The 284,395-nt window shown below is 53.7% G+C and overlaps 8 protein-coding genes and 2 long non-coding RNA genes across 29 annotated transcripts in view; 6 read left to right on the top strand and 4 right to left on the bottom strand.

Annotated features, from left to right (window-relative positions):
- Nucleotides 1-30,263: 30,263 nt before the first annotated feature.
- Nucleotides 30,264-49,195, bottom strand: CRLF2 (cytokine receptor like factor 2). Its single transcript, XM_061136441.1, has 8 exons — nucleotides 49,042-49,195; nucleotides 43,914-44,016; nucleotides 41,769-41,932; nucleotides 40,510-40,643; nucleotides 39,527-39,689; nucleotides 37,916-38,021; nucleotides 35,343-35,427; nucleotides 30,264-31,280 (listed from the first exon to the last, which is right to left on the bottom strand). The coding sequence occupies exons 1-8, from the start codon at nucleotides 49,121-49,123 to the stop codon at nucleotides 31,005-31,007; spliced, it is 1,113 nt and encodes a 370-aa protein (XP_060992424.1). The 5' UTR covers nucleotides 49,124-49,195; the 3' UTR covers nucleotides 30,264-31,004.
- A 17,840-nt stretch (nucleotides 49,196-67,035) lies between these two features.
- LOC133052446 (granulocyte-macrophage colony-stimulating factor receptor subunit alpha-like) lies at nucleotides 67,036-110,579 on the top strand. Of its 9 annotated transcripts, none has more exons than XR_009692048.1 (12): nucleotides 74,881-74,983; nucleotides 81,469-81,570; nucleotides 82,779-82,921; nucleotides 84,220-84,343; nucleotides 85,498-85,624; nucleotides 85,723-85,895; nucleotides 86,307-86,440; nucleotides 101,884-101,913; nucleotides 102,447-102,582; nucleotides 104,873-104,969; nucleotides 109,039-109,116; nucleotides 109,303-109,378. XR_009692048.1 is itself a non-coding variant. In XM_061137338.1 (12 exons), the coding sequence occupies exons 1-12, from the start codon at nucleotides 74,971-74,973 to the stop codon at nucleotides 110,449-110,451; spliced, it is 1,257 nt and encodes a 418-aa protein (XP_060993321.1). In that variant the 5' UTR covers nucleotides 74,881-74,970; the 3' UTR covers nucleotides 110,452-110,579. The 9 variants fall into 9 exon arrangements, 8 of the variants coding, with proteins under 8 accessions (XP_060993328.1, XP_060993324.1, XP_060993321.1 ...); XM_061137338.1 differs by lacking the exon at nucleotides 109,039-109,116 and adding an exon at nucleotides 110,356-110,579 and having other exon boundaries at nucleotides 109,303-109,384; XM_061137345.1 differs by lacking the exons at nucleotides 74,881-74,983; nucleotides 82,779-82,921; nucleotides 109,039-109,116 and adding exons at nucleotides 67,036-67,135; nucleotides 110,356-110,579 and having other exon boundaries at nucleotides 109,303-109,384.
- A 6,803-nt stretch (nucleotides 110,580-117,382) lies between these two features.
- LOC133052444 (granulocyte-macrophage colony-stimulating factor receptor subunit alpha-like) lies at nucleotides 117,383-145,127 on the top strand. Of its 4 annotated transcripts, XM_061137336.1 has the most exons (13): nucleotides 117,383-117,696; nucleotides 119,059-119,234; nucleotides 121,190-121,277; nucleotides 125,361-125,506; nucleotides 127,372-127,498; nucleotides 127,615-127,744; nucleotides 130,983-131,167; nucleotides 133,425-133,558; nucleotides 135,402-135,425; nucleotides 137,351-137,486; nucleotides 138,359-138,452; nucleotides 140,371-140,452; nucleotides 143,433-145,127. In XM_061137336.1, the coding sequence occupies exons 3-13, from the start codon at nucleotides 121,211-121,213 to the stop codon at nucleotides 143,604-143,606; spliced, it is 1,299 nt and encodes a 432-aa protein (XP_060993319.1). In that variant the 5' UTR covers nucleotides 117,383-117,696; nucleotides 119,059-119,234; nucleotides 121,190-121,210; the 3' UTR covers nucleotides 143,607-145,127. The 4 variants fall into 4 exon arrangements, with proteins under 4 accessions (XP_060993319.1, XP_060993317.1, XP_060993318.1 ...); XM_061137334.1 differs by lacking the exon at nucleotides 119,059-119,234; XM_061137335.1 differs by lacking the exon at nucleotides 119,059-119,234 and having other exon boundaries at nucleotides 121,184-121,277.
- Nucleotides 145,128-150,433: 5,306 nt separating this feature from the next.
- On the top strand, nucleotides 150,434-170,180 carry IL3RA (interleukin 3 receptor subunit alpha). Of its 3 annotated transcripts, XM_061137406.1 has the most exons (12): nucleotides 150,438-150,630; nucleotides 154,834-154,932; nucleotides 160,814-160,938; nucleotides 161,469-161,580; nucleotides 162,294-162,411; nucleotides 162,934-163,118; nucleotides 163,912-164,030; nucleotides 165,768-165,794; nucleotides 166,324-166,444; nucleotides 167,861-167,960; nucleotides 169,161-169,242; nucleotides 169,538-170,175. In XM_061137406.1, the coding sequence occupies exons 2-12, from the start codon at nucleotides 154,869-154,871 to the stop codon at nucleotides 169,610-169,612; spliced, it is 1,128 nt and encodes a 375-aa protein (XP_060993389.1). In that variant the 5' UTR covers nucleotides 150,438-150,630; nucleotides 154,834-154,868; the 3' UTR covers nucleotides 169,613-170,175. The 3 variants fall into 3 exon arrangements, with proteins under 3 accessions (XP_060993390.1, XP_060993391.1, XP_060993389.1); XM_061137407.1 differs by lacking the exon at nucleotides 165,768-165,794 and having other exon boundaries at nucleotides 150,434-150,630; nucleotides 169,538-170,180; XM_061137408.1 differs by lacking the exons at nucleotides 160,814-160,938; nucleotides 161,469-161,580 and having other exon boundaries at nucleotides 150,436-150,630; nucleotides 169,538-170,179.
- Nucleotides 170,181-171,885: 1,705 nt separating this feature from the next.
- Nucleotides 171,886-176,615, bottom strand: SLC25A6 (solute carrier family 25 member 6). The gene is made up of 4 exons (XM_061137409.1): nucleotides 176,395-176,615; nucleotides 174,184-174,670; nucleotides 173,081-173,221; nucleotides 171,886-172,433 (listed from the first exon to the last, which is right to left on the bottom strand). Exons 1-4 carry the CDS (start codon nucleotides 176,503-176,505, stop codon nucleotides 172,276-172,278), a joined length of 897 nt encoding a protein of 298 aa, XP_060993392.1. The 5' UTR covers nucleotides 176,506-176,615; the 3' UTR covers nucleotides 171,886-172,275.
- Nucleotides 176,616-179,086: 2,471 nt separating this feature from the next.
- Nucleotides 179,087-180,382, top strand: LOC133053167 (uncharacterized). The gene is made up of 3 exons (XR_009692098.1): nucleotides 179,087-179,179; nucleotides 179,481-179,546; nucleotides 179,997-180,382. It is a non-coding gene; the product is annotated as an uncharacterized LOC133053167 (long non-coding RNA).
- A 472-nt stretch (nucleotides 180,383-180,854) lies between these two features.
- Nucleotides 180,855-203,697, bottom strand: ASMTL (acetylserotonin O-methyltransferase like). Of its 3 annotated transcripts, XM_061138050.1 has the most exons (14): nucleotides 203,553-203,697; nucleotides 201,799-201,930; nucleotides 199,276-199,323; nucleotides 195,044-195,108; nucleotides 194,189-194,250; nucleotides 192,342-192,450; nucleotides 190,891-191,275; nucleotides 189,788-189,950; nucleotides 186,341-186,504; nucleotides 184,723-184,855; nucleotides 183,580-183,723; nucleotides 182,424-182,546; nucleotides 181,746-181,815; nucleotides 180,855-181,583 (listed from the first exon to the last, which is right to left on the bottom strand). In XM_061138050.1, the coding sequence occupies exons 1-14, from the start codon at nucleotides 203,643-203,645 to the stop codon at nucleotides 181,511-181,513; spliced, it is 1,764 nt and encodes a 587-aa protein (XP_060994033.1). In that variant the 5' UTR covers nucleotides 203,646-203,697; the 3' UTR covers nucleotides 180,855-181,510. The 3 variants fall into 3 exon arrangements, with proteins under 3 accessions (XP_060994033.1, XP_060994032.1, XP_060994034.1); XM_061138049.1 differs by having other exon boundaries at nucleotides 180,855-181,815; XM_061138051.1 differs by having other exon boundaries at nucleotides 180,855-181,815; nucleotides 191,017-191,275.
- Nucleotides 181,976-183,600, top strand: LOC133053166 (uncharacterized). The gene is made up of 3 exons (XR_009692097.1): nucleotides 181,976-182,268; nucleotides 182,376-182,511; nucleotides 183,472-183,600. It is a non-coding gene; the product is annotated as an uncharacterized LOC133053166 (long non-coding RNA).
- A 2,766-nt stretch (nucleotides 203,698-206,463) lies between the features above and the next one.
- Nucleotides 206,464-261,215, bottom strand: P2RY8 (P2Y receptor family member 8). Of its 5 annotated transcripts, none has more exons than XR_009691898.1 (3): nucleotides 230,955-231,287; nucleotides 209,223-210,946; nucleotides 206,464-209,188 (listed from the first exon to the last, which is right to left on the bottom strand). XR_009691898.1 is itself a non-coding variant. In XM_061136166.1 (3 exons), the coding sequence occupies exon 3, from the start codon at nucleotides 210,890-210,892 to the stop codon at nucleotides 209,828-209,830; it is 1,065 nt and encodes a 354-aa protein (XP_060992149.1). In that variant the 5' UTR covers nucleotides 210,893-210,946; nucleotides 230,955-231,086; nucleotides 260,858-261,215; the 3' UTR covers nucleotides 206,464-209,827. The 5 variants fall into 5 exon arrangements, 4 of the variants coding, with proteins under 4 accessions (XP_060992149.1, XP_060992150.1, XP_060992148.1 ...); XM_061136166.1 differs by adding an exon at nucleotides 260,858-261,215 and having other exon boundaries at nucleotides 206,464-210,946; nucleotides 230,955-231,086; XM_061136167.1 differs by adding an exon at nucleotides 236,949-238,189 and having other exon boundaries at nucleotides 206,464-210,946; nucleotides 230,955-231,086.
- Nucleotides 261,216-280,433: 19,218 nt separating this feature from the next.
- The window catches only part of AKAP17A (A-kinase anchoring protein 17A), a 10,596-nt gene continuing 6,634 nt past the window's right edge, over nucleotides 280,434-284,395 (top strand). The window contains exons 1-3 of the mRNA XM_061136128.1: nucleotides 280,434-280,499; nucleotides 282,986-283,763; nucleotides 284,380-284,395. The exon at nucleotides 284,380-284,395 is cut by the window's right edge and continues 133 nt beyond it. Coding sequence (XP_060992111.1) covers nucleotides 283,002-283,763; nucleotides 284,380-284,395 — 778 coding nt within the window. The 5' untranslated portion in view covers nucleotides 280,434-280,499; nucleotides 282,986-283,001. The remainder of the gene's footprint in view (nucleotides 280,500-282,985; nucleotides 283,764-284,379) is intronic.

Here is a 284,395-nt window from a genome sequence, read left to right as displayed (position 1 = left end):
TTACCTGGAAGTACTCAATGCTTCCACCAGCCCTTGGAATCTTGGACTGCCTTTGAAGGTAATGGCAACAATTATCTGGGCTTCATAAATAAGGAATTACCCTGTAATACTCCTGGTTATTAACCGGGGTATGGCTTTTAAGAAGAGACGTGTGCGTCATGAAGAGCCTTCACCGGAGGAATGAAATCAGTTCCTAGGAGGTGGGAACGTGGCTTTGATGTCTTGGGTGTAGAGAACCACATGGGGAGGAGCCGGCCCCGCTTGTTCGTGGCTGGAAAAGGGGCCAGGAGAGGCTGAGGCCCCGGGGTTCCTTGCCTGTCCTCTGCGATACTCCGTCTCTGATGGTCGGCGGGGAAGTAAAATCTTTCCTGGTGAGCCGGGAGGGGAACACAGGAATAGGGACGGGCGTAGAGTTTCTTTTCCTTCGGAGGATGGGAAAAACCTGGGGATCTCGTGACTCAGAGACAGGATAACATCCCCAAGGACGTCCACGCCCTGGTCCCCGAGGGGTGGACAGAACAGTGTCCCCAAGGCTGTCTGTCCCCCCCCCACCACCATTTCTGGAGGCTAGAATCTGAGCTCGAGGGGTCAGCAAGGCTGGTTCCTCCCGAAACCTCTGTCTTCGGCGTGTGGACGGCCGTCTCCTCCCTGAGTCCTCAGCTGGTCATCCCTGTGTGTGTCTGTGGCCCGACTTCCTCTTCTCATGAGGACCCCGGTCCTGTGGGATCAGGACCCACCCTAATGATGTCATTCCACCTGCATCCCCTCTTTAGAGACACCCATCTCCAAATAGAGCCTGGGGTCCTGGGGGTTAGAAGTTCAATACAGCAGTTCGAGGAGGACGCGATTCACCCACTAACCGTCAGCATGCATTGCATCTTTGTAGTTTTAACCCCGTGGATTCCTGGTTTCATCAGCACCTCTGAGCTTCCCAGGGCGCCCGCAAGAAGTCACGGCCATCAAGCCCTCGGGCGCCCAGCGGCCCAGGCTGAGGGGACTCAGGATGGAGAGAAACAGGACACAGGTCGCAGAGAGCTGGGGCGCATATTAAAGGAGTGACTTCCATGAGCCCAGACTCTTGCAGGTGTCCCCAGTGGCTCAGCTGGTAAAGAATCCACCTGCAAGGCAGGAGACCCCAGTTTGATCCCTGGGTCGGGAAGACCCGCTGGAGAAGGAAACAGCTATGCACTTCAATATTCTTGGGCATCCCTGGCGGCTCAGCGGGTAAAGAATCTGCCTGCAATGCAGGAGAACTGGGTTTGATCCCTGGGTTGGGAAGATCGCCTGAAGAAGGGAATAGCCAACCCACTCCAGTATTCTTGCCTGCAGAATTCCATGGACAGAGGAGCCTGGTGGGGTACAGTCCATGGGGTCGCAGAGAGTTGGGCACAACTTAGCCACTAACACTTTTAGCTGCTTTGCAAGGCTGTGTTCGTATCTGCTGCCCAGGAAAGTGAGGCAGCTGGGAAGTGAAACCGTTAGTCGCTCAATCCTGGGGTTCCCCAGGCAAGAATGCTGGAGTGGGTTGCCATTTCCTCCTCCACGAGATCTTCTCAACTCGGGGATCAAACCCGTGCATCCTGCCTTGGGAGACGGGTTCTTCACCACTGAGCCACTGGGGAAGCCTTTAACACACCGTATAGAAAGTGGCTCCTTTATTATAATTGCTGTAGTTCATTCACTAGGTCGTGTCCCACTCTTTGCGACCCCACGGACTGCAGCACGCCAGGCCTCCCTGTAAATCGCCAACTCCCAGAGCTTGCTCAAACTCATGTCCATCGAGTCGGTGATGCCATCCAACCATCTCATCCTCTGTCGTCCCCTTCTCCCCCTGCCTTCAATCTTTCCCAGCCTCAGGGTCTTTTCCAATGAGGCAGTTCTTCACATCAGGTGGCCAAAGTATTGCAGTTTCAGCTTCAGCATCAGTCCTTCCAATGAACACCCAGGACTGATTTCCTCTAGGATGGACTGGTTGGATCTCTTTGCAGTCCAAGGGACTCTCAAGAGTCTTCTCCAACACCTTGAGGCTGCTAACCGCCCCTAAGGATGGAATCACTTTCATGGCCAGAGGGTCCCGACGGACGACAGCCCACAGGGTGACAAAGAGTCGGACACGACTGAGCGACTAACGCTTTCACGAGGTGTATCTTTGTCCTGTGGAGTCTAACCCGCCCGGTCTGTGATGAGGCTCCAACATGCATGCGGAGAACGGACTGAATGCGGCCTTCAACGCCCCGGGGCGCCCCTTCTGGAGCCGCCCGCCTCCTCCGCGGCCGCTGGGGGCGAGGCCGGCCTGCCTCGCAAACGCGCTCTCCCCGCCCGCCTTTGTGAGCCACGGAGGTGATCTATTAGCCGGGTCCCAAGCTTCCCTCTTTCAACCTCTCAAATTGGCGTTTGCTCCTAATGGGAGACAGAGGGGTCCGGCGGGTCCCCGGCGCGCGCTCGTTAGCATCTGCGGGCAGGACCGGGCGTGATGAGGTGCTAATCGGATACAGCAGAGGCAGAAGAGGCCCCGACGTCTCTGCCTCACGTCTGGGTAAAATACGGCCCTGATCTGTGCCGGCTTTCATGTGGCCGTCTGCAGGAATGCGTGGCCCCCACCCCCGGCCTCACCCAGGCCCTGCCGGAGCCTTTGAAAGTCTGGGCCGGGATTCCTGAGCGCGGAGCTCCTCCAGGTTCCCTCGCTCCCTCGCCAGGGAAGGGATAGGGCCGCCCGGGCTGTGTGTGTGTGTGTTTGTGTGTGTTTGAAGTTGTGTGTCGTGGGCTGGGTTTCTGACAGGCTTCCATCTAAAGGGAACCTGCGGAGCTCTCTTCCCCTCGTGGCTTCGGGGGGTCAAGCATCTGCCTGCCAATGCAGGAGACACGGGTTGGATCCCTGGGTCTGGAAGATGCCCTGGAGGAGGGCATGGCGACCCAGTCCAGGATTCTTGCCTGGAGAATCCCGTACACAGAGGAACCTGGAGGGCTACAGTCCGTGGGGAAGGAAATGACAACCCACTCCAGTGTTCCTGACTGGAGAATCCCAGGGACAGAGGAGCCTGGTGGGCTACAGTCTGTGGGGTCGCAGAGAGTTAGTTTGACACGACTCACCGCAACACACAGGATATAGATGGCTGGACAGATAGCTCGTTAGATAGAGAGACAAATGGATGGATGGGTGGGTGGTTAAATGGATAGAGAGATGATTGCTAGACAGATACATGCATATGTAGATCGCAGATAGATAATAGAGGAAAGACATGATAGATACAGATAGATGGATGGACAGACAGATAAATGATAGGGAGGAGATGGATGGATGGATAGATAGATAGTAAAGACAGATGGATGGGTGGATGGGTAGATTGATAGATGGATGGATAGGTGGTTAAACACATAGATAGATGATTTCTAGATAGATACATACATATATAGATCATATATAGATAATAGGTGAGAGATATGGTAAGTAGAGACAGGTGGACAGACAAATTGATGATAAGGAATAGAGTTGCATACATGGATGAATAGATGGATGAATGGATAGATAGGTAGATACATAGATGACAGAAGATAGGGATGGATGGACAAATAGATAAACAAATGGGTGGATGGGTGGGTGGTTAAATGGGTAGAGAGATGGTTGCTAGATAGATACGTGCATTTGTAGATCATAGATAGATAATAGATGACAGAGATGGATGGACAAATAGATAAACAAATGGGTGGATGGGTGGGTGGTTAAATGGGTAGAGAGATGGTTGCTAGATAGATACGTGCATTTGTAGATCATAGATAGATAATAGATGACAGAGATGATAGATACAGATAGATGGATGGACAGATAGATGATAGAAAATAAAGATGGATGGATGATGGATAGATAGGTAGACAGATACACAGATAGGTAGGGAAGAGAGGTGGATGGATGGATGGATAGATACACAGACAAATGGGTGGGTGAGTGCTTAAATGGATAGAGAGATGATTGCTAGACAGATACATACATATGTAGATCACAGATAGATGATAGATGAGAGAGATGGTAGATACAGACACGGATGATAGGATAGACACGGATGGATAGACAGATAGATGATGGCTAGATGATAGAGGATACAAGTGGATGGATGGATAGACAGATAGAAAAGTGAATGGAAATGGACAAATAGATGATTGCTAGACAGATACATACCTATATAGATCACAGACAGATAATAGATGAGAGAGATGATATAAATAGACAGATGGACAGACAGATAGCTGATAGAGAATAGAGATGGATGGATGGATAGGTAGATACATACATACATAGATGACAGAAGATAGGGATGCATGGACAGATAGATAAACAGATGGATGGGTGGATGGGTGGTTAAATGGATAGATGGTTGCTAGACAGATACATACATATGTAGATCACAGAGATGATAGATGAGAGAGATGGTACATACAGACAGACAGATAGACAAATGATAGGGAACAGAGATGGATGGATGAAGGACAGATAGGTAGATAGATACACAGGTAGATAGAGAATAAAGGTGGATGGACGGATGCATAGATACACAGACAAATGGATGGGTGGGTGGGTGGTCAAATGGACAGATAGATGATTGCTAGACAGATACATACCTATATAGATCACAGAGAGATAATAGATGCGAGAGATGATAGATACAGACAGACAGAGAATATTAGACAGACAGACAGTCCCCTGTGGTTTGCCCAGAGATTCTCCAGGCCAGCATGTCAATCCCCGGGTCAGGACGACCCTCTGGTCTCAGGACCATCAGCCCTGGTCTCCCCCCAGCATGGGCCCGGAGCCCGCCTCCCTCACCACCCATGACAACGGAGAAACATCACCGAGGGCCCCAGGGAGGGGAGTGTCGCCCTGTTTGAAAATCCGTGTTGTGGAGGCTTTTCTGCTGTGGATCTGGAAGGCCCTCCCAACCCACCCTGGGTGCCTTCCCTGGGGCTGCAAAAATGCTTTCCCCGGCAGAGTCACGCTTTGCCGCCCGGAATACCCTGCAGAATTTACAGCCCAGGAAAGGGAAAGGCTCGAGTCTCTCCCTTTTGCTTCTGGGTCCAGAGTGGAGTTTCTGCACTGAGAAAGCCTGATACGGTGGTTTGGAGTCTTGACCCCAGGGAGGCTCAGGGCACATCTGTCTCCAGAGGTCCATCTGGGAAATAACTCTGCTCGCCCCAAGGTGACCCAGCACGCCCAGGGCCCATTTCCCACTTAACAGATCACCTTCTACCAGGCCTTGCAGAAAACTCTAGTCTGACCAAAACCTCGTGAAAGAAAGCTTCCCTTTCAGTAATAGCCTCCAACTTTGTCTTTTTTTTTTTTTTAAGGGGAAAAAAAAATTACGAACCGTAGAACACTTCCTTTATTTATTTTCTCCACCACCCCAGCCCCCAAACAATAAACTATTTAGGCAATGCCGTCCTTGGCTTCTCACCTCGGTGGTCAAGTCATTAATTACGAGGCCTGGCCGGCTGCTAAAGGGCTCTGCTGGCCGGCTCCCGCATGGGGTGCAGAGAGCGCTAACAGTGGGGAGCTTGTCCGGCCCTGGGGGAGGGCGGGGGGGCCCCCCCTAAAAGGGCTACTGTGGCCGCCAGGGGGATGGAGGGAGGTGGGACCGGCCGCCCGCCCGGCAGGACTGAGTTCTCTTTCTGCGCCTCTGGAGGAGGCAGCCTGCGGGGCTGGTGGACAATCGGGATTTTATGCAGACTCACGTCGAACCCGATGCTGGGAAAGCTTGAGGGCGGGAGGAGAAGGGGGCGACGGAGGACAAGATGGTTGGATGGCATCATTGACTCGACGGACATGAATTTGAGTAAGCTCTGGGAGTTGGTGATGGACAAGGAGGCCTGGCGTGCTGCGGTTCCACGGGGTCACAGAGAGTCGGACACGACTGAACGGCTGAACTGAACTGAACGTGGAACTGGGGCTTCCCAGGTTGTGCTAGTGGTGAAGAACCCGCCTCCCGACACACGAATATATAAGAGACCTGGGTTCAATCCCTGGGTCGGGAAGACCCCCTGGAGGAGGGCATGGCGACCCACTCCAGAATTCCTGCCTGGAGGTTCCCACGGACAGAGGAGCCTGGCGGGCTACACTCCACGGGGTTGCAAAGAGTCAGACGCGCCTGAGCGGCTGAGCCGGCAGGCCTAAGTGACTCTCACTTGCATCCTGGATGCCGACACCGGCCGAGATCAGGGCTCCAGGTCTCATCTTTCTCCCTCTCTTGCATCCCTGCTTCCCACCCGGGACCTCTACCTCCTGCAAAACAGGACCGATGGCTGCAGACACCCCACCCCTGGGAGCGGACCACGGCGAGCACACCACACACCTCTCCAGGTCCACAGCGTCTCTTGCCACGATGCTCCCTCGAGAAAGAGGGGGTCACTGTATTTCTTAGGGGGGTGCTCAGGTCACACTCAGGCTCAGCGATGCCTTCCATCCTAAGGAAGGAAGTGAAATCGTTATTCACTGAGTTGTGTCTGACTCTTTGTGACCCTGTGGACTGCAGCCCGCCAGGCTCCTCTGTCCATGGGATTCTGAAGGCAAGGATACTGGAGTGGGCTGCCATTCCCCTTCTCCAGGGGATCGTCCCCACCCAGGGACGGAACCCACGTCTCCTGCGCTGCAGACAGATTCTTTACCATCTGTGCCCACCAGGGAAGCCCAATAAAAATAAACCAAATGATAATCAATTTACAAATTATAAATTGATTATAATTATCAACCAAAATAATCAAACTGTAATATCAGAGGGAATAAAAGGGGAATTTTTCTTTTAAGACACTCAGCGGATTCTATTGACAGGCGTTTCTTCAGCATAGTGAGGTTTTTAAGGCATTGAAAGCTCTGATCTCAGCCTGTATGCTTCTTACTTACCCATGAAGGCTGCATTCCTCCAAAGAGCTTTCATGGACGTCGCTGGGGGTCCAGAGGATAGGCATCCATCTGCCAAGGCAGGGGACACAGGTTTGATCCCCGGTCCAGGAAGATCCCACATGTCATGGAGCAGCTGAGCCCGGGCACTGCAGATAGAGAAGCTATTGCCATGAGAAACCCACGCACAGTTGGAGAGTCGCCCCGCTCGTCGAAAGGAGAGCGAGCCGGTGAGCGGCCGTGAAGACCCAGCGCAAGCAAAGATAAATAAGCAAATATATCTTCTAAAAAAGAATCATTCACGACTAGACATTGTTGTTGCTGCTGAGTCGCTCAGCCGTGTCCGACTCTTGGCGACCCCGTGGACCGCAGCACGCCAGGCCTCCCTGTCCATCACCGACTCCCGGAGTCCACCCAAACCCATGTCCATCGAGTGGGTGATGCCATCCAGCCATCTCATCCTCTGCCGTCCCCTTCTCCTCCCACCCTCAATCTTTCCCAGCATCAGGGTCTTTTCCAGTGTATATGTTGCATGTATTTTCAACCTCACCACAGACTGAGATGTCATGGAAATTTTTCCTTCCTAGTTCTTCCTGATTTAAAAAAAAAAAAAAAAAGAATTTTTAAAAAATTTAATGGGGAGACACTCTTGGTTTCAGGTGACGGAAATGTTCTGCAGATAAATGCTGGGGATGGATGCACAGTGAAGTAAGAGTCTTCCGTGGGCCACAGAACTGTGCACTTAAGAGTGATTCAGATGGCAAATTTTATGTCGCCTATCTTGTACCACAACAAACGGAGACCGCTACATGCAGAAATTCATGCTCTTCTTTTATTTCTCATTGACTATTCCTTGTTCCTCGCCGGCTGTGATGTGAATGAAAGCTTCAATATGTGTTGCCCTCAGGATGTCATAAAAATCCTGCCCAAGGGTAATATAAACCATCCTTTTTCCTGTGAGTATTCGGCCTCCTGAGGAACTGAGGCCGCCGTCTTCAACTCCAGCATCGTTTAGATGGAACACCTTGACGTCTGTAAGCGAACAGTCAGGAATTCGGCGTGTTCTGGTTTGAGTTTTTGCAAAGCATCATTATAGAGAGGGGCGGAGGTTAAAAGAAAAAAAAAAAGCGGTCCCGACTTCTGCCATGGGTCACCCCAACCCCGAGCACCCACGGGTGGGTCGCATACCTGGTCCACACAGCCCTTTCTTCCTCCGCTAAGAAAAGAGGAGATTTGCAGAAACAAAAAAGCGCTTGAAGGGAAACGGGCAGAGATTAAAAATTCACTCACATCATTTTCGCCAGGCCCATCCACCCCAAAAACACCAGGGGGAAATCTGTAGCATTTTAACTGGAAATAGTTTGGGCGTTAAGAAATCATATAATCATAAATCCCACCTATAGAGCTAGCCCATTAATGAGTTTCACCTGTTTTGGGGGGAAGGGTGTAAGTCAAGCCAGACCCCGAATTTCAGAACTTAGAGCAATGAAACCTAACACTTCACCCTGGACTGTTGGGTTAAGCGACACAAGTCACCCTGACTCCGTGTTTTTTTCAAACGGAAAGGAAGAAAATCGAGGAGACTTTGAATTAGTTAAGCATGCAGAGAAGGTGACATTTCATTTTACGTGCTTCTTAATAATATTTTTTTTTATGAGGCTTAATCCAATTGCAAATTCTTCCCAAGGACCACTCGCTTGGATTTTTCGAAAGCACGAAGCCTGAAAGTGCAGAGTCAGTGGAGAGGCACAGGCCCTGCTTGGGTGGCTTACGTGTGTGAGCCTGCTGCAGGCTCACGTGTGGCCTCCTGCAGGCACCGGTTCCGCGTGTCTCTCGTCCAGTCGCTCCGTCGTGTCCGACTCTTTGCGACCCCATGGACCGCAGCACGCCAGGCCTCCCTGTCCATCACCACCTCCTGGAGTTTACTCAAACCCATGTCCATTGAGTCGCTGATGCCGTCCAACCATCTCATCCTCTGTCGTCCCTTTCTCCTCCCGCCTTCAATCTTTCCCAGCATCAGGGTCTTTTCAAAATGAGTCAGCTCTTCGCATCAGGTGGCCAAAGGACAGGAGCTTCGGCTTCAGCATCAGTCCTTGAAATGAACACCCAGGGCTGATTTCCTTTAGGATGGACTGGTTGGATCTCCTTGCAGTCCAGGGGACTCTCAAGAATCTTCTCCAACACCACCATTAGAAAGCATCCTTCTTTCTGGCCAACCTTCTTTATGGTCCAACTCTCACATCCATACATGACTACTGGAAAAACCATAGCTTCGACTAGATTCACCTTTGTCGGCAAAGTGATGTCTCTGGTTTAAAATAAATATTAAATGTCAGGAAAAAAGCAAAAGCAGCTTCGTCGACCTCGAAAGCAAGCTGACTCCAAGGCTGGACCATTGGTGCCTACCACCCAACCAGACCCGGGTGGGTAAACTGGGAAGAGTCTGGAGCTGCTCGGAGCTGAGAAGTGTCCCCAGCCTCATCGCTGTTCCTTCTCCGGGTGCGGCCCCTCCCGGTCCCTACCACCACTTCCCAGACACTCATTTATTCAGAAACAGGAAGCTCCCTGGCTCTCTGCTTCTCTTCACGTTCACCCTCAACGTGACCCTGCCCCCTCGCAGTAGCCCAAGACACCTTCTGAGCAAATCGCCAAATTCCAGCCCCGCCTGGGATCCACGGACCAACAGGCCGTGTTCCCCGCGGGTGACGTGGAGCTGAACCAGAAACGCCCGATGTGCACATCTTGGCTTCCCAGCTGGCTCGGATGGTAAAGAATCCAGCTGCCAATGCGGGAAACTCAGGCTCGGTCCCTGCGTGGGGAAGATTCCCCTGGAGAGGGGCAAGGCAACCCACTCCAGTGTTCTTGCCTGGAGAATCCCTTGGACAGAGGAGCCTGGCGGGCTGCAGTCCATGGGGTTGCAGAGTCGGGATGCGACTGAAGAGAATGAGCGTGCAGGCATGCACGCCCCGGTTCCGTGACCCTGGGCGAAAGCTCGGCTGGTGCCTCAGTCTCCACGCAGCAAGACCGACCTTGGGGGAAAGAGTGGGCTTCTGGGGCATGACTTGATTCCCCCTGGGGTGGGGAGGTCTGTCTTTCGCACCCGCTGTGGAGTTTGGGGGAATGCAGGGTGCATAGTGGGTTCTTAACAGTCCTTACATTTAGTTTTTATTTTTGCTTTTTTTGTTTGTTTGTTTTGTTTTTTAAAACCAAAGGTCTTCTAGAGAAGAGGCGGGTATCTGCTGCCCCCTAGTGGCCGCTGGGGAGTATGGCTCATCCTCCCTGCCCGTCTCCTAGGAGTGCTTCCCAGGTGGCTGAGGGTAGAGAATCCGCCTGCAGTGCAGGTTCGATCCCCAGGTTGGGAAGATCCCCTGGCAGACGGAATGGCAACCCACTCCAGTATTCTTGCCTGAAGAACCCCATGGGCAGAGGAGCCTGGCGGGGCTACAGCCCATGCGGGATCAAAGAGTCAGACACGACTTAGGGACTAAACAACAACAGCAAAATAGCAGAATAAAAACATCTAATTTTATGGGTTGAGGCAGAAGTAGATGGCAAAATAAACTGTATCTAATCTTATGTATTTGGCTAGAAATAAGTAGAATAAACTATATGGAACCTTATGCATTTAGGCAGAAATAAGTAGCAGGATGAAAATATCTAATTTTATACATGTAGGCAGAAATAGAGTAAAAACATCTAATCTTATGCATTTATGCAGAAATTTTAGAATAAACTATATCCGATCTTATGCATTTAGGCAGAAATAAATAGTAGAATAACCTATATCAAAACTTATGCTTTTAGCCAGAAGTAAATAGTGGAATAAACTATGTATAACCTCATGCATTCATGCAGAAATAGATAGCAGAATAAACTGTATCTAAGGTTATGCATTTAGGCAAGAATAAATAGAATAAATGACATTGAAACTTATGCATTTAGGCAGAAATAAATCATAAAATAAACCACATGTAAACTTATGCATTTAGGCAGAAATAAATAGTAAAATAAATTATATGCAGCCAGGGTTTCCCTGGTGGCTCAGCTGGTAAAGAATCCACCTGCAATGCGAGAGACCTGGGTTTGACCCGTGGGTTGGGAAGATCCCCTGGAGAAGGGAAGGGCTACCCACTCCAGTATTCTGGCCGGGAGAATTCCAAGGACTATACAGTCCATAGGGTCGCAAAGAGTCAGACACAACTGAGCAACTTTCACTTTCACTTTTGCACATGTAAGCAGAAATAAAGCATAGAAAAAGCCATATGCATTTAGGCAGAAATAACTAGAATAAAGTGCATCCAATCCTATGCATTTAGGTAGAAATGTAGAGTGGACGAAATATACCTAGTCTTATGCACTTTTTTTGCCTAAAGAGGAAGCTTTTTGTATACAGGAATGATAAGCAATCAGAAAAAAAAAAAAAAAGAAGCAAAGCTTTTACATCACATCCGACAGCTTCATTCTCATTCCAGAATCAGGCTTCCTAAAGAAATGAAACTTTGGGCTCCTTATAAATAAACAGGCATCTCAAACCTCAGCTGCCAGCTGTGGGTGACCTGTCCATGATTCCCTCCTGGGGAATGCTGGGAATCTCAGCATTTGCAATGGTGCGCTGGGTACCAGGATCTGAGTGGGAGTCTTGTGTGTGTTGGGCTCACAGGACATCGCTCTTGAAAATTCCCTTGGGTCATTTTTTTCTTCACTTTTTTTTTCTATTAGAGAATAATTGCTTTATAATATTGTGTTGGCCTCTGTCTTTGTATCATTTTTTTTTTTTAATGGACAGAAGGATGAAGGAGGGGGTGATGCCTGCTGCCCTCAACAGCATATTTTTCATCACGAAGATGTGTGATTCTCTTCCAGCAGCTCAGAGGAGGCGACTGGTCAGTGGGGTGGACTTGGGGGAGTGCTCTTGCTATGTGAAGGCAGGTGCATGCCCGGGCGTGAAAATAAAGGTGTATTCGACCTGAATCTTCCTTCCTTTCAGAAAAGGAAGTAACTTTTCTCTACCTTCAGGAAAGGAATGTATGCACACTATTAATGGCGCCCAAAGAACACAAATCAGGAGGCTGAATTCAGGGAAATTCACCTTCTCTCCCGGAAGGAAATCTGGAAGCTGACTGGCAAGGAGGGACTGAATTAGCAGCAATCTCCAAACACCAGCTTGGCGGTGAAGAAACCGGCAGAAAGGCAATGACTGGGGGCAGGAAAGAAATGCTCTGGGGTAGGACGCTGGGTGGGGGTGTGTGGGGGGAGATGCAAGAAAGAGAGGACATATGTGTGTGTGTAGAGCCGATTCACGTCGTTGTACAGTGGAAATCAATACAACACCGTAAACCGACTATGCGTGCTCGGGCGCTTCCGTCGGTCCGACTATGAGACGCTACGGACTGCAGCCGTGCCCTCCTGCAGAAAGCAATTAGACTCCAATTAAAAATAAATTTAAGAAAACAGCAAATAAAGTAGATGAATTGCTAAGGCGGATAAATTTGATAAAATCGACTGCAAGTTGATTAATTGCTAAGGCTGAGCACACAGTGAAAAAAAAAAAACTGACTCTTTGCAAGCACATGGACTGTAGCCGGCCAGGCTCCTCTGTCCATGGGATTCTCCAGGCAAGAATACTGGAGTGGGTTGCCATTGCCTTCTCCAGGGGATCTTCCCGAACCTGGGATCCAACCCCGGTCTCCTGTATTGCAGGCAGATTTCTTTACCGTCTGAGCCACCAAAGAAGACCCAAGGGAAGAACAGAGTAGATTAGCAAAATATCTACTGTATTTATAGCCACTGCTAATGAAAATTTAGAAAGTAAAATTTTAAATTAATGTATAAAGAAGTATTTTAAAAATGTATACATACACCAGAAACTCCAAATATAAATAATTAAATCTAGCAAAATAAATTCAGCACTTCTTTCAGAAAGCATTCGTAAAACTTAAATAGATATGATCATCAATTTTGTTTGGCAGTTAAAAACTCAACATGGTAAACATTTCAATTTCCCTGTATTGCTTATGGATTTAAGGGAATTCTAATAGAAAAAAATCTGCTGATTTTTTTTTAAAGTAGCACTGACACATATGCATTACCATATGTAAATTAGAGAGCCAGTGGGAATTTGTGGTAAGAGCTCAAACCAGGGCATCTGTGAAAACCTGGAAGTGTGGGAAGGGGAGGGAGGTTCCAGAAGGAGGGGACACGTGTCTACCTGTGGCTGCTTCATGCCGATGTTGGGCGCAAACCAACACAATATTGGAAAGCAATTATCCTCCAATTAAAGACAAAGCAATTTAAAAAAAAAAAAAGAAAGAAAGAATTGCTTTGCACATATGGCGACCCGCCCGGGGGTCAGAGGGCTGAGGAAACGAGGACTGTGGGTCCCAGGCGCCCGCAGGGTCAGGGGTCACCAAGGAGAACTGGTACCCAGAGCCACATGTGGAAGGCGGACGGGGCAACGGTCCCTCCCCTCTGAGAGGCGAGGGCTGCAGGTGGGCGGGGGGGGGGGGGGGCGGGCACCCCGTCTGGAAGCAGGGGAAGCGTGCCCCGCCTCCCGGGAGAATAAATCAGAAGAGGTTAGGGGGCTCGGGGCACATTTCAGGAACAGGCAGTCAGGATTCCACCTGCTAGACCATCACACGTCCAGCTGGGTCCCCAGACCTTGGAATCTCAACACAGGGGTGACCCCACGGGCAAATTGTGCATGGCATTGGCGAGTGTTTGCCATAAGACCAAACGCTACCTTTTCCCCATTCAGCCCCGGGAAGAGAAGGCATCCCAGATGTGACCACACACGCTAGTTCAGTTTTGTCCGCAGCCGTCGCTTCCTGGGAACGTGTTTCTGTGTTGAGGGGGAAAGGGGTGTGGAACTTACCCCTGCGGCATAAAAGTTTTTTGAGACAAAGTCCCTTGAGCTCCTTCTTCTGAGCCTGGAGCCTCTTCATCTGCCTGAAGGTAGAGTCTCCCCCACAACACGACCTGTCCTACACCCACAACCTGGATGCAACGCTAATCTTGCTTTCTGGGCAGTGAGGATGGGGCCACGCCCCACACAGACGTTAATACGCAAATATCGTATCTCCCATCTATTCTACGAAGGGCACCTTTACCCTCTGTTCTCCGAAGGGCACCTTTATCTTTCCAGTCATTTGCCTTTCTTTCAGTGCCCTGTGTCTCGCCATTTCCAGGAAGCCATTTCTTCTCCCAGAAATGTCCTCTTCCTCTCCTTGTTCCCTGTGAACATGATATAGAAAGCCCCTAATGATTCGGATTGCTCCGTGAATTCCTATGCATATATATATATGCATCGTTCGATGTTTTATTCCCTCATTAACTCAGCTTTTCTCAGTTTAATTTGCACACCCCTCTGAAGTGACCTAAGAGGGTAGAGGAAAATCTGTTACTCCTTGAGAATATTGATAGAGGGAAAAACAATACAGAGTGGCTGGATCCAATGTACCCCCCACTTCCTCTGCTTCCCCAGAGTAACCTTTCCTCTCTTTTCTTCCTTTTCCCCTCTTCAAGTCTCTGCCTCCCCAGATACCAATGCAGGAGACCCAGGTTCAATCCCAGGGTTGGGAAGATCCCCTGGGGGAGGAAATGGCAGCCCACTCCAGTATTCTTGCCTGGAGAATCTCATGCACAGAGGAGCCTGGTGGGCTACAGTTCAAGGGGTTGCAAAGGGTCAGGCACAGCTGAGGGACTAACACGTTGACTTTTCGGATATTAACGAAATGCAAGCTTTGCGCTTCCTTGAAATCATTTCTCTTGTGGCATTGAGGCTGGACCAGAGAGACAGGTTTCCCCCTGCAAGTATGTAGGAAATGGTCCCTGGGACGTTGTGACGGGCAAGACTGCAGGAAAGGATTCTCAAGGGGCCCTGACAGGAAACTTGGGAAGCCAGAGCCAGACCCTTGACCAAGGTTCTCTGAGACCCTTCAGTCTTGGTGCCAGACTTCCCAGGCAACTCGGGTTATTGTATGGGCTTCTCTGCTGCCCACTGTCTGCAGGGAGAAAGCTTTTCCATGCTGGGCGGGGGAGGGAGGGGGGGAGGCGCTGAGCTACTGTCTCTGTACACCAGTAGATGACCACAAGGGCATATACATCAAGCCTGTGTTAGTTGAGTTACTGTGAGTTGGGCCTTAAGAAAAAAAAGATTGGCTTTGGGAATTCTGGTGAAATTAGATTTCTGAGCTTGTAAATTTGAAGGGGCAGTATCAATACTGGGGGAAGTCAAGCTAAGGAAGCCTATTTTATATATCCTGGGCTACCATCCAGGTAGCCCAGGATACTTTAGTAGCCCAGTTACTTTATAACTAAAGTCAGCAGACTTTAGTTATAAGCACTATTCTCTCAGTCATGTCTGACTCTTTGCAACCCCATAGACTGTAGTCCCCCAAGCTCCTCTGTCCATGGAATTCTCCAGGCAAGAATACCGGAGTGGGTTGCCATTCCCTTCTCCAGGGGGTTTTCCCATCCAGGGACCGAACCTGGTTCTCCTGCACTACAGGCAGATTCTTTACCGTCTGAACCACCAGAGAAGCCCATTTAGTTATAAAGAGCTAAGAAAGAAAAGCTGTAAAAGATCGCTGACAGGCAAAAAAAAAAAAAAATCCAAAATATTACTGAAAATGGAATCAAGAGATGATACACCATATTTCCACATAAGACACTGTATTTCAAAGAGACTGAGGGTCTGTAAATTCGCCTGGTGATCCCACCCAATTCCAATCAGAATTTCTGTGGGGTTTTATTTCCCCCATTGTTATTGACAAGCTATTTATAAAGGGTATGTGGAAATTCAAAGGGGCTTAGAATCGCCCAACAGAAGGGGTGGAGGAGGGAGGGAGGCGGACAGAGAAAAGAAGAAACACATTCTCGCAGACAGGCGGACCTCACGTTTATTTGTTAGTGCTGTTGACTTGCTCAGTCGTGTTCAGCTCTTTGTGACCCCATGCAGCACTCCAGCCTTCCCTGTCTTCACTGTCTCCTGGAATCTGCTCAAACTCCTGTCCATCGAGTCAGTGATGCCATCCAACCATCTGATCCTCTGTCGTCCCCTTCTCCTCCCGCCTTCAATCTTTCCCAGCATCAGGGTCTTTTCCAATGAGTTGGCTCTTCGCATCAGGTGGCCAAAGGATTGGAGTTTCAGCTTCAGCATCAGTCCTTCCAATGAGCATTCAGGACCGATTTCCTTTAGCAAGGGCTGGCTGGATCTCCTTGCAGTCCAAGGGACTCTCAAGAGTCTCCTCCAACACCACAGTTCAAAAGCATCAATTCTTCAGCACTCAGCCTTCTTTATGGTGCAACTCTCACATCCATACGTGACTGCTGGGAAAACCGTAGCTTTGTTTTTTTACACAGACCTTTGTCAGCAAAGTAATGTCTCTGCTTTTTCATATTAAACATTGAAGCACTCAGAGAAATTCAGACAGGAGGAGTGAGGTACCACCTGGGGAAGGGGGACTTGTTTATATGAAAATGCAAAAGAACAAGATAATCAGGAAAAGACTGATCCAGCCAGGCGTCTCTGGACAGTAGGGTGAAACCTCACTTCCCGCTAGAGACGTTTTCCCCAAGTCCCTTCCAAACACTTCCACTGCCATTCTAACACATTTCTTGCTCACACTGAGAACTGCACCCTCTTAGAACTCTCTGATCCCCTGGAGGAGGGCATGGCAACCCACTCCAATATTCTTGCCTGGAGAATCCCATGGATAGAGGAGCCTGATGGGCTACATTCCTTGGGGTCACAAAGAGTCAGACACAGCTGAGTGATTAACACTAGACTAGAAATCTCTAGAAGAGTGTGTGTGTGTTTCTTCCTTTTTCTTAGGAGCACTGGTGTGTGTTTGTTTGTTTGTTTTAATGCTGCCTGCCACCGTGTTATTGGCAGACTTATGTTTATCTGGGGAGGGCATAGCTTTAGCACACGCACCCCCGTGAGCTCGTTGTCACAGAGAAGTGCTGCTTCAGACCAGAGTCCTGGCTTCCGTCGGCTTCCACCCGGCTCCACACTGATCCCCGGAGGCAGGAAGCCGCCACCCCTGGCCCCTCCCCAGGTGCCAACCGTCAATCTTTCTGCAGAGAAGAAAACAGAGTTGCACAGAAAGCCTGGTTTCTCGCCCAAAGAAACCCCAAATCTGGGGCTATGCTGGTTTAGCGGCTCAGTCGTGTCCACCTCTCTGCGACCCCATGGACTGTAGCCCACCAGGCTCCTCTGTCCATGGAGCGCTCCAGACAAGGATACTGGAGTGGCCAGGACTCGAACCCAGGAAGCCACCAGGAAAGCTTGGGGAGTAAGGCTACACAAATGCCTCCTCAAGGTGGAGTTACTTCCCGAACTCAGAACATCAGAAAATCGCCTCCCTTTAAAAAACGATTAAAAAAAAAAAAAAAAGAACCTCCCCCCACCCAATCCCTTCTCCAGCAGAGCTGATATCATCGAAGGAGTCAGAAAAATTATCACACCCCTACAGACTCACATCATCACAAACTTTCTTATCTCAGTTTGTGCTCGGAAAACCCCCTCGTTTCTCCAGAAAGTCACTTGTTTTCGTCGTGGTGCCTTTTGATCCAGCCAGCCTTCCACCCTCTCACCTCGTAAGATGTCACAGAAGCCCCCGAAATCCTAGCCAACCTGATGGGTGACTCACACACAACACATCACCCCCCGGCAATGCTGCTTCGGCCTGTGGGGGGTTTGCACCTAAAAGTATCAGAACCAGTAGACTCCAAGTAAGCCCTCGGTGTTCTGTTAAAGCACATTTCCATGTATGATGGAAATGCTCCTTTGTAAAGTTCAATCTCTGCTTTTTAATATGCCGTCTAGGTTTGCCATGGCTTTTCTTCCAAGGAGAGTCTTTTAAAAGCACACACATCACTTTGCCGACAAAGGTGCATCCAGTCAAAGCTACGGTTTTTCCAGTAGTTATGTAAGGATGTGACGTTGGACCATAAAGAAGGCTGAGTGTTGAAGAACTGATGCTTTTAAGCTGTGGTGTTGGAGAAGACTCTTGAGAGTCCCTTGGACTGCAAGGAGATCCAACCAGTCCATCCTAAGGGAGATCAGTCCTAGGTGTTCATCAGAAGGACTGATGTTGAAACTGAAACTCCAATGCTTTGGCCACCTGATGTGTAGAGCTGACTCCTTTGTAAAGACCCTGATGCTGGGAAAGATTGAGGGCAGGAGGAGAAGCGGACGACAGAGGATGAGATGGTTGGATGGCATCACCGACACAACGGACACGAGTTTCAGCCAGCTCCGGGAGTTGGTGAAGGACAGGGAAGCCTGGTGTGCGGCAGTCGGTGGGGGTCACAATAAGTCGGACACGGCTGAGCGACTGAACAACAAATGATGACTCTGTCTCCCATACTGGGAAAAAAGGAGGTTACTTAAGAACTTCTGTCAATAGACAGAGGCCAGTTAGGATAAACCTAGAGTCTGTCACACACGGTGAAGTAAGTCAGAAAGAGAAAAACAAATACCGTATATTAATGCATACATATAGAATCCTGAGAAATGGTGCAGATGAACATATGTACAGAGGTGGTGGACATGCAGACGTAGAGACTGGACAGGTGGACACAGCAGGGAGGGAGAGGCTGGAACGAGCGGAGAGAGGAGCACTGACACACACACATATATTTTTTAAACGATAGAGAATGCAGCCACTTAAATCTGCATAACAAATGCTAATACCCTATTTCACCAGACTTTCCTAGTCAGCTCCCCATAATTTGCCTTCTCCCCAAATCTCTTTTCCTCTGATTCGCTTAGAAAGGCATATAAGGACCCGTTTGAGTTATTGGCCTCTGGGGACTGCCAAGTGTGACTGAGATGCTGTGTTAATAAACTTGAGTTTGTCTTTCTCTTGTTAATCTGTCTGTGGCCAACCTCAGCCATAGGGTTCCACACAGAGAACTTAAGATGAAGAGAGGAAAAACCTGTCTTTTCTTACACATGCTCATCACTGAGTTCTGCTGGAATTAGGCACATTGCATGCATAAATCAGCTCTGCCATGGTTCCCGCCCCCCTGCTTATTAATCTTTTGTTGGCTTAATTCACAGGCCCCAGTCACAGAGCCTAAGAGGGTAGAGGAAAAGTGTTTTTCCCCTACAGTTCAAATCTCACTATGGAACTGTCCTCGCAGACCAATTCCTCTTGCGCACCACTTGCAAGCAGAAAATTCTGTAGCCACCTAGGTCTTGGGCCAAATTCTTGGGTCTTCTCCCAAATGCTTCATCTCCACCATGCACCCAGTTGACTTGGGGTGTGATGGACATGGCAAGAATGTCCCCAACTCAGCAGGAGGGTCCATAATGGGGACCTTATGGGAAAAAACGTAAGTTATCAGAGTCTATAAATATTCAGAGAAGGAAGCCTGGATTCCAGAAGGTCATGACATGGCCATACCTTTGTGACTTGATCCTTCACCAGGAACCAGTGGCTGACATGGCTGGGTGGGCCTTGTCCGATCAGCTGAAAGTCTGAATAGAACAAAAGCCTGACACCTTGTCGACTGCTTGATTTCAGTCACAGAAACAGATCCTAAGTAGAAAACCCAGCTCAGAAATGTGTATGACATACACATTATATGTTGTCAATATGGCCAAATGTGTTTGTCATAATGTGCTATGCATCATAGCTAAATAAAGCAATCCCTAACTCAGAATTTATACACAAATCTACCTAGATGGAATACACACAGACTTACAATTAGGGAGCTATTTTAACTTCTAGGAGGGAATAGGAAGCTTTATTTATGGCATCAGGATAGGAAACGATGTGTTTAACAAGACAGCAGACACCCACCCTAGACACCAAAAGTATTCTGCACATCCAAGAGCATGAGTCCATAAAAATTTCCTGTTCCATGTGAACAAGCGAAGGGTCCTCAACACAGGTCATCAGTCATCACCCTTCAGATTTTATGTTTGAGGGAATCCAGAGGAGTCTGTCACTGGCCAGAATCCCTAGATGTGGATAAGCCCAAGATATGTAATGACTGTCATCGTGTGAGAAACACCGTCTTCCTAGGAGACATTTACAACTCCGTTTCCTCCAAGGGGATTCAGATGCAGGCGGCAAATGATGCAGACCTTAAACACATCCTTGTTTCTGCTGAAATGAACTTCCGGAACCCCGTATTTCCAGCAGAATAGGTGGGGACCACCCAGATGTGAGATGTGGGAGGTGGGAGAGTGGAGGAAAATTGAAATATTCACTCTTTACCAAGTTCTGTGTCTCACAGCCCAGGGAAGGTAAATAGAGAAACTGAGAAAGTAGGGTCAGCAGGTAACACACGTGGAAATCACTCACTCCCTTGTTATAAAATTCAACTGCTTGCAAAATTCCCTCCACAAAAATCTGGGGGTATTAGAGTGTGAATATGTGAGTGTGTCTGTCCTAGCTTGATTTTGCATCCATGAACCTGGTTTAAAAAAATGTGATTTTTGACTTAAGACTGGGAGCCTCTGAATTTATACAGCTCAGCAGCTCTTAAATTCATGAGGTTTTTTGGCAGGCACACAGAAGCACGATGTGGAGGCTTCAAATATGCCTCTTAGGGGATTTTTTTTTAATTGAAGAAAATGTGAAAATAAAGTCAGCAGTGATGTTAACAAAACATGGACATTTTTACTACTTTTTTTTTTTTCCAAGAAAAAAAAAAAAAAAAACACAGGCCCCTCACAAGGCCTGGAAAAGGTCTGGAATTTTTTTCTATTAAAATCCTGTTTGCCCTGTGTGACAGAAACAACCCCAGAGGGCATTCAGCACTTCTCACCTGGTGGGTGATAAGGTACAAAAGATTCTTCTGACAAACACAGGCAGAACATATTATTAAATGGAGGACCCATTTATTTTGTGGAATTTTTGAGCATACATTTTTCCTAGAACATATTGTTAGGTCAGATTTCCATCAGAAAGCTCCTTCTTTCTACCAGGATTCCCTCAGAAATTTTATCATTTCTCTCAGAAATCACATTATTTCACCAAGGTTTCCAAGAGATGTATCCAGTTATCTGTTAGGATTCTCTCAGAAATCTACTTTCTGTCAGGTATACAAAAGTCTCCTACTTACTCTCAGGTTTCTCCCTCAGAAATCTTTCTTCCTCTCAGGTTTTCAGAGAAAACATCTTTCTCTCAGATTTTCGATTGAAACCTATCTCTTTTAGCAGTTTCACACACACAAAAAATCCTTCCTCAAGACTCTACCTCAAACCTCGTTCTTTTCATCAGATTATGCTTCAAACCAACATATCATCAGATGTTATTTCAAAAGTGCCTTACTTATGTTAGCTATTACCTCAAAATGACTTAGTTTCAGTCACATTTGCCTCAGAACACCTAGTTCAGGTCAGATTTTAGCTCAGAACCTCCTAGATGCAATCAGATTTGAACTAAGATCCCCCTAGTTTCTATCAGATTTTACCTCAGAACCTCCCAGTTTCTGTCAGATTTTGCCTCAGAAGACCTTACTTTCTCAGAAACACCCTACTTTCTCAGAAGACCCTAGTTTCTGTGAGATATTAAATTAAAAACATCAAGTTTCTATAAGATTTGATCTCAGAATTCCCTAGTTTCTGTCAGATTTTACCTCAGAATCCCCCAGTTTCTGTCAGATTTTGCCTCAGAAGACCCTACTTTCTCTCAGATTTTGCTGCAGAAGATGCCTTCTTTTTGTTATGTTTGCAAAAGAAGCCCCCAAGTTCTATCACATTTTGGCTCAGAACACCCTAAATTCTGTCAGACATGCCTCTCAAGGTGCTCCTTTTGGACAGATTTTGCCTCAGAGGTACTTCTTTCTGCCAGATTTTATCCCAGAAGGTCCTTCTTTCTGTCTGATTTTGCCTCAGAAGGTCCATTCTGTCAGATTTTACCTCAGAAGGTCCATTCTGTCAGATTTTACCTCAGAAGGTCTATTCTTTTTCTTAGATTTTACCTCAGAAGGTCCTTCTCTCTGTCAGATTTTACCACAGAAGTTCCTCTGTCTAATTTCACCTCAGAAGGTCCTTCTGTCAGATTTTATCTAATAGATTCTTTCTGTCAGATTTTACCTCAGAAGGTCCTACTTTTTGTCAGTTCTTACCTCAGAACCTCCTAATTTCTGTCAGATTTTACTGCAGAACTCCCTAGTTTCTGTCAGTTTTCCTCAGAAGCCCCTAATTCAGGTCAGATTACACCTCAGAACTCCCTTCAGTCAATTCAGTCTCTAAGTCATGTCCAACTCTTTGTGACCCCATGGACTGCAGCACACGAGGCCTCATTGTCCATCACCAACTCCTGGAGTTTACTCAAATTCATGTCCATTGATTTGGTGATGCCATCCAACCATCTCATCCCTTGTCATCCCCTTCTCCTCCTGCCCTCAATCTTTCCCAGCATCAGGGTCTTTTCCAATGAGTCAGCTCTTCTCATCAGGTGGCCAAAGGATTGGAGTTTCAGCTTCAGCATCAGTCCTTCCGATGAATATTCAGGACTGATTTTTCCTTTAGGATGGACCGGTTGGATCTCCTTGCAGTCCAAGGGACTCTCAAGAGTCTTCTCCCCAACCAGGGGTCAAGCCCAGGCCCCCTGCATTGGTAGTATGGCATCCTAGCCCCTGGAACACCAGGGAAGTCCCTCAGCTACTCGCGACTAGCAGAAAACCTTTTGTAAAAGAATTGCTTGATCGCGTGAACTTCCCCTTCACCAAATCACGTATACACGGACCCTCCCCCTGACCTCTTTGGAGCAATCTCTCAGAGCTCTCTGACATGCTATCTTCTGGGCTGCAGCCTCATTCTGCCCCAAATACATCTTGACTTCCGTCTCTCTCATGCTGTGCGTTTGTTTTTAAGGCAACAGTGGACACTGTTCCTTCATTTTTCTGGACTGCGCAGACCGCAGCCGAGGGACTCTCGTACACCCAGGGCCTGATGCGGGGTGGGGGTTGGCGGCACCCCCCTGGCCGCAGACAGGACCACCACGTGTCCACAGCCGAGAGTGTCCCACGGAAGGGCAATCGCAGCCAGAACCAGCTGCAGCCTTGGACACGCGCACGGATGACAGTGTAGACAGACACAGAGGAGCCAGGCTCCTCTCTGCTGGACAAGGGAACCCCGAAATCCAGGGCAGGGGGCTTTCCTCACCTGACCTGTGCAAAAATAAAACAAGAAAGGAAGCCCCTTTGGATCTTCCCACATAAAGCCCGGAATCCCCACCCCACTCAGAAATGAAGACTACGCACTAATTTTTCTTTCTTGAAGCAGAGTTGATTTGGAGGCTGTGTTAGTTTTCAGCGTGCAGCAGAGCGATTCAGTAACATTTTTCAGATTCTTCTCCGTTATAGTTTATGGTAACATGTTGAGTAGAATCCTCTGTGCTATGCAGCAGGTCCTTCTGCTGAAGCTGAAGCGCCAATCCTCTGGCCACCTGATGCGAAAAACTGATTCACTGGAGAAGACCCTGATGCTGGGAAAGATGGAAGGCGGGAGGAGAAGGGGGCAACAGAGGATGAGATGGTAGGATGGCATCGCCGATTCCATGGACATGAATTTGAGCAAGGTTTGGGAGTTGGTGATGGACATGGAGGCCTGGGGTGATGCGGTCCATGGGGTTGCAAACAGTCGGACACGACTGAGCAACCGAACTGAACTCAGTGTGGAATATCTATTTTATACATAGCAGTGTGTATCTGTTAATGCCAAACTCCTAATATATCCCTCCACTGCTTTTCCCCTTTGGTAACCCTAAATTTGTTTTGTATGTCTGTGTGATGTGAAGTGAAAGTGATGGTCACTCAGTCGTGTCCAACTCTCTGCAACCCCATGAACTGTAGCCCACCAGCCTTCTCTGTCCATGGAATTCTCCAGGCAAGAATACTAGAGTGGGTTGCCATTTCCAGGTGATTTTCCCCACCCAGGAATTGAACCCGGGTCTCCTGCCCTGCAGGCACATTCTCTATCATCTGAACCAAGAGGGAAGCCCAAGAATACTGGAGTGGGTAGCCTATCCCTGCTCCAGGGAATCTTCCCAACCCAGGGATCGAACCCAGGTCTCCTACATTGCAGGCGTATTCTTTACCGTCTGAGCCCCCAGGGAAGCCCCGAGGGTCTGAGGCTCCTCCAGAGAAACCGCTCACGATGCTTCTGACACAGGCAGGGTGTACGCGTGTGTGGTTTCCACGTGGAGAGAGTCTCCCTTCTCCATGAACAGCAGGAAAGTGCGTCACCGTCCGTGGTGACCTTGAGCTCCCGAGGTTACCGCAGACCCCGCAGGGTAAAGAGTCAGCCGCCCAGGACCGCCCGGCTCCAGCCGGCGGCAGAGACACGGAGGGCGCGGGGTGGGGTGAGGGCGCCCCCTGCTGGTCACCCTGCGGCACCTGCAGGAGGTCACCGCCCGGAGCTCTCCAAACCCCCGAGGTTCAGGGCTTCACGGCGGTTCTGCCGATTCTGCCGTGGGTTAAGTCTCTGGGCAGGGCTGAGGATCTCAGTCTCCAGGCCCTCCTCTCCCCTCCCTGGAGGGCAGGAGGATGGGCCTGAAAATTTCAACCCGCCAAACACTGGGTTGGTTTCCCTGGCAACCAGCCTCCATCCCAAAAGCTTCCAGGGGCCTCTGGAGGGTTGAAAGGGGCCTACTATGAATAACAAAAGATGTCTTTCTCCCCACAATCCTCAGGGCATCCTGGGGGTTTTTAGGACTTGTGTGGCTGGAACCTGGACAGAGAATCTATGTTAATAATGGTTAAGTCATTACGAAAAGATCTGTCTAGTCAAAGCTGCGGTTTTCCCAGGAGTCACGTATGGATGTAAGAGTTGGACTATAAGGAAAGCTGAGCACCATAGAATGGATGCTTTTGAACTGTGGTGTTGGAGAAGACTCTTAAGAGTCCCTTAGACAGCAAGGAGATCCAAGCAGTCCATCCTAAAGGAAATCAGTCCTGGGTGTTCATTGGAAGGACTGATGCTGAAGCTGAAACTCCAATCCTTTGGCCACCCGATGCGAAGAGCTGACTCATTGGAAAAGACCCTGATGCTGGGAGAGATTGAAGGCGGGAGGAGAAGGGGATGACAGAGGATCAGATGGTTGGATGGCATCACCGACCGACTTGATGGACATGAGTTTCAGTAAACTCTGGGAGTTGGTGATGGACAGGGAGGCCTGGTGTGCTGCCGTCCATGGGGTCTCGAAGAGTCAGACAGGACTGAGTGAGTGAACAACAACAACAAAAGTAGGAGACTTCTGCTTGTAGTAAAAGTCGGCAAAAATAGGTCTTGTTTGGCATGACTTTCAGTACCTGCAAACTCTCAGCTGCAGGAGAATGCTTCCTCTTCTAAATAAAATTTTTTTAACTGGTGTATAGTTACTTTACAATGTGGTGTTACTTTCTGCTGTATAGCAAAATGAATCAATTATATATATATATACACGTGAAAGTGAAGCAAAAGTGTCAGTCATCCAGTTATGTCTGACTCTCTGTGACCCCATGGACTGTAGCCAGCCAGGCTCCTCTGCCCATGAAATTCTCCAGGCAAGAATACTGGAGTGGGGGAGGGAGGCGGGAGGGGGGATCGGGATAGGGAACACATGCAGATCCATGGCCGATTCATGTCAGTGTATGGCAAAAACCACTACAATATTGTAAAGCAATTAGCCTCCAACTAATAATAATAATTGAAAGAAAAAAAAGAATACTGGAGTGGGTTGCCATTCCCTTCTCCAGGGGATCTTCCCAAGCCAGGGATCAAACCCAGGTCTCCCGCATTGCAGGTGGGTTCATGACCATCTAAGCCACCAGGGAAGTCCATATGTATACATATATCCCTTCTATTTTGGATTTCCTTCCCATTTAGGTCACTAGACAGCATTTTCTAAAAGACACTTACACCCCAGTATTCATAACAGCCCTGCTTATTTACAATAGCCAAGACACGCAAGCAACCTAAGTGTCCATCAACAAAGAAATGGGCAAATGAGAAGTGGTACATATGCACATCCTAAAGGAAATCAGTCCTGAATGTTCATTGGAAGGACTGATGCTAAAGCTGAGACTCCAGTCCTTTGGCCTCCTGATGCAAAGAGCTGACTTACTGGAAAAGACCCTGATGCTGGGAAAGATTGAGGGTGGGAGGAGAAGGGGACGACAGAGGATGAGATGGTTGGATGGCATCACCGACTCAGTGGAGATGAATTTGAGTAAGTTCTGGGGTTGGTGAAGGACAGGGAGGCCTGGCGTGCTGCAGTCCATGGGTTTGCAAAGAATCAGACACGAATGAGCAACTGAACTGAACTGAACATATATACAACAAAATATTACACAGCCGTAATAAGGAATGAAACTGAGTCATTTGCAGGTTTTTATTTGCATTACTAACAAATTCTAGAGGACCCAGGATATCGTGCATCAGATACATAATAGCCAGTATGGGTAACAATTTGGATAATTGTATGACATGTATTGTGTTGAGTAGGTCCCATGCAATGGATTCCTCTTTCATAATGTCCACCACCCAAGTTTGTTATTAACGCTCAACCTTCTTGGCTTCCCCAGCGGCTCAGCAGTAAAGAACCCACCTACCATTGCAAGAGATGAGAGTTCGATCCCTGGGTCAGGAAGATTCCCTGGAGAAGGAAATGGCAACCCACTCCAGCATTCTTGCCTGAAGAATCCCATGGACAGAGGAAGCTGGTGGGCTACAGTCCACGGGGTTGTAAAGAGGCAGACACACGCCCTACAAACTTCTTGGGAAGTAGAGAAATACTCTCTTTTGTAAATAAGCCTGAAATCTGTTCATCTGAAAACAGATTTCTCTCTGGTAAATCGTACAGATAAATGTTCCCCAGGGAGAGTCTCCCACCCACAGGCATGGAAGTGGAAGATGTGGAAATCCAAGTGGAATAGGAGTCTAACTCCACCTCCCTAGTTTAAAGGGCTTTGCAAACCCCTGCTTCCATCCGGTCCGTGTTCCACACCCCTCTGCCTGGGGACCTGGCTTCTTGGTTCATTCCTCCAGCTGCCCTGGGCGGGACTGCAGGCTTTCACAACAGACAGGCTCAGAGAGGTCGCTACCTTGCCTGAGGCCACACATCACAGCCCCATCTGACTCCAAGCCCCTGAGTCCCTTCTCCGAAGCTCCAGCCCCACGCAGGGTTGCGGTCCCGAGCCGTTCGGAGAGTATATGTGTGCCCTTTGTGCAAAAACATTCCATCTGCCTTTTCCCACCGCCCAGACCTCCGGGCACACGGGTGCTCGGCTGGGGTGTGCGGGGGCGTGCCGCTAAAGCCCGTGAGAGTCATTTCCGAGGTTGATCACAGTGATAACCGTGCCCCCCGGGGGCGCAGGGGAAAGACGGTGGGGGGCATGGAGGACAAGGTGGAGCCGGAGAGAGAGGGCAGATAGCATCTCTGACTCACGGCCGTCCTCTACAACGGCTGATATCTTGGGGTGTGTTAGGGGCTTAGCGTCACGGACATCCACCCTCTCAAAGAAGCAAAAACGTGAGGAGAATCGCTCCGGTGCTGGGGCGGAGTGCGGGGGGGTTGGGGGTAGAGTCCCTTGACCTGACTTACCTCTTTGGAATTGATGGTCACGGAGCTCCGACGTGGGGCGCAGCGGAGGTTTAGCAGAGTTGTGTTCTCATGGCGGGCGTGTACATGCTGAATGAGGAAGGGAGACCATGCACCCACCCCCCACCCCGGGAGAGACCAGACTTTGTTCCAGCAGAGCCTTTGGCCTGCAGCTTGGTGACAAACGGGCAGAGTCACCTGCTGGACTCCTTCCTGAGACCCCCAAGCCTCAGAGCTCAAACCCCCCACCCACCCAGCCAGGGAGGGTGCTGGTGTCTTTAAGGAGCAGGAATTCTAAACCTCAGGGAGGTCCCCAACACCCCACGGCTGACCCTCTGCATGAAGATGGACACTGTAGCTCCCTGGAAAGGGGCCCGGGCCCCCTCACTCCACAGTCCACCAAGGACAGGACCCCTGGTCCCCTCTCCAGGGTTTCAGCCACACGCTTGGTTGCTTGGTCATATCCGACTCTTTGTGACCCCGTGGACCACACGCAGCAAGGCTCCTCTGTCCATGGGATGCTCCTGGCAAGAACACTGGAGTGGGTTGCCATGCCCTCCTCCAGGGGCTCTTCCCCACCCAGGGGTCGAACCTGGATCTCCCCCATTGCAGGCGGATTCTTTACCCACTGAGCCATCGGCGCCTAAACCTTAGTCCTGGAACTTAAAGTGCAGCTTTATCTTACACCTTAAATGTTAAGGTTTCTGACACAGCAGACCTCAGCCCTGAGCGTAAATCAGGTCTGGTATCACAGGGTCCCTTATGGTTCCCAGGGGGGAAGGATGGGGGAAGGGATAGTTATGGAGTCTGGGATGCGAGTTCAGTCCCTGGGTAGGGAAGATCCCCCGGAGGAGGGCATGGCAACCCACTCCAGCATTCTCGTCTGGAGAATCCCATGGACAGAGGAGCCTGGCGGGCTACAGTTCTAGGGGGGTCGCAAAGTCGGACACGACCGGAGCAACTTAGCTCAGTGAAGCACATGGCTGATCTATGTTGATGCCGGCCAGAGACCAACACGATGTGGTCATTATCCTTCAATGAAACATAAATCAATTAGAAAAAAAAAAAAAAGTGGTGGAGTGTTGAAAGCCATCGCACAGAGGGATGGAGAATAATGTCCTGCCTCCCTCATTTCATCGATGCCTGTCTGGAGACCAAGCAGGCAAAACAGGGTCAAACCCAGGGCGCCCGTGGGAGCTCTGAGCAGGACGGCTCAAATCCTCCTTTCTCTGAACTATTCAGGGGGCCGTGGGATGCGGTGGTTTCAGAACAAAGCAGTTTTTCTCAAACAGGATGTTCTAAACTTTCTCTCGGCTCACAAAAGTCCCTGGCCCGACGCTGCCACCCACCTTGGGATCTGCCTCGCGGAGCGGTGACTTTTGGGGTCCCCGCACTCCGATTGGAGACCCCGCACACCACCTCTGACCCAGAAATGACCCTTCCATACACCCTTCCATACGAGGAGCGCCCAGCCTCCGGGGCAGGCGGTTTGGGGGGACTGACTGCAGCTGGAACCCTTGGCCCCAAGCTGCAAAACACACGTCCCACAAATACAGGACACGTGGTGGTGTTTTCTGGAAAAGGCCCGGGGAATGGGTGGCTGAGCTGAAAAAAAAAAAAAAATGGGGTGAGAGTCTTTCTCTGTTTGCAATACCCTGTCAAGCGGGCTTCCCGCGATGGGTGCTGCATTCTGGTGTCAACTGAAAATCAGTGAGCACCGGAAGGAAGAGAGTTATTTTATTCCGTGGGAGTGTGTGTGGGAGTCTGCACCCCGGGGGACAGCATCTCCTGAGCTCTGAGAATACAGCTCCGAGTAGGCGGGAGGGGGAGTCAGGCTGTGTGCAAGTTTGCAACAAAGGGAGCAGGCAGGTCTGAACATCAAAGATCAGGTATCAAGTGAAGGAATTTAGCATTCTGTGTAAGGGAGGATGCAAGCTTCTGGGCTCACTGAATTCATTCCTTTCAAACGCACCTCTGCTGTCTGGAGCCAAGCCTGTTTCCTGTTCACCTTAAATCGTGAAAGAGGTCACAGATGGCTGATTCTTGCATTTTCCCCAGCTCCTCAGCCCCTTAGCGACCACCGTGGGGTGGGGGGTGGGGGGTGGCATCTTCTGGATCACAGTTTGGGGAGCTCACATTCATATTTGTCCCTTGGACTGCAAGGAGATCCAACTAGTCCAACCTAAAGGAAATCACTCCTGAATATTCACTGGAAAGACTGATGCTGAAACTCCAATCCTTTGGCCACCTGACGGAAAGAGCTGACTTACTGGAAAAGACCCTGATGCTGGGAAAGACTGAAGGTGGGAGAAGGGGACGACAGAGGATGAGACGGTTGGATGGCATCACCGAGTCGATGGACATGGGTTTGGGTGGACTCTGGGAGTTGGTGATGGACAGGGAGGCCTGGCGGGGTGCGGTCTGTGAGGCTGCAGAGTCAGACGCCAATTGGTGACTGACCAACATTTGCATGTGGAGGGGAGAAATCTCCGATGGCTGTGACACGTCTGGTTTACTTGACACGGCGGGAGGTATTTACACTTCACACTGGCTTGCCGTTTGTTCACTGATAAAGGTGACCTCTTTCCATTTGTACCTTTGTGGAGGAGTTTTCTAGGGTGGGGAGACATTCTGCTAAATTAGACACCCTCGAGACCACACACACACACACACACACACACACACACTCACACAGACTCCAGGTATATCTGATCAAGCTTGTTTACTGCATGCTGCAGACACAGACAAGATAAAGTCAGTACCAGCCTGAAAAAAAAAACAAAACAAAAACGAGAAATCAATACTCTAGACGTCTAGAAAGCTCCTGAACCTGAAGTCTAAGGGGATCAAACTGCTCCTGTCTCCACAAACAGCAGCAACCCGCTTACATTCTACCATAGTTCTCATGCACACACTTATAAAAAAATTTTCAGTATCAAAAAAGAAACAATCATGTACATTCAACCTGGGACGCTTTGTTCCGCAGAGCACCTTTACATTCAAGTATCTCTCAGGAGCAAGTTCCTGAGTCACTAGTTAAATGGAACCCTGGTTTGTAAAATGCCTCAGTGACTGTAGAATTTTTTTTTTTCTCTCTCCAGGGCGGGAGGCGGGTGGCTGTTCGGTGTCAGTAAAGCACCTCGCCTGCTGGGTACGTGTGATGAGTGACAAATGATCCAGGAACCACTGCGAGTGGAAATATGGAAAGGACAGGAGCGGGCGGGTGGGCCCACGCAAAGTAGGGTGGTCTTGGTCGTCTTCCCTTATGATTTATGAGAGCCAGGTGACAGCAAGAACCAGCCCGACCAAGCGTCTGCCACCTACAGGCAGTCCACCTTCAAGCCCTTGGATGTCGGCATGAATGGGATGCATTGGTTGAGGGTGTAGGGGCTCTGGGTGACCTCAGACACGGGTTGGGGCATTGGGGCACTGGGTGACCTTAGACGTCAGCATCCTTGGTTCCGGGGAGTCCCCTTCATGGTGGTTTTTTTTTTTTTTGGCCCCCAAGATGTTCTCCTAGGTCGTCAAGCATCAGCGTAGAGTGGGATGTTGGCTTGTGAGTTTGCATCCCCTCATAACATCATGTAAGAGTTGTCGCTCATCACAAACGTGAAATCCCCAAGAGAGATCACCCCACGGCCCTGGGGCTGTTGGCGAGGGAGCTGGCCGGAGTCCCCGGTGGCCTCTTCCTCCCCCATCTGCGGGTACAGCGGGCTTGCCATCACCACGGTCTTGGGCGTCTCGGCCTCGGCCGGCTGGACCACCACGGCGTCTTCGGGGACGCACTCCAGCTCCCCGTCTTCCATTTTGTTCAAGGGGGCCACGTTCTGCGTGTCCTTGATCCACTCCTGCAAGGAGGAAAGGTTGCGGCTCACTTTACAAAGCGTCAAATAAAGCCGTTTGCACCAACACGGGTGGACGTAAAGGGCGTCATACGGAATGAAGTAAGTCAGAGAAGGAGAGCTATCACGTGATCTCCCTTTCCTGTGGGATCTAAAGAGAAATGATGCACAGAAACTTACTGGCGAAACAGAAAGAGACTCAAAGGCATGGAAAACGAACGTACGGTTGCTGGGGGGGGAGGGGATTTGGGAAGATCATGGACACACGGCTGGATTTAACATGGAGAGCCAGCAAGGACCTGCTGGCCAGCACAGGGAACTCTGCTCAATACTCTGTAATAACCTGATGGTCACCAGGGGGAAGGATGGGGGAAGGGATAGTCAGGGAGTCTGGGATGGACATGGACACACTGCTGTATTTAACATGGAGAACCAGCAAGGACCGGCTGGACAGCACAGGGAACTCTGCTCAATACTCTGTAATAACCTCATGGTCACCAGGGGGAAGGACGGGGGAAGGGACAGTTAGGGAGTCTGGGATGGACATGGACACATGGCTGTATTTCACATGGAGAACCAGCAAGGACCTGCTGTCCAGCACGGGGAACTCTGCTCAATACTCTGTAATAACCTGATGATCACCAGGGGGAAGGGTGGGGGAAGGGATAGTCAGGGAGTCTGGGATGGACATGGACACACGGCTGTGTTTAACAGGGAGAACCAGCAAGGACCTGCTGGACAGTGCAGGGAACTCTGCTCAATGTCACGTGGCAGCCGGGATGGGAGGGGAGTTTGGGGGAGAAGGGATATGTGTACATGTATGGCTGAGTCCACTTGTCGTTCACACTGTTAATCATCTATACCCCAATACAAAATGTTTTTGGTGTTAAAAAAAATTAAAATTAAATAAAAGTTACTGTGGCTTCAGACTCTGTCGTAAAGCCCTGCCTTCGGAGCTGGTGCATCTTCACACACGTCCCCCGGCGGGGACGCTTTCCCCGGTCGGGACCTAAAAAGCTCTGGTGTCTAGCGCCTCGGTCCGGAATCCTGTGGTTTTCACACCTGCCTTTTGTCACCAGCCTCACAGCGCCGGCCTGTGGTCACTCCAGACACACGAGGGCGCCTGAACGTCTTTTCAGAAACCCAGATCCGTTCTCCACCCCCAGGGATGTTGTCTGAGATGCGAGTGACGACGGACGTGTCAGAAGGAGCACCCTCCGCCAGCAGGTCCGAGGGGGCGGACGCTGCATTTCTAACCGGTGACCCAAGATTTCCTGAGGTTGGGAGCTCCGTGGGACTGCCCTCCTCAAGGGGACTCCTCACTCCCTTCTAACATCCCTCCCCGGCTCCTTCTTCTAGCCTCAATTTTGGGGGAAGAAAAATGAGATTCCCTGTCCTAAATTCTGTTGTATACCCCTTTCCTCTCCCTTGAAGGGGACTGGGACACCAGTCCCAAACATGCCCCTTTGACGTCCAGAGGATGTTGACCTGAAGGCAGCTAAGTATGAAGAGTCTCAGTGCATGTTTTCTGCTCTCCACTTACCCTCCCTAAAACTGATATTAATTGATGCCGCTTTGGGAAAGTAAATGTGCATTTGGAAGTCACCGGGTCCCTTCCAACTCCAGAGACAACGCTTATCATCTGAGAGAGCTTGAGTCTGCATAAAATCTTAGGAAAGAACCCTCATTTCTGATGCATTTCCTAGTCACCTCCTCACGTCTCACCTGCCCCTCACAGGTCCCCAACCCCTTTTTCCTTTAGCTAGTCTCTTCCAAACACTCTATCATCCTTTGTGAAAATGACAAATTGGCCCCAAGGTCTCACTGCTTCTTGGGAGTGTTCACATCTCTCTCTTTAATCTTTCTGGTCTGTTTAATTTGCAGGACCCCAGGGACAGAACGTAAGAGGGTAGAAGAAGAAGAAAAAAAAAAAATTTTTTTTTTTCGTTTCATCTCCTACACCTAATTAGTTTTACAATTCACTTTGCCCCTCTAGGAAACTGAATGGACTTCCCAGGTGGCGCTAGTGGTAAAAAAAAAAAAAAAAAAAAAAAAAAACGCCTGCCAATGCAAAGGACCTAAGAGATAGGAGTTCAATCCCTGAATCGGGAAGATCCCCTGGAGAAGGAAATGGCAACCCACTCCAGTATTCTTGCCTGGAGAACCCCATGGACCGAGGAATCTCAGGGGCTGCAGTCGATGTGGTCGCAAAGAGTTGGATACAACTGAAGCAAGTGACCAAGAAAAAAAAAATAAAAAAGAAAGAAGCTGAACACTGCACTCTCTTTCCAAAATAATGATAGACCCACGGGCTACCCCCTAGAACCTGGGAACAGGACTTAATTTGGAAACAAGGTCTCTGCCGAGGTGATGGAGTGAAGGGTCTGAGATGAGGCCCCCCTGGATGGGGGTGACTCTAAACCCAGGGACGGGGTCCTTATAAGACACAGAAGAGGAGAGACACGTGGAGACGCAGGCAGAGACGGGAGGGAGGCGGCCACCAGCCCAGGGACGGATGCCCGGAGCCCCCAGAAGCTGGAAGAGGCGGAGAGGACCCTCCCCTGGAGCCTCTGTAGGGAGCCTAGCCCTGGGGCACCCTGACCTCAGGCGTGTGGCCCCCGGGACCGGGGCAAGGATGACTGTGTGATGGTTTGCACCCCAGGTTTGTGGCAGCCCCAGGGAATGCACGGCGCTCTGATCCCGGCGTCCTATAAAACCCACGCCTGGTGACGCGGGGAGCCGGACCCCACCTCGCTCCGTCCTCCCCAGTTCCTCTTCGCCCACCCACCCCACCCCCACCTGTAAGCGTTTATCACAGGAACGAAGTTAACGGACCACAAACGTTGAAAAGCGGAAATGCAGGTTTCGCTGTTGGCCCCCTGCAGTGGGAACAGACTAAGAACGGGACCTCCTGATAAGGTCGGAGGCTGGAAAATCCCATGGTCCTGGGGCAGAGGGGACACCCATCTGAGACTAATTTCAAGAGAAGCCGCCCTCGGAGACTCTGGGATCTACTTTCTCTGACCGAGAAAGAGAAAAACAGTAAAACCGCTGCTTTCAGATTTGAAGAGGCTTGCAGGTGTTTAAAGAGGAATAAAAGCCATTTGTTGGGGTGTTTTTTTTTTTTTTCATTAATAGTGAATCAGCCCCAATGTTTATTGCAATTCTGTTTACAATGGCCCAGACACAGATGCGACCTAAGTGTCCGACACAGTAATGAGCACACATTTTCTCCTCCAGGGGGATCTTCTCGATCCAGGCGTCCAACCCAGGCCGCCTGCTTTGCAGGTGAATTCTTTATCATCTGAGCCACCGGGAAAGCCCCTGATAAAGGACATGTGGTATATATATACACACACCCTGGAATGTTGCTTACTCATAGAAAGGATGAAATGCCATTTGTAGCAACAGACATGGACCTAGAGATTCTCATGCTCAGTGAAGTCAGTCACACAGAGGAGAACTGTCATATGACATCTCTTATACACAGAATCTAAAGAGAAATGATACAAGTGGGCTTACGGACAAAATAGAAACAGGCTCACAGGCTCAGAGAATGAATTTATGGTTGCTAGAAAGGAAGGACGGGGGAAGGGATAGTCAGGGAGTCTGGGATGGACATGGACACACTGCTGGATTTAACATGGAGAACCAGCAAGGCCCTGCTGGACAGCCCAGGGAACTCTGCTCAATACTCTGTAATAACCTTATGGTCACCAGGGGGAAGGACGGGGGAAGGGATAGTCAGGGAGTCTGGGATGGACATGGACACACGGCTGTATTTAACATGAAGAACCAGCAAGGACCTGCTGGACAGCACAGGGAACTCTGCTCAATGTCACGTGGCAGCCGGGATGGGAGGGGAGTTTGCAGGAGAATGGATACATGTGTATGTATGGCTGAGTCTCTTTGCTGTCCAGCTGAAACTGTTATTGATAGGTTATACCCCAATGCAAAATAAAAAGTCGATAAAAAAAAAAAATACCTCTGAGCAGAAAAAATAAAATATTGCAGAGGGGTGATATTAGGGCCGCCCAGAGCGAGCTTGCACAAGGAGATGCTGCTTACCTGGAAGTTACCTTGGTGGGATTCAAAGAGCCCCAAGAAAGAGAACTTGGGATCAGGAACGCTGGGCATGAGAACCTTCTTAATCCTGAAACGGACATGGACAGTCTGGTCAGATGGGCTGGCACCCCCTGAGCAGGGCATCCATGTGGAAAGACCCCCCCATCAGGGGCCAAGGGCAGCTGCATATGGATCTCGGAGACTCAGCACCTTGGCGGAATTGCGTCCGCTTGAGAAAAAGCAGAGCCAGGAGACTCTCTGCTCTCTCCCATCTGCCTGAAAACAGAACATCAATTTCCCTCCTGATTTAAAAAAAAAAAAAATAGCAATAATTCCATTAATAAAAGTGCACCCTCTCCTATAGCAGGAAATGGAGAATGAGTCATATCACACCAAGATGGTGTCAGGATGATTCCATTCAGACAACCTTCATCTCCCTGCAGTTGGTCTCACACATCTCTTAATCACGTCCCCACAATTTACGCCCATCCAGACTCCCTTTCCCCTTGTCTAGTGACTTCTCCACAGATTATTGCCCTTTGTTAAAATGCTGTAAAAATCCCCAGATGAACTGCCTGGTTAGGCGTTCACTTGCTTCCTGTGAATGACTTATGCACTTAAAAAAATTACATCAAAAAAGAATATATAGACATATTCTTCTGTTACTGTCTTTGGTTGGTCAGTTTAATTTGCAGGCCCCCTAGGAACAGAAGCTAAGAGAGGTTCTCATCTGGTAGGATGCTAATCCGATGGGAGTGGGATCCTTATAATAAGAGGAGGTCAGGACAGACACACACACAGAGGGCGGAGCAGGTGAGCACTCGGAGGAGATGGCCGTCTACACGCCCAGGAGAGAGGCCTCAGGAGCAACCAGCCCTGCCCACACCAGGACCTCAGGCTCCAGCCTCCAGGACTGGGAGAAATAAATGTCTGTTGTTTAAGCCCCCAGAGTTTGGTCCCTTGTTATGGCAGCTCCAGGAAAATAATACAGTTGTTTAGACCACTCATTGTAACAGAAGCTTTCTTAAAGACAGGAGGAGTGGTTTTTTTTTTCCCCCCAAGAAGTGTATTCCTCAGATTCCCTTTGGGGTGATTTCAGTTTTGAATTAAAAACACCAGACCGAAACAAAACAACAATAAAAGCAAAAAAAAAAAAAATCAGACCTGCCACTTGTCAACACCCCTATCTGATTGCTTCATCTCCTCCCGACTTCCTCTGTTCCCAAACAGAGAATGATAAAGGTGGCATCCGTCTGAGCTGGTGAAAGCGGGAAATCTAGACTGAAGAATTAATGGGCAATTTGCAAGAATTAAGAGAATTATCCCCATGCTGTGTCCAACCATGATGGAATGTCCTTGAAACTGTCTAGCTCAGCCTGGCTCAGACCCAGCGTGAGTGGTCCAGAAAGGCACTCCATCTTTTTCTATGCATCACTCCTGTTGTTGCTATGGAAACGTCCATCTAAAGAAATAAAGATGGTGCCCCCAGTCCTGGGCATCAGCCCCTTCAAACATCATCAACAGTCAAATGCCTGGGCACAGCTATGCTTGAAGAAAGCTGGAAATGGCAGCAGTTAAGTTACTGCCTGGAAGGATAACAGAGTGAACTATTTAATATCATATTTTTGAAAGGCTTTCGATGGTTTCAAAGAATCATGTTTTGCTGTATCTGTAACTGGATTTACAAACCAGACAGGTTTTGCTTGTCCAGTTCTCCTCACATCACTCACCAAGTTGCCCAGTTTAATAAATATCCGTAAAAATTAAAAGATGTCCTACATGCTTGTCATTCTAACATGATAGGAGGACAGAGCTCAGTGGGGTGTGCATTTGAAGCAAGGTAACGACAATAAACTTGGACCAACTATTAAAAAGCAGAGACGTCACTTTGCTGGCAAAGGTCCGTATAGTCAGAGCTACGTTTTTTCCCAGTAAGTCATGTATAGATGTGAGAACTGGAAAGTAAAGAAGGCTGAGTGCTGAAGAACAGTGGTGCTGGAAAAGACTCTTGAGAATCCTTGGACAGAAAGGAGATCAAGTCAATCCTAAAGGAAATCAGTCCTGAATATTCACTGGAAGGACTGATGCTGAAGCTGAAACTCCAATACTTTGGTCACCTGATGTGAAGAGCTGACTCATTGGAAAAGACCCCGATGCTGGGAGGGATTGAAGGTGGGAGAAGGGGACGACAGAGGATGAGATGGCTCAATGGCATCACCGACTGGATGGACATGAGTTTGAGTAAACTCTGGGAGTTGGTGATGGGCAGGGAGGCCTGGCGTGCTGCGGTCCATGGGGTCAGACACAACTTAGTGATTGAACAGCAGTAACACTCATAGAAATGAACATTCCTGCATCTTATGGTCCTCACGAGAATATTTCTCAACAAGTTCTGCGGGTATCTCCGCACCTTTGGCACTATTCACCTCTCCGTTTTCTTGTCATATACCATATGCATCAGAGAGAAAGTGATATCCAGCTAAATAACCACACCACACAATTATTTTTTTCTCCAACTCACTACATATGGGAACCAAAGCCCATGTGTCTGAGGATTCCGGCGGGGACATCCTTACCTGTGTAGTTTCCATAGAGACAGAAGCAGAAGGAAGACTGTCAGGAAGGCGACCATGCCAGCAATTAAAATAAATTTGGGGAAAAAGCTGTTTTCCCAGCACGAATCTAAAGGTAAACAGGATGAGGGCTGTTAGGCTTTCAACATGATACTGGATTGCGCGCCAGTTCCCCTCCACTGCTGTTTTTCTTTCCGTTGAGAATTGTCAGGGTCGGCAGATCTTGATTTTTGTGTGAAACATCCTGGGAGAAGAGGTGGGTATGCTGGAGAGGCAAACGTCAGACAGAAGGGAGCACAGACTCACCTTACTGCCAGCGGTGTCTGAGGGTATCAGGGCTTGATTTGGTCTGTCTATCCGCCCATCTGTCTATCTGTCCAGCTGTCTATCTATCCGTGTCTCTATCCATCTGTCTGTCTATTCACCTGTCTGTCCATCTGTCTGTCTGTCTCTCTACCTATCATCTACCTGTCTATCTATCCATCCATCTATCATCTATCTATCTGTCTCCCTGGGACTTCCCCATGGGCCCAGTGGTAAAGAATCCATCTGCCAATGCAGGAGACACAAGAGACCTGAGTTTGATCCCTTGGTCAGAAAGATCCCCCTGGAGGAGAACGTGGCAACCCACTCCAGCCAGCATTCTTGCCTGGAAAATCCTGTGAATGGAGGAGCCTGGCGGACTACAGTCCATGGGGTCACAGAGTCGGACACCACTGAAACGAATAAGCAGACATCCACCCATCCATCATCTCTCTATTACCTATCTATTATCCATCTACTTGTCTATCACCTGTGATGCATCTTTGTCGATCTATATACCTCATCCATCTGTCTCTGCCATCTATCTAGAATCAACTTATCTACACCTGCTTCCTAAGTCACTTCAGTGATGCCTGACTCCTTGTGATCCCATGGACTGCAGCCCTCCAGGCTCCTCTGTCCATGGGATTCTCCAGGCAAGAATACTGGAGTGGGTTGCCGTGCCCTCCTCCAGGGGATCTTCCCGACCCAGGAATCGAACCCAGGTCTCCTGTTCTTCTGCACTGCATATTCTTTACCACTAAGCCATGGAGGAAGCCCCGAATTATCTATGTCTGTAATCTATCATCATCTACCATCTATCCATTAAGCATCTATCATCTAATAGCCATTTATCATCTATTTATCTATAGCTCTATCTACGTCTCTATACCCATATCCACAGAACAACATTCAGTCATGTCCAACTCTTTGCAACCCCAGGGACTATACAGTCCATGGAATTCTGTGAGCCAGGACACTGGAGTGGGTAGCCTTTTCCTTCTCCAGGGGAATCTTCCCGACCCAGGGATCTAACCCAGATCTCCCGCATTGCAGGTGGATTCTTTACCAGTTGAGACACCAGGGAAGCCCGACAACATTGATAAATAACACTTATCACTCTTGCTGGGTCCATAGAAATAAAAGTGAAGCTGAGTCCGATGACAACGGCCACAGGAGGAGGCATTGCTCCCACAGTCACCTCCGCAGAAGGCCTGGGGGCCATCCGCGTTTTCAGGCGCCCCGCTCCGCCCTCCCCGCACATAGCCCGCTAGCCTGTATCGGGCAGCGACACTGCGTGACAAGCGTTACCTCGCAGCACACCCCTCTGTTGGTGCGTCACCTCTGACCAGTCACTGGGGTACGTTTCTGAGCCGTAGGCAAACTCCAGAGCTTTCACCCTGGCCCGGAAGGAGTAACACTTCTCAGCATCCAGACCGTTGATGGTGACGTTGCAGGTTTCTGCCTCTGCGGACTGGAGCGGACAAAATGTACACGGTGACCCCTGGCTGACGCTTTACCCTGACGCATTCATCTTGTGCCAGAGATTTTGCACCAGATTCCTGCTTCCAGGGCTTCCTTCTCCTGTTTCACTTCTCTCTGGGCAGGTGTTTATCCTCAAAACAACAGCAAAAATAAAAAAATGCAGAGACAGCTCTGCCCTTCCCTCCACAAAGGAAATAAATCCACTATAACAAATATGATGAGAGATGTTTTGAAGACTTTCTAAGGTCTTCCTTTTTACAAAAGCAATTAAAAAAAAAAAAACAATGTATTTATTTATTTGGCTACATTAGAATTCAGTTGCAACACGTGGGATCTTCATTGCAGAACATGGGCTCGGTCATTGCCTCCCAGGCTGAGTTTCCCTGACGCACGTGGAATCCTGGGTTCCCGGATCAGGGATGGAACGCACCCACGTGGCCTGCTTTGCAAGGCAGATTCCTAGCCACGGGACCGCCAGGGAAAGTGAAAAAGAAAGTGTTAGCCGCTCAGTCGTGCCCGACTCTCTGCGACCCCGTGGACTGCAGCCCGCCAGGCTCCTCTGTCTACGGGATTCTCCAGGCAAGAAAACTGGAGTGGGTTTGCCGTGCCCTCCTCCAGGGGGTCTTCCCGACACAGGGATCGAACCCGGGTGTCCTGCATTGCAGGCGGATCGTGTAGCGTCTGAGCCAGTGGGGAAGCCCACAGTCACATGAGCAAGTGCATAGTACAAGTCTGGATATCTGTGTCTCTCGGTCTCTCCATCCCGGGGGATGCCTACTCACCCCCGACCCGAGACGATGTCCCCTCACCTCCCACTCAGAGTCAAAGATGGTCTTGTGCTGGATTTCATACTGGAGATCATTGTATCCCAGGTTGGAGCAGGTCACCATCACGGCTTCCTCCCGCCACTGGAAGCTCAGGTCGTCGGGGGATCTGGGTTTCACTTAGAACAAGAAAGAGCACGGTGAATAACACCTCTGCGAAGACAAACATGGCCCATCTCTGAACCCGCAGCGGTCCCTGGGCTTCGATTCACTCTCCTCTCCGCCTGCTCCCCATCGTTTCCCGAATACTTCACGAGACTTGAGGTTTCCTCGTCTTTAGCGCATGGACAGTCAGAAGGGTTAGCCAGCTCTCCAAGGACCCGTGGCGGTGGAGGTGGGGGGGGGGTCTCGTGGAAAGGAGCTCCCCCTGAAATGGGTCGAGAAAGTTTTTGGGATGTGTCATGAGACGAATTGTGTTCCCACCAGAAAAAGACCGCCTTGAACTCCTGGCGCCTAGCCCTTCACGATCTCTGGAAAGAGGATCATTACAGAGGTAACCGTTTAAGACAAGATGAGGTTGTGGAGACTGTGAAATTGAACCACGTCAGTTAGACAGAGAGGCGAAAACATCCTATGACATCCGTTATGTGCAGAATCTAAAAAGACATGATACAAATGAATGTAGTTACAAAACAGAAAGAGACGGTCTTAGAGAATGAACTTATGGTCACCAAGGTGGAAGGATGGGGGAAGGGATAGTCAGGGAGTTTGGGATGGACATGGACACACAGCTGTATTTATCATGGAGAACCAGCAAGGACCTGCTGGACAGCACGGGGAACTCTGCTCAATGTCACGAGGCAGCCTGGATGGGAGGGGAGTCTGGGGGAGAGTGGATACAAGTGTATGCATGCCTGGGTTCCTTTGCTGTCCACCTAAAACCATCACAACATTGTTAATCGGCTAAGTTGTTGTTGTTTAGTCGGAAAGTCATGTGTGACTCTTTGCGACCCTATGGACTGCAGCCTCCTCTGTCCATGGGATTCTCCAGGCAAGAATACTGGAGTGGGTTGCCATTTCCTCCTCCAGGGGAATCTTCCCGACCCAAGGGTCGAACCTCTCATCGGATTCTAACATGGACCTCTGACATTCCAACCGTCAACAAAAAAGAAAGAAAGAAAGGATCATTACGTCACAGAAATGTAGATCAAAACAGGAATCTTTGGAGAGACTGATTCACTCCATTTGTACGATGGCACCTAACCCAAGATGCACAGTCAGCCTTCAAGGTACTTAATACGTACAGTAAGCGCTAATCTCTAGGCCCTTGGTGAGGAGAGGCTCTGTTCCATTCCGGATGGAAAAATACAGAGGTCCATCTCCTTGCACATCCAGGAGGCACCCGGCCCTGTAACCTTGTTGAAGGACGTAGCGGGAGCAGGGTCTGTATTCCTCCTTTGTCTTGAATCTGTAATTTTAAAAAAAGAATCACTCAGTCACGTAGCGCCCTTGGGAACACCATCCTAGCGCTTTCCTGGTGGTGCAGTGGTAAAGAATCCGCCTGCCGATGCAAGAGACTCGGCTTCGATCCCTCGGCCGGGAGGACCCAACAAGCCGCGGAGTAGCTAAGCCCGTGAACCGTTAACGACGGACCCTACGCTTTAGAGCCTGCAAGTTGCGACCGGTGAGGCCCGTGAACCCTAGAGTGTGTGATCTACGATAGGAGAAGGTCGCCCACGACCTAGGCGGTCACCCAGCTAGAGACAAGATCACACAGCCCCAAAGGCCCAGCGCGGCCAAAGGTCATACACGCCAATAAAGTGAAAACTACACGGCATCTCGAGGGCCGTTCCTCTGTCCCGCGTCTCTGCCATGGACTCAGATCGGGTGCCGGGCCGTCTGCCTGGATGACCTCCCTCCCCTTGCGACTACAGCAGGACCTATCAAAACAGAAAAGGGCCCCCCCCCTCTCAAATGTTGATACCCCTTCGAGAGATCCCATAGGGGGTTGAACGGCGGCTCTGTAAATGGCATGCCTACCCGCTAACCCAGAACCTGGGAACAAGACCTTATTAAGAAGCGGGGTCTCTGCGGCTGCGATGGAGTGAAGGGTCTGAGATGAGGGTCCTTCTGGATGGGGGTGGCCCTCAACCCAGGGACAGAGTTCTTATAAGACACAGAAGGAGAGAGAGACGGACACAGAGGAGAAGCCACGTGAAGACGGAGGTGGAGACGGGAGGGAGGCGGCCACCAGCCCAGGGACGGACGCCTGGAGCCCCCAGAAGCTGGAAGAGGCGGGAAGGACCCTCCCCTGGAGCCTCTGCAGGGAGCCCAGCCCTGGGACCCCTTGACCTCAGACGTCTGGTTCTCAGGACTGGGGGAAGATACATTTTGTTTTTTCTGTTGTTCCAAGTTACCCAGCTTGTTGTAGTTTGTTGAGACCATCTAGGATACTATTTACAGTATCAATAATAATCATTGTTGTCACATATCAATATCATGAGCAATCAATAAATAGGTATCAATAAATAATTGACCTCCAGAGCAACCAAGCCCTTGATTCAAGGATGCACTTTTAATGCGGATGTGCCGAAATGGGATAAACCTTTGAGAGTCTCCTGGAGTGTTAACGGGAAGCCTAGAGATGGGTTTACGCTCCATCCTTAAGCCCTCAACCCCAATCTGTGATGAGATCAAGAATTATATCCTGTATGACAGAACAAACAGCTGCTCAGGAAGAAAAAAAGAAAAAATGAAATGAAGCTATCTGGGAGACCACTTATACCATCCAGCACTTTTTTCTTTGCCCTGTGAGTCTTATTTTCCTAACAAGTTCATCTTAAAAATTTCCCTCTTCTGTTCGCCTTCCCGCCTATCTCGTGTTTTATCAGGTGGCCACGACTCAAGCCCTCTCAGAACACCCCGCTCTTTACAGAACTGAGACCAAATTCGTTGGAGAAAAACACCCTGCCTCCCACGTGGCCGCTCAGGTCATTGAGTCAGGCAAAGCAGAGCACCCTGAGAAAGGGGGAAACGGGTTTTTTTTTTGGAAGGCGGCCCCTGGTAAGCAGGGAATGTAGCTGAAGGCGACAGAGACACAGGCAGAGGCAGCTGCTGGGACGTTGCAGAGGGCGCCGCGGGGTCAGACCGCTTTGCATCTCCTGCGAGAATCCAGGTGGATTCGAGCGAGACTCAGTCATCCCTCGGTTACAAGGTCTGGGAGCTGTGGTTGTGCTTGTGGTGATACTTGGGCGGGGGGGGGGGGGGGGGGTTGAGGGCACACGCGCATAGTCACACTTGCACTTACGGTTCTTCACACCTTCACTTCCTGGCCGCCCCCCATCAGTGATGTCTTCCGAGGGGAGATGTTTTAGCCAAAGGTCTGGTTTTCCAGGGAGGGGCCCTTCCTTGCAGACGGACCTGACATCAATCCCAGTGCCGGCACTTACTTGTAAATGAACGTGAAGTTGATCCCAGAGTATGCATTTGCGTTCCACGTAACCTGCACGGTTTCGAAATTAAAGTTGATCACCTGAAGTTCCAATGCGCTTCCTGTGCAGAAAAAAAAAAAAAAAAAAAAGATAAGCAGAGAGGACTCTGAGGCGATGCTGGAAAGACTGAGATCTGTAAAATGATGTCAGCACTCGTAAGAATGATACAGTGCTTTTTAAAAAAAATTGATGATGCAGTTTATTTAGCCCGGTATACCCAGAATATTGGCGTTCCATGATGGTTCGGTGGGTTAAGAAGCCACCCGCAATGCAGAAGTCACAGGAAATGTGTGTTCGATCCCTGGGCTGGGAAGATCACCTGGAGGAGGAAGTGGCAACCAACTCCAGTGTTCTTGCCTGGAGAATCCCATGGATGGAGGAGCCTGGTGGGGCCACAGTCCATGGGGTCACAAAGAGTCGGACACAGCTAAGTCACTGAGCACGCATGCAACCAGAATATCATCATTTCAACATGTTACCAATCATCATCATCATTCTATCATCAAGTTATTATCTGTTGACTCTCTGTATTGATGTATCTATCAATCAACTGTCATCTGTGTCATCTATCTAGGTAACTTATCTATGTAACTATGTATAGCTATCTATCTAGCTGTCTATAATTATCAAGACATGTTACATTTTTACTATGTGCCCAGAGTCTGTGTGTGTTTCGCAATTATAACACAAGAATGATACAGTTCTTCAAAGGGAGTAAGGAAAACATTTTATAATAACTGTAAAGGGGGCATCGCTTTCCAAACATGAGAATCGCTACGCTGTACATCTGTAACTTATATGAAAATACGATGCATCGGCTGTGCATGCGGGCACGAGTGCTCAGCCATGTCTGACTCTTTGCGACGCTATGTAGTACAGCCCGCCAGGCTCCTCTTTCCGGGGGATTCTCCAGGATCCAGGTGGGATTCTCATGGGATTCTCCTGGCGATAATCCTGGAGACGGTCGCCGTGCCCTCCTCCAGGGGATCTTCCCCACCCAGAAACCGAACCCGAATTTTCTGTGGCTGCCGCTTTGCAGGCGGCATCTTGACCGCTCAGCCACCGGGGAAGCTCATGCATCAGCTTTATGTCAACTAAAAATTCTGTAAAGCAATTATCCTTCTATTAAAAAGGAAACAATCTTTTGTTTAAAAAAAAAAAAAAAAAAAAGGTTGAGTTGTGTGCTGAAAAGAGCTGAATCATCTGGCGTGTGAATTAACATCACAACCAAGCTGTTGACCAGAACATCACCCCCTGCCCCCGCCCGCCACCACCCCCATCCACCTTTTTAGCCTAGTTTCATTTCCCCCAGATCCTCCTCACGTCTGACTGACAGTGGTATTAGCAGGGAACCCCACGGAGAGGTTCTTGAAAACGGAGCCTCCTATCTCATAGACCCAGGTGGTTCTGAAAGGTCTGGGGGCTTTTGTAAACATGACTTTGGTTCTGGAACATCTGTTTTTTTTTTTTTTTTTTTTTAACTTTTCTCAGAAAACCACCAAGGTCACGAGCAATCTGGAGGTGAACAAATGTACCCGCTGCGGGTCTCCGATAGGGAAACACGTCGTGTAAATACCAAGAATTCCCTGCCCTCCCTAGAGGTAGAACCTGCTTCCCAGTTTGGAGAGCGTCTAGAAAAACATGCAGATGAACCAAAGGCATTTGTTCCAAGCGAGCTGGGGAGCTCAGACGGACTTTGAGCCCAGCCCCGGCGGGTATTTCCGAGGAGGGGTGAGTAAGGTCATCCCGGGCAGCAGGTCGTGGGGAGGGGGGGGAATCGGTACACATTACATCGTTTCATGTAGAGTCCTGGGGTCTTTTTCCATCCCCGCAGGTTGGGGTGGTTCAAGCAGCCTTGGCTATTACAGATACCACACAGGTTTTTCATCTACACACACTGCTGATGCTAAGTCGCTTTGGTCGGGTCCGACTCTGTGTGACCCCATAGACGGCAGCCCGCCAAGGCTCCTCTGTCCCTGGGATTATCCAGGCAAGAATGCTGGAGTGTGTTGCCATTTCCTTCTCCATATCTATACATACATATATATATATAAAATCTCATCTCACTAGCTTCCCAGGTGGCGCTAGTGGTAAAGAATCCACCTGCCAATGCAGGAGACGTTTACAGATGTAGGTTTGATCTCTGGGTTGAGAACAAGATCCCCTGGAGGAAGGCATGGCACCCCATCCCAGTATTCTTGCCCGGAGAATCCCATGGACAGAGGAACCTGGCGGGCTACAGTCCATGGGGTCGCAAAGACTCAGACACGACCGAACGACTGAGTTCACACACACGTGCGCCTGCTCACGCGCACTCCGGCTCCTGCCCACACCAACCTTCTTATTTCCAGAGCAGCTCATGAGCTCAAGGCCACAGCAGCAAAGACCCAGCAACGGCCAGAAGTAAATACAGAGATAAAATAAAAAATAGCATCTTGAGGGTCGTTCCTGTGTCCCACGTCTCTGCCACAGGCTCTGATTGGGTGCCAGGTCATCTGCCTCGATGACCTCCCTCCCCTTACGACTACAGCAAGACCTGTCAAAACAGGAAAGGACCCCCCCCTCAAATGCTGGCACCCCTTGAATAGATCCTGTAGCGCTTGAACAGTGGCGCTCCAAATGGCATGCCTACCCGCTAACCCAGAACCTGGGAACAGGACCTTACTAAGAAATGGGGTCTCTGCAGATGTGATGGAGTGAAGCAGCTGAGATGAAGGGTCCCTCCTGGATGGGGGTGGCCCTAAACCCAAGGACAGGGTCCTTATAAGACACGGAAGAGGAGAGACACGGACACAGAGGAGAAGCCACGTGGAGACGGAGGCAGAGACGGGAGGGAGGCGGCCACCAGCCCAGGGACGGAAGCCTGGAGCCCCCAGAAGCTGGAAGAGGCAGGAAGGACCCTCCCCTGGAGACTCTGGATGGAGCTCAGCCCTGGGACACCCTGACTTCAGACATCTGGTCTCCAGGGCTTGAGATGCATACATTTTCCTTGCAAATTCAAGGGCATTTTTGGGAGGCAAAGGTCCCTCATCAAGAGCCCAGTAGCCCTGCCATCAACACATGATGGCCTCGGATGGAAATACTGATAGTCCACTGCAGCCATTAGGTCTGACTCTTGTTTAAAAATGGATCGATTAAGTGGAAATGGCCCCTGAGGCGTCTCTTGACACAACTCTGGGGCCTTGGGCGGGAAGAGGGGTTTCTTTATTAAGACCACACCCGGGGAGTTCTTAGGGTCTCCCACCTGTAATGACCTCAGGCAAACAAAGGCCATTCATAAAGTGAGTCTGCATTTCCCAGGAAGTTCCTAGCAAGGTTCTGAGTGAGCCCAGCTTCACAGGGGGATGAGCCCTCCGCCCTTCCAAGGTCTCTCCACATCCCCATGTCCTCGAGAGGCAAACCTAGACAGCGTATTAAAAAGCAGAGACATCACTTTGCTGACAAAGGTGAATCTAGTCAAAGCTAAGGTTTTTCCAGTAGTCATGTATGGATGTGAGTGTTGGACCATAAAGAAGGTTGAGCCCGGAAGAATGGATGCTTTTGAACTGTGGTGTTGGAGAAGACTCTTGAGAGTCCCTTGGACTGCAAGGAGACCCAACCAATCCATCCTAAAGGAAATCAGTCTTGAATATTCATTGGAAGGACTGATGCTGAAGCTGAAACTCCAAACCTTTGGCCACCTGATGTGAAGAGCTGACTCATTGGAAAAAACCCTGATGCTGGGAAAGACTCAAGGTGGGAGGAGAAGGGGACGACGGAGGATGAGATGGTTGGATGGCATCACCAACGCGATGGACATGAGTCTGAGCAAGCTCCGGGAGTTGGTGATGGACAGGGAGGCCTGGCGTGCTGCAGTCCCCGGGATCACAAAGAGTTGGACACAGCTGAGCGACTGAACCACAGCAAAACCTTACTATTGTATTTGTGCTTCAAGTGGTTCAGATTCCAGAGCTGGTCTAAACTGCACTTTTCCAGCCAAACTCCAGGTGCAGGAGTGGCAGTCAGGACGAAGCTACAGTTCTCAAGGACTCTGTGGCCACGGGCGCGCCCAGCTTAGCCAGGTCCTCCCCCACTTACATCCGTCGCTGGAAGACGGGAGGCCGGACCTGCACTTGTGAAGACAGACCGTGGGCACCGCACGCAGCTTGGGAAATTACGTGAGTGTAATTTCCAAGGGACAGGCCGGGGGACACCCCACATCCAGGCTCCCCCCCCCCCGCCCGCCGCATCTGCTGGAAGCAGAGTTTCCCACCCCAGGGCTGTAGCCCAGAAGGACCCCAGGACCCGTCCAAACCAGCCGGGCAAGAGGCCGCCTCGGACAGGAGTGGTCCAGCGTGGGGTGATGCCCGCGGACAGTTCAGAAGAAGAACGTCAGGAACGTGCCATCGCCAGCTCCCACCTGGGCATGAAAGTGGCAGTCACTCAGTCGTACCGACTCTCTGTGACCCCACGGACTGTAGCCCGCCAGGCTCCTCTGCCCATGGGGATTCTCCAAGCAAGCATGCTGGAGTAGATTGCCATTCCCTTTTCCAGGGGATCTTCCCGACCCAGAGACCAAACCTGGGTCTCCTGCATTGGCAGGTGGGTTCTTTACTGCCTGAATGATCAGGGAAGCCCCACCACAGAAAGGTAATTAATTTAAGCAAAAGGCTTGCACCTCTTGGCAGGCAGGCAGCACAGTGAAACCACCCAGATTCTCAGTTTTGTAGACACAGGCTCTCGTATTTCATTTTTTTTCCAGCTGAAACTAATCCTGAACGCAAGAAAGAGGGGGTCCTTTACAACAGGCAGACTCAGGTTTGTAGAGACTTCAGTTGTAACCGATTCTTTGAGACCCCATGGACTGCACCCCTTCAGGCTCCTCTGTCCATGGGGATTCTCCAGGCAAGAAGACTGGAGTGGGTTGCCATGTCCTCCTCCGGGGGCATCTTCCCAACTCAGGGAGGGGAACCTGTGAAAGCTGTTGTCAGTTTCACAAAGAAAACCGTGAGTTTGCAAGACAAAAAGAAAAAAGAAAAAAAGCAGAGATGTTGAAAGCAAGGGCATTTCACGCAGACCGGCGGCTACAGCTGCAAGCAGCACTTACCCGGCTTGGTTTTCCCTGAAGCGTACGCGTGTCCCAGCAAGAAGACAGTGGCGGCCGCCCAGGGCAGAAAGACACGCCTCATGGTGAAAGCCGGAGGTGGAGGCAGCGAGCAGAAGGTCGACTCCTCCAAGGGGACTTCGGCTCATGACTAACGTACGACGGTCACCCTTTTTTTTAAAAGGCGGAAAAGAAACTGGGGAAATGACTACAGGAAACAGTCATGCTTTTATTTTAAAAGATGACTCTGGTCAGAAAGGAAAAAAAAAATAATGCAGAATCATTTCTTCAGCCTCACCGATCATTTGTGCAGCCCCGCCGGATACAGCTGTCTAGAGAGGCTGATCAGACAATGGATCTTGTCCAGCCAGGGTTCTCAGGCTCTGGTGGGTTGTGAGAGTCCTGTGTTTGGAGACGGAGGCCCAGACAGGTCTCATCTAGCTGATGCTTTCTGGCTGCTCACCCAGGATCAGGGAGATTTGGTCCAGTTCCTGATGGCATCAAGGAAAGCACGGGACAGGATGATGTCTGTGTAAGGGACAAAGTTGGCTGGTATTTCTGCAGGGTCTCAATGGAGAATCACTTCCCAGAGGTTATCAGTGAGATTTGTCAGTGGGATTTGTCTTCTCAGTAGGCTTTGTCCTGCAGGACAAAGCCTGGGTTGACCATCAGGAGCCAATTTACCCTTCCCCCGTCCAGTCATAAAACCAGTCCATCCTAAAGGCAATCAAACCTGAACTTTCATCAGAAGGACTGATGCTGAAGCTCCAATACTCTGGCCACCTGATGCAAAGAGCCGACTCATTGGAAAAGACCCTGATGCTGGGAAAGACTGAGGGCGGGAGGAGAAGGGGACAGCAGAGGATGAGACGGTTGGATGGCATCACTCACTCGATGGACATGAGTCTGAGCAAGCTCTGGGAGCTGGTGAAGGACAGGGAAGCCTGGCGTGCTGCGTTCCCTGGGGTCGCAAAGAGTCAGACACAACTGAGCCGCTGAACAAGAGTTCACACCTGCCTCCCAAAGCACCCCTGGGAGTCGGTGTTGCTGTTCGGTCCACAAGTCGTGTCCGACTCTCTTCGACTCTTACTAAAAATAACACCCAGCATGATAACCATCCTTGTAAAATCATGTTTGAAAAACTACAAAGCTCTAGGACCTCCCTGGCGGTCCAGGGGTTAAGAATCCACCTTCCTTCCAAGGCAGGGGACACGGGTTCAATCCCTGTGTTGGGGAACAAAGCTCCCATGTGCCTTGGGGCAACTAAACCAGTGTACCACAGATAAAGACGGTGTGGGCCACAGTGAAAGACCCAGCATGTTGAAACAGACCCGATGCAGCCAAAGAAACAAATTTAAGACAACTTTTTTAAAAAAGCACACACACAAGAACTACCAACCCCTTTCACAGATATCCACTGGCGGAATCTGTGAGCCATGAGCAAAGAGAGCATAAATTGCTCCATTTTAGAGTTAGGACCTGAGTTTTCCAGAAGCTGACAGGGACTGTATGTGTGCTAAGTCATCCCAATCATGTCCTACTCTTTTTCGACCCCATGGACTGCAGCCCGCCAGGCTCCTCTGTCCGTGGGAGTCTCCAGGCAAGAATACTGGAGTGGGTTGCCATGCCCTCCTCCAGGGGGATCTTCCCGACCCAGGGATCGATCCCTGGCTGATGGACCTCAAATAGTTCATTGCAGTGCAGGCTGAGATTCAGGTCTTCCTGGCGCCAGACTAGGGGTGCTTCAGTTACGACCATCCTTCTGGAGGTCAGAGGCTCAACGCTGTGGTCTCTGGGCTAAAATCCAGGGGTAGAGTAAGTAGATAGATAGACAAATAGAATAAGTAGATAGATAAATAGAATAAGTAAATACAAAGAACAAGTAGGTAGAATAAGTAGATAGAGAAATAGAATAAGTAGCTAGATAGAATAAGTATATAGACAGAATAAATAGAATAAGTAGACAGAATAAGTAGATATGTAGAATAAATAGATGAATAGACTAAGTAGATAGAATAACTAGACAGATAAATAGAATAAGAAGACAGGTATAATAAGGAGATAGCTAGAATAAGTAGATAGAGAGACAGCATAACTAGATGGATAGTCACAGCATCCTCACGTAGGTCAGGATTCCCCAGGCTCACTCTCACGGATGCCTGGATGGATGGATGGATGGATGGATGGATGGATGGATGGATGGGTGAGTAGAGAGGATAAATATGTGATTACACAGTGACGCCGGTCCAGGGTTTCTCAGCCTCAGCAGTGCTAACGCCTGGGGCTGGACATCTCTCTAAGGCATGGAGTCCCGGGTCCCGGGCCCTGCGGGGTGTGGAGCAGCGTCCCTGGGGTCCCACCCACCGCATGCCGGGAGCACCCCCTCCACCACCAGCCGTGACCCTGAAACGTACCCGGACGTCTCTGCCCACCGCCCCACCTCCCTCCTCCCTGCCTCGTGCCTCCTGCAGAGAAGCCGGAGCTTCGAGCCCTTCTCTGGGGCTCCACCTCGCCCTACGGGAAGTTTGCATTTCAGACATTTTAACCTGAAAAGGGAAAAAAACTGCCCAGGCAGAGGTGGCCGGGGCGGTGACGGGGCGGTCTGAGGTCACAGGTGCTGCTTTCCTGGGCAGGACTGGGAATCTGGGGAGGTGAGTATTTCATGGGACCGGAGATGCATGGTTCCCAAAGGCAGGGTCTCCCAGCCTCCCTGGGGTCTGTTTGTCGTTTGAGGGAACCCAAGGGACATCAGAATTCACTATGTCCTCCAGCGTCTCCTGGGAAACGGTGAGAGAGAGACCGCATCCTGGACATGTTAACAGCTCCTAGAGGCGGTACCCACTGGGCTTCTGCAGTCGTGGCGGGCTACCCAGGAACCTCTTAGGTTCTCCAGTCTTGCCCTTCAAGGGGACATAAATGTGGCGGAGACGGGGGCGGAAAATAATGAAGCAAACCTCCCCACCCTCCACCCCCCGAGCGTCCCCGGCTCCCTTCCAGATTCCAGGATGGGAAACACTCCCTCCACGTGAATCCCGAAGACCACTGGTGTCACCTCTCACATGGATAACACGCCGCCCCTCTCGGGAACCTCCTCCCCAAGCCCCCTGCGTTCCACGCAAAACCACAAACCGATAGGGTACATACCGTGCGTTTCTTCAACCGGTCAGGCTCTGGGACTGAGTCAGCAAGCCAAGAAAGGCAACAGGGTGGAGGTGGGAAGGCGTGGCTGTCCCAGCGGAGCTAGAAACGTCCGCCGTTCTGTCTCTCGGGTCTGGCTGCCCTCCTGCACACGTGGGAATGACTTGGGTGGGCTACGGATGCATCTTGTGAGGCCACAACGCTTGGTGGCATAGCAGCCGGTCATGTGTTCTGATTGACAGGGTGGGTGCACCTGGGAAGTTCTGCTCGGGATCGGGGGACCAGTCTCAACGGGAGGCTTGACTGCAGGGCACTTGAATGTTCGAGCACCTTCACACACACACACACACACACACACACACACACACACACACGACACACACGGCCGCTGGGCTTGAAAAGTAATCCGACAGTTTGAATGGTCTCTCTTTCCCGGCTGGGAGAGACTTGATTTGACGGTCAGCCTGCCCGAGGGTCTGGTCACTTCGGCTATCGCCCGCTGGCCAGAGCCAGTCACGGGCCAGCCCAGACTGCAGACACACGGAGCATCCTTGTGAGGAGCTGTGAAGAATTCACAGCCAGGATTCCCTGGTGGTCCAGTGGTTAAGACTCTGCCTTCCTGGAGGAGGCAATGGCAGCCTGCTCCACTCTTCTTGTCTGAAGAATCCCTTGGACAGAGGACCCTGGTGGGGCTACCATCCACTGGGGTCCCAAAGAGTCAGATGCGACTGAGCAACTAACAGCTTTCACACTTTCTTTTTGCTTAAATAAAATACTGTTTCCTCTCCCTTAAAAAAAAAAAAAAAGATAAGAAAAATTTGCCTTTCAATGCAGGGGACATTCCATCCATCTCTGGTCTCAGTCTCCGGCGTGATACCACACACAGCAGAGCAACTAAGCGTCAAAGCTGCAACTCCTCAGCCCTTGTGCTACAATTACCTAGCCCATGTTCCACCACGACTGAAGCCCACACACCCTAGAGCCTGTGTTTGGAAACAAGAGAAGCTTCCGCCATTAGAAGCCCTCTCACCACAACTAGAGAGTAGCCCCCCACCCCACCCCATTCACTGCAAGTAGAGAAACCTTGCAAGCAGCAAGGAAGATCCAGTGCAGTCAAAAAAAAAAAAAGAAATACATAAAAAAAAGAAAAAATGAATCCACACCCATACGGATGTCTGTTTGACAAGACTCAGCATGCCTTCCAAAAAAAGACACTCAGGTCTTGCATGAATTCAAGATAAGATGGGCTCACGCTGACTGCAAGGGTGGTTCCACCGCCTTGCACGTCACAGCCTCCAGCCCGCACGTCGATCTGTCGGAACGCGCCGCGTGACACGACCTCTTATCTCTCCTCCGGCCCACCAGGTTGTCACGGCCAACTATCACAGAACAGCCCCACGCCATGAGCCCTGCGTGGTTTGCTATCAGATCCATCTGTCGGCTTTGACACTCCGGTGAGAACTGTTACATAACAGAAGGGTTTCCCCGCCCCAGAAGCAGAGAGCAGAGGCCAGTCTGTACGGCACAGAGACGGTGGGAAGCTGTCTGCTGTTTCATCTGTTTGGAGAGAGATTTGAAGACGCACAGAGGTGATGATCAAGAAACTTGGAAAAGGAGGGATTGGCTTCAGGCGGTGCGAGAGTGGAACTCGGGGGTCATAGGGGGTCTGCGCCACGTAGACCAAGGTTGTTGTTGCTTTTGAGTCGCCAAGCTGTGTCTGACTCTGTGTGATCCCATGAACCACAGCACTCCAGGCTTCCCCTGTCCATCACCAACTCCCAGAGTGTACTCAAACTCACGTCCGTTGAGTCAGTGATGACATCCAACCATCTCATCCTCTGTCTTCCCCTTCTCCTCCCACCTTCAGTCTTTCCCAGCATCAGGGTCTTTTCCAATGAGTCAGCTTTTCACATCACGTGGCCAAAGTATTGGAGTTTCCGCTTCAGCATCAGTCGTTCCAATGAGTATCCAGGGTTGATTTCTTTTAAGACTGACGGGGAGACCATGGTGTGTGTTAGTCCGTCATTCATGTTAAACTCTTCTGTGACCCCATGGACTGCAGCCTGCCAGGCTCCTCTGTCCACGCCATCTTCCAGGGAAGAGTACTGGAGTGGGTTGCCATTTCCTTCTCCAGGGCATCTTCCCGACCCAGGGATCGAACCCGGACCAGTGCACAATGCCTACGTCTCAAGGCAGAGAAAAGACAACCTCTTGACTGTCTTGGCCACAGAGTTGCAACGTTGAGCACTGGGGCCTCCCTCCGCCGAGCACACAACCTCTTAAGTGCGTGGAACCCACCCTGCTAACGCTTTGCTTTTGGACTCCCGGCTCCCAGAACTGCCAGATGGTACATTTCTGCTGTTTTCAGCCACCGTGCCTGTGGTGCTGTTACAACCAACCCCAGAAACTCACCCTAAGTCTAGTAGGGGCAGTAAGCTTGGACCTTCCGTCTGGTGTCCAAACGGCTGCAGTGGACAGAAAGTCCACCTGCTCCCCACCACCTGGCCTGTCCTCTGACCCCACGGAAAAACCCACCTCCGTGGGAGCCCCGTTCAGATAGCTGAGGATGGCAAATGCTGCCTTGACTTCCAGGTCAAACGAGCCTCCTTCTTTGATGAGCTCCAAGATTCCTCAATTGCCTGGTATCGTGTCAGATTCAAGATGCTGGGCGACCCTTCATAGACTTCCTTCACATCCCCAAACAGTAGTGATGGAAAGGGAACAAGTGCGTCGGAGAAACGACACTACATGGGCAGGCACTAGTGGAACACGGTTCTATAAGATTCTGGGCTAAGAAAAAAGATTGACTCTTTCAGAGATGGAAGCATCCAAGAGGGGGAAGGAGGGGAAAAAATGAAAAAAAAAAACAAACTTTTACCCTCTATCCTCTTAGGTTCTGTCCCGGTGCCCCTGCAAATTAAATTGATAGATGATCGGTTTGTAGGAAAGAAGAAAGCAGAGTTTACATGTTCAGCATGGATACATGGGGGAGAAACTTGGTGATGAGTGATTCCAAGGAATGGTTAGAGTTTGGGGTTTATGTACCTAACTTGGGCTTCCCAGGAGGCTCAGTGGTGACGAATCCGCCTGCCAATGAGGACACGCAGGTTTGATCTGTGTGTTGGGAAGATCCCCTGGAGAAGGCAATGGCAACCCACTCCAGGATTCTCGGCTGAGAAATCCCACGGACAGAGGAGCCTGGTGGGCTGCAGTCCATGGGGTCGCAAAAGAGTCAGACACGAATGAGCGACTGAACAACAGCAAAAACGTGCCTAACTCAGCAGGTGATGGGGAGGTGGATAAAGCTCAGTTAGGGGAAAACAAATGGCTTTGAGATACGTAAGTGGGTTTTCAGGAGAACAAACAAGAGATGAGAGAGTGGGACAGTGTTTACACAGATAAGAGTGAATTTTCCACCTCCTTCAAAGCTGCAAAACTGCCCTGGAGATGGAATTTGCGGGGTGGGGGTGGGGGCTTTTACTGTCTTCTCCCACTAGGGAGTAGATCCACCCCGGAAGAGAGGTATTCATGGAGCCCTGTTTCTCAGAAATTGCTGCTTTTGATCAGATAGGGAAGCTCCAAGAAGACTTTTTTTCCCCCTGCATCTGTTGCAATTCAAAGGTCTTCAGCTTAAAATCATCTTGACACACACGAAAAAAATGTCATCTTTTGGGTGTGGTGTATTCAAATCTCACAGCTGAGGAGTAGTCCGTGGAGCCCCTTTTGCCTGGAGGAACCCGAGGAATTCGTGAGGCTTTGAAGAAGCAGGGGGGAGGTGAGAGATGAATGGATACCCAGCAATACAGAAAGAGTCACGCCAGCTCCTGGGTGCATCAACCCAGTGAGCGGGCTTGACCAGCCAGCACTATTCCATGAGAATACCTTGAAAGGGAATCTGGTATTTTCCGCACCGCCCCCCCCGCCACCCCAAGAAATCTGTATGCTGGAATGTCCCTGATGGTCCAGTGGTTAAGAACCCGCCTTGCCACGCAGGGGACGCACCTCACTCTCCCTGACCTCTGCTTCCCCTTTGTGGCAGGCGTCTCTCTGGCCCGGCCGTGGGGAGCCAGGGCGGGTGTGTGGGTGCGTCACCCGCTCTGCAGTCACAGCACACGTCTCTCTCTCCCGGCTAACTCCATCCCTGGGCGGGGGACCGGGATCCCACGTGTTGGAGCAATGTAGCCTGCACAAACGCAACGACCGAACTCCACACCCGCCAGAGTGAACGCCGTCCGTGCTGAGCTCCAAGTCAACGGAGCTGCAACGCAGATGACTAAGTATAACCCAGTCGTTTTCTTTAAGATTGAATTTTTTAGTTGAAGATTAACTGCTTTTAGCTTCCCCGGAGGCTCAGCTGGTAAAGAAGCTGCCTGCAATGCGGGAGACCTGGGTTCCATCCCTGGGTTGGGAAGATCCCCTGGAGAAGGGATAGGCTACCCACTCCAGTATTCTTGGGCTTCCCTGGAGGCTCAGCTGGTAAAGAATCTGCCTGCAATGCGAGAGACCTGGGTTCCATCCCTGGGTTGGGAAGATCCCCTGGAGAAGGGATAGGCTACCCACTCCAGTATTCTTGGGCTTCCCTGGAGGCTCAGCTGGTAAAGAATCTGCCTGCAATGCGGGAGACCTGGGTTCCATCCCTGGGTTGGGAAGATCCCCTGGAGAAGGGATAGGCTACCCACTCCACTATTCTTGGGCTTCCCTGGAGGCTCAGCTGGTAAAGAATCTGCCTGCAATGCGGGAGACCTGGGTTCCATCCCTGGGTTGGGAAGATCCCCTGGAGAAGGGATAGGCTACCCACTCCACTATTCTTGGGCTTCCCTGAAAGCTCAGCTGGTAAAGAATTTGCCTGCAATGCGGGAGACCTGGGTTCCATCCCTGGGTTGGGAAGATCCCCTGGAGAAGGGATAGGCTACCCACTCCAGTATTCTTGGGCTTCCCTGGAGGCTCAGCTGGTAAAGAAGCTGCCTGCAATGCGGGAGACCTGGGTTCCATCCCTGGGTTGGGAAGATCCCCTGGAGAAGGGATAGGCTACCCACTCCAGTATTCTTGGGCTTCCCTGGAGGCTCAGCTGGTAAAGAATCTGCCTGCAATGCGGGAGACCTGGGTTCCATCCCTGGGTTGGGAAGATCCCCTGGAGAAGGGATAGGCTACCCACTCCACTATTCTTGGGCTTCCCTGAAAGCTCAGCTGGTAAAGAATTTGCCTGCAATGCGGGAGACCTGGGTTCCATCCCTGGGTTGGGAAGATTCCCCTGGAGAAGGGAACGGCTGTCCACTCCAGGATTCTGGCCTGGAGAATTCCAGGGAGTGTATAGTCCACGGGGTCACAAAGAGTCGGACACAACTAAGCGACCTTCACTTCACTTTTTAACTGCTTTACAGAATTTTCTTGCTTTCTGTCAAACATCAGCAATAAACAAGTACCAAAAAAAAAAAAAAAAAAAAGAACAAGCTGTATTAAGCATGATCTTTAGAGTCTGGGCTTCCCTGGTAGCTCACATGGTAAGGCATCTGCCTGCAATGCGGGAGACCCAGATTTGATCCCCGGGATGGAAAGATCCCTTGGATAACAAAATGGCAACCCACTCCAGTATTCTTGCCTGGAGAATCCCACGGAAGGAGGAGCCTGGTGGGCTATAGTCCACGGGGTGGCAAAGAGTCGGACACGAGCGAGCGACTTCACTCACTTTAGAGTTCTGGGTTAGCCAAGAGCAGAACTGATGCTGATGTTTGACAGCATCCAACCCAGGGATGGAACCTGCGTCTCCTGCATTGGCAGGCAGGTATCTTTACCAATGAGCCGACTGGTAATCCCTGCTTTAAAGGATCCAAAAGTGGAAGGAAAAGATCAACAGTAGGAAAAGCCAGCAAAGAGAAAGAGGGGTTCCAGGTGTGGAGGGGTGACTGACAAGATGCAGCGTCTCTTTTTTTTCTGCGATGCTATCTAGATGTGGCGTCCTAAGTCACCTCACGCCACCTCAAAGTTGGGTTCCTTCATCCGAGTTGTAAGGAGATCCAGCCAGTCCATCCGAAAGGAAATCAGCCCTGGATATTCATTGGAAGGACTGATGCTGAAACTCCAATCCTTTGGCCACCTGATGCGGAGAACTAATTCATTGGAGAAGACCCTGATGCTGTGAAAGACGGAAGGTGGGAGGAGAAGGGGACGACAGAGGATGAGATGGTTGGAGGCCACCACCGACTCGATGGACATGAGTTTGAGCAAGCTCCGGGCGTTGGTGATGGACAGGGAGGCCTGGCGTGCTGCGGTCCACAGGGTCACAGCGAGTGACTTGGGATGTGGTGACTCAACAGCAGAAACAACACATGTTCTTCCTCTGGAAGGAACCAGGCTCGCATATCTGCCGTCTCTCTCTGCCCCCCGGCCCCCCGCCCCGCCCCGTGCGGTAACACGGAGGAGGAACGCGTACGTGTTCTCTGGACACGCTGCAGACGGACCACAGAGGATTCACGGTCACGAGGGGAAAGGGGTGGAGGGAGCCCCCAGAGGTGGCGTCTTTCTCTTCAGCAGAGACTTTATTTTTAGAGCCTTTTTACGTTGGCAGCCAGCTTGAGAGGGAAGTACAGGGCTTTCCCAGAGGCGCCCGTTCCCCCACACGGAGAGTTCCCCTGGTATCAGCAGCCACCCGCGGTCGGATGGACTAGGTATGTTAGATCGATATCGAGACATGGTCACTGACACGTTGATGGCTATCAGTGTGTGATGAACGTGACGCTGTGAATCCACAGGAGCCTTTGAGCCTGACGTGATCAATCTTGTCATTCAGTCTCCAAGCCGTGTCCGACTCTGGGCGACCCCATCGACTGTAGCCCGCCAGGCTTCTCTGTCCATGGGATTCTCCAGGCCAGAACACTGGAGTGGGTTGCCATGCCCTCCTCCAGGGGATCTTCCCGACCCAGGGATGGAACCTGCGTCTCCTGCATTGGCAGGCAGGTATCTTTACCAATGAGCCGACTGGTAATCCCTGCTTTAAAGGATCCAAAAGTGGAAGGAAAAGATCAACAGTAGGAAAAGCCAGCAACTCGAACGTCTCCATAGTTTAAAAAACAGCAGAAAGTGAAAGAAAGTGAAGTCGCTCAGCTGTGTCCGACTCCTTGTGACCCCCTGGACTGTAGCCTGCCAGGCTCCTCTGTCCATGGGATTTTACAGGCAAGAGCACTGGAGTGGGTTGCCATTTCCTTCTCCAGGGGATCTTCCCAAACCAGGGATGTGAACCCAGGTCTCCCACATTGTAGGCAGGCGCTTTACCGTCTGAGCCACCAGGGAAGTCCTATAAAACAGCAGAAGGGTGACGTTACATGGCATGCTGTGGCTACAGCTGGTTCTTTTTTTTGGCATCAAGCTTACGTGGGCTTCCCAGGAGGCGCTCGTGGTAAAGAACCCACCTGCCGATGCAGGAGACACAAGAGACGCGGGTTCGATCCCTGGGTCGGGAAGATTCCCCTGGAGGAGGGCGTGGCAACCCACTCCAGTATCCTTGCCTGGAGCATCCCTCGGACAGAGGAGCCTGGCGGGCTGCAGTCCACGGGGTCGCAGAGAGTCGGACACGCCTGAAGTGACTCAGCACGCACATGTCCTGCGTCAGCCACGGGGTCTTTGCCGCTCACTGTCCGTGTCCCCTGCTTCCCCTTTGCGGCAGACACGCCCCTGAGGACCGGCCGTGGGGCGCCGGGCGGGGATGCCGCCGGGCACCGCGGTGGGCGTGTCACCGGCTCTGGAGTCACGGCCACGCGTAACTCCGTGGTCACTGACTATCCCCAGCGGTGTGTTTTGTACAAACATCCCCTGCCACCCACGGTCCTGACTCACGGGCACAGGGCCGGGGGCCGGGGTGGGCCCTGCACCAGGCGCCCGCGTGAGGTGGCAGAGACAGGAGCCCAAAGCTGGTCGGTCGGTGGGAAGATACAGCAGGGTCAAAGCCGTCAGCAGCCCGTCCATCAGAGCTTCGGACCGCGTTGCCGGGGCGGTGGGCTATCTGCGAACCCGTGGGCTTTTCAAAACATGCCCCTGCTTGCTGCTCCGCTTCAGCCTCATGCTTACTTTTCCTGCACACTGTCCACTACTTTCCTGAAAGATATCACCTCCCCAGGAGACGGGAGAGGGACGTATTGGGAATTTGGGGTTAGCAGCCGCAAACCGGGGCTTCCCTGGCAGCTCAGGCGGTGAAGAATCCACCTGCAATGCGGGAGGCCTGGGTTCGATCCCTGGGGCGGGAAGATGCCCTGGTGAAGGGAACGGGTCAGAACATTATATAAAAAATATATATATATGATGGATAAACAACCAGGTCTTACTGTAGAGCGCAGGGACCTATATTTAATATCCTACGATAAAACACAAAGGAAAAGAATATGAAAAGTATATATATATATATGTATATATGAATCAGTTTGTTAAACAGCAGACATTAACACAACATTGTAAACCTACTACGTAGCTGTCATTCAGTCGCTTCTGACTCTTTGCGACCCCATGGGCTGCAGCCCGCCAGGCCTCCCTGTCCATCACCAACTCCTGCAGTTTGCTCAGACTCATGTCCATTGAGTCGGTGATGCCATCCAGCCATCTCCTTCTCTGTCATCCCCTTCTCCTCCTGCCCTCAATCTCTCCCAGCATCAGGGTCTTTTCAAATGAGTCAGTTTTTCCCATCAGATGGCTGGAGTACTGGAGTTTCAGCTTCAGCATCAGTCCTTCCAGTGAAAATTCAGGGTTGATTTCCTTTAGGATGGACTGGTTGGATCTCCTTGCAGTCCAAAGGGACTCTCAGCTATAATTTAAAGAAAGAAAAAAAAAAAAGACACCCATCACCGAATTGTTGACACAAACTCAGGCCTGCCCCCACAAGTGAAAAGTCTGATGTTCTAAACTGCCTGAAAATTCCACGCTCCTTTTCTCAGAAAGTCACACTTTTTTTCTTTGCTGTTGCTGTGATCTTTTCTTCTCCCCGAGTGGGCGGCTGGGACACCCACAGTATTCCTCCAGCAGCATGAAGCACATTCCTAGCAGCTCCAAGAGCCCAGTTAGGCCTCTGCCTTCCTGCCTGCTTCATTAGCATTATAAGCGTGGACAAATAAAAAAAAAAAAAAACAACATAAGCCCTTCTTCACGAGACATATACTGCAGAATACATCTCCATTTTCTCATGTATCAGTGATTGAAATTCCAGCCCGAGATGAGGGAACTATAAAATAAGCGCCCGCCTCATGACCCCGAATTTTTTTTTTTACCCTGAAAGTGGATATTTTACCCCAGGAAATAGCCCTCCAGGGAATCGCTCCTGACTGAGGCTGACTTTTAGGGAAACTGGCTTTTGTAATCTTTAAAGGCATTCAGAGAGCGCTTCATCTGTGGACTGAAAGAGGGTTTTCAGGAATTCCCCGGGCGACCATTGGAACTTTTGCACTCCAGGCTTGAAAAAAAAAATTGGGTGACTGTGTCCTTCCCTTCCCCCCAAGACTCCATCACCTGCTCCCCGCTCCCAACCGAAACACAGCCCCGTCTGGCTTGGTCCTGGGACTCTGCAGGGCTAGTGAGCTGACAGCCCCTCTCAAGCTCCCTGCAGAGGATGGTTAAGCAGAAATGAAGCGCTAAATGCCTTGGTTATTCACCAGAGTGAAGCACCTGAAACAGGTGACTCAGACGGTGAAGAATCTGCTGCAACGCAAGAAGCTCGGGCTCGATTCCTGGGTCGGGAAGATCCCCTGGAGGATGAAATGGCAACCCACTCCAGTGTTCTTGCCTGGAGAATCCCATGGACAGAAGAGCCTGGTGGTCTACAGTCCACGGGGTCGCACAAGAGTCAGACACGACTTAGCTATGAAATAGCAACAAAGCCCTTGGAAAGGCGGCCGAATTCACCTACGGATAAAGAGATTCCATCACGCAGGCCCTCTCTGACCTGTGTGTGTGTGTGTGTGGTTACTCGCTCAGTCCTATCCGACTCCTTGCGTCCCCTGGACGGCAGCCCGCCAGGCTCCTCTGCAAACCCCGGGGGTGTTTAAGAAAGCCCTGAGACAGGCAGGTTGCTCAAGCAGACGCTGAGTTGCTGACACAGACCCCCTCCCCGGGAGGGACCCTGTCCTGGGACTCCTCAGCGAGTCTCGGGGACTGTGTCTGAGGGGTGCAAAAATCGAGGGGCGATTCTGGGCCCTCTGGGGTGGTTGGAGGAAATCGGGGATGGTCTTGCGGAAGTCTTTGGGCAGAGTGGGGAAAAATCTGGAATGATTGTAAGGGTCCTGAGGGATGAGGGATGGAAATTTGGGGTGACTGAGGGGAGTCTCTGGGGTGATGGATGGAAATTTAGGGAGAACAGGGAGGGGCTGGGTCTCTGCAATGAATGATGGACATTTGGAGTCAGTGCAGGGTGTCTGGGTGAAAGAATGGAGAAGGGCATGGCTACCCACTCCAGGATTCTTGCCTGGAGAAGCCCGGGGACAGAGGAGCCTGGCGGGCTACAGTCCGTGGGGTCACACGGAGTCGGACACGACTTAGCAACTAAACCACCAAAAGGAATCTGGAGTGAGTGGGGTTACTCCCAGGGTGATGGATACCAATGTGGGGTGAATGGGGCTCTTTAGGGTGAGTGGTGGAAAGCTGGGGTGAGTGAGGATCTCTAGGGTGAGATGGAAATCTGGGGTGAACGGGGATGTCTGAGGTGATTGGTGGAAGTGTGGGGGTGAGCCCGAGGGTCTCTGGGATCAGAGATAGAAATGTGAAGAGAGTGTGGGTCTCTGGGGGTGAGTGTAGACAGTCCGGGGTGAATAGAGGCTCTCTGGGGTGAGAGGTGGGAAGCTGGGGTGAGTGGGAGGGGGGTGTCTCTGGAGTGAGCCTGGGCATCGTCAGAAGTCCCCTAACCCTAAACCTGCCAGCGCATAGCGGAGCTGAGCACGAAAGTGCAAGAACAATGAGCACTTATCTCTTCTCCCCAGCCTTGAGAGAGAGAGACACAGTCCCGTCCTCAGCCGTGTCTGACTCTCTGCGACCCCGAGGGCTGCAGCACGCCAGGCCTCCCTGTCCACCGCCAGCTCCCAGAGCTTGCTCAGACCCATGTCCTAATCCTTGGACAAGATGAACGAACAAGGAACACACACGGGGGGGAAAAACAACAACAAACACACATCAAAGCCCAGAGAGATAAAGCCAGGGCCGTGGGGGTCACGCAGACCCCAGGCGCAGCCGGGCGCTTTCAGATGCCCTCTCACCTCCCACTGCAGACAGCAATGCCCCCCGCCCCACACCCCAATCTCTCCTGCATCTAACCTCTCCCCACCAATTACCTTTTATTTTAAAAATTTTTCCAGGAACAGAAGCTCCTGGGGGCTGGGAGGGGGTTTCCGAAACTGCTGCAACAATAGAGATAAGCCCGGCAGATAAGCACACTAATCTCCTGTTTAAAAAAAAAAAGAAAGAAAAGAAAATATGAGTGAGCTGGTTCTGCAACCACTTGGGGAAAAAAAAATATCTGCAGTTATTTCTGCCTTCAGCGTGGACAGGCGGGGATGAGTTGCCTGGTGTGGAAGAAAAATAAATCTGAATAGGAGCAGGAGTGGACATCGGTACACCTATGGCTGATTTGTGTTGATGTTTGACGGAAAACAGCAAAAATCTGTAAAGCTATTATCCTTCAATTAAAAAATAATTTTTTTTTTTTAAAGAAGGCGGCCTCGGAGAAGGCAATGGCAACCCACTCCAGGACTCTTGCCTGGAAAATCCCATGTACGGAGAAGCCTGCTGGGCTGCAGTCCATGGGGTCGCTAAGAGTCGGACACGACTGAGCGGCTTCACTTTCATGCATTGTAGAAGGAAATGGCAACCCACTCCAGTGTTCTTGCCTGGAGACTCCCAGGGACAGGGGAGCCTGGTGGGCTGCCGTCTGTGGGGTCGCACAGAGTCAGACACAACTGAAGCGACTTAGCAGCAGCAGCAGCAGCAGGGGGGCCCTCTTTCTGCCCCCTTCCGATGTCTGTGTCAGAAGCTGTCTCTCTCTCTTTCATACTTTAATAAATCTTTATCACACACACACACACAAAAAAGAAGGCGGCCTCCTTGGGGGAAGGGGGTGGTACAGTGGGTGTCCCCGGCTCCATTTGGGCGGGAGGTTTTTGTGACTGATTCTGGGCTTCCCTGGTGGCTCAGGGGGAAATCTGCCTGCAATGCCGGAGACCCAGGTTCGATCCCTGGATGGGGAAGATCCCCTGGAGGAGTGGCAACCCCACCCCAGTATTCTTGCCTGGAGAATCCCATGGACAGAGGAGCCCGGTGGGCCACAGTCCATGGGGTCGCAAAGAGTCAGACATGACTGAGCAACTAACAATTTCACTTTCACAGTCTGTGACCTCAGGTGGTCTCACACGGGTCCCTGGGGGGGGGGGGGGGGGCTGGGGGGTGGTCTCTGTTGGAAACCCTAGGACCCAACAGCCAATGGTTTGTCCCCTGTGTTTGCATCACGGTGCATCCCAGGGAAGAATCAGTCCAGTCGCTCAGCCGTGTCCGACTCTTTACGACCCCGTGGACTCCAGCATGCCAGACCTCCCTGTCCATCACCAACTCCCAGAGCTTGCTCAAAGCAGGAAATAATACCTTTTGCATTTAAAGGAGAATCTGGGGTGGGGGCGTTTTGAGAACCAACCCCCCCCCCATTCCAGCAGGACCCCTGTGCCCAGGGACACCTCTCCCACAAGCGGGGGTGGGTGGGGTGGGTGGGGTGGGTGGGGGGGTGTATTGTTTATTCATGTCCAACTCCTTGCAACCCCGTGGACTGTAGCCCCACCAGGCTCCTCTGTCCGTGGGATTCTCCAGGGAAGAATAGCGGAGTGGGTAGCCATGCCCTCCTCCAGGGGATCTTCCCAACCCAGGAATTGAACCCCAGTCCCCTGCATTGTCAGGTGGGTTCTTTACCGTCCGAGCAGGGTGAGTGGGCTCATAGAAATCCCAAACTCCTTCAGCTCAGTTCAGTCGCTCAGCCGTGTCCAACTTTTTGCGACCCCATGAATCGCAGCACGCCAGGCCTCCCTGTCCATCACCAACTCCCCGAGTTCACTCAAACTCAAGCCCATCAAGTCGGTGATGCCATCCAACCATCTCATCCTCTGTCATCCCCTTCTCCTCCTGCCCCCAATCCCTCCCAGCATCAGGGTCTTTTCCAATGAGTGAACTCTTTGCATCAGGTGGCCAAAGTACTGGAGTTTCAGGTTCAGCATCAGTCCTTCCAATAAACACCCAGGACTTATTTCCTTTGGGATGGACTGGTTGGATCTCCTTGCAGTCCAAGGGACTCTTAAGAGTCTTCTCCAACACCACAGTCCAAAAGCATCAATTCTTTGGTGCTCAGCTTTCTTCACAATCCAACTCTCACATCCATACATGACCACTGGAAAAACCATAGCCTTGACCAGACGGACCTTTGTTGGCAAAGGAATGTCTCTGTTTTTTAATATGCTGTCTAGGTTGGTCATAACTTTCCTTCCAAGGAGCTAGCGTCTTTTAATTTCATGGCTGCAGTCACCATCTGCAGTGATTTTGGAGCACCCAAAAATAAAATCTGACACTGTTTCCAGTGTCTCCCCATCTATTTCCCATGAGGTGATGGGACCAGATGCCATGATCGTAGTTTCCAAACTCCTCACGCCCAGCCATGAGAACACTCTTGCTTGGCCAAAGATGAGTTCCTGATATCCGTGCCAACTGGAGGCCCCTTTCAAGGGCAGCAAAACTCCTTGGACGCCAGCTGACTTGGATCGGGCTTGCAGAGAGCGCTACTGACCCCTAGTGACGAAAACTTCCAAACCGCGCCAAGACCACCCACCCCCAGCTCCACCCCCACCCCCGACCACCCAGCAGCTTAAAGAGCCTGGGGTGGGGACGGACCCTGCCCCGCTCCACCCGGCAGGACCTGAGTGCACAGGCTTTCGGGACAGCTCAGGGCTTGCTAAGTCCGAAGTTGGAGGGTGGTTTAGTCAGCGTGGGTAAAACTGTTCCCGTTCAGTCGCTCAGTCGTGTCTGACTCTTTGCGACCCCATGGGCTGCAGCACGCCAGGCGTCCCTGTCCATCTCCAACTCCCAGAGTTTGCTCAAACTCACGTCCATCGAGTCGGTGATGCCATGCAACCATCTCATCCTCTGTCGTCCCCTTCTCCTCCCCCCGCCCTCAATCTTTCCCAGCATCAGGGGCTTTTCCAATGCGCCAGTTCTTTGCATCAGGTGGCCAGAGTACTGGAGTTGCAGCTTCAGCATCAGTCCTCCCAGTGAAGGCTGCGGGCAGGACGGATTCTGGAAGTTTCGGTCACTAGGGGCCAGTAACGCTCCTTGCAGGCGCAGCGCGGGCGCGCATGCGTGCTCCGTCGCGTCCGGGTCTTTGTGACCCCCTCACTGAGCAGCATGGGTGCGGGGCGCTGGGGAGACAGAGGAGGCAGAGATGTGAGCCCGGGGGCGGGGGGCGGGCACCGCGGTCTAACACCCGGGAGACCCCGGGGCGATGAGATGATGGGCCAGGAATGTCTCCCGGGGCGGGGGGCAGCTCAGAGGTGCTTAGGCCGTGCCCACGAGGCTCCCGTGGAGTGATCCTCCAGCACCAGACTTAAGTCCTGGCTTCTGCGTCTCCAGGAGCTGCAAGGTAAGGAGGGCGGGGCGCACTGTGCATTTAATCCTTTTATTTCTGTGTGTATGTTTGGCCCAGGCTGGGTCTTCCTTGCTGCACGCTGGGCTTTTTCTCTAGTTGAGGCGAGCAGGGTGGGGTGGTTGGGGGGCGGGGAGGTGCAACCTCTTTGTTGGGGTGCGCGGGCTTCGTTGGGGTTCACTGAATAAGGGTTGTTGGTTTCTTTTTTTTTTTGCTGGACCAAGGATTGAATTGGTGTCTCTTGCATCTGCCGGCGGATTCCTTACCACTGAGCCACCAGCGAAGCCCCAAGGAGGTCACGTTTTCCATCGGCTATCACTGAAGGTTCAGGTCCCGGGGGGGTTTGTTTCGGGATTGCTTTTTGTCTTTTTTTTTTTTTTTTTTGGCCACTTTGCAGCCTGTGGGATCTTAGTTTCCCCGACCAGGGATCGAACCTGTGCCCCACCCTGCAGTGGAAGCTCAGAGTCGTAACCCCTGGACCACCAGGGACCAGCCATGGTTTGGGGATTTCTGACCATGTGTGCAGAGGGTTGTCATCACAAGCTAGGCAGTGGACAGTGTTCTGTGCGTCCTCCCGGGTCTATCTTCTGCCCAGCGGTTACTCCAAGTGATGTTTGACTCTGTCATCCCCCGTGGGCCTCTCGCTGTGTTTTCTGTGTCTTCATGTCATCTTTAATGTCTGTGGAGGCTTTTTCAGTTCTTTCTGCAAAATAGGGCAGAAGGTGAGGAAGCAAGAGTCTTACTTATTATTATTTTTTTTTTTGCAGTATTTGTTTATTTGGCCTGAGTTGTGGCAGGCAGGCTGTTTGATCTTTAGTTGCTACGTCTCGGGTCTAGTTCCCTGAACCAGGGATCGAACCCAGGCCCCCTGCACTGGGAACTCTGCGTTTTAGCCACTGGACCACGGGGGAAGTCCCAACTCTTCCCTTTCTAAGAATGGTTTCTTACTGATGTCTGCTGACCTTCAACTTTATATCGATAATGTATTTTTCTCAAATTGCTTTCCCTTAGAGGTTATAACAAGGTGTGAACATATTTCCCTGTGTTACAGGGTAAATCCTTGCCTTCGCGTATTTTATATAACATAATTGTGCTTCCCTTGTAGTTCAGTCCGTAAGGAATCTGCCTGCAATGCAGGAGACCCAGTTCGATCCCTGGGTGGGGAAGATCCCCCGGAGAAGGGATAGGTTACCGACTCCAGTATTCCCGCCTGGAGAATCCCAGGGACAGAGGAGCCTGGTGGGCTACAGTCCGTGGGGTCGCAAAGAGTCGGGCATGACTGAGAGACTAAACCACCATCACCATACGAGACATTGAATAGAAGTCCGTGTGGGCTACAGCAGGTCCTCATTGGCTATCTATGTTACGTACAGTGCTGTGTATACGTTCATCATTATTTCATTCTTTTTCATGGCTGAGTAATATTCCACGGTGTGCGTGGGCCGTGTCTTCTTTATCCATTTCTCTGTTGATGAATGCTGAGGTTGCTTCCGAAGGTGGGTTTTTTTTTTTGTTAATTAATTAATTTCTTTGACTGTGCTGGGTCTGTGTCGCTGTGTCCAATTTCTCCCTAGGTACAGCTCCCAGCCTCTAGAGAGCAGGCTGGGAACTTGGGGCATGTATACTTAGTTGCTCTGTGGCATGTGGGATCTTCCCGGGCCAGGGATTCAATCTGTGTCCCCTGAGTGAGCAGGCGGTTTCTTTAACAAAGAGCCACCCAGAAGGCCTGACTCTTTCATTTTTAACACTAGGTCTTACTTAAGTCTTCTGACCTAAAACTTTATATATATATATGCATATATATATATATGTATTTCAGATTATTTTCCATTATAAGCTTCCCGGGTGGCTCAGACGGTCTAGAGTCTGCCTGCAATGTGGGAGATCCAAGTTCGATCCCTGGGTCGGGAAGATCCCCTGGAAAAGGAAGTGGCAACCCACTCCAGTACCCTTGCCTAGAGAATCCCATGGATGGAGGAGCCTGGCAGGCTGTATAGTCCATGGGGTTGCAAAGAGCCAGACACGACTGAGCGACTTCTCTGAAACCTCGTTACAAGGTTCTAATATTGTTCCCTGGGCTATACAGTAAATCGCTGCTTCTATATATTTTATATAAGGTATTGTGTATGCTTCCCTGTGCCGAACAGTAGGTCCATGTGTTTTATCTATTTTGCATGTAGCAGTGTGTATCTGTTCATGCCAAACTCCCGGCTTATCCACCCTTGGCAACCACAAGTGTGTTCTGTATGTCTATGAGTCTGTTCCTGCTTTGTAGGTAAGTTCATTGGTGTCTCTCTCTCTCTCTCTCTTTTTTTTTTTTGATTCCACAAATAAGCTATATCATACGATATTTGTCTTTTTCTGTCCGACATATTCCACTAGCGTGATCCTCTGGTTACGTTCATATTGCTGCCAATGGCATTCTTTCGTTCTTTTTCATGACTGAGTAATACTCCATTGTATACATGGACCACATCTTCTGTATGTACCCATCAGTCGATGGACTCCAGTGTTGCTTCCGAGTCGTTGTTGTTCTTGTTTAGTAGCTTGGTCGTGTCTGACTCTGTGACCCCGTGGACGGTAGCCCTCCAGACTCCTCTGTCCATGGGATTCTCCAGGCAAGAATACTGGGATGGGTAGCCTATCCCTTCTCCAGGGGATCTTCCCAACCCAGGGATCGAACTTGGGTCTCCCTCATTGGCAGGCAGATGCTTTACCCCTGAGCCACCTGGGAATACTCTTCAGCCATAAAAAAGAATGGAATAGTGCCATTTGCAACAACAGGGATGTAACTAGAGGTTATCATACTGAGTGAAGTAAGTCAGACAAAGACAGATATCATATGCTATCGCTTATATGTGGAATCTAAAAAGAAATTGATGCAAATAAATTTATTTATAAAATAGAAACAGACTCACAGACTTAAAAAAAAAAAAAAAAAAAACCTTATGGTTGCCAACTTAGGGCTTCCCTGCTGGCTCAGACAGTGAAGAATTTGCCTGCAGTGTGGGACACCTAGGTTTGATCCCTGGGTCGGGAAGATCCCCTGGAGAAGGAAATGGCAACCCACTCCAGTGTTCTTGCCTGGAGAATCCCCTGCACAGAAGAGCCTGGTGGGCTACAGTCTCTGGGGTCGCAGAGAGTCAGACACAACTGAGCGACTAATATTCTCACTGCACTTCCATACTCCAATGAAAAAATTCTAAAATGGGGACTTCCCTGGGGGTCCACTGGTTAAGCCTGCGAGCTTGCACTTTAGGGGGTGTTCCGGGTTCCATTCTTGATCAGGGGACTAAGATCCCGCAGCCCTCTTCTTTGGCCAGTAATACTAATTTGAATAAAATGAAACTTAAGAAAAGAAAAGAAACCACACAGCACCGCCTTCCTGCTGCCTGGAGATCTTTGTCCTGGAGTCTGGGAGGAAGTGAAGCCAGCTCCCACCTCCCCCCACCCTCGAGTGTGAAGCCCGGCTCAGCCCACCAGGAAGTTGAGAAACTGTGTGAGGTCGTTTGGAAATGCGCCTCCTGGCATCTGGTTTCTTTTCTGGGAAAATCGATGTTATAACTTCGGGGGCTGCACCCTCCCCCCGAACGCCGGCTCACTGAGGTCATGCTGCCCACACCTCCGTTTTTCTGTGGAAGAGGCGCTGACCCCCACCTCCCCAAGACTCCTTTTCTTCTCTGACCCCAAGGAGAGTCTGGGAAGAGCGGAAATGTGGGATTCTGGCGGATGAGGGGGTGGGGAGGAGCCGTGTGGGCAGAAAGGGCAAGGAGAGGCTGTCACCAAGTGTCTGTGCTGAGCTGGTCAACCTCAGCCGCCGGACGAGTCTCTGATGGGGGCGTCCTGGGCCCTGTGTGGGGTGTGGAGGAGAGTCCCTGGGCTCCCCCCACCGCACGCCAGGGCAGCCCCTGCCCGCATCGCTATCACGGCCAGAAAGTCTCCTGACGTTGTTCTATGTCCCCTGGGAGGGTAAAGTCCTCCCAGTCTGTGAAGCACAGCCATAGGTGCATACGTGGGTGGATGGGTGGATAGTTGAGATAGATGGATGATGGCTGGCTGGATGGATGGTTGGGCGGGTGGATGGGTGGATGGATGGGTGGATAGTTGAGATAGATGGATGATGGCTGGCTGGCTGGATGAATGGACGGGTGGATGGATGGATGGATGGATGGAAGGATAGTTGAGATAGATGGATGATGGATGGATGGATGGATGGATGGATGGACAGGTAGATATATGGATCAATGGATGGATGGATGGATACGTAGAGGGTTGGATGGATGGATAGATGTATGGATAGATAGATGGATGAATGGATTGATAGATGGATGGATAGAGAGATGTATGGATAGATAGATACATGGATGGATGGATACATGTATGTATGTATGTATGTATGTGTAGATGGATGGATGGGTGGATGGATGGATGGATGGATAAATGTTTGGGTGGATGGATAGATGGATGGATGGATGGATAGATAGATGGGTGGATGGATGAATGGATGGGTGGATGGATGGATCGGTAGATAGATGGATGAATGGATGGATCAGTAAATGGATGGATGGATGGATGGATAGATACGTACACATACATGATAGATGATAGGTAAATGATTGCATAATTATACCAATCATAGAGAATGGAGACGGATAGAAAAGCAGACTGAGAAATCGCTAGGCGACAGACTCTCTCACGCCTGCTCAGGGTTCCTCAGCCTCAGCGCTGCTGACACCCGGGGCCGGACGTGTCTCCGACGTGGGGCGTCCTCTGCACTCCGGGGTGTGGAGCAGAAGCCAAGGCCAGTCAGACAAAAGCTGTGTTAAAATGTAAGCAAATTTTAAAAACATACGATGGATTAAAATTTTTATTATTTTAAAAAATATGCAATAACCATCAAGGGTCTACTGTATAATACAGGGTACTGTACTTTCGTTCGGAGTCACATAAATATATTCTCTTTTGGGTTCTTTTCCACTATAGGTTATTACAAAGTATTGAGTATAGTACTCTGTGCTTCCCAGATACTTTACTGGTAAAGAAACCACCTGCTAATACAGGAGACATAAGAGACTCGGGCTTCCATCCCTGGGTGGGGAAGATCCCCTGGAGGAGGGCATGGCAAGCCACTCCAGCATTCTTGCCTGGAGAATCCCATGGACAGAGGAGCCTGGCAGGCTATAGTCCATGGGGTCGCAAAGATTCAGATACGACTGAGCAATTTAGCATGCTTGCACGCATATACACACATACGTGTAAGTGAATCACTGTGCTGTATGCCTTAAACTAACAGAACCGTGTATATGAACTCTACTTCAATGAAAAAAATTCTTTTTTAACATGCAGATCAGAAAAGAGAAGTAAAACTGTATCCATCTGCAGATGACTGTTATATATAGAAAATCTTGACGAGGCTCCGCTAAAAAAGAATCTTCGAACTAATACCCAGATTTGGCCTGGCGGCAAGGCATAAGATTCAGAGACAAACGCAAGCGCTGTGGACCATCCAAAAAATGAAATTCAGAAAACAAGTCTATTTGCAGTAGCATCCAAAAGATTGAAATATGTCCATTTTTTGTTGTTGTTCAATTGCCAAGTCTTTTTTTTTTTTTTTCATTTGGAGGCTAATGACTTTACAATATTGTATTGGTTTTGCCACACATTGACATGAATCAGCCACGGGTGTACATGTGTTCCCCATCCTGATCCCCCCTCCCACCTGCCTCCCCATCCCATCCCTCTGGGTCATCCCAGGGCACCAGCCCTGAGCGCTTGTCTCATGCATTGAACCTGGACTGGCGGTCCATTTCACATATGATAATATACATGTTTCAATGCTCTTCCTTCAAATCATCCCACCCTCGCCTTCTCCCACAGAGTCCAAAAGTCTGTTCTGTACATCTGTGTCTCTTTTGCTGTGTTGCATACAGGGTCATCGTTACCATCTCTCTAAATTCCATGTATATGCGTTAGTATACTGTATTGGTCTTTATCTTTCTGGCTTACTTCACTCTGTATGATAGACTCCAGTTTCATCCACCTCATTAGAACAGATTCAAATGCATCTTCTTTAATAACTGAGTAATATTCCATGGTGTATATGTACCACAGCTTCCTTATCCATTCGTCTGCTGATAGGCATCTAGGTTGCTTCCATGTCCTGGCTATTATAAACAGTGCTGCGATGAACACTGGGGTGCACGTGTCTCTTTCAGATCTGGTTTCCTCGGTGTGTATGCCCAGGAGTGGGATTGCTGGGTCATATGGCACTTCTATTTCCAGTTTTTTAAGGAATCTCACAGTTAACCTTTAATAAAGGGTAAAAGGTATTGTGTGTTGTGGCGGGGGAAACCCAAGCCTCAAATAGAGACAGTGAAAATGGAAACACGCATGTGCTGGGTTAAAGGGACCGTCCCCCAGCCAGCAGCCCTTGTAAGTCGGCGGTCGCTCTGGAGGACTCTGTCCCCCAGGCCTTCTGCCCTGTCTTCCAACCTCTCTGCATACTGTCCCGAAGGACTCTTAGCTGCCACCCGGGACCAGGCGTCATCTCCTTTACTGTCGTTTCCCTTGTCCACAGACCCTGCTGGGAGCTGTGAGCTGGTCTCAGAACACACCAGGGCGATGAAGATGAAAAAAAGGGCTGAAGGTGAAAACGCAGAGACTGTCGCACAGACTGAAGGGGGTCAGAAAGAGAAAGCCAAGTGTCGCATCGTGACAGGTTTATGAGGAGTCTAGAAAAATGGCAGAGATGCTCCCGCTTGCAAAGCAGAAATAGAGACACAGACGTAGGGACTCAGGGGGGAAGGTGGGGGTGCGATGGCTTGGGAAATGGAGATGGACGTGCCTCCACGGTTGAGGTGTGCGTGCTAAGTCGCTGCAGTCATTTCTGACTCTCTGCGACCCCGAGGACTGTAGCCCCGCCAGGCTCCTCTGTCCGTGGGAGTCTCCAGGCAAGAACAGTGGAGTGGGTTGCCGTGTCCTCCTCCAGGGGAATCTCCCTGACCCAGAGATCAGACTCGGGCCTCTGAACGTCTCCTGCGTTGGCATGCAGATTCTTTCCCACTAGCGCCACCTGGGAAGCCCATATTGATATGGATACGATGAAGGTGATACGTCATTATACACATTGACAGATACAATATATCAATAAGTTTGCATATTGATACTATGTATGTAGTACATAACGAGAACCTACTGTACGTCACAGGGAGCTCTACTTAGGGCGCTGTGGAGACCAAATGGGAGGGAAATCCAATAAAGAGGGGATACACCTGCTGAAGCTCCAGTCCTTTGGCCACCTGCTGCGAAGCGCCAACTCATTGGAAAAGACCCTGATGCTGGGAACGACTGAAGGCGGGAAGAGAAGGGGACGACAGAGGATGAGATGGCTGGATGGCATCACCGACTCGATGGACATGAGTTTGAGTAAACTCCGGGAGTTGGTGATGGACAGGGAAGCCTGGCATGCTGCAGTCCACGGGGTTGCAAAGAGTCGGACGCGACTGAGCAACTGAACTGAACTGAGATGAGGTGACTAACTTGGTAACTGATCTGAGTCGACTTGGGGAACCTCCCTGTCCCGTCTTTGGGAAGACTACCCTCTCCATGTCTGTGATGAAAATGGTCGCTGAGGGGCTTCCCTGGTGGGCCCAGTGGTAAGGAACCCTCTTGCCAGTGCAGCAGAGAGGAGTTCGATCGGGGGGAAAAAAATCCCACGTTCCCTGGAGCAAGCAAGCCCATGCCTCACAACTGCCGAAACCCGGGGGGCCCTGGAGCCCATGCTGAATAAAAGAAGCCGCTGCAATGACAAGCCTGTGTGCCCCAGCTGGAGAAAACCGCAGCACAGTCCAAAACATCTAATAAATTAAAATGATCAGCGAGACCAGACCCACCTGGTCCCTGCTCTGAGAAGACTTGGTGAAGCGTCTGGCCCGACTCTAAGAAAGACGACCTTCTCCACGCGAGTGGATGGGAGCGGGTATGGAGGAGACCAGGGGACCCACCTGTCCCAGTTCCTCCTAGCGGCAGGCGTGGCAAGGGGAGGGGAGGGAATCGAGGGGAAGAAAACAGGAACACAGCTGAAGGCGTCCGGCCCATCACTGTCGGATGAGGAAGAGAGGCGTCAGGGCGCTCAGACGGGCAAGCCTCGCGGGAGAGCGATGGGGATCGCAGGTCGGCAGACGCGAGCGTCGGGTGGGGGGGTGTCGGAGGGGTGGGGTGTGACCCGGTCCCCCTTGACCCCCGGGGTCCCCAAAAGTGTCACTTTCCTGCTTCTGCTGCTGCCCCGGGCGGCTGGCGCTCCAGGTGGGTCAGAACAAAAGTTGCTCTGCCGCGCCGGGGGCTAACTCACTTCAGCCGTGTCCGACTCCCTGCGACCCCGTGGACTGTAGCCCCGCCGGGCTCCTCTGTCTGTGGGGATTCTCCAGGCAGGAATCCTGGAGTGGGTGGCCGTGCCCTACCTCCAGGGGATCTTCCCGACCCAGGGGTCAAAGCTGGGTCTCCTGCATGGGCAGGCGAACTCTGTTCCGTGCGCACGAGCTGGGAGGCCCCGGTAACCTGAGGGTGTGCAGTGAAAACACCTTTCTGATGCAGGGCGCCCAGGCAGACGGCGTGACCGCTGAGGGGTAGCGTGTGGGCGCCGCGTTCTTGGGTCCGGATGAGCCCTGGGGGGGAGTTGGCCAGGTCGGGGTGGGAGATTTCGGAGTTCCCCGGGGCCAGCCCGTGCCTGTCGGGACTGGAAAGCAAACTTGGGTTTGCGAGCTGTGTGTGTGCTGCGGTGATGGGGGCCCGGTCGGGGTTACAGGCGTTGCCTGGGACGCTGGCATTGCGTTTTGTGTGGCTCAGTTGGTCAAGAATCCGCCTGCAGTGCAGGAGACCCCAGATTCCTGGGTCGGGAAGATCCGCTGGAGAAGGGGCAGGCTACCCACTCCAGCATTCTTGGGCTTTCCTGGTGGCTCAGCTGCTAAACAATCTGCCTGCAATGGGGGAGACCTGGCTTCGATCCCTAGGTTGGGAAGCTTCCCCTGGAGATGGGAAAGGCTACCCACTCCAGTATTCTGGCCTGGAGAATCCCATGCAGCCCATGGGGTCGCACAGAGTCGGACATGACTGAGCGACTTCCACTCACACACTCCCTGGCACGCCTAAAACCACGGTGAGCTCCACGGGCAAGCTCGTGCCAGGATCCCCCTTGGACCGGCCTCCCGGTTACCCAGCCCCCTCCGCAGGGCGTGTCCTGAATCCGAGAGACGGCGGCGGTCCCCTCCGCCCAGCCTACATGGTCTCAAAACTGAAATCTTTAAATGGGGAAAGAAAGCGCGGCCTGGTGACTTCCAAAACAAGAAGGGAAAGCGGGCATGAAGAAGCAAAGGACAACTCGATTCCATTTATAGGCAGCAAAGCAGCAGAGGGGAGTTCGTGGAGGCAGAAAGTGGGTGCGTGGTCCGAGGGGGTGGATGCTGCCGGCTCACGGGGACAGGTCTCCCTTGAGGAGACGGGAAGGTTCTGCAACCAGGCTTGGCGGATGTGTGGAGTGTCACTGCCTTGCACGAGGGGGCTCCCCGGGTGGCTCAGCTGGTAAAGAATCGGTCTGCCGATGCAGGAGACGCGGGTTCCATCCCTGGTTCGGGAAGATCCCCTGGAGCATGAAATGGCAACCCACTCCAGTGTTCTTGCCTGGAGAATCCCCATGGACAGAGGAGCCTGGTGGGCTACGGTCCACGGGGTCGCAGAGAGTTGGACACAACTTGGCGACTGAGCGTACAGGCTTGCATCCTGTGTGAATTTAGCCTGAATTCCAAAGCAAAGGGGCAAAATTAAGTGAAACAGCGATAAGATTTCTGTGGGTTTTGGTCTCCTGACCACTTCTGTGAGGCTCCTGGAAGTGCTTCGTAGGATGGGAGTGACAATTAAACCAGGGATTGGCTGAATGAGATATGTCGTTATTCAGTCGCTCAGTCATGTCTGACTCTTTGCGACCCCGTGGACTGCAGCACGCCAGGCCTTCCTGTCCATCACCATCTCCCGGACTTTGCTCAAACCCATGTCCATCGAGTCGGTGATGCCATCCAGCCGTCTCATCCTCTGTCGTCCCCTTCTCCTCCTGCCTTCAATCTTTCCCAGCATCAGGGTCTTTCCCAATGAATCAGCTCTTTGCATCGGGTGGTCAGAGTATTAAAGCTTCAGCTTCAGCATCAGTGAACACTCAGGACTGACTTCGTTTAGGATGGACTGGTTGGATCTCCTTGCTGTCCAAGGGACTCTCAACAGCCTTCTCCAGTGCTAGGATACATCATGCTCATTGCAGAGTCTCCTTCGGAGATTTCCTCACAATCCTTGACCAAGAGCCGGGGTCTGCGGTGAACTGATTATTTGAAGCGAGCAGCTTCTGGGGCTGGATTTCTGAGTCCCCTTGTGGTACATGAGAACTCTTTTTTTTCGGTCAAGGTTACAGCAGTTTCTGGTTTTTGCTCCATCACGATGAGCAGGAAGCCGAGGGGAGTTCAATGCACAGGAAGTTAGTGGGGAAGTTGTGGTGAAGGATGTTGATGAGTCCGGTGGGGGGGGAGTGACTCGTGGGTAATCCCCTCCGCGTGTCCACCCCCTCTGCCGACCCAGAGGCCAGTACAACGCCATGCCCCGCGGAGGAGAAAGCGGGACTCAGGGGGCTTGGTACGACAGGTGCTGCCATCACTGAGGAGATGGGGAGATGGGTCAGGCTGTGGTCCCCTCCCCCCCAACCCCCGTCTCCCGTTAAGCAAAGCTCAGACCACAGACATTTCGCAAATTGCAGATGTGAAAAGCCAGGCGTGCAGCAAGAGCCGTGGGTGTGTGTTGATTGAGGAAGGTCCTCTCTGAGAGGTTCCAGGGGGCAGTGGGCAGACAACCACACCCCCTCCCCACTGCAGGAAAACAGCCTCCCCCGGAGGGGCTCAGACAGCAGACCCCCGAGAAAGACGAAGTCTGCGTGGGGCGGCGTCATGGGGTGGGTCCCTGAGGCGGGGGAACAGGAGATGACGGTCAGGCGGGAAAGTTGGAACGGTTCTGGTGGGTGGTTTGGTTTGGTTTTGTTTTTTCCCCCTCTGTGATGGCAAGTGAGGTTCCCTGGGGGGAACGGGGTAGAAGGTGTTGGGGCGGGGGGGGGCAGGAATCTGAGGCTGGGTGCTTGTCCCCAGGAGTGCTGGCGGACAGGTGTCCCTGTCCTTAAGGGGGGAGGGTGCTTGCGGTCCTCCGTCCTCGGCATCCGGCCCGGAGGACCTGGTGAAAGTGCAGACAGTCTGAATGAGTCTGAGAAGAGAAGGCGGGGAAGTGGGCAGAAGAGGGTGGGTATATCTGTAAACAGCAGAGAGTTAAACATAGGAGGCCCAGGGGACTTGTTAGCAGAGATGGTGAGGGTGTCGGGGGTGGGGGGAGGGTGGGAGCTTATAGCGTGGCTCAGTGGTTACAAAAAAAAAAAAAAATCTGCCTGCAAGACAGAAGATGCAGGGAACGCCGTAGGTTCGATCCCTGGGTTGGGAGGATGCCTTCGAGGAGGGCATGGTTCGATCCCTGGGTTGGGAGGATGCCTTCGAGGAGGGCATGGCAACCCACTCCAGCATTCTTGCCTGCAGAATCCCACGGACAGAGGAGCCTGGCGGGGCTGCAGTCCATGGGGTCGCAAAGTCAGACTCGCGACTGACCAGGAGGAGGGCCTGGTCTGGAGTCTGTGCAGGGTCAGCAGACTGCGACCGTCATGAACGTGTCTCCGAAACATGACCCAGGGGGACTGGGCGAGCGAGGGCAGCTGGGATGCAGGGATGTGGGGGGCGTCTTTCCCAGTGGAGATGCCCACAGGAGCCAGGAGGTTCCCCCCGTGGAGACGCCCGTGTCACCAGAGGGGAGACGCGGGCCAAGAATGAGATGCCGTGCGGAATGTGCGCCGGCCGTCTGCGGGTGGTGGGTCCCTCAAGGGGGTCTGAGCGCCTGGGTGGAGGGTGGACGAAGCCCCCTGGCTGGGGACTGGACCCTGAAGGCTCTGAACTGGACGTGCGTCTGAGATGCAAGGTCTTCGGAGTGGAGCGGAGCGGAGCTACGGCTGAGTGGAGAAGTGGAAGATGGTCTGTGAGGACCAGAGGGAGGAAGAGGAAGATGGAAGGAGACAGGAATGATGCAGGGATGCAGGGAGGGGGAGAAAAGGAAGGGAGAGATACAGGGAAACAGGCAAGGAGGAACAAAGATCAGAGAAAAAAAAAAGCATGTCATTTCTCACGGCAACCCCCAGGAAAGGAACTCCCCAAGAGACAGAAAGCCACCTTGAGACCGGTAGACTCCAAAAACCCAAGCACATGATCGAAAATTCGACCGTGCCTGGTAAAATAGAGACAGGTAGCGGGGAGCCCTCTGGGAAAAGATACAGGGTCCAGAGGATGGGATTCCCGGGAGCAGGAGATGAGGAGGGGGTCTGCTAGATCGGAGCTCGAGACAAATGGAGATTTGCACCGTACGCAAATGTAAAGGCACATTGCAAGTGACAGCAATACTGGAAAGGAATCACCCCGACCAGAACCAGCCGGGTCTGATTTTTGGTGGCCCCGTGGACCATAGCCCCGCCAGGCTCCTCTGTCCATTGGAGGGATTCTCCAGACGAGAACGCTGGAGCGGGTTGCCACGCCCTCCTCCAGGGGATCTTCCCGGCCTGGGAATCGAAACCGAGTCTCCTGCGTTGGCAGGCGGGCCCTTCACCATATGAGCCACCGGGGAAGCTCAACTGAAAAATACCGCTGGGGAAACGGTGGGCACGTCCACAGATGCCACCCCAAACCCAGCTGAACGATCAGCTGTTTTCTGTGGAGTGTGGCTTTGTGGGGGATAGAGCACGGTACCTTTGTAGATTTGTTTTTTTTTTTAAGTTTGATCTTTTAATTTTATATTTTTCACCTGATATGTGCAGCATGTGAGATCTTAGTTCCCCAGCCAGCGATGGAACCCGAGCCTCCCGCATGGGAAGCTCTCCGTCTTAACACCTGGACCACCAGGGAAGCCCCTACATTTTTTGTTTAATGTTATTCGAGTTTATTTGTCTGGGGCGAGTGTAGGTTTGCAGAAACATGAGGTTTGGAAAGTGTTGGGAATTCCTGTGTACCCACTTCCCCCTAGAGTTAGTTCCGCAACGGCGGACACCAAGCGTCGGTGTGGAACGTCTCTTGCAATTGATGGAGCAAGTTTGACGCTATGTTCTTGACTCAAAGTCATAATTTGCATTAGGGGGTCACTCCAATACTTTGGCTGCCGGATGTGAAGGGCTGAGTCATTGGAAAACACCCTGATGCTGGGAAAGATTGAGGGCGGGAGGAGAAGGGGATGATAGAGGATGAGAGGGTTGGATGGCATCACCGACTCGATGGACATGAGTTTGAGTAAACTCCGGGAGTTGGCGATGGACAGGGAAGCCCGGCGTGCTGCAGTCCATGGGGTCACAGAGAGTCGGACACGACTGAGCGACTGAACGGAACTGAACTTGCTGTTGGACGTTCTGGGGGTTTGGACAAATGTGTGACGGCATGTATCCGTCATTAGAGCAGAATATTTCCACTGCCCTAAAAGTTTCCTGTCCTGCACCTGATCATCCCTCCTGTTCTCATAACCCCTGACAACCACTGATGCTTTTTCTGTGTCCAGTGTTGCTGTTCACTCACTTACTCGTGTCTGACTCTTTGAGACTCCGTGGGCTGAAGCCCGCCAGGCCTCCCTGTCCTTCGCCATCTCCTGGAGTTTGTTCAGACTCATCTCCACCGTCTTCTGGAGTTTGTTCAGATTCATGTCCATTGAGTCAGTGATGCCATCCAACCATCTCTTCCTCTGTCGTCCCCTTCTGCTCCCGCCTTCAGTCTTTCCCAGCATCAGGGTCTTTTCCAGTGAGTCAGCTCTTTGCATCAGGTGGCCAGAGTATTGGAGCTTCAGCTTCAGCTTCAGTCCTTCCAATGAATATTCAGGACTGATTTCCTTTAGGATGGACTGGTTGGATCTCCTTGCGGTCCGACGGACTCTCAATAGGGTTCTCCACCACCACAGTTTGAAAGCATCGATTCTTTTGCGCTCAGCTATAGTTTTACCTTTTCCGGAAAGTCATAGAACTGGAATCACGCACTGTGTGTGTGCTAAATCGCTCAGTCGTGCCCGACTCTTTGGGACCCCATGGGCTATAGCCCGCCAGACTCCTCCGTCCATGGGATTCTCCGGGCAAGAATAATGGAGTGCGTTGCCATTCCCTTCTCCAGGGGACCTTCCCAACCCAGGGATCAAACCAGGATCTCTTAAGTCTCCTGTGTTGGCAGGCAGATTCTCTGCCACCTGGGAAGCCCATGCACTTTGAACCCTCTTTCAAATTGTCTATTTAGTTAATTTATTTATTTTTTGGCTGCACCATGTACCATGGGGAATCTTAGTACAGTGACCAAGGATCGAAACCACGGCCTCCGGCGTTGGGAGGGTGGAGTCTTAACCACTGTAAGCCAGTGACCCAGGATGCTGGCCAGGCACATTGTCCATGCCGACCACCACCCTGGAGAGAGTCCTGTGGTTTCCTTTCCCCCCCCCGCCCCCCGCCCCATCTCCCTGGGGAAACATCACTGGTGTCCGCATCAAGACTCCCATGAAGGCTGGTTTTTCTCTCCCTGCAGAGCTTCTGCGTCGTCCGGGAAGCCCCGCGAGTCTCCTGGCCGTGGTTGTCCTCCTGTCCGTGGTGCTCGACTCTGCCTGGCTCCTCACCCAGGAGCAGCAGGGTGAGTATGTGAACGTGCCTGACCTCTTTCTGCCTCCCCCATTCCCCGGACTCCAGCTTCTGAGACACGTGCCTATCAGTTCAGCTCAGTCGCTCAGTCGTGGCTGATTCTTTGCGACCCCATGGACCGCAGCACGCCAGGCCTCCTTGTCCATCACCAACTCCCGGAGCTTGCTCAAATTCGTGTCCAGGGAGTCGGTGATGCCATCCAACCATCTCATCCTCTGTCATCCCCTTCTCCTCCTGCCCTCAATCTTTCCCAGCATCAGGGTCTTTCCTAATGAGTCGATTCTCTGCATCAGGTGGCCAAAGGATTGGAGTTTCAGCTTCAGCATCGGTCCTTCCAATGAATATTCAGGACTGATTTCCTTCAGGATGGACTTGTCTGATCTCCTTGCAGTCCAAGGCACCCTTAAGAGTCTTTTGCAACACCTCAGTTCAAAAGCATCCATTCTTCGGAGCTCAGCTTTCTGTATGGTCCAACTCTCACATCCATACATGACCACTGGGAAAGCCATAGCTTTGACTAGACGGACCTTTGTTGGCATGGCCGTGGGCATGGCCATGCCTACGACTGTGTCTAATTTCATGATTTTCCTTCTATTCCAAAGTCTGCCAGCATTATAACTCCTGTTGTGTTCACCCCTTGTGGTTATGTGAATAGTCCCGCACCCATCCTGCAGACACAGGTGCCCGTGACGAGATGGGAGTAGATAGCCTCCGCTCCTTCTCACTTGGTTGGTCTTCATTTATTGTCATGGTAGACGTCTCCCCTTGGCCTACCCTGGTGGCTCAGAGGTGAAGAATCTGCCTGCAATGCAGGAGACGCGGGTTCCATCCTTGGGTTGGGAAGACCCTCTCCCCCGCCCCCAGAGGCGGACATGGCAACCCACTGCCGTATTCTTGCCTGGAGCATCCCACGGACAGAGGAGCCTGGCGGGCTACAGTCCAGGGGGTCACAAAGAGTCAGACATGGCTTAGAGACTGAACAACAACAACAGAAACATCCTTCCACTTGGAGAAAGGGGCAGGAAGCAGAGACGGGACAGACAGTAGGGGACAAAGAGGATTTGACAAGAGGTGGTTGGTTGACAGTTGACCCCCAACAACGCCGATCCTTGCTTGCAAGACCTGAGACGAATTGCTTAAGTGGGCATGGAGTTGGGAAAGGGGGAGTTTTTTTTTGATTCCTGAGGTCACGTCTTTCAGATCTTCCAACTGTGAAGCCAAACTCCAGCCTAAATGTGAAGTTCGACCCAAAGACGACGAGGCTGACTTGGGACTGCAAGGAGAACACTACGTACGGGGAATGCGTGTTGATTCACAAGGAGAAGGGGCTGATTAAGAAAAAGGTGAGGTGGTGCGGGCAACGAGCTTGAGGAAATTCGGGGAGATGGTGAAGGACAACGGGAGCCTGGCGTGCTGCAATCCATGGGGTCGCAAAGAGTCAGACGGAGGGGCTGAGCAGCAACAAGGAGGTAGATTGGACGGGCCCCGTTGGTATCCTTTGTAGAGCTCTCGTCAAGCGTGGGAGACAAAAGCACAAGCGTGGCTGGGGATGCATGGAGGAAGTCATGGTTCGAGGTGCACCGGGGAAGTGACCCTCATGTCCAAGATGTATTCAGTAGGCTGACTTTCCCTGCGGGGAGAGCCACGTTCTTTGGCTTCGTCGGTCCACATGCTAGACCTGATCCTGAGAAAGAAACCGCATTTGCTTCGCCTGTTACTTGGAAACAGACTGACTTGGATATAGTGTCAGGATGCCGTCCGTGAGGGAATGATGACTATGAGATGAGACAAGAAAAATCAATCCCGTGGAAGAGGGTGTGGGGACTTGCCTGCTGGTTTAAGACTTTGAGCTTCCAGTGCAGGGGTTGCGGGTTCAGTCCCTGGTCGGGGAACAAAGATTCCCACAGCCTGCATGCTGTGGCCAAAAGCACACGCGGGGAGCGTGAGGTTCCAGAGAAAGGTTTAAGCGGTGAGGGCGCAAAGAGCAGTCCAGCCTGCGTCCCTTGGGAGTTTTGTGACAAATAGAGGCTCCCAGACCTCACCTGGGACTTGTGTAACCAGACTGTGCATTTTTACAAGATCCCTGGTGAGTTCCAGGTGGGTTCGGAGGAGGGGACGTATGTATACTTCTAGCTGATTCACGTTGTTGTAGCAAAACCTAACAGAATCTTGTAAAGCCATTACCTGCATGTCCCTTCAGTCGTTTCTGACTGTTTGCGATGCTATGGACTCTAGCCCCGCCAGGCTCCTCTGACCATGGGATTCTCTAGGCAAGAATACTGGAGTGGGTTGCCATGCCCTCCTCCAGAGGATCTTTCCCATCCGAGGGATGGAACCCATGTCTCTTGCGTCACCTGCATTGCAGGTAAATTCTTTACCCACTGAGCCACCTTGGAAGCCCAAAACAATTATAACTCCAATTAAAAATAATTTTTTTTTTCTTAAAAAGGTAAGCTCTGAACACGGACTTTCTGAGCCTTGCTAGTTAGTGGGCGTCTTCTCAAAGAAGGTACCTGGGGCGAGATTTCACACACGGAGGTGAACGTCCTGACGGGGGTCAGTGCAGGAGCACATGGCGTTTGAGGATGCAAGGAAAGAAGACAGGTTCTTCTTAACCCACTGGCTGGTTGCATCTCTTCAGGTCAAAGACAACGAATGTCACTGCACATTTCCGGACTGTTCTCTCCACGGGGGAGTCACGCTCACCGTCCAAGTAAATGTCAACCAGAGACAGCTTTCAGAAAGGCTGGTCTACAGTAACCCAGGTAGGGAAAACACGGCGGGTGACCCTTCTGCTCCCCACGAGCATTCAGAGTCCACCGTCCCGCCTTTTTCAGCTTCACGGAGATGTGTCTGACGCACAGCAGTTGTGTATCTCTGAGGATTTTTTGGGCTTTGTCATTTCGGTGTTTTTGGTTCTGGCGGCCCTCTGCGGCTTGTGGAACCTGACGTCCCTGACCGGGGATTGAACCCAGGCCCACAGCAGTGAAGCTGCAGAGCCCTAACCACTGGGCAGCCAGGGAATTCCCACAAGTGCCGTTTTCAATGTCTACGCGCTCCGTGAAACGATGACCGCAAATGAGCTGTTAATGTATCTATTCGGTCGCGTCTGTTCTTGTTGGTTGCTTGGTTGGTTTTTTTGTGTGTGTGTGGTGAGAACCCTGAAGGGATCTTCCCTCTTCAGTTCAGTATGGTCTGACTCTGTCACCCCATGGACTGCAGCACGCCAGGCCTCCCTGTCCATCACCAACTCCCAGAGTTTGCTCAAACTCATGTCCATCGAGTCGGTGATGCCATCCAACCATCTCATCCTCTGTTGCCCCCTTCTCCTCCTGCCCTCAATCTTTCCCAGCATCAGGGTCTTTTCCAGTGAGTCAGCTCTTCGCATCAGGTGGCCAAAGGATTGAAGTTTTAGTTTCAGCGTCAGTTTTTCCAATGAATATTCAGGACTGATTTCCTTCAGGATGGACTGGTTTGATCTCCTTGCAGTCCAAGGGACTCTCAAGAGTCTTCTCCAACACCACAGTTCAAAAGCATCCATTCTTCTGCGCTCAGCTTTCTTGATAGTCCAACTCTCACATCCATACCTGACCACTGGAAAAACCGTAGCCTTGACTAGACGGCTCTTTGTCGCCAAAGTAATGTCTCTGCCTTTTAATATGCTGTCTACGTTGGTCATAGCTTTTCTTCCTTTGAGCAAGCGTCTTTTAATTTCATTTCTTTTCTCTTAGGGAATTTCAAGTGGACAATGCAGTATTGTCAACTGTATCCATCACCTTGTGTGTTAGATCCCTGGAACTTATTCTTCTGTTTTTCGGGAAGAGCCTGAGAAGGACCGGTATTGATTCTTCTTTGAACCGTGAAGCCATCAGGTCCATCCCCGTTTAAACGTCATTGTTTTGTTTCTGTCCCTTCCCAGGTAGGGAGGGCACGGCTGCCCGAAACTTCTCCTGTGTCATCTACGATGCGGATTTCATGAACTGCAGCTGGGCCAAGGGCCGAGCGGCCCCCGACGACGTCCAGTATTTTTTGTACACGCGATCAAAGTAAGTGTCGACCTCATGTAGAGCACCCTGAGAGATAGGTGCTATGCAGAAGCGAAAACTGCCCTGATGGTTCTCTGAACGTTTTGGGGATCTCACAGGAAGAGAATCGAAAGGGAATGTCCTCATTACCTGAAAGACTCGGGGACTCACGTGGGATGTCACCTCCGAGACCTCTCGGGGTTAACGTCGTATAGTTACTTCCTGGTTAACGGCACCAGCCAAGAAACAGGAATCCAGTTCTTCGACTCGCTTTTGCTGTTAAAGGAAATAGGTGAGAACAACCACCCGGAATTTAAAAGCACTGGTTAGTTTGACGTGACAGAATTTGTGTAGGCATCTGCGTTGAGGTTCCCGGAGATGCTATAACAAATGACCACAGACTGGGAGGCTTCAAAGAACGGAAATGTTTTGTCCCAGGGTTCTGGAGGTCAGAAATCGTGGTCCCTTTTTGGAGCATCTGAAAGAACACCCGCTCCCACGTCTGAATGCTCGCTCCTGGTGAGAGCCAGCAGCAGCCCTTGCTTCCAGACGAATTATTGCAGGCTCGGAACCTGCTCCCTCCTCCTGGTTAAATTGGGAGCTCCTGTTCGTGTCGGGATGGCAGAAACGGGTCTCCCCTCCGTGGTCCAGGGGAGGCATTCCGCATCACAGGTGTCTCTGGGGGTGGTGGGGTCTCTTACAGAGCAGTACAACGCTCCCGACAACATCACCGTCCACTGCAATGAGTCCCACTGCCTCATCCGCTGGGAACAGCCCAGGACCCGGCAGCCTCGGTCCAACAGGGAGTTCCAGTACCAGCTGGACATCCAGAGATGGGTGAGCGGACTCGGCTCCGAGCAGGGCAGTGAGCCTCAGGGAGCCTGGCAGGCTGCCCCGCCGCCCGACACCAAAGAGGGTGCAGAAGGGGTGGGCGTCGGGGGAGATCCAGGGTCCGCTCCAAGGCCAGCTGGACCCAGTGCAGACGCGGGTGAGCCCTCGGAAACCTGGCTGCCCAGACCCAGCGTAGAGAAGAAAGCAGGATCCCACTACTATATGTCCCCGGGGACCCATTGGACTAGAGGCCTCTAGTTCAAGTCCAACGGGACCCAGCGTGGACACAGGTGAGGCCACGGAAGCCTGTCTGCCCAGCCCCAGTGTAGATAAGAAGCAGGATCCATCTACTGCAGGTCCACAGGCACCCACGTTAAGACAAGAGCCCGCTACTCAAATTCATCTGGAACCAGTGTAGACAGGAAGGAACCCTTTTCCTATGACCTCCGGAACCCACGCGGGCGAGGAAGATGCTCTCCTTCTGTACCTGAATCCAGTATAGACAAGCAAGAACCATCATTCTCTTCCACCTGGACGCAGTGTAGACATGACTCACCCTCACGCCCCCCTGACCCAGTGTAGACATGACACCCTCCTCACGCCCCCCTGACCCAGTGTAGACATGACTCACCCTCCTCACGTCCCCCTGACCCAGGGTAGACTTGACTCACCCTCCTCACGTCCCCCTGACCCACTGTAGACATGACACCCTCCTCACATCCCCCTGACCCAGTGTAGACATGACACCCTCCTCACGTCCTCCTGACCCAGTGTAGACATGACACCCTCCTCACGTCCTCCTGACCCAGTGTAGACATGACTCACCCTCCTCACGTCCTCCTGACCCAGTGTAGACATGACACCCTCCTCACGTCCTCCTGACCCAGTGTAGACATGACACCCTCCTCACGTCCTCCTGACCCAGGGTAGACGTGACTCACCCTCCTCACGTCCCCCTGACCCAGTGTAGACATGACACCCTCCTCACGTCCTCCTGACCCAGTGTAGACATGACTCACCCTCCTCACGTCCTCCTGACCCAGTGTAGACATGACACCCTCCTCACGTCCTCCTGACCCAGTGTAGACATGACACCCTCCTCACGTCCCCCTGACCCAGTGTAGACATGACACCCTCCTCACGTCCTCCTGACCCAGTGTAGACATGACACCCTCCTCACGTCCTCCTGACCCAGGGTAGACGTGACTCACCCTCCTCACGTCCCCCTGAGCCAGTGTAGACATGACACCCTCCTCACGTCCTCCTGACCCAGTGTAGACATGACACCCTCCTCACGTCCTCCTGACCCAGTGTAGACATGACACCCTCCTCACGTCATCCTGACCCAGTGTAGACATGACACCCTCCTCACGTCCCCCAGACCCAGGGTAGACTTGACTCACCCTCCTCACGTCCCCCTGACCCAGGGTAGACGTGACTCACCCTCCACGTCCCCCTGACCCAGTGTAGACATGACACCCTCCTCACGTCCTCCTGACCCAGTGTAGACATGACACCCTCCTCACGTCCTCCTGACCCAGTGTAGACATGACTCACCCTCCTCACGTCCTCCTGACCCAGTGTAGACATGACACCCTCCTCACGTCCTCCTGACCCAGTGTACACATGACACCCTCCTCACGTCCTCCTGACCCAGGGTAGACGTGACTCACCCTCCTCACGTCCCCCTGAGCCAGTGTAGACATGACACCCTCCTCACGTCCTCCTGACCCAGTGTAGACATGACACCCTCCTCACGTCCTCCTGACCCAGTGTAGACATGACACCCTCCTCACGTCCTCCTGACCCAGTGTAGACATGACTCACCCTCCTCACGTCCTCCTGACCCAGTGTAGACATGACACCCTCCTCACGTCCTCCTGACCCAGTGTAGACATGACACCCTCCTCACGTCCTCCTGACCCAGGGTAGACGTGACTCACCCTCCTCACGTCCCCCTGACCCAGTGTAGACATGACACCCTCCTCACGTCCTCGTGACCCAGTGTAGACATGACACCCTCCTCACGTCCTCCTGGCCCAGTGTAGACATGACACCCTCGTCACGTCCCCCAGACCCAGGGTAGACTTGACTCACCCTCCTCACGTCCCCCTGACCCAGTGTAGACTTAACTCACCCTCCTCACGTCCTCCTGACCCAGTGTAGACATGACTCACCCTCACGTCCTCGTGACCCAGTGTAGACATGACACCCTCCTCACGTCCCCCAGACCCAGGGTAGACTTGACTCACCCTCCTCACGTCCCCCTGACCCAGTGTAGACATGACACCCTCCTCACGTCCCCCTGACCCAGTGTAGACATGATACCTCCTCACGTCCCCCTGACCCAGTGTAGACATGACACCCTCCTCACGTCCTCCTGACCCAGTGTAGACATGACACCCTCCTCACGTCCCCCTGATCCAGTGTAGACATGATACCTCCTCACGTCCCCCTGACCCAGTGTAGACTTGACTCACCCTCCTCACGTCCTCCTGACCCAGTGTAGACATGACACCCTCCTCACGTCCCCCTGACCCAGTGTAGACATGACTCACCCTCACGTCCCCCTGACCCAGGGTAGACTTGACTCACCCTCCTCACGTCCTCCTGACCCAGGGTAGACATGACACCCTCCTCACGTCCTCCTGACCCAGTGTAGACATGACACCCTCCTCACGTCCCCCTGACCCAGGGTAGACTTGACTCACCCTCCTCACGTCCCCCTGACCCAGTGTAGACATGACACCCTCCTCACATCCCCCTGACCCAGGGTAGACTTGACTCACCCTCCTCACGTGCCCCTGACCCAGTGTAGACATGACACCCTCCTCACGTCCCCCTGACCCAGTGTAGACATGACTCACCCTCACGTCCCCCTGACCCAGTGTAGACTTGACTCACCCTCCTCACGTCCCCCTGACCCAGTGTAGACATGGCACCCTGCTCACGTCCCCCTGACCCAGTGTAGACATGACTCACCCTCACGTCCCCCTGACCCAGTGTAGACTTGACTCACCCTCCTCACGTCCCCCTGACCCAGTGTAGACATGACACCCTACTCACGTCCTCCTGACCCAGTGTAGGCACGATACCTCCACACGTCCTCCTGACCCAGTGTAGACATGACACCCTCCTCACGTCCCCCTGACCCAGTGTAGACATGACACCCTCCTCACGTCCCCCTGACCCAGTGTAGACATGACTGACCTCCTCACGTCCCCCTGACCCAGTGTAGACACGATACCTCCTCACATCCCCCTGACCCAGTGTAGACATGATACCCCCTCACGTCCCCCTGACCCAGTGTAGAATGACACCACCTTCACGTCCCCTGACCCAGTGTAGACATGACACCCTCCTCACGTCCTCCTGACCCAGTGTAGACACGATACCTCCTCACGTCCCCCTGACCCAGTGTAGACATGACACCCTCCTCACGTCCCCCAGACCCAGTGTAGACATGACTCACCCTCACGTCCCCCTGACCCAGTGTAGACATGACTCACCCTCACGTCCCCCTGACACAGTGTAGACTTGACTCACCCTCCTCACGTCCTCCTGACCCAGTGTAGACATGACACCCTCCTCATGTCCCCCTGACCCAGGGTAGACATGACTCACCCTCACGTCCCCCTGACCCAGGGTAGACTTGAGTCACCCTCCTCACGTCCTCCTGTCCCAGTGTAGACATGACACCCTCCTCACGTCCTCCTGACCCAGTGTAGACATGACACCCTCCTCACGTCCCCCTGACCCAGTGTAGACATGACACCCTCCTCACGTCCTCCTGACCCAGTGTAGACATGACACCCTCCTCACGTCCTCCTGACCCAGTGTAGACATGACACCCTCCTCACATCCCCCTGACCCAGTGTAGACATGACACCCTCCTCACGTCCTCCTGACCCAGTGTAGACATGACACCCTCCTCACGTCCTCCTGACCCAGGGTAGACGTGACTCACCCTCCTCACGTCCCCCTGACCCAGTGTAGACATGACACCCTCCTCACGTCCTCCTGACCCAGTGTAGACATGACTCACCCTCCTCACGTCCTCCTGACCCAGTGTAGACATGACACCCTCCTCACGTCCTCCTGACCCAGTGTAGACATGACTCACCCTCCTCACGTCCCCCTGACCCAGGGTAGACTTGACTCACCCTCCTCACGTCCCCCTGACCCACTGTAGACATGACACCCTCCTCACATCCCCCTGACCCAGTGTAGACATGACACCCTCCTCACGTCCTCCTGACCCAGTGTAGACATGACACCCTCCTCACGTCCTCCTGACCCAGTGTAGACATGACTCACCCTCCTCACGTCCTCCTGACCCAGTGTAGACATGACACCCTCCTCACGTCCTCCTGACCCAGTGTAGACATGACACCCTCCTCACGTCCTCCTGACCCAGGGTAGACGTGACTCACCCTCCTCACGTCCCCCTGACCCAGTGTAGACATGACACCCTCCTCACGTCCTCCTGACCCAGTGTAGACATGACTCACCCTCCTCACGTCCTCCTGACCCAGTGTAGACATGACACCCTCCTCACGTCCTCCTGACCCAGTGTAGACATGACACCCTCCTCACGTCCCCCTGACCCAGTGTAGACATGACACCCTCCTCACGTCCTCCTGACCCAGTGTAGACATGACACCCTCCTCACGTCCTCCTGACCCAGGGTAGACGTGACTCACCCTCCTCACGTCCCCCTGAGCCAGTGTAGACATGACACCCTCCTCACGTCCTCCTGACCCAGTGTAGACATGACACCCTCCTCACGTCCTCCTGACCCAGTGTAGACATGACACCCTCCTCACGTCATCCTGACCCAGTGTAGACATGACACCCTCCTCACGTCCCCCAGACCCAGGGTAGACTTGACTCACCCTCCTCACGTCCCCCTGACCCAGGGTAGACGTGACTCACCCTCCACGTCCCCCTGACCCAGTGTAGACATGACACCCTCCTCACGTCCTCCTGACCCAGTGTAGACATGACACCCTCCTCACGTCCTCCTGACCCAGTGTAGACATGACTCACCCTCCTCACGTCCTCCTGACCCAGTGTAGACATGACACCCTCCTCACGTCCTCCTGACCCAGTGTACACATGACACCCTCCTCACGTCCTCCTGACCCAGGGTAGACGTGACTCACCCTCCTCACGTCCCCCTGAGCCAGTGTAGACATGACACCCTCCTCACGTCCTCCTGACCCAGTGTAGACATGACACCCTCCTCACGTCCTCCTGACCCAGTGTAGACATGACACCCTCCTCACGTCCTCCTGACCCAGTGTAGACATGACTCACCCTCCTCACGTCCTCCTGACCCAGTGTAGACATGACACCCTCCTCACGTCCTCCTGACCCAGTGTAGACATGACACCCTCCTCACGTCCTCCTGACCCAGGGTAGACGTGACTCACCCTCCTCACGTCCCCCTGACCCAGTGTAGACATGACACCCTCCTCACGTCCTCGTGACCCAGTGTAGACATGACACCCTCCTCACGTCCTCCTGGCCCAGTGTAGACATGACACCCTCGTCACGTCCCCCAGACCCAGGGTAGACTTGACTCACCCTCCTCACGTCCCCCTGACCCAGTGTAGACTTAACTCACCCTCCTCACGTCCTCCTGACCCAGTGTAGACATGACTCACCCTCACGTCCTCGTGACCCAGTGTAGACATGACACCCTCCTCACGTCCCCCAGACCCAGGGTAGACTTGACTCACCCTCCTCACGTCCCCCTGACCCAGTGTAGACATGACACCCTCCTCACGTCCCCCTGACCCAGTGTAGACATGATACCTCCTCACGTCCCCCTGACCCAGTGTAGACATGACACCCTCCTCACGTCCTCCTGACCCAGTGTAGACATGACACCCTCCTCACGTCCCCCTGATCCAGTGTAGACATGATACCTCCTCACGTCCCCCTGACCCAGTGTAGACTTGACTCACCCTCCTCACGTCCTCCTGACCCAGTGTAGACATGACACCCTCCTCACGTCCCCCTGACCCAGTGTAGACATGACTCACCCTCACGTCCCCCTGACCCAGGGTAGACTTGACTCACCCTCCTCACGTCCTCCTGACCCAGGGTAGACATGACACCCTCCTCACGTCCTCCTGACCCAGTGTAGACATGACACCCTCCTCACGTCCCCCTGACCCAGGGTAGACTTGACTCACCCTCCTCACGTCCCCCTGACCCAGTGTAGACATGACACCCTCCTCACATCCCCCTGACCCAGGGTAGACTTGACTCACCCTCCTCACGTGCCCCTGACCCAGTGTAGACATGACACCCTCCTCACGTCCCCCTGACCCAGTGTAGACATGACTCACCCTCACGTCCCCCTGACCCAGTGTAGACTTGACTCACCCTCCTCACGTCCCCCTGACCCAGTGTAGACATGGCACCCTGCTCACGTCCCCCTGACCCAGTGTAGACATGACTCACCCTCACGTCCCCCTGACCCAGTGTAGACTTGACTCACCCTCCTCACGTCCCCCTGACCCAGTGTAGACATGACACCCTACTCACGTCCTCCTGACCCAGTGTAGGCACGATACCTCCACACGTCCTCCTGACCCAGTGTAGACATGACACCCTCCTCACGTCCCCCTGACCCAGTGTAGACATGACACCCTCCTCACGTCCCCCTGACCCAGTGTAGACATGACTGACCTCCTCACGTCCCCCTGACCCAGTGTAGACACGATACCTCCTCACATCCCCCTGACCCAGTGTAGACATGATACCCCCTCACGTCCCCCTGACCCAGTGTAGAATGACACCACCTTCACGTCCCCTGACCCAGTGTAGACATGACACCCTCCTCACGTCCTCCTGACCCAGTGTAGACACGATACCTCCTCACGTCCCCCTGACCCAGTGTAGACATGACACCCTCCTCACGTCCCCCAGACCCAGTGTAGACATGACTCACCCTCACGTCCCCCTGACCCAGTGTAGACATGACTCACCCTCACGTCCCCCTGACACAGTGTAGACTTGACTCACCCTCCTCACGTCCTCCTGACCCAGTGTAGACATGACACCCTCCTCATGTCCCCCTGACCCAGGGTAGACATGACTCACCCTCACGTCCCCCTGACCCAGGGTAGACTTGAGTCACCCTCCTCACGTCCTCCTGTCCCAGTGTAGACATGACACCCTCCTCACGTCCTCCTGACCCAGTGTAGACATGACACCCTCCTCACGTCCCCCTGACCCAGTGTAGACATGACACCCTCCTCACGTCCTCCTGACCCAGTGTAGACATGACTCACCCTCCTCACGTCCTCCTGACCCAGTGTAGACATGACACCCTCCTCACGTCCTCCTGACCCAGTGTAGACATGACACCCTCCTCACGTCCTCCTGACCCAGGGTAGACGTGACTCACCCTCCTCACGTCCCCCTGACCCAGTGTAGACATGACACCCTCCTCAAGTCCTCCTGACCCAGTGTAGACATGACAAGCTCCTCACGTCCTCCTGACCCAGTGTAGACATGACACCCTCCTCACGTCCCCCAGACCCAGGGTAGACTTGACTCACCCTCCTCACGTCGCCCTGACCCAGGGTAGACTTGACTCACCCTCCACGTCCCCCTGACCCAGTGTAGACATGACACCCTCCTCACGTCCTCCTGACCCAGTGTAGACATGACACCCTCCTCACGTCCTCCTGACCCAGTGTAGACATGACTCACCCTCCTCACGTCCTCCTGACCCAGTGTAGACATGACACCCTCCTCACGTCCTCCTGACCCAGTGTAGACATGACTGACCTCCTCACGTCCTCCTGACCCAGGGTAGACGTGACTCACCCTCCTCACGTCCTCCTGACCCAGTGTAGACACGATACCTCCTCACATTCCCCTGACCCAGTGTAGACATGATACCTCCTCACATTCCCCTGACCCAGTGTAGACATGATACCTCCTCACGTCCCCCTGACCCAGTGTAGAATGACACCACCTTCACGTCCCCTGACCCAGTGTAGACATGACACCCTCCTCACGTCCTCCTGACCCAGTGTAGACACGATACCTCCTCACGTCCCCCTGACCCAGTGTAGACATGACACCCTCCTCACGTCCCCCTGACCCAGTGTAAACATGACTCACCCTCACGTCCCCCTGACCCAGTGTAGACTTGACTCACCCTCCTCACGTCCCCCTGACCCAGTGTAGACATGACACCCTACTCACGTCCTCCTGACCCAGTGTAGACACGATACCTCCACACGTCCTCCTGTCCCAGTGTAGACATGACACCCTCCTCACGTCCCCCTGACCCAGTGTAGACATGACACCCTCCTCACGTCCCCCTGACCCAGTGTAGACATGACTGACCTCCTCACGTCCCCCTGACCCAGTGTAGACACGATACCTCCTCACATTCCCCTGACCCAGTGTAGACATGATACCTCCTCACGTCCCCCTGACCCAGTGTAGAATGACACCACCTTCACGTCCCCTGACCCAGTGTAGACATGACACCCTCCTCACGTCCTCCTGACCCAGTGTAGACACGATACCTCCTCACGTCCCCCTGACCCAGTGTAGACATGACACCCTCCTCACGTCCCCCTGACCCAGTGTAAACATGACTCACCCTCACGTCCCCCTGACCCAGTGTAGACATGACTCACCCTCACGTCCCCCTGACACAGTGTAGACTTGACTCACCCTCCTCACGTCCTCCTGACCCAGTGTAGACATGACACCCTCCTCACGTCCCCCTGACCCAGGGTAGACATGACTCACCCTCACGTCCCCCTGACCCAGGGTAGACTTGAGTCACCCTCCTCACGTCCTCCTGTCCCAGTGTAGACATGACACCCTCCTCACGTACTCCTGACCCAGTGTAGACATGACACCCTCCTCACGTCCTCCTGACCCAGTGTAGACATGACACCCTCCTCACGTCCTCCTGACCCAGTGTAGACATGACACCCTCCTCACGTCCCCCTGACCCAGGGTAGACTTGACTCACCCTCCTCACGTCCCCCTGACCCAGTGTAGACATGACACCCTCCTCACATCCCCCTGACCCAGGGTAGACTTGACTCACCCTCCTCACGTGCCTCTGACCCAGTGTAGACATGACACCCTCCTCACGTCCTCCTGACCCAGTATAGACATGACACCCTCCTCACGTCCCCCTAACCCAGGGTAGACTTGACTCACCCTCCTCACGTCCCCGTGACCCAGTGTAGACATGACACCCTCCTCACGTCCCCCTGACCCAGGGTAGACTTGACTCACCCTCCTCACGTGCCCCTGACCCAGTGTAGACATGACACCCTCCTCACGTCCCCCTGACCCAGTGTAGACATGACTCACCCTCACGTCCCCCTGACCCAGGGTAGACTTGACTCACCCTCCTCACGTCCCCCTGACCCAGTGTAGACATGACACCCTCTTCACGTCCCCCTGACCCAGTGTTGACATGACACCCTCCTCACGTCCTCCTGACCCAGTGTAGACATGACACCCTCCTCACGTCCTCCTGACCCAGTGTAGACATGACACCCTCCTCACGTCCTCCTGACCCAGTGTAGACATGACACCCTCCTCACGTCCTCCTGACCCAGTGTAGACATGACACCCTCCTCACGTCCCCCTGACCCAGGGTAGACTTGACTCACCCTCCTCACGTGCCCCTAACCCAGTGTAGACATGACACCCTCCTCACGTCCCCCTGACCCAGTGTAGACATGACTCACACTCACGTCCCCCTGACCCAGTGTAGACTTGACTCACCCTCCTCACGTCCCCCTGACCCAGTGTAGACATGACACCCTCCTCACGTCCCCCTGACCCAGTGTAGACATGACTCACCCTCACGTCCCCCTGACCCAGTGTAGACTTGACTCACCCTCCTCACGTCCCCCTGACCCAGTGTAGACATGACACCCTCCTCACGTCCCCCTGACCCAGTGTAGACATGATACCTCCTCACGTCCCCCTGACCCAGTGTAGACATGACACCACCTTCACGTCCCCTGACCCAGTGTAGACATGACACCCTCCTCACGTCCTCCTGACCCAGTGTAGACATGCCACCCTCCTCACGTCCCCCTGACCCAGGGTAGACATGACTCACCCTCACGTCCCCCTGACCCAGGGTAGACTTGAGTCACCCTCCTCATGTCCTCCTGACCCAGTGTAGACATAACACCCTCCTCACGTCCTCCTGACCCAGTGTAGACATGACACCCTCCTCACGTCCTCCTGACCCAGTGTAGACATGACACCCTCCTCACGTCCCCCTGACCAGGGTAGACTTGACTCACCCTCTTCACGTCCCCCTGACCCAGTGTAGACATGACACCCTCCTCACGTCCCCCTGACCCAGGGTAGACTTGACTCACCCTCCTCACGTGCCTCTGACCCAGTGTAGACATGACAACCTCGTCACGTCCCCCTGACCCAGTGTAGACATGACTCACCCTCACGTCCCCCTGACCCAGTGTAGACTTGACTCACCCTCCTCACGTCCCCCTGACCCAGTGTAGACAAGACACCCTCCTCACGTCCCCCTGACCCAGTGTAGACATGACTCACCCTCACGTCCCCATGACCCAGTGTAGACTTGACGCACCCTCCTCACGTCCTCCTGACCCAGTGTAGACATGACACCCTCCTCACGTCCTCCTGACCCAGTGTAGACATGACACCCTCCTCACGTCCTCCTGACCCAGTGTAGACACGATACCTCCTCACGTCCCCATGACCCAGTGTAGACATAACTCACCCTCCTCACGTCCCCCTGACCCAGTGTAGACATGACACCCTCCTCACGTCCTCCTGACCCAGTGTAGACATGACACCCTCCTCACGTCCTCCTGACCCAGTGTAGACATGACACCCTCCTCACGTCCCCCTGACCCAGGGTAGACTTGACTCACCCTCCTCACGTCCTCCTGACCCAGTGTAGACATGACACCCTCCTCACGTCCTCCTGACCCAGTGTAGACACGATACCTCCTCACGTCCCCCTGACCCAGTGTAGACATGACTCACCTCCTCACGTCCCCCTGACCCAGTGTAGACATGACACCCTCCTCACGTCCTCCTGACCCAGTGTAGACACGATACCTCCTCACATCCCCCTGACCCAGTGTAGACACGATACCTCCTCACGTCCCCCTGACCCAGTGTAGACACGATACCGCCTCACGTCGCCCTGGCCCAGTGTAGACACGATACCTCCTCACGTCCCCCTGACCCAGTGTAGACATGACTCACCTCCTCACGTCCCCATGACCCAGTGTAGACACGATACCTCCTCACGTCCTCCTGACCCAGTGTAGACAAGACTCACCCTCACGTCGCCCTGACCCAGTATAGACACGATACCTCCTCACGTCCCCCTGACCCAGTGTAGACATGACTCACCTCCTCACGTCCCCATGACCCAGTTTAGACACGATACCTCCTCACGTCCCCCTGACCCACTGTAGACATGATACCTCCTCACGTCCCCCTGACCCAGTGTAGACATGACTCACCTCCTCACATCCCCATGACCCAGTGTAGACACGATACCTCCTCACGTCCCCCTGACCCAGTGTAGACATGACACCCTCCTCACGTCCCCCTGACCCAGTGTAGACGTGACTCACCCTCCTCACGTCCCCCTGACCCAGTGTAGACATGACACCCTCCTCACATCCTCCTGACACAGGTTAGGCATAACTCACCCTCCTCACGTCCCCCTGACCCAGTGTAGACATGACAAGCTCCTCACGTCCTTCTGACCCAGTGTAGACATAAGTCACCTCCTCACATCCCCCTGACCCAATGTAGACACGATACCTCCTCAAACGATACCTCCTCACGTTCCCCTGACACAGTGTAGACACGATACCTCCTCACGTCGCCCTGACCCAGTGTAGACATGACACCCTCCTTACGTCCTCCTGACTCAGTGTAGACATGACACCCTCCTCACGTCCCCCTGACCCAGTGTAGACATGACAAGCTCCTCACGTCCTTCTGACCCAGTGTAGACATGAGTCACCTCCTCACATCCCCCTGACCCAATGTAGACACGATACCTCCTCAAACGATACCTCCTCACGTTCCCCTGACACAGTGTAGACACGATACCTCCTCACGTCGCCCTGACCCAGTGTAGACATGACACCCTCCTTACGTCCTCCTGACTCAGTGTAGACACGATACCTCCTCACGTCCCCCTGACCCACTGTAGACATGATACCTCCTCACGTCCCCCTGACCCAGTGTAGACATGACTCACCTCCTCACATCCCCATGACCCAGTGTAGACACGATACCTCCTCACGTCCCCCTGACCCAGTGTAGACATGACACCTTCCTCACTTCCCCCTGACCCAGTGTAGACGTGACTCACCCTCCTCACGTCCCCCTGACCCAGTGTAGACATGACACCCTCCTCACGTCCTCCTGACACAGGTTAGGCATAACTCACCCTCCTCACGTCCCCCTGACCCAGTGTAGACATGACAAGCTCCTCACGTCCTTCTGACCCAGTGTAGACATGAGTCACCTCCTCACATCCCCCTGACCCAATGTAGACACGATACCTCCTCAAACGATACCTCCTCACGTTCCCCTGACACAGTGTAGACACGATACCTCCTCACGTCGCCCTGACCCAGTGTAGACATGACACCCTCCTTACGTCCTCCTGACTCAGTGTAGACACGATACTTCCTCACGTCCCCATGACCCAGTGTAGACACTATACCTCCTCACGTCGCCCTGACCCAGTGTAGACATGACACCCTCCATACGTCCTCCTGACTCAGTGTAGACACGATACTTCCTCACGTCCCCATGACCCAGTGTAGACACGATACCACCTCACGTCGCACTGACCCAGTGTAGACACGATACCTCCTCACATCGCCCTGACCCAGTGTAGACAGGACACCCTCCTTACGTCCTCCTGACTCAGTGTAGACACGATACTTCCTCACGTCCCCATGACCCAGTGTAGACACGATACCTCCTCACGTCGCCCTGACCCAGTGTAGACATGACACCCTCCTTACGTCCTCCTGACTCAGTGTAGACACGATACTTCCTCACGTCCCCATGACCCAGTGTAGACACGATACCACCTCACGTCGCACTGACCCAGTGTAGACACGATACCTCCTCACATCGCCCTGACCCAGTGTAGACATGACACCCTCCTGACGTCCCCCTGACCCAGTGTAGACATGACACCCTCCTCACGTCCCCCTGACACAGGGTAGACATAACTCACCCTCCTCACTCACCCTGACCCACTGTAGACATGACACACTCCTCACGTGCCCCTGACCCAGTGTAGACATGACACCCTCCTCACGTACTCCTGACCCAGTGTAGACATGACACCCTCCTCACGTCCTCCTGACCCAGTGTAGACATGATACCTCCTCACGTCCCCCTGACCCAGTGTAGACACGATACCTCCTCACGTCCTCCAGACCCAGTGTAGACATGACACCATCCTCACGTCGCCCTGACCCAGTGTAGACATGATACCTCCTCACGTCCTCCAGACCCAGTGTAGACATGACACCATCCTCACGTCCTCCAGACCCAGTGTAGACATGACACCCTCCTCACGTCCTCCTGACCCAGTGTAGACATGACACCCTCCTCACGTCCTCCTGACCCAGTGTAGACATGATACCTCCTCACATCCCCCTGACCCAGTGTAGACATGACACCCTCCTCACGTCCTCCAGACCCAGTGTAGACATGACACCCTCCTCACGTCCTCCTGACCCAGTGTAGACATGACACCCTCCTCACGTCCTCCTGACCCAGTGTAGACATGACTCACCCTCCTCACATCCTCCTGACCCAGTGTAGACATGACACCCTCCTCACGTCCTCCTGACCCAGTGTAGACATGACTGACCTCCTCACGTCCCCCTGACCCAGTGTAGACACGATACCTCCTCACGTCCCCCTGACCCAGTGTAGACATGACACCACCTTCACGTCCCCTGACCCAGTGTAGACATGACAAGCTCCTCACGTCCTCCTGACCCAGTGTAGACATGACTCACCTCCTCACGTCCCCCTGACCCAGTGTAGACACGATACCTCCTCAAGGAATACCTCCTCACGTTCCCCTGACCCAGTGTAGACACGATACCTCCTCAAACGATACCTCCTCACGTTCCCCTGACCCAGTGTAGACACGATACCTCCTCACGTCGCCCTGACCCAGTGTAGACATGACACCCTCCTTACGTCCTCTTGACTCAGTGTAGACACGATACTTCCTCACGTCCCCATGACCCAGTGTAGACACGATACTTCCTCACGTCCCCATGACCCAGTGTAGACACGATACCACCTCACGTCGCACTGACCCAGTGTAGACACGATACCTCCTCACATCGCCCTGACCCAGTGTAGACATGACACCCTCCTGACGTCCCCCTGACCCAGTGTAGACATGACACCCTCCTCACGTCCCCCTGACACAGGGTAGACATAACTCACCCTCGTCACTCACCCTGACCCACTGTAGACATGACACACTCCTCACGTGCCCCTGACCCAGTGTAGACATGACACCCTCCTCACGTACTCCTGACCCAGTGTAGACATGACACCCTCCTCACGTCCTCCTGACCCAGTGTAGACATGATACCTCCTCACGTCCCCCTGACCCAGTGTAGACACGATACTTCCTCACGTTCCCCTGACCCAGTGTAGACATGACACCCTCCTCACGTCGCCCTGACCCAGTGTAGACATGATACCTCCTCACGTCCCCCTGACCCAGTGTAGACATGACACCCTCCTCACGTCCTCCAGACCCAGTGTAGACATGACACCCTCCTCACGTCCTCCTGACCCAGTGTAGACACGATACCTCCTCACGTCCCCCTGACCCAGTGTAGACATGACTGACCTCCTCACGTCCCCCTGACCCAGTGTACACACGATACCTCCTCACATCCCCCTGACCCAGTGTAGACACGATACCTCCTCACGTCCCCCTGACCCAGTGTAGACATGAAACCACCTTCACGTCCCCTGACCCAGTGTAGACATGACTCACCCTCACGTCCCCCTGACCCAGTGTAGACATGAGTCACCCTCCTCACGTCCTCCCATTCCTGGTGTAGACAGGTGGACCCTGCCCTCGTAGCCCATGTGGTTTCTTCATATATTCCAGCAGCAGCCATGTCTCCATAGGAGCCGTGAACCAAGTCCACCCTCTGTCCTGTGGTCAGGTTCTTCCTTCTATTTGTGTCCACCTCCGGCGTAGGGGAGGAATATAAGGAGCTGAACTGTCTTGGGCCCTGACTCTTTTTTTTCTCTTGACTCCATGGAAGGGGGAGATGGGAAGAGATCTGTGAAAAACTTTCAAGATGGAGAGATGTAAATATTCTGTTTTGGTTTGTGTTTTTTTCTAGCATGATACCAGCAGCAGTAGAAATCAACCGGTGAGTCCGACCCTGACCCTAAATATCCCCTTGCAGTTCAGTCCCGTGTGTCCGTAGACATGCCTAGTGGCTTCAGTTCTGTCCGACTCTCTGTGACTACGTGAACTGTAGCCCACCAGCCTCCCCTGTCCATGGGATTCTCCAGGCCAGAACACTGGAGTGGGTTGCCATGCAACCTCCTCTATCTGATGAGGAAGTTGAACTTGGTCCTCTGAACATCCTTTGCGGGGCCATGACCCGTCTGTGGGTCTGTCCACATCCTCCGCAGTTCCTCAACTATCGCTTCATCTGTACTGAATGATCCCAGGATCCCCAGGAGTAGTCACTCAGAAAATTCAGGACACTCACCCATTCTCTTTATTTGTCTACCCATCTCTTTGCAGTATGCAGGACGCAAATTACAGCATTCACACCCAAGTTGGCAGGGTCTGGGCTTGAATATTTCTCTCCAGTTGGACAACTGAAAAGACACCCTCCCCCCCAATCTTTTTCTCAACACAGGTCACAAGTCTAACTTTCTGCTTTCTCCAAAGATTGTGGTTTTTGGTGACTCGGGGAATAGGTACAACTTTCCGAAACCGGGATCCAAAGCAAAACATACTGTGAAGATAAGGACAGCGGACGCCCGGAAGGCCCGCTGGGGTGCCTGGAGCCAGCCCGTTGAGTTCGGTAGGTGTCCCGAGACCATCCCCGGGCAGGTCCCGGCATGCTGAGTCCTTCTCTGAGCCATTCAGCGAAGCGTTCCCGTCCACGAGCCCGTGGTGACATTTCCCCTGGCATCAGCAACACCCAGTCAGGGAAAGTGAAAATTACTTGGTCGTGCCTGACTCTTTGCGACCCCATGGACTGTAGCCTGCCAGACGCCTCTGTCCATGGGATTCTCCAGGCAAGAATACTGGGGTGGGTTGCCATGCCCTCCTCCAGGGATCTTCCCCACCCAGAGATCGAACCCAGGTCTCCTGCATTGCAGGCAGATTCTTTCCTGTCTGAGCCACCAGAGAAGCATTAATTTAAACTATGGGCCAAAAAGTAAAAGTAAAAATTGACTTTTCCCAGAATACAGTTCTAAAACAGACTTGACTCACCTCCACATGATTTTGTTGTTGTTGTTTGTTTCGCCTGCTATCTGTAACATGCAGTTTTGACAATTGATGTGTCGCTTAAAAGAAAAGATACTGCTTTGCCTAACAGCTCACATTTTATCTGTGTATACTGAGAAATATTGCATCAGTGAACACGTCAATCGGGTTATAATCACTCTGATAGAGTGAGAGTTTCTCACTGTATTTGTGACTATTCACAGATGAAAAATGTGCCCTATTTAGGAAAATCATTTTAGAGAAGAAAATGGCAAACCACTCCAGTATTCTTGCCTGGGAAATCCCATGGACAGAGGAATTCTTAGTTGTGAATTGTAGCTCAGTTGGTAAAGAATCTGCCTGCAATGCAGGAGACCTGGGTTCGGTTCCTGGCCTGGGAAGATCCCCTGGAGAAGGGAACGGTGGTCTGCAGTCCATGGGGTCACAAAGAGTCAGACACGACTGACTGACTAATAGAGACAGAGGAAAATAGTTTATTGTAAAGAGCACTTATTCTAAATGACACGTGAAATTAAAGCTTAAGGATAGATGGGAGAGGACTTCTCTAGTGTTCCAGCGGGTAAGATCTGCCTTCCAATGCAGGGGATGTGTGTTGGATCCCTGATTGGGGAGCTAAGACCTCACATGCCTTGAGGCAAAAAGCCCTAAAAATAAAACAGAGGCCATAGGGAATTCCCTGCCGGTGCAGTGGCTGAGAGGCTGTGCTCCCAATGTTTAATCCCTGGTCACGGAACTAGGTCCCACGTGCCACAGCTAAGCCCCAACACAGTCAAATAAAGACATAAATATTAAAAGAAGAATTAATATTGCAGTAAATTCACCAAATGGGAGGGAATTTGGTTTACAACTGTTTGCCTAGATCTGTTCATCCTATTCAACGATTCATCCTTTCTTCTGTCCATTTTTAGATTAAATGGTCTTTAGGTTGCTGTGTTCCAAGCGTGCTTTAGGTGCTTTGAATGTGGTGTTGGGCTCGTCTCTCATCTGTCATCCAGTCCCTTACTTTTGTCCGACTCTTAGCAACACCATGGACCGCAGCACGCCAGGCCTCCCTGTCCATCACTGTCTGCTGGAGTTTGGTTTAACTCACGTCCATCGAGTCGGTGATGCCATCCACCCGTCTCATCCTCTGTCGTCCCCTTCTCTTCCCGCCTTCAGTCTTCCCCAGCATCAGGGTCTTTTCAAATGAGTCAGTTCTTCACATCAGGTGGCCAAAGGATTGGAGTTTCAGCTTCAGCATCAGTCCTTCCAATGAACACCCAGGACTGATTTCCATTAGGATGGACTGGTTGGATCTCCTTGCAGCTCGAGGGACTCTCAAGAGTCTTCTCTCAAAGAGTCTTGCACCACAGTGCAAAAGCATCTATTCTTTGGCGCTCAGCCTTCTTTATGGTCCAGCTCTCATATCCATACATGAATACTGGGGAAACCCTAGCTTTGACTAGACGGACCTTTGTGGGCAACGTTCAGTCTGTTGTCTCACAGACATTTTCTGTGAAAGCTCCCGGTTAGGGTACTCGCGTAGATTCCCCTTCTCCTTATGGGGCTTTTCTGCTGGCTCAGACGGTAAAGAATCCGCCTGCCATGCGGGAGACCTGGATCTGGTCCCTGCTTCGGGAAGATCCCCTGAAAAGAGGGCATACTCCAGTATCCTTGCCTGGAGGATGCCCTGGTCAGAGGAGCCTGGTGGGCTACAGTCCGAGGGGTCTCAAAGGGTAACACGTGGCAGAGGGACTGACACTTTGGGTTTCGCCGGGCGTGCTTCCTCGCCGGTGAGCCCGTGAGCTGGCTGAGTGATGCCGGCTTCTCCCGCTCCCCGGCGGGGTCCCCGGCATGTCCCCCGCCTCTGTCTTCCCCAGGCTCCGAAGAACCCGAGTCCAGTCTGGTGCACGTCTACATTCTGGTGGTCCTGGGGACTCTCGTCTGTGGCCTGACCCTCAGCTGCCTTTTCAAAAGGTAACCCCGGGGAGTCCCGGGCCGGCTAAGCCCCATGGTCAGTGGAGGGGCCAGTGCCTGTTCTAGAGTCACCCCCCGCCGACCCCCCATCGGCTCACAAAGAGGAGAAGGCAGCCTGCAAACCCCCCAGGCGGTCCCAGCCGCCGTGTGGGTTTTCCGGAAGAAAATGTGTCTGGGGAGAACAGTGTTGACTTTAAAAATAATTGCACAGTGTGAAAGTTGCGAGTTGAATGTTTTTCTCTGGGGCAAAATTAGGACCGCAGGCTTCCCCGCTGGCTCAGATGGTAAAGAATCCACCTGCAATGCGGGAGACCTGGGTTCAATCCCTGGGTCGGGAAGATCCCCTGGAGGAGGGCATGGCAGTATTGTTACTGAAGGCCACTCCAGTGTTCTTGCCTGGAGAATCCCACGGACAGAGGAGCCTGGAGGGCGACAGCCCACGGGGTCGCAGAGAGTCGGGCACGACTGAGCGGCTGAATGGACAAAGGAACGAATCAAGGATTGCGGCCCCAGACACAGAGCCTCAGATCGCTCTGAGCAGCTGCTGCAAAGAGACAGGGAAGGCAGGTTGGCATATAAGTGGTTTTGCTGAAGGGGGCGGAGAAGGCAATGGCAGCCCACTCCAGTCCTCTTGCCTGGAGAATCCCATGGACGGAGGAGCCTGGTGGGCTGCAGTCCATGAGGTCGCGAAGAGTCAGACACGAGTGAGCGACTTCCCTTTCACTTTTCACTTTCCTGCATTGGAGAAGGAAATGGCAACCCACTCCAGTGTTCTTGCCTGGAGAATCCCAGGGACGGGGGAGCCTGGTGGGCTGACGTCTATGGGGTCACACAGAGTCGGACACGACTGAAGTGACTTAGCCGCAGCAGTAGCAGCTGAAGGGGGAGTTCATGCAATCAAGCATATATATTTTTTGCAGAAGGTCTCTGCTAGTCGCGGGGAGCAGACATCACCATGAAGCATTTCAGTGTTTGTCTAGCTATGAGAAGATGCAAGCGTTGGGCTCATAAAACGGGCTCCTGAGAATATCTAACTATCTGCAGACCTGTCCTGCCAGTTTTTTGGGTTTTTTTTTTTTCCTCCAGAGCACAGAGTGTCTCATCTCTGCTCTCCACCCGGAACTCCTTGGAGGGGAGGATTGAAGGTCGGCAGCTGCAGAAGCAGCTGGTTTAATGCTTGTAGAGGTAGATGAAGTTTCGAAAGCATGAGTCGCTCAGTCGTGCCCGACTCTCTGCGACCCCGTGGACTGGAGCCCGCCAGGCTCCTCTGTCCGTGGGATTCTCCAGGCAGGAATACTGGAGTGGCCTCCTCTAAAAATACTGCCGCGCCCTCCTCCAGGGGATCTTCCCGACCCAAGGGTCGGACCCAGTTCTGCACTGCAGGCGGATTCTTCAGCATCTGAGTCAGCAGGAAAGCCCCCTTACAGTTCAGCTGTGCTCCAAGGCCCGCCTTCTGCGTCTTTTGGAGCCTCTGTAATTCTCAGAATGTCCCTACTCGACAGACTTCTGTTTTCCCGCAGCGTGTTCTCAGCCCCGGCCGCTGCAGCCAGCCTCCCCCACCACGGGACCCCTGCCAGCGTCTTTCCTGTGAGCTCAGCAATCAGGCAGGCTCTCTCAGATGCCCCGGAAGGAAGCCTGGCACGTGCAGAATAAAGCTTGTGTGCTCTGCAAAGCCACGGGGAGACTTGGCTCACGGGGAGACCCTCCTGCAGGGCGTGTGGGGGTCCACTCGCGACGTCTCTGTCACCAGGCGACCGCCCGCCCGCGTCCCACTTGGGCGTCCTGGGCTCAGACTCCCCCCCCCCCCCGCCGGCCCCGGAGACAAGGGGAGACCCTGAGCGCCTGCTGCAAGGCGCTGCAAGGCATCGCGGCTCTCGGGACACGACCACGGGCTGTGGGGACGGGAACACATGTCATGTTTTAACACCGAGGACTGATCTTAAACAAAAGCCTTGTCACTTCCTGTGGCTGCCAGAACCAGTGACCACAAGCTGGGGGGCTTAAAGCCACAGACATCCGTCCTCCCGGAGCCCCGGGGACCAGATGTCTGCGGTTAAGGTGTCCCAGGCTCAATTCCCTCTGGAGGCTCCAGGGGAGGGTCCTTCCCACCTCTTCCAGCTTCTGGGAACTCCAGGCGTCCATCCCTAAGCCAGTGGCCGCCTCCCTCCCATCTCCGCCTCTGTCTCCACGTGGCTTCTCCTCTGTGTCCCTGTCTCTCCTCTTCTGTGTCTTATAAGGACCCTGTCCCTGGGTTTAGGGCCACCCCACATCCGGGAGGGCCTCATCTCAGACCCTTCACTCCATCACTTCTGCAGAGACCCCGTTTCAAAGCAAGCTCCCTTTCCCGGGCTTCAGGACTCTCGTGGATCCCTGGGGCCACCGTTCGGCTCAGCATAGCATCTTATGATGTCACAGGGTTGCCTCCTTCTCGTGAGAATAAAAATAACTGCCCAGGCGGTCGTTCAGCACCACTGAGACACTTGGGGACCGTGGAATAGCCCTGAAAATATGTGCCATCCACAGAAAACTGGTCCGTCTGGAATTGTGGCCTTCAAGGCTGCATAAATCTCCCTGCCTTTTAACAGCAGAGAGTATGGATTCCTCCAGGCTGCTCAAGACTGGGCACACAGCATCACTGCCGTCTCTGCACCCGAGACAACGAATGTTCAGTTCAGTTCAGTTCCGTCGCTCACTCGTGTCTGACTCTTTGCGACCCCATGGACCGCAGCACGCCAGGCCTCCCTGTCCATCACCAACTCCCGGAGTTTACTCAACCTCATCTCCATTGACTCGGTGATGCATCCAACCATCTCATCCTCTGTCGTCCCCTTCTCCTTCCTCCGTCAATGGTTTCTGTTCAAAGACAGTGAATGAAGGTTCTGGAAAGACTTTCCTGGGCATTTCCTAAGTACATCCGCACAGTCTATTTATATTGTCCACAGTCTAAGATTGCAAGCCATCCTGTGATTTTTTTTTTAAGATTTTTTTTTTTGGTGGATCATTATATTTTTTTTAATGTCTCTCCGTTTTTTTTTTTTTTGTTTTTTTTTTTGGACTTTGAAATTTTTATTTTGTATTGGAGTATAGCTGATGAACAATGCGGTGATGGTTTCAGGTGGACAACAAAGGGACTCAGCCACACATACACACGCATCCATTCTCCCCCAGACTCCCCTCCCATCCCGGCTGCCACGTGACATGGAGCAGACTTCCCTGTGCTGTCCAGCAGGGCCTTGCTGGTTCTCCATGGTAAAGACAGCAGTGTGTCCACGTCCATCCCAGACTCCCTGACTATCCCTTCCCCCATCCTTCCCCCTGGTGACCATCAGGTTATTACAGAGTATTGAGCAGAGTTCCCTGGGCTGTCCAGCAGGTCCTTGCTGGTTCTCCATGGTAAAGACAGCAGTGTGTCCACGTCCATCCCAGAGTCCCTGACTGTCCCTTCCCCCATCCTTCCCCCTGGTGACCATAAGGTTATTACAGAGTATTGAGCAGACTTCCCTGCGCTGTCCAGCAGGTCCTTGCTGGTTCTCCATGGTAAAGACAGCAGTGTGTCCACGTCCATCCCAGAGTCCCTGACTGTCCCTTCCCCCATCCTTCCCCCTGGGAACCATCAGGTTATTACAGAGTGTTGAGCAGAGTTCCCCGTGCTGTCCAGCAGGTCCTTGCTGGTTCTCCATGTTAAACACAGCCGTGTGTCCACGTCCATCCCAGACTCCCTGACTGTCCCTTCTCCCCATCTTCCCACCCCCTCATAACAATGAGTTGGTTTTGTAAGTCTGTGAATCTCTTCTTTCTGTTTTGTAAGTCACTTTGCGTCATTTCTTTCCAGGTTTCTCATGTAAGGGAAGTCACACGATATTTCTCCTTCTCTGTCTGAGTTACTTCACTCAGTACGACACTCTCTCGGTCCCCCTGGGTTGCTGCAGATGGCATTATTTCATTCTTTTTAACGGTTGCATACTATTCCATTGTGTTAATGTACCATCATGTAGATCATTTTTAAAGTCTTTACTGAATTGGTTACAGTAGTGCTTCCATTTTATTTATCTATTTTTTTGTCTGCGAGGATTGTGGGATCATAGCTTCCTGACCAGGGATCGCATCGGCACCACAGGGACTGAACCCACACCCCCTGCCTTGGAAGGTGAAGTCTTAACTCCTGGACTTCCAGGGGAAGTCTCCCTTTCTGAGAATCCGAAAGGAAAGTGTTGTGGAGACGTGAGTCCAGAGGGCGTGTTTGCATGTAATACGACAGTGCGTCTCCTCTGGGAGCCAGGACGAAAACGTGGGCCTGTCGGTCTTTTCTTCATCTCGTGTCTCATCTCCGCAGGTTCGTCAGGACCCACAGGTTATTCCCTCCGGTTCCACAGATCAAAGATAAATTGAACGATAACCTTCCAGTCGACAACGAGGTATGTCCGGGGTGAGTGAGGCGGGGAGCCAGGACGGACAGGTGGGGAACGGTGAGCCCAGAATTTCATCTGTGCTCGGCCAGCGGGGTCTACAGGAGGAGGCTGGAAACCCGTGTCCTGCTCGCTGACTTTCTTCCAACGGGGTGGTTTTGTCTGTAAGCTGTGTCCGTGGGAATTAGCCGGGTTGTGGAGAAGGGGGAGGAGAGAAGTGGAAGATGGGGATGGCAGAGAGAGACAGGGACAGACTGAAAGGGGTCCAGCCAGATCTTCAGGGGGACAGCACATAGGATGAAAAACGACAGCAGACAAGAGACAACCCCCAACCCTGTATGTAGGGCTTCCCTGGTGGCTCAGATAGTAAAAAAAAAAAAAAAAAATCCAAATGCAATGAGGGAGCCCTGGGTTCGATTCCCTGGGTGGGGAAGATCCCCTGGAGGAGAGAATGGCAACCCACTCCAATATCCTTGCCTGGAGAATCCCGTGGACAGAGGAGCCTGGCAGGTTATATACTCCATGGGGTCACAAAGAGTTGGACACAGCCGAGTGACTGACACTTTCACTTTCCAATGTGGGAAACCCTCCCCTCCACTTGGGTGCGCCTGTCAAGCCTGTCTTCTGGAGGCGTGGACTCTGTCCGCCTCCTCCACGGCCTGCCGTGGTATCAACCAGGTGTCGGCTTGCTCACCTGGGTCTCTGAGCCAGCCATCATCCCTCTCACGGACACCGACTCAACGCCCTGGTGGGTTCCCGGGGAGGTCTAGGGCCCCGCAACACTCTCTTTCCAAGCTCTGAGCTCCGTGCGGTCCCAGCGAGTGTGGTACCCGAGTCTCAGGTGTCCCTCCCCCAGCTCATCGGCTGACGACGAGCTCCCGCTCGGAAACCCGGCTCCCGTTTCTGTCTAAACCCTCCACATCCATGGCTCCCCCGGGGTCTCCTGGGGAGTTGACATCCCTGCCTTTCTCCCCCATCAGATGCTATGGGAGAAGTTTACACAGGAAACGGGAAAAGATGACAAGGAAGAGGTCTTAACCGTGGAGAAAGTCTCAGAAGCCCCAGCGAAACTGTGAATTCCAGGCGTCTCCAAACCCGGGACTTTCTAGAAGCTGTCGACTTTTTTTTTTTAATATATATTTTTTTAACATTTCTTAAATGTTTTATTTACTGTTTCGAATGAAGCTTTTTTAAATTGTTGTGAGCATTTGTATACCATTCTTTTTGTTCTTTTAACGAGGCTTCCCAGGGAGTCAGTGGTAAAGCATTTGCCTGCCAATCTAAGAGACTCGGGTTCGATCCCTGGGTCGGGAAGATCCCCTGGAGGAGGGCATGGCAGCCCACTCCAGTATTCTTGCCTGGAGAATCCCATGGACAGAGGAGCCTGGCCATCTAGAGTCTATGGGGTCATGAAGAGCCGAACATGAATGAGTGACTAAACAACATTTTTTTTTTTTACTCTAGAAGATAATGTCATGTTTTCCAAAGCTGCTTTTGTAGCTGGAGGGGTGGTTGGATGCCTCCAATTCTCAACACTTAATGCACCTCTCAGCGCCTCCTGGAACCCCATCCCTTCATCACAGGCACGTGTCTGGGCTGCCGGTGGCCGCTGGTACTGGAACACCATCTCCCCTGCCTCTGCTTCTGCTGGCAGACAGAATACATCCTCCTTTTTTTTTTTTTTCCTGTATCAGCTGCAGTTTAGAAAGAAATGAGTTTCCAGAGGCTTCTGCAACAGGACCTCCATGATGGGCTTGGCGTGGCGGGAATCTCTCCGTTAACAGTTCATACGGTCTCCTGTGTGATTCTGTGATGACCTTACCCCCGGGGAAGGTGGTCCACAACCCAGTCTCCGTCTCGGGATCCTGGCACTCATCACAGCTGTTAACCTCCTTGTGTCAGAGGCAGCCTGTTTATGGGTTCCGGGATTGAGGATGTCATTGGGGATGTTACTCTGTCCACCACACAGGGAGGGCACGCAGACGTCCTTGGGGACATTTTTCTGTCCACCGCACGGCGCCCAGAAAGAGGAGCTTCGCTGAGTGGCTGTGATGGGAATCCAGAGCCATCCCCAGACCTGCAGATTCAAAGGCTCCTTCCCCCCACTCTCCCACCCCCTCATACATACATTCCTCCCGTTCTCCTGGAATTCTCCCCCAAAACCAGCTGAGTCATATGCTTTTTGCACAAACCGGCAAAGCCTTTTTTTGTTTGTTTTTTTTAACTCTGGTCTTTTCGTGAGATTTGTGAGCCGTTTTAGCCAATTACCCAGCCCCACGGAGGGGGTCTTGGGAAGCCTGATTTATAAGCTGGTCGGTCAGAAGTCTGGGCTGCCTGGGACCACCCCAGGAAGGGTCTGAAAAGTCTGTGCGGTCACAAAGTCTGAAGAGGCTGGGGTCGGAAGTCTTGGGGAGCCAGTTTTTCCTACTGGAAAATGACTCGGAAGCTGACAGACAGCCAGTTGAAAAAAACGCATCGGGGCTAGAAATGATCTGGACACGACATCTGTGTAACTTTAACACGTGGATTTTACACAACTGAGGAAACGTGAGCTCTTTGCGTCTGTTGGTCTGTTTCTGTTGGTACACAAATTCCTTTTATTTTATTTTTTTTAGATTCCAAAAGGATAGTTAACCAGTGGGAAAAGGAAGGTAGGGTTGGTGGGGCGGGGGTGGGGGGGTGGGATAATTTAGATGTTTGGGGTTAAAAGTGTGAAATGTAAATTGATTAATGGATATGAAGTGTTAGACGTAGAATAGATAAGCAACAGAGATTTATGGGACACCTCGGGGAGTCAGATAATCATATTCAATATCATGTCAGACACTATAATCAAAAGGGATCCGAAAAAAATGTGTGTCTGCATAAGTGAATCAGTTTGCTGTAGACCAGAAACTAAGACAGTGTTCTAAGTCAGCTGTGTGCTCAGTCGCTGAGCTGTGTCTGACTCTCTGCGACCCCGTGGACTGCAGCCCGCCAGGCTCCTCTGTCCATGGGATTCTCCAGGCAAGGATGCTGGAGTGGGTTGCCATGCCCTCCTCCAGGGGATCTTCCCAACCCAGGGATCAAACCCAGGTCTCCTGCATTGGCAGGTGGATTCTTTACCACTGAGCTACCTGGGAAACTATACTTTAAAATAAAAAAATAAATAAAAAACTTAAAAAAGTCATGCTAGAGGCTTTGCAGGTGACTCCATGGCAAAGAATGTGCCTGCCAATGCAGGAGACATGGGTAAATACCTGGGTGGGGAAGATCCCCTGCAGAAGGAAATGGCAACCCACTCCAATATCCTTGCCTGGAGAATCCCATGGACAGAGGAGCCTGGCGGGCTGCAGTCCACGGGGTCTCAGAGAGTCGGACACAACTGAGGAGTCCCTCAGCAAGAAGGTTATTCTAACGAGAAAAAGAAAGCAGTTCTTCAGCCACACGCCTCCCGGCACTGAGGATCTGATGCCCCCAGCTCTCCTCCACATCCTGTCCCCCCAGAAGGGCCCCCTCCTAGGCTTGCCGCCGAGGCTGCCGGCCCAGCTGTGCCGTCTCTGCCGCCCGGGAGGCTGCTGTGTACCCTGCTGGGTTTGCAAACCCAGACCTGTGGTCTGCACCACGACGCCCCTGGCAGGAACCAGCGACCGGGGAGTCGAGATGGTAGGTAGTTGCAGATGACACATTGATAGACAAATAGGTAGACAGACAGATAATCGATAGTTAGATACAGATGATAGACAAATAGGTAGATTGAGATGATAGATACATAGATGGAGATAACAGATAAGTAGGTAGACAGATACATAAATTGAGATGATAGGTAGATACGGATGGTAGATAGACAAATAGATCATTAGGTAGATAGAGATGATGGATACATAGAGATGATAGATAGATAAATAGACAGATAGGTGAATAGAGATGATAGATAGGTAGATGCAAATGACAGATTCATAGGCAAATAGGTAGACAGACAGATAATCGATAGGTAGATACAGATGATAGACAAATAGCTAGATCAGTAGATAGGTAGGTAGAGATGATAGACAAAGAGGTAGACAGATAGATGGGTAGATAGAGATGATAGGTAAGTAGACAGTAGGTAAGTAGGTAGATGATAGATTGGTTGACAGCTATAGATATATCTAGGCAGATGCATAGGTAGGTAAATTGATAGGTAGATAGATAGTTGGTAGATGATAGAGATGAGATGTAAGCTATGGATATACAGAGAGATTTATATATGTGTGTGTGGATATATGTATGTATATGTGTATATATGTATGTATGTATGTATATAGATGTAGATAGGGAGAGGCAGAGGGAATCTTAGACAGCTGACCCTCCACACCTACAAGGGTGGAACCCAGGGCCTCGGAGGGCCAACTGAAGATAGATATACAGATATCTGTCTATCTATAGAAAGTGATACAGCTACACATATCTATTTGGAGAAAAGTAGACACATATGGTGATAGATATACATAGGGATGGAGAGACATTTATTTCAAGGAATTGGCTCGTGCAGTTGTGGGGCTGGTGAGTCTGAAGTCCGCAGGTCAGGGGGCCTGGCTGGACACCCAGGCAGGAGATGACACTGCCGTTGGGGACAGAATTTCATCTTCTCTGAGGAACCTCAGTGTCTGCTTTTAAAACTTCACCTGGAATTCTCTGGTGGTCCTGTGGTTATGACTCACCGCTTCCAATGCGAGGGGTGAGGGTTTGATCCCTGGTCAGGGGAACTAAGATCCCACATGCTATGCAGTGTGGCCAAATTTAAAAAGGAGGAAGAAGAAGCAAGAGGAGGAGGAGTCTCTTCACCTGATTAGACGAGGCCCACCACCACATGGAGCTTCTTCTCTTTGCTTCAAGTCCACATTTTTTTTTTAAACCGCTTCACCTGATTAGACAAGGCCCACCACCACTGGAGCCTCTTATCTTTGCTTCAAGTCCCCCTCCCGACACATTTTTTTTAAAAAACCACTTCACCTGATTAGACAAGGCCCACCACCACTGGAGCCTCTTATCTTTGCTTCAAGTCCCCCTCCCGACACATTTTTTTTAAAAAACCACTTCACCTGATTAGACAAGGCCCACCACCACTGGAGCCTCTTATCTTTGCTTCAAGTCCCCCTCCCGACACATTTTTTTTAAAAACCGCTTCACCTGATTAGACAAGGCCCACCACCACTGGAGACTCTTATCTTTGCTTCAAGTCCCCCTCCCGACACATTTTTTTAAAAAACCGCTTCACCTGATTAGACAAGGCCCACCACCACTGGAGACTCTTATCTTTGCTTCAAGTCCCCCTCCCGACACATTTTTTTAAAAAACCACTTCACCTGATTAGACAAGGCCCACCACCACTGGAGCCTCTTATCTTTGCTTCAAGTCCCCCTCCCGACACATTTTTTTAAAAAACCGCTTCACCTGATTAGACAAGGCCCACCACCACTGGAGACTCTTATCTTTGCTTCAAGTCCCCCTCCCGACACATTTTTTTTAAAAACCGCTTCACCTGATTAGACAAGGCCCACCACCACTGGAGACTCTTATCTTTGCTTCAAGTCCCCCTCCCGACACATTTTTTTTAAAAAACCACTTCACCTGATTAGACAAGGCCCACCACCACTGGAGACTCTTATCTTTGCTTCAAGTCCCCCTCCCGACACATTTTTTTTAAAAAACCACTTCACCTGATTAGACAAGGCCCACCACCACTGGAGACTCTTATCTTTGCTTCAAGTTATCTTTGAGTCACACCTACAAAACCTGTGCCCAGCCACCCCCTAGGCACGTGTGTGAATGAATGGGGCTGTCATCTGGACAGATGGACACATGAACAAACTACCCCAGGAATATGTACGCCACATCCCAGCTAAGAGCAGTGTCTCACTGTCAATGTATTGGAGTCGGAAATGGCAACCCACTCCAGTATTCTTGCCTGGAGAATCCCAGGGACGGGGGAGCCTGGTGGGCTGCCGTCTATGGGGTCACACAGAGTCGGACACGACTGAAGTGACTTAGCAGCAGCAGCAACTGTCCATGGTAACAGTACCCATGGTAACTGTATCCATGGCAACTGTATCCATGGTAACAGATACACTGCCTGCCTACTGCAGGATGTTCATAGCATGGAAGACACAGGAAAATAGGGGAGGGTGGAGGAGAGGTCCATGGGCGCTCTGCCTCCTGCTAGGTGTATGTAAAAAGCCAAAAATGTGAGAAAAAAAAGAAAAAGTCCATTTGTAATAATCCACCTGCCAATGCAGGAGACACAGGAGAGAAGAGTTAGACTCCTGGGTCAGGAAGATCACCCAGAGGAGGGCATGGAAACCCACTCCAGTGTTCTTACCTTAGAGAATCCCCCGGGACAGAGGAGCCTGGCGGGCTGCAGTCCACGGGGCGATGAAGAGTCAGACACGGCTGAGCGAATGAGCACACAGCGAGCATATGAAATTATTATCGAAGCCAGGAGGGGGAAGATAAACAGCCAGTATCTACAAAGCGTATCAGGGTCTTCTGCAGCAAAACCGGGTCCCGGCCGACTCTCTCTTTTAGGTGATGAAACCCAGAAGTTAAGACAGAAAAGGGAGACTTCAGGAAATGTCACTTGTGGGCGGACCGCAGCACAAACTGAGTCACCGCCGACTTGCACTGTTTCTGGCTGTATCTAGCGTGTCTCTCTGTCTCTCTCTCTCTCAGACGAGCCCCCAGCGGCCATGGCTGACTGGTTAGGGCCTCCGGGTCCCAGGGAGCCCCGTCTTTCTGTCTGTCTGTCTGTCTGAGACACGGGGGGACGGCCTCTGCAGTGGGTGGTGCCTGCTGGCTCCGGGGGCCACGCTGGGCATCCCCTGTCCTCCCATGGGTGTTTGTGCCGGCTCAGAGGTGGAAACGGGACATGGACTCGCAGATTCATGGCATCCGCGCCTCCTCTGTCTCCTCCCCCTGAGTCTGGTCCCACACGTGATCCCGCAGGGCTAGGGTAGGTCGCACCCTTGGGGGCCTTCGATTCCTGCCACCCTGGAGCCTCCAGGGCCAGAGCAGCCGTCTTCCAATCACACCTTCATCTACTTCTGCCTCCCTAACTACGCCTTTGACCATGGGGCTCCCAACAACTGGAGAATTCTTCAAGGGATGGGAATACCAGACCACCCGACCTGCCTCCTGAGAAACCTGTATGCAGGTCCAGAAGCAACTGTTAGAACCAGACATGGAACAGACTGGGTCAAAATAGGAAAAGGAGTCCGTCAAGGCTGAGTAGTGTCACCCTGCTGATTTAACTTCTATGCAGAGTACATTATGCGAAATGTCGGGCTGGATGAAGCACAAGCTGGAATCAAGGTTGCCGGGAGAAATATCAATCACCTCCACTGTGCAGATGACACCACCCTTATGGCAGAAAGCAAAGAAGAACTAAAGAGCCTCTTGATGAAGGTGAAAGAGAGTGAAAAGGTTGGCTTAAAGCTCAGCATTCAGAAAACGAAGATCATGGCATCCGGTCCCTTCACTTCATGGGAAGTAGATGGGGAAAGAGTGGAAACAGTCTGGCAGGCTACAGTCCGTGGGGTCGCAGAGAGTCGGACACAGCAGAGTGCGTCACGGCAAAGGGGTGCGAGTCATTCCTTAGGGAGAGATGGCCTGAATGTAAGTCAGCTCAGTTCTTCCCTCCCTCTGCCCCCGGGGCCCCCGGGGGACACAGACCCGGGCAAGAGCCTGTCCCAACCTCTGGCAGAGCTTCCGAGCTGAAAGGGAGCCAGCTCCCAGTGGATCCAGGGGTTGTTCTAAGGAGAAGCCAGTTTCCCGAACACGGGGACACAGATCCAACACCCCGGTGACCCCTGACACCCCGCCACCCCTGACCAGAACATGCAGGAAAGCCAAGTGGCCATCTAGCCCCCTGCTGCTAAAAGAGGAACCCTGGGAGGTTGATTAAACAAAAAAGAAAAAAAAAGAAACTGAGAGGCAGGCTACTTGCTTGAGAGGGAATGTGGACTGTGTTATGACATTTCCTGTTCCTTCAGATGATGATAACAGCTAGCTGGTCACTCAGAGATGAGGAAGGCTCTGCTGCTAGGAGATTATTTAAAGAGAGAGGGAGAGAGAGAGAGCGTGTTCGTGCGGAGGACCAGGTTCAGCCGTACCTGCCACATCTGTCCCCCGAATCCTACATCCGGAAGGGCACTGGGGGCACTCCCCACTTGGGGAGCCTGCTACTGAGGTGTCTGGCACTGTCCAGACTGCCCGCCACGTACCCCGGGCAGGCAGGACAGCGGCTCCAAGGAGCCCCGGATTCGGACAGTTGGGCGAGAAAGATCCGGAAAGTTGACGGACCGGTAAGTGGACGGCACCCCCATCTTCAGGGGGGCTTGCTCTGGCCGGTAGGATCCTCTGACCACGTGGGTTTGTGATGGGACGGGAGATCGGAGTCCCAGAGAGACGGCCTCACCCCGAGGGAGGCTGGAGAAAGAAGCTACCGGGGAGAAAGTCACGCCACCCGAGCTTCGGGAAGGGAAGGATGTACACTGGGTCTTCTGCGTTTCCGACTGACGTGGCGGGGAGTCATCGTCTGTTGGGGTCCGATTCCTCTGTACGCCGTGTTATCTGCGTGCATGCTTGGTCGCTCGGTCATGTCCGACTCTTTGTAGCCCCATGGACCGTAGCCCGCCAGGCTCCTCTGTCCCTGGGCTTCTCCAGGCAAGAATACTAGAGTGGGTCGCCATGCCCTCCTCCAGGGGATCTTCCCTACCCGGGGAGCGAACCTGGGTCTCCTGCCTTGGAAGGTGGACTGTTTGCTGCTAGCGTCACCTGGGAAGCCCGCGCTATCTACCTGTGAAATATTTCCTTTGGGGGTGTCTTTAAGCTATGAAGTCCTCGACGGTTTTGTTCTCACGGGACAACACGCACGGGACTGATTTCCACTCCCATCCCCTTCGGTCTCGCTGGGGACACAGACCCTCAATGGGGACATAGCTCCCTCTGATCTGGCTCCCGGTGACACCCAGCAAGGGCATGGGGGGGTGGGGGGGCAGGTCTCTCCCCTGGGAAACACAGAACTAAGATCACTTTCACTCCAACCTCATGAAACTTAACAGAAGTGGCGGGGGATGTCAGCCTGTGTTCAAAACCAAGCGAAGCTTTTTTTTTTTTTTTAACCTCCTGACCGCGTGGCTTGTCAGATCTTAGATCGACCCCAGATGCTCTGCAGTGAGGGCGCGGAGTCGTCATCGCTGGACCGCTGTCAGATTCCCCCGGGAAGCCTTTCCGTGCCTTTCGCTGCAAAGCATCTGGGAGCCAGGTGGGGATGTTTAGGTTCCTTTGGTAGAGAAGCAAATGGCAGGCCACTCCGGTATTCTCGCCTGGAACATTCCCCGGATGGAGGAGCCTGGCGTATTACAGTCCACGCGGTCGCAAAGAGTCGGTCATGGCATAGTGACTCAGCACGCACTCACACACGGGGCCCGCAGGAAGAAAGTGGGTGGGTTCCAGACCCAGTCCATCTCCAGAACTCATTCCATGACGTTTCCTTATTTTCTGGGAGGTCAAGATGCTGGGGTTACGTTTCAAAGCGTCCCCGTCGTGACTTAGAGATACAGATGGGAAAAAAAAACAATCCAGATGGAGATGTCTGTCCACGGATAAGAAGTGAGGGGCTTCCCTGATGGCTTTGTGAGTGAAGAATCTGCCTGCCAACACAGGAGACACAGGAGGCGTGGGTTCGATCCCTGGTCCGGGAAGAGCCCCTGGAGGAGGAAATGGCAACCCCCCTTCCGGTATTCTTGCCTGAAGAATCCCGTGGACAGAGGAGCCTGGCGGGGCTACAGTCCCTGGGGTTGCAAAGAGTCGGACATGACTGAGCCCCTAATCAGAAAAGGTGAGGGTCTGGGACTTTGCTGGTGGCCCAGTGTCTAAGACTCCACATTCCCAATGCAGGGGGCATGGGCTCCATCCCTGGTCAGACTAGACCCCATATGTGGCAGCTAAGACACAGCTCAACTAAATAAAGGAGAAGGAAGGAAAGAAGGAAGGAAGGAAGGAAAGAAATGAGCGTTTGCAGTAAAAATAGCCCTGGAGGCAGTTGACATCGTGGAGACGTGTAGGAAACAGGTGGTGGGTGAGGCGATGATGGTCAGAGTCGTTGCAGGGAACCTCCGCACACACGCGCTGACGGAACACGTGGGCAGAGCTGACACCTCTCCAAACGCTGGGACGTTGCACGAGATTCGGCCACAGGAAGCTTTCGTGGGAAAGGACGGCCGTGGGCGTGCGGACCGCGTGGATAAAGAGCCCCACTCCTCGTGGACAGAGTCTGTTAAAACGGAGAAGTCACAGCCGTTGCGCACCCTCCCCCGCCCCGACCACGTCCTGTTCCTCCCCGCCCACCAGGGAAGAGGCGTCCACTTTCCAGGCACGCTGCGGTCTCCCGAAGCCCTGTCCCTCCCTGCCTCAGCCTGTCCTAAACAGGAAGACTTCTGGCTCGCTGCTGAGACACGGGGCAGGAAGGAGGCCACCCCAGATACGGAGACGAACTTGTCTCCAAAGGGTGTCGGCAGCCGCCTCCCAAAAGGAGCCCAAATGCCGAGGGTCCTTGCGCCCCATGTTGTGGGTGGCCTCCTGGCTGCTATCGCCTCCTCCTGCAAAGGTGTTTCATTGTCAGGCAGGTCGCCTGCAGTTTCCCTCCTGATCACCTCTGTGCAACCAGCAAGGTCGTGCCCATCTCTTTGTGTCCGTAGAGTCGTGAAGATATCAGGGGAAAAAAAAAAAAAATCTACTCAAATGCACCAAACCCAGCCCTGTAATCACCTAACATAAAAAGAACCTCCATCAGAATATTCTAGAACTTCTTACAGACTTTTTTTTTTTTTCTTGCTGCCCTGGTGAAAGAAGCCGTTTTTTCAAAGGAGAGGTAAGTGTTTAGGAGGCAGCTGACCTTCCTAAGCCATGGTTTATCCCCTAGGTTGTTGCTGGGAGTGTTCCTACCTGCAGGGGCCTTTGTGAGCAGAAGGAAATGAAAGAACCAGGGAGACTGAACTCAGGGACAGACAGTTGCCTCATGCCCCAAAGTGGATGCTGTGGACCCAGCATCCTCATCATACATCCCTTCTTTTCACTGGGGGTGTCACCTCCCCAGACCCTCACTGACCACTTAGGAGAGGACCAGCTTAAGATAAAATTGATTAGCCACTCCCAAGTATACCTCTAAGCAGCAGTAATGTGGACCAGTGGTAGTGGGCTGAAGGGAGAAAAATAGGTTGGGCAGAGCCCAGAAAATATTTCTTTAATCCCAGTTTGCTGAGACTTGTCATCATGAATATGTGTTAAATTTTTTGATGCTATGGATAGAGTTTGGAACAGAATTTAAAGGAGGATCTCATGTTGATGTATGGCAGATGCTAGCACAATTTTGTAAAGTAACTATCTTCCAGTAAAAAATTTTAGAAAAATGGAATCTGATCGTGCCAGGTAACCCAGAGGTGTACAAGGAGGATGGTAACCTCACACTGTACTCTGGATGGAATATTGCTGACCAAATAGGGACATTTGGACAAACCAAGAACCCTTTAGAGGGGTGGAAGAGGTGAGGCCACCAGTGAAAAGAAGGGATATGTAATGAGAATGCAGGTCCATGGCAGCCACTTTGGGATATGAGTCAACATTGTCTGGCCCTGGGCTAAGTGCCTTGGGCCTACCATTTTTCTCTACTCACAAAGGCTCCGGCAGCCAGGTTCTGATTCCCAACGACTGCCTGAAGGATGTGCTAAGAAGGAAGTTCTCCTGCCTTGATTGGAATCCATTTTCTGAACTGCTGTCTCCTCTTTGGAGGTTTAGGTCCAGCTTCAGGTCTGAGGCATGGTGGTCCTGTTGGATTTCGTAAGCCTCCTGGTACTCCTGAACTCAGCATGCTCCATGGTCCTGGGTAAGTGCCAGTAAGTCTTCCAACGCTGGGGAGTCCATGCTGTGGTGGGGGCTGCCAGCCTCCTAACCCCTGAAAGGGCAAAGTCTCTCATGACCTGGAGTCCCTCCCATCACTGCTAGGTGAAGGGGGTCTTCTTGCAAATCATTCTAGAGGTGGATACCTTTATCATTCAGCAGAGTCAGGGGCTCGGAAGTGAGGGAGAGTCCTACAGCTCCAGCCCCAAACCCCGAACTCAGCTGGAATGTCAGATTTGCTGCCTATATTAGGGTGGTTGTCATTAAATCACTCAGTTCTGTCCAACTCTATGCCCCCATAGACTGCAGCACACCAGGCTTCCCTGTCTTTGAAAATCTCCAAGAGCTTGCTCAAACTCATGTGCATTGAGTCAGTGATGCCATCCAACCATCTCATCCTCTGTCGTCCCCTTCTCCTCCTGCCTTCAATCCCTCCCAGCATCAGGGTCACTTCCAATGACTCAGCTTTTCCCATCAGGTGGCCAAAGTACTGGGGCTTCAGCTTCAGCATCAGTCCTTCCAATGAATATTCAGGACTGATCTCCTTTAGGATGGACTGGTTGGATCTCCTTGCAGTCCAAGAGACTCTCAAGAGTCTTCTCCAGCACCACAATTCAAAAGCATCAATTCTTCAGTGCTCAGCCTTCTTTATAGTCCAACTCTCACACCCATACATGACTGCTGGGAAAACCATAGCCTTGACTAGACGGACCTTTGTTGGCAAAGTGATGTCTCTGCTTTTTAAGATGCTGTCTAGTTCTGTCATAGCTTTTCTTCCAAGGAGCAAGTGTCTTTTAATTTCACAGCTGCAGTCACCGTCCGCTGTGATTTTGGAGCCCAAGAAAATAAAGTATGGCACTGTTTCCATTTTTTCCCCATCTGTTTGCCATGAACTGATGGGACCAGACGCCATGATCCTAGATTTTTGAATGTTGAGTTTTAAGCCAGCTTTCCATCATTGAAAACGAAATCCCCTGAAAATCCCCGGGAAGCCTCTCTGTGAAGTGGGCAGAGACATAAAACAATCTTCTTGTGAAATAAGCCCAGAACCAGAATTGTGACCGCTAACGAGATCAGTCAGATGGAAAGACACCTCACCCCATGACAGAACCAAGTCCAAGATGTTACCTGATATGAGAAGCTCCAATAATTTGGACACCTGATGCAAAGAGCCGACTCATTGGAAGAAAAAAAAACTCTGAAACTGGGAAAGATTGAGGACAGGAGGAGAAGGGGATGACAGAGGATGAGATGGTTGGATTGCATCACTGACTCGATGGACATGAGTTTGAGCAAGCTCTGGGTGTTGGTGATGGACAGGGAGGCCTGGTGTGCTGCTGTCCATGGGGTCACAGAGAGTCGGGCACAGCTGAGAGACTGAAGCACCCATTACCTCCGGTGGGTTTGCCATTTGGAGGTTCCGGGCTGCAGCTGGGTTCTCTCCTCCTAGCAAACTGGCGAGGTGGGCACAGCTTTCTTCCAGGGTCACCTCTGGCCAGAGCTTTTATTTAGCCAGTTAAAAGATTTATATGCATCTGCAAAGGTCAAGCAGAGAAAAGACGAGAGGAGGTGGGGTGGGTGGTGAGAATGTCTTCGTTTAGGGCAGGCTTGTCCTGACAGGAGGTACCAGCTCCTTCACTCCAGCCCCCAGCTCAAGGGGGAATCTGGGACGGCACATCACCACACACACACACACACACACACACACACACACACACACAGCTCACCCGTCCCCTCCTCCATCCTGAATGCCCAGAAAGGGGAAGCCGCTCACTTAAACCAACACATCGTACCCTGCCTTTGCGTCCACGCCGACAACACGGAGGGGTCCGGCTCCTACGCATCCTCTCCAACGATTATCTTCTGGTTCTTCAAAGCGTTACTAGAGGTAGACATCACTATAGCACCACTTCTCAGATGGCGCTAAGAGAACCCGCCTGTCAATGCGGGAGACGTTAGAGGCTTGCGTTCCATGCCTGGGTGGGGAAGATTCCCCCGGAGGAGGGCATGGCAACCCACTCCAGTGTTCCCGCCTGGAGAATCCCAGGGACAGAGGAGCCTGGCGGGCTTGACTCAGCACGGCACACAGCTGATCTCATGGGGGTGGCTCGGCGCTTCACCGAAGTTTGGATTTGGTCCCTCTGATGACTCAGGGCGCCCACCATCTGTCAGGCGCTCCTGGGTGTCCCTGCGTTGTTCGCGTTAAAAGAGCTCGCTTAGGTATTTCCCTAGTGCTGCAGTGGTTTAGGACTCCCCCTTCCAATGTAGAGGGTGTGGGTTCAATCCCCTGGTTGGGGAGCTAAGGCCCCGTGGCCAAAAAGCCAAATGTAAAACAGGAGCAGTGTTGTAACAGATTCGATAAAAGACAGGGGAAAAAAAAAAATGGTCCACATCAGAATAAAATAGCTAATTCCAGAGAAAGACAAATACTGTGTGGTGTCACTTATATGTAGCATCTGAAAAATACAAGTAACTAGTGAAAGTCACAAAAAAGAAGCCTACTCCCAGGTATAGCAGACAGATTAGTGGTTACCAGTGTGGAGATGGAAGTGGGGCGGGGTGCAAGATAGGGGCAGGGATTTATAAGAGGCGGGAGATCAAACTAGGAGGTATAAAACAGATAAGACATAAGGATGGATTGCAAAATGCAGGGAGCATATCCCATATTTTATAATACCTGTAAATGAATTACATAGTACCTTTAGAAGTGGTGAATCGCTATATTCTACTTACATAGTCACAATTTGAAAGGTTGTTGCCGAACCAAGAAAAGACTCCGGGATTCTTGGCCTCCGGAGGAGAAGAATTCAATCCGGGGCCAGAGACGAGGTTCAGAGCTTCTGTGTCACAAAGCTTTATTCCAGTGTAAAGGAGACAGAGAAAACTTCTGACAGAGGCATCAGAAACGGGCAGAGAGAGTGCCCCCCTGCTAGTCTTTAGCCGGATGTTATATAGCTACTAGCAGTCTGCTAATTAAAGGAAGGAAATGTCTCAAGCGGCATCAGGCCTTTCACCCACAAGATGCATTTTGAGATAATCTTGGAACCAGGTGGGTCATCCTGGGCCATAACACCATTGGCATGAATCTTGAAGAAAGGCAGATTCCCATACAAATAGGTAGTCTCATTATCGTAGATTAGGAGAACAATATCTGAGTATAACACATTGGTTTGTCAAGTCAGCTCTGAGCCTTTAGGCGGAACCGACCTGAAGACAGAGTCTGGGGTAAATGCAGAGTACATAAACATAGCTTAAGACAAACATTTCCGTGAGAAAAATGCATGGGTTAGCTCAAGATTTGACAAAGGTTAAGTTCAGGTGGAACCAGGGGTCACTCTGGCAACACAGCTGTTTAGGAGAAACCCCTTTTTAAATGTGTATAGAGAAGGGAAACAAAATATATCGCTAGTTTGTCTCCTCCTGCCGCTTAGGAGAGAGAGAAAAAATGTCTCACACGGGCAGCCTATATCCTCTATTCAGAGACCCCTGACATTCCTGCCTGTTACCCTCTCAATATTATACACATATATTCTATATGTTGTACTCTCATATATTGTGTTACATTTACAGTTATATTTACTTATATATAAATATATGTATTATCTGTGTTATAAATTATATTATATAATATGTTTAACATAATATACAATATATGTTATATAATATAGGAAATAACAGAATTAATAATGTATATGATACATAAATATAGATATGCATTTATATATACATTTATTTATATATTATAATATAAACATGTTTATATACTATGCATTTATTTATACATGATAATATATTCATATAATATATTTGTGTGTTGGTGGTGGTTTAGTCGCCAAGTCGTGTCCGACTCTTGTGACCCCGTGGACTGTGGCCCGCCGGGCTCCTCTGTCCCCGGGATTCCCCAGGCAAGAATACTGGAGTGGGCTGCCATGCCCTCCTCCAGGGGATCTTCCCGACCCAGGGACGGAATCTGAGTCTCCTGCCTTGCAGGCGGATTCTTTTCCGTCTGAACTACCAGGGAAGCCCTGATTCTCCCTAACTGTCTTTTCTGTTCTGTTGTTACTTACAGCAGGAGACGCGGAATCTCCTATTGTAAACGTGACGCTGGATTCAAGGAAAAAAATATTAAGCTGGAATACCCGGGGAATCGTGACTCGGCAAACATGTGCGATCGTCACGCCTCTCGACCCCGACGACATCAGCCCAGACCTACAGGTGGGTGCTCAGGGCTCACGTCCTGTGGGTCTCTCCGCTCCTTGTCAATCTTGAATTTCCTTGGAAAATGCCTCTTGAGCCTCTCACTCTTTAATATTCTTGGCTGGGAGGAAAACATATTTCCTTCATCTTCTTAGGTTCAGTGACTGGGGTCTGCAGATGAACTGGACAAAAGCCAGATAACTGGGAGAAAAAGCATCCCAGTTTATTCACTTTTTCTTTCTTTCTTTTTTTTTTTTTGTTTTTGGCCACACGGTATGTGGCACCTTAGTTCTCCTACCAGGAATCAAACCCACGGCCCCCCGCACTGCAAGTGCGGAGTCTTAACCATGCATCACCAGGGAAGTCCCGACACTTCTAATTTTGACATAAATCAGGCTTCACAGAAAAGAAGTGATCGGACTAGGGGGTTTGTGTGGCTTTTTTTAAAAAAAGGTAATAAATTACAAAAACATGAGAAGACAAAGAAAATGGGATTTGGGTTTCTGGGGCTGAAAAATAGTGGGGAAGTGACTAAGAAATATGTAAGGAAACTAATGGAAGATGAAGATTGTTTTAAGTTCCATAAGTTCCTTCAGTTAAAGTTCCTCTAACTTCCTTAAGCTCCTTGCGGTTAGGACTCTGGGCTTTCACCGCTGTGTTCAATCCCTGGTGAAGGAACTGAAATCTCACAAGCTGCATGCTGCAGCGTAAGAAAGAAAAAAGTTATTTTATGAGGTCACCTTGAAGCTACTTCCCCATCTAAGTGGTAAAGATCAACCTCCTCAATCCCACATGGATAAGATAGGATGTTTATGCCGCCTTCACAAAGGGACATCTATGCCTGCTTTTGTACAGAGAGCAACCGGTTCTGCATTTATTGGTTCTTCACTGGCTTTAGCTCTGAAAAATCTTTATGCCAAAGTGGCATGTTTTGGGATCCCCAAAGCATTAATTTGAAAAGGTACACACACCCCAATGTTCACAACGGCACTGTTCACGAGAGCCAGGGCACAGAAGCAACCTAGGTGTCCCCTGACAGATGAATGGATGAAGAAGATGCGGTATGTATACGCAATGGAATATTACTCGGCCATGAAAAAGAACAAAGAGATGCCATCTGCAGCTACACGGATGGACCTGGAGGGTATTATGCAGAGTGAAATACGTCAGGCAGACAAAGACAAATGTCGGATGATATCATTTGTACGTGAACTCTAAAACATACCACAGACTAGTGAATATAGCCAAACAGAAGGAGACTCACAGATGCAGAGACCAAGCTAGTGGTGACCAGTGGGGAGAGGGAAGTGGGAAGGGGAAGATAAGGGAGAAGGAGTAAAAGGAACAAACGACTATGATTCAATAAGCTACCAGGATATATTACGCAACGCAGGGAATTGAACCAATATTATATCGTAACTAAAAATGGAGCGCTTGCATGCATGCTAAGTCGCTTCAGCCATACTCAAGTCTTTGCGACCCCGTGGACTGTAGCCCAGCCAGGCTCCTCTGTCCGTGAGATTCTCCAGGCAAGAATACTGGAGTGGGTTGCCATGTCCCCCTCCAGGGGATCTTCCCGACCCAGGGATCGTACCCGGATCTCTTGCTTCTCCTGTGTTGGCAGGAGGGTTCTTTACCACATAGCGCCACCTGGGAAGCCCCGAAATGTACTTTAGAACCTTTACAAATTGTAAACCACACTGTTGTCAAGCTGAAACTAATCTCACATTGTCTGTTAACTGCACGGCAATAAAAAAGGACGTCAGTCCTTGTGAGGGTCCCCCACGCTACCCCGAGTCGCTGGAACTCTCTCGGGATTGAATCCAATCACAGGGAGCCCACACCACAGGCTGTACATTTATTCTCGCTTCTGCCCCTTACAGGTCAGAAACAACGATAGCTACTTCTGCACGTTTCCCAACGCCGTCCTACACCAGGGGGCCACGCTGACCGTGAACGCCACCTCTGGGGGCCGGGAGTTCTCGCACCAGCTGACCTTTACAAACCCAGGTGACGCCTCCCTGGCCGCTGGGCACCTTTCCTAGGGTGCCCGGTGTCCGCGTGGCCAGCGGGGCGCTGCGGATGACTCCGCCTGCGGTGGGGAACCGGCTGTCTTGTCTTCCCAGGCAAGGAGGGCTCCGGAGCCCAGAACCTCTCGTGCGTCATCTACAACATCCAATTCATGAACTGCAGCTGGACGCGGGGCCCGGCCGCCCCTGCAGACGTGCGGTATCAGCTCTACACATGGACGTCTCTGTAAGTCTGGCTGGGGTCTGGATGCGGAAGCTGGGGGAGCCAGGGGCTTGTCCCATGGTACAAGGACTCAAGGGACCTGAGGGTGATGCTGGGTGAGCTGTGGGCTCCCCCATGGAGCAGAGACTCTCGGGGCCCTGAGGGTGGTGCTGGGTGAGCCCTGGGCCTCCCCCCCATGGAGCAGAGACTCACGGGGCCCTGATGGTGATGCTGGGTGAGCCCTGGGCCCCTCCCATGGAGCAGAGACTCTCAGGGCCCTGAGGGTGATGCTGGGTGAGTCCTGGGCCTCCCCCCTCCATGGAGCAGAGACTCACAGGGCCCTGATGGTGATGCTGGGTGAGCCCTGGGCACCCCCCCATGGAGCAGAGACTCTCAGGGCCCTGAGGGTGATGCTGGGTGAGCCCTGGGCCCCCATGGAGCAGAGACTCTCAGGGCCCTGAGGGTGATGCTGGGTGAGCCCTGCCCCCTCCCCCATGGAGCAGAGACTCACAGGGCCCTGAGGGTGATGCTGGGTGAGCCCTGGGCCCCCCCCATGGAGCAGAGACTCTCAGGGCCCTGAGGGTGATGCTGCGTGAGCCCTGGGCCCCCCCATGGAGCAGAGACTCACAGGGCCCTGAGGATGACGCTGGGTGAGCCCTGGGCCCCCAACCCCCATGGAGCAGAGACTCACAGGGCCCTGAGGGTGATGCTGGGTGAGCCCTGGGCCCCCAACCCCCATGGAGGAGAGACTCACAGGGCCCTGAGGGTGATGCTGGGTGAGCCCTGGGCCTCCCCCCCCCCCCACCCCCGCATGGAGCAGAGACTCACGGGGCCCTGAGGGTGATGCTGGGTGAGCCCTGGGCCTCCCCCCCATGGAGCAGAGACTCACGGGGCCCTGATGGTGATGCTGGATGAGCCCTGGGCACCCCCCCCCCCCATGGAGCAGAGACTCTCAGGCCCCTGAGGGTGAAGCTGGGTGAGCCCTGGGCCCCCAACCCCCATGGAGCAGAGACTCACAGGGCCCGATGCTGGGTGAGCCCTGGGCCTCCCCCCGCCGCATGGAGCAGAGACTCACGGGGCCCTGAGGGTGATGCTGGGTGAGCCCTGGGCCTCCCCCCGCCGCATGGAGCAGAGACTCACGGGGCCCTGAGGGTGATGCTGGGTGAGCCCTGGGCCTCCACCCCATGGAGCAGAGACTCTCGGGGCCCTGAGGGTGATGCTGGGTGAGTCCTGGGCCTCCCCCCTCCATGGAGCAGAGACTCACAGGGCCCTGATGGTGATGCTGGGTGAGCCCTGGGCACCCCCCCATGGAGCAGAGACTCTCAGGGCCCTGAGGGTGATGCTGGGTGAGCCCTGGGCCCCCATGGAGCAGAGACTCTCAGGGCCCTGAGGGTGATGCTGGGTGAGCCCTGCCCCCTCCCCCATGGAGCAGAGACTCACAGGGCCCTGAGGGTGATGCTGGGTGAGCCCTGCCCCCTCCCCCATGGAGCAGAGACTCACAGGGCCCTGAGGGTGATGCTGGGTGAGCCCTGGGCCCCCCCCATGGAGCAGAGACTCTCAGGGCCCTGAGGGTGATGCTGCGTGAGCCCTGGGCCCCCCCATGGAGCAGAGACTCACAGGGCCCTGAGGATGACGCTGGGTGAGCCCTGGGCCCCCAACCCCCATGGAGCAGAGACTCACAGGGCCCTGAGGGTGATGCTGGGTGAGCCCTGGGCCCCCAACCCCCATGGAGGAGAGACTCACAGGGCCCTGAGGGTGATGCTGGGTGAGCCCTGGGCCTCCCCCCCCCGACCCCCGCATGGAGCAGAGACTCACGGGGCCCTGAGGGTGATGCTGGGTGAGCCCTGGGCCTCCCCCCCATGGAGCAGAGACTCACGGGGCCCTGATGGTGATGCTGGGTGAGCCCTGGGCACCCCCCCCCCATGGAGCAGAGACTCTCAGGCCCCTGAGGGTGAAGCTGGGTGAGCCCTGGGCCCCCAACCCCCATGGAGCAGAGACTCACAGGGCCCTGAGGGTGATGCTGGGTGAGCCCTGGGCCTCCCCCCGCCGCATGGAGCAGAGACTCACGGGGCCCTGAGGGTGATGCTGGGTGAGCCCTGGGCCCCCCCCATGGAGCTGAGACTCTCAGGGCCCTGAGGGTGATGCTGGGTGAGCCCTGGGCCCCCCATGGAGCAGAGACTCAAGGGGCCCTGAGGGTGATTCTGGGTGAGCCCTGGGCGCCACCCCCCCATGGAGCAGAGACTCACAGGGCCCTGAGGGTGATGCTGGGTGAGCCCTGGGCCCCCCCCCATGGAGCAGAGACTCACAGGGCCCTGAGGGTGATGCTGGGTGAGCCCTGGGCCCCCCATGGAGCAGAGACTCATGGGGCCCTGAGGGTGATGCTGGGTGAGCCCTGGGCACCCCCCGTCCATGGAGCAGAGACTCTCAGGGCCCTGAGGGTGATGCTGGGTGAGCCCTGGGCCCCCATCGAGCAAAGACTCACGGGGTCCTGAAGCTGAATGTTGGGTGAGCTGTGGGCTGGGCCACAGTCCGAGGCCTCAGTGGAGCTTTGCTATTTCGTCACTCACTCAGGTCTGATTCTTTCCGACCCCTCGGTCTGTAGCCCTCCCAGGCCTTCTGTCCATGGGGTTCTCCAGGCAAGCATACTGCACTGGGCTGCCATGGCCTCCTCCAGGTGATCGGATGCCAAATGCTGGATAACGCATGAGCCCGTCCCATAGTCCAGAAATATTTCTTTTCAGACTGAAGGACATCGATCTATGATGTCCAAACCCCCAGGGAGAAAAGCACTCATCTCCCTGTCTCCTTCATGTGGCTCGTCACTCCCAAGTTGTCCATCCGCCTGTGGGTCTGAGAGTGTCAGGAAATGAGCAGTTTTGTATTATTTTTTAACAACTGAAGCATCGTTCAAACTGAAGTACAACAGCTTCAGGTACATAGCATGCCCACACACACAGACACAACATATATATATATATATGTGAGCTTCCCAGGTGGTGCCACAGGTAAAGAACCCTCCTGCCAATGCAGGACATGTAAGAGACGCAGGTTTGATCCCTGGGTCAGGAAGATCCCCTGGAGGAGGGCATGGCAACCCACTCCAGTATTCTTGCCTGGAGAATCCCACGGACAGAGGAGCCTGGCGGGTTACGGCCCAGGGGATCACAAAAGAGTCGGACACGACTGAGCCCCTGAACAAGAAGAACCCCAGGAGGATACACACTGCTTAGCTGTTCCTTGTTGTCTTTTCTGGACGTCACAGGCACGGAAACGTGTCCGAGTGCGGCCACTACATCCTTGACTCGGCCGGGACGCGCGTGGGCTGCCACTTCGACGAGCTCGGCGAAGGCCGCACCACAGACGATTACTTCTTCCTGGTGAACGGAACCAGCAGCGACACGGACATCCAGTTTTTGGACTCTCCTCCCATGAACGGCCGGAGGCTGGGTAAGACGGTCGCTCACTCCCCTTGTATTGCTCTGCTCCTCCGCCAGCCGTCTGCTTCATGGCGTTCGCATTTGTCCCAGGGCTGTGGAGGCTGCGCGGTGCGTTCCCGAGCTGGCCTCAGCAGGATCTAGATTAGGGGTGAAAGACCCCGATGCTGGGAGAGATCGAAGGCGGGAGGAGAAGGGGACGACAGAGGAGGAGATGGTTGGATGGCCTCACCGACTCTATGGACACGAGTTTGCGCAAACTCCGGGCGACATTCAAGGACAGGGAAGCCTGGCGTGCAGCAGCCCACGGGGATGCAGAGAGTCGGACACGGCTGAGTGACTTAACAGCCACCACAGATGTAGAGAGGGTCATAACCCTCCCTTGGGGGTGGGATGTGTATGCTTACGTCGCACGTGAACAAAGTGGACTGACGGACGCAGTCTTGGAAAGGAATTCCTCTCTGTGTTGGGGACCTAGTGTCCTGCTGGGGGACGCTCCCACGTCACAGAGTCTGGTTCCGGACAGACCATTCGTTGGGTTGGCCGGTGTGTTTACCTTGAGTTGGGCACATGAGTGACTCCACGTGTGTGTGTGTGTGTGTAAGTCCCTCCGTCGTGTCTGACTCGTTGTGGTGTGCAGAGAGCGTGGAGGTGTGGAAGACGGTGTGGAAGTGTCTCAAAAAAAAACTAAAAACAGAACTCAACGTATGACCCAGCAATTCCACTCCTGGTTATGTATCTTAAAAAATAAAAACACCAAACACGCAAAACTGAAAATACTAGTTCATAAAGATGACACGAACCCCAATGCTCATAGCACCGTGGTTGACAATTGCCAAGATAAGGAAGCCATCTAAGGGTTCATTACCTGGTGAATGGAAAAAGAAGATGTGGTGCATATATACAACGAAATGTTGTGCTAACTCACCTCAGTCATGTCCCACTGTCAGCGACCCCGTGGACTGCAGCCCGCCAGGCTCCTCTGTCCATGGGATTCTCCAGGCAGGAACACTGGAGTGGGTTGCCATTCCCTTCTCCAGGGGAATCTTTCCAACCCAGGGGTTCAACCTACTTCTCTTAACGTCTCCTGCCTTGGCAGGTGGGTTCTTTACCACCTGGGAATCCCACAATGAAATACTCAGTTCAGTTCAGTTCAGTCACTCAGTCGTGTCCGACTCTTTGCGACCCGATGAAGCGCAGCACGCCAGGCCTCCCTGTCCATCACCAACTCCCGGAGTTCCCCCCAGACCCGTGTCTGTCGAGTCAGTGATGCCATCCAGCCACCTCATCCTCTGTCATCCCCTTCTCCTCCTGCCCTCAATCTTTCCCAACATCAGGGTCTTTTCAAATGAGTCAGCTCTTCACTTCGGGTGGCCAAAGGATTGGAGTTTCAGCTTCAGCATCAGTCCTTCCAGTGAACACCCAGGACTGAAATACTACTCAGCCACAAAAAAGAAAAAAAAGGAAGTAAATTCTGCCATTTGCAACAGCATGGATGGGCTTGCAGGGTCTCATGCTAACAGAAATAATTCAGACACATACAGACGTGTGCTGCTGGCGGTGATTTAGTCACTGAGTCACGTCCAACTTTTTGCAACCCCAGGGACTGCAGCCCGCCAGGATCCTCCGTCCATGGGGTTCTCCAGGCAAGAGTACTAGAGTGGGTTGCTGTTTCCCTTCTCCAGGGGATATTCCCGACCCAGGGACGGAACCTGAGTCTCCTGCATTTGCTGGTGGATTCTTTACCATCTGAGCCACGAGGAAAGCCCACCAGTGACTCCAAGAGTTGACACCAAGTCTGGCTGCTTGTGTGGTCCACGTAGATGCTGGGGGAGTTTACTTCCCGCTTGCAGGGTGTCCCGGAAAAGGCGAGGGATGTTCCCAGAGAACATTCTCCGAATGGCAACCTACTCCGGTATTCTTGCCTAGAGAAGCCCCACGGACAGAGGAGCCTGGCGGGGCTACAGTCCACGGGGTCGCAGAGAGTCAGAGACGGCTGAAGCAACGTAGCTCGCATGCCAGCATCTCCAGCGAGTCTGAAGGTAGAGGCAGAGGGCGGGGGAACCCGGCCAGGAGCGGACAAGCCCAGGACGCACGCTCAGCGGACCTGAGGTTTGCTTCCTCAGGATTCAGGGTTTTATGTCCGGCTTTGTGCAACGACACGGAAATGGGTCCAGGTTACGGGGGACGTGCTTCCGCTGCCTTGCACCCACTCGGCTCCTGTGGGTTGCAGGTGTGTAACCCTGCTTCCTGTTTGGGTCTCTTCTCAGAAAAGTATAACCCGCCCGCGAACCTCACCGTCAAGGACAACGTGTCCCATTACGTGATTCGCTGGGACGCCCCCGCCATCAGATACAGCCTGTCTAATAGCGTCTTGTGTTACGCGCTGGATATCCAGAAGACGGTGAGGACCTGGACCTTCGTGGGGGAACACGGACTGCCTCTCCTCTGCCCCTCTCGCTTTGGGGTCCACCCCCCGCCCTCACACACACACTCGGACGTCCCTCTTTGCCTCCCGAGTCTCTTCTGTGATGCGCCCTTTACTGTCTCTTTGTCCTAAAAGTGCCGCTCATTCCTCTTAAGATTTTTTGTTTTATTTTTGGCTGCGCTGAGTCTTTGTCGCTGCACGCGGACCTTTTTCTCTAGCTGCAGACAGCGGAGGCTGCTCTCTAGGGTCAGTAGTTTTAATGCTCAGGCTTAGTTGCTGCAGGACACGCGGGGTCTTCCCGGACCCGGGATCGAACCCATGTCTCCCGCGTCGGCAGGCGGAGCGTTAAGCATGGACCCTGCCCCTCCTGGGAAGTCCGTGCTCATTCATTTTCGCTGACGTTCACTTACAAACTGCTGTTTTTTGTTTGTTTGTTTGTTTTTTCCTGTCGTCGACGGTGTTGGCGGTCGTACCTAGGAAAGCGGTTTGCGGCGCCCTAGGTCATAAAGAGGAGAAGGCAATGGCACCCCACTCCAGCATTCTTGCCTGGAAAATCCCATGGACGGAGGAGCCTGGTAGGCTGCAGTCCATGAGGTCGCTAAGAGTCGGACACGACTGAGCGACTTCACTTTCACTATTCACTTTGATGCATTGGAGAAGGAAATGGCAACCCACTCCAGTGTTCTTGCCTGGAGAATCCCAGGGACGGGGGAGCCTGGTGGGCTGTGCTTTATGGGGTCACACAGAATCGGACACGACTGACGCGACTTAGAAGCAGCAGCAGATCATAAAGATGGTGCGTGTGTTTGAGTCTCAGGGTTTCGTGGTTCTAGCGGTTCCATTTAGGGCTTTCATCCACGTCTGCTGTCTGCCTCTCTCCCTCCCCGCTGGAAGGCAAGTTCTCTCAGAGCAGGGGCCCCAACAAAAAACAAATAAATCTACTTTCATTCATTCCCGCACGGAGCTCACACACCGAAAGGTAGCATCTTTCCTTCCAAGATGGAGAGAGGAAAGGCTAGAAGAGGAGAGAAAAAAAATGTGTTCCTTCTTTTTCTTTTTGGCTACACATCTTCTGTGGTCTTCGTTCCCGACCAGGGATAGAACCCTTGCCCTCAGCGGTGGAAACACAAGAGTCCTAACCGGCAGAACACCAGGGCTGATGTTGTTCAGTCAATCCTTGGGTCAGGAAGACCCCCTGGAGAATTGCATGCACAGAGGAGCCTGGCGGGCTACAGTCCATGGGGTCACAGAGAGTCAGACACGACAGAAGGATGAACACAGCCCTGAGTTTGGTAAAGAATCCACCTGCCCGTGCAGAGATACAGGCGAGGTGGGTTCCATCCCTGGGTTAGGAAGCTCCCCTGGAGAAGGAAATGGCAACTCACTCCAGTATTCTTGCCTGGAGCATCCCATGGAGTCGGTGACTCAGATGGTCAAGAATCTGCCTGCAGTGCAGGAGACCCAGGTTCGATCCCTGGGTCGGGAAGATCCCCTGGAGAAGGAAATGGCAACCCACTCCAGTATTCTTGCCTGGAGAATCCCATGGACAGAGGAGCCTGGCGGGGCTCCAGTCCCTGGGGTCCCACAGAGTCGGACACAAGTGAGTGACTTAACACTCACTCCCAGAAGTTTTTTGCTTTCAGCTTGATAACAGAAACTCCGAGGAGCCTTTTTTAAATCGCTGCATCTGTGGAATCGCAATTATCTCCAGCTTAAAATAACCTTCACAGCTCTCCTGGGATTCCCAGGGGGTGTCGTGTTGGCGGACAAAGCCGAGAAAGACAGGCACTTACATCTCTCCTTTGCTCTCTCTTTACAGGGCAGCTTTTCTAAGAGAGAACCGGTAAGTATGGCTTCCTTTCTCTGCTGCATCCATGTTTGAATCATAGATGCTCAGAGTCCCGCCCTCGGCAGGCAGGGCACTCAGCTCAGCCCTGGGTCCCTCTGTGCCCACGTTTCGGGGTCACCATGCTCTGGGGACCGATGGAGAAGTTGTAGTTTCCCAGACGCCTCTGACTCAGCTCAGGCAGCCTGTTACCCTCCTCGTGGACGGAATAACATCTCGGTCCCAAATGGGCCTCCTTGCTCCTGAGTCCACACAGCAGTGAGCTCAAAGGGTCCCCCGAGAAGTCAGGTCCGCCTAGAACTGCACTGCAGGACTTTATTCGGAAACGGGGTCTCTGCAGAGGTGACAGAGTGAAGGCTCTGAGATGAGGTCCTCCTGGAAGGGGGTGGCCCTAAACCCAGGGACAGGTCCTTATAAGACACAGAAGAGGAGAGACACGAACACAGAGGAGAAGCCACGTGGAGACGGAGGCAGAGATGGGAGGGAGGCGGCCACTGGCCCAGGGATGGACGCCTGGAGCCCCCAGAAGCTGGAAGAGGCGGGAAGGACTCTCCCCTGGAGCCTCTGGATGGAGCTCAGCCCCAGATCCTTGTGGCCACCGGGAGCCCCCAGGCCAGGCCCCCCTTTCCTCACTGACCACCCAGCCTCTCCAGACATGCAGCTCCTAGGAAAGCCCCAGGGGGCGTCCAGGAACTGCCAGGCTCTGACCCCCAGCCATAGGAAAAGGACTGTCCAGTGTCCGCGTGTGGGGGAGGCGTCCATGGGTGTCCAGGCCTGGCTGTGCCCTGCACGTTCCTGCCCTGTCCCGGATCCTGTGTGAGAATCCTTTCATGTTTTTTCAACAGTTTTTTTTTTTTTTTTTTTAAGTATTTTTATGTATTTATCTTGGCTGTACTGCGAGGCATGTTAGTTCTCAGGCCAGGGATTGAACCTGCATCCCCAGCAGGTTCCCCAGCAGTGGAAGTGCAGCGTCTTAACGACTGGACCACCAGGGAAGTCACCCCTCTGTGTAGACTCAGAATAACCGCAAGCCCACGTCCCAAGGGCACGGGGACCCTACAGGAGGCATGGACGCAGACGGACAGCCGAGAGCCCTGATCGTTGTTGTTCAGTTGCTAAGTCGTGTCTCACTCTCTGCGACCCCAGGGACTGCAGCATGCCAGGCCTCCCTGTCCATCAACAACTCCGGGAGCTTGTTCAAACTCACGTCCATCGAGTCGGTGATGCCATCCAACCGTCTCATCCCCTGTCGTCCCCTTCTCCTCCTGCCTTCAACCTTTCCCAGCATCAGGGTCTTTTCCTAAGAGTGAGCTCTTCACATTATGGGGCCAAAGTATTGGAGTTTCAGCTTCAGCATCAGTCCTTCCAATGAACACCCAGGACTGACCTCCTTTAGGATGGACTCGCTGAATCTCCTTGCAGTCCAAAGGACTCTCAAGAGTCTTCTCCAACACCACAGTTCAAAAGCATCAGTTCTTTGGCTCTCAGCTTTCTTTATAGTCCAACCCTCACATCCATACATGACTACGGGAAAAACGATAGCCTTGACTAGACAGACCTTTTGTTGGCAACAAGATATCTCCACTTTTTAATATGCTGTCTAGGTTGGTCACAACTTCCCTTCCAAGGATTAAGTGTCTTTTTATTTCATGGCTGCGGTCACCATCTGCAGTGATTTTGGAGCCCAAGAAAATAAAGTCTGCCACTGGTTCCATTTTCTACGCACCTGTTTGCCATGAAGTGATGGGAGCCCTGGATGCGAGCTGGCAAAGCCCCTTCGGGCCCCCGCAGTGGGCTGGGAGGGACGGACCAGAGGCGGCAGGTCTGCTGTGCCCCCATCTGTCAGGGGGTGCACCCTCCACCTTCTCTGCATTTCCAGTCTGGTATTTGTGGCCGTCACACGGTCCTCTTTTCTTTCACAGGTTTTTCTGAGCAGACAACATAAAAACGAGTACAGACTGCCCAGCTCTGACGTAAGAGGAGAGCACACCGTCCGCATGAGGGTGCAACACGTGCAGTTTCAAATCTGGAGTGAGTGGAGCTCCACGCACCGTTTCGGTGAGTCTCCCAGAAATACCCGTGGATGCTGACATGTGCCTGGGGGGGAATAGGAATGACCTTTCCTTTGTTGCCCAATCCTCCATTTTTTTTTTTGACAGTTTCTCTTTCAAACCAGTTCACCTTCATTTTTGTTGTTCAGTTGCTCACACACACCTCTTTCTGTCACCCTTGACATTTCACAGTTACGCATTCATTCCTTTGGCTATGCAGTGCAGAACTGAAAGTTAATATTCACTGACAAGGAAGGCACTGTGCAGTATTAATTGTGCCTTTGTGGAAAAGTAATTGGTGCATCATCTTTTGAGAGTGGCAAGGGGGGAGGCGGGGAGATTTGTTGTTTAGTTGCTCAGTTGTGCCCGAATCTTTGTGACCCCGTGCACTGCGGCATGCCAGGCCTCCCTGTCCTTCACTATCTCCCAGAGCTTGCTCAAACTCATGTCCATCGAGTCGGTGATGCCATCCAACCATCTCATCCTCTGTCGTCCCCTTCTCCTCCCGCCTTCAATCTTTCCCAGCATCAGGGTCTTTTCCAATGAGTCAGTTCTTTGCATCAGGTGGCCAAGGGGTTGGAGCTTCAGCTTCAGCGTCAGTCCCTCCAGTGAACATTCAAGGTTGATTTCCTTTAGGATGGACTGGTTGGGGACAGCGATATACAGTGTGGTGTGGTGGGCACAGGATCCCAGAAGAATAGACTCTTTGGTGCCATCCTTCTCAAATCCCTAGGGTCCCTCTGTCCCTCCTCCTCTCCAGCCCTGCTTCCCCCACCACATCCCCTCCTGTCGTCCGATACCAGGGATGGGCGGGCAGGGCTGGTGTGTGCAAAGCGGAGCGCCCAGTCACGCCTGACCCTCTGCGTGTCTGCCCGCCAGGCGTCCCCGAGAAGAATTTCCTGATGGTCTCGATCGGGCTGGCGGTGGGGGCCGCGGTTTTGTTTGGCATGGCCGTGATGTTCCTCTGTAAAAGGTAAGACACACACACCCCCAAATAAACTGAAAAACGGCATGTCAGAACCCACACATAAAAGAGCCCACGCCTGTCACTGCAGCCCCGTGGAGTGGCCAGAATCCCAGGCTCAGAATGCAGCGTGGAGGTTGCTCACGGTGGAGGGCTTGGGAACACGGAGTGGCTGTTATTCAGGGGCCCGTGTTTCGACACCGGTCTGTCGTGGGGCCGAGTCCCGGCGCAACTTAATTTTCCGGTGTTCCTGGGGGTTGCCTGCGTAGTGCCAAAGGCAGTCTTGATTTTGTGCCGGAAGGAGTGAACTTTAAAGAGAGGCTCCCAAGAGAGAGGTGAGGCCAGGTGTCTCTGCAGAGAAGATAAACCTGTGCGGAAGATGGGTCCCGAGCACGCGGCCGGGCCAAGCGAGCGCCCCACTTGGGCGCAGTCCCTGGCGTCACGATCCAGAAATGCCTCCCCGGGGAAGGCGGTGGAGGCCGGCTACGGCCACCGCCGCCACACGGGGGCGGCAGCGAGCTGCACGCCCGTTTGCAAGCCCCGGTGTCTCAGCCTCCGAGGACCAAACGCGGGAGGAGAAGATGAGAGGGTTGGATGGCATCACCGGCTCCACGGACGTGAGTCTGAGCAAGCTCGGGGAGATGCTGATGGACAGGGAGGCCTGCCGTGTGCGGTCCATGGGACCGCAATGAGTCAGGCACCACTGAACTGAGGAACACAGGGCCGGACTCTGGCCCGAGGGGAGACCCGGGCTGTGTGGCATCAACCTCAGCTGCAGACGCAGGCTCTGTCCCCTTCCCTGACTGCGTCCTCACACCCGCGCAGGTGTACTGAAAGCCAGGTGACCCCCACCCCCCACCCCCCGGGGTGTCCGGAGAACGGCCGCCCGTAGGAGACCCAGGGCAGAGGGCTGCAGCGGAGGGCATCCGGAGGGCAGTTGAGGCTGTTTTCGTATCCACGCTGGATGTGTCTGGAACGTTGCATTCACAAGGACCGGAATCAGTGATGGGGTGTCTCGGGGCGCGCATATAGAAGGCGGTCTGTGAGGACACACGGGGGCTTCCCAGGTGGGCCTAGTGGGAAAGAACCCACCTGCCACGGTAGGAGACGTAAGAGGTGTAGGCTCGATCCCTGGGCGGGGGAAGATCCCCTGGAGGAGGGCATGGCAACCCACTCCAGTGTTCTTGCCTGGAGAATCCCATGGACAGAGGAGCCTGGTGGGCGACAGTCCACTCGGTTGCAAAGAGTCGGATATGACTGAGCGCCTTAGCGGGCACGCACGCACGCACGCGTGTGCACACACGCACACGAGGACAGGGGCGTCCTGGCGGTGTTTGTATGGCATCCGGGAGGCTTTGAGGCCTGGAGAGGGGATTCTTGAGGGCGCTCAGAGGGGCTTGGGTCCCTGGAGGGTCTTGAGGTCACACGCTCGGCGAGTTTGCCCCGACAGGCTGGTGGGGTGTCTGGGGCCGGGCACGTCCCGGTCCCGAGGCCGCCTGCCTCTGGGTTTCTGCCCTGGCCGCAGCTAGGGGCCTGGGGTCCAGGGCGCCTCGCTCGCGGGGGACAGGGTCTCCTGTCTCGGCTGTCCGTCCTCGCGGGCCTGCCCCGCAGACCGGGTGTGGCGGGCAGCTCCGTCGAGCGGTGAGCGGTCCCCAGGACGCCGGGCCTGCCTGCCCAGACCCATGGGGGCGCCCCGAGCACCGACCCCCCAGCTCGGGAAGGTGGCCAGCGCCAGCCACGTGGGCACTGGTCCTCACCGCGCCCCAGACGAGGCGGGAGAGCTCTCGGGGCAGCGCGTTCACCCCTGAGGCTGCCCGCGCCACACGCAGAGCCGGCCTCACCACGGGGCCGGGGGCACTCGGACAGGCCAGGCCCCCCTCGCAGCGCTGAGGCTGGGCCGCAAGCGTCTCTCTTCTCTTCTCGCCAGGTTCTCCCTGAAGAAGAAGCTGTTTCCGCCCATCCCGCGGGTGAAGCAGGAACTCGCTGGCTCGTTCCTGGCCAGCCTGGAGGTGAGCGAGGCCGCCTTCCGGGCGCCGCCTGGGCTCGGAGACGTGCACGGAGACGCGGGGGGCGCGAGCATGCTGGGGGTTGAAGGCTGGCTTGGGGCGGTCAGTGCCGCCAGGAGGGGAGGGCAGGGCAGGGCAGGGGAGAGGAGTGTGGAGGGGGAGGAGAGGGGGAGGAGAGGGGGAGGGGGGCAGCGGGAGGGGAGGAGCTTGGAAGGGGAGGGGAGGAGTGGGGAGGGGAGGGGAGGGGCCGAGGGCAGGGGAGGGGCCTATGACAGGGAGGGCGTGGAGGGGAGTGTGGAGGAGAGGGGCCTAAGGGAGGGGCCTAGGGGAAGGGAGGGGCCTAGGGCAGGGGAGGGGAGTGGAGGGCAATGGGGAGGGGAGTGCGGAGGAGAGGGGCCTAGCGCAGGGGAGGGGTGTGGAGGAGAGGGGAGGGGCGTGGAAGGCAGTGGGGAGGGGAAGGGTCTGAGGCAGGGGAGGGGTGTGGAGGGGAGGGGAGGGGCGTGGAGGGGAGGGGAGGGGCGTGGAGGGGAGGGTTGGGGCGAGGACAGGAGGGGTGTGTCGGGCAGGGCCGAGGGCTCATGCAGCGGAGGGGACACGGGTGTCCAGCTGCCTGCACCCACAGCGGCTTCTGCAGCGAAGTAGAGAAACCGCAACAAGCCGACTTATCTCCATGCGGGGAAACGGCAGGGCTTGGTTTTTGTCCCCGTCTGGGGTCGCCACGGAAACCGCGGTGCGCTCACCTTGGGCTCTTCCAGGAGTGGCATCTGCGAAGACCGCATTTCCGATCCAGGCTCCCCGTGTGCGCTCCTGGGTGGAAGTTGAATTTCGGCAGGAGGGCGCCCGTGTGACCCAGGAGCTCCCCCAAACTCCCCACCCGCTCCCCCACCCCGCGGTGGCTGGAGGCAGGGACCCTCCTGGGAGCAGCTCTGCGCCCCTGACTTCATCTCCCCCATCCGCCACACATACCTCTGTCCCCGTAAGAAAGCAGAGATGCCCCTAAAGCACGGCCCGTGTTCTGAGCCCAAAGCCATTTCCCTAGGAAGCCTCCTCCCTGAAAAGTTCCAGCTTCCAGTACCCCTGGGTTTCCTCGGTGGGGCCCACTGACCCCAAAACAAGCGTTTTGCGTTTCTTGATCTGTGCGTGACCGTGGTTCACTGTGGCTAGCGCTGTTGAGACAATGAGATGAAGCCACATATCGTCAGCCACCCGAGCCTCCCAGGGGTCCCATGCTGACGTCACCCCTCTGCCCTGCACATGCGTGCATGCATGTTAAGTTGCTTCAGTGGTGTCTGACTCTGTGTGACCCCATGGTCTATAGCCCCACCAGGCTCCTCTGTCCGTGGGAGTCTCCAGAAAAGAACACTGGAGTGGGTTGCCATGCCCTCCTCCAGGGGATCTTCCCCACCCAGGGATTGAACCCGGGTCTCCCGCATTGAAAGGCGGGTTCTTTACCACTAGCGCCACCTGGGAAAACTCCTGCCCTGCACAGGCGAACCCCAGGTCCTTCAAATGTGCGGTCCTGTATGTGGGACTCAGTGGCTGGACATCAAGGGTCCTTATTTCCTGGAGGGTGGAGTTGTGAACATAACCACCCCCAGCCCTGACTCTCAGCCTCAGGCCAGCCAGGATCACCCACTACTTAAACTGGGGAGTGAGGCTCCCCAAGCTTTCAGTCAGCCACCCACCTGGCTCCCCAGGCCACTGATCCCTCCGGTCACCTCTGTACTTGGGGTCTGGGCAGGCACACCAGCTAGGTCGGGGCGTGGCGTCCACGAGAGGCAACGCCGAGACAGGGGAGTGTCTGTTCAAAATCGGGAACTGTCTCTCTGTGGTTCCCCGGGAGATGGCGAAGACCCATCCCTCCACCTGGGTTGCAAGCATCTCAGAGATGATTGTACCCCTGATGTGTTCCTCCTTTATTAAAAAAAAAAAAAAAAAAAAGTGTTATTGAGATTTCACTCACCTGCCGTAGAATCCACCCATTTAAGTAACAGTTCGGGGCATTTAGCAAGTTCTCAACATTGTGCAGCCATCAGCTCTGTCTGGATCCAGAACATTCTCATTGCCCCCGAGGACACCCTGTGTACATCACCAGTCACTTCTCCCCGGCCTCCCCCAGTCCCTGGCAACCACAAACCCACGTGCTGTGTCCATGGATTTGCCTGTTCTGGACGTTTCCTATAAGTGGAGTCACACACTGTGTATCCTTCTGTACCTGCTTGTCTCACTGAGCATCGTGTGTTTGAGGTCCATCCATGTTGTAGCCTGCATCAGACTGTCTCTCCTTTTCATGGCTGTGTAATATTCCACTGGGTGGATGGACCCCCATGCTGTCTATCGACCCATCCATCCATCCATCCATCATCCATCCATCTATCATCCATCCATCATCCATGATTCCATACATCCATTCACCCATCCATCCATCATCCATCCATCCATCCATCATCCATCATCCTTCCATCCATCCATCCATCCATCATCCATCCATCCACTCACTCATCTGTCCATCATCCATGCATCCATCCATCCATCCATCATCCACCCATTCATTCATCATCCATCCATTATCCATCCATCATCCATCCATCATCCATCCATCACCCATCCATCACCCATCCATCACCCATCCACCCATTCATCATCCATCATCCATCCATCCATCATCCATCCATCCATCATCCTCCCATCCATCCATTCATCATCCACTCATCATCTGTCCATCCATCATCCATCCATCCATCCATCCATCATCTATCCATCATCCATCATCCATCCATCCACCCATCCATCCATCATCCATCATCCATCTATCCATCATCCATCCATCCATCCATGCATCCATCGTCCACCCAGCCATCCCCTCAGCCGTGCATGGACATGTGAACCCTTTCCACCCTCTGGCCGTCATGAGCCCCACTGACCGGGAGGACCAGGAACTGCAAAGCGTGGCCTCATCTGTGTGCTGTGTCTTCTCTTCCAGGAGACGGCCTCGTGCGGAGGCCACCCGCCGTCAGCCTCCCAGGACCCCGAGGACATCTTCACCGTGGAGGAAACCCAGTCGTTGGCGAGAGGACCAGCGAAGATGGTAGGCCCAGCCCCAGACCCCAACCCTTACGAAAACATCCCTTCTGGGCGTCCTCTGCCCAGCCACTGAGAGGACCGTGATTCGACTCGCCCGCCTCTCGCCGTCCGATCCCACTGCCTCTGCCTTTGCTACGTCGTCCCCCCGCTTCCCCGCCTGCTGGCCACCGCTGCACACGCCTCTCCCAGCTGTGGGAGGGTCCCGCCGCCAGCAGCCGTCGCCCAGATGTGCCCCGTCGGTGGGTGAGGGTCCTGGCGGAGTCCGGCTCACGCTCTGGTCCGGGTTCTCTCTGTGAAGATGGGCACCGAACTTGCCCGAAACAGCACAGACGTGGGGATGAAGAAATGACAGGGTGTTCGGTCTCCATGGGTTCGGGAAGATGCCCTGGAGGAGGGCACGGCAACCCACTGCCGGGTTCTTGCCTGGAGAGTCCCGTGGACAGAGGAGCCTGGCGGGCTGCAGTGCGTGGAGTCGCAAAGAGTCGGACACGGCTAAATCAAGTAAGCAACAAAAAAAGGAACAGCATGTACCTGCTGGAGCCGGCCCGCGTGGATAAGTACAGGACAGCGTCAGCGTGGTCTCCCTTTTGGGGACGGGTTTCCCGTTAGACACTTCTGAACCGAACTGAAGTGTGCCAGCCAACCAGATAACCTGGAAAGCGACAGAGGCTTTAAGAGAAAGTGAGCAAGGTTCTCCCGATGAATCAACTGGCCTCTGTCTGTTTTTCGAGCGACGGGAGCAGACACAGGATGAGGACGGAGGATGGCAGGTTGTGCACGATCCTCTTCCGTGGCGTCTCTGGACAACCACACGGGGAAGCATCTCGCTGGGTTCCAACCTCGTCCAGGAGGGACCCGACTCCCGGGCACAGCTCTCTCTCACTCGGGCTGCCGGCTGGGGATGCTAGAAGCAGAGACACCCAGCTCCGACAGCGGGACCCCCACCACCGACCCCGACTCCTGCTCTGATTTCCCGGAAACACCGTGAGCCGGTCCCAAGCCAAGGCTACGGAGAAACAGGTGTTTCGCAAGAGACGGCGGCCGCTGCTAAGATTTCATCGCGAAGCTTCTGCGTTTGGGGTTGGTGCACCTCGCTCAGGAAGAGCGTCTTGTGAAACGCTTGCGGTGTTTTGAGAAAATCGAGAAAGATGAGGTCTTGGAATCAGAGAAGGCGCCCGCTATCTCTGTGGCCACGGAGCCTGCAGCCCCGAGATAAGCCGTGCGGTCACCCCAGCGGGTCTCCTGGGCGAGGTACTGCCTGTGATCACCGGGCGGGTGACTGCAGACCCCCCAGCTCCGGCCAGGAGTGGCCTGGTTTCGCAAAGATCGGCTTCCCTTCCGGCCTCAGGTCCGGCTGAAAATGGGCTTGGACCCCGGGACACGCTCATCGACAGGTATGAGTTTATGAGTAAGTTCAACATCAGAACCCAGGCACTGTCCTGGCGGCCGGTGGTGAAGACTTTTCCTTCCAGTGCAGGGGGGCGTGGGTTTGATTTCTGGTCGGGGCCTAAGATCCCAGGTGCTTCCACACCAATAAAGCAGAACATGAAACAGAGCAATATTGTAACAAACTGAATACAGGCTTTTAAAAATTGCTGTTATTGTTGACTCTCTCCATTGTGTCTGACTCTGAGACCCCATGAACTGCAGCACACCAGGCCTCCCTGTCCTTCACCAACTCCCGGAGTTTACTCAAATCCATGTCCATGGAGTTCGTGATGCCATCCAACCGTCTCACTCTCTGTCGTCCCCTTCTCCTCCCGCCTTCCATTTTTCCCAGCATCAGGGTCTTTTCCAAAGAGTCAGCTCTTTGCATCAGGTGGCCAAAGGATTGGAGCTTCAGCTTCAGCATCAGTCCTTCCAATGCAGAAGCCAAAGAATTTACTGTCATGGGATTCATGCCTCTTTTTTCTGTGAAACTGATCCATATCCCTGAGAATACCATCACTGTTGGTGGCCGAGTACCTTTTTAGAAAAGTTATCTTTCATCTTGGGGAGTGGTGAACAAGTGAGGATTTGAGAAGCTCAGGGAGCCAACATTGGTTTGCTTTCATTTTTCTCTTTCATTTTTTTTTTCTTCTTCCAAGACATTTTCTATTTGTAAATGAAAATAATTTCAAAATAGGGCGGAGGGAAATTTTGCAGCAAAGATCTCGCTCTGCAGACAGGGAGCTGGGGAATCATAAGTCCCTCATGCCCAGAATCAGGGCTTGGAGCCCCAGGGGGGCTGGCGGGGGGAGAGGTGTGCAAGTTCCCGGAGGTCACAGAGGGCAAACCTGGAGGATTGTAGAGCAAGGAGTGCCCCCCGCCACCCACCACCCCCAACACACACACACACACACACACACACACACACACACGAGGAAGATGGCTTGGCCACTGCTGCTGGAAGTGTTATTTGCCAGATAAATTAATCAGAGAAGCCCCTCGTCTCGGGGGAATCCCACGGGCGACGGTTGGGGAGATACAAAAGGAGAGTATCTACTGCCGTCTCAGTAAGAAACGTCTCGGCCAGCAGCGAGTTCTGGGCTCCAGACGTGAAGGCCGGGTTCCAGAAACTTAGATCCGCCGCTCTCCGTGGTGATGGCCCCGGGAGCCGTGGGCCGGGGAATGCACGAATCAGACGTCTGTCACTCCTGAAGCTGAACAAGGGAACAGCGTTGGCCCCAGACAGCTGAGATGCACGTGAATGGAATGACCTTGGTGAGCCCAGAGGCTTGCACCTTCCCGTAGGTAGACCCATCGGTTTGTTAACTCGATATCTGATCTTTCATGTCTAAACTGCCTGCTCCCCAAAATTGTGTATGGCTCGACTCCCCCTCCTGCCTCCTTGGAGCAGTTTTCTCAGAGTCCCTAAGACGCTGTCTCCCAAGGCTCGGAGTCCTAAACATGCCGGAATAGAAAGTACTGTACTTCCAGGTCGTGACTGTATTTTTTGTTGTTGTTGTTGGTAGTTGACAGAGAGCAGGCTGGCCTGACTCCCAAGGGCAAGGCCAGCCGTGTGTGTTCTGGGCTGCGTTCTGGGCACGTGGTCCACACCAGAGGGTGAGTGGGAGGGGTTTTTAGGGGCTGTGTTTCTGGGAACACAGAGGGACACCCCTCCCCACCTCCCACCCTGGAAACTGATCGACCCGTCCAGCATCTGCATGGACGCTCAGAACCTCCCGTCTGCCTGGGAACCCAGAGAGACAAAAAGCTGTCGTCCAGGCCCCGATGGCCATGTGGCCTTGGGCTGATGTCCATCACCCATGGGGCCACGGGCTTCCCGGGATCCTCCCATTAGAGGAAACACTCAGAGCGAAACCGCCGGCCCTGATGGGGCACCCTGGGGACCGTTTGCGTGTTATTTTTATATGACAAGAGATCCTGAGAAGGGAAACGGAACTGATGGGCCACCACCCGCTGGAAGAGTTCAGGAAAGATCAAGAGGAGACGCCCCGTGTCTTCCCGCCTTTCGGTATCCTCCTCGCGGGCACCCTTCTGGGCTGCGCAACGCATGCACCACCGGGAAGGACCCCGATTCAGAGCGATTGGCCGGAGGGAACCTGGAAACGCGCGCTCTCGGCGGCTGCCCTCCCGGACCCCGACGGACGCGAGCCTAATCAGGCTCCGGGAGTCGGTGATGGACGGGCAGGCCCGGCCTGCTGCGCGGTCCACGGGGCCGCAGAGAGTCGGACACGCCCGAGCGACCGAACCACAAAGCTCATCGGCATCAAAGCCGGGACCGCGCAGCCACGGCGCAGAGCGGTCACCCTGGGTTCCCTTACCCCGATGCTCCCCGCCCCGGGGTGGGGGGGACCCCTTTTCCAATGAAACCTCTTGCTTTTTCAGCACTTGTCTCCTCTCTGACGGTTCGTTTCCGAGCGTTGGACGAGAGCCGAGAAGGCTCTCCTGCACCGTGGCCCCTCCGCCCTGCTGGCCGCGCCCTCGGGAGGCGGGGGCTGAGGGGAAGGCGCCCGAGCTCGAGAAGCCGCGGTTCTGGTCTCTCTCCCGGCCCAGCTGCTCGGGGCCCTGGGCTCACCCAGTCCCGCTCGCGGTTCCCCGTTTCTGTTCCTCGCGGACCCCGCCCCGCATCCATCTCTGGCACTCCTGGTTCTGTGCCGGCTTTTCTGAAGCTGGTCACTGGTGGTCGCAGGGCACGAGAAGCAGAGAGGAAACAGGTGATGGAGGGGCTAGTGTGGGGCGCGGGGAAGGCAGGTGGGGATGGAGCCAGGGTCCCCGGAGCCAGGGACCGAGGGGTCTGCGATGCTGGGGAGGCCCAGGGCCCAGCACGCACGTGCCCACAAGCCTCTGTGCCTCAGGGCCAGATGCTGAGCCTGCTCCCAGTTTGCAGGGACGCTGGCGGGGCTGTGAGCAGACCTCGGGGTGCAGAGTTCCTGAAGCAGGCTTGGCACTGGCAGCTCTCCTCGCAGCACGTCCAGGCTTCCCTGGAGGCTCAGACGGTAAATAATCCGCCTGCCACGCGGGAGACCCGGGTTCGACCCCTGGGTGGGGGAGATCCCCTGCAGGAGGACACACCCACTCCAGTCTTCTTGCCTGGAGAATCCCATGGACAGAGGAGCCTGGCGGGCGACAGCCCACGGGGAACAGAAAGAGTCGGACACGACTGAGCGACTGCAAAACAGTGATGACCGTGGGACTATGCCCCGTTACGTTGTCCAAATAAAACACATCTTATTTTTTAAAAAAGAAAAAGGGAAAGAAAGAAAACAAATGAAAACAGAAAACAAAGGGGGAAAGAACAAAGAAAGGGGAAAAAAGAAATAATGATAAGACAGAAAAGAAAGAACGGAAAGACAGAAAGGAAGAAAAAAAGAACATGGGAAAAAAAAGGGAAATAAGAAAGGAAAGATGGAGAGACAGAAAGAAAGGAAGCAAGGAAGAAAAGCAGGAAAAAAAAGAGAGCAAGGCGAAGGGTCAGGGAAGGAAAAGAGGATGAAAGCAGCAAAGCCGGGCAGCCCCCATGAGGCCCCTTGTCACTGACGCTGGAATTCGGGAACGTCCGCGTCTGCACGCCCAGCGCTGGCCGCATTCTCCGTGGCGGCCACACCGTCTCGTCAGAGCCCGGGACGGCAGGAGGGCCAGCCAGCGTGTGTCGTAACCGTGGGGCCAGCTCCGAGGTCAGCGTGGCCTCCTTGTCTCCGTGGGCACCCGCCACCCCCGCTTCTGCAGAAACTGCCTGGTTCCTACCCCACCCCATTCCCCCGGGGCGGACACACTGCCCGGAAAGAGGTTCACCCGGGGCTCAGTGCCGTCAGCTCTGGACTGACTGCGACCCCTCGCTTGGGTCATCTGTCCGCCTCCTCCATCTCCCTGGGAACCCCCCCTCACACCCAGCTCCTCATCATCCTGCTTCCGTCCTAGACCAAGAGGGGCCGGAGATGAGAGGCGTCCACCCCAGGCGGTCGTTGTCCATCGGGCATTCTGGAATCTCCCCAGCGCTTAGCAAGACAGTCATCATCCCCGAGGGGCATGCAGGGACCATGGATCCGACCCTTTCTCTGGAGGGGGGTGGGACACAAGCTTTCGCCTCCTGGAGAGGCTACCCGGGAACCAAGACTCCTGCTCTGTGGCAGGCGGGCGGCCGTCACAGAGGACTCCACGCTGGACGGCTGCGATCCACAGGAAACCATCCTCTCCCGCAGTCCTGGGGACCACATGTCTGAGGTCCCAGGGTCCCAGGATGGTTCAAGGGGTCCCAGGACTGAGCTCCCTCCAGGAAGCCTCCAGGGGAGGGTCCTCCCCGCCTCTTCCAGCTCCTGGGGCCTCCAGGCGTCCATCCCTGGGTGGGTGGCCGCCCCCTCCCATCTCTGCCTCCGTCCGCAAGCGGCCGTATCCTCTACCTGCCAGTGTACGAGGGGCCATCTGCTCAGAAGTGCCGTGGCCCCGTGGGACGTGGGGACTGCCCTGTCCCAGCTGGACTGTGTGTTACCCTCATCCTTACCCCTGCCAGAGAGCCCCACTTCCACAAGAGGTCAGGCTCTGAGAGTCCAGGTGGGCATGCAAGGCTTAGGCGGGGGTGGGGGGAGTAGACAGGAGACAGGGAGGCAGGTGGGACTTCCCGGCCCACGACATCAGGCCCACTCTGATGGGGCGGAGCCCTGTCAGAGTCTGCTCTGCATCCCAGGTAAGATTCCCCCCGACCCCCGACACACAGACACCCACCCAAGAGGCAGGGAAGGCAGACGGCTGCCCCTGGAGACGCAGTCCTGAACACGACCTCCTGGGGGACACCAGGATTTGGCACGCATCTTGTGGCCGTCGATATGTGCCTCCCGGGGCTCATCAGGGGGAGGGAGCGGTGAGTGGGGCTGGAACCCAGGAGCTGTGACAGACACACGGATGGGTGACCCGTGTTGCGTGAGGGCAAGGAGGAGGCTCCGGGCGCCGGGAAGTCAGAGACGTCCTGGTGGGCGCTCCAGGCTGAAACGTGAATGTGGCGGACTGAGACTCAGGCAGCCAGCACGTGGGCGTACCCGGGGTCACCTCCCTGTCCCCGCAGGCACGAGGGGTCACTCCCATGGGGACCTCGACAAATGGGGGGGCTGTCCAGGCATCAAGGGCCCCCCCAGACATTCATTCTGGCTGGCTCCAGGAAATTGCCCAAGTCCGAGGTGGAGGGGTGGGCAGCCACAGGGGTCCTGACAAAGCAGAAGCTGCAAAGGAGAAGTGAGAACAGGAAAAGAAATACTTTGAAAGAGAGAGTGTTTCTTCCAGGAAAAACCCAGAACCTTGGCCAGGGTCCTGACCCCCAGATTATAATTGTGACTCGCGGGCTGGGGAGGAGGGGCGGGATGCCAGCAGGACTCGGTCACACCCTCATGGGGTTGATGATTTTTACTTTTATTTTTTTCTGATGGGGTGGAGCCGCCCCCTCTGCCCTCCCCGCCGTCCCCCCACCCCCGCTGGAGGCTATAAAAACGTTGAATGGGGGAGAAGAAAAACACACACACACAAGTTTTGTTTCTCGTTCAGGAAGCAGACTGCATCACACGGCCGGGAACTCGAGCCCAGGATCCACCCCCAGGCCAGCAGGACGGGCGCCAAGCGGGGCCCGCCCGGCTCCCACTGACGTCGGACTCCGCTCTGCATCCCAGGTAAGACCCCCACACACACCCCTCACCCAAGAGGTGGGGAAGGCAGACGGCTGCCCCTGGAGACTCAGTCATGAGCACCGCCTCCCGGGAGACACCGGGATTCAGAACGCATCTCGTGGCCTCTCAGATGTGTCGTCCGGAGTCCACCACAGGCCAGATCCAAAGACGTTATGCCCAAGAAGCAATGATGGAGGGTCTAACTAACCAACGCAGGTGAGGCAGATTCGAGCCCTGGGTCGGGAAGATCCCCCGGAGGAGGGCATGGCAACCCACTCCAGTATCCTCGCCTGGAGGATCCCACAGACACGGGAGCCTGGCGGGCTACAGTCCGTGCAGTCGCAGAGAGTCGGACACGACTGAGAACAGGACAGGACGCTGGTTTCACCCTGGTGCGAGCCTGGATGTGTGGTGTGTCTTCACCGGTTCTGTATTTCCTGCCGGGTCTTATGGTTGAATGAATGAGCTGGTCGGAGTGGCTTTCCCAGGACGAGAGGCTCCCGGTAACCAGAATGCCCAGCAACTCTTTCTGGCTCAACCTTCTGCCACCTCCAACCCAGGCAAGGCGGGGCTGCTAATGTCGAGAGCCCCACCGTCTCCCTCTTCCAACTCTGCGGACCCCAGCCCCAGCCTCTGGGGGCCCAGGTCTGTCCATACAGGCCCCGTCCCTTCGTCCTTTGGGGTCAGCTGCAGATGATGGCCACGTTCGTGCTATTTGGGTCTTTAAAGATGTGAGCATCTCCGGGCGAGGAGGGAAGCCTGTGGGTGGACGCGAATGTCACGGGGCTGGAGCCCTGTGTACGCAGCAGCCGTGGGGTGGGGTGGGGCGGGGCGGGGCGGGGCTCGGCACAAAAAGCCAGGAGCGCACCGCCACCCTTCCAGGGACATCCCCGAGGGCTGTCTGCATAGACGAAGATGAGCCCCACGCCCTCCTCATTGGATCGTGATGAATGAGAGTTGCCCAGTCGTGTCTGACTCTTTGTGACCCCATGGTCCACACAGCCCGTGGGATTCTCCAGGCCAGAATACTGGAGTGGGTGGCCGTTCCCTTCTCCAGGGGAATCTTCCTGACCCAGAGATCAAACCCAGGTCTCCCACATTGCAGGCAGATTCTTTAGCAGCTGAGCCACCAGGAAAGCAACCTCATCTGATACTTGTTCACTGTTCGGATTTTGTTTTTTTTTCTCTTCCCGTGAGCTTGCTACCTGGACCATTTGTTGTCATTCAGTCACGTCCAACTCTTTGCGACCCCATGGACGGTAGCCCTGCCAGGCTCCTCTGTCCGTGGGATTCTCCCAGGCAAGAAGACTGGAGTGGGTTGCCATTTCGTCCTCCAGGGGATCTTCCAGAGTCAGGGATCGAACCTGCGTCTCCTACACGGGCAGGCGGATTCTTTATCACTGAGCCGCCCGGGAAGCCAGAACGCTCGTGGGCAGGGTGTTGAGCTGTCCTGGATTGCGACGCTGGGCTTGGAGGCAGCCTCCTCTCAAACTCAAACGTTAGGAGGCGCCTGATGCCTCGCTTTCCACACCCGGATCCTTGTACTTCACATGGATTGCCAGGCGTCTGTGCCTGAATACCTCCCCGTGATACCAAGTCTTGGGGCTTCCCTGTTGACCTGTCCTGAGACGGAGTCTCTCCAGGGTTCCCCGCCAAGTTCAGCAAGAACTACAATAGGAGTCAGCCTCTGGGATCAAATGTGTGTGAAAGCTGGCTCTTTTGGGGGGGCGGGTGCAGAGATGAGTCCTGGGGAGACTCGTGGGAGCCCCGGAGCGGGCTGGGAGAGCAGGTGAGGTCCTGGATGGCTGGAATCCGGGCTGGGTGTCGTGATAGAGCAGCTGAGAAGGCCCTGAAGGATGCGGGGGAAGAGTCCCCGCCCCTCCTCGTCAGTTCCAGGCTAGATTCTCGAGGTGAGCTGCCCTCAGTGGGGGTACGTTTGCGGGAGCAATCCTGAGGCCCTGGTGAGGGGTGGCCCCCCAGTCAGGGGAGCGTCCGAGGCTCCATCTCTGTAGCCGCCCCCCACTGGCCCTCAGGCACCGATGGCATTTGCGTGAGTGACTCAGGCAGGTGGGGAGGGGTGGGCGGGCTCCACCAGGAGACCCCCACGGCTGGGGCCCAGGAGGTGAGGAAGGTGGACCCCGCCCCGGGGAAGGTTCAGGAGAGCCGGCCTGCTGAGGGGGGCGCTTCATGCGGACCCCAGGGGGAAGAATTCTGGTGGGGGTGGTGACCATTACCGTAACTGGGTCTGAGCAGGAAAGTGAGTCCGTGTTGATTTCATGCGTTTAATTGCACTTCCTTCCACTGTTTGTGAGCCTGGCATTTCCCGGTGCCGCCTAGAAGGGGCTTTCTGGGCTCCTGTGGGGTGGTGCCAAGGGCGATTTATAACCCAGGGTGGGAGCGCTGTAGAGACTGGGCGATACACACGGTAGGCATACAGACTTACAGGTGCACACATGTGGACATGTATGCACACACATACACAAACACATGTAATGTGTGCGCACAGATGCACACAGATAACATGTCCATACACAGCACACACACACAAGCACATGTACACAGACACACAAAACACATGTGTGCACACAGATACATAGCCTTACACAGCACACACACACAAGCACATGCACACAGACACACAAAAACATATGTGTGCACACAGATGCACACAGATAACATGCCCATACACAGCAGACATACACAAGCACATGCACACAGAAACACATGTGTGCACACAGATACATATCCATACACAGCACACACACACAAGCACATGCACACAGACACACAAAAACACATGTGTGCACACAGATACATATCCATACACAGCACACACACACAAGCACATGCACACAGACACACCAACATGTGTAATGTGTGCACACAGATACACAGATACATATGCATACCCAGCACACACAGACACGTGTGCACACATGCAGACATGCATGCACATTTCCACACACAGATACACAAACGCATGAGTCAGGTGTTCACGCAGATACCCACAGATGCATGCAAGGCCCACAAAGACACATGTGTGCACACATGCAGACCTGCATGTACGCATGCACACACAATGTGCACACCTATGCACACATATACATACATGCCACACACACACGTAAACACAGGCAATGTGTGCTCACACGCATGCATATACATAGACATAGGCATGTAGTTTGCACAGATGCATACACAAGACACATACATAGGGGCACACATGCACACAGACATATTCACAGAGATACACATATGCACAAATATGCATACACAGTGTCCCAACAGACACATAAACACAAGTATTATGTGCACACAGGCATACACAGGCACATATGTACAGTGTACACAGATGCATATATAAGACATACACACATGTGCACTCATGCATATACACCCATACACACAGACATATACACACAGATACCCAAGTGCACATATATGCACACTCAGTGCACAGACACATAAACACATGCCTGCACACACATGTGCGCACAGGCATGCGGTCTACATGGATGCGTGCGCATGTGCACACATGTGTGTGCACACATGTGCACATAGTGCGCATAGACATATTCCCAGAGATACACACATCCACATATATGCATGCCCAGTCAAATAAACACAAGTAATATGTGCACACATCCATAGATATGCACAGACATGCAGTGTACACAGGTGCATATACAAGGCACATGTACACACGTGTGCATATACACACATGTACGCAGACATATACAGACATACACATGCACATATATGCACTCAGTGAACATATAAACATGTGCATACACATGCGCACATAGGCATGCGGTATACACAGATACACACATGGGTACACACGTACACACACATGCGCACTCAGTGCACACACATGCATATGCACACATGCACACAGGTATATACAGACACACGTATGCACCTATATGCACACTCAGTGAATACATAAACATTTGCATACACATGCACACATAGGCATGCAGTATACACAGATACACACAGGTACACACGTACACACACATGCACACTCAGCGCACACACATGCATATACACGCATGTGCACACATGCACACACACAGGAGGCTCCCCTCCGGAAGCGGCTCTCTGCCCTTCCGGCAGGACACCCCGGGGGGTTCGGCCCCCTCCCGCCCCCTCCCCCAGCCGTCCCCCGCAGCCGCCCACTGGTCACTGTGTCTCCTCCTCCAGCTGACGCCCGCCCTCCTGTGGGAACTGCCTCGCCCATGGCCCTCCTCTGGCTGGCCGTGCTCGTGACACTCATCTGCCGCTCAATGACCACGGACCACGGTAGGAAAAGCCGGGGGGCGGGGAGAACGGCCCCGTGCGGTGTGCTGGGGTCCCTGGGGCTGTGCTGCCTTGCAGTTAAACGGCCGGCGCTGGGGTCACGGCCGAGCCGCTTGGCCACCGAAGGAGATAATCAGCCGCTTCCCATGTGGCCCTCTTCTCAGCCGCCTTGGCGGGTGCGTCTTGCAAAACTCGGACCTCAGAGCCAGAATGTTCGTGCTGATACGGTCACGAGGCTACAGCCAGAGCTGCTGGCGTAGCTGGGGTGCCAGGATCCATCTCTTATCTTCGATTTCCTGTCATCCTTTTCCTGGGTTGGGAGACGTCTGTGGGAAAATGAAGGAGACGGGCTGAACTCTGTCCTCAGCAAATTCATGTGCTCAAGTCTTAACCAACAGGACCCCAGAAGGGGAGTTGTTTGGAAATAGTCTTTACACATGCTCTATATTATTATTATTATTATTTGACTGTGCTGGCTCTTTGTTTCAGCACACGGGCTTTTCTCTAATTTTGGTGAGCAGGTGGCGTTCTCTCTAGTTGCGGTGTCCAGACTTCTCATTGCAGTGGCTTCTGTTCTTGTGGATCATGGGCTCTAGGGCATGGGTTAAAGGACAGAGTTTGGTACTTCCCTGGCCATCCAGTGGTTAAGACTTTGCCTTCTGATGCATAGGACGCAGGTTTGATCCCTGGTCGGGAAGGTAAGATTTTTGACCTTTGTGGCCAAAAATCCAAAACATAAAATGGAAGCAATATTGTAACGAATTCAATAAAGACCTAAAAACTGGTCCACATGAAGAAAGAGAATGAAAAAAACAAATGATGCTTTGGGGGCAACCCCCTCCTGTTTTTCTGACGTTCCTCATGGAGATTTAAGGGAGGTGGGGGCCAGACCAGGGTCTCAGGTTCCCAGGATCATCACTGAAGATGGTGGATAGTGAGCAGTTCATGAAACCATCGTGAGACTCCTCGGGGGTAACAGTCGATCAAGACGTGAGAACGGGTGATGGAGATTGTCACGCCACGCACCCGTCTCTGACAGTCTGGCTGATTTTGGGTGGCAGTTGTGGCTGACGGAGACCATTCAGAGTGGGGGTTGTGGGGGCTCGCCAGCTGCTGCAGGAGAGGTCCCCCCAGGGGACACCCATGCCCTCAGCCGCCCCAGGTACAGAGATTGTATGTTGCTTTGGCTGCAAGCCCGGGGATGCTGGTGGGATTCAAGGAGACACGGTGCCCACCAGGCAGGCGTGTGCCCTGGGGAGGGTCTGCAGTGGAAGCCCACCCCGTGCAGACTTCTCTGGCTGATCAGCAGACCCCGCACAGGGGCCGAGGGGGCGACGTCCACCTCGGCCTCCTGTCCGACCCCCACTGCATGTGGACGGGGACCAGGCTTTGGGCGACAGACGGGAGCAGAGCCAGGCCAGCTGCTCAGCACAGATGTTCTGTGATTGCGTCAGACAGGGTGACCTGCCTGTGGTGACAGCCACGACGTTGCATAACCGGGAGAGGTTTGCTCCTTGCGCAAATGGTCGTGGAATGGAGGTGGTGTGTGCAGCTGTGTACATGTGTGTGTATGTCTCTCTCTGTGTGTGTGCATACGTGTGTACATACATATACATGCACCCATACATGTGTGTGCATGTTGTGTGCATACACGTGCGTGTCTGTATATATGGATGTGTGTATGTGTATATGTGTGTATGTGTGTACATGTGTGTATACACATATACACCTTCCCCCATACATGTATCTGTATGTTGTGTGTATACATGTGTGTATGTATGTGCCTGTATATATGGATGTGTGTATGTGTTTATGTTTGTGTGTGTATGTGTGTGTCTGCATGTGTGTAGTGTGTATGTGTCTCTATGGGTACATGCATGTATGGATGTGTGTGTGCGTGTGTGTTAAGGTGGTCATGTGTGTTGTGTGTGTGCATGCATGCATGCATGCATATAGGTGTATGCATGTGTATGTGTGTTGTGTGTGCATGTGTCTGTATGCATGTGTGTGCATGTGTATACACATGTGTATGTGTGTGTATATGTGTATGTGTGTGTGTGTGTGTGTTGGGGGCCTATGTCTCCCTAGGGGCTACTGACTTATGCAGCTTTGTGTTGCTTTAATAAAATACCATAGTCTGGAGGATTAAGTGACAGATTTATTTATCATAGCCCTGGAGACCAGACGTCTGAGGTCAGGGTGTCCCAGGGCTGAGCTCCCTGCAGAGGCTCCAGGGGAGGGTCCTTCCCACTTCTTCCAGCTTCTGGGGGCTCCGGGCATCCATCCCTGGGCCGGTGGCCGCCTCCCTCCCGTCTCTGCCTCTGTCTCCACGTGGCTTCTCCTCTGTGTCCGTGTCTCCACTCTTCCGTGTCTTACAAGGACCAGTCATGGGGCTTAGGGCCACCCCCATCCAGAAGGAAGCTCATCTCAGACCCTTCACTCCATCACAGCTGCAGAGACCCTATTTCCAGAGAAGGTCTGATTCTCAGGTCCTGCAAGTTAGGTCTTCAGTATGGTTTGTGGGGGAGGATGGAGAGACCAGCGTTCATTCCACCCCAGCTGGCTCCATCACCTCGGAGGAGGAGTGTGTAGAGGCCTCCCAGGGAGGTTTTTCAGGGGCCGCAACTGCAAAGACAACAGGTTGCTTCTGTCCGTCTCTTTGTGCTGAAATCAGTCCCGAGACTGCAGCTGGTGATCAGAGGGGCTGGGAGATGCAGGAGCTCTAGAAGGGGAGGGGGCTTCCTTCACGTCTCGGGATGCTGCCCCCCAGCACGTCCTGCCTCTTGTCTGCCCCCACTGTTCTGGGGCGCGAGGCTGCCGCCACCTCTGGGATCAGGTCAGGCCCGTGGGTGAGGACGGGTCACTGACCACAGGCAGGAAGTGACCTCCTCTCTAGGAGACAGTGAAGGAAGCGGGCTGCAGGCTGCAACAGTATAACGACCCACCCTTCACGCCCTCCTAAAAATACAATCTTGGTGGAACTGCGTTAGAGGGGCTGTGGGTACAGGAGGCAGAGGAAGAGAAGGCAGCCCTGAGACCGCACACATGTTCGTGTTGAGTCATACGGAGAAGTGGTTCATCTTTCACCGCCGAGTCTTAATTAGCGCATGGATTTTTCATAGCTTTATCTACGGGAGGGTCGTGTTCTTCCATTTCTAGTTTGCTGAGAGCTTTTCATCTTCACGGGTGTTAAAATGCTGTTGAAATATTCAGAAAAGAAAAATAAAAGTTGGGACTTCCCTGGGGGTCCACTGATGAAGGCTCCGTGGTTCCAGACGTCTGAGGTCAGGGTGTCCCAGGGCTGAGCTCCCTGCAGAGGCTCCAGGGGAGGGTCCTCCCCATTTCTCCCTGCTCTGGGTCCAAAGGTTCTGCATGCCATGTGGTGTGGCCAGAAGAGAAACAACAAATGAAAAAAAATGTCAAAATATTTCCTGCTTCTGTTGAGGAGATTGTCACTTTTCTGTTAGAAAGGGTGAATTATAGTGATGGTTAAAATAAACTTGCATTCTTAGAGTAAGTGTCTTGGGTCAAGAGGTCTTACCAGGTTGATGTGTTGCCCTATTTTACGTACCCACATTTTGTAAAGGAATTTCGTATCTATGTGATAAGGCATATTGGTCTCTAGTTTCAGTTCAGCTCAGTCTCTCAGTCGTGCTGACTCTTTGCGACCCCGTGGACCGCAGCACGCCAGGCTTCCCTCTCCATCACCATCTCCGGGAGTTTGCCAAAACTCATGTCCATCGAGTCGGTGATGCCATCCAACCATCTCATCCTCTGTCATCCCCTCCTCCTCCCGCCTTCAATCTTTCCCAGCATCAGGGTCTTTTCAAATGAGTCAGTTCTTCGCATGAGGTGGCCAAAGTATTGGAGTTTCAGCTTTAGCATCAGTCCTTCCAGTGAATATTCAGGACTGATTTCCTTTAGCATGGACTGGTTGGATCTCCTTGGAGTCCAAGGGATTCTCAAGACTTCTCCAACACCACAGTTCAAAAGCATCCGTTCTTCAGCGCTCAGCTTTCTTTATAGTCCAACTTTCACATCCTATAGATGACCACTGGAAAAACCATAGCTTTAACTAGACAGATCTTTGTCGACAAATAATGTCTGTGCTTTTTAATATGCTGTCTAGGTTAGTCATAACTTTTCTTCCAAGGAGCAAGCCTATTTTAATTTCATGACTGCAGTCCCCATCTGCAGTGATTTTCAGTTCAGTTCAGTTCGGTTGCTCAGTTGTGTCTGACTCTTTGCGACCCCATGAACCGCAGCATGCCAGGCCTCCCTGTCTGTCCATCACCAACTCCTGGAGTTTACCCAAACCCATGTCCATTGAGTCGGTGATGCCATCCAACCATCTCATAATCTGTCATCCCCTTCTCCTCCTGCCCTCAGTCTTTCCCAGCATCAGGGTGTTTTCAAAAGAGTCAGCTCTTCACATCAGGTGGCCAAAGTATTGGAGTTTCAGCTTCATCATCAGTCCTTCCAATGAACATTCAGGGCTGATCTCCTTTAGGATGGACTGGTTGGATCCCCTTGCAGTCCAAGGGACTCTCAAGAGTCTTCTCCAACACCACAGTTCAAAAGCATCCATTCTTTGGCACTCAGCTTTCTTTATGGTTCAACTCTCACATCCATACATGACCACTGGAAACACTATAGCTTTGACTAGAGGGTCTCTAGTTTACTTTTATTATTATTATTCATTTATTAATATTATTTATTTTGGGGTTCCCTCGTGGCTCAGACAGTAAAGAATCCGCCTGCAATGCAGGAGATCCAGGTTTGATCTCAGGGTAGGGAAGATCCCCTGGAGAAGGGAATGGCAACCCACTCCAGTATTCTTGCTTGGAGAATCCCATGGACAGAGGAGCCTGGCGGGCTACAGTCCATGGGGTCACAGAGAGTCGGACACGACTGAGCGACTGAACGGAACTGAATGGCTGTTTTAACAGACTTTTCTCTTACTTTCACCATCTGCCATTTATGGCACAACTTCGTTCTGGAATATTTATTTGGGTCTTAGTCGTGGCACTCGGGTTTCCCTATAGTTGTGCCGTGTGGGCCCAGAGGCCCCGAAGCATGTGAGATCTTAGTTCCCTGAGCAGGGATAGAACTCACGTCCCCTCCACTGGAAGGCAGATCCTTAACCAGTGGACCACCAGGGAGGTCCCAACGGGACGATTTCTAAGCCCTGATGCTTCTGGTCACGGCCAACACATGACTGCCTCTCTGAGCGTCTAGTAACATTTTATCAGGTGCCATCCTGTAAAGGCTGGGTTGGGAAAGGTCTGCTTTGCTTAAAGCCTTCTTTAAAGACGGTTGGGCTTCCCAGGTGGCCCAGCAGTAAAGAATCCTCCTGCCAACGCTGGAGACGTAAGAGACGTGGGTCCCATCCCTCGGTTGGGGAGATGCCCTGGAGGAGGGCCTGGCAACCCACTCTAGTACTCTGGCCTGGAGAACCCCATGGACAGAGGAGCCTGGCGGGCTGCAGTCCACGGGGTCGCAGAGAGTCGGACATGACCGAAGCGACTTAGCACGCACGCACGCCGTGTTGCTTTCGGCCGTAGAGCGAAGTGACTCAGCCGTACGAACACAACTTTCTTCGACGTGTGTGGCTGAGAAAGGTACATTTCCTAACAACAAGGATGGGAGAGGTGACCTGCTTTCCTGACGTTCCCCACTGCCGCCCCCGCCCCCCCCCCCCCCCCCCCGCCACCGCCGTTGGTGAGAAGGTGGGATCAACTAAGATGCTACAAATTCTTGACTTTGAATTTGTAAAGATTCGTGGTTGCTCCTGGCAACCGCGTCTCCGCCTAGAACTCAGCTTCCCAAAGGCTGACTCCGCAGAGACAGTTTAAGCATTCTGTGTCTCTCTCCCACTCTGTAGCCATCTCCGATCCAGACCCAATTACGAACTTAAGGATAGATCCACAAAGAAAAAGATTGGTCTGGGAGCAGCATGGGAATGTTTCCAAAATTGTGTGCTACGTCAATTCAAAACCTTTAACAGAGGTAAGCCGTCTTCCCTGGACTTAGCCTCACAGAGACATGGGTTCCACCCTTGGGCCCAGGGGTCATTTATGGACACCACGGCTCAAGACATCCACAGTGGTACCTCCTGGACGGGACTGGTGTGAAAAGGGGCTGAGATACTGCAGCTGGACAGACAAGCCCAGTTGAAAGTGGTGGTGTTGTTCAGTTGCTCAGTCATGTCTGGTTCTTTGCGACCCCATGAATCACAGCACGCCAGGCTTCCCTGTCCATCACCAACTCCCAGAGTTTGCTCAAACTCATGTCCATCGAGTTGGTGATGCCATCCGACCATCTCATCCTCTGTCGTCCCCTTCTCCTCCTGCCCTCAATCTTTCCCAGCATCAGGGTCTTTTCCAATGAGTCGGCTCTTCCTATCAGGTGGCCAAAGGATTGGAGCTTCAGCCTCGGTCCTTCCAATGAATATTCAGGACTGCTCCCCTTTAGGATGGACTGGTTGGATCTCCAGGTGGCTTGATTTTATTGTGAATAAATGGCCTCATCTCTCTCAGGCAAAGGGAAACCAATGCACTCTTGGGGACTTGTCGTGCGACGTAAAAAACTACACCGTGAAGGTGATGAAAGGTCAACCGTTCTCTGCTTGGATTCAGTATCCAAAGCAAGGTGAGGGGTAGACACTCTCTTGGGGTTTCATTTGCTTTTGGTCACCCATTAGCATTCCGAATAGCAAGATGATGACTTTTAACTTGGATGGATGGGTCTGTAGTGACGTAGCTTTGTGGGAAAAAGGCCATTTCTTGAGAGACCCTTGGACTGCAAGGAGATCCAAGCAGTCCATCCTATAGGACATCAGTCCCGAATGTTCATTGGAAAGACTGATGCTGAAGCAGAAACTCGAATCCTTTGGCCACCTGATGCGAAGAGCTGACTCACTGGAAAAGACCCTGATGCTGGGAAAGATTGAGGGCAGGAGAAGAAGGGGATGACAGGGGATGAGATGGTTGGATGGCATCACCGACTCGATGGACATGAGTTTGAGTAAGCTCCGGGAGTTGGTGATGGACAGGGAGGCCTGGCGTGCTGCAGTCCGTGGGGTCGCGAAGAGTCGGACACGACTGAGTGACTGAACTGCACTGAACTGATGTTCAAATTCGTGTCCACTGGGTCCTTGAGGATTGACCGGTTAGCTCTCCTCGCCGTCCAAGTTAATGTCCACTGAACAGCACAGTGACTCCGTGGTACATACGTATATTCTTTCGCATGACGGTTTTCCCCGGAAGAGTGGATGCTTTTCCCCGTGGTCCACACAGCCGGACCCTGGTGTTTATCGAGGAGCTCACTTTCCCCCCTCCTCGCTCTTCTTTGCGAACCCCAAGGCAACCCCCGGGCGGCTGCGGACAACCTGACCTGCCGGGTGCACGACGTGGATCAGCTCAGCTGCAGCTGGGCGGTGGGCAAGGAGGCCCCGGCGAACGTGCAGTACTATTTCTACCTGTAGGTGTGGCCGGGCTCCGTCCCCAAGCCCCGCCCCCCCAGCCCCAGGGGGTGGGGCGGGGCTTCGGGGGCGGGGCTTCGGGGCGGGGCTTCAGGCGAGGCTTTAGGGGCGGGCCATCAGGGCGGGGGCGGGGGCTTCCGGGGAGGGGCTTCCGGGGCGGGGCTTCAGGCGAGGCTTTAGGGGCGGGCCATCAGGGCCGGGGCGGGGGCTTCCGGGGAGGGGCTTCCGGGGCGGGGCTTCAGGCGAGGCTTTAGGGGCGGGCCATCAGGGCGGGGGCGGGGGCTTCCGGGGAGGGGCTTCCGGGGCGGGGCTTCAGGCGAGGCTTTAGGGGCGGGCCATCAGGGCCGGGGCGGGGGCTTCCGGGGAGGGGCTTCCGGGGAGGGGCTTCCGGGGCGGGGCTTCAGGCTAGGCTTTAGGGGCGGGCCATCAGGGCCGGGGCGGGGGCTTCCGGGGAGGGGCTTCCGGGGCGGGGCTTCAGGGTCGCCCCCGGCCCCGGCCCCAAGCACCCGCTACCCCTCTAGGGAGACGTGGCCGTGTCCCAGGTACAAGCAGAACCAGCAGGGCGTCAACGTCCAGTGCCATTTTGACAGCATCTCCCTTATACCTCAACTTCAAAGCCAAACTCTGTTCCGTTTCCTGGTGAATGGTACCAGCGGTGGCTCCAAAATCCCCTGCCGCGAAACGCTTCACAGATTACAAGATATTGGTGAGAAAACGTGAGACCCTCCTTCACGTGCCCCCCACCCCCACCCCCGTTCCTTGGCTTTGCGATGCTGGTATCTTGCGGCAGAGGGTGGGGCATGGTACCCCAGCCTCGGAACCAAAGGGTAACCTAAGGGTAACACCAAGGGTCTGCTTTCAAGACCCTTGTAACCAAATCCCTCAACACAAGCCGGGGCGGCATGTGTTACCTGCTCAGTCGTGTCCAGCTCTTTGCGACCCCGTGGACCGCAGCACGCCAGGCCTCCCTGTCCATCGTCAACTCCCGGAGCTTGCTCAAACTCATCGAGTCGGTGATGCCATCCAACCATCTCATCCTCTGTCGTCCCTCTCTCTTCTTGCCTTCAGTCTTTCCCAGCATCAGGGTCTTTTCCAGTGAGTCAGTTCTTTGCATCAGGTGGCCAAAGGATTGGAGTTTCAGCTTCAGCATCAGTACTCCCAATGAATATCCAGGACTGGTTTCCATGGGCTCTAGGGCGCTTGGATTTCAGTCGTTGCAGCTCATGGGTTCGCTGGTTCTGGCTCCCCAGTTCCAGAGCACAGTCTTAATAGTTGTGGCCCGCAGGCGTAGCTGCTCCAGGGCATGTGGGATCTTCCTGGACCAGGGATTGAACTCCTGTCCTCTGCACTGGCAGCTGGATTCGTATCCACTGGGTGGATCCACAGGGAAGGAAGTCCTAGGAGGCCTGTTTTGAAAGTATCTTCAGGAAACAATTTTTTTGTTTGTTTGTTTGCTTTTCATGTGCTTTACTCAAAGAATTTTTTTTTTCCTCCCCTAGAAATATTAGCTGCCCCGAACATCACAAAAACGTGGTGTTACGAAAACTACTCGTTCATGGAATGGGAAGTAAGGAGTCTCTTTACTGAAGACCTCAAGTATGAACTTGAGATACAGAAGGTAAGCATGCCACCTCCCAGGTGGGTGTCTCTCGTGGTCTGATGCCCCAGACTCTGGAGTTTTGTGGGGAGTCAAGCCGTCTAAAGAAAAGAGGAACCATGAGATAACTGAGTGGCAGCGAAACCCGAAGCGTTTGGTTCTCTGGGACTTCCCCGGCCATCTGTTGGTTAAGACAGCCCCTTCCAGTGCGGGGGGCGTGAGTTCAGTCTCTGGTTGGGGACCTAAGATCACATGGACCTCGAGGCCAAAAAAAGAATAAAACAGAATGTAAGAGAGAAGCAATATTGTAACAGATTCAGTAAGGACTTTAAGAATGGTCCAGAAAAAAAAAATTGAGACAGCAACAACAAAATAAGCGTTTGGGTGTTTGAAGGACAATGCTGACCTTGGAAAAGAAGTCAGAACGTGCAGGAAAGTTTTCTGCCATGTTTGGGGTGGAGGAGACATGCTCAGCTGTCGTTGTGCAGGAGACAAATGACGTGATAGAAAAAGACAAGGCTGAGACAGACACTGGGGAAACCCTCTGATCGCAGGTCACATGCACGTGTCTGAGCTAACTCCGTTCAGTTGTATCTGACACTGTGACCCCGTGGGCTATATCCTGCCAGGCTCCTCTGTCCATGGGATGCTCCAGCCAAGAATACTGGAGTGGGTTGCCTTGTCCTCTTCTAGGGGATCTTTCTCACCCAGGGATAGAACTCGCGTGTCTTATGTCCCCTGCACTGGCAGGCAGCTTCTTTACCACTAGCAGCACCTGGTCATATGGCACAGAGCCTGCAGTTTCCGTGCGAAAAATGAAATCCTTCCTCCCCACCAAAGATGGTACCTCGGTGTTCACAGAACCTACGTGTATAATGGTCCTCAAGTTTGACACCACTTGAGGGATGGGACGACCGAAATATGGCCACAGAGTGGAATCCTATCCACCAAGAACCGGAGCGTCCTATTTTACAATAGCCTGGAAGTGGCAGCCACCTAGATGTCCATTGACAGAGGAATGGATAAAGAAGCTGTACTATGCATACAGAAGATGGAATATTACTCAGTCATGAAAAGGAATGCATTTGAGTCAGTTCTAATGAGGTGTGTGAACCTACAGTGTGTTATACAGAGCAAAGTAAGTCAGAAAGAGAGAAACAAGTATCGTATATTAGCACCTGTATAGGGGAGGAGTTTGGCTCAGATGGGACAGAATCTGCCTGCAATGCAGGAGACCTGGGTTTAGTCCCTATGTCAGTAAGACCCCCTGGAGGAGGGCATGGCAACCCACTCCAGTATCCTTGCCTGGAGAACCCCACGGACAGAGGAGTCCAGTGGGCTACAGTCCACGGGGTCGCAGAGACATGACCAAGTACACACACACAGACACAGTGCCTGTATATAAATCCCAAACTCCTAATTTGTCCTTCCCCCAGGTACTTTTCCGTTCATTGATACATTATACTCAATTATCTCTATTTATTATTTTTATGGGCTTCCCTAGTGGCTCAGATGGTAAAGAATCCGCCTGCCAGTGCAGGAAACCCAGGTTCGTACTCTGGGTCCGGAAGATCCCCTGGAGGAGGGTATGGCGACCCACTCCAGGATTCTTGCCTGGGGCATCCCATACGTACGACATCTGTGATTTCTGTTCAGTGAGTGATTAGCGTCGGCTTTTCCGTGACCGTGAAACCGCTCGGACCAATGAGCCTTTCTTGGGTGTGGATCAGCCTCCCATGCTCCACTGTTCTCTTACAGGGCACGGACCTCCCCTACAAAGAGGAGGTGGGTATCCACCCTGCATGGCCCCCGCAATCTGCCGTCCCAAGCACAGGCTCCTTATTTGAATCGGTGTCCAGACCCTCTGAGACGAGGCGCCCCAGCGCACGGGCCAGGCGTTATCACCTACGCACCCCCGCTTCGCGGCTAGATCCCGGGGACTTGCTGTCCCCATCGTCACGCCCAGCTAACCGCATCTAACCCGCAGAGGCGGCCGTTCCCTCGGGCAGTCATGAGTGCCAGTCGAGAACCCGTCTCCGTCGTCTCTGTCTCTGTCTCTGTCTGTCCCTCCCGTCTCCGCCTCCGTCTCCACGTGGCTTCTCTGTGTCTGTGTCTCCCCTCTTCTGTGTCTTATAAGGGTCCCGTCGTGGGGTTTAGGGCCACCCCCAGCCAGGAGGGACCTCATCTCAGACCCTTCACTCTATCACCTCTGCAGAGACCCTGTTCCATAATAAAGGCGTCTTCTGAGGCTCTGAGCATCAGCCACAGATCTGCAGGGGTCTCTCCCCGCTGTCTGCTTGCTTTTCAACTGCAGACGGAGCTCAAGACCTTTATGTTGAAGAACCCAGGACCCTACACGGTGAAGGTCAAGGCCATGGACTCCGTGTTCTTCAGGAGAAGACCGCAAGGCCAGTGGAGCGCCCCGCAGCACCTCGGTGAGGGGGACGCCCCTTGCGTCTCTCCAGGGGTGGGCGGCGGGGGTGGGGTGTGTGTGTGTTGGGGGCGGGGGTCACGGAGGCAAGGATCCCTGGCAGCCAGCAGCCTGCCAGACACTCTGACCATCGCTGCTCCTTGATGTGCCTGCTGGAGGGAGAGGGGACCGTCCACCCGCCTTGGCCCGGTCCCCCCAGACAGGGCTCCAGGGACCATGGCTGACCCGCGGGGGGCGGGAGACAGGAGATGGTCCTGGGGAACCAGCCCTGCCCCACCCAACCCACCCACCCCACCCAGCCCATCATACATCATACGGGAGGTGTGGACTGCTAGCGGGGGTCTCTCTCTCCCTCCAAAGTCGCCCTGGGGACGGGTTTTCCTCTGCACTTAGAAGGCTTTCCCCAGGTGACAGCAGCTGGGTGTCCTTGAGCTCTGCTCCAAAGCCCCACCTCCTCCCAGGCCCCAGGCCACATCCCATTCCTGACCTGACCCGGCAGGAAAACCTGGGGCACCAGGCTGAGGCCGTGAGCGTGAGTGTCCTGGGGCGTGGAGGGGGGCGGCTGTAACAAATGACCACAGACAGGGCTTAAGCAACAGACACCCACCCTCCCGAAGTCCTGGAGACCAGACGTCTGAGGTCAAGGGGTTCCCAGGGCTGAGCTCCCTGCAGAGGCTCCAGGGGAGGGTCCTTGCCGCCTCTCCCAGCTTCTGGGGGCTCCGGTCGTCCATCCCTGGGCTGGTGGCCGCCTCCTTCCCATCCTTGATGGACTGTGTGCCCAAGTTGTTCCATGGAGATACGCAAGGTGCGCGTGGAGACGGCCATCGCCTAAACTCTCAGAAGATAAACTTTTTAATGCATTAAAAAAAAAAAAAAATCCAAAGGGATGTGAGAAATCCGTGATGACCATATATTAAATTCAAAGGCTAATGCAGGGCCGCACCCAGGACGCCACAGGGAAGGAGGTGGTGATGGTTCGCCTGGGAAACAGACCAGCCCAAGTGGCGCGTGCTGTGAAAGTGTCAGTCGCTCAGTGGTGTCCGACTCTCCGCGACCCCGTGGACCGTAGCCCACCAGGCTCCTCTGTCCATGGGATTCTCCAGGCCAGAATAGTAGAGTGGGTTGCCATGCCTTTCTCCAGCGGAATCTTCCCGACCCAGGGACCCAACCCGGGTCTCCCGCGTGGCAGGCACATTCTGTGCGCCAGACTCCATCTGGTGGTCAGTGGCGGGCGCAGGGGGCAGATAGCGGTATTCTGGCGACTTGGGAAGGATTCCCGCCTGGCGCGGGCAGCGGGCTCAGGTGGCTGATGTCCGCGGGGTGGATCGCGCTCCTGGGTGCGGCCCTGCGTCCCCAGCCCCGCAGGGAGGCCTTGTCCCGGGCCCCGCCCGACGTTTCCCGCCCGCCCCTTCTTCCCTAGACTGTGACCGCAAGGACGCGTCCTTCCCGCTCTGGCTGGTGTACCTGCTGGCCCCGCTTGGGGCGCTGCTCCTGGTGGGGCTCCTGTTTCTCTGTCGCAGGTGAGCCCCGCGCGCCAGCCCTCCCCCGGTTTGCGCTCCGGAGGTTTTTTTCTGGAGGGGGGCACGGGCAACCCACTCCAGTATCCGCTATCTGGAGAATCCCCACGGACAGAGGACCCCCCCCTGAGCGGCTGACACTTTGTGGAGCGCGATCTGCAGGCCCGGCGGCGCGCGCTCCCGCCCGGACCCGTGCGCCCTGCGTCTTGGCCGCGGAACGCGCGTGCCCGGCGTCTCCGGCCGCCGCTTCCAGTCTCCCCAGCGGTCTTGTATCAGCAGGACCCTGGTTTCCCCTGTCTGTTCTCTGCCCCCTGTAGAAGCCAAGGAGCCCAAAGACCACAGGGTACCATCCTCGGGGCGCGGGGTCCCTGCCTCCGCGGGCCCCCAGTGCGTGTGGCGCCCGCTATCTGCGGCCGGGCTCCGCGGCCGGTCCCCTGCCGCCCCCCGCACTGTGCACCCTTCACACCTCGCCGCGACGCCGTTGGCCCCCACCCCGCCGCCCCCCAGCAACCTCCGCACTGGCCTCAGGGAGCGCTCCCGAGCCCAGCAGACAGGCAGCAGGCGGACGCCGGCCGTGTGCGGCCCTTTCAGCCCTGACCGCGCCCCCGCGGTGCCTGCCAAACGCTGCGCGCTCAGCCTCATCCGTGCGCCGCCCTCGGCCCACCTCCGGGTCTCGGTGCGGCTCCTGCCTCGTGAAGCTCCTGGTTTCACACACACACACACACACACACACACACACGGACACACCCAGAAACACGTAGACACACAGACACACACGACCCCATATATAGACAGAGAGACACACAAACACACACCGCCTAGCCAGGGGCTAGGGTTGGGAGTGGATGGGCCGCAGCCCCAAAGCAGGGGGACCACCCGCTCCTCGTGGACGCCACTGGGAGCGGGAGGTTGCCATGGTGATGGGATGGGACGGCCTCCATGGTGATGGGTTGGGGCGGCCTCCATCCTTACGGGATCTCGGGCGGGGGGGGGGGGGTGCCGAGGAGGAGCTGATTTCGCTGCCGCCGCCGCTCTCCTAAGGCTCCGATTTCTGTGTCAGGATGGTGGGGGGCGGGGGTTGGGAACGAAGACTCCGTCCCAACGGAGGGCGGAGTCCGAGTGCTTGCAGGCCTCGCTGGGCCCTCTGGGGGGCGCCGCGGTGCGGCGCGGGTTTCGCACCCACACATCCTCTTCTCCTCCGAGGTGGCCGGTGATGCGGAAGCTGTTCCCGCGTGTCCCTCACGTGAAAGACCCCATCGGCGACAGCTTTCAGAATGAGAGGATGGTACGCGCTGCGCGGGGGCTGGCGCACGTGGCCAGGTCTGGGGCCGCGCGCCACGCCCGGGGATCGGGGCTGGGGGCGCACTTCCCGCTGGCTGCCGGCGGTGGCCGAGCAGCGTGATGGGCAGGGGAGGTCGCCCCCGAAGCGCGGGTCTGGGAGCCCCCTGCCGAGGCGGGTGGGGGGGGGTGCCCTGTCCGGATCCCTGCGCTATCCGAGGTTTTCCGGGGCGCACTTGCCGCTCCCCTACCCCACCCCGCACCCTGCATCCCCACTCACTCCCACCCCCTGCGCCCTGCAGGTGGCCTGGGACCCAGAGCCGGAGAGCCAGGAAGACTGTCCCGTGGCCCAGGTGCAGGTGTTGGGGGAAACATGAAACTCATGCAACCGGGGGCTTCGTTCTTCTGCTGGGGAGGGCGCACGGCCGGGCCGGGTTGGACGCGGACGTTTGCTGCACGGCTGAGGATGGGAAAGCCTGCTGCACCTGACGGGGGGGTTGCCTTCCTTGTGCTTATTTCTCAAATAAACTACTTTTTAACCTGTCACGGGCCCCTTGGAGTGGGGGGGGGGGGTGTCACCCCGCAATGTCACAGCCCCGTGGACACCCCCAAATGTCCAGTTTGGCTGGCCTGGTTTCTCTTTAAATGGTTCCATTTCCCATTGTGTGTGTTAGTCGTTCATTTCCCCTTTTAAGCCCCTTAAATCACTTAATTGAGAGGTGTACACACACACACACACACACACTGCCCCCCACCCCCAGCTACAAGGTTAAATCTGTGGGACAGGGGGCAGGTAGACGGGAGTGCAGACCTGCCCCAGTCCATGGGGTCAGAGTCGCAGAGTCGGACAGGACACACACACACACACACACACACACACACACACACGAAAGGATTTAGCCTACCCCGTCGCAGAGTCGGACAGGACTCACACACACACACACACACACACACACACACGAAAGGATTTAGCCTACCCCGCCCCCCACCCCCAAACACGGGAAAGGACTTAGCCTAACCCCCACAGGAACTCAGGGCTTCTCAGGAGGGACCTCGGATCTCTTTAGTCTTGTTCACACGCTAGAGTTCTGGCTGTAAAGAATCCACCCCAAAGGCAGAGGCGGGGTTGCCAAGCCTGAGGGAGGGAAGCCAGCTGATCGTGCCCCTGTGGTTATTCCACTCAAGGTGCTAAAGGCACCGTGTCCAGGATGTGACCCCCGCCGTCAGCACAGGTCTGGGCTGACAGGTTCCTGACTCGGTCGGTCCGCCCTAGCGGCTGGGTCGGAAGTCGGGACACCTCGCCTGGCTCAACCCCCCTCGGCGAATGCGGGCTGGACTCGTTCCAGCGTGGGCTGGGCGACCTTGGGGACAGCTGGCTCCAACTTCCTGTTCTCAGAGTGACCTCACGCTGCTCTGCAGATTATCCAAGCGCAGCCTTTCAAGGACGTAAGCCAGCTTGGGGGTGAGGGTTGTGGTTGGGCTGCGACCTGCAGGTGACCCCCAACCGACCTCTCCAATGTCACTGGGTGCTGGCAGCTGAGTGGAGCCAGGGGACACCTCTGGGTGCAGCCTCCTGAGGGCTCGGGTTGGTTGATGACCCCCCGGACACTCTCCCCAAACTCCACAGACACCCCGACGCGGCCTCAGAACCCACCCCACGTCCCCTACAATCACATGCCACGACCCTGACATCGGCCTGGTGGACTGTCCCTGCAGTGAGCAGTAGGGCTCTGGGTTCGGCAGGAATACTTAGCTGCGGGGGGTTGGCGGGGTGGGTGTGTCTTAAGTCCATCCGTGATGGCTAACACCCTGTGGACTGGAGCCCGCCAGGCTCCTCTGTCCAGAGGATTCTCCAGGCAGGAATACTCGAGTGGGTTGCCATGCCCTCCTCCAGGGGATCGTCCCAATTCAGCGAGTGATTGAACCCGGGTCTCTGGCACTGCAAGGGCAACAGCTGAGAGCCTAAAATTTGGTGAACAATCTGCCTGCAATGCAGGAGGCCTGGGCTGGGGAGAGCCCTTGAAGGAGGAATTGGCAACCCACTCCAGTGTTCTTACTGGGAGACTCCCACGCCAGAGGAGCTTGTGGGGCTTCAGCCCATGGGGTCACAAAAGACTTAGCAACTAAACCACCACCACCAGGGAAGCCCCAGGGCGCCCACCTTAGAGGGCATTCCCGTGAGCCCTGGGCACGGGTGGGCCCCACAGCTGCCACCACTTTGGGGGTCCTGTGTGGTTAAACCCCAGCTACAGCTGAGAAGGCTGAGCACCGAAGGAGTGACGCTTCTGAACTGTGGTGCTGGAGAAGCCTCTTGAGACTGCCTTGGACTGCAAGGAGATCCAACCAGCCCATCCTAAAGGAAATCAGTCCTGAGTGTTCACTGGAAGGACTGATGCTGAGGCTGAAACTCCAATACTTTGGCCACCTGATATGAAGAGCTGACTCATTTGAAAAGACCCTGATGCTGGGAAAGATTGAGGGCAGGAGGAGAAGGGGACGACAGAGGATGAGATGGTTGGATGGCATCCCCGATTCGATGAGCATGAGTTTGAGCAAACTCGGAGTTGGTGATGGGCAGGGAGACCTGGTCTCAAACCTGCTGCTGCTTTCCGCCCCGCGAGGACTCTCTCTTGAGAAAGGAGACGAGCGCCTCTGTGTCCCGATTTTATTGTTCCGCAGCGGAAATGCCCGACGGAGAAACATAGTCGCGAGTACCCGGCTGTGCAAAGAGAGGATAGTGCTTAAGTACAAATGGAGACATGATTTTCTTAAATAAATACTTAAACACGGGTCGGTCCTACAAGCACCTGGAGTCTAGGTCTGGTGTGCGGAGCTGCCTCGACTGTGGACCCACGGAGATCCCCCGATTGCCCTCTCCCCCCACCCCAATCAACGCGTGGACCCAGGGCCGATGGTCCGCCGGTGAGGAGCCCCCAGCGCGGGGCGGCCCGGCCCCGGCGGGGACGCTGGAATTTCTCGAAGTCGGTGGTCCGTCACAGTGAGGGATGGCGCGAGGCGGTCGCGGCGGGCGGCCGGGTGCTTAGATGACCTTCTTGAGCTCGTCGTAGAGGACCAGCACGAAGGCGCCGCCCATGCCACGCAGCACGTTGGACCAGGCGCCCTTGAAGAAGGCCTTGCCGCCCTCATCCTTGAGGATCTTCCGCCAGCAGTCCACCGTGCCCTTGTACATGATGTCGGCTGCGGGAAGACGGCGGGGTCACGGCGCGCTCGGACGCAGCAGAGCTACTGAGCCCGGGGCCGCCGTCTGCGCGCCAGGAGAAGCTCTGACCCGAGAAGAGGTGGCTCTGGGAACGCGCTCTCGGGAGAGGATCAAGCCCAGGACTCCAGCCCCCACGAGGCGCAGGGACGTCAGGGCCAAGACCAAGGAGCTGCGGGTGCGGATGGGCACCCACGGGGGACCCCCCCATATCAGATCACCGGACGCCGGAAGGGCCCTGTGCCTGCCCCGCCCACTCCCCGCCCCCGTGAAGCCCGGTGTGGACGGGCACCCGTGCGGGAACCCCATATGTGATCACGGGATGCTGGAAGGGCCGGTGCCCGCCCCGCCCACTCCCCGCCCCCGTGAAGCCCGGCGTGGGCGGGCACCCCCGTGGGGCCTCAGAGAACCCCCAACACCTGGAGGACTCTTCCCGCCCGCCCCCTGCTCCCATGAAAGCCGGCTGCCTCTCTGTGGGACCAGACGCTGGCCCCCGCCTCTGCAGGAAGACCCAGGGCCGCTCATGGGGCCCCCAGCACCTCCCCGAGCCCATCAGAGCGCGACCCCGAGCGAATCCTTTGACCGCCCCCTACCCCGCCCCCACCCCGGCCCTGAGCTGAGCCAGTACCTCCTTTACGCCCCGACTGCATCATCATGCGACGCCGCACCGTGTCGAAGGGGTAGGAGACCACACCCGCCACGGCCGTCACCGTCTGCGCGATCATCCAGCTCACCACGATGTGCGTGTTCTTGGGGTCGGGGAGCATGCCTGCGGGCACGGGGGGGTCACGGGGTGAGGCCCCAGGGCTGCCCACACAGCCATGTGGAGTTCCGAGCTCCACGGGGCACACTGGCCGGGCCGGACTGGGGTCAGTACACGCCCTGCCGGCTGGCAGGGAGGGGACGCTCTGACACCTGCTCCACTGCTGAGGGTGCCAGCCGGCCCGGCCCCGCCTCCGGGCGGCGCACCTACAGGGGCTGAGCCGTGCCATCCCCCAGATCGTGGTGGAGCCCCAAACCCCAGACCCAGAGGACGTAACCGTACGTATAGGAACGCTATCCTATGTATGTAACTGTAGGCACCCTAGTACGGGAAATCAAATGTTTTACAAACAACACCGAATTCATAGGGAAAAATTCTAACTCACTATAACTGGGGTCCTTGTAAGAACAACAGGTCAGGGCAGACAGACACACAGGGACAGCACGAGAGGATTCGGGGAGGAGAAACCAGCCCCGCCCACACCAGGGTCTCAGCCTCCAGGACTGGGAGCAATAAGGTTCGCTGCTTAAGCTGCCCTGTGATATCTGCCCAGGCCAATCAGGAATCCCTCTTATCAATGGTGATGAATTTACATGTTGAATCCCTAACCTCAGGAGCCCAGAATGTAGCTGTGATTAGAGATGAGGGTCTTTCAAGAGAAGACGAAAACGAGGTCACCGGGGTGGGTCCTCAGCCCACAGGACTGGGCTCTTTATGAAAAGAGGTCAGACACAGACAGACCCAGAGAGAGGAGCTCATGAGGATTCAGGGGGTCCACAGGCCCAGGAGAGAGCCCCGCCCACACGTGGGGCTCCAGCCTCCAGGGCTGGGAGCCCCCAGCTATCTGCAGCTGAAGCGCACCGCCCCCCCTCCAGGACTAGGCCCCCGCCCCCAGGGAGCAGAAGGCCGTGGCCCTCCCGGGAGCCTCCCCCTACCCCTGCCTCCAGCTCCACGAGCAGGGCGCTCACCCTTGGCGGTGTCATAGATGCCGAAGTAGGCTGCGCGGTAGATGATGATGCCCTGCACGGACACGTTGAAGCCTTGGTACAGCCCGCGGATGCCGTCGGACTTGGTGATCTTCACCAGACAGTCTCCCAGGCCCTTGAACTCGCGCTCACTGCCCGACTTGCCCACGTCGGCCGCCAGGCGGGTCCGGGCGAAATCCAGCGGGTAGACGAAGCACAGAGAGGTGGCGCCGGCCGCCCCGCCCGAGGCCAGGTTGCCTGCGAAGTACCTCCAGAACTGGGTGTGCTTGTCCACGCCCCCCAGGAAGATCTGCTTGTACTTGTCCTTGAAGGCGAAGTTGAGGGCTTGCGTGGGGAAGTAGCGGATGACGTTCGCCAGGTTGCCCCGCCAGAAGGACAACAGGCCCTGCTCCTTGGGGATGCGCACGATGCAGTCCACGATGCCCTTGTACTGCTTGTCGGCCGCGATTTGCTTGCTGGCGTGCTGCACCTAGGGGGCGGCGGCGGTGGGGGGAAGACACAGGGCTTTACCGGGGGCCTGGGCACACCGCCATGTCGACTTATGAGGAGATTCTGGTGAAGCACTGACAGCTCTGAGCGATTGCTCCAAGGAGGTGAGGGAAAGGTCAGTATGGATGAGATTCTGACCCACAAGTTCATATTTTCGCAGAGCGTTTCTTACACTCAAGGAGCATTCGTCACCGTGAAGGTTTTCAATGCTTTTTCAAACATGATGGACAGGGAAGCTTGGCCTGCTGCACCTTGGGGCGGGGGTGAGGGGGAACAGGGCTTCACCCAGGGTCTCGGGCAGACCTCCATGTCCACTTGTAAAAAATACACAACTTGGAAGTGGCGAATTAAGATCTGGGGCAAAATGAGAATTACACCCCGGGTCGGGGGGGGGGGGTGGGCAGCCGAGATAGCTGAGAGATTGCTCCAGAGGTGAGCGGGAAGGTCAGTATGAATGAGATTCTGGTCAATGGGAAATTCACAGAGTAAGCACTTATTTTCGCAAAGCCTTTCTCATAGCCTCAAGGAGCACTCGTCACCGTAAAGGTTTTTAGTGCTTTTCTAAACATGATGGAAAGGGAAACCTGGCGTGCTGCAGCCCATGGGGTCGGCAAACGATTGGACACGACTGAGCGACTAAACTGAAACATGAGGAGGGCAAGCGAGAAGTGGGCTCACAATCAGCCACTGGAAACATCCGTCTGATGACTTGACCTGTCACATTTTCCCAGAACCCGCATGCCTCATTCCTGCTCTCCACCCTGAAGTCCTTTCACGGGGTTTGAAGGTCAGAAGCACCTGATTTAATACCCATAGAGGCGGCTCAGATGGTCAAGAATCACTCCGCAATGCAGGAGACCCGGGTTTGATCCCCGAGTCAGGAAGATCCCCTGGAGAAGGGCTTGGCAACCCACTCCAGTATCCTCGCCTGGAGAATCCCATTAACAGAGGAGTCTGGCAGGGCTACAGCCCATGGGGTCGCAAAAGTCGGACACGACTGACCTAATACCTCTTTCAGAGGTAGACAGCAGGTGCCCACAAGTGTCAATTTGCAGTTGACACCAGCAAAAATCACCAACGACAGACGTGTCCTTAATAAGACATTTGTACCGGGCCTTTAAGCTCTCCTAACATCCTTCCTGGAGAATCCTATTTTCTTTAGGGGTTGCAATCACATTGCAACGCTAATTCCACTGGCTTCCCACTTGTGACGCTCAAAACAGACCAGTGCAGTTTATTCCGCGTCAGAACCGAATAAACAAGTGCGAACAGTGGGCGAAGAGGACCAGTACAACGACGGGGACGAGACAACTGCCCTCGCGCGACTCCGTCCACCGCCCAAGGGCACGAACCCCACACCCAGCCTCGCAGGGTCAGTCCACGCGGCTCTCCCACCGCGCCTGCGCGCCCTAGCGCCGCAGGCCCCAGTGCGCACGCGCGGAGGCCGCTGCCGCCGGCCGCCCACCGCGCCTGCGCTACCCCGCGCCCCAATGCCGACGCGCAGACATCGCGGCCGGCCACCCCCCGCGCATGCGCTCCCCCCGCGGCGGCGCCCACGTGACGCGACCCCCCGGAAGCCGGCCGGGTCGGCCGCGCGCGGACAAAGCGGCGCGGCCTCCCCGCTTCCGGTCGCGGGGTCGTGCGCGCCCCCGAGCTCCCCGGGGCCCGGCGCCGGCGGCCGCGCGCCCGCAGCCTGACACGCACCTGCAGCAGCAGCTTGACGCGCTCGATAGGGGCCACGGCCGTCTTGGAGATGGCGGCGGCGATGCCCCCGGCCAGGAAGTCCTTGGCGAAGGAGATGGCCTGTTCCGTCATGGCGGCGGGCGGAGAGCGGAGCGGAGGCGCAGAGAGGCAGAGAGAGACAGCCGGATATTGGGCGCCGCTAGTTCAGCGCTGCCGCCGCCGGGACCGAAAGGACTGGGCGGCCACCGCGCAGCCGCTAAGGGGCCCGCTCCCCGCCCCGCGGCCCCCGCGCGCCTCGCCCATTGGCTGCGCTGCCACGTAGGCCCCGCCCCCTGGGCGCGCGCCCCGCCCCCGCGCGGGCTGCCGGGAGCGGCGCCTCGCCCCGCCCCGTGGGTCCGTACGGCCGCGCCCATTGGCCGAGCCGCCGCCCTGCTCCGCCCCTTGGGCGTGCGCCGCGACCCCCGCGGGCTGCCGGGAGCTGCGCCTCGCCCTGCCCCGAGGCCCCCCATGCGCCACACCTATTGGCTGCGCCACCACGCAGGCCCCGCCCCGTAGCCCGCGCGCCGCGCCGCGGGGCATGTTGGGAGCCTCGCCCCGCCCCTGCGCCGAGCGTGCCCGGGGCGGGTCACGGTGAGGTGAGCGGCGGCCACTTTGACCTTGTGAAGGTCACGCTTGGGGTGGCGGCCGCGACGGGCTGCGGCGGTGAAGGGGACAAGCCGGGCCTTGCGGAGAACCGTGCCCTCTCTTCTCCCGATCGTAGCCCCGGACGCTCGGGTCCCCAGGCTCTTCCTGGAGATCGTCCAGTCCGGCCGGTCCGATCGTTGAGGCCCGGACCGCAGGTCCGGCGCAGGTCTCCACGCCGCAGACCTCCGAGTCCCGGCCGCGACCCCCACCCCCAACCCCGCAGCCCCGAGAGGCCCTGATGGCCCCTGGCGCCCTCCAGGCCCCGCGTCGCCCCGGGGGACGAGCGATGCAGTCTGTGGGTTCTGACCCAGCGTACGAAACCGCCCCAGAACCCCGCGCGGGCCGGCTTCGGAGCAAGGTTTGCCTGTGCCCCGCCCGGGAGCCCCGAGTCCGCCCAGGAGAGCGCCCCCGGAGGACCCAGCGCCCCGCCGTGCGGTCCCCCAGCCCTGACCCTGAGGCCTCCGGGTGCACTTGGAGGCATCAGGATGGGGGAGGTCCGGCTGCCTTTCCAGGGCCCAGTGGGGCTCACACTCGGGGTGTCCCTGTCAAGCCGGGCACCGCGACTTGGAAGAGGGTCTCCTAGAAGAACAGGGACACGTGTGCTGATGTCACAGGCTCACTGACGGGTGCACGCACGTGAGTGTATACGTGTGTCCACAGACATGCTCGCGTATGCAGCCATTGAACATGCCCACGCGCGGACTTCTGTGCGCACATGTCACACGCGGCATTATAGGCCCCCTGCCTCCAAGGGCGTGTCCGGAGACCTTGGTGTTTGGAAGGCCTGACCGCCTTGTGCAAGTGGTGTTCCTTCAGGCGTGTCTGACCGTTTGCAACTGTGGAATTAAAAAAAGTACAACTTGAGAGTTGTGAGTTAAGTTTTGTTTGGGGCAAAATGAGGACTGCAGTCGTGGGAGGCAGCATCTCAGATAGCTCTGAAAGACTGCGCCAAAGCAGCAGTAGGGGAAAGTCAATATGTGAAGTTTTGGTGAAGGGGGAGTTCAATGCCATGAAGCACTTGGTTAACAAAAGGTTTCTGTTAGTCTTGGGGATCTAATGTCACCATGAAGGGATTTAGTGCTTCTCTAGGTATGAGGGACTGATGTTGAAGCTGAAAGTCCAGCCCTTTGGCCATCTGATGCGAAGAGCTGATTTCATTTGAAAAGACCCTGATGCTGGGAAAGATTGAAGGTGGGAAGAGAAGGGGACAACAGAAAATGAGATGGTTGGATGGCATCACTGACTCAATGGGCATGAGTTTGACTGAACTCCAGGAGTTGATGATGGACAGGGAAGCCTGGCATGCTGCGGTTCATGGGGCCACAAAGAGTCGTACACAACTGAGCGACTGAACTGAGCTGAACTGGACTAGATATGAGGAGTTGCAAGGATTGAGATCATACAATCTGTTCCTAAAAACATCCAACTAAAGACCTGTCCCACCACATCCCCTGGAGCACAGAGTGCCTCAGTCCACCCTGAACTCCCTCAGGGATTGGTGAAGGTCAACAGCAATAGCAGCAAGGAGGTTCAATCTCCCTAGAGGCAGACGACAAATTGCCTTTGTTGTTCAGTTGTTGGCAATGCTCTTTAAGTGCCAATTTGTAGTTGACTCTACCCCATAGACTTTAGCCCTCCAGGCTACTCTGTCCATGGGATTCTCCAGGCGAGAATACTGGAGTGGGTTGCCATTTCCTCCTCCAGGGGAATCTTCCCCACTCGGAGTGAATCCAGATCTCATCCACTGCAGGGAGGTTCTTTTCCTGTCTGAGCCACCACAGGAAGCCCTGTGAACTCCTTTTTGAATTTTAAATAATTAAATAACACAAGTCCTAAGTGTATCATCCTGTGAATTTTCACAAAGCGAATGCCAAAGTGTGTCACCAGCCAGGTCCAGAAAAAAATAAATCTTTGTAGCAACGCGGGTTCAAAGAATTATTTCTTAATTTGCCTCTCTCTCCCCTGTTGTTTTTTTCTCTATCCCCGTCCTCTTTTTTTTCTTTTTGCCCCGCCCCCCACTTCGGCTCAGATGGTCTAGAACCTGCCTGCAGCGCAGAAGAGCCAGGTTTCGATGGCGGGGTCGGGAAGATCCCCCTGGAGGAGGGCATGGCAACCAAGTCAGGTATTGTTGCCCGGGAAACCCACGGACAGAGGAGCCTGGTGGGCTACAGTCCATGGGGTCGGAAAGAGTCGGACACGACTGAGTGACTGACACTTCCTTTCCTGTTTTCGTGGCTTCTTTCTTTCTCATCCCTGCCTCTCGGTCCTTTCTGCCGCCCCGCCCTCCTTCTCATGAGGGGGTCTCCTCCAAGTGACACTGGATGGATGGATGCTAGGGACCGACCCACAAGAGCCCAGCCACACACAACCCCCCCCCCCCACCTCCTCCAACCCCCGCCCCAGCTGCTCATTCATTTCTCCAGCCCCCCGGTGACCTGGCAGGAGGGCCTTCCAGAGTCCTCTCGTGACTTCTTTCCTGGGAGAGGCTGGTAAGAGGCGTGGCCGGAGAATGGCCGGGCCCAAGAGGGGTGGGTACGGATCAGGTGGCTGTCAGCGGCTTAGGATTGCAGCGGGGGTGGGGAGTGGGGGGCGGGGGAGGGCCTTGGTGTTCTGGCATTTTCTGAGGCTTCACTGGGGCTTGCCTGGGGCCTGGAGGACGGAGCTGGGTGGTGGCCCAGCCCGGTTCCGGCCGGCCGCGACTACACGGCGCTGGAAGAGAGGGCGAGGCCACCCCGGGTTCTGGTCGCTGGCTGCGGGGCACGCCCGGTCAGGGAGGCGTCTCCCCGGTCATCTGCAGTTTGTACACAGTGGGCACCCGCCCGTCTGGGCGGGGCGGGACCCCGCGATGCTTATCACTGCCCGCTGGGCCAACGAGGACCAGCCAGCCGGAGCTGGTCCTTCAGGCGGGGAGGCCCTGGCAGTCCGCACTTTGCTTTCAGAGCCGGCGTTGGGCACAGCAGGACGGCTCTCTGCAGCCTCGGTGTGGAGGTGGTGGAGGCGGTTAACCTCTGGACCACCCTGTCCCCTCCGCTAGGTGACGGATCCCCCTCTCTGGGGCCCCACATGCATCCCAGGGGTCACCCCCACTCCGACCTCCCCGCCCAGGTCAGCAGCTTGCTGTCTGCGGGAAGGACTGAATGAATGTGACATCTGTCCTCCTTGCTCACTAGGGCGCAGAACGTGTTTCTCCTTTAAAAGCATCTCACGTGGGCCTTCGATGGAGGTCTGCTCCCTGTGTGTGTGTCCTGGGGACGGGCTGGGGGCATGGTGACCCAGCTGCAGTCACGGCTGAGCCGGGAGGGCGGCAGGACCACAAACACCCCGGGTACTGGGGAAAGACTGTGCACCCGTGGGATTGTGCACCCAGGTAGACCGAGGGGTGGGATGGGGATGCTTAAGGGAGGTGGGATGGCGGCTGGGGGGTGGGGGTGGGGGAAGGAAGGGGTCCTGTTCCAGGACTCCGGGGGGGGCAGGGGTGCAGAGACAGCGGGCTGGCCCCCATTCCTCAGCACCCTCCCGAGGTTTAATTACGACATTCACAGCGTTAGAGGCTGCGTATCCGAGATGGTTTTTGTCGTCTCGCTGCTAAGTCATGTCCAACTCTGCGACCCCATAGACGATAGCCAGAGTAGTGGCACGGGTGGCCGGCCATGTCCTCCTCCAGGGGATCTTCCCGACCCCGGGATCGAACCTGCGTCTCTTAGGTCTCCTGCATTAGCAGGTGGCTTCTTTACCACTAGCGCCACCTGATCGTTTGTGTATCTAAGCAATGAAGAGACAGGTCATGTGTCCGTCTGTCATATTTCCACTTCTCGCCTTTTAATTTTTTTTTTTTTTTTAACTGCAAAGAGTCCCAGCAGGACAAGGAGAGTGAGGCGAACAAGGGCCCCAGGGGCCGTCCTCCCTGGCTTCCGCAGACGTTAGCTGCCGTCAGCCTCCAGCTGGGGCCCTCGCTCGGGCGTGTCCCCGGCTCACCCGCCTGGTCGTGGGTGTGGGCCCCCTGAGTCCGGCCTGCATCAGGCGCACTGCTCCAAGGACTCTTGGGGGGTGGGGGGGCTCGGGTACCCCCCGCCCCGCAGGCGGGTGCTCTGACCCCTCTGGTTAGAAGAGCAAGTTTCTTCTAGGGAACCTGCTGTCTGGAGGGACCGCGCCCCCAACGCGCCCCCGGGGGAGCAGAGGGCTGGCTCTGCACGTCACTCGTTTTCACTGGGGGCCCAGGCCGGCTGCGACCAGGTGCCCTCGGGAGAAGGACGGCACCCCCTGCCTTTCCCTCTGTCGGTCGCCTCCAGCCCCGGGGCGCCCCAGGCCCCTCTCCAAGTCCCCGCGACCCCCGCCCCCCCAACAAGCACTGCCAGCCCGCGTACCCTTCCCCTCCCGGGTTGGGGGTGCGCATCTCCTGGGTCCAGGGCGCCCCCTACAGACGCGCGCGGAGACTGCCTGCTTTCCGCCTCCTTTAATAATCGTTGTCCCGTGCGGACGCCTCTTCTCCGGGAATCACCCCCAGGCTCGCGCGGCGACCCTCGGGGCGGGGCGACCCTCAGGGCGGGGCCCGGGTCCCCAGCACCACGTGCAGCAGGTCTCCCGCGCGCGCCGCCCGCACGTCCCGGAAGCCGAGCCCCTGCAGGAGGCGCCGGTACTGCCCGGGGCCCCGGGGGGGCCGCCCCGCCCCGAGGATCCGCAGCCCGGGGGGCCTCCGCGCCGCCCCGCCGGCCTCCTCCTCCTCCACGGGCGCGAGTTCGGCCAGCAGGAGGCCAGCGCCTGGGGAGACAGACACAGAGATAACGGGAAGGGACGCAGGCGTCCCAGGACCCAGCCTGCGGGTGCCCCCGGGGATCCCCGGGACTTCCCGGGGGGGGGAAGGTGGGAGGAATTCTGTCTGCAGGGACAGGGCTGCAGACTTTGCGATGCCCGGAGGTGCGCTCTGCTCTGTCCCTCAGGCGTGTCCGACTCTGCGACCCCGTGGACTGTAGCCCGCCGGGCTCCTCTGTCCACGGGGTTCTCCAGGCAGCAATACTGGAGTGGGTAGGCCTGTCCCTTCTCCAGGGGATCTTCCCGACCCAGAGATCGAACCTGGATCTCCCGCATTGCAGGCAGATTCTTTACCGTCTGAGCCACCAGGGGGAGCCCATGAGACGCCATACGCTTACTGCGGCTGGAAAGCTCAGAAATGAATGAGGGGCAACTGGCAATCAGCTACGGCCTGGGCAGGCGGTAAACTGGGCAGCGGACCGTGGGCTGGATGGGTGCGGAGGCGGACTGTGTGACATGCATCCGGGTTTCTTTCATTTTTTTTTTTTTGATGGGAAATTGTCTTTAAGTGTGAAGAAAGGCAAGTGCACGAAGAAAAGGCAAGTGCAGGGTCTCACCTGCTCTGCAGCCGCGGGAGACCCGGCTCAGGAGCCCGTGCAGTCTGTCGTCAGGCCCGGCGTGCACGAGGATGCAGAGAACGTAGAGGTCTGCGGGCGGGAGGCGGTCGCTGGCAAGGTCACCTGGGTCACACACAGACGGGGTGGAGGCGTGGAGGCCGCAGGGGCTGCTTCTGCAGCCAGCGTCCTACACACAGATGTGACCCCGACACACACAGACACACACACAGACACACACACAGATGTGACCCAGACACACAGACACAGACACACACAGATGTGACCCCGACACACACAGACACACACACAGCAACACACAGACGCACACAGCAACACACAGCCACATACACATACAGATGCACAGACACACACGGGAACACAGATACACAGATACACACACTGACATGTAAGCACACACAGAAGCATGCATATGTACACATACCCACACACGCAACACCCTGGTGGCTGAGACAGTAAGGGATCCACCCCCAGGGTAGGAGACCTGGGTTCCATCCCTGGGTTGGGAAGATCCCCTGGAGGAGGAAATGGCAACCCACTCCAGTATTCTTGTCTGGAGAATCCCATGGACAGAGGGGCCTGGCAGGCTGCAGTCCATGGGGTTGACGTGGAGTGAACAGCTAACACTTTTTCACTTTACCCACACACAGAAACACACACACACACACGCAGGAAAATACACATATAGACACATAAACTCAGGTACACACACATTTAGACACACACACACACAGAGACCACATATGTATGCGCATACACACATACAGGTACACGTGGACACATTCACAGGCCCAGAAACACACAACACACAGTCAGAGACAGACAGAAATGTACACATATAGACACACACACACTCCGTATGTGTGTGCGTACTCAGTCGTGTCCAACTCTCCGAGACCCCATGGACTGCAGCCCGCCAGGCTCCTCCGTCTGTTGGATTTCCCCAGAAAGAACACTGGAGGGGGTGCCATGCCCTCCTCCGGGGATCTTCCCGACCCAAGGACCGAACCCGCATCTCTTGCTTTGGCAGGCGGGCTCTTTACCGCTGAGCCACGAGGGAAGCCCTACCCACCCGATACAGGAGATAAATAAGGCTGCCCAAAGAGTGACCGCTGGCAGACAAGGACGCCGCACTGACCTGGCACAAAGTGGACCCGCTCTGACGGCCGTGCGTCGGTCTGAAAGTCCCTGGCAAGCTCGATGACCTCTGGGAGGTCAAACACGGTCACCTGCAGATGCGGGTACTCCTGGACAAGCTTGTGGGCCAGGGCGCCCGTGCAGCCTGTGGGAAGAAATGTGGACTCTGGACCAACCTGGCCTGTGTCCAGAAGCTCAGCTCTGGCAGGACCAAGTCAGCGCTCTCGGACATGACCTCAGCATGTGCCCTCACAGGAGGTCAGCCAGTGGGGAGATCTCTGCTGTCTCAAACTCAGGGCCTTGTGGACTGATGGTGGACCACGCGCTGGCCCGAGCCAGGTGAGCAGAGTGGAAAGAGAGCCACAGGGAATCCTTAGGGCAGAGTTCTAGAGAGTTACACTCTTTCCTTCTCTGTTCTGTTGCCGGAATGCAGGTGTGATGGCTGGTGCCACAGCAGCCACTCTGGGCCACCAGGAGGAAAGCTGTGCAGAGGATGGGAAAATGCAAGCTGCCAGCTCAGGAGCCCTCCTAGGACCCCAATCCCACTACATCCCTTGGGAAGGCATCTGCTCCTCCTCCATCTAATGTCCTGGGGGAAGGACTGGCTGGGAGGGGAGGAGGGTGTGTGTGTGTGGCATAATTAGACCTCATGAGATGGCAGCAGACAGGTTCCACGGCCCCCTGCTCTGCTTGGCAGCCCCCAGGAAGGGTTCCATAACCTCTACGAGGGTCTGAGCCATCCCTGGGACCTCCTAGCACTTGGGAATGTCAGCCCAAGCCCCACATCCACCCTGGACACATTTAGATCCTTGTGTGGTTTGTAGAGATAAACCCATTTTCCAAGTCTTGTTAGTAGGTATTGTGTGTTAGTTGCTCAGTCGTGTCCGACTCCGCAACCCCATGAACTGTAGCCCACCGGGCTCCTCTGTCCATGGGGATTCTCCAGGTAAGAATACTGGGGTGGGTTGCCATTCCCTTCTCCAGGGGATCTTCCCGACCCAGGGATGGAATCTGGGTCACCTGCACTGCTGGCGGACTCTTCCGCCCGGGAAGCCTATCTGTAGGTAAGGCACCTGCAGCTTCCGACAAGAGAAGGAAGGCTTGCAGCCGTTTGCCCCGACTGCTGTCGGCTGAAGGGATGTACCTCGCAGGTGGCAGGCGGAGGTGAACGGGGACAGGTCAAAGGCCGTGGCCACGTGGTGGGCGGTCAGCTTGCTGAGGCCGTGCGAGGCCCTCATGAACTGCAGGGTCGCCTCCGTGCTCTGCTTGTGGGGGGCCTGAAACGGAACAGGATCTCAGGAGAGACCCACCGGGGGCCCAGGCGGTCCTGCACCCGCGATGACGTTCTACGTGGCCTCTCTGAGGGCAGGGGGCTTGGTGGGCTTCCCCAGTGGACCAGACGGTAAAGAGGCCACGTGCCATGCAGGGGAGCTGGGCTCTGTCTCTGGGTCGGGAAGATTCCCTGGAGGAGGAGACAGCAACCCACTGCAGTACTCCTGCCTGGAGAATCCCATGGACAGGGGAGCCTGGGGGGGGTACACTCCATGGGGTCACAGAGAGTCAGACACGACTGAGCGACGAAGTGTGGGGGGCTTGCTCGGCGGGATGATGGGGGCAGACCAGATGGGCAGGGGTCCAGGGGACAGAGTAGAAGAGGGAGGAGAGAAGAAGACATCCATCGAGCAGCCAGGAACTGCGTCCTCACCGGACACTACGCCCACCCTCACTGGGATCTCAGACGTCCCGCTTCTACAACCGCAGCAAACAAGTGTCTTTTGTTTCTAAGTGAAAAGAAGCTGCAAATCGTTGAGTCATGTCCGACTCTGTGCGACTCCATGGACTATATACCATGGGATTCTCCAGGGAAGAATACTGGAGTGGGTTGCCATTTCCCCCTCCAGGGGATTTTCCTGACCCAGGGATTGAACTGGGGTCTCCTGCATTGCAGGCAAATTCTTTACCAGAAGGGAAGCCTTTTGTTTCTAGACCCCCTTGAGAGCCCTGAAGACCCAGACCCACTAAAGTGAAGTGAAAGTCGCTCAGTTGTATCTGACTCTGTGACCCCAGGGACTGCGGACCCACCAGGCTCCTCTTTCCCTGGGCTTCTCCAGGCCAGAGTACTGGAGTGGGTTGCCATTTCCTCCTCCAGGGGATCTTCCCGACCCAGGGATCGAGCCCAGGTCTCCCGCATTGCAGGCAGACGCTTTACCGTCTGAGGCACCAGGGAAGCAGCTTGCTCAGTCATCTCTGACTCTTTGCAACCCGATGGACTATACAGTCCATGGAATTCTCCAGGCCAGAAGACTGGAGTGGGTTGCCATTTCCTTCTCCAGGGGATCTTCCCAACCCAGGGATAGAACCCAGGTCTCCCGCGTTGCAGGCAGCTTCTTCACCAGCTGAGCCACAAGGGAAGCCCCCCCAGACCCACTAGACACCCCACAAGGCTCTCTCTGGAAGGTCGGGAGCCAGGAGGCAGGGCAGGGAGGGATTTGCAGACTCCGAGCTCACAAGCCACAGTCTCTACACAGTCTAACCTCACATAGGAAACGGGAGGCCTTGGCTTGAGGCAGCCCCTTCGTGGAAACACCCTCTTCGGGAGCTGTGGGCGGCCGGCTGCCCCCCACGTGAGGACCCGCATCTGCAGCCTTCTGCCAGGAAAACGGGCTCTGATGGTCCCCGGGTCTGGGACACTTTTGGGGCCCGTGGCCAGTCTCTCAGCGGCAGAGACGGCACGTGAGAAGCAGCGTCAGGTTCTGGGGTACCTGCGGCAGCGGCTCCGGGGTCCACGCCGCCCCCTCCCGCACGGCCCGGCCCAGGTGCGTGAAGGCGCCCCAGACGGGCCCGTCGAGGTAGGCGGCCAGGCCGTGGAGGGACTGCTCGGTGTCCGACGCCAGGTGCCGGCTGGCCATTTCCGTGTTGCTGTAACCTGAAAGGATGGGGCGTCGTGGGACCCCCGTAAGGGCTCCCCTGAACATCGGAGGGACGGGGGAGGGGAGGGGGAGGGGCGGGGGGGGCGGGGGGAGCCACCGCTCGGGGTCCCGGCGGTGTGAGCGCAAGCTTCCTCCGGCCGACAGCGTGACACCCTCGCACGCGCCCGACTCTGCGACCCCAGGGACTGCAGCCCGCCAGGCTCCTCTGTCCATGCGATTGTCCAGGCAAGAGGACCGGAGCGGGTTGCCATTTCCTCCTCCAGGGGACCTTCGCGACCCAGGGAGCAAACCCACGTCTCTTGCACTGGCGGGGATGTTCTTTACCACCAAGCCACCTGGGAAGCCCATCTATGTATCAGCCTGTCTGTTTATTATCTGTCAGTAACCTCCAACTCTCCCTCATCTGTTAACCATCTGTCAATCTAGATATGTCTCATCTACCTGATTATTTAGCAGCTATCATCTGTGTGTGAATAAGTCTATTTACCTATCACTTGTCATCTCTGCTCGTCTATCGTTTATCCATCAACACATCTGTTACCTGTTCATCAGTCCCTCCATCACCTTTTTATCCATCATTTATCTATCTACCCTGCAGAAGGAAATGGCAACCCACTTCAGTACTCTTGCCTGGAAAATTCCATGGACGGAGGAGCCCGGTAAGCTACAGTCCATGGGGTCACAAAGAGTCAGAACTGAGCAACTTCACTTTCACTTTTAACTTTATCTATCTACCCATCTTGCTGTCAATTCTGTTATCAGTTTATATCTATTGCTCTATCAATTTATCTACTGTTTATCCACCCATCCATCCATCAAGCCTGTATTTATCATCTGTCTTTCTGTCATCTGTCCCTTCACTTATCCTATTATCTGTTTGCCCATCTGTCTGTCCTCGATTTATTCATCAGCTATCTGTCTAGCTACCTTCCTATCAACCATCTGTTCATCCATCTACTTATCTATTTACATGCCTATATATTCACCTATTAATCAATCAAGCTATTTGTCATTTATCCATCCACCCATCTATCTACTGGGCTTCCCAGGGGTCTCAGCGGTAAAGAATCTTGTGGCCAATGCAGGAGACACAGAAGACACAAGTTCGATCCCTGGGTCGGGAACCCTCTCCAGCATTCTTGCCTGGAGAATCCCACGGAGAGAGGAGCCTGGCAGGCTACCGTCCCTGGGGCCACAAAAAAGCTGGCCACGACTGAAGCGCCTGAGCAAGCACCATCTGTCTGTGACCTGTTTGTCATCCGTGAACCGTCTATTTATCCACCATCCGTCCATCCGTCCATCCATCAATCTAAGTATCATTCTCCTACCACTCAGCGTCTAGGCATTCACCTCACCTGTCTGCCCACCTGAACAGGTAAGTAAGAATGTGCAGGTATCTACGCTGTGCACACATCCACACCCTGACAGCTGTTTCCTTGGAGAACCTCGGCGGATACAACCCCTCTGAGTCCATAAAGAAGTCTCTCTCCTAAACATCACACACACACAGACACACACACACACGCCCTGAGTCCATAAAGAAGTCTCTCTCCTAAACATCACACACACACACACACACACACACACACACACGCCCTGAGTCCATAAAGAAGTCTCTCTCCTAAACATCACACACACACACACACACACACACACACACACACACGCCCTCTGAGTCCATAAAGAAGTCTCTCTCCTAAACATCACACACACACACACACACACACGCCCTCTGAGTCCATAAAGAAGTCTCTCTCCTAAACATCACACACACACACACACACACACACACACACACACACACGCCCTGAGTCCATAAAGAAGTCTCTCTCCTAAACATCACACACACACACACACACACACACAAGCCCTCTGAGTCCATAAAGAAGTCTCTCTCCTAAACATCACACACACAGACACACACACACACACCCAACCCCTCTGAGTCCATAAAGAAGTCTCTCTCCTAAACATCACACACACACACACACCCGCTGCTGCTGCTAAGGCGCTTCAGTTGTGTCCGACTCTGTGTGTCCCCACAGACAGCAGCCCACCAGGCTCCCCTGTCCCTGGGATTCTCCAGGCAAGAACTGGAGTGGGCTGCCATTTCCTTATCCAATGCATGAAAGTGAAAAGTGAAAGTGATGTCGCTCAGTCGTGTCCAACGCTTTGCAACCTCATGGACTGCAGCCTACCAGGCTCCTCCGTCCATGGGATTTTCCAGGCAAGAGGACTGGAGTGGGGTGCCATTGCCTTCTCTGACACACACACACCTGTTTCCTCCTAAACCTCACACACACGCACACACACAGACACACACACCCCCGTTTCCTCTTTGCTCACCCCGCTGCTCCCTGCCCTCTGGGAACCGCCCCATGTCCGGGACACAGGGCTGGCCGGTCTGCCCATCTCTGCTCAGGAGCCACCGTCGCTTGGCGGCCGGGTCCCACCTGCGGAGCTGCCGCAACGACACCCGGGCGGCCCCTCACCTCCGCCCGCCTTCTCCAGCAGCCCCAGGGCTGCCGCAACGACACCCGGGCGGCCCCTCACCTCCGCCCGCCTTCTCCAGCAGTCCCAGGGCCGCCGCGCGACACCCGGGAGGCCCCTCACCTCCGCCCGCCTTCTCCAGCAGCCCCAGGGCTGCCGCAACGACACCCGGGCGGCCCCTCACCTCCGCCCGCCTTCTCCAGCAGCCCCAGGGCCGCCGCGCGACACCCGGGAGGCCCCTCACCTCCGCCCGCCTTCTCCAGCAGCCCCAGGGCTGCCGCAACGACACCCGGGCGGCCCCTCACCTCCGCCCGCCTTCTCCAGCAGCCCCAGGGCCGCCGCGCGACACCCGGGCGGCCTCTCACCTCCGCCCGCCTTCTCCATGAGCCCCAGGGCCGCCGCGCGACACCCGGGAGGCCCCTCACCTCCGCCCGCCTTCTCCAGCAGCCCCAGGGCTGCCGCAACGACACCCGGGCGGCCCCTCACCTCCGCCCGCCTTCTCCAGCAGCCCCAGGGCCGCCGCGCGACACCCGGGCGGCCTCTCACCTCCGCCCGCCTTCTCCAGCAGCCCCAGGGCTGCCGCAACGACACCCGGGCGGCCCCTCACCTCCGCCCGCCTTCTCCAGCAGCCCCAGGGCCGCCGCGCGACACCCGGGAGGCCCCTCACCTCCGCCCGCCTTCTCCATGAGCCCCAGGGATGCCGCGCTGACACCCAGGAGGCCCCTCACCTCCGCCCGCCTTCTCCATCAGCCCCAGGGCCGCCGCGCCGACACCCGGGTGGCCCCTCACCTCCGTCCGCCTTCTCCAGCAGCCCCAGGGCCGCACAGACGTCCAGCAGGCGCTCGGCGCCATCCACTGAGGCATCAATTTCGCGGGCGATGTCTGCGGCCGTCAGGGGGCCTCGGTCTTTCAGAACATCGAACACGTTGAGCCTGCAAGCCGTGAGCAGGACCTGCCCGTGAAGGAGGGCCACAGTCAGGCTGTGATGGGACTGACCGATCGCTTGTGACCCCCACGGACGGCGGGGAGCGGGGGGCGGGACTGTCAGAAATGAGCGCCCGTCAAGGACCCTTCTTCTGCAGGGGAGAGTTGGGTTTGGGCTCCACCTTGCTTATATAAGGTCTGCTCCAGGGACGAACAAGTCAGGGAGGGTTAAGCAGAAAAGCTCTCTCGGCAGAGAAAAGCCAATGCGTTCGGTCAAGGGGTGCGCGGTAGGTCCCCACGGTGCCTACGTCGAGGCCACACGCCCTGGGACCTTGAGACGAGGCTGTGTGTGGACTTGGGCGCTCCCTGTAGGACACAGACTGTCCACGCTGCGCACGACACTCCTCACGGGGCGGGCTGACCTCCCCGGGGCTCTCTAACAGAGGAACCTTCCCCGGACACGTGGCGCACAGCGTGCTGTGAGCCGTGTCCCTGCAGACACCCACTCGGACCCCGCCCCAGCCCCGCCGGGCACAGACCACAGTCACGTTCGAAAAAGATAGCGTTCACATCCTGACCCCCAGAACATGCAAACAAGGCCTTCCGTGGAAATGAAATGTTTTCGCAGACGTGATGGAGTGAAGGGTCTGAGATGAGGCCCTCCTGGACGGGGGTGGCCCTAAACCCAGGGACGGGGTCCTTATAAGACAGAAGAGGAGAGACACGTGGAGATGGAGGCAGAGACGGGAGGGAGGCGGCCCCCAGCCCAGGGACGGACGCCCAGAGCCCCCAGAAGCTGGAAGAGGCGGGGAGGACCCTCCCCTGGAGCCTCTGGACAGATCTCAGCCCTGGGACACCCTGAGCTCAGACGTCTGGTCCCCAGGACTGGGTTGGGGGTGAGATGGATGCCTGTGGTCTGAAGCGCCCCATGTGTTGGGGGTCACATGATCGCGAATGCACAGCGGTACCTTGGATGCTTTGAAGCCGTCCATCAGCCCCAGGAGGCCCACGGGGAGCGGGGGTTGGCTGTCCCTCACCCCATTCAGGTCCGGCGCAGCCAGGGTGCCGGGAGCCCACGGCCGCACCCCGCCCACCTCCAGTCCCCTGTTGGCGGGAGCCGGGTCGGAGCCGCCTCCCTCGACGTTGCTGAGATCCTCGAAGGTGTCGACGGCAGGGATGGAGTCATAGTGGATCCGCCGCGGGGCGCCGGGGGCCCGGGGCGCGTGGTAGAGGCACGCCAGCTCCTTGCAGAAGCGGTTCAGCGGGAAGCCCACCACATTGAGGAAGTCGCCGTGGACATACTCCACCAGCATCCCACCCAGCGCCTGGATCCCGTAGCCGCCGGCCTTGTCCCTGCGCGGAGTGAAGGACCGCAGCGGGGTGGGAAGGAAGGGGAGAAGAGACGGACACGGTGATGATGAGCTTTGCTGGGTGCACACACCCGGCCGGCCAGGAGCCCGCTGACCTCCGGCCCGGGACAGCCGTGTGCCGCGGGCGGCCAGCTCCAAGACCAGCCCCCAGGAGCATCCCTCGGTCCCGCCCCCAGGACGGGATGAAGGCAGCTTCTGGGGGCGCACGAGGGGGCACCTGCCCCCACACCAGGCCTGCGTCTCCTGAGGGGGTGGGCTTTGCCCACAAGAGACCGGGGCTCCCAAGTGGGGTCTTCCCGCATCTCTCTGCCCCGAGCCTCAATAGGAGGACTCTTCGCCGGGGGTCCACAGCCCGGGTCTTGCCGGAAACCTCTGCTGAGACCTCCTTACAGGGGTAAAGGGGTACGTCCAGCGCCTTGGTCCATCTTGACTGAGCCCCCAGCCCTTGTGGACTCTAACCACCCCTCTCTTCCCACAGACCAGGGTGCAAAGAACAGAGGAGCTGGGATTTGGGGGATTTGGGGTGCGGGGGGGCTCCCTTGAAGTGTCAAAGGGTTTCCCAGGTGGCGCTAGTGGTACAGAACCCGCCTGCAATGCAGGAGACGCGGGTTTGATGCCTTGGTTGGGAAGATCCCCTGGAGAAGGGTCTGGCAACCCACTCCAGGATTCTTGCCTGGGGAATCGCATGGACAGAGGAGCCTGGTGGCCTACAGTCCATGGGGCTGCAGAGAGTCGGACACGACTGAGCGGCTTTCACTGACGCTGGGCGGGGAGACCAGCCCCACGGTGGCATCTGCACTGACCCGCCCGGCCCACAGCAGTGCCCCTTGCTGGGGGAGACGGCAGTGGTGTACGGACGGGGGCGCGGGGTAAGACATCCTTCCATCCTTCCTAAGCACGCTGCCCGGCCCTGGGCCCCTGGGCACGTGGCGGGCACGGGCCCCTGGCGCGGGCTCAGCCCCGCCCGTCTCCTGCCCGCGGTGGGCATTCAGCACCGCGGCTGCGGACAGGGACGAGGTTCAGCACCGCGGCTGCAGACAGAGACTCACATGGGCTCCCCACTGTCGATGTATTCCCACAGCAGCTCCTCCGACAGCGCCGAGAACTTCACCGTGGTCTCCTCGTAGAACTCGGACACCTGGGTGTCCAGCTGGCCGTCTGCAAGGAAGCGCGCGCTGCGGTGAGGGGGCGCAGCCGGTGCCCGTGGGGGCCCACGGGTCTAACCGTTTGAGCCCGTGAGGAGGCAAGCCTGATGCTGAGGCTGAAGCTCCACTACTCTGGCCACCTGATGCGAAGAACTGACTCATTGGAAAAGACCCTGATGCTGGGAAACATTGAGGGCGGGAGGACAAGGGGACGACAGAGGATGAGATGGTTGGATGGCATCACCGACTCGATGGACATAAGTTTCAGCAAACTCTGGGAGTTGGTGATGGACACGGAAGCCTGGCGTGCTGCAGTCCATGGGGTCACACGGAGTCGGACACGACTGAACAAGTGAACAGCAAGAAAGCCTGACCTTTGCGTGTGATTCACACACACACACACACACACACACACAGTCATTAATAGTGGATAAAAGATTCTCCACTGTACACAGGAGAAACAGAGAGAAAGAATAAAACAGAAAGTGAAGTGAGAGTGTTGGTCACTTCAGTCATGTCCGACTCTTTGCAACCCCATGGGCTGTAGCCCACCAGGCTCCTCCCTCCATGGGAGTCTCCAGGCAAGAACACTGCAGTGGGTTGCCATTTCCTCCTCCAGGGGATCCTCCCGACCCAGTGATTGAGCCTGGGTCTCCTGCATTGCAGGCGGATCCTTCACTGTCTGAGCTACCAGGGAAGCTGATAAACCAGAAAAGAAGCCAAAAAGATGGGCACGCGGCAGAAAGGCCTGCAGTCCCCAGGGCTGGATGAGACGGGGCCTCTGGTTCCTGTGGGAATTTACAGACTGGAGTCGTCGTTAAGAGAGGACAATTCTGGGATCTACACGAGGCTTTCGGCTATGGGTTTGGAAATGCCCCATGCACATGGCACGCTGGGCACACACGGGGGCCACTTGGGAAAAACCTCCACGCCAGATGTCCCGGGGTCAACGAGTGTGTGTGTGTGCGTGTGAGGTCAGTGTCTCAGTCGTGTCCGACTCTCTACGACCCCATCAATCGCAGCTCGCCAGGCTCCTCTGTCCCGGGGATTCTCCAGGCAAGAACGCTGGAGTGGGCTGCCATTCCCTTCTCCAGGGGATCTCCCCGACCCAGGGATCGGACCGCTTCTCCTGTGCCTCCTGCATTGGCAGGCGAGTCCTTTACCACTGAGCCACCTGCAAAGCCCCCCGCAGGCTCCGTGGTGCTCCTTAAACTTCACGCCCGAGGACCTCAGAATGGGACTTCATATGGAAACAGGGTCTCTGTACAGGGGATGAAGTGAAGGGTCTGAGGTAAGGTTCCTCCTGGATGAGGGTGGCCCTAGACCCCATGGCAGGCTCATTCCTGGGGCTAAAATCTCTTTTAAGCAGCTTTAAAGTTGCTCCTCAGGTGTTTTGTGCTTTAAAAAAAAAAATCCTTTTCATCACGGTATGTCTTTAACACCCGCCAACGGGAGCCAAACTCCGCCACTATTCGGACGAGAGAGCTCAAAGGCAGGCTCTGGGTGGGTCATGTTGGATGAGGCGCGCTGTCCCCTACACCCCACATGGGGTCCACTGGATGCTCAAGATGAACCCCCCATATTCCCACGTGGGACCCCAACGTCCCCAGGCCAGGTGGGAGGGCGCGCCCGCGAGGTAGCAACGACAGGGACGACCAGGGGTGCCCGGGCCGCCCCCCCCAGGGGCCCCGGCTGCTCCCACGGTGGCCCTGGGTCCCAGGGGAGCTGGGGGACGCGGGCGGCCCAGGTACCTTTGGTGCAGCAGTGGACGACGGCCACGCCCGTGAAGACACTGTGCTCCCTCCCGCTGAGCCTGCAACACACGGCCGGGCCTGATGCGTGACTGTCTGCAGCGTCTCTGGAATGCAGGGCGACCCCTGCCCCGCAGCACGAGGGGTGCGTCACCCTGTCCACCCACCGGCCCTGCCCCCCATCACCCTGGCTGCATGGTCACCGAGGAAACCTTTCCACGGGGACCATGAAGCTCCCCATGAGACTGTGGTCACTGAGCTCAGAGAGCGGCTGGTGGGATGGCTGGGCCATCTGAGGCCCCTGTCCACCCACCGGCCCTGCCCCCATCACCCCGGGTGCGCGGTTGCCAAGGAAACCGTCCCATGGGGACCGTGAAGCTCCCCGTGAGACTGTGGTCGCTGTGCTCAGAGAGGGGCTGAGGGGGTGGTTGGGCCATCTCACGGGACGAAACACGGGACCACGTGGACCCTGACAGGAGCAGCCGGCAGGGCAGAGAGGACCCAGATCCCGGCCGCTCTGGGCCACCCCTTTCCCGGGTCCCTGTGCGGTCCTGGGCGTGGACAGTCAGCGTGACCAAGCCAGGAGGATGTGGGGGTGTTGTGGGGAGTCAGAGTCCTGTTAAGAGTCGAGGTCGGTTCAAGGGCACCGCCTGGTCTTCTGACCTGAACCAGAAGGGGGTTTCTCTGGGAGACAGTGGATGTGGGGCCCGTGGCAGACAGGGGGACGTGATGGGTGATGGGTGATGGGTGGGCGGACAGATAGGTGGTAAGCGGATGCTGACGCTGAGTGGACAGATGGAGAACGGCCCAGCCTCTGTCCCACGCGTCCCCGGAGGACGGCCGGGACCCACCCACCTCGACAGCATGCGGTAGGCATCCTGCTTGTCCACTGGCTTCTCCAGGATCAGCCCCCCGACCGCCTGCAAGAGAAACGCCACGGACAACATTGCTTCTGTCCCCCGAGCTGCCCTGCGCCAGCTGCACTGTCCACCGTTTTAAACTCATGTATTTTTTTTTTTTTTTTTTAAATTTGGGTGAGATTCGTGTAACGTGGCACTCACCATGTTAAACGAAACCGTGTGGCACATTTCCACTGTGGGGTGAGGATCACTACCGAGTTCCTCAAGTCTTTCATCGTCTGGAACACCCCACCCCCACAAGCTGTCTCTCCCCACCTCGTTCCCCAGCCCCTGACAACTGCTGATGTGCTTTTCTCCTCGGTGGATTCACCTATTCCGGATATTTCATACAAACAGAATAACATATGTCCTGGGTCTGCTTCTGTCACTGAGCACTGGGTGTTCAAGATCCATCCATTGTAGCCTGCGTTGGGGCTTCACTCTTTTTCGTGGCTGCGTCATATTCCACAGTGTGGGTGGACCCCATGCTGCTTATCCATCCATCCACCTATCGTTCTATCCATCCAACCATCTATCCATCCATCCGTTCACGCATCATCCATCCATCCATCCACCATCCATCCACCCATCCATTTATCCATCCATCTATCCAACTATCCATCCATCCATCAATCCATCCAACCATCTACCCATCCATCCATCCACCCATCCATCAACCATCCATCTACTCATCCTTCCATCCACCCATCCATCCATCATCAATCCATCATCTATTCATCATCCATCCACCCATCCATTCATCCATCCATCCATCTATCCAACTATCCATCTATCCAACTATCCATCCATCCATCAATCCATCCAACCATCTACCCAACCATCCATCAATCCATCCAACCATCTACTGCCAGGAGCCAGCACACGAGATCCTACCCATGACAAGGTCATGGGGAGAAAGCCTGACGGGCAAGGCGGATCAGGTTTTCAGGGATTCCGAAAAGCTGCCCCAAAGCTGCCCCCGGCGCTCACCTTAAAGATGGTATCTGTTCTTCTGATGCTTGCTTTAATAGACTACTCCCTAATTTCTGGAACATAGGCAGAAGGCTTTCCCAGATTTCTTTCCAAATAAGAATCAATTTAGAGCTTTAATCTATAAGTTTTTTGGGTGGTGGTATTTTATGAGATTATTTAGGGTGAAAGGAGTGTTTTAATTTAAACTCCTTTGCTGGTAGTTTGTTAGCCAAATGCATTTATGCCCTTGGTACTAATATGTATGATTGCTTATAATATTTTAATCATAAAATAGCATAAAGAACCTGATTATATAAAAGCCCTAATAGACATAGAGCATTTTTGAGGGGTGAAGGAGTTTTATTAGAAAATGTAAGAAAAAATTATTATAAACGTGGTTGTTGGGTTAACGTTTGCTTGCTGTGTTTTTGCTTTTAGTGTGCTACGGCTGTGCTATGGAATCCATTGTTAATATAGTTATGGATCTAGAAAAATAAGAGCTTAGCCCTAGTGTTGTAACAATGAAATAGTTGTTAATTATTAGCCAAGAGTGCTAGGCAGAGGCTGCCTTATTAGAGCCGCAAAGTCTGTATGGGGTAAAACTTTTAGATAAATTTAACTGACAACTTTTGCAGAAAAATTGATGTTGGTACTAACAGGGTCATATTTTTACTATGTTGTGACATGCTGTACTGTTGCCCTATGAGACTGTAACTCTTCTGTTAAGGTCACCACAGAAACAGAAAACAGGCCTACATTCACCTGACTTACATAAAATATTAATAGCCCCAAGGCCAAAAGATAACGTGTAAAGATTTATTATAGAAACAAAATGCTTGAGACAAGTGCTCGGGCCTGGTGCACTGGGAAGACCTAGAGGAATCGGGTGGAGAGGGAGGTGGGAGGGGGGATCGGGATGGGGAATACGTGTAAACCTAAGGCTGATTCATATCAATGTATGACAAAACCCACTGAAATGTTGTGAAGTAATTAGCCTCCAACTAATAAAAAAAAAAAAAGAAAAAAAAAAAATTAAAAAAAAAAAGAAAAAAACAAAATGCAGAAAGCATCTTGTTCTTCCTTAAGGACAAACTGATGTAATGTAAACTAACCCTGTATAAACATGAGTAAGCATCTTGTATCTTGGATACATTCTAAGTGAGGGTATATAAACTGTTATCAAAAAATAAAAGACACCTCCAACTAATAAAAAAAAAAAAAAAAAAAAAAGACAGACTTGGCCCTATCAAGGCTGGTCTCACGTGTCTTCTCTCTCTCTCTCTCTCTCTCTCGCTGACGCCGTTCATCCTGAGGGTATCCCCTGGATCCTGCCGAGGCTGGACCCTGGCAATCTACCCAACCATCCATCCAGGCATCTTCTATCCATCTATTCATGCATCCATTATCCACCCACCCATCCATCCATCCAATCATCTACACAACCATCCTACGATTCATCCACCATCCATCCACCCATCCATTAACCATCCATCCATCCATTATCTATTCATCATCCATCCACTCATCCATTTATCCATCCAACCATTTAACCCAACTATCCATCCATGCATCATCCATCAATCCATCTATCCATCCAACCATCTACCCATCATCCATCCACCCATCCATCAACTATCCATCCATTCATCCTTCCATCCACCCATGCATCCATCATCAATCCATCATCTATTCATCATCCATCCAACCATCCATTTATCCACCCAACCATCTACCTAACTATCCATCCGTCTATCATCTATCCATCCATCAATCCATCCAACCATCTACCCAACCATCCATCCATCCATTTATCCATCCATCTACCTAACCATCCATCAATCCATCATCAGCCATTCATCTTTCCATCCACCCATCCATCTATCATCTATCCATCATCCATTACCCATCCATCCAACCATCTACCCATGCATCCATCCACCCATCTATCAACCATCCATCCACTCATCCTTCCATCCACCCATCCATCCATCATCTATTTATCATCCATTCACCCATCCATTTGTCCATCCACCCATCTATCCATCCATATATCTGTCCATCCATCCATCCATCTATCCAACCATCTACCCATCCATCCATCCATTCATCTTCTATCCATCTATCCATCCATCCATTATCCACCCATCCATCCATCCATCTATCCATCCAACCATCTACCCAACCATCCATCCATCCATCCATCCATCCAACCATCTACCCAACCATCCATCCATCCATACATCCATCAACCATCCATCCATTTATCCTTCCATCCACCCAACGATCCACCCATCCATTTATCCATCCACCCATCATTTATCCATCCAACCATCTATCCATCTATCCATCCATCCATCCATCCATCCAACCATCCATCCATCCATCCAACCATCTACCCAACCATCCATCCATCCATCCATCCATCCATCCATCCACCATCCATCCAGCCAGCCAGCCAGCCAGCTAACCATCCATCCATCCATCCATCCATCCAACCATCTACCCAACCATCCATCCATCCATCCACCCACCCATCCATCCACCATCCATCCATTCATCCTTCCATCCACCAACCATCCACCCATCCAGCATCCATCCAACCATCTACCCAACCATCCATCCATCTATCTATCCATCCATCATCCGTCGACACAGCCATCCAGGGACACTGCTGCTATGAACACCCCAGCAGTGAGGCCCAGCATCCCTGGGCGATGCTCACCATCAGGCCAGCCGGGGTCTCAGACAGACGGCCGAGGCCAGCGAGACAGAGCTGCTCTATGGATCACTGTGATGAGCCATCCAAAAGCCTGACTCTCAGCGGCGAAAACCCCTATCTTGGAGAGATTCCTTTTCCCCAGGTCCTGACCCCCCAGCCCTGCAAACAGGACATTATTCGATAATAGGATCTTTGCAGATGTAACAAAATTTAAGAGGAGGTCGTACTGGGGCCAGGTGGGTCCTAATCCATGATGGAAGGTGTTCTTGTCAGAGGAGAGACAGACACAGAGGAGACGCCACGTGGAGACGGAGGCAGAGACGGGAGGGAGCCGGCCACCAGCCCAGGGATGCCCAGGAGTTTGGAAGAAAACCATCAGAAACCGGAAGAGAGAGAAGCCTGGGATGGATTCTCCCCCAGGTCTTAGAGAAAGAACCTGCCTTCCAAGGCCTGGATTTCAGTCGCCAGTGACACGGAAAGCTGGAAAACACACTCACCACGATGGTGTCGGCTCCGATGACCACGTCCGGGGCGCGCAGGTCCTTCTGCAAGAAATACAGACTCAGCTTTAGGCAGGACGAGCCTGTACGTCTAACACATTTTCACATCACGACACGCGGCACACAGCATCACAGCTTATTTATGGATCCAGTCTTGCTTTAGAAAGCGAGACTTGAGTGTCCTCAAGACACCAATCCAGGGAGACAGTGAAAGTAAAAGTTAGTCGCTCAGTCGTGTCCAACTCTTTGCAACCCTTTGGACCGTAGCCAGCAAGGTTCCTTTGCCCATGGGATTCTTCAGGCAAGAATACTGGAGTGGGTTGCCATTCCCCTTCTCCAGGGAATGTTTCCCACCCAGGGATCAAACCTGTGTCTCCAGCATCGGTATGTGGGTTCTTTACCACTGGGTAAAGGGGTCCCCAGTTATATATTACTATATGTAATTATGACTTCCCAGCTGGCTCAGATGGTAAAGAACCTGCTTGCAATGCAGGAGACCTGGGTTGAATCCCTGGGTCGGGAAGATCCCCTGGAGGAGGGAATGGCAACCCACCCCAGTCTTCTTGACCGGAGAATCCCAGGGACAGAGGAGCCTGGTGGGCTACAATCCATGGGGTCACAAGGCAAAGAGTCGGACACAACTGAGCAAATGACACTTCATGCTTTCATATATAATTATATATTATGTTACTTACAACTATTATAAGTAAGTAATAGGAAGCTATGTTGATTCTATATCATAAATGACAGTTACATTAATTAATACATTTTATAGTAACACAGACATAATTTATATTAATTCTATATTTAAAATGATATTGTTATATTATTATGATGTATATAATTCATTATGTACGCTATATAGCATTATATACACTATACATAAAAGTATATAGTATACAATATTATATATTTTGTATATTATAGAGTAACACCTCATAATACATAAGGTATATTAATTCTACATTGTAAGTGATATGGTCATGTTAATTGCAATTGGATATTCCATAATAACACTTAGAGCAATACAGAGATATGTTATTCCTATATTATAAGTGATGCTGCTATATTAAATACTATAGTATATTAAATAGTAACAGTAATATATACGCAACACTGTTTCTATGTCATAAATGATCTGTTATATACCATAGTAGGTTATATAATAATAGTAATAAACTAGTTATTTTCTATATCATGATGCTGTTATATTAAATACCATAATATATTAAATAGTAACAGTAATAGATATGGTACATTATTTCTATATCAAATAGTAACAGGAATATGTAAGCAACAGTTTCTATACCATAAATGATGCTGTTATATACTCTAGTACATTATATAGTAATAGCAATAAACTAGTTACATTTATTTTCTACATCATGATGCTGCTATATTAAACAGCATAATATATTAAATAGTAACAGTAATAGATATGGCACATCATTTCTGTATCATAAATAACGCTGTTATATTCAATACTGTACTATATTAAATAGTAACAGCAATATATAAGCTACACTCTTTCTGTATCATAAACGATGCTGTTATATCATATATATGATAGTATGAAAGTGAAAGTCCCTCAGTGGTGTCAGGCTCTTTGCGACCCCATAGACTATACAGTCCATGGAGTTCTCCAGGCAAGAATACTGGGGTGGGTAGCCATTCCCTTCTCCAGGGGATCTTCCCAACCCAAGGACTGAACCCAGGTCTCCTGCGTTGTAGGCAGATTCTTTACCAGCTGACCCACAAGGGAAGCCCATACTATAGTATATTAAATCGTAACAGTAACATATAAGCTATATTGTTTCTATGTCATAAATGATGCTGTCATATACTATAGAATGTTATATATCCAGTAACAGTAATAAACTGGCTACATTATTTCCATATCATGATGCTATTATATTAAATACCATAGTATTTTACAAAGTAACTGTAACAGACAAGTTGCATTATTTCCATACCCATCAATGATGCTGCTATAGTAAATGCCATAGTATAATAGTACATTATATGGTAATTTAGTGTTAAAGCTACATTAATTCTATATCACGCTCATTCGCGTTGAAGTCTTTGCGACCCCATGGACTGTAGCCTGCCAGGCTCCTCTGTCCACGGGATTCTCCAGGCGAGAATACTGGAGCAGGTTGCCACTTTCTCCTCCAGTATTCTATCCAGAATCCAGGGAATTCTATATCATAAATGATGCTATTATATTAGTTACAGTAGCACACGGCCTGGTAACACCTGGCAATAGACTAGGTAGATCAATTGTTTACCCTGAGTGACACTCTGATATGAATTGCAACAGCACGTTACATACTAGCAAAGTGAGAGATAACGTTGTATAAACAATCCCATCCCATGAATTACACGTGTCCACAACGCAAGGACACTCGGTCACAGAGAAGCTACACCCACTGCCCGCTGCGAAGGGCACTGCTTTACAACAGGTGTGATCAACGCCTGAAGGCGCCCAGCTAGCAGGAGACCCAGGAAAGGAGCCCTCGCCTGGTGCATCCGGCCGGCCACCTCCAGGGCCTTCTGCTTGGCCGTTTCCATGGCGTACGCCTGCGGGCTGGCGAACGAGGCCTTGTGCAGCTTCTCCTTGAACCTGGACGGGACCACCTCGAACCTGAGGCCCTGGAACGGGACAGAAGAGGGGTTTGCGGGGGGAGCCCCAGGACGCTGACAGGTGAGCAGGAACTGAAGGAACCTGCCTTTTCCCCCCAACCCAGCCCACCTTCCCTGACCAGATGCTGAGCAAGGGCCAGCTCCCGGCCGCTGGGCGAGTGTGACCGGTGCAGGGGTGGGGGGGCCCGGGGACTATGGTGGGAAGACCTCTGTGCATGCAGAGGCCAGCAGGGCGCTATCGATTGGGGTGCAGCCCGGAGGGGTCAAAGGGCTCCTGGAGAGTCCCAAAGGCCGGCATTTTGCCCTCACAGGGGTCAGACTACTGAGATGACAGCGGCTGCAGGAAAGGCCCCCAAAAAGCCACAAACACGGTGGCTGCGTGAGGGAGAATAACTGGGGTGCCTTAGCTTGGTGCCCAACACAGGTGACCAGGCAGGTCACCTGTGGGAGAGGGGTCACAGACACTGCTGCCTCCAGAGTGGTGACCAGGCAGGTGACCTGTGGGAGGTGGGTCATGGACACCGCTGCCTCCAGAGTGGGGGCTGGGGGTCTTGACCACAGAGGGTCAAACTCCCCCTCCCGCACTGCCCATGCAGGACCTCTGTGAGCAGCCAGCTGCCTCTTACTTTTCTGCATCCCAGCCCCCTCCCCACCTCCATCGTGGACCTCCCAGACCCCCAGTTAACCCCTGGGTCACAGTATGAGACACCCCCCCTCCAGTTCTGTACCCTCCCCAGGAGGTACTTATAGCATCCCTCATTCTGTACCTACCCCCCACCCAGCCCAGCTCACGGCCCCTACCCAGGCAAGAATTTCTGCTCTATCTCTCCCCCTAGCTGGTATCCCTGCTTCTCTGCCCCTCCCAGACAGGGCCTCCCCATGCAGACCAAGCCTCCCCCGTCCCCACCAGCACCTGGACAAATCCAGCTCAGGCACACAGACCTGGCCTTGGCCTGGCAACCCCACACCCCATGGCCAGCAGATCGCCAGGTCACTGAGCCCTGGCTCAGAGCTGGAAGACCAGAGCTCCCCCCGGTCACGGAGACCACAGATCTGGACCCCGGTCACTAGGATCCTGCCCTCTGGCCACCTCAGGCCCCAGTCCTGCAGACTCCAGATACCCAGTCACTGAGGCCCCCAGCCCTGCAGATTCCCCATGGCCCTGCTCACCAGACCCTCAGTCACAAGGCCTCTGCCCTGATACCCTGGATCTCTGACCCTGCCAGTCGGGCCCACCGCTGACCCCGGGCCTGCAACCACCCACCCCCTCTTACCTCCGCCCTCCCAAGTCATTAGGACCCCCAAACACTAGGCACCGGCCCTGCAGACCCCTCCAAGGCCCCTGTCATCTCTCCCGCCGCCCCCCGCCCATGAAGCCTAGGTCATCAGGATCCTCGGGCACTCGTCTCCGGCCACCGGCCACTGGCCAAAGCCGTCCCCTAACTACTAAGACACCCCCAGTTTCTTAGACCCCGGACCCGCAACTCTGGCGCCCATCCGGGAGGCCTGGGTCACGACGCCGGGAGTCCCGAGGCCTCCAGTCACTAGGCCCGGGTCCGCAGGCCCGGCCCCGCCAGACCCCGGCCCCTCCAGACCCCGGCGCCCCCAGACCCCGGGCGCGGGCAGCTCACAGCATTGCTGAGGATCTCCTGGCGGCGCGGGGAGGAGCTGGCCAACACCACGCGCTTGTGCTGCAGCTTCCGGATCACCGGACACAACAGCATCTCGCCCGGCGTCCACCGCCTCGAGCCGCGCTGCGCGCGCAGCAAAGCGCGCCCAGCCCCGCCTCGGCCCGCCCCCGGCCGCTGGAGCCACGCTAGGGCCTCCTGTCCAATGAAACCCCGCCTCGGCCCGCACAGGCCCCGCCCCAGACCCCCCCACCAATGAAACCCCGTCTCGGCCCGCACGGGCCCCGCCCCACGGCCCTGCCTACTATTAAGCCCCGCCCCGGCCTTTGGAGCCGCGCCCAAGCCTCGCCACCACAGAAGCCCCGACCCAGGCCCGCCCACGGCCGGGCCTCACCACCAATGAAGCCCTCGCACAGGCCTCACCACCAACGAAGCCCCGCCTCGGCCCGCCCACGGCCCGGCCTCAGCACCAATGAAATCTCGTCCCAGGCCGGCCCCCAGCAAAGCCCCGCCCCGGCCACTGGAGCCACGCCCATAGCCCCTCCGCCCCAGGCCCCGCCCTCACCCGAGACTTGCGGGGCTCCGCTTCCGGGCCGGCAGCGAGCTAAGCCCCGCCCACCATCGAAGCCCCGTCCCCGGCAGCTGGGGATTCTTACCAGGCCCAGGCAGAGGGCGGGGCCCGGAGCCCGCAAGGCATCTTGGGAGCGCAGAGATGAGGGTCCCCAGGGCTTGATGGAGGCAGACATGGGGGTCCCCAGGGCTTGATGGGGTCCTCGGGGCTTGATGGGGGCGGAAACGGGGCTTCCGGGGCTTGATGGGGGCGGTCCGGGGCTTGATGGGGTCCTCGGGGCTTGATGGAGGGGAGATGGGGTCCCCGCGGCTCGATGGGGGTGAGGTGGGGGTCCCCGGGGCTCCATGGAGGGGAGACGGGGGTCCCCGGGACTTGATGGAGGGGAGATGGGGTCCCCGGGGCTTGATGGGGGCGGAGACGAGAGTCCCCGGGGCTCGATGGGGGTGAAGTGGGGGTCCCCGGGGCTCCATGGAGGGGAGACGGGGGTCCCCGGGACTTGATGGAGGGGAGATGGGGTCCCCGGGGCTTGATGGGGGCGGAGACGAGAGTCCCCGGGGCTCGATGGGGGCGGAGACGGCGGTCCCTGCGGCTTGATGGGGGCGGAGACGGGGGTCCCTGGGGCTCGATGGAGGGGATATGGGGTCCCCGGGGCTCGATGGGGGCGGAGACGGGGGGCCCCGGAGTGCTGTGGGGGTGTGCCCCTGGAATGCAGTGCGGGTGTGTGGAGATGGGGGTTTTCGGGGCGCGGTGGTCTGTGCAGATGGTGGTCCCCGGAATGCAGGGGGTTGTGTGCGCAGGTCCCCGGCCTGCGTTGGGGGTGCGGGCACTTCGGCAGCCTAAGCACTACTGACGCTAGGGGCCGGATCATTCATTTTCGTGGGGCTGCCCTGGGCGGCTGCAGCGCGTTCAGTAGCGGCTCTGGTCTGTGTCCACTAGATGGCAATAGCTGCCCACTAATGGTGACAACCCGGCCGTCCGCAGGCGACCCGTCCACTGGGGGACCGAGTCAGCCCTCACTGTGCGCCCCGGTTAGACAGGGCTGGAGAGGTGGGTGATGGACGGGCGGATAGACATGATGGACGGATGGATGGGTGGATGAGTATCATGGATGGATGGATGGATGGATGGATATATATTTGATAGATATGATGGACCAGCGGATAGATGTGATGGACGGATGGATGGGTGGATGGAAGGATGGATGGGTGGATAGATGGATAGATGGATGGATGAATGGATAGATGGATATGATAGATGATAGATATGATGGATGGATGGTTAGGTAGATAGATATGACGGATTGACAGATAAATAGATCATAGATAGATATGATGGCTGGATGGATCGATAGATATGATAAGTGGATAGATAGATAGATAGATAGATAGATAGATAGGTGATAGATATAATGGATGGATAAAGTGAATAGATGATTGCCAGATATAGATGGATGGATGGATAGGTAAATAGATGATAGATAAAACAGAGGGATGGATAGATAGATAAGATGATAGCTGTAATGGATGGTTGCACTGTTGAATGGATGGATACATATACATTGATGTAGACAGATAAGTAGGTGTTAGATAAGTGCTAGATGGACAGATGAGGCACATTACACTATAGAAACCAACAGATCTGACTGACGGATGGATGGATACATAGATGGATGAGGAGAGATGACAGATAAGCAGGTAAGTGTCATGCCTGCTCGGGGTCTCTGCCCTACCGCTGTCTGGGGCTGGACGAGTCTCTGGTGTGGGGCATCCTGGGCCCTGTGGAGTGTGGAGCAGCTCTGGTCTCCTCCCACCACCCTCCAGGGGCAGCCCCTGCCCCCAGTGCTGAGAAGCAAAATGACCCTTGACTAATTCATACCACCTATATTTAATACATATCTTTGTGTTCATGTGACTGTATATAAGAACCCGGGTCTCCTGCCTTGCAGGCAGATTCTTTACCACTGCACCCCCAGGGAAGCCTCTCTCTATATATGGTATATCATGGAGTATGCTATATATCGGGCTTCCCTGGTGGTTCAGATGGTAAAGAATCCGCCAGCAACGTGGGAGACCTGGGTTCAATCCCTGGGTCAGGAAGATCTCCTGGAGAAGGACATGGCAACCCACTCCAGTATTCTTGCCTGGAGAATCCCATGGTCGGAGAAGCCTGGTGGGCTACAGTCCATGGGGTCGCAAAGAGTCAGACACGGCCGAGCAGCTTAGCACACCACCCCTGTGTGGAGTTAGGATCAACTCTCCTTCGATGGGTTAAATTGCCCCCTAGACTCCAGCGGCAGCCCCCGAGGATGCCTGTTCTGTTCAACACACAAGCCAAACATCTTGCTTGGGGAAAAAAAAAAAATAGATGGTTTATTTTGAAGTTCTAGATTTAAAGAGCAGTTGTCACCATAGCACTGAAACTCTAGGCAGTCATTCCATCCTTCCATGTTGGGTGAACACACATCACAGGCACCCACTGGCCCCACAAAGAACTGACGTCGCTGTTTCTCCAAGGATGGATCTGTGTTCCAATCTCATCCCCTTCCCCCTTGCCCCACCCGAGGCAGGGATGTGGCCAGGGGCGAGCAGCAGGAATTAACAAGCCAGCCCGGCGTTTGGGGTTTATCCGAGACTCCCACAGCTGTGTTCCGACACATTCCATCCCCCTCAGGAACTCCCATGCAGTTTGTTCATTTACACGCATTCCTGCTCTACAGGCTTTTTAACGGCACTGAGAAATGTCACTGAAATTACAGAAACACAGGTTTCCAAAGACACAGCAGACAGTGGGAAAAAACAATAAATCAACGTCTTCATCTGCCAATTTCCAGCAAACCCCATGACTTCTGTGTGGGTGTTTTAAAACAGGTTCAAGAAAAGAGATGTCATACTCTGGCCAGCTGATGTGAAGAGCTGACTCTTTGGGAAAGACTCTGATGGTGGGAAAGATTGAAGGCGGGAGGAGAAGGGGACTACAGAGGGGGCGATGGTTGGATGGCATCACCGACTCGATGGACATGAGTTTGAGCAAGCTCTGGGAGGTGGTGAAGGACAGGGAAGCCTGGCTTGCTGCAGTCCATGGGGGCGCAAAGAGTCAGACAAGACTTAGTAACTGAACAAGACCAACAGAGAGACACAGACAATATTATTAACATGCTGAAACAAAAGGAAATCCAGCCCTGGAATTTCTGCTGATCTGACAGGCACTCCTAAGAAAGGTCGACAGGTCCCTGAAGATGCTGTCGGACCCTGAGCAACTTCAGCGGAACTGGGGGTCCTTGGGACGCAGAAATCAGGGCGATGTCGGTGGCCCGAGGGGCTGGACAATGAACTGGTGGTGACGATGGTGACAAAATATGACCTGAGCCCTCTGGGACCCAAAGGCTGGATGGACGTCACACCTATTGCGGGCTGGGGGGCGGGGGTGGTGAGGGGCAGCGTTATCGGCTAGACCGGCTTCCTCCAAATTCAGACGGTGATGCTTCTTCTCAACTCAGCAAGAAGACAGTTCCGTGAGGGTGGTTTGAGGTTTTTCACAGCTTTTTAGCGTCAGTCGCTGGAAGCCCACGCCCAGGACGTGGCTGCAACCGTCTTGCTGGGTCAGGGTTCTTCTGCCTCCGGACAGTTGTTGTGGTGACCTGGCTTTCTAGGCGCTCGGCTCTGGGAACAGCTGGGGAAGAGCAGGTGGACCACACGCTCACCCTGGGACGATCCGAGTCCCTGAAGCCAGCCCTTCTCCCGCTGCCCGCGGGCACACATCCTTTCTGGGCTGGGTGGCGTGTCTGGCCGGCACCAAATGGTGGGTCTCTGCCCTGTGTAAGCACTGTGGACGGGCTTGTGGACACTGTCCTCTGTGGGGGCCTCCCGTGGTGGGGGTGGGGATGGGTGGGACCCGCAGGCAAGTCCTTCTCCCCGCCAAGAGCTTGGACGGCACTATACAGATCCCGCCCCGGGAGCCAGCACCAGGCACTGCGGCCCCGAGAATCACCTGGCCAGTGGCCAGAGGCCCAGTCTGAGAATCTCAGACTCCAGGGGTCTCCTAGGGCGGCCGTGACAGTTCTACAAACTGAGGGATCCCAGACAGGCATCCATCCGCCCCCAGTCCTGGGGCCCAGACGTCTGGGGTCAAGGGGTCCCAGGGCTCAGCTCCCTGCAGAGGCTCCAGGGGAGGGTCCTTCCTGCCTCTTCCAGCTTCTGGGGGCTCCAGGCGTCCATCCCTGGGCTGGTGGCCGCCTCCCTCCCGTCTCCGCCTGCATCTCCACACGGCTTCTCCTCAGTGTCCGTGTCTCTCCCCCTCTGTGTCTTATAAGGACCCTGTCACAGGGGTCTAGGGCCACCCTGATCCTGTAGGTCGCACTCTGATATTCCCGGGAGACATGGATTTGTGGGGTTGGGACACCACCCACTCCGCCACACGCGTGTCTGCTTCTCATTCCCAAGCAACGACGTCGGGGGACCAACTGCTCCCGTAACATCGGCTCACAGTCCCACCAGCATCTCTGAGGTCCGGGGCGGGGGATGTCCCCCGCTTTGCAGCCGCCCCGCCCTGGGGGTCTCCCCAAGCCCCTCCCCGCTGGCCCCTGCTCGGTCCCACCTTTACAGGCTTCAGGGTTGTTTTCTGCGCCTCCCCACCCCCCGCCGAGGGAACCCTGAACTCATCCTACGCTTCTCCCTGTGATGCCCAGAGGTTATTTCAGGCAGACCCTGACAACCTGCTGTCTCAGCATCCCGGGCGCTCCAGGAACTGGGGTCCATCATCTTTTCAAAACCGCACAGCTGCGGGGGGCTGCTGCGGGCTCGTGTGCTCGGTGATCTAGCCCGGCCCTCAAAGGATCGCAGGGGTCAGACCAGGAGCCACTGCACACCCCCGGAGGACCTGCTGTGGCTGGGGGTGCTCGGTGGGCAGAGAAGGGGCCAGGGGAGACCCCCCCGAGGCAAGCTGCAGCCCGAGGCACTCGAGGGAGACACAGCCGTAGGAACATAAACTGACCACCCTCAGCAACTTCATGTCCACCCGGAGACCCTCGGTCCACACCTCCCCTCGGTCCACACCTCCCCTCGGTCCACACCTCCCCTCGGTCCACACCTCCCCTCGGTCCACACCTCCTGGATCCTTCCCGTCCGGCGGCTGCCGCTTGTGGACGTTTAAGTACAAGTTTGGTTTCCTGGTGGTTCAGCTGGTAAAGAACCTGCTTGCAATGCAGGCGGGCCCGGTTTGATTCTTCGGCGGGCCAAGATCCCCTGGAGAAGGGACAGGCTACCCACTGCAGTATTCTTGGGCTTCCCTCGTGGCTCAGCTGGTAAAGAAGCTGCCTGCAATGCAGGAGACCTGGGTTCGATCCCTGGCTTGGAAGATGCTTTGGAGAAGGGGATGGGCTATCCACTCCAGTATTCTAGCCTGGAGAATTCTGTGGACTGTATAGTCCATGGGGTTGCAAAGGGTCAGACATGACTGGAGAAGCTGAGCCCCGGACAGCAACCCAGCGCAGCTGACCCTGGCGTTTGCCAGGCTCCGATGGTGGTGGTGGTGAGGGGGGGGACCAGCTGATGTCTCCGGGTTCCGTGAGACCCCAGAGCACGGGGCCCTAAAGGGGCCCGTCCAGCGTGGTCTGGCTGAATCCCACTGCGCCCGGAGTGACTGAAAACAGGCCGAAAAGACCCCTGCTGTCCCTCAACATTCCACCCCCTCGCGATGAGGGGTGCCTGTCTCAGAACACGCTCTCCTGCCGCCTCACGCTGGGCCTCTCGGGCGCCTCCTGCCCGTCCACGGAGCGCGCGGACAGAGTCCGCCCGGAGAAGAGGCTCTCGCGGCGGCTGTCGGGGCTGTCGGCGGCGGGCAGCGGGCCGTAGCCCAGGTAGTCGCGGAGGCGCAGCTGGAACTCGCTGGACGCGAAGTAGTAGACGAAGGGGTCCAGGCAGTTGTTGAGGCAGCTGAGGCAGAGCGTGAGCTTGTAGACGTGGTAGTAACTGCGGCCCAGGAAGAGCCGGCTGACCATGTGCACCAGCAGCACGAAGTTGTTGGGCGCGAAGCAGGCCACGAAGGCGAGCAGGACCACGGCGGCCAGGCAGACGGCGCGGCGCCGCTGCGCGCGGCCGTGGCGGTCGGCGGAGCGCAGCAGCGTGAGGATGGTGGCCGTGTAGCAGGCCACGGTGATCACGAAGGGGATGAGGAAGAGGACGACGAAGAGCGTGAAGAGGAAGGCGGCCCACATGGCCACGCTGGGCAGCATGGTGGACTTGAGCACGTCGAAGCAGGTGACGATGCCCAGCGCGTCCACGGCGTAGGTGAGGTCGGTGCGCGCCAGCGGGGACAGCGCGACCAGCAGCAGCAGCCACGTGGCGGCGCAGGCGGCCAGCGCGTAGCGGCGGCGCCGCCACCGGGCGGACGCCAGCGGGTACACGACGCCCAGGAAGCGGTCCACGCTGATGCAGGTCATGGTGAGGATGGACGAGTACATGTTGGCGTAGAAGGTCACGGTGACGGCGTTGCAGAGCACCACGCCGAACACCCAGTGGTTGCCGTTGCAGTGGTAGTAGATCTGGAAGGGCAGCACGCAGGCCAGCATGAGGTCCGTGACGCTCAGGTTGATCATGAAGATGACGGACGGCGTCTTGGGCCCGATGTGCCGGCAGAGCACCCACAGCGAGAACAGGTTGCCCGGGATGCTCACCAGCGCCACCAGCGAGTACACCGCAGGCAGCACCACCGCGATGGCCGGGTCGCGCAGCATCAGGATGGTGGCGTTGTCCGGGCGCGTCACGTTCATGTCCATGCTGCGGCCGTGGCGGGGGAGGGGGCGGAGGGTCTCCGGGTAGGGGCTGCCGGTCTGCAAGACAAGGCGGGGAGGTGAGAGGCGCGGGAGGGCGGGGCGTCCTGGGAGAGCGGGCGACACGCCGGAGCGTCATGGGTTGCCCGGGCACGTTCGCGGGAGCGCGGACGTCGTGTGGTACATGCACATGTGATGTGGACACACACACATTACATATACCTATATGTGTGACACACACCACATTGTATGTGTACATCTATGTGTGTGATATATGCACACACACCATGTTTCATGTGTACATCTATGTATGTGATATATACACACACACACCGTATTCCATGTGTATATCTATGTATGTGATATATATACACACACACCGTGTTCCATGTGTACATCTATGTATGTGATATATACATACACACCATGTTCCATGTATATATCTATGTATGTGATATATACACACACACTGTATTTCATGTGTATATCTATGCATGTGATATATACACACACCATATTGCATGTGTATATGTATATATATGTGATATATATATACACACACTGTATTGTATGTGTACATCTATGTATGTGATATATACACACACACCGTATTCCATGTATATATCTATGTATGTGATATATACACACACACTGTATTCCATGTGTATATCTATGCATGTGATATATACACACACCATATTGCATGTACATATCTATATATGTGATATATACACACACCATATTGCATGTACATATCTATATATATATGTGATATATACACACACCATATTGCATGTGTTTATGTATATATATGTGATATATACACACACACCATATTGTATGTATATATCTATATATGTGATATATACACACACCATAGTCCATGGGTATATGTATATATGTGATATATATACACACACCGTATTCCATGTGTATATCTATATATATATGTGATATATACACACACACCATATTCCATGTGTATATGTATATATATGTGATATATATACACACACCATATTGTATGTATATATCTATATATATGTGATATATATACACACACACCATATTCCATGTGTATATGTATATATATGTGACATACACACACACCATATTGCATGTATATATCTATATATATGTGATATATATACACACACCATATTGTATGTATATATCTATATATGTGATATATACACACACACTATATTCCATGTGTATATGTATATATATATGACATATACACACATTATATTGTATGTATATATGAGATATACACACACTATATTGTGTGTATATATGTACACATACATAAAATATGCACACACCATATTGCATGTATATATGTATATGTGATACTTACACACTATATTCTATATATATTTTTTATATGTGATAGATATACACACACCATATTGCATGTATAGATGTATATACATGTGATATAGCCACACACACCATATTGCATGTATGTGAAAAAAGTGAAAGTCACTCAGTCGAGTCCAACTCTTTGCGACGCCATGGATTATACAGTCCATGGAAGTCTCCAGGCCAGAATACTGGAGTGGGTAGCCTTTCCCTCCTCTAGATCTTCCCAACCCAGGGATCAAACCCAGGTCTCCCACACTGCAGGCAGAGTCTTTACCTGCAGAATATTCTTTACCTGAGCCACCAGGGAAGTCCATTGCATGTATATATGTGTGTGTATATATGTGTGTGTGTGTCTATACATAACACACAGATATAAATCTTACGGTATATACATGCATGTGTATGTATAAACACATGTGTATTCAATTGTGGGCTTCTCTGGTGGCTTAGATGCCAAAGAATCTGCCTGCAATGCAGGAGACCCCGGTTCAATCCCTGGGTCGGGAAGATCCCCTGGAGGAGGGCATGGCAACCCCCTCCAGTGTTCTTGCCTGGAGAATCCAACGGACAGAGGAGCCTGGTGGGCTACAGTCCATGGGGTCACAAAGAGTCAGACACGACTGAATGACTTTGCATGGGGTGCTAAGATGCCCCGGAGCCTGACTGGAAGTGCCAGCCTGCTGGAGACGGTGAGTTCTGAGCTGACTCCTGCTGCTGGAACCTGAAACTTTGCACTCTTGAACTTCTGTTTTTTTTTCCTGCTGACCTTCCTCCCCGCTCAAAACAGAGAAGTCCCCGGAGCTGCTTACACACCTCGCTCGTGACCGGCTGGCCCCTCAGACTCACAGAGAGAAAGGGGCCCGGGGCCCAGGGGAGAAGCAATTCCTGGGGCTGCCTGCCCCCGCCTTCTGGACACAGTGGGTTCCAAGTGTCACTTTGTCATTTCTTACGTAAATGCAACCCAAAGGCAGCTCGCAGTTCATCTCTGTTGGTTTTTCAAAGTCTGGGGGATGGTTTAGTTACCTCTTTGCTCACTCCTTCAGTCATGTCGGACTTTGCAACCCCATGGACTGTACCCCGCCAGCCTCCTCTGTCAATGGGGTTTTTCCAGGCAAGTATAGTGGAGTGGGTTGCCATGCCCTCCTCCAGGGGATCTTCCAGACCCAGGGATCAAACCCGGGTCTCCCGCATTGCAGGTGGATTCTTTACTGTCTCAGCCACCTGGCTAAGTTGCTATTTTTCCCGTGGCTGAAGCTGTCACTTCTGTTTTTGACCGCGCGCGCGCGTGCGTGCGCGCGCGCGTGTGTGTGCGCGCCTGATATCTGGGCCCCAGAAATCAGGGCGTAGGGCTCAGCTGGGCAACCGGGTGCCACCCCCGTTATAGCTCAGGCCCGGAAGACGCCCCCTGGCTCACGTGCGCCTTGCAGTTGGACACCTGCCCGGCGGTCCGGGGAGGGCGTCCATCCCCCAGGGGGTCTGTTGGCAGGAATCATGGTCCCTGAGTCGCCGGCGAAGCCAGCACGCGCGGCCCTTCAACGCTGATGGCATTGCAGCTCCCCTTTCAGACCCTAGTGCCGCGGGCATCTGTGTGTTCCTCCGCAGATGTAACATCTGCGCTGGGGGTGTGCCGAACGAGGTTCCTCAAACCCATTTAAAAATGGCCCGGGTTTCGCTTTGAGTAGGAAAACTTTCCGCACCACTAGCTCACGGCCAGGTGCTACCTTACAGTTACGGTTGGGGGGGGGGGGGTGCCACCCCACACATCACGGCCCCCCATCTCCATCCACCTTTGGGGTTCAGGAGCAGAAGGGACCCGGACGTCTCAGGATCGCACGTGGAGGCCGCAGGGGGAGGGGGCCGTGGAGAGGAGAGAGCTCTCTGATCTGCAGGGGAAAGGGGAACTCGTGGAGGGGACGGGGCTGGGGGGTGACCAGGAGGCTATTGCGTGTCCACAGTCGTGTGGGGGGCGGAATCTCAGCAGATGGCGGGGGGCGGGTTGCAGAGAGCTGGAGACAGAAAGTCCAGCCTCCCCCGTCGAGTGGCACTGGGGGGCGGGGAGCCTGCTGGAGGCTCCCCTGGGGTCTCAGATGGTCAAGAATCTCCCTGCAATGAAGGAGGCCTGGGTTCGATCCCTGGGTGGGGAAGATCCCCTGGAGGAGGGCATGGTAACCCGCTCCAGTGTTCTTGCCTGGAGCATCCCACGGACGGAGGAGCCTGGCGGGGCTACAGTCCACGGGGTCGCAGAGAGTCGGTCTACGACTCCGCGGCTAGCACGCTTTTCCACTTCTGCCCAGTGATGACTCCCCCCCCCCCCCTTCCTTCCCCCGGATCTGTCGTAACCTCCCGGTGGGAGCTTCAAAAGAGACTTCATTTGCATAACACAGCGGCTGGCCCCCGCAGAGAAGCCACGTGGGCGTCCGGGAGGCCTCGGTCTGCACCCCGAAGCTGCCGCCTCCCCCCCCCCACCAGCCCCCAGGGGGCCCCCCCAAGCTTTCACCTGTGCCCGTCTCGGGGACCGGGCAGGCAGCCCCTTCCCCTGCAGCACGGCGACGCACGGCTGATTCATAAAGAAATCACCTCTAACAGATGCGGCCGGCTCGCAAAGCCGCGGGCGGGCGGGCGGGCGCGGCGGACGACTAGGGGGTGGGGGGTGGAAGTGGCGTGAAATGAGCCAGAAACGGTTGCTGGCGGCCGCAAGACGCTCCCCCCGGGGCGCTGGGCGGGCAGAGGCGGCTCTTTGCCAGAGGCACGGGGCAGCCTGGAGGCTTGGGGGCCGCAGGGTGCCGGGTGGGGCGGAGGTTCTGCCGGAAGCTGCACGCAGACGTCACACACGAGCTCGCACAGAGCTGCAGCCGGTCCGTCCTTGGCTCCTGGGTGCCCCCCGCCCGCCCCCATCCCTGTGGACCTCTCTTCTTAAGGGCTTTACGGAGCCGCCAGGAAAACATCATCAAGGTCACCTCTGCAAAGTTGACATACAGGTGCGGGAGTTAGCCCCTCAGTCGTGTCCGACTCTCTGCGACCCCCCTGGACTGTTGCTCACCAGGCTCCGCCGTCCAAGGCGTTCTCTAAGCAAGAACACTGGAGTGGGCCGCCACACCGTCCTCCAGGGGATCTTCCCAATCCGGGGATCTAACCTGCGTCTCCTGCATTGCAGGCGGATTCTTGACCATCTGGGCCACCAGGGACACAGTGGTGGTTTCTCATATATTTGCAAAGAGATGCAACCAGTCCCATCACGCAATCCCAGAACGTCCTTATCGCCTTGAAAAGAAACCCTGCATGCCCAGGCCGTCACCCCCCAATTCGCTCCCCCAATGCATACGGATACACGTTTAAAAATGGAGCTCAGATTCACCTATTGCACAGTTCACCATGTTGAAAGTGGAAGACTCTGCGTTACGGGGCAGGGCTCGCCGGCTTTCACGACTGTCATCTCTGTCTGGTTCCAGACATGTTTATCCCCCTCACAAGGAGATGCTGTACCCTTAAGAGTTCCCACATCTTCCCAGCCCCTGGTGGGCCTTGTGAGTCTGTGGGTTTGCCTTACATGTTTCGTGTAAATGGAACCACACATCGTGTCTGCTTCTCTCACTGAGCAGTGTGTGTTCAGGGTCCAGCCACGCTGTGGCCTGTGTCAGAGCCTCACTCCTTTTTTGTGGCTGCATAATATTCCCCTGTGCACATGGACCCCATGCTGTTTATCCATCCGTCATCCATCCGTCCAACCACTCACTTATCCATCCATCCATCCATCCATCCACCCACTCACTTATCTATCCATCCATCCACCCACTCATTTATCTATCCATCCATCCGTCCATCCACTCATTTATCCATCCATGCATCCACCCATCCATCTATCCATGCATCATCCATCATCCATCCATCCACCCACTCACTTATCTATCCGTCCATCCATCCACTCCTTTATCCATCCATGCATCCACCCATCCATCTATCCATGCATCATCCATCCGTCCATCCACCCACCCACCACTTATCCCTCCATTTATCATCCATCCATCCATCCATTCATCTATCATCCATCCAACCATCCATCCACTCATTTATCCATCCATGTATCCATCGATCCATGTATCCACCCACCCATCTATCCATCCATCCATCCTCTCACTTATCCATCCATCCATCCATCCATCATCCATCCATCCATCCATCATCCATCCATCCATCCATCATCCATCCACTCATTTATCCATCCATGCATCCACCCATCCATCTATACATGCATCATCCATCCATCCATCCATCCATCCACCCACCACTTATCCATGCATCTATCGTCCACCCATCCATCCACCCATCCATCTATCCATTCATCCATCCATCATCCATCCAACCATCCATCCACTCATTTATCCATCCATGCATCCACCCACCCGTCTATCCATCCATCATCCACCCATCCATCCATCCATCCACTCAGTTATCCATCCATCCACCCATCCATCTTTCCATCCATCTATCCACTCACTTATCCATCCATCCACCCATCCTTCCATCCACCCATTCACCCACCCATCTATCCATACATCATCCATCTATCCAGCCATCCATCCACTCACTTATCCATCCAGCCAGCCAGCCAGCCAGCCACTCATCCATCCATCCATCCCTAGCTGCTAACACTTACACCAAGCCCAGGACTCCCCTCCCCGCCCCCTCTGAAGGTCAGAGACACTCAGGATGGTGGTCCTTCTGCCTCTACTGAGGTGGGTCTTACTCAGGTGGGGTGAGTGAAAAGCGGCCCTGAGTCAAAGGGACGACTGCTCTTTAAGGACCTCCCCTGTGTCTTTTCAACAACAGCCCAAACTTCCCAAGCGCTGGGGGGTTCTCCTAGGGCTGAGCTCACAGCAGGGACCAAAAGGAAACCATGATCCAGCCCTTTGCAGTGTGGGCTGGCCTGTTTTCTGGGTTTCTTGGGGTGTCTTATGCCACCCAAGTCGTGGTGTTTTGTGGGGGCAGCTCTGGAAACCTCAGCCCCAAAGCATTCAAGGACCACGGCTTCAAAGAGCTGGTGACATCACAGAGTCCAAATGGATGGTGCCTTGTAGTCCATAGAATATTCTCTCCTGGGATGTTGTTGTGTATTCATTAATTCGTGTCCGACCCTTTGCGATCCCATGGACTGTAGCCTGCCACAATCCTCTGTCCATGGGATTCTCCAGGCAAGAATACTGGAGTGGGTTGCCATGTCTTCCTCCAGGGGATCTTCCCGACCCAGGAGTCCTGGGTTGAGAATCCTGGGATGACTTAACCACACGGAGCTCACAGCTGCCTGATGCAGGAAGGGTTGAGAAAAGGCAAGCTGTGAGGTCCTGCCCACCCAGACCCTCAGTGTCCTCATCTGTCATATCACGGATGGAGACTCACCCTCTGAGGGTGGGCGTGGTACCAAGGGAACTAGTAACAGCGAAGCATGCTGTCAGCTGGGGTGTGTCCATAAATACTGGCTAGATCAGTAACCTGGGGGATGTCCTGGACTGTCCTGACAGAGGACCACAGACTGGGGACTAGTGACAACAGACATCCATCCCCCCCAGCCCTGGAGACCAGACATCTCAGGTCGAGGGGTCCCAGGGCCAAGCTCCCTGCAGAGGCTCCAGGGGAGGGTCCTTCCTGCCTCTTCCAGCTTCTGGGGGCTCCGGGCGTCCATCCCTGGGCTGGTGTCCGACTCCCTCCCATCTCTGCCTGTCTCCATGTGGCTTCTCCTCTGTGTCCATGTCTCTCCTGTTCTCTGTCTTATAAGGACCTTGTCCCTGGGTTTAGGGCCACCCCCATCCAGGATGTCGTCATCTCAGACCCTTCACTCCATCACCTCTGCACAGACCCTGTTTCCTAATCATGCCCCGACCTGACTTTGTGAGTGGGCATGAATCTTAGGAGGGCAGTCTTCAACCCACTACACCACCCACTGAACAAAAGTCCTATAAATAACTCAGGGTATAACAGGTGGATTTCTTCTGAAATTCAATCATGATACTTAATGCACTCTTCTAGAATGTTTTTTGGGGGGGCAATGTTTTTTAAATTAATTTATAAATTTTAACTGGAGGATAATCATTGTACAATATCCAGAATCTTTATGTAGGTGCCCATCATCTATTGGCAGGATTTTAAAAAAGATCTTAGGGTCACCGATCGATGCAGTTTGTGGAAGGTCACTTGTCATTGCGTTTAGGGCCACTTCATCCAGGAGGGGGCTTCCTGGGTGGCTCAGCTGGTAAAGAATCTGCCTGCAATGCGGGAGACCTGGTTTCGATTCCTGGGCTGGGAAGATCCCCTGGAGAAGGGAAAGGCTACCCACTCCAGTTATTCTTGGGTTTCCCTGGTGACTCAGCTGGTAAAGAATTCGCCTGCAGTGGGAGAGACCTGGGTTCGATCCCTGGGTCGGGAAGATCCCCTGGAGGAGGGAATGGCAACCCGCTCCAGTATTCTGGCCTGGAGAATTCCATGGACAGAGGAGCCTGGTGGGCTACAGTCCATGGGGTTGCAGAGAGTCGGACACGACTAAGCGACTCAGCTCAGCGCAGCTAAGCATGCAGGAGGGCCTCATCTCAGGCCCTTCCCTTCATCACATCTGCAGATACCACAGTTTTCTCCCCACTCATGGGTCCCAGGGGTCAGGATGTGGATACGTCTTTGCTGGCCCCCACTCCAGGCATCAACTAGCTTCAGCCACGTCCCCGCCAGCATCAGGGCTGAGTCACGAGCGCGGACAGAAGACTTTCCAAGCATTAGATCCTGCAGAGGTGGGAGCTACACGAGGTTGCTTTGGAATCTGACCACCACGCCCAGACATTTGGGCCATTCCCTGCCGGGATAGGGGTGCGTCATCAGTCTCATGTGGGAGATCCTGCCCTCTTGCCCATGACTCCGGGACCCGAGCGATGCTTGTGAACCTGCCCAGCAGAGGAAGCTGCGATGGGTTTTCTGGTTCACCCTAGGGGTAACCAAGAAAAGACACCGGAAACTCTGTGGCTGTCACGGGGGAATCATGTCTCCCACTTCAAGTTCAGGTTGATGCTCTAACTCCCTGTAGGTAAAAGGGTCCCCTTTGTTCCAAGGCGGGGGTAAGGTGGTGTCTTTGCAGATGTAATTCTTTAGGTTCACGTGAGGTCCATCTGGGCTTCCCAGGTGGCTCAGTGGGTAAAGAACCTGCCTGCAAATGCCAGAGATGCGGGTTTGATCCCTGGGTCAGGAAGATCCCCTGGAGGAGGGCCTGCCAACCCACTGCAGTATTCCTGCCAGGAGCATCCCATGGATAGAGGAGCCCGGCGGGCTGCAGTCCTTGGCGTTGCAGAGTCGGACACGCCTGAAGTGACTGACCACGCGTGACGTCCTACTGGAGCGAGAGGAGAGACCTGAGTCTGCTATGACCGGTGTCCTTATAAAAAGGGGACGTTCAGGAGGATTTCCCTGGTGGTACAAGGGTTGAGAATCTGTCTTCCAATGTAGGAGACACAGGTTCGATCCCTGGTAGGGGAATTAAAATTTCACATGCCTTGGGGCAACTCAGCCTGAGAGCCGTAAAGACTGAGCCTTCAGACATCAGCTAGAGTCTGAGCGGCCTGGAGCCCGTGAGCTGCAAGGGAGACCCTGCGTGCCACAACTAACACGCAATGCAGCGAAAAAGATATAAATATTAAAAAGGCGGGGGGCATCTGGGGCAGAAGGAGGGAGACGGCCGGGCAGAAATGGATACAGAGGTGGAGAAGATGCTTCAATAAGCCAAGGAACGCCAAGGATGGGCCGGAAAACACCCGAAGCTGAGACGAAATGACAAGTGAAAGTGTTAATCGCTTCAGTTGTGTCCGACCCTTTGCGACCCCATGGACTGTAGCCCCACCAGGCTCCTCTGTCCGTGGGATGCTCCAGGCCTGGAGCAGGCCAGATCCCTGCTCCAGGGGGATCTTCCTGACCTGGGGATCGAACCTGCGTCTCCTGCGTTGGTAGGCGGGTTCGTGAGCATCTGAGGTACCGGAGAAGCGCAGAGGCTGGGAAGGAGGCGTGGAAAAGATTCACAGCCACACCCACCCTCTCACACACAGCTTGACTTCAGGTCTCCAGACGTGAAAGGCCCTGAATCTGTGTTGTTCAAGCTCTGCTCCCAGTTAGGGGTGGGGAGGCGGTTTCCCTCCAGCAGCGCCAGGAAACAGGCGCACAAGCGCAAAGAAGCAAAGAATTTAGCCGATAGAGTACAGAAAGCCAGAGCAATCATCCTGCGAAATGAAAGAGGGGGAGGAATCTTGAAGAGAATGTAGGGCGTGAACGGTTGGGACAGCAGGAAGGACAGAGATGTGAGGACGTGGCCAACAGCCTCGCGGATCACTTGGCGGACGGTCACAGAAGTTAAAGATGCGAAAACTGCCCTCAGCTTGCAGTAAACGCACGCTGAGGGGTGTCCCTGGAGGTTCAGGGGTTAACAGTCCGCCTGCCGAACCCGCGTACACGGTTGCTGTAGGTGGTTGCAGCCGCTACACAGAAAAGAATGGACGTTCCTTAGAAAAGTAAACATAGACCTACTGTGTGACCCAGCCATCTCACCCCTGGGCAGGCATCCAGAGAAACACACGAGCTGAAAGCATACACATACCCCAGTGTTCACTGCGGCGCTGTTTACGACAACCAGGACATGGAAGCAACCAAGAGGTCCGTCCGCAGAGGGACGGATGAAGACGATGTGGTTACGTGCACACAATGGAGTATGCCTCAGCCATGAAAAGGAAGGAAATAATGCCATTCGCACCAACAGGCGTGGACGCAGAGATTCCCCTATGGAGTGAAGTAAGTCAGACAGGCAAGGGGAAACATCTTTGACAGCAATTACACGTGGACTCTAAAAAGACATGATGCAAATGAATGTACTTACAAAATAGAAGGAAGCTCAGAGACTTGGAAAATGAACTTATGGTTCCCAGGGGGGAAGGATGGGAGAAGGGATAGTCAGGGAGTCTGGGATGGACATGGACACACGGCTGTATTTCACATGGAGAACCAGCAAGGACCTGCTGGACAGCCCAGGGAACTCTGCTCAATACTCTGTAATAACCTGATGGTCACCAGGGGGAAGGATGGGGGAAGGCATAGTCAGGGAGTCTGGGATGGACATGGACACCCTGCTGTATTTAACATGGAGAACCAGCAAGGACCTGCTGGACAGCACAGGGAAGTCTGCTCAATACTCTGTAATAACCTGATGGTCACCAGGGGGAAGGATGGGGAAGGGATAGTCAGGGAGTCTGGGATGGACATGGACACACTGCTGTGTTTAACATGGAGAACCAGCAAGGACCTGCTGGACAGCACAGGGAACTCTGCTCAATACTCTGTAATAACCTGATGGTCACCAGGGGGAAGGATGGGGGAAGGCATAGTCAGGGAGTCTGGGATGGACATGGACACACTGCTGTGTTTAACATGGAGAACCAGCAAGGACCCGCTGGACAGCTCAGGGAACTCTGCTCAATACTCTGTAATAACCTTATGGTTCCCAGGGGGAAGGATGGGGGAAGGGATAGTCAGGGAGCTTGGGATGGACATGGACACACGGCTGTATTTAACATGGAGAACCAGCAAGGACCCGCTGGACAGCTCAGGGAACTCTGCTCAATACTCTGTAATAACCTTATGGTTCCCAGGGGGAAGGACGGGGGAAGGGATAGTCAGGGAGCTTGGGATGGACATGGACACACGGCTGTATTTAACATGGAGAACCAGCAAGGACCTGCTGGACAGCTCAGGGAACTCTGCTCAATACTCTATAATAACCTTATGGTCACCAGGGGGAAGGATGGGGGAAGGGACAGTCAGGGAGTCTGGGATGGACATGGACACACTGCTGTATTTAACATGGAGAACCAGCAAGGACCCGCTGGACAGCTCAGGGAACTCTGCTCAATACTCTGTAATAACCTGATGGTCACCAGGGGGAAGGATGGGGGAAGGGATAGTCAGGGAGTCTGGGATGGACATGGACACACGGCTGTATTTACCATGGAGAACCAGCAAGGACCTGCTGGACAGCCCAGGGAACTCTGCTCAATACTCTGTAATAACCTGATGGTCACCAGGGGGAAGGACGGGGGAAGGGATAGTCAGGGAGCTTGGGATGGACATGGACACACGGCTGTATTTACCATGGAGAACCAGCAAGGACCTGCTGGACAGCCCAGGGAACTCTGCTCAATGTCACGTGGCAGCCAGGATGGGAGGCTAGTCTGGGGGAGAAAGGATGCGTGTATAAAGGCTGAGCCCCTTTGCTGTCCCCCTGAAACTATGACAACAGTGTTAATTGTTTATACACCAATAAAAAAAACTTTACAGTTTGAAAAAAAGTAAAGGAATCGGACTTACAATGCAGGAGACGTGGGTCCGACCCTTGGTTGGGAAACTAAGATCGCATGTCCCACCGGGAAACTCAGCCACGAGCCTCAACCACGGAGCCCGAGTGTTACAACGAAAGATCCCGTGTGTCACAACTAAGGCCCGACACAGCCAAACAAATCAATGTTAAAAAGAAACAGTGTTGGACCGTATTTTCCCCTTCAGGACCACGGCCCACCCCACAGCTGACCACTGGGAGATCTGCTCGGTAACATCCTTCCGGGCACGTCTCAGTGTGTGTGAAACACACATTTCACATATGTACAGTGTGAAATTAGAGTATTTCCTGCCATATCAGTAAACTAGAAAGGTCACGGCCATCAGCAGTTTCTGCCCTCCACAGGAGCTACGGTTCTTCCAGTAGTCACATGTAGACCTGAGAGTTGGACCATAAAGAAAGCTGAGCAGCGAAGAATTGATGCTTTTGAACTGTGGTGTTGGAGGAGACTCTTGAGAGTCCCTTGGATTGCTAGGAGATCTAGCAAGTCCATCCTAAAGGAAGTCAGTCCTGAATGTTCATGGGAAGGACTGATGCTGAAGCTGAAACTCCAACATTTTGGCCACCTGATGCGAAGAACTGACTCACTGGAAAAGGCCCTGATGCTGGGAAAGATTGAGGGCAGGAGGAGAAGGGGACGACAGAGGATGAGATGGTTGGATGGCATCACCAACTCGATGGACGAGAGTTTGAGTAAACGCCGGGAGATGGTGATGGACAGGGAGGCCTGGCATGCTGCGGTCCATGGGGTCGCAAGGAGTCGGACACAGCTGAGAGACCAAACAATGGCAAGGTAAGCCAGGGACAGGATTTGCCCAGACAGCTGAGGTGCATTTGAAAGGAGTGAATTTAGTGAGCCCAGAGGCTTGCATCCTCCCGTAGGTAGATTGCTAAATTCCTTCACTGATGCCTGATCTTTGCTCTTCAGGCCACCTGCTCCCTTTCTTGCAAACTTGCATCCAGCCTCGATTCCCCCTCTTGCCTTCTTGCAGCAGTTTTCTCTGAGGTACTGAGATGCTGTCGCCCCCAGACTCGGAGTCCTCAACATGCCCACCAAATAAAATAAGTCCCTTACTAATCTCCGGTCGTGACTATTTATTTTAGTAAACGACACTCAACCCACACAGGCAGATGCTTTACCCTGCCTGCTGCGCACATCGCCTGTCGTGACCGTCTCACTTTGAGCATTGAAGAATGTCTCCATCACATATATACAGTTTCTCTCTGCCATTTTCCACACTTGAGTACGCAGTGGGTGTATCTCACCTTGCTCCCCAAGTTGTGGGCCCTCGGACGCATTGCCTGACCTTCACACTCTGTTGACCACACACACCTAGGCACGCATTTCTGTATATGGCCGTGATAACGTCTTCTAAATCCCAGATTGTGTTTCAAATGGTGCAGAATCTTCCCCGCAGTGCAGGACACCTAGGTTTGATGCCAGGGTCAGGAAGATCCCCTGGAGGAGGGCATGGCAACCCACTCCAGTATTCTTGCCTGGAGAATGCCACATACAGAGGAGCCTGGCGGGGCTACAGTCCACGGGGTGTCAAAGACTCACGTCCTACGGAGCCGCCAACACACACACAGGCTTGCCGACACAAAGGCGACGCTCATTTTAAACTGAAAGCGTTGTGTTAGTTAGGAAAATAGATCTAAAACCAACCCTCCAGACTTCCACCTTAGAAAACTAGAACAGGGCGAATCTGCTTAAATCCCAAGGGGGTAGAACAGAAGAGGTAATAAAAGTGACAGCCGGAAGCAGTGAAACTGAAAACAGAAAATCAGGAGAGGAAAGAAAAAGAAATCAAAAGCTGGGTCTCAGAAGAGATCGGGAAAATCAATAAACCTCTAGTCAGGCTAAGAGAAAAGAAAATGAGACATAGTGGATACGTATATGGACACCCACTGGGGGAGGGTTGGTAGGATGAATTGGGAGATGGAGCTCACACATATACACCGCCGATATTCCGTATGAAGTAGGTAACTAATGAGAAGCCACTGTACCACACAGGGAACTCTCCTCACTGCTTTGTGGTGACCTAAATGGAAAGCAAAATCCAAGAAAAGGAGGGGACTTCGGGATGCGTACGGCCGATTCACTCGGCCGTGCCGTGGACAGTAATAGGTCATTGTAAAGAAGTTGTACTCTAATTAACACGATAAGAGACACAAAGAGAAGACACGAATCACAAAGATCTGCCACCAGAGACAGGCTGTAAGCCCCAGCAGATTCCTCTGTCCGTGGGACTCTCCAGGTGAGAAAACCGGAGCAGGGAGGCAGGTTCAAGAGGGGAAGGAAGGTATGTATTCCTACGGCTGATTCATGTTGCTATATGGCAGAAACCGAGACAATATTGTAAAGCAATTATCCTTCAATTAAACATAAATCAATTAGAATTAAAAAAAAAAAAAGAATACTGGAGCGGGTTGCCCCTTCCAAAGACATTGAAGGAACCATCAAGAAATACTATGAAGAGTTGTACGCCCACAGATTTTATTACCTAGATGAATCAGACCACATCCTTGACACAACCTGCTGAGACACACCAAAGACTAAACAGGCTATGAGAATCGGTCTGCGTTTATTAAAGAATAGAATCAATAATCAATAACTCCCCCCCCCAAAAAAAAACCACCATGTCCAGATGGACTTACTGATGATTTCTACCAGACACTTGAACGATGGAATGGTAGCAATTCTCTATGTTTTTGGTTCCCCCCACCAAGAAAATAGGAAAACAGCCGCTATCACCCCCAGATCCTTCCCACACACGGTGACAATTTGAAGTTGCAGAAAGCAGAACCAGGGTGGGCTGGGAGGAGGGGGCACTCACGTGTCACGCTGTCGACAACCACAGTTTGCCAGCAAGCTGTGTCATCGTTTCCATCTGAGGGGTGAGAGCTGCCCTGTCACCCAAGGCTCAAGTCACACCTCACATGGGGGGCCACAGAGGTCGAGCGTCTCTGTCGCTCCTTCCCGGGCTTGAGCGTCTCTCAGCTGGCCCTTCCTTGGCGGAATGGCCTTGCCAAAACCGAGCCAGACCCGCCCTTGGGTCACTCCAGTCTGTCTTATCAGCGTGACGGTAGCAGCCGTTTCTACACGATCGAGTGGACCATATTGGTACGGATCTGTTTCTGGGCAAGCTATTGTGTTTCCATTGATCTGCGTGTCTCTCTTTCACCCAAATCACACTGTCTCGTCTTTAAAAAACTATTTTTTATTGCAGTCTAGTTGCTTTATACTGCAGTATAGGACTTTCCTGGTGGCTCAGCGGGTAGACAATCCGCCTGCAACGCGGGAAACCTGGGTTCAATTCCTGGGTCAGGAAAAACCCCTGGAGAAGGGATAGGCTACCCACTGCAGTGTTCTGGGGCTTCCCAGGTAGCTCAGAGGGTAAAGAATCCACCTGCAATGCAGGAGACATGGGTTCGATCCCTGGGTGGGGAAGATCCCCCGGACGAGGGCATGGCAACGCACTCCAGTGTTCTTGCCTGGAGAATCCCATGGACAGAGGAGCCTGGTGGGCTACAGTCCATGGGGTCTCACAGAGTCAGACACGGCTGGATGACTAAGCACCGCTCATGGTTGCTTTAGAATGTTAGGGTACTTTCTTCTGTAGAGCAAAGTGAGTCAGCTATACATATAGAAATATCCCTTCTATTTTTTTGGGTTTCCTTCCCTTTTAGATGAACACAAAGTATGATTCTTCCTGTTCTCCAACTTACTTGGGTATCTAACAATATTAAAAAAAACGCCTCAAAATGGTTCACAAACTGCAACCAGTTAAAGATAAGTCTTTTGCAATCACAAAATAACACGTGCACTTTAGTTCTTAGGCTACTGATTCTTTTTTCTTTTTTTTTTCAAACTTTAAACTTTTTATTTTATCTTGGGGTACAGTCGATGAACAAGGGTCTGCAGAGTCCTGGGTAGAGTTCTCTGTGCTATCCAGTAGGTTCTCATTAGTTAGCTATTTTATACATAATTTTGATGGAGTGTATTTGTCAATCCCAATCTCCCATATTTTTTTTTTTTTGTTTAAAAAATTTTTTTATTTAAAGTTTTTTTTTTTTCTGAAAGATAATTGATTTATGATGTGCTGGTTTCTGTTGTAAAGTGAGTCAGTTTTACATATATATATGTAAGATTTTTTTTTATGTTAAGATTTTTAAGATTCTTAATATTTTAAGATTCTTTTCCCATATAGGTTATTAAGATTCTTTTTGATATTCTTTTCCCATATAGGTTACTAAGATTCTTTTTGAGCTTCTTTTCCCATATAGGTTATTAGGATTCTTTTTGAGATTCTTTTCCCATATGGGTTATTAAGATTCTTCTAGCATATACGTTATTACAGAATAGTGAGTAGACTTCCCTGTGCTATATAACAGGTTTGTTGACTATCTGTCTATACATAGGGCTGTCTATTTGTCCGGCCCAATCTCCCAGTTTAGGCCTCTCCATCCTCACAAGTTTTAGCATTTTTGCTACTCTGAATGGCTTGTGTTCGTATTAACGAAAGAACTTCAGTCGCTAGAAAGGAAATGAAAGACTACCTGTGCTGTACGTACATATTTATAACTAACACATGTATTTGTCTTGGTTACAAATAGGATCATAACCTCGGAAATTTGCAACTGTTTTTGAAACACTTTCCTAGGAGTATAGAGTTGATTTACAATGTTGCATCAGTCCTCAGGGGTACAGCAGAGTGAAGCAGCAATATGTGTACGTATTTCTCCCCTCTTTTTCAGATTCTTTTTTCCACACTGGCCGTTACAGAGTATTGGGTAGAGTTGTCTGTGTTAGACAGTAGGTTCCCATTAGGTATCTACTTTACATACCATCGTGCGTATTTGCAAACCACACTGTCTTGATCGGCCCACGAAGTGGCCACCTCATAACTCTGCTTTTCTCTCTGCGTGTTATACTGCTGACCCTGATTCACATCACTTTTTCTGGCCTATGTGCTGGCCCCGGTTCTCTATCCACGAGGGGCAACTGTGACTCTTGTTGGTGGCGTCGGATGGGTTCAGTCGCATTTTGCATCTCTAAAGATGTTTTAAAGATCCACTTGGATCATTTTTTCAAGTGAGTCATTTTTCTTTAAAGTGCTTTGCTTTATGGAGTTTGTTACAATACTGCCTCTGTTTTATGTTTTGGCTTTCTAGCCGAAAGGCATGTGGGAATTTAGCCCCCCGACCAGGGATGGAACCCCACTCCCCCTGCACTGGAGGGCAAAGTCTTAACCACTGGGCCCCTGGGGAAGTCTCGATATTTTGTATCTTTCAGTTCAGTTCAGATATTTTGTCTCTTTCAGTTCAGTTCAGTTCAGTCGCTCAGCCCTGTCTGACTCTTTGCGACCCCATGGACTGCAGCACTTGAGGCCTCCTTGTCCGTCACCAACTCCCAGAGCTTGCTCAAACTTATGTCCATTGAGTCAGTGATGCCATCCAACCATCTCATCCTCTTTTTATCATTATCTTTACGTTACAAAATCTTGGAACTATGTCATGTGTGTTTCACACTTAGCTCAGGAGTACCTTCTCTAACCAGTAACTAAAAAAAAAATTTTTTTTAATTCCTTCTACTTTAAAATTTTTCTTACTTGGAAAAGAAATAAAATGACTGCTCCATAAGGAAGGTGGGATGTCAGTTCCCCAGCCAGGGATGGAACCCACTCGCCCTGCCGTGAAAGTGCACGGTCTCAGGCGCTGGGCCTCCGGGGAGGCTGACGTTTCCCTAGCTTTCTGTTGCCCAGGCCACGTTGTAACCATGCCATCACCTGCAGGGACGGTCACCACGCCTGCCCTTGGCAGAGGCTCCGTGTCTGCTGAGCAAACGCATGATGCAATCTGAGAGAACCACGCCGGAAGGAAAATGTCAAACTCTCAGGATGCAGGGGCATCTGAGACATCCCCGACTTGGCTGACCCATCTGAACTCTGCTGTCTTCCCAGCTAGGGGCCGTCAGCCTTTGCCTGAAGATGCCTATTTGGGGGCACTGGAGATATCCCTGCAATTCTAACACTTTTTATGAGACGCAGATACTGACCAAGTGATTCTAAGCTCTACATGCATGTGCTAAGTCCGTTCAGTCGTGTCCTACTCTTTGTGAGCCCATGGACTGCAGCCCGCCAGGCTCCTCTGTCCAAGGGATTCTCCAGGCAAGGATACTGGAGTGGGTTGCTGTGCCCTCCTCCAGGGGATCCTCCCCACCCAGGGACTGAACCTCGGTCTCCTGCATTGCAGGCAGATTCTTTACCATCTGTGCCTCCAGTGAAGCTCTTCGAGAGAGGCAAAAAGTCCAGAACAGCCAACACAGGACTTAAGGAGAAGGAGAAAACGGGATCATTGACCCCACCTGACTTCAAGACTTACTACAGTCATAAGCGGTAGTAATTACCGCAGTGATACCATAGTGTAGTAATAAAGCTACAGTAATCAGGACGGCGGGGGGAAGGGGAAACAGAGGCACAAACTATCATCTATAAAGTAAGCTACAAGGAAACTATGTATAAAATAGATGAACTACTCAGAAACCGTGAGGAAGGCATGGCAACCCACCCCAGTGTTCTTGCCTGGAGAATCCACACGGACAGAGGAGCCTGGCGGGCTACAGCCCAGGGGGTCGCAGAGAGTCAGACACGAAGGAGCGACGAACACTTTCCCAGCTGGTTCACTTTGATGTACAACAGAAAAACTAACGCCACATTGTAAAGCCACCACACTCCAGCGAGAAATCCGCTCTGAACGTTCACTGGAGCGACTGATGCTGAAGCTGAAACACCAGTACTTTGGCCGCCTGATGCAAAGAACTGAATCGCTGGGAGAGACCCGGATGCTGGGAAAGATTGAAGGCGGGAGGAGAAGGGGATGACAGAGGATGAGATGGTTGGATGGCATCACCGACTCGATGGACCTGAGTTTGAGCAAACTCCGGGAGTTGGTGATGGACAGGGAGGCCTGGCGTGCTGCGGTCCATGGGGTCGCAGAGAGTCAGACACGACTGAGCGACTGAACTGAGGAAATAATTCTAAAAATGTTGGGGAAGATACAAAAAAATAAGCTACAAACACATGTTGTGCAGCACAGGTAATACAGCCAATTTTTTATAGTAGCTGTCAAGGGAGCATAGTCTTTAAAAACTGTGAATCACTAGATTGTACACCAGTAACTTCAACACTATTTTACACCAACTATAATGAAGTGAAAAAAAAAAAAAAAGAATCATGACCATTTAGGAATATTTTAGGTAATTTTTTTTTTAAGACAGTGTGGCACTGGTGATATAATAGAGAAATGGATCAATGCAACAAAACAGCGTACAGAGGGAGACACTCTCCTTGTGGTTAACTGATCTTTGACAAAAAAGCATTATAGTGGAGCAAAAAAAAAGGCAAAAACGAGCAAAGATCTTTGACAAGAAGGAGCAAAGACAGTCTCTTCAAAAAAACGATATTGGAGCAACTCACATCCATATGCAGAAAAGAAAAAGAATCTACACACAGACCTTCCTCCCTTCACAGTAATGAATTCAAAACGGATCACAGTCCAAATGTAAAACACAAAACAGTAAGACTTCTACATGATAATGCAGCAGAAAAACCCAGATAACCCCGTGCACGGTGATACGTTTTTTCTTGGCTTGGCCAAAACCATCAGTGGGATTTTTCTGTAATATCTTAGATACAACCCCAGAAGCACAATCCCTGAAAGCAATCACAGATAAGCTGAACTTTGTCAAAATTAAAAATATCTGCTCTGCCAACAATTCTGCCCATAAAATAAGACAAGCCATAGACTGGGGGAAAATATTTGCAAAAAGACATACCTGGGGGGGGGGGGGCGGGGGGGAAGACCAATATCCACAATATGTAAAGAGCTCTTAAAATTCAACAACAGGAAAACAAACAACCCAAATGAAAAAGGGGTTGCCAAAGACCCAAGAGCTTCATCGAAGAAGTTGTCCAGACAGCAAAGAGGCACAGGAAAAGAAGTCACAGGTCGCAAGCCTGGCAGGGAATTGTAAAAAGTAACACCCCAGTGAGGACAAGCTGGCACCTGACAGGTATCAGAATGAGTGGGATCTGAAATCGCCGGCACCCACAGTCCGTTGGCGAGGAAACGGGAACTGTGTTCCACGCCGGGCGTTGTTAAGAGGGCCCTTGCATCTTGCGTGGCCTTCTGGTCACTTTGCGGCTGGAACCACACCCTAAGTGGGACCTGATGACCTCAAGACTCCACGTTCTCCGGGGCCCCGCCCTTGTCTTTGTCACCCCGAGACATTACCTCTGGTTTGTTGTCCCTGAGGGGGGACGCTCTGTTCTGCAGACGGAGCGGTGGAGACGGGCTGGCGGATGGAGAACGGACCGGCCGTCTGTCCCTCTGTGTTCTGAGTGGAACTCTCGGATCGCAGGACAGCTGAGCACAAACACACGAGCAGGGCTCTTATCTCCGTCTCCCGTTTATGGGCCCCATAATTGCACAATCGGCACGCAGAGAATCACAGATCATTTGCATGCCCACACGTGTGTGATTTTCATCTGTCTTCTCCACAACCCAGCCTAGTGTTCCCTGCCTCCCGTGTGTTTCTGCTCTCCAGACTTCGCCAAACGAGCCAGCATCCACTTTCTACCCAAAGTGGGGGTGGGGGGGAAACCTCTGCTATTCTTTTGCATGACAATGTTTTGTTCTTTAATCTTTTTTTTTTTTTTCCATTGTCAGGCTGCACTCCCCAGCCGTCGGGTCTGAATCACACCTGCAAATTTAGCCTCTGTCTCTAAGGCAGGAAGCCACTCAAAGTGGATGCATCAATTAAGCATTAATTAACCTGAAGCACCACTGTGTAAAGAAAAGAAAAAAAAAAAAGAGCTGGCCTGGGGTGGGGGGTTGGGCGGCAGACCTGCCGGGAAATAGGAGTTTGCAGGTTGCATGTATTGTGAGAGTCACAAGGGCTTGCTTCGTGGGTGAACCAGAACGCCAGCTGTGAGAAGTGGGAGAGATTTGCCTAGCAGATCGGTAGACAGAGAAAGTCTCAGAGACGAAGAGATAAAGGCAGAGATATAGAGAGAGTTCTGCACACCCTTGATTCCCCAATCAGGGTCTGCAGGCTACGTCGCTTCACTTGCGTCCGACTCTGCAACCCCATGGGCGCCTCTGTCTACAGGATTTCCCCAGGCAGGAATTCTGGACCGGGTTGCCACGCCCTCCTCCAGGGGATCTTCCCATCCCAGGGATCGAACCTGTGTCTTCTGCCTTGCAGGCAGATTCTTTACCGCCTGAACCACCAGGGAAGCCCTGGCAACATGGAAGAACTCGCTGGCATGCCACTGAACACAGACCCAGTTGCGTGTCTTGGCGACTTCTCAGGAGGTGCTTGGCGTTCCCCCAGAAAAGGATATTTGGAGCGAAGGTGCCATCGTGAGCCCTCTTGGGCACAAGTCTGTATTAGACATGAAACTCCACAGACACGTCTCCTACCTGGATCTCCCCCCGACCCCCGCAAGCTCAGCTGGAGAAGGTCAGAGACGAAGCTGGGCAGACCGCACACCAAAACCTACAAGGATAACCTGGTGAATCTGACATGGCCCAGAGGGAAGGTGTCCAAAGAGCCCATCCCCTGGAGAGGGTCCCAGATGACCCGGCGAGGGGCGGCGGGGAGGGAGCTCAGAAGGACATTTCAGGGCTGGCCAACTTAATTCTGGTTTTCATTTGGAACGTAGGAAAGACGCGGCACTTTGCTGAGAGTTAGCAGATGGACTGACCATCAGCATGTGTCTGGTTTATGAATGAAATGACCGCCACCCCACCCCCCCCACCACTGCCCCAGTCAGTAAGAGCTGGGTCTGGAAATGAGTAGCAAAACGGGCAGAGCTTGGAAGCTGTTTAATGAGGAAGAGGAGATGTCAGTGGACTTCCATACAAAGTCTCATTAGCCACCAACGGCGCAAGGAGCTACAGGGCCAGAGGGCTGCAATACGAGGTCAGAAATCGGCTAATTCTCCTGGGAAGCAAAGCTACGATAAACCCAGACAGTCTATTAAAAACCAGAGACATCACTTTGTCAAGAAATGTCTGTCTACTCAAAACTATGGTCTTTCATGTACGGATGTGAGAGCTGAACCGTAAGGAACGTTGAGTGCCGAAGAATGGATGCTTTTGAACTGTGGTGCTGGAGAAGACTCTTGAGAGTCCATGAACTGCAAGGAGATCCAACCAGTCCATCCTAAAGGAAATCAGTCCTGAGTGTTCATTGGAAGGACTGATGCTGAAGCTGAAACTGCAATCCTTTGGATGCGTGGTTTGAAGAACCGACTCACTGGAAAAGACCCTGATGCTGGGAAAGATTGAAGGCAGGAGGAGAAGGGGATGACAGAGGGTGAGATGGTTGGATGGCATCACCGACTTGATGGACATGAATTTGAGCAAACTCTGGGAGATGGTGATGGACAGGGAGGCCTGGCGTGCTGTGGTCCAGGGGGTCGCAAAGAGTCGGTCACGACTCAGAAAGTGAATGGCAGTTTCACAGTGAGTTGCAGGAGGTGCTGCCGACACGCCTGGGGTTCTCTGCGGGGCCAGAAAGGAAGCAGACATAAACCAGTAAAGAGGTGGTGAAAGCTGAGCTCTGGTTTATAGCAGAAACTGCCAACTGGTGATTGTGGCTTCCCAGTGCCCGCGGAGAGAGTGGACACTTGCCAGTGTGGTTCAGTCTCCTGCGGCTGCCAGAACCCAACCTGGGGGCTTAAAACCACAGACATCCACCCTCCCCGAGTCCTAGGGGAGGTCAAGGAGTCCCAGGGTTGAGCTCCGTCTCGAGGCTCCAGGGGAGGGTCCTTCCCGCCCCTTCCAGCTTCCGGGGGCTCCAGGCTACAACGTGGATGGTCAGTGAGACAGGCAGGCAGAGGAGGACACACGGTGTGTGATTGCACTGATAGGAAACATCTGGACCAGGTAAATCCAGAGAGATTTAAAAGAAAGCAAGCAGATTTTTGGTTTGCAGAGTCTACAAGGAGTAGGGACTGAGGTTTGATTACTCATGGGGATGGGGGTCTCCTTCTGGGGGTGCTGAGAATGTTCTTGAAGCAGAGACAACAGTTTGAACAAAACTGTGTATGTTCTACATGCACCTGTCTTGTTTGGGGCCTTCCCAGGTGGCTCAGACGGTTAAGAATCCGCCTGCCAATGCAGGAGACACAGGTTCGATCCCTGGGCCGAGAAGATTCCCTGGAGGTGGAAGTGGCAACCCGGTCCACTATCCCTGCCGGGAGAATCCCATGGACAGAGGAGCCTGGCGGGGCTGCAGTCCAAGGGGTTGCAAGAGTCGGACACGACTGAGCGACAAACATGCACATGTGTGTTGTTTCCTTTGAAGGGTTAACTGCATGTGGTGCAGATGCTAGCTTAGTTTTGAAATAAGCCTCGTGAGCCCCAGGGGAAACCTAAGGCTGGGTCTGGGTGCTTGGCTGTATCTACATGGCCTGCTGCCCCGTGAATTCCCTGGCTCCCCATTCGCCCCTCATCTGGAGACCGTCCCTCCCTTGATTCCATCATCCGCACCCGTTGGGTCAGTGCTGGGTGTCTGGGGCTGACCGCCCGCCCACGTGTCTGGGTCTGCGGTCCCCGAGCCTGCTTGAATTGCCCGCCAGGACTTGAACAGTAGGAAGAGATGGCCTGGGCGTCCTCACTGTTTGCACAAAGCCTTGTCCCAGACGCCTCTGTGGCCCAAGAGAGCTGGCCAGGGGCTACGGTTCTCGTTTCCTTCTTTTTGAAGGTCACAGACGCCTCCTTCCTGGCCCTGTGTTCCAGGGGAAAGAGCGTGGAAGGGGCGGGCCACGGTTCCTGGAGCCGTCGGGCCACGGCGCCTGATCTCTGGAGGGCATCGCCCTTTGGGCGTGCGTGCTAAGTCACTTCAGTCGCGTCCAACTTCTTGCATCCCTGTGGACTGCAGCCGGCACATGCCTCTGTCCACGGGTCTCTCTGGGGACCCTGAGGTACAGAGGGGTGAAGGGCCTGGGGTGGGACACGGTCAGCTCGGGGCTGAGCTCAGAGCCGGACATGGGGGTGCTCCTGGGAACGTCGGAAGGCAGGGAGCGAGCCGGTGAGAGGCCGAGGGAGGCCGAACGCTCTCCGGGATCTCACGGAAGAGGGTGGCGGAAGGCACAGCGGACCCACAGAGAGAGGGAGCGCTGCGGGTGTGGACCTGCCCAGGTCCTGTGACTTCACCAGGCAGCGCCTCTTGTCTCTTGCTGCCTGGGACCTGGTGTCAGTCTCCCTGTGAGCCCTTAACTGAGAGTGTGCGTCCCCGTGTCCCTGTGTGACCTGGTGTGTGTCCCCACGCCCACGTGTGACCGGGTGTGACTCCCCGTGTCCCCGTGTGACCTGGTGTGCATCCCCGTGTCCCCGTGTGACCTGGTGTGAGTGTCCGTGTCCCCGTGTGACCTGGTGTGCATCCCCGTGTCCCCGTGTGACCTGGTGTGAGTGTCCGTGTCCCTGAGTGACCTGGTGTGCGTCCCCGTGTCCCCGTGTGACCTGGTATGCATCCCCGTGTGCCCGTGTGACCTGGTGTGCGTCCCCGTGTCCCTGTGTGACCTGGTGTGCGTCCCCGTGTGCCCGTGTGACCTGGTATGCATCCCCGTGTGCCCGTGTGACCTGGTGTGCGTCCCCGTGTCCCCGTGTGACCTGGTGTGCGTCCCCGTGTCCCCGTGTGACCTGGTGTGTGTGCCCGTGTCCCCGTGTGACCTGGTGTGAGCGTCCGTGTCCCTGAGTGACTTGGTGTGTGTCCCCGTGTCCATGTGTGACCTGGTATGTTTCCCCGTTTCCCCGTGTGACCTGGTGTGAGTCCCCATGTCCCTGTGTGAGTTGGTGTGAGTGTCCATGTCCCTGAGTGACCTGGTGTGTGTCCCCGTGTCCCCGTGTGACCTGGTGCCTGTGTCCCCGTGTGAATTGGTGTGTATCCCTGTGTCCCTGTGTGACCTGGTTTGTGTCCCCGTTTACCTGTGTGACCTGGTGTGAGTACCCGTGTCCCCATGTTAGCTGGTGTGAGTGTCCGTGTCCCTGAGTGACCTGGTGTGCATCCCCGTGTCCCTGTGTGACCTGGTGTGTTTCCCCGTTTCCCCATGTGACCTGGTGTGCATCCCCGTGTGACCTGGTGTGCGTCCCCGTGACCCCGTGTGAGCTGGTGTGAGTGTCCGTGTCCCTGAGTGACCTGGTGTGAGTCCCCGTGTCCATGTGTGACCTGGTGTGTTTCCCTGTTTCCCCGTGTGACCTGGTATGCGTCCCCGTGTACCCGTGTGACCTGGTGTGAGTCCCCGTGTCCATGTGTGACCTGGTGTGATGCCCCGTGTCCCCGTGCTGATCTGATTTACAGCCCCCTCGTGTCCCCCTGCTCACGGACAATAGGAACGGACAGGGAATTAATGCCGACTTCAGCCCCTGCGTAAAGCCATTCCTGAAGCTGCCCCAACACTTCTGATGACCCAACGTGCCGGTTTCTCCCTTCACCTCTGCTTCACTCGAGCCTAGAGTCCATTGTTTCCCACGAAACCCGTTACGAGTCACCCACCAGGAACCAGCCTCCCCCCACGCCCCAGCGGGAATACAGACATCCACAGAGTCCTCACCCTCTGCCTTGACCAAGGCTTGGACACCGCTGTAGGCATGCACTCAGCCATGGGCGCCCACCTCCTGCCCTCCCCGCCTCTGGATCTTAGGCAGATTCCTCAAGTCAGAGCGACCGTATCCATCTCATCAGCAATCACAACGGCACGTTAGGGTGTGGAAGGATGGGGGGGGGGCGTTTCCACAGACCCCTCAGCCATCACTAGAGCCCCCATCTCATGCCCCGGTCACAGCCTGTGTCCTCTGGCTGCAAACCTCACGAGTAACACTTACGGCTCTGTGATGCCCGGGTTACACTCACACAGGCCTGAAGATAACGTGATGTGATGTGAGCCCTCTCGGCACAATTATTCATAACGGCGAGCAACGTCACGTCAGTCGTGCCCGACTCTCTGCAACCCCATGGACCACTGCCCACCAGCCTCGAATAGTAGGGTGGGTTGCCGCGCCCTCCTCCAGGGCATCTTCCCCACCCATGGATCGAACCCATGTCTCTTATATCTCCTGCCTTGGCAGCCTGTTTCTTTCCCATGAGCGCCCCCTGGGAACCCCATTAATAAACATCAGAGTTTATTAACGATGTGGGGACACACCTACCGAGGCCTCCATGGGGGACACTGTCCCCCTTGTGGAACCCCCCGCCCCGTCCCGGGTCCCCTGACTCACGTAGCTGCAAGGAGGGTGGCTGTCCTAGGTGAGCAGGCTTGAGCCAGGCGCTGGAGGAGGACCCTCCCGGCCCCCTGCAGAGGGGGGAAGTCCACACAGAAACGGGCGGAAAGACAGCTTCCCCGTGTCTCCCGGGGACCCTAGCGCCTGTCCGCCCACCAGCCCTTCAACGGACAGAGTCCCCAACCCTCCAGGGACACAGCGGGCCGCCTGTTAACGGTAATCTGTCAGCTGAACGCTTTAATTAAATGCGCAAACTGTTACGAAACTCTCGGAGCCCGAGGGCAGAACCGTCAGCGATGGAAAAGCTTCCTCTTTTTCAAGGTGGGGTCCCTGGGGAGGTGGTGCTGGTGGATGAGTTCCCCAGAGGGGATTTTACGCATTTTCATAGTACCTCTTTTCAAAACAAGCGTAAAACAAAGTAAGTCTCCCCGAAACAGATTCAGGAATCACTTCCTAAGAGTGGCTAGTTGATGATGAGAAACTGCAGTACGTTGGAATGAGGCTTTGCAGGAATATATTTAATACTAGTTTGTTTTGGAAAAGCTGCTAAATAGGAACTTTTTAGGAAATCAACCATAAAGAAAGCTGAGTGCCAAAGAACTGATGCTTTTTTGAACTGTGGTGCTGCAGAAGACTCCTGAGAGTCCCTTGGACTGCAGGGAGATCCAACCACCCCATCCTAAAGGAAATCAGACTTGAGTGTTCATTGGAAGGACTGATGGTGAAGCTGAAACTCGGATCCTTTGACCACCTGATACAAGGAATTGACTCATTGGAAAAGACCCTGATGCTGGAAAAGATTGAAGGCAGGAGGAGATGGGGACAACAGAGGATGAGATGGGTGGATGGCATCACCGACTCAACAGACATGAATTTGAGCAAGCTCTGGGAGTTGGTGACGGACAAGGAGGCCTGGCACGCTGCAGTTCATGGGGTCACAGAGAGTCGGATGCAACTTAACGACTGAAGGACGACAAAAACATAGACCCAGACCTGGGATGGCTAGATCATACGGTGGCTCTACTGTTAAATGTTTGAGGATTAGATACACACAGAGTGAGATCCATGTGTGCTGGGGAATATTACGCAACTGTGAAAAAGGAAGGCGACTGTGATACAGGCAACAACAGAGATGAACCTTCAGGATGTGATGCCCAGTGAGAGGAACTCACAAAAACACGGATCCTGTGTGATGACACTCACAGGCGGTCTGACCTGCCTAAGCCACTGTGCCCACTGATGACAGGATTGTATGACACACTTAAGAATCTGTTCTTAAAAATCACACTGAGAAACAAAAACAAAATAAAATGATATAAAGTAGCACGAAAAATAATTTGAAGAACGTAAAATATGGCTTTGTGGTTGTGTAGCAGCTCAAGTGGAAGAAAGCGAAAGCGTCAGTCTCTACGTCGTGCCTGACTCTTTGCGACCCCGTGGACCGTAGCCCGCTCCTCTGTCCGTGCGATTCTCCAGGTGAGAATACTGGACTGGGTAGCCATTCCTTTCTCCAGGGAATCTTCCCGACCCAGGGATCGAATGTATGTCTCCTGCACTGGCAGGTAGATTCTTTGCCGCTGAGCCGCCAGGAAAGCCAAGAAGGGGGAATAAATCAGGAGTTTGGGATGAGCAGACAGACTCCACCACGTATAAAATAGATCAACACTTGAGTTCCTGCACAAGAAATTACATTCAGTGCCTTATCATAACGTATAATCTAAAAGAGTCTGAGGCAAAATCAAATCACATAAGATTACAAAAAGTTGTCAAGATGAAATATAAAAGAACTTCTGACATTGGGTAGGGTGGGGGGGAAAGGGAATTTCTACACTGATTCTGGCGTGAGCTTTTGGTCCGCTGTGCAGAGCGTGGGGGCTCCAGGCCGCTACCCGAGCAATGTCGTTGGGGCTGCCCTGGGCTTGGAGATGACCCTGGGTTGTCCAGGTTGCCTCGAGTCACCTCGGGGTCCTTCTACGTGGTGGAGGGGAGGCAAGACTCTTAGTTGCTCAGTCTTGTCCAGCTCTCTGCAACCGCATGGACTGCAGCATGCCAGGCTTCCCTGTCCATCACCAACTCCCAGAGCTTCCTAAAACTCGTGTCCATGGAGTCGGTGATGCCATCCAACCATCTCACCCTCTGTCATCCCCTTCTCCTCCTGTCCATGACCAGAGATCAAATCCACGTCCCGTGCCTGGGGAAAGTCCAAGAAAGCCCAAGGCGGGGACTTTTCTAACCTCGACCTTCTCCGGTGACCACAGAGCAGCGTGCCAGGCTGTGAGACCGTCCCCGGAGTGTCCGGGGCTGGGCCCGGCTTTGTCTGTGTCGGGAGATGACTCCCGACAAGCACGAAATGTCAGGCCTGGGAGCCGTTGGCAGCGTGACTGCCCGGGACCTGCAGGCTTTCGCGTGTCTCTGACCTTGTGTCCGGCTTTCGCTTCTGGACTCAGGGAAACAGAGCACTTTCCAGGCGTGTGCTGGGTGGAAAGAGACTCCCAGGTACACACTGAAAGCAGAGTTGATTTCTTTATGCTCCTGCGGAGACATCCCCCTCCTCAGACCGCGCCGACATCCCTCTGCGGCTGGGAAGATGAGTTTGACGGATGCCAGTGGTTTTAAGCTCCCTTCCTTCCTCCCTGACCCAGTTCATGGTCCTCTGTTGCAGCCCCGCAAGGAACGTGAGCACTGATAACTTTCTTTGTGCACGTGAAAAGACTTTCAAGATTCACAGCTAACGCATTAAGTTTTAAAGGAGGCATGTGCTTTTCCAACACACTGTGAATCATGCGCCCTTTTAAGATACAACTGCCGGCTGACCGTCGTGAGGGTTCTCAGGGCGTGGTAACTCTTTCAGGAGAAATACGCTCCATCATTCACTGAAACAGCCCGTGGAGAAACTGTACGCAAAGACTAGGGAGGGACTTGACAGGTGTCCAGTGGTTAAGACCTCGCCTTCCAAGGCGGTGCAGTTTCGATCTCCCGGTCTGGGAGCTCAGATAGACTTTTGGCCAAAAAAAACCAAAACATTAAAACAGAAGCAAGACTGGAACAAATTCCATAAAGCCTTTAAAAATGTTCCACATCCAAAAAAAAAAAAAAATCTCTGAAAAAACGATGGGGAAAATATCGTAATATTCCCATCCTTTTTGCTTTAAATCTTTTTTTTTTTTTTAAGTTCACTTTACTGCCTTCTCTGTGTGAACTTGTCTTTCATTTTTACCATTTTTGCAGAGTCTAAATTTAATGTCTTCAAAATCTACCTTGGCACATCTTTTATCACCTCGTCCAACTCAAGACAACAAAAATAGGCGTTAGTGTTGACACGTCGAGATGGTTTTCGCTTCCTGTAGCAGCAGAGGGCCGATGTGCTAAAAGGTTTCTTCCCAGTGAGTGGTCCTCGGGTGCAAACTCATCAGAGCAGCATGAAAATACTGTGCAGCTTCATACACAATAGTTTGTTGGTGTTCGGCCGCTCAGTCGTTTCCGACTCTTTGCAAACCCGTGGACCGCAGCACGCCAGGCCTCCCTGTCCATCGCCAACTCCCAGAGCCTGCTCAAACTCATGTCCGTCGAGTCGGTGATGCCATCCAACCATCTCATCCTCTGTCGTCCCCTTCTCCTCCCACCTTCAACCTTTCCCAGCATCAGGGTCTTTTCAAATGAGTCAGTTCTTCCCATCAGGTGGCCAAAGGATTGGAGTTTCAGCTCCAGCATCAGTCCTTGCAGCGAGTATTCAGGGTTGATTTCCTTTGTGTAAAAGAATGTGTTGGATGTTATTTAGTCCCTGGAGGAGGTGAATCCCAGTCCAGATCTTCCAATGCATTTAATGAAAAGGAAGATTTGCACAGCTAAAGGTTTATAAAATCCTGCACCTGGCTTCTCAGGTGTCTCGGTGGTAAAAAAAAAAAAAAGACACCTCTTCCAGCCAATGCTGGAGACGTAAGAGATGCGGGTTCCATCCCTGGGTTGGGAAGATCCCCTGGAGGAGGAAATGGCAACACACTCTAATATTCTTGCCTGGAGAATCATATGGACAGAGGAGCCTGGCAGGCTACAGTCCACAGGGTCACGAAACAGTCGGACACGACTGAGTCACACACACACACACACATATGCAGCTAGTATGTCAGTTAAGCATCTATTAATTTCTTTACTTTTTTGAAGTATAGTTGATTTACAATGTTGTGTTAATTTCTGTTGTGCAACAGAGTGACTCATTTACACACATGTATACATTCTTGTTCATATTCTTTACCATTATGGTTTATGACAGGGTATTGAATATAGTCCCCACGCTATACAGTAGGACGTTGTTCATTATCCACCATATATACAACAGTTTGCATCTGCTCAGCTCAAACAAGAATACTGGAGTGGGTTGCCATCTCCTGCTTCACTGTTCATTCATATGGGATTGCAACTGTGTGTTGAAATGCTAAAAACATTCAAATGAGGAAGCGTGACTTTGCGGGCATTTTTCACAAGGAAACCTGAGTCGCAGGGGGCTTCCCTCGTGGCTCAGATGGTAAATTGTACGCTACGTCTATTCTGTCCCCACGGAAACACTCAAGTACACCACCCCTGTTGTGCTAAGTGAAATGATTCAGAGAAAGACAAATACATTGCTTTTGTATGTATGTAGAACCTAAAAAAATATGCAGTACGAGCAATACAGACAACTGCTGGTATGTAGAACCGAAAAAAATTATACAAATGAGTTTACAAAACAGTCAAGCCAAGCAGCTGCTGCTGCTAAGTCGCTTCAGTGGTGTCTGACTCTGTGCGACCCCATAGACGGCGGCCCACCAGGCTCCCCCGTCCCTGGGATTCTCCAGGCAAGAACACTGGAGCAGGTTGCCATTTCCTTCTCCAATGCAGGAAAGGGAAAAGTGAAAATGAAGTCGCTCAGTCGTGTCCGACTCGTCGCGACCCCATGGACTGCAGCCTCGCAGGCTCCTCCGTCCATGGGATTTTCCAGGCAAGAGGACTGGAGTGGGGTGCCATGGCCTTCTCCAGTCAAGACATGGAAGCAAACTAAATGTCCATTGACACAGGAGAGGTTGAAGAAGATGTGGTACGCATTCACAACGGACTATTACTCAGCCATAAAAAAGAATGAAATTTGCGGCGACATGGACGGGCCTAGAGATTGTCACAGGCTTCCCTGATGGCTCAGTCGTTGAAGAATCCGCCAGCCAATGCAGGAGATGGGGGTTCGATCCCTGGGTGGGGAAGATCCCCTGGAGGAGGAAATGGCAACCCACTCTGGTATTCTTGCCTAGAGAATCCCATGGCCAGAGGAACTTGGTGGGCTACAGTCCATGGGGTTGCACAGCGTTAGACACGCCTGAGCACGCAACTTAGCTCATTCTGCTTCCTGCGTCATTCATGAAAAAAAAATCTCCTCTTTCAGCCACAATTCTTTCTCTCAGCCTTGGGTTATTTGGAAACGTCCAGCCTTTGAAGGATCGTTAGCCCGCCTTTAGTTACCGGTTTCCAGCCTAATCCCATGAGGATCAGACTGCGTGTCCCCAATGTGTTTCATCCTTTGAAATGTATGAGATTTGCTGCAGGCCCAAGAGATGTTCTGTTTGGGAAGTGTGTGGACATTATCATTATGTCTGTGGTGTCTGCATGTAGCTAGGGAAATCTGGGGTAGCCTGAGATGAATGGCTGTCCGTGTACTGTTTTTCATGGTCTCTGACCCTTGGAGTGCATACGTGCGTTCTCAGCGGCTCGGTCATGTCCGACTCTTTTGTGACCCCGTGGACTGTAGCCCGCCTGGCTCCTCTGTCCGTGGGATTCTCCAGGCAAGAATACCGGAGTGGGGTTGCCATTTCCTCCTCCAGGGGATCTTCCAGACCCAGGGCTTGAACCCCCATCTCCTGCATAGGCAGGCGGGTTCTTTACCACTCAGCCGCCTGGAGGATCCTTGGATTAGGGACCACACCTCAAAGGACTTTGTGCTGCCAAAAGGATCTTAGAAGACTGTGCTCTGTAAAGACTATTTCCAAAAATAAAATAAAGGTCATATTCTGAGGTCTTGGGGGTGACAAGGTCCCCAGCTGAACTTCTGAGGTGCACATTTCAGCCCCTAACAGTCCCACGTCTAAGTCGGCGGTGTTTTGGCGTTCCCAGGTCGGCAGGATGCCTGACGGACTAGGCGTCTGGTCAATCTGTCGGTTTCCCGCCGGGTGAATTAACACGAGACCTTTCTCTGTGCTCTGACCATCTAGCTGCACTGTGGGCTACGAGCCACTGAAGACGTGTGCTCTGCACACTTTGAATCTGAGGCCCCATCTCCAACAACCAAGAGGCGGGGCCCCTCGGTGGAGAAGGGCTGGGTTTCCTGGGTGACAAGAGGAGACCAGGGGCTGATGGTTGAGAAGGTGATAAGATCGTAGGAAGCAGATGTTTATCTTTCCGTGAAGGGCATGACAAACATCACGTAACACCTCGGGGCGCTGACGGCCGAGGACCCTGGGTTTCCCACCGTGGTGGGAAATCAAAAAAAAGTTGACCCTGTCCGTCCTGATACATCTGCTGAATCTCTAAAGACATAACAAAAGATGTCTTCACTTTGGCTCTGACCACAACATTCAGAATCTTCTTGGTTAGATTGGGGGGGGGGGCGGGTGGGAAAGAAATGGTTCAGACAGGAAAGCATCTGCCTGCAATGCAGGAGACCTGAATTTGATCCCTGGGTCGGGAAGATCCCTTGGAGGAGGAAACGGCAACCCCCTCCAGTATTCTTGCCTGGAGAAATCCGCATGGACAGAGGAGCCTGGCGGGGTACAGTCCGTGGGGTCGCAAAGAGTCAGACACGACTGAGCGAGTTAGCGTGCATTTCTAAACTTTCTAACAGAAACGTGTGCTGACTAATACTCACCAAAGCATCTTTGTGTTTCCTTCTTAAAACCCTGCTCCATAAAGTGGTAGCAAACTGCCACGCTGCTGACTTTGCACTCAAGACAGTGTTCTGATCGCTTAGGTCTCAATAAAAGTCGAGGGGATTGGACTACCCTGGTGGTCCGGTGGTGAAGAATCCGCCTGCCAATGCGGGGGACACGGATTCGATCCCCCCCGCCCGGGGCGACTAAGCCCGTTTGCCAAAACTACTGATCCCGTGTTCCAGAGCCTGTGCTTTGCAACAAGAGAAGCCCGCACACCACAACTAGAGAGAAGTCCCTTCCCGCTGCAACTAGAGACAGCCCACGCACCGCAAATGAACACCCAGGACAGCCAAAAAAAAAAAATAAATAAACATCATTTTTTTTTTTTTTTTTTAATTTGGGGAGGACAAAGGAAGGGAAAAAAAACACACGTCCGCACAAAGACTCGTACGGGAGAAGAAAACACGTTCTCTCATGCTCTGGGCCCCTGTAGGATGAGCCTGGGGGTTTGCCATCCAGGGAGGAGAAACAGGCTCACACTCTTCGCGAGGCAAGAGGCCCATGGGATGATCCCCAACGGACCCTTGAGAGAGCCCCGCTCCGTGGTTGCCGTGGTGACGAGAAGCGCCACACAGTATCACCGCATCCCAGTGACTCAAAAGCATCACAGTAGAGTCCTGGATGCTTCCGTTTTCTGGACCCACGTGGCTGCCCGGGACAACGGGTATGCCTTGCGAGCGTCCACACCCACAGGAGTGGATACAGGGAGGGATGGGGGAATGGCTGTGACCCCGGGGGGCCCCAGTCTGAGGAGTAAAGGGCTGGTCACAGAAGCCAAGGGGCGTGATCAGCTGTGGAGGCCTGAGGCTGGGGGAGCTGGTAGGACCCTGGGATTCAGGCCAAGCCATGAGAGGCACGGTCAGCTTTAAGTCAGGCCTCGGGGACCTGATGTAATCCAGGCGAACTGCTACCAAACCAATACAGTGAGTTTTCTCTACAATATCCATGCGCGTGTGGGTGTGTGCACCCAGTTGGGTCTGACTCTCTGTGACCCCATGGACTGCAGCCCACCAGGCCCCTCTGTCCACGGGATTCTCCGGGCAAGAATACTGGAGTGGTTTGCCAATTCCTTCTCCAGGGGAGCTTCCTGATCCAGGGATGGAACTCGCATCACAATATCCATGCATGCATGCCAAGTTGCTTCAGTCATATCCAGCCCTTTGTGACCCCATGGACTGTAGCCCCCCCCAGCCCAGGCTCCTCTGTCCATGGGATTCTCCAGGCAAGAACACTGGGGTGGGTTGCCACGCCCATCTCCAACACAATATCCATATATGTGGTCAGTTACTGGTCCAGATGTTGCTGTGTATGTATTTTTTTTTAAAGGCGCGATTCACATTTAAGTCGTTGAACTCTGAGCAAAACAGATGACCTGTCGTAACACGGGTGGGCCTCGTCGAATCAGTTGAAAGGTTTTGGAGAAAAGAAACAGGTTGTCTGAGGAAGACAGAATTCTGCCTCCAGACAGACCTCAGATGCAACCTACAACATCATCGCTTCCCCGGGCCTTCAGACTACTGGTCTACCTGGCAGAACTGGGACTTATCACATTCCACCACGGACGTGAGTATGAACAGACCTCGGGAGATGGTGAAGGACAGCGAAGCCTGGTGTGCTGCAGTCCACAGGGTTGCAAAGAGTTGGACACGACTGGGCGACTGAATAACAACAGATCTTCCACACTCATAAGCCTTTTCCTTAACCTCTGTCTCTCATCTCTATGTATCTACCTATCTAGCTACTTCATATAAGTATATACATCTACAGGGCTTCCCTTGTGGCTCAGACAGTAAAGCGTCTGCCTACAATGCAGGAGACCCGGGTTCGATCCCTGGGTGGGGAAGATCCTGGAGAAGGAAATGGCAATCCACTCCAGTACTCTTGCCTGGAAAATCCCATGGGAGAAGCCTGGTAGGCTACAGTCCATGGGGTTGCAAAGAGTCGGACGCGACTGAGCGACTTTACTACTTACTATATACATCTATCTATCATGTATTTATCATCCATCTTGTGTGTCTATTCATCCCCATCTAACCATTCATGATCAATTTATCTATCATCTGTAAATAAATACCGATCTATCTATCTAATCATCCATCATTTTAATACTTGCGTTAGCTTTGGAGCTTCCCTGGTAAAGAATCTGCCTGCCAATGCAGGAGACGTGGATTCTATCCCTAGATTAGGAAGGTCCCCTGGAGGAGGGCATGGCAACCCACTCCAGTGTTCTGGCCTGGAGAATCCCATGGACAGAGGAGCCTGGTGGGCTACAGTCCAGTGGGTTGCAAAGAGTCAGACATGACTGAGCATTAGCCTTCTCCAGAGCAACAGAACCAATACCACATATATTAAAAGGAAACAGCTGTGATCAGGGAGACTGAGAAGTCCCAGGATATGCTGTCTCTAATCTAGAGACCCAATGGGCCAACGTTAGGACTCCACCAATCCTCAAGACCAGAAAACCATCATTGAGCTCATAACCAATGTGTCCTTAATTTACCCCGTGTCCCGTGACGGAGTCACAGAGCCGGTTTAACGTTAAAGACCAAGGACTGCTGATATACCCATTGTATGGATTTCTAGACCGAGGCTCGGGAGAGCTAAGGACACCCTCTCAAGAGCCAGCTAGACCCGTTTTGCTGGTGGACACCTCTGGCCTGTGTAGTTTTATATTTATAGAAGCTCTTTTTGTGTGTGTGTGCAGCGTCCTTGTGATGAGAAAGTGGTGTTTTTCTCGTTTGATGGAAGAGGAAATTGAGGTTTAGTCATTAGGTCACGGGGTGGCCATGGTCAGACACACAGCTGGGGATGAACCTCAATCTGTGGGGGAAGAAGCAGAGTCCCGCCAGCCTCACCAGACGGACGCACACACCTTCTCACGGTGAGGCCGGACCGTGATGCTACGGGTGGCCCCCGTGGTCCTCCCCTCCCGCCTCCACGGCTTCCCAGGGGGTCGGGGCCTGTCTACAGATCCATTCTCACGACGGAGCCCCAGACAGACAGGTGGAGGCGGTGGCTTTGGGTCAAGAGTCAAGGGCTGCTCTTGGTCACACGGCACTGGACGCCGTCCAACTGACACTGATTTTCTGGCCGCTGTCCCGAGTATCAGCGTCCCTCAAAACCATGGGCTGCGTCCGCCCACGAGCTGCGGCTATTTAAAGCAGGCCCTGCGGCGGTCAAGTGCTCTTGGCCGTGGGTGATCAGGCCGCCCCCGCCCACTGGGGACACTCAGCGCTGTCTGTGGCTGTTTCTGGTGGCCGTCACCTCCGGGAGGGTCTCCCAGACTCCCCATGTCGGAGAGGCGTCCAGCCCCAGGTGACAGTAGTGGTGAGTCTGAGAAACTCTGACCTAGCTCCAGTGATTTCATCGACTTATATATGTATCCATCATTATCTACCATCTAACTATCACTCATCCATCTCAGAATCATCTAAGTGTCTATAGACCTATCATCTATCTTCCATCCATCCATCCACCTACCTGTTATCATGTATCATTTAACTATCATCAATCCATCTATCCGTCTTTCTGTTCATCCATATCTATCTATCCATCATCCATCCATCCGTTATCATGTATCATTTAACCATCATTCATCCATCTATGTATCATCTAAGTATCTATATCTACCTATCACCTATCTTCTATCTAAAATCTATCCATACACCTACCCAACTGTCTTTTGATTCATTTGTCTATCTGTCCATCTATTCATCCTTATCTATGTATCGATCCATCCATCCATCCATCATCTCTCCACCCATTCGTCCACCCATCTATCCATCTACCTATTCATCCATCTATCCATCCATATCTGTGTATCATCATCTGTCTATCATCCATCCATCCATCCAGCTATCCATTATGGTCTATCATTTAACAATCACTCATCCATCTATGTATCATCAAAGTGTCTATATCTACCATTCATCTATCTTCTATCTAAAGTCTATCCATGTCTCTACCCATCCGTCTTTCATCCACTTGTCTATCCGTCCATCCATCCAAGTGTATGTAATATCTATCCATCCATCCACCATCTCTCTTCATCCAATCGTCCATCCATTTATCCATCTTTCTATTCATCCATGTCTATCATCTATATATTTTCCATCCATCTATTATCATCTATCATTTAACTATCATTCATTCATTTTTGTATCATCTAAGTATCTATATCTACCAATCATGTATCTTCTATTTATAATCTATCCATGCCTCTACCCATCTGTCTTTTCATCCACTTGTCTATCTGTCCATCAACCCATGTGTGTGTCTATCCATCCATCCACCATCTCTCTTCACCTAATCGTCCATCCATCTATCCATCTACCTATTCATCCATATCTATCTATCTATCCATCCATCCATCCACCTATCTATTATGATCTATCATTTAGCTATCATTCATCCATCTATGTATCATCTTAAATATCTATGTCTACCTATCATCTATCTTCTATCTAAAATCTCTCCATGCCTCTACCCATCTGTCTTTTCATTCATTTGCTATCTGTCGAGCTATTCATCCTTATCTATGTATCTATGCATTCACCTATCCATCCATCCATCCATCATCTCTCCACCCCTTCATCCGCCCATCTATCCATCCACCTATCCAACCATCTATCCATCCATATCTATCTACCATCTATCTTTCTATCCCTTGCTATCTACCATCCAGCACAGCACTTCACAACTGGGGATGAGTTGAGCACCCCCAGGAGCACCGATGACAAAGTCTGGACACACGTGTTTGGCGGCTACCGCTTGGGGAAGGGAGTGCTCCAGGCCCGTGGTGGGCGGAGACTGTGATGGGACACTGCTCCACACCCCACCGCGCACAGGACGGCCCCCATCAGGCCCCCAATCTGGCCCCAAATGTCCACAGTGCTGAGGACAAGGAAGCTGGCCTGGGTTGTGACCCACTGGGTGTGATATGACAGACTCTGAGTTTCCATGACAACGCTATTGGGAGGTCCCTGGAATGTGAACAAGCCCCCAGTGTCCCTCGATGTCCCAGCCTATGTGGTGGGGTTGGGTCCCTGTTTAACCAGGTGGGCGTCCATGAACTGCAGTTAGATAGACCCCCTCAGGCTTCCCAAAGAGAGAGAGGGCAGGCAGCTCCGTCCAGAGTCTCCAGGGGAGAGTCCTTCCCGCCTCTTCCAGCTTCCGGGGGCTCCAGGCATCTGTCCCTGGGCTGGTGGCTGCCTCCCTCCCGTCTCTGCCTCCGTCTCCACGCGGCTTCTCCTCTGGGTCCGTGTCTCTCCTCTTCTGTGTCTTATAAGGACCCTGACCCTGGGTTTAGGGCCACCCCCATCCAGGAGGACCTCATCTCAGACCCTTCACTCCATCATCAAAGGGTCTGCAAAGCCCTTCTGTGCAAATAAAGTCCCGTTCCTGGGTTCTGGGGGTGAGGACACGGATGTGTGATGGACGGGCCACAATTCAGCCCTCGACACCCGGGGGAGCGATTATTTCCATTGCTCGGGACTATCTGCATTTCAGCCCCTAAAGCTGTGTCTCACCTTTGAGTTTTTTCAGGTAAAACGAGACTGCTGGTCACCCCACGCTCAGCAGCTGGACACTAAAGGGGGGTGGAAAGGACACGGGGCCGGTGCTAGGTGAGTGGCGAGGAGGCGTTGCAAGGAGCTCCGTGCACACCTGGTGAACACAGGTGAGCACAGGTGAGCAGCAGAGGCGTGGACGGGCAGCTGGCTCTTGCTCAGCGGTGGTGAAGCTGGACGTCCGGGGTGGCAGACAGCTCCAAGGATGAGCCATGAGAGCCCCGCAGATGTCAGCCCTCACCCCACCCAACCCCGGGAAAGCCCCGGCACGTGGCCTGGGGTGATGGTTCCCCCTCCGCACACCCCCTCCCTCCCCTGAGCCTGAGGACCAAGGACCTGAACACTAGGGAAGTCTTCTGACGCTCTGAGCAAAATGGAAACCACTTTCAGGGTTAAAAAATTAAAAAAAAAAGAGGATCTGAGGCTCATTGGTGTGCCGGGCTCGGGCAGAGATCAAACCCTCTGAGGTGGGGTTGCTCTGGACACACGTGGCCTGTTCACAGTTCTCGGGGAAAGTGTGCTTGGCCGTCTTGCAGACCCATGAGGGATTTGCCAGTGTGATCGAGAGTGAAGCCAGAATTTGGCCAGGTGTCCCCAGGAATCTCGCTTGCCCCCCCATAAGCTTTCTGTTGCCTAATATTTCCTCTGTGCCCCAAGTCATTTCTTCCCCAATATCTTCTCTTGTCCCCCCAAATTAATAATATATCTGGACCCCAATAATGTCTCTGGTCCCATCATAAACTTTTGGGTTCCACAATAGTCTCTCTGGTCCTGAGTATTCTTTCCTGTCTCCCAGTAATCTCCAGTTCCCAATATTGTCTCTGGCTCCCAATAATATCTTGGGCCCCTCAATAATATAGCTGGTACCCCAGTATTCTCTCTGCCCCCCTCAATAATGTATCTGGCCCCTCCATAATATTTGAGTTCCCCAATAATTCCTGGTCTCAAATATCCTCTCTACTCCCCCAGTGATCTCCCTGGTCCCCCAAAGTCTCTGGTCCCCCAATAATGCCTCCGCTCCCTTCCTAATATTTGGGTTCCCCAATCATCTCTCTGTCCCCAAAGATTCTCTGCAGCCCCCCAATAACCTCTCTGATCTCCCAATAATATGTCTGGTCCCAAATATTTCCTCCTGATCCCCAAAATCTCTGGTCCCCTAATAATGCCTCTGATCCCTCCCAAATATTTGGGTTCCCCAATCATCTCTCTGTCCCCCAAGATTCTCTCTGGCCCCCCAATAACCTCTCAGTTCTCCCAATAATGTGTCTGGTCCCCAGTATTTCCCCTGATGCCCAAAGTCTCTAGTGCCTCAATAATATCTCTGTTCCCTCCATAATATTTGGGTTCCCCAATAACCTCTCTGGCCTCCCAAAGGCTATGGCCTTCCAATATTCTCTCTGTCCCCCAATAATCACTCTGCTTTCCTGCCCCCCAATAATATTTTGCTCCCCAGTTTTTTCTCCAGTCCCCAAAGTCTCTTGTCCCCCAGGAATGTCTGTGCTCATCAATATCTTCTCTGATCTTCAGTAAGCTTCCTGAGTCCTACACTTCACTCCTGTCTCCAAAGCATCTCTGGGCCCCAGTATCCTGTCTGGTTCCCCATCCTCTCTCTTGTGTGATCCACTTCAGTGAACAGCAATGTGGACAATGGAGGTGGAAATGGCAACCCACGACAGTGTTCTTGCCTGGAGAATCCCATGGACAGAGGAGCCTGGCGGGCTACAGTCCACGGGGTTGCAAGGAGTTGGACATGGCGGAGTGACTAAACAAGGACAAAAAGTGTGGACAGAGAGTGATGTTTTCACAGATAAGCCCGGTTGCAAGGCATCTCATGACCTGACAATCACAGTCTGAACCAGGGGGGACTTCCCTGGTGGTTCTGTGGTCTGTTCTCCCAATGCGGGAGGCCTGGGTTCAATCATTGGCTGGGGAACTAGAGGCCACATGCTGCAAGGAAAGCTCTCACATGCCACAGTTAAGACCTGGTGCAGCAAATAAGTAAAGGAATATTAATAATTAATTTTAAAAAAAGCCACAGATGGGAGGGAGGCTGCACAAAGCCAGCATCCCCGGTCCCACTCCGGTGCCCAGAGCCGGCCGTCCATCATTTGCATGGCTGTTTAGAAATGGCAAGGGCAGTGTTTATTTAGAAGGGAGCCGAGCTTGGGAAGGAAATCAGCCACCCGTGGCGGGGCCAGGCACCTTGTGGTGTGAGGATCTCAGCAACACCCGTTCTGCTGGCTTCCTGTGAGCGTGACTCAGAGCCTGCAGGAGCCAGCAGGCTCGGCAAACACGCGGGCAGACAGTGTGTACGGCCTGGGATGAGGAAGTCAAGGGTGGGGGTGTGGCGGCGGGCAGCTGCCTCCTTCCTCTCTCTCTTTAAAATGGATCTACAGCTCACTGTTTCAAAGTAGGTGATTCACTGGCGTTCGGTGCATTCACCGCCTCGTGTCAACACCGCTCCTACCTCGTTTGAGAACGCTTCCACGATCTCCATGCAGACACATATTTTAGCATCAAGAACAGCCTGTCAGAGAGAAGGCTCAGATTCCCCACACACGAGCAATGCTTATCAACATCACCTCCACCACCACCGCCATCACCACCAGCATTACCACCACCACCATCATCACCATCATTATCACCTCCACCATCATCACCATCAATCACCATCATCATCACCACCTCGGCTATCATCACCATCGTTATCACCACCACCATCATCACCATTAGTCACCATCATTGTCACCTCCACCATCGTCTCCATAAATCACCATCATCACCACCTCCACTATCATCACCATCACCTTCATTATCAACACCACCACCAGCATCATCACCATCATCATCGCCATCACCATCATCAACCCTTCATTACCATCACCATCATCATAACCACCACCATCACCACCACCACCATCATTATCACCATCACCACCATCACCATCATCAACACTTTTATTACCATGACCATCATTATCGCCACCATCACCACCATTGACATCATCATCACCACCACCCCATCACCATCATCACCATCATCATCGCCATCAACCATCAACACCCACATTACCATCACCACCATCACCATCACCACCATCACCACCATCACCATCATCATCGACATAACCATAAATACCATCACCATCACCACCATCATCATCACCATCACTACCACCATCAACACCTCATTACCATCAGCATCATTATCATCCCACCAACCATCACCATCAACACTACCATCACCATCATCATGACCATCACCCACCAACACCATCATCACCACCATCACCACCATCACCATCATTATCACCACCACCATCACCACCATCACCATCACCACCATCACCATCATTATCACCACCACCATCGCCACCATCACCATCACCACCACCATCACCACCATCACCATCATCACCACCTTCATTACCATGACCATCATTATCATCACCACCATCACCACCACTGACATCATCATCACCAACAACACCATCAGCATCATCACCATCATCATCGCCATCAACCATCATCAACACCCACATCACCATCACCACCATCACCATCATCATCGACATAACCATAAATACCATCATCATCATCACCATCACTACCACCATCAACTCCTCATTACCATCACCATCATTATCATCCCACCAACCATCACCATCAACACTACCATCATCATCATCATGACCATCACCCACCAACACCATCATCACTATAACCATCATTATCACCACCACCATCAGCATCATCACCATCAACATCACCACTACCACCACCATCATCACCATCACCATCACCATCATCATCACCACCACCATCACCATCATCAACACCTTCATTACCATGACCATCATTATCACCACCACCATCACCATCATTGACATCATCATCACCACCACCACCGTCAGCATCATCACCATGATAATCGCCATCAACCATCATCAACACCCACATTACCATCACCATCATCACCATCACCATCATCACCATCATTATCACCACCACCATCATCATCACCACCATCACCATCATCAACACCTTCATTACCATGACCATCATTATCACCACCACCATCACCATCATTGACATCATCATCACCACCGCCACCATCAGCATCATCAACACCCACATTACCATCACCATCATCACCATCACCACCATCACCATCACCACCATCACCATCACCACCATCACCATCACCACCACCATCGCCATCATCCCCAACATCATCATCGCCATCACCACCATCACCTTCATCATCATCGCCATAATAATAAGGCAGTGTAGACCATCAGCTGGCTAGATGACCTTGAGAAGGTCACAGAGTCACTTGCTGCCTCAGTTTCCCCGTGTGCAAAGAGATGCCAACAACATTCTCAGAGGGACATCACGACGGTTCCAAGAATCCACCTGAACACCTACAATGACAGCCCTACGGGGAATCCTGCAAGGATCAGGATGAAACCCTGAGAATGAAATCAACTGGGGACTTGCCTGCCACCAGTGTTGAACATATAGGTGGATCTTACTCAGTCTTCAGAACGATCCCTTTAGGCGATACTGTTCTTATGGAACTTCTTCTTGTGCTTTGCGGCAGGGGTCCATGAGCAAGTGAGGGACTCAGAGTGCGGATGTTTGGGCTGGGCCCCAGGTCTTGACTTCTCCACTGCACCTTCTCTCTTCCTCTGATAGGATGAAGAGGGCAAGACTTCAAGGAGAATTTATTTCAGATGTATTCAACCCTGGTGCCTGCGAATGTGGCCTTATGTGGAAATAGAGTCTATGAAAAGGTGATTAAGATATAAGTTAAGATTAGCCCATTAGGGTAGGTCCTAAGCCAGTGTGACCAGTGTCCTTATGAAAACAGAAGATGCACAGATGGACACAGAAACACACAGACCGAAGATGGCTGTGTGAAGACAGAAGTAGAGGCTGGACGGGGGTGGCCACCAGCCCAGGGACGCCTGGGGACCCAAGAAACTGGAAGAGGCAGGAAGGACCCTTCCTTGGAGCCATCAGAGGGAGCACTGCTCTGCAGAAACTTTGATTGTGGAGTTCCGGCCTCTAGAATGTCAGAGGAAAAAGTTATGGTGTTTTAATCCACTCAGTATGTGGTCATTTGTTATGACTGTCCCAGGAAGCTAATTCAAAGGAACTGACTGGGAACCAGCCTCCTCTTTTGTTTTGCCTGTTCATTCATTCATTCATTCATCTATCCATCCCAATTCACCCACTCATCCATCCATCCATCCAACAATGTATCCATCCATCCATCATCAACCCATCCATCATCCATCCATCCACCCATCTATCCATCCATCATCCATCCATCTATCTATCCATCAACCCATCCATCCATCCGTCATCCATCCATCCATCATCCATCCATCCATCATCCACCCATTCAACCATCCACCCATCCCCATCCACCCATCCATCCATCCATCCACCCATCCATCTACCCATCCATCCATCTGTCCATCCAACCACCCATTCATCCATCCACTCACTCACCCACCCATCCATTCATCCATCCATCCATTTACCCATCTGCTCATCCATCCAACTATCCATCCATCCATTCATCCACCCACATATCTGTCCATCCATCCATCCATCCATCTATCCTTCCATCCATCATCCAACAAACGTTAACTGAGCCCATGCTGATTCATTCTGGCCCCTCATTCACAAGGCCACAGCCCACACATGCATCCCGCCCATTCATTCCCAGTGTCTGTGACTGAGGAGTTGTCTCTGCTTCTACTCCACCTGCCCACCATCCTGCTGGTCCACCCCTGCCCCAATTGCTCAGGTGCCTGTGACACAAACCTAGGAGACCCATGCCCCCAGCCACAGGGTAACTCGGAGGAGCCTGCAACCCTGGCCAATGGGCCTGGTCCACGGTGGTGACCGACAGGGAGGCTGGGATCCACATCTCGTAATCCGCCCACTCCCTCCATTCTCTTTATAGCACAGGATATTACAAAAGACGCTTCCTACACTTCCCGTTTTGTCAGTAACAATGCCCCTTATTGGAGCCCATGCTTCCTTCATTCTTGAGTGGGTAATCCCATGGTATGGGGAAGATGCAAAGGGCTCACGCTGGGGCCCTTTGTGTGGACACTTGAGTTCAGTTCAGTTGCTCAGTCGTGTCCGATTCTTTGCGACCCCATGGACCACAGTACACCAGGCTTCCCTGTCCATCACCAACTCCCAGAGTTTACTCAAACTCATGTCCATCGAGTCAGTGATACCATCCAACCATCTCATCCTCTGTCATCCCCTTCTCCTCCTTCCTTAAATCTTTCCCATCAACACGATCTTTTCTGATGGGCCAGTTCTTCACATCACGTGGCCAAAGGATTGGTGTTTCAGCTTCAGCATCAGTCCTTCCAGTGAATATTCAGGACTGATCTCCTTTGGGAGTGACTGGTTTGTGTGAACAGTGGGGTCTAAATCTCGGACCATTTGAAATGGAGCAGGATGCTATGGTCATTGCCCACTGAACGCCCCCCCCCCCACCAATGTCCTCTGCCTGCCTTTTGTCTGTGGAAAACTTTACTCAAAGAATAAGTTCAATCAGAGAAGTAGGAAATGCAGAAACAAAAGAAAACAGTCAAAGGAGACTAAATAATAATAATGTAGTCATTACACTGGAGAAAGCTGAGTGCCGAAGAATTGATGCTTCTGAACTGTGGTGCTGGAGAAGACTCTTGAGAGTCCCTTGGACTGCAAGGAGATCCAACCAGTCCATCCTAAAGGAAATCAGTCCTGGGTGTCCATTGGAAGGGCTGATGCTGAAGCTGAAACTCCAATACTTGGGCCACCTGATGCGAAGAGTTGACACATTGGAAAAGACCCTGATGCTGGGAAAGATTGAAGGTGGGAGGAGAAGGGGACGACAGAGGATGAGATGGTTGGATGGCATCACCAACTCGATGGACATGAGTTTGAATAAACTCTGGGAGTTGGTAATGGACAGGGAGGCCTGGCAGTGCTGCAGTCCATGGGGTCACAAAGAGTCGGACACGACTGAGCGATGGAACTGAACTGAGTCATTAAACATAGTCAAGGACCTTTACTTCTTTCTCAAGGGCTCTATATTCTGAAACATATCCTGTGAGCTGTCTTATAGATACTAGAACGTCAGGGGGAGAGGATAATTGCATGAGGACCGGACTTGTACCCAGGACATGAGCTTGCACCATTCCGAGAGTTGGCCGCAAAGAAATGGAAACAAGTGCATCCCTGGAACTGAAGATGAACTATACGTAAAACAACCAAGATGAGGCTGGTGGGAGCACTGATGACCAATATGAAAATGACTGTTAGGGATGACGGTGCTGTTTCAGCATGTAGAGCTCCCTCCTTCTGTCTACAAAAGCTCTCACCCCCTGCTTGTCAGAGCTGGGGGGTGGGGAGTCAGCCTCTGGACAGATGTCCACCACTCTCTGCCACCCGCTCCCCACCCAGGTGCCAGCATCTGAAATAAAGCAAACTTTCCCTTCCACCAGCCTGGCCTGTCTCTTGGCTTTTGAACAGCCAGCAGCCACCTTCTACACCCTCTTTCAGTAACACATTGCCCCGCCCAAAGGATGCTCGTTTATCCCGTAGCCATGATCTCAGCGTATCACAGGGTCTTCTCTCATTTTCATTATTGATGTGCAGGAAGAGGAGCACGCGGCTAAGCTTGAGACGTGGCACAAAGTGGCCCAGGGGGCCCTGAAGCAGCAGGTTGTCACCCTGAGACCCAGGGTGGGGGGCGGGGGGGGGAATGTGAGGTGGTCCTGCTTCTCCTCCGAGCCCCGTGGCTGCACTCGTCCCGCCACCGTTGTCTCGTCCTTTCCCTGGTGGTCGTGAACGGGGGAGGGGGGGGTCGTGACTCTGTCCCCCAGAGGAGGTTTCGCTGATGTCTGGGGACAGTTTTGCAGGTCACGGTCTCTGGGGATGCTAGATGCCTCTGGTCGGTGAGGACCACAGATACTGTTTAACAGCCTACAGTGCAGAGGACAGGCCAAGAATTATCCCGTCTAAAGGGCCAGTATTAATAGTGTGAGCTGAGAAACCCTGTCTAACCATGACAGTCTTCTGTCTCTCTATCTCCACACCCACCTAGCCTTCATCTATCACTATCTCTCTATGTATCTGCAACCCTACATACCTATGATCTCTATCTATCTATCTATCCACCTATCTGTCCACATATCCATCTATGTATCCATCTATCATCCATCTATCCATCTATCCATCCATCTATCCACCCATCTATCCATCTATATATCCAACTATCATCCATTGATCCATCCATCCATCCATCTATCCATCCATCTATCCATCTATGTATCCAACTATCATCCATTGATCCATCCATCCATCCATCTATCCATCTATGTATCCAACTATCATCCATCTATCCATCCATCCATCCATCTATCCATCCATCTATCCATCTATGTATCCAACTATCATCCATCTATACATCCATCCATCCATCCATTCATCCATCTATCCATCCATCCATCCATCTATCCATCTATGTATCCATCTATCATCCATCTATCCATCTATGTATCCATCTATCATCCATTCATCTATCCATCCATCCATCTATCCATCAATCTATCCATCCATCCATCCATCTATCTACCCGTACATCTATCCATCTATCCATCCATCCATCCATCTATCCATCTATCCATTCATCTATCCATCCATCTATCCATCTATCTATCTCTCTATCCCTCCATCCATCTGTCTCCATACTTACCTATAATCTATACCTCTCTCTATGTCTTCTATCTATCCATCTATCCTCCCTCAATCACCCAAATTATCATCTGTCATCCATCATTTATCTATATTTTTCTATTATGTATGTGCTATCTATGTCTACCTATCTATGCAGGCATGCATGCTTAAGTCACTTCAATCATGTCTGACTGTTTGCAACCCCATGGACTGCAGCCCGCCAGGCTCCTCTGTCCATGGGATTCTCCAAGAAAGAATACTGGAGTGGGTTGCCATTCCCTCCTCCGGGGGACCTTCCTGACCCAGAGATCGAATCCGAGTCTCATGCATTGGTAGGCAGATTCATCTACCATTTTTTAATCTATCCCTGTCTGTCAGTCTATCATCTGTGCATCTATCTCTGTCACTTATCATCTGTGTATCTATCTACAAATCAAAAAATTCACCTACTTGTCTATCCAACTCTCAGCTGTCAATCTGTCCACTATCTATCAATCAACAGATGATTTACCAATCACCTGTCTAATTTGTCTGCAATCTCTTTGTCTGTCTGCCTAGCATCTATTTATCTTCCAGACCCAGGGATCGAACCCACATCTCCTGTGTCTCCTGCATTGGCAGGCAGAACCTTTTCTGCAGAGACAACAGGGAAGCTCTGAGTTCCCTGCATGGCTCAAGAGCAAACCTGGTCACCAGTCACCTGTCAAAGCATGCCTTTCCCTAAGAGAAGGCAGGCCCTGCATCCACGTGTCCATCTGTCCAGCCAGGAGGGGATGGAGGACACGGCTGCAGGATTCTCCTTGGAGGCTCCCAGCGCGGACCCTGGGGGCCGTTCTGGGGGACCCCACCCTGCACCCCATGTGTGTGCTTATTTGCTGGGTCAGGGCTCCTTGAGGTGTGGTGTTGGGCCTGGGAAAGGTCTGTGGTGGGGATGGGTCATCTCCTGGGGGAGGGCGGATGGGGGGCCTGGACAATTTCCCACAGTCAGGGATCAGGATAAGGTACCAGAGGGGAATGGGGTTCCGGGTGTCTTACCCACTCCTGACTCCCAGACAGGGGAGGGGCGTTGGGAAGGAGGCCATCTAGTGGACACACCCACAGATGGAGGCTCAGAGAGGCTGGGCCAGCAAGGAGGGGCACCCTAGGGACCCCCCCTCTCCGTCACTAACTCATCACTCCCCGCCTTCCCACCTTCATCCCTAAGATGATAACACAGGCCTCAGTAGGTTTGCGAGGGGGTCCCAGGTGACCTCTAAGGGCTGGTATTGCCCCTTCGCACCACCCCCCGCCCCCCGCCCGGCCCCCCGGGGTCCGTGAGGCTGAGTGGGGATGTTTCACAAACCACAGCAGATGTCCGGAGGGTCGGCCCAGCCTCCAGACTCGTCCCACGGCCCGGTTCCTCCTCCTAGAGGCGGGCAGGGGTCTCCAGGATGCGGGGACCACATACAGGGCGTGCACCCCCTCCGGCCCCGAACGCTGGCCACCGCAATGCACGGCTCACCCCGCCCCTGAAAACGAAACCGCGATTCTTGCAGCTCCTGGAGGCGTTCTAAATGGAAAGTCCGCGCTCACGTCCGGCCCAGGTGCCCATTCCAATCCAACCACTCAGCGCCGCATCTAAAGGGGGGGACGGAGCACGCGGGCCCCGCCCGGCCTCGGTTCCTCTGCGCTCCTGCGCCGGTAGCAGAGGGGGCGGGGTGCACCTTCTGGCCCCCACGCAGAAGACACGACAGAAAGCAGAGAAGGGGGGGGGGGGGAAACCCTCTTTGGTTTGGAAGCAGAACCATTACGCTGCGTTAATTCCTCCTCGCCAGGCGTGACCCTAAGCGCACAGACTCCCGATTTGCACCGCCAGGAATTCCCAGGGCAGAGACCAGTGTGCACGCGGCGCCTCACTGCTCCCCAAACTGGGGGTGGTTTATAAAATGCAGCTTTCCAAGGAAAGAACCCGCCTGCCGAGGCAGGAGCCACAGGAGACGGCGGGGTTCGGCCCCTGGGTGGGAAGGATTTGCCTGGAGAAGGAAACAGCAACCCACTCCAGTATTCCTGCCTAGGCGATTCCGTGGACGGAGGAGCCAGGTGGGCTACGGTCTGGATTCGCAGTTTCTGGGTGAATCGGGGCCAGTGAGGTGATCTCAGGGCTCACGGGGGCCCCCCAGCGGCTGGAACCCTCCCCGACGCAGCCCTGTCTCCGTCTCCTAGTCGTGCCTGGCCACCTTCAGCGCTCATCTGTGCACCAGTGAGTTTTCCTGGAGTTTGCACCAGGAGACTGCATTCAAAGCATCTCCCCGCCAAGTGGTCGCACCTGCAATGCAGGAGCCGCAGGAGACCCGGGTTCCATCCCTGGGTCGGGGAGATCCCCTGGAGACAGGCATGGCAACCCACTCCTATTCTTGCCTGGAGAATCTCCATGGATAGAGGGGCCTGGCGGGCTGCCGTCCGTGGGGTCCGCAAAGAGTCCGCGCTCGCACGCCCTGCCTGTCTGAAGCTTTTCCTGTCTCCTCGGCGCCCCTCACCCCCGAAAGAGGAGGACGCACGCAGCCCTCCTTCGCAGGCTCTCACCCCCGTAAAGTCCTTCCCCGGCGGCGCCCCGGGTTCCAGACAACGCGCGTAAGTCAGACACTGGACGTACCTGGAAAGGCCGATGATGCCCGTCAGCAGTGTGGACGCAGCCCGGGGCTGGATCCGAACGCGCGGCAGCTGTGCGTCAGACCGAGCCTGGCGTCAGGAAGCCTCCGTCCCGCCGCCCCCGAAGGAGCCTGGGGTGGGTGTCAGGGCGCGACCCGGACGCCCGCATCGCCGCCGTGTGGGGCGCGCACATTGCGCGCGGGCTTTGCACGCTCGGCAGATACAGAGCCTCTAAAGGTACCCCCTCCCCGGCTCCGGGCTGCCGCCGTGGAGACCCAGGGTAGGTGCAGAGGAAACCCGTTTTGAAATTTCCTTATAACCGTCTGATGGTCTGCAGTCTCCTGGCGTCCAAGCCCGCCGGGGCCCCTCCTATCAGCGCGCGCCCTCGCCCGGGGGCGGGGTGCAGGGGCGGGAGCTGGGGTGCGGCCCACAGCCGGGCCCTCGTGCTGGCTCGTGCCGGGCCCGGGGTGACTGCTTGGGGCAGACGCAGCCTCTCCGAGAAGGTCTGCAGCGTCCAGACGCGCACAGACCCTGCAGACCAGGCGGGCGGGGGTCGCGGTCCCTACGATGCCGCCGGCAGTGACCCGCAGTGAATCCCAGACCAGACAACTCCTGACGATTTTTATTTAAAAAAAAAAAAAAAAAGTTGTAAAACTGTGCTAAGCGGAGACTTCCTCTCGCAGGCGAAACCTGGGTGCCTGGGGACCTCTTTTGGTTCTGCAACCAGAAGGTGACCTGCCCTGGTGACCCATTCCCCTCGGGGGCGCCCAGGGAGCACGTTCCCTCTTCCAGCTGCACCTAGAGGGATTCACGCCCAACCCCTATCCCGACCCCCCAACCCCCACCCCTACCCCAGCCCCAGACCCCCCTAGCCCCTCGGTCCATCACGCAATCCAGAGCAGAGAGAGAGCTGGGCCGGATGGTGTGGCCGACGTGGAGAGGTGAAGAAGGGGACTTCACAGCAGGTGCGCCGGCAGCTGCTGGGAAAAGACCCTTCGAGAACCAAAGTCCAGCTCTGGGGCCCAGGGTCATGTGGAAGAGGGGATGAAGGTGCTGATTCTGAGCCGCCGTCTTCCAGGAAGTCACAGGGGTGCTGAATGAGCGAATGTGGAACCGCAGTTTCGGGAAAACCCGGGGTCATCCGTCTACTTGTGGGGTATGGCGGATATAAGTACCTCTATGTGCTTCCGTGGTGGCTCAGACGGTAAAGAATCCGCCTGAAGGGGTTGGGAAGATCCCTTGGAGGAGGGCATGGCAACCCACTCCAGTATTCTGGCAACCACCTGGGGTGGGTTGCCATGCCCTTCTCCAGGGGATGTTCCAGACCCAGGGACTGAACCTGAGTCTTCTGCATGGCAGGCAGGTTCTTTACCGTCTGAGCCCCCGGGGAAGCACCATGATTATTATTTTGTCTCACTTGATTGCTTTTCTTTGTTTCTGTGTCTTCTCGGTTCTCTGATTGAATGTGTTCTTTGGAACTCAGGGAGGCCTGGGGGCAAAGCCTTGCTGCAAACTCAAAGGCAGGCTGGGGACACTGCAGGGCATGGTCTGTCCTGGGAAGGCCTCGTAGGCACCTGCCCAGTTACAGTGGGGAGGAACACATCTGTCCTCCACGTGGTGTGGGATTACTTAGTTGTTGGAAAGCACCTTAGGATGACAAGATGGCAATCTGGCAGCCAACCCTTGTCTACTCTCATGCGGACTGTGAAATTTGTCCACTTGGGGTCATTCCAGCAGGTGGAGGGTCTGCTTTCCATCCTGGCTCTCAGGGGTCCCGGCTCCAGCAAATGTGAAAGTAGAAGGTAAGCGAAGTGTGATCTGCCACTGAGCGGGGCCAGGCCACGCCCCTGGGTAGATGCTGATCTCATCTGGGGTGAGCCTGTGGAGGGGAAATCCAGTTGCCCACATTTTCTCTTCCTCCCCAAGGAGACCAGACCCATGGGTGGATGGATGGATGCATGAATGATGGATGGATGGATGATGGATGGATGGATGGATGGATGATGGATGGATGAATGTATGGATGATGGATGCATGCATGATGGATGGATGGATGCATGCATGCATGGATGATGGATGATGGATGCATACATGCATGGATGGATGATTGATGGATGGATGGATGATGGATGCATGCATGCATGGATGGATGCATGCATGCATGGATGATGGATGGATGGATGATGGATGCATGCATGCATGGATGGATGATTGATGGATAGATGGATGATGGATGGATGGATGCATGCATGCATGGATGATGGATGCATGCATGCATGGATGGATGATTGATGGATGGATGGATGATGGATGCATGCATGCATGGATGGATGCATGCATGCATGGATGATGGATGGATGGATGATGGATGCATGCATGCATGGATGGATGATTGATGGATAGATGGATGATGGATGGATGGATGGATGGATGATGGATGCATGCATGCATGGATGGATGGATGGATGCATGCATGCATGGATGATGGATGGATGGATGATGGATGCATGCATGCATGGATGGATGATTGATGGATGGATGGATGATGGATGGATGGATGATGGATGGATGGATGGATGATGGATGCATGCATGCATGATGGATGGATGATGGATGGATGCATGCATGCATGGATAGATGATTGATGGATGGATGGATGATGGATGGATGGATGGATGATGGATGCATGCATGCATGATGGATGGATGATGGATGGATGATGGATGGATGCATGCATGCATGGATAGATGATTGATGGATGGATGATGGATGATGAATGGATGATGGATGGAGAATGGATGATGGATGGATGGATGGATGGATGAATTGATGAGAGGATGGATGGATGAGTGGATGGGTGTTTGGGTGGATGAATGGATGGGTTGATGGATAAGTGGGTGGATGGGCTAGGTCACAGTTCTGAGCCTGAACTTTGGTTTCCATCACCCCTTTCAGAGCAAAGTGGACCCCAAGAGGTGATGAAGCCAGCCCCTAGTTTTGCAGGAACCACAACTGGCCTCTCGCGAAGGCGGGCCCCTGTACCATGGCCTCTGGGTTTCGGTGCAGCCCTGGGTGGCCCGCTTGGTACGGAGAATCAGGTGAACACACGGGAAGAGGAAGAAGGGACACACCCTTCAGCTCACCTATCAGCGCTCTCCGTCCGGTCTGGCGGTTTCTCTTGAGAGGCTGGCACTGACAAAACCTCAAGAGGAAAAACAAGGTCATGGGTACAAGAGGCCCAGGGGGAAGGTTTCAGTTCCCCATAGCCCTGGCATGTGGCCAGGCAGTGAGGTCTCAGTGTATGAGTGAATCAGGGGATCAGACAGGGCTCTTGGTCCCACTAAGTGGGACCCAGGAGAGGATGAGTCTGTGTTGTTCAAGTGGCATGAGTCACAACAGCCCAAAGCTGGGAACAACCCAAGTTGCCATGGATGGATGGATGGTTGATGAGGGGAAGATGGATGGGTGGATAGATGGATGGGTAGATGTGTGGATGGATGAATGGATGGATGGATGATTGATAAGTGGATGACAGATGGATGATGGATGGTTGGATGGGTGAATGGGTGGATGAAGGATGGAGGATGGATGGATGAGTGGATGGATGCAGGTTGAATGGATGATGGATGGGTGGGTGGGTGGATGGATGATTGATAAGTGGATGATGGGTGGATGGATGGATGGATGGGTGGGTGGGTGGGTGGATGGATGGATGGGTGGATGGATGATTGATAAGTGGATGATGGGTGGATGGATGGATGGATGGATGGATGGATGGGTGGGTGGGTGGATGGATGATGGGTGGGTAGGTGGACTGATGGTTAGGTGGGTGGATGGATAAGTACGTAGATTAAAGGATAGATGGATGGGTGGATGATGGATAAACAGCATGGGGTCCATCCATTCAGTGGAATATTACGCAGCCATGAAAAGGAGTGAAGCTCTGACACAGGCTTCAGCGTGGATGGGCCTTGAACAGACGACGCTCAGTGAGACAAGCAGACACAGAAAGACACACAGTGTGTGACTCCATCTGTAGGAAACAACCAGAACAGGCAAATCCACAGAGGGAGGAAGTGGGTTTGTGGCACCAGGGGGCTGGCGGGAGGGGGATGATTTGTTGGGGTGGTGTGTCTTTGTAGGGGGATGGAAATGTTCCAAACCTAGATAAAGATGACGGTTGCACAACACTGTGGATTTTGAAATGATTCGTTGAATGCTATGTGGATTTCACCGAAATTAAAAAGAAAAACAAGAATCAGACAGACTCTGTCCTTTGGGAGTGTGAACTGCCCCCAGGGCTTTTGAGTCTCCTGCTGGGTCCCTTCTGACCCATCACCCAAGAGCCCAGAGCCCAGGCAAGAGATGGAATATCTGATGCGGAAATAGGGTCCCTGTATCACCTGTATGATCCTGGCCAGCAGAACTAGGCTGGCTGCGTGCAAAAGCGATGAGACCCTGGAGATGGTTGCCTGCGGGCAAAAACAAAAAGTGAAACTGACAAAGGGTGCAAAATCAGTAGCCTGCACTTGACTCACCTGAGATTCAGTTTCTAAAGCCCCTCGGCGTGAGTTCCTCATGGCAGTTTGTGTCATGGCAACACTGATCCTGTCCCTGAAAGCAAGTCCTGGGCTCCTTGAGACACTGGAGACCCAACTCAACATGGCCGGGCCATACGGAGGTGCGCGGGCTCCTGGCCAAGGACGCAGCCCTCCCTCCCCCTACCCCCAAGAACAAACCATCCCCTGCCAGGCCTATCTCTGCCCTCTGGGTCTCCTGGCCCAGGGCCTCCAGAACCCCGATTTCTCTCCACCCCCAAAGGACTCAAAATCTTGCATGTTTTAAATCATACCACTGTGGGGGTCACTGGGTGTGTGTGTGTGTGTGTGTGTGTGTGTGTGTGAGCTAAGTCACTTCAGTCGTGTCTGACTCTTTGTGACCCCACGGATTGCAGCCTACCGGGCTCCTCTGTCCATGGGATTCTCCAGGCAGAAACAGTGGAGTGTGTTGCCATGCCCTTCTCCAGGGGATCTTCCAGACCCAGGGATCAAACCCACATCTCTTTTCTCTCCTGCATTGGCAGGTAGGTTCTGTATCACTAGAGCTACCTGGGAAGCCCCACCAGCTGCTACAAATGACCATAAGCTGAACATACTAAAACAATTGGAATCCATCATCCCCCAGTCCTGGGGACCAGGCGTCTGAGGTCAAGGTGGCCCCAGGGTCGATTCTGTCTGGATGCTTCAGAGGAGGGTCCTCCCCGCCTCTTTCAGCTTCTGCGGGCTCCAGGCATCCATTCCTGGGCTGGTGGCTGCCTCCCTCCCATCTCCACCTCCGTCTCCACGTGGCTTCTTCTCTGTGTCCCTGTCTCTCCTCTTCTGTGTCTTATAAGGACCCCGTCCTTGGGTTTAGGGCCACCCCCCATCCAGGAGGGACCTCACCTGGATTATTGCATGAATTACCTCTGCAAAGAGTGTTCCCACTTCAGTCACAAGGATTGCCATAAGTTCTCAGGCCCCAGGGCTCGGCCGCAGACAGAAGGGAGCCCAAGGCTACCCCCAGACTCTCCCCGGGAGCGTGGGTTTCTTTGTGGTGGTGAGTGGGTTCATTCTGAGACAACCTGGAGGTTGTGGGCCCACCCACAGACGACACCCACCTCTGTGTGGTTTCGGGGTTTTCCTCTGGGGCAGGTCTCAGCCCCCGCTCCCGCCAAGTCCAATCCCCTCTCATCAAGGCAAAGACAGAACAGCTCAGAGTGAGGGACCCCCACCCTTCTTCCTTCTTGTCAAAATTTCCTGGCTTTCGACAGCTCAGAACCGAGGCTGGAGGTGAGGTGGGGAGGTGAGGAAACACATCCGTCTTGCAAACATCTCCTGGAATGACGAGCCTCAGACAGGGGGATGCGTTCGTTTCTTCCTTCACACCATCCACCGGTGGACGGGGTTCTGAACAAAGGTGCTTTATCAGCCGGGCAGAGGGGCAGGGCTCTCAGAGGCAGGCCATCGTGTGTGATTATAATAACAGACACGACAGAGAGCAAGTCCAAGAAACAGTTCCAACGTGGAGTCAGAGGGGGCTTTTCCAAGCAACACAACCCATCATTGTCGCAGGCTGATCTTACCCTAACCGCTTTCCATATGCAAGGAAAGGAACTGTAAAGTTTGTTTGCATCTCTGCAGCTGCCTGGGACAGACAGGCAAAGTGAATGCTAGGGAACTGGTTCATTTATGGAAAGACCCAGGTGTGAGGGTCCCGGCCACGATGGGTGCCGAAACCCTCTGCACAGCGGGAGAAGGGGCACATGGCAAGGTAAACACTTCTTCCAGCTCTAAAGTGAAAGTGTGAGTTGCTCAGTCATGTGCGACTCTTTGTGACCCCATGGATGGTAGCCCACCAGGCTCCTCTGTCCATGGGATTCTACAGGCAACGATACTGGAGTGGGTTGCCATTTCCTTCTCCAGGGGATCTTCCTGACCCAGGGCTCGAGACCCTGCATTGTGAGTAGACTCTTTAACATCTCAGCCACCAGGGAAGCCCTAACCAGCCCCTAAATATCCCTGCAATTCTGCATGTCTGTCTTTGTCACAGCAGCTGCAAGATGCTTGGTGAGCAAAGAGGTGAAAAATGGAACCGAGAGAAGGCAGGAAGTTAAGAGCCGGCCCCACCCAGCCCCTCGCTGTAGGAAGCAGCAAGCTTACCTGTGAGCCAGGCTGGGTGACTGAGATGGGCTGCAAAGCTAGCTACTGTCTCCAGGAGAGGGAAATGCCAGCAATAACTGGCGAGTTTCCCTGAGTTTGCTGATCGTATGTCCTTGGGGAAGCCGTAAAACTAGCGGCTTGATCAGCAGAGCGATGCTCCTGGTATGTGATCTTTGAGGAGAGTGAAACTTGTTGCAGAAATTCACAAGGAACCAAACAGTATCATTTTAAATGAGGATGAGAGGCAGGAGGCGAAGTTCATGAAACATGAAGTGGAGAGACTGGTGGTCCCCTGATCAAGAGAATTTTGTCCAAAGTGGCGATTCTCTCAACTGAGGATGAGATGTGCGGAGAAGGAGAGTTTGAGAAGGGTTTTTGATGAGGGTTCACTCATCAAGGCTGGGAGAGTAGAGAGGTGGGAAGGATGGGTGGGTGGATGGGTGGATCAATGAGTGGATGGATGGATGGATGATGGATGGTGGATGGATGATGGATGGGTGGGTGGATGGATAGATGGGTGGATCGATGAGTGGATGGATGGATGATGGATGGGTGGATGGGTGGATGGATAGATGGATGGATGTGTGGGTGGATGGATGGATGGATGTGTGGGTGGATGGATGGATGGATGAGTGGATGAATGAGTGTGTGGGTGACTGCCTGAGTGGGTGGGCGGATGGATGAATGTTGGATAGAAGGTTTATGGGTGGGTAGATGGTGGGTGGACGAATGGGTGGATGGGTGCATGCATGAATTGATAAAGAGGACAAAGGTGGCCAGTGCTGTGACTTCCCAGACCCTAGCTCATTTCACTTGTCAGTGGGATTCTCAATCATTGCAACGGTGATTGAAAAATATTGACTTCCGTATTGCAAAACAATATTGCCGCCATTCAGCCACTACTGTCTCCTGACCACGACCCCTTAGGGAAGTCAGGACTGAAATAAACGGAATGCACACCCCGGACCCAGTCCTCAGTCACGGTAGCCACTCCCCACAGAGCACCCTGAGAGGACTCGGGAGAAAAACAGGATACTGGCCCCAGATAACCGAGGCGCACACCAAACGAATGACTTCAATGAGCCCAGACTCCTGCACGGAGCTTCCGGAGTGGGGCTGTGCTAAAGAACCCGCCTGCCAATGCAGGAGACAGAAGAGATGCAGTTTTGATCCCTGGGTCAGGAAGATCCCCTGGAGGAGGAAATGGCCACCCACTCCAGTATTCTCGCCTGGAGAATCCTGTGGACAGAGGAGCCTGGTGGGCTACAGTCCATGGGAGTCACAAACAGTCAGTCATGACCGAGCAACTGAGCATGCATGCCACATGCATGGACTTGGGTGAGAGACCGAAAGACATCATTTCTGCAAAGGGAAGGACTCTTGTTTATCTTGGTTTTGTATCTTTCTCTTCTGTTCCAAAGCCTCTGTCTGATCTGATCTTCACAACATGTCATTGTCTACCTCTCACAAAGGAAATAAGCCAAACCGTCTGCATCCTTCACACCACATCTGTAACACCACTCGCACACCAACATCTAATGAATTCCCAGAATCTGTAGCAGAGGCTGTGTTGTCAGTGAAATGTCCTCCCCGGTCCCCGGTTGCTTAGCAACCTTAAACAACCCAGAGTGGTACCCCGGGACCTTTCTCACACCGGTTGCTTAGCAACCTTAAACAACCCAGAGTGGTACCCCGGGTCCTTTCTCACAGAACCTGTTTGATTCTTGCGAGCTCGCCATCAACAAGGGCTGGACACAGATCACCTCTGCTTGTCCAATCAGCCCCTGGACAATTTCCAGGGACTTGGGGAGGATTCTGTCTGCCTCGCACCAGCCCTCAGAGGTCTGTCTGCAAACCCCAAGATCAGAGATGACGCGTGTGTCGTATAGCCAGGGGGAGAGAAAGGGAGAGGGGCAGAAAGACTCCAAGAGAACCATACACATGTCATCTGTCCTTTCAGGAAGGAGAAGGGGAGAGCTCAGGCTGGTGTTGTTTATTAGATAGGAAGACGTCCTCGTGGGGTGTTTCTCAAGGCAAGAAAAAGAGTCAGACACGACTGAGCGACTGGACCACGATGGAGTCCTTGTGGACACAGCGGGTGGAGGAGAAGGCAGGAAAAACCGAGAGAATAGCATCGACACATATACGTGTGTGTGCGTGCTGAGTTCCTTCAACTGCGTCCAGCGCTTCGCGACCCTATGGAGCCCACCCAGTCTCCTGTGTCAGAGGAGATTCTCCAGGCAAGAACACTGGAGTGGGTTGCCACGCCCTCCTCCAGGGGATCTTCCCGACCCAGGGATCTTATCAGCGTCTTCTTACGTCTCCTGCGTTGGCAGGCGGGTCCTTTACCCACTGACCCACCTGAAAAGACCGGACCTCTATACAGGACCGTGTGTCAAAACAGACAGCCGGTGGGAAGCTGCTCCATAGCCCAGGGAGCTGGGCTCGGGGCTCTGTGATGGCCTAGAGGGGTGAGGGGGGGTGGGAGGGAGGCTCAAGAGGGCGGAGATATATGTGTATGGATCGCTGATTGATGATGTTGTTCAGCAGAAACTAACACAATATCATAAAGTGATTATCCTCCAATTAAAAAAGATCTTATGGTAAACCATAATGGAAAAGAATACTAAGAAAAGAATGTACATATCCGTATAACCAAATCGCTTTGCTGTACAACAGAAATGAACAGTATTGTAAATCAGATTCTTAAGGAGGTGGGAATACCGGACCACCTTACCTGCCTCTTAATAAATCTGTAGGCAGGTCAAGGAGCAACAGCTAGAACCGGACCTGGAACAACAGACTGGTTCCAAATTGGGAAAGGAGTACGTCAAGGCTGTATGTTGTCACCCTGCTTATTTAACTTCTATGCAGAGTACATCATGAGAAATGCAGGGCTTGATGAAACACAAGCTGGAATCAAGTTTGCCGGGAGAAATATCAATAACCTCAGATATGCAGATGACACCACCCTTATGACAGAAAGCGAAGAAGAACTAGAGAGCCTCTTGATGAAAGTGAAAGAGGAGAGTGAAAAAGCTGGCTTGAAACTCAACATTAAAAAAATTGAAGATCATGGCATCCGGTCCCATCACTTCATGGCAAATAGATGGGGAAACAATGGAAACAGTGAGAGACTTTATTTTCCTGGACTCCAAAATCACTGCAGATGGTGACTGCAGCCATCAAGTTAACAGACACTTGCTCCTTGGAAGAAAAGTTATGACCAACCTTGACAGCATATTAAAAAGCAGAGACATTACTTTGCCAACAAAGGTCCATCTAGTCAAGGCTATGGTTTTTCCAGTGGTCATGTATGGATGTGAAAGTTGGACTGTAAAGAAAGCTGAGCGCCAAAGAATTGAGGCTTTTGAACTGTGGTGTTGGAGAACATTCTTGAGAGTCCCTTGGACTGGAAGGAGATCCAACCAGTCCATCCGAAAGGAAATCAGTCCTGAATATTCATTGGAAGGACTGATGCTGAAGCTGAAACTCCAATACTCTGGCCACCTGATGTGAAGAGCTGACTCTTTGGAAAAGACCCCAATGCTGGGAAAGATTGAAGGCGGGAGGAGAAGGGGATGACGGAGGATGAGATGGTTGGATGGCATCACCGACTCGATGGACATGGGTTTGAGCAAACTCTCTGAGTTGGTGATGGACAGGGAAACCTGGCGTGCTGCAGTCCATGGGGTGGCAGATAGTCAGACACGACCGAGCGACTGAGCTGAACTGACCTCAACAACACTTCAATACAAATAGATACGGAAAAAAAAATGATTCTGGTGCTCACTGTGTAGATTTGGGGTAGAAAGACTGTGGCGATTTGAGGAATGCTTTTGAGAAATGATGGAGAAGATAGCAAAGCCCAAAGATACTTGACTCACGTCTGCAAAGAAGGAACAACCACCCTGAAAATACAGCCCAGCTTTGCACGCCTGGAGCGGGGAGGGCCCTTGCTAAAGCGACCTCCTGCTCCAGGAAACACCTTGCGAGTCTGTCTACAATCTTGTGACGGGCCACGTAGGCGAAGGGAAGTGAGAGATGAAGGCGGACTTATCGCAGCGGGCTCTAGCCACAGCCTCCACCTGGAAGCTGCCGGCCGGGGTTAGCCGGTTTGGCTTCGAGTCGATCGGCCAGGATCTTGTTCTCTGGGCGAATCCCACCAGAGGGCTCTGAGCTCCTCGCCCCCAGAGAAAGTCCCCGTAAGGACCTTGGGCTGCTGCTGCCTGGGCTCCGTGCAGAGGAACCCTGTCTGCACCAGGAGGCAAGGCTCATCTCAGCTTCCTTCAAGAGCCCTGCGGTCCCTCCCGCCTTTGAAGCTCTCATCCTGTTCTCCTAAGGGGACTCCGCCCTCACCTCCGCAGGCTGTCTATCGCCTCTTGCCATCTTCCTTCAAAGGCCTGCGGTAAATCGTGGCTCTTCTGTGCTTTGCTCATGTGTAGTGAAGATGCCGTTGGCATTGTTCAGCTGCTGTCATGTTCCACTCTCGGTGACCCCGTGGACTGTAGCCCGCCAGGCTCCTCTGTCCATGGGATTCTCTAGGCAAGAAGACTGGAGCTGGTGGCCATGCCCTCCTCCAGGGGAATCTTCCCCACCCAGGGATCGAACCCGAGTGTCTTGCATTGGCAGGCGGATTCTTTATCGTTGAGCTACCACGGAAGCTCCTGGCTTGTATGAAGTGACAACTCGACCTGACTCAAAGACAGGTCCAAAGCTCCAGGCCTCTGGCCACCTGATGCGAAGAGCTGACTCATTGGAAAAGACCCTGATGCTGGGAAAGATTGAGGGCAGGAGGAGAAGGGGGCAACAGAGGAAGCAATTTATGATGGGGACTTTGGGACACACCGTGTCAGATCCAAACTCCAGGGGAAGACAGAGACTGCAAATACTAGTTTCCTGAACTGCTGGGAGGGGCTGGAAACTAAAGAACAGCCACATGGCTGGTATGTGTTTGAGCACTGATAAATATTGGATGCTGAGGTTCAGAGGAGCTTCCCTGGTGAACAATATTACATGCATATTGTGACACATTGATGCTGGCATGAATGGATGGTTGGATAACTGAACTGGTGGATGGATGGATGGGTGATGGATAATTGAATCGGTGGATGGATGGATGGATAACTGAGTTGATGGTAGACAGATGGATAAATGAATTGGTGGATGGATAGATGGATGGATAATTGAATTGGTAGATGGATGGATAGATGGATAAATGAACTATTAGATGGATGGATGGATAATTGAACTAGTGGACAGATGAATAATTGAATCGGTGGATGGATGGGTAACTGAGTTGGTGATAGATGGATGGATAAATGAACTGGTGGATGGATGGATGGACATGGACAGACAGATGAATTGAGGGACAGCCGCCTCCACCCACACCCCACACTGCTGATCCTGGTGTGAACCCTCCTGGGAACGCTGAGTCATGATAACCGTGGGGGATGTCACAGGTCCGCAGCATAAAGTCTTCACATGAGAGCGTGGGTGGGGGAGGACATCCGAGCCTGACGCAGCGTCGCCGTTACTGTGAGAGCCTCCTCGGCATCCTGTGTGTGCCTGAGGGCTGTCTCCAATGTCAGGTCCCCTGCAGCCAGAAGCATCCACTGCACACACACCTTTGACACCTACAGGGACGGTGTGTGTGCATGCACGCTCAGCCACTCAGTCCTGTCCGTCTCTCTGTGACCCCATGGACTGTAGCCCGCCAGGCTCCTCTGTCCCTGGGGTTTTCCAAGCAAGAATACTGGAGTGGGTTGCCATGCCCTGCTCCAGGGGATCTTCCCTACCCAGGGATCGAAGCTGCGTCTCCTGGATTGGCAGGCAGAGTCTTTACCAACTGAACCACCAGGGAAGCCCCTTGCTTGGGTGTCGTGAAGATTTAACCTAAATCAAAGACAGGTCTGTTTTTGCCCCTATGATGGAGAGTTCCAACTTTGAGGATGTGTGGATGCTTAGTCTGTCAGTCGCGTCTGACTCTGTAGCCCCGCCAGACTCCGCTGTCCATGGGATTCTCCAGGCAAGAATATTGGATTGGGTTGCCATGCCCTCCTCCAGGGGATCTTCCCGACCCAGGGATCGAACCTGCATCTCCTGCATTGGCAGGTGCGTTCTTTACCACTAGCACCACCTTGGGGAGCTGCCACACAAACGTATGGAATACAACTTACACATATGCTTTTGTATATCTGTCGGAAAATCATTCCATAGGATGAATTAGCAACATCAACATCGAGACTGCAGATTCAAAGAGAATGTGGGCACATTGAAAATGGTATGTAATAGAATTTGCCCAGCCTCCTTTGGAAAATCAGATGAACTTGTGCAACCAACACCAGCAGAGCAGAGACTGTATTCTCTGCTCTGTCTTGCATTCGCAGGGTGACTTTTTATTGTGCTGCGTCGTAGTCAGGTACGGATGTGAGGGCTGGACCAAGAAGGAGGCTGAGTGCTGAAGAAATGATGCTTTTGAACTGTGATGTTGGAGAAGACTCTTGAGAGTCCCTTGGACTGCAAGGAGATCCAACCAGTCCATCCTAAAGGAAATCAGTCCTGGGTGTTCATTGGAAGGACTGGTGCTGAAGCTGAAACTCCAATCCTTTGGCCACCTGATGCGAAGAACTGAGTCGTTGGAAAAGACCCTGATGCTGGGAAAGATTGAAGGTGGGAGGAGAAGGGGACGACAGAGGATGAGATGGTTGGATGGCATCAGCGACTCGATGGACATGAGTCTGAGCAAACTCTGTGAGACAGTGGAGACAGGGAGGCCTGGTGTGCTGCAGTCCATGGGATCCCAAAGAGTCGGACACAACTTTCAGCTGAACAACAAAGAGCATGAGAAATTACATTAAAAGTTCTGGACTAAATAACGAATTAATCTAACAAGAGACTGAGTTGCAGAGGGCAGATTCCATCAATTGGGAAATGTTCGTGGGAAATGACCGGGCTGATGCTTTTGCTAGGGATGGATAATTCTTTAGAAATGCTGGCTTCAAAATGAGACCAAAGGATCAATATAAGGGAGCTCTCTCCAGTTCATTAAGGAGGTGCATGCGCCACCTGGTGGAAAGGAGTGGTTCTGACTAAAGTCTTGAGATTTCTTGGTGGCTCAGTGGTAGAGTCCACCCGCAATGCGGGAGACACAGGTTCAATCCCTGGGTAGGGAAGATCCCCTGGAGGAAGGCATGGCAACCCACTCCACTATTCCTGCCTGGAGAATCCCATGGACAGAGGAGCCTGGTGGGCTACAGTCCATGGAGTCACAAAGAGTTGGACGTGACTTAGCGAGTGAAACAACAACAAAAGTCTTGAGAGGCATGGATCTGTGAGGTGGATAGACAGAGGGATGGCCCAATGGGCAGATGGAGAGGTGGGTGACTGGGTGCACATACAGACTCCCAGATGGATGGATGCATGGACACAGATGGGTAGGTGGATGGATGGATAGTCAGACTAATGGATGGTTGGATGCATGAATGAATGATTGGATGGGTGGATGGGTAGATGGATGGGTGTATAGATGGATGGATGATGGATGGATAGTGGGATAGATGGATGGGTAGATAGATGGATGGATGGATAGATGGATGGGTGGATAGATGGACAGACGGATGATGGATGGATAAATGGATGGGTGTATAGATGGACAGATGGATGGGGGGTGGATGTATAATGGATAGATGGATGGGTGGATGATGTATGGGTGGATAGATGGACAGATGGATGGGTGGATGATGGATAGATAGATGGGTGGATGGATGGATAATGGATGGATGGAGGGATAGATGGGTAGACGGGTGGATGGAGGGATGAATGGATGGAGGGAGGGATGATAGATAGGTGGATGGGTGTATAGATGGACAGATGGGTGGTTGGATGGATGGATGATGGATGGATGGATAGATGGATGGATGGTTAGTTAGCTGGATGGGTGGGTGGATGATGAATGGATAGATGATGGATGATGGATAAATGGATGATGGATGGATGGATGAATTGATGTGTGGATGGATGGATGGATGGATGATAGATGAATGGATAAATGCATGGATGGGTGGATGACTGGATGGATAGATGGATGGATGGATGGTGGGTGGATGGTGGATGATGTATGGATAAATGGATGGATGAATAGATGGATAGATGGATGGATGCTTAGATGGATGGATGGGTGGATGATGTATGGATGGATGATGGATAGATGGATGGATGATGAATGGATAAATGGATGGATGAATAGTTGGATGGATGGATGGGTAGATGGATGATGGATGGATCATGGATGGATCATGCATGGATGAACGATGGATGGGAAGATGGATGGATGATGGATAGATGGATGAATTGAGTGGATGGATGGATGATGGATGGGTTGTTGGATAAGTGGATGGATGGATGGGTGGATGGATGGATGGATGGATGGATGGATGGAAGAATTGAGTGGATGGGTGGGTTGTTGGATGAGTGGATGGTTGGAAGAATTGAGTGGATGGGTGGGTTGTTGGATGAGTGGATGGATGGAGAGGTGGATGGACAGATGGATGGATGGATTGCTGGTTGAGTGGATGGATGAGTCAACAGATGTTTGGACAGATGGGTAGATGAGTGGATGGATGCACAGATCCATCCACAGAGGCAGACAGATGTTGGATGGGGGCTACATGTAGAAACAGCACAGTCAGCTCTGACGGCCATCCTCAGATCGGTCATCCTCAGATTGGTCATCCTCAGATCAGTCATCAGTGGTCCGACCAGCACCATCTTGGTTGTTTTAGGTACAATTAATCTTCAGTTCCAGGGTCAGTTTGTTCCCATTCCTCGAGGCCAGTTCTCAGACCTGTGGCAGCTGATGTCAAGGCTACAGCCTGGCCCTCACGTTGCTAACCTCTCCTCCTGGCAGGGGTGTCAGTATCTACAAGGCAGCTCACAGGACGTGGCTCAGAGCTTCTACAGCTCTTGCGTGCGTGCTCAGTCGTTAAGTCGTGTCCGACTCTTTGCGACCCCCATGGACTGTAGCCCACCAGGCTCCTCTGTCCATGGGATTTTTCCAGGCAAGAGTACTGGAGTGGGCTGCCGTTTCTGACTTCCCTATAGCCCTTCAGGAGGAATGAAAGGTACTTGACTATGCTTAATGAGTCAACTATTATAATTTAGTCTTGCTTGACTGATTTTGGGTGGTTCTGCATGTTCTTACTTCTCTGATTAAGCTTACTCTTCAGCTAAACCTTATTTTATTTTATACAGACAGAAGGCAGGCAGAGGACATGGGGGCAAGGACCATAGATTGTTGCTCCGTTTCAAAGGGACACCGGAGATAACCAGCAAACTGCACAAAGCCTGCGGACAGACCTGGAGCAGATCCTTCCTGGGAGCACTCGGAAGGAACCAAAATGCACCCACGGCTTGATTTCAGACTTCTGGTCTCCAGAACAGCGAGGGCGTACCTTTCTGTTCTCCTTGGGGTAGCAGCTTACAGCAGCCCTCGGAAACGAATCGAGTGATAAGATTTAAGCACAGAATGTAAATCATTGTCTTCATGGGGTGGAGAGGCACAATTTACTGAGGCTGGTTGTTGTTCAGTCGCTAAATCATGCCCAAGTCTCTGCGACCCCATGGACTGCAGCACGCCAGGCCTCCCTGTCCTTCACCAACTCCCACAGTTTGCTCAGATTCATGTCCATTGAGTCGGTGATGCCATCCAACCATCTCATCTTCTGTCGCCCCCTTCTCCTCCTGCCCTCAATCTTTCCCAGCATCAGGGTCTTTTCCAATGACTTGGCTCTTCGCATCAGGTGGCTAAAATATTGGAGCTTCAGCTTCAGTCCTTCCAATGAATATTCAGGGTTGATTTCCTTTAAGATGGACTGGTTTGATCTCCTTGCTGTCCAAGGGACTCTCAAGATAGTTCGCCGGCATCAGTTCTTCAGTGTTCAACCTTCTTTATGGTTCAACTCTCACATCCATACATGACTATAGCTTTGAATACAGGCCTTTGTCGGTAAAGTGATGTCTTTTCTTTTTAATATGCTGTCTAGGTTTGTCATAACTTTACTTCCAAGGAGTAAATGTGTTTTAATTTCATGGCTGCAATCACAGTCTGCATTGATTATGGAGCGCAAGAAAATAAAACCTGTCACTGTTTCCACTTTTCCCCATCTATTCGCCGTGAAGTGATGGGGCTAGATGCCATGATCTTAGTGTCTTGCTGTGGTTACTGATCACTTAATGTCCATATGCTTATTCTAGATGTATTCATCATATATGGCTGTGTAATAAATGACTTCAGACTTAGAAGCTTTTAAACAACAGACATTTGTCATCCCCCAGTTTCCCTAAGTTGAAATCCAAGCACACATTCCTAACAGGGTCTTCTCCTCAAGGGCTCACAAGCCTGAGATCAAGCTAATAACCAGGGCTGGGCCAGGGGGGGGGAGGGTCTCTCCTTGGGGATGTGGGTCTCTCTTCCAAGCTCGGTGATTGTTGGAAGAATTTCAGTTTCTTGTATTGGAGCATTAAGAAAACCTCATCACCCAGAAGCCACCTGCCAATCCCTGGCAAGAGGTCTCTTTCCACTTTGCTTCCTCGAAGGCAACCAGGCTGTGTTTCTGCCATTTCAAAGCTTGCTGACCCCGACACCTTATTAGGTCAGGCCCACCTAGACGACTCTCTCATTTCATTAGCTTGACAGCATCGATACCTTCACCACTCAGAAGCCACATGCCAATCCCTGCCAAATGGCTTCTTTTTCCACCAGGCAATTGGCTTCCTCGAAGGCAACCAGGCTGTCTTTCTGCCGTTTCAAATAGTTTGGACCCGACACCTGATTAGGGCAGGCCCACCCAGAATAACTTCTCATTTCATTAGCTTGATCTATAGAAGACAGACTTTAATTTCAATTGCATAATTTCTTCAGCTTTGCAATATCACCCTGGAAGTAACAGTGAATCCTATTCCCATTCCCCGTCATGCTCAATGAGAGTGAGATTTACATACCTGGCATTTATCACTCCTCAACAGAGGATTAAGGCTACAGGTCACTGGGGACTTTGTTTCTGTGTTTCTGGGGAACATTCCATGGAGGGATATTTTGCTGAAAAATGTAAAAGGACTTTCTCTGAATATTTCCCAGATTATTGCAATCGTCTCTGAGTCTTGCTGGTCCCAAAGAAGTGAGTATCTCATGTCTTAATTCGCTTTGCTTGGTAATTGGCAGTTTCCAAATTTAACTGGTCCCCAGGGATATATTTTTGCCTGAAAAATCTCAGGACCAGAGGAGCCTGGTGGGGTTACAGTCCAAAGGGCCGCAAAGGGCCGGACATGACTGAGCAGTGGGTTGCCGTTTCCTTCTCCAGGGGATCTTTCTGACCCAGGAATTGAACCTGGGTCTCCTGCACTGCAGGAAGATTCTTTACCGACTGAGTTATGAGGGAAGTCATTTTATTTATACCATAAAATGACCCAAATGTATTATTACACATAAGATATATATTACATGTAAAGTTACACGAAAGTTCATTATTTTTGAAATGGGTTATATGTAACACCGGCTTCCCAGGTGGCATAGTGGTAAAGAAACCGCCTGCCAATGCAGGAGACACAAGAGACACAGGTTTCACCCCTGCATCAGGAAGATCCTCTGGAGGAGGGCATGGCAGCCCACTCCAGTATTCTTGCCTGGTGAATCCCATGGACAGAGGGGCCTGTCAGGCTACAGTCTATGGGGTCGCAAAGAGTCAGACACAACTGAGCGACTGAGCACACACATATATAACACATAAAGTATATTATATATTTATATTTTATATATTAAGCAATTTAAAATAATAAAGTGCATAGATGTATAACAAAAATATAAAATAATAATTAGGCAATTTGTGCTATTTTCAGATATTCTTAAAAACAAGTCTGAAATAAATGTTAAAATGTAAAAATGTTCAATATTAAAACACTAGATATTTACACTAGCACTATATTACATAAGTATGTGTAGTTACATCATGGGAAGTGAAAGTTGCTCAGTTGTGTCTGACTCTTTGCAACCCCATGAACTATACAGTCCATGGAATTCTCCAGGGCAGAATACTGGAGTGGGTATCCATGCCCTTCTCCAGGGCATCTTTCCAACCCAGGGATTGAACCCAGGTCTCCGGCATTGCAGGCGGATTCTTTCCCAGCTGAGCCACCAGAGAAGCCCAAGAGTACTGGAGAGGGTAACGAATCCCTTCTCCAGGGGATCTTTCCCACCCAGGAATCCATCCGAGGTCTCCTGCATTGCAGGCGGACTCCTCAACAATGGAGCCACGAGGGAAGCCCCGTTACATGATATGTATGTTACATCATAGCATAATATAACAAGGTCATACGAGCAAACCATACTTGTAAGGAATAAAATCAGTAGTTAATAAATATGTATTTATCATAGTTCATAATGAAGTGATGTTATATCTCATGCACGACGCAGAACTGTAACTGCAGCGTACTGCAAACAGCCGGCCTGAGTCCGGAGTCCGGCGCCTTCACCCTGCGGCCCCAGGTGGGGCCTCTTCCCGGACCTGAAAACAGGCCACAGGGTTGGGGGCGGGGGCGGGGCGGGGCGGGGCGGGGGAAGGGCGCGGCGAGCTCGCGCACGCGCACCGCAAAGCCCGGGCCGGCCAGCCCCACCCACCGCCGCCCCGGAAGTCCCGCCTCTCGGGGGCGGGGCCATGGCCAGGAGGAGAAACCTGGACCCGCCGCGCGGCCAGCTTCCGCGGGCCCGAGCGGCGGAAGCGGAAATGCGTCACAGGGGCGGGCGGCGGCGGCAGAGGCGGCGGCAGCGGGTCGCGTCTGGGGCGCCTCCGGCGGACGGCGGCGGCGGCGGCGGCGGCGCCGGGCGGGGAGGCCGGGCCTGCCGGCGTCGTCGGGGGCCCGCGGGAGCGCTGGGGCCAGGGCGGCGGCGGCCTGGTACGTGGACGGGGCCCCGCCCGCCGGGCGCGGGAGATCCCGGGGTGTCGGGGGGCCGGGGTCTGCCGGGGCCGGGGGGCCGGGGAGAGCGGACCCGCGGGGCGGGCGGCCGGGGCGCGGGTCTCGTGGGCCTGCGGGCTTCGGGAGTCGAGAGCCTTTGAGGGGTCTGGGAACGGGAGGCCTGGGGGTGACGGAGAGCTGGGGGCCGAGGGCTGCGGGGCGGGGGGTCTCCCGAGGCGGGCAGGGCGGGTGTCTCGTGGGCCTGGGGGTGACGGAGAACTGGGGGCGGGGGGCGCCGGGGGTCTCGTGGGCCTGCGGACTTGTGGGCGGGGAGCCTGGGGACTTGGGGGCGCGGGCTTTGGGGGTCGAAACCCTTTGAGGGGCCTGGGGGTGACGGAGTGCCCGGGGCCAAGGTCTGCGGAGGTCTCCAGGGGCGACCGGGGCAGGGGCCTCGTGGGCCTGCGGACTTGGCGACGGGGACTTCAGGGGTCGAAAGCCTTTGAGGGGCCTGGGGGTGACGGAGAACCGGGGGCTGCCGGGGCGCGGGTCTCGTGGGCCTGTGGACCTGGGGGCGAGGGGCCTGGGGGTCGGCCGGAGCGCGGGTCTCCTGCGTCTGCGGACTTGGGGGTGGGCGCCTGGGGACTTGGGGGCGCGGGCTTCGGGGGTCGAAAGCCTTTGAGGGGCTTGGGAGTGACGGACAACCGGGGTCTGCGGGGATCTCCCGGGGGTGCTGAGAGCGGGGGTCTCCTGGAGGGGGCGGGGGGCGGGGGAGGGGACAAAGCCGATTGAGCAGAGGAGGTGAGGTCACCAGTGAGCTGCGTGGGGGGGGGGGGGGGGCGGGGGTTGGTGGACAGGGCCCGTGCAGGCGAATGGGAGTCCACCAGGGTCGCAGGTAAGCAGGCTGTACCGGGGTAGGGGGAGAAGCTAGGGGTTACTGGAGGTTGGAGGGGGTTACCGGGGCCACAGGGGGCGGCGGCTGGGAAGAGAGAAGTTGGGAGATGGGGCGGTGGGGTGAGTATTTAGAGGGTGGAGGCGGTGGGGATCGTGTAGGGGCTGTCTGGGGTGTGTTGGCGGTGTGGGGGGTGGTGCAGTGCAGCAAACCCAGGGGGGCTGGAGGGTGCAGGGGCAACTGGGTGACCAGGGGAGATGGGAATCTCCAGGGTTCCTGGTAGGCAGTGGGCTTCCGGAGTCTCTGACTCAAGCCCTCTCTGAGGTCTTCGAGGTTTTCTGCGGGTGGAGGGGGGCTGTCGCCACTCCCAGCCCAGGCTGAGCCCCCTCAGGGTGCCCCAGACTCGGACAGGTGGCTCTTCCCTCCAGCTGGGACCCCTCCACCCTAGTCCCTGCGGCTTCTCTCAGGTCTGGGGGGGGTGGTGTGTGTGCTTAGTCGCTCAGTCGTGTCTCTTTGTGACCCCATGGACTGTAGCCCACCAGGCTCTTCTGTCCCTGGCATTCTCCAGGCAAGAATACTGGAGTGGGCTGCCATGCCCTCCTCCAGGGGATCCTCCTGACCCAGGGTTGAACCCGGGTCCGGGTAGGAAGCTCAGAGCCATCTGGTGGGCGGGCACACAGCCCAAGGCCACCTCCGTTACTGTTTGGTGTCCGTGGGTCAGGTCTGGCTGGCCCTGCTTTGCGGAAGTAGGCACCGGTTGGACCGGTAGGGAGAAGCTGGTTGAGGAGGAGGAGAGTGCAGTCAGCTCCCCGTCCGCGGCTTCTGAGAGGCCCCGCGGCTTTGATGGTTTTATCTGGGCACAGAGAAGGTGCTTCTGCCCACGGTTAGGGTGGAGATACTGCAGTCAACGGTCCTCAGCCGTTTTCTCAGCCTGAAAGTTGCTTCCTGTTTCTGCGGGCTTCCTCCTGCACATACCTTCCCAGGTGCTTGTGGGGGCTGTCCCTTCCCCAGTGAGGCATCTGCAGCCTCCAGTGGAGGTGGCCTGTCCCCCACACCCCAAGGGCAGGGACCCCACCCATCTGGGCTCCCGCCACCCCAACCCTGGTGGAGCTGCCTCTGGGTATTTGCGTGCAGCTCAGTGCCGAAGGAGGCTTGGGGCAGGCAAGTGTTCCTAAAAGTTTTGCAAACCCAGTTTTTTCCCCTGCATTTGTGTAATCTGGTTAAAAGGGCCCACATATTCGGGGCTGGGGCTTCCCTGGTGGTGCAGACAGCGAAGCATATCTGCCTGCAATGCAGGGCACCCAGCTTTGATCCCTGGGTTGGGAAGACCCCCCCACTGCAGAAGGGAACAGCAGCCCACTGCAGTATTCCGGAGAATTTCACAGACAGAGGAGGCTGGTGGGTTACGGTCCACAGGGTCGCAGAGAGTCGGACACAACTGAGCGACTCACCCTGAGGGGCCTTCCCTGAGGCAGTGGCCAGTGTCAGGCAGGCAGAGGGCAGACGGGCCTCCCTGCCGCGGGCCGCGTGCTGGCCAGCCTGGGGGCAGGACACGCGGCTGGCCGTGAAGACGCAGCGTGCGCGTCTTGTGTTTCAGGCCCGAGGTCCCGGCTATGGCCGCGGCCACCATCGTGCACGACACGTCTGAGGCGGTGGAGCTGTGCCCGCCCTACGGCCTGTACCTGAAGCCCATCACGAAGATGACCATCAGCGTGGCGCTGCCGCAGCTGAAGCAGCCGGGCAAGTCCATCTCCAACTGGGAGGTGATGGAGCGGCTGAAGGGCATGGTGCAGCACCACCAGTTCTCCACGCTGCGCATCTCCAAGAGCACCATGGACTTCATCCGCTTCGAGGGCGAGGTGGAGAACAAGAGCCTCGTCAAGTCCTTCCTGGCCTGCCTGGACGGCAAGACCATCAAGCTGAGCGGCTTCTCCGACATCCTCAAGGTGCGTGCCGCCGAGTTCAAGGTCGACTTCCCCACGCGCCACGACTGGGACTCCTTCTTCCGCGATGCCAAGGACATGAACGAGACGCTGCCGGGCGAGCGGCCGGACACCATCCACCTGGAGGGGTTGCCCTGCAAGTGGTTCTCGCTGAAGGAGTCGGGCTCCGAGAAGCCGAGCGAGGAGGTGCTGGTGCGCGTGTTCGAGCGCTTCGGTGAGATCCGCAACGTGGACATCCCCATGCTGGACCCCTACCGCGAGGAGATGACGGGCCGCAACTTCCACACCTTCAGCTTCGGCGGCCACCTCAACTTCGAGGCCTACGTGCAGTACCGCGAGTACGCCGGCTTCATCCAGGCCATGAGCGCGCTGCGCGGCATGAAGCTCATGTTCAAGGGCGAGGACGGCAAGGCCGTGGCCTGCAACATCAAGGTGCGGGGGAGTCCGGAGGAGGGGGCGGCGGGCTGCGCCCCGAAGGGCCTCAGACACGGGGAGGGCTGCCTGGGGCCCCCACGCTGTGGGCGCAGAGTCTGTGTCTCATGAAACGTGGGGAGAAGGGGGCACTCTCTCGCAGCCCTGGTCAGGCGACCCCCAGCCCGCCTTGAAATGAGACAGCGGTTTGCAGCATCATGGCCACGGACTCTGGCTGGTGCTGGCTTCCCATGCCAGCCTGGTGGAGGAGTGGGGCCCCTCGGGGCTGCGAGCTGGGCCCGGGAGCTGGGTGGTGAAAGCAGCTGGCCATGGAGTGGGGGGCGCCCCGCTGCAGGAAGGGGAAGGGGCCATGCTCTGGCAGGCACCGGGGCAGGCAGGGCTGGCCTCTGGACACGCTCGTGTTTCCAGCAGAAGGGGCCCTCCCAGAAGGGCTGGGGTCCTGAGCGCTCATTTCGAGCCTCCCCCACCCCCAGCCCCAACATCCCTCCGGTCCAGGGCGTTTGGGGGCCTGCTGTCTGCGGTGATCCTGAGGCAGGCCGCCTGGTGGGCGCGGGGCCGTCTGCACGCGCAGGACGGTGCAAACTCGTTCTGACCCTGCCCCGTCCTGCCTCCGAAGGTCTCTTTCGATTCCA

The sequence above is a fragment of the Dama dama genome, chromosome X, assembly GCF_033118175.1.
Source record: "Dama dama isolate Ldn47 chromosome X, ASM3311817v1, whole genome shotgun sequence".
NCBI lineage: Eukaryota > Metazoa > Chordata > Mammalia > Artiodactyla > Cervidae > Dama > Dama dama.
This window is presented reverse-complemented; position numbering and strand designations above follow the sequence as displayed.

What these genes read in the sequence shown, in the direction of transcription:
- ASMTL (XM_061138049.1), bottom strand. Translation starts at nt 203,645, where the DNA reads ATGCTGTTGTGTCCGGTGATCCGGAAGCTGCAGCACAAGCGCGTGGTG. An exon ending in GCCTACCGCATGCTGTCGAG is followed by an intron (nt 194,251 to 195,043) that starts GTGGGTGGGTCC and finishes CGTGTGTTGCAG; the next exon opens with GCTCAGCGGGAGGGAGCACA. An exon ending in GCGGGTCCACTTTGTGCCAG is followed by an intron (nt 182,547 to 183,579) that starts GTCAGTGCGGCG and finishes TGTGTGACCCAG; the next exon opens with GTGACCTTGCCAGCGACCGC.
- P2RY8 (XM_061136166.1), bottom strand. Translation starts at nt 210,892, where the DNA reads ATGGACATGAACGTGACGCGCCCGGACAACGCCACCATCCTGATGCTG.
- LOC133052444 (XM_061137334.1), top strand. Translation starts at nt 121,211, where the DNA reads ATGGTGGTCCTGTTGGATTTCGTAAGCCTCCTGGTACTCCTGAACTCA. An exon ending in GAGCTCCACGCACCGTTTCG is followed by an intron (nt 137,487 to 138,358) that starts GTGAGTCTCCCA and finishes TCTGCCCGCCAG; the next exon opens with GCGTCCCCGAGAAGAATTTC. An exon ending in CGTTCCTGGCCAGCCTGGAG is followed by an intron (nt 140,453 to 143,432) that starts GTGAGCGAGGCC and finishes CTTCTCTTCCAG; the next exon opens with GAGACGGCCTCGTGCGGAGG.
- SLC25A6 (XM_061137409.1), bottom strand. Translation starts at nt 176,505, where the DNA reads ATGACGGAACAGGCCATCTCCTTCGCCAAGGACTTCCTGGCCGGGGGC. An exon ending in GCGTCAAGCTGCTGCTGCAG is followed by an intron (nt 174,671 to 176,394) that starts GTGCGTGTCAGG and finishes GCCGCCCCCTAG; the next exon opens with GTGCAGCACGCCAGCAAGCA. An exon ending in CATCTATGACACCGCCAAGG is followed by an intron (nt 173,222 to 174,183) that starts GTGAGCGCCCTG and finishes CCGTGCCCGCAG; the next exon opens with GCATGCTCCCCGACCCCAAG.
- LOC133052446 (XM_061137338.1), top strand. An exon ending in GCAGCAGTAGAAATCAACCG is followed by an intron (nt 101,914 to 102,446) that starts GTGAGTCCGACC and finishes CTTTCTCCAAAG; the next exon opens with ATTGTGGTTTTTGGTGACTC. An exon ending in GAGCCAGCCCGTTGAGTTCG is followed by an intron (nt 102,583 to 104,872) that starts GTAGGTGTCCCG and finishes TGTCTTCCCCAG; the next exon opens with GCTCCGAAGAACCCGAGTCC.
- IL3RA (XM_061137406.1), top strand. Translation starts at nt 154,869, where the DNA reads ATGGCCCTCCTCTGGCTGGCCGTGCTCGTGACACTCATCTGCCGCTCA. An exon ending in ATGAACTTGAGATACAGAAG is followed by an intron (nt 164,031 to 165,767) that starts GTAAGCATGCCA and finishes GTTCTCTTACAG; the next exon opens with GGCACGGACCTCCCCTACAA. An exon ending in ACCTCCCCTACAAAGAGGAG is followed by an intron (nt 165,795 to 166,323) that starts GTGGGTATCCAC and finishes TTTCAACTGCAG; the next exon opens with ACGGAGCTCAAGACCTTTAT.
- CRLF2 (XM_061136441.1), bottom strand. Translation starts at nt 49,123, where the DNA reads ATGAGGCGTGTCTTTCTGCCCTGGGCGGCCGCCACTGTCTTCTTGCTG. An exon ending in TCTTTGACTCTGAGTGGGAG is followed by an intron (nt 39,690 to 40,509) that starts GTGAGGGGACAT and finishes TGTCCGCTCCAG; the next exon opens with TCCGCAGAGGCAGAAACCTG. An exon ending in CCCACCAAGGTAACTTCCAG is followed by an intron (nt 31,281 to 35,342) that starts GTAAGCAGCATC and finishes TCCTCCTTGCAG; the next exon opens with GAGTGGATCAAGGACACGCA.